Source organism: Schistocerca piceifrons, chromosome 2 (genome assembly GCF_021461385.2).
Source record: "Schistocerca piceifrons isolate TAMUIC-IGC-003096 chromosome 2, iqSchPice1.1, whole genome shotgun sequence".
NCBI lineage: Eukaryota > Metazoa > Arthropoda > Insecta > Orthoptera > Acrididae > Schistocerca > Schistocerca piceifrons.
Genome location: NC_060139.1, coordinates 699,380,093 through 699,668,450, shown reverse-complemented (window position 1 = coordinate 699,668,450; position 288,358 = coordinate 699,380,093). Strand labels below are relative to the sequence as shown.

General features: G+C 38.7%; 1 protein-coding gene across 1 annotated transcript; it reads right to left on the bottom strand.

The window, feature by feature from the left end:
* Positions 1-61,669: 61,669 nt before the first annotated feature.
* On the bottom strand, positions 61,670-224,860 carry LOC124775759 (dynein regulatory complex protein 8). The gene is made up of 5 exons (XM_047250589.1): positions 224,827-224,860; positions 224,536-224,643; positions 166,986-167,109; positions 122,302-122,512; positions 61,670-61,777 (listed from the first exon to the last, which is right to left on the bottom strand). Exons 1-5 carry the CDS (start codon positions 224,858-224,860, stop codon positions 61,769-61,771), a joined length of 486 nt encoding a protein of 161 aa, XP_047106545.1. The 3' UTR covers positions 61,670-61,768.
* Positions 224,861-288,358: the final 63,498 nt, after the last annotated feature.

Here is a 288,358-nt window from a genome sequence, read left to right as displayed (position 1 = left end):
TTTAGATGTATCAAATGAAATAAGTGGTACCTGCTGGTATCGGAAAGTACATGTCTAAGGTTTGGTTATATCAGGCTATGTTGTTGAGGACTAGATATAGAGTCAACTTTCTTCACTGACTTTTACTCAATACATATTAACTTATTAGGAAGTTATTTATTAACAAAAGTTCTAAATTGTATGTGCTTCAAATGGTACTTTACATAAAAAGCTGAAACTCATCTTGTTTGTAGCTGCATCATTACAAAATTTTGTACAGAGTTTTATGCTATTTGGTTTATGGTATTGCATGTAACAAGCTAGCTCCTGTCTGATTTTATATGGGTGATACGCATTGCTACACCAGAAATGGTGCACCACACAGAGGGAAGCAACCACTTGGACAGTCCAGTCAATGAAGGAAAAATAGAGGAAAAAATTCTTGTAGTAGCAAATTTTTGTATGGTGGTAGGGTCGAGTGTAATGAGTAACATACTAAAAATAATGATTGGTGGGGCATGTGCATGGGGGCAGGGGATATTTAAAGGTCACATTTAAATGTCACTTTTATATGTTTTTTGACTATCTCAAAAAGCATGTCATCTAGCAAAAACGTTTCCATTACAAAATTAAACTTATACATTAATTTCCCTTGGAAAAAGGCCATATTCATTTTTGCTCTAGGACTAATAGTTTCCGTGTTTCTGGTTTTGGAAAAGTCACATATTATTAAACATAGTGTTTTAGTGGTTTAAAATTAATGTATATTGTTAAATAACACAAGTTAAGAACAAATATTGAATCTTCGTGCCACATCTAAGTGCAATGAAACCATATTAAGGGAAGTGGTGGGAAGGGAGGTTGCCGGATTGTGGTCGTACCCTTCCCTCCTTTATAAGCCTGGAAAATGAAGAACAGGCAATCAGTTCCCCATTCATTCTAATGTACTATGTCACAAAAAGCAACTACAGGGTGTTTCACAAAGTTATACTGACCCTTCCACTGCTCGCCTTATGAATCACTGGCGATGCAGTGTACAGACATGCCTGAGAGCGTTTATTTTCCACAAAGTGCATTAACACATGCAATACAGATATAAATTACTAATAGTACTAACACAAGAAACATAGATGTACAGAATCTATGTAAATATTTGCACACTGTTCTACAATGCTACAGGGAAATTCATTCTTCATAATCCTGTAAGGCAGCTGTAGCGTATTTCCGGTAAAGGCAACTTTCCATGCCATGAGTGCTGCTGGCTTTTCAGTTTATGGACAGACCATGTGGCCCCTCCCAATAGAAGTTTGAGTCCTCCCTCAGACATGGGTGTGTGTGTTGTTCTTAGCATAAGTTTGTTTAAGTTAGTTTAAGTATTATGTAAGTCTAGGGACCGATGACCTAAGCAGTTTAGTCCCTTAGGAATTCACACACGTTTGAACACATTTTGACAGACCATATACCTCTCCAGCATTTCCTGTCCAGTTTGCTCATGTGAGTAATCAAAATAACTCAACTCAATTATTGGAGTTATTTTCAGTTTATTGGTTCACATGGCTCTGAGCACTATGGGACTTAACATCTGAGATCATCAGCCCCTAGAACTTAGAACTACTTAAACCTAACTAACCTAAGGACATCACACACATCCATGCCCGAGGCAGGATTCAAACCTGCGGCTGTAGCAGTCGCGCAGTTTCGGACTGAACCACCTAGAACCGCTCGGCCACCGCGGCCAGCTTCAGTTTATTAAGTGAGTCTTCTTTTTCAGCTGTTAAATGAGCTATTATATGAAAAAGTCAATAGGTGAAGTCGTCAGCTGTTTAACACCCTGAAGAACCTCCCCATGTGTAACATTCTATCAATATACAATCGACGGTGTTGATTTCTTTGTTTCCACTGTCTATGGGTGGAATACTATTTGCAGCTGGATTGTATCAGTGCCACAACTCAACTCTTCAGATACTGGTAGAGGCGCAGAGGCATCAATGGGCTCCCCCTGTAACAGAGGTAGGTCACCTAGGTGTTAAGGAACATTAGATATTTCAAGCAATACACACAGCAGATTGTATAAAATGCATATTTGAACCATCAGGTGTTTTTAATTTACACCCACACATCTGCCGATTTTGGTCTTGGACTGTCTTCATGGATGAAGGATTAAAATGGTTTAAGCCATCATATTGTATTATTCATTACTTAAAACATGTAGTACATGCTATGAATGTAAATGTATGACAAAGGACTTGAAAAGCAAACATACAAATAATAAATGTGTACAGAGCAGATGGGTCTTTAGGCATGCATGGGTAGCTTAGTTAGTAGAGCACTTGCCCATGAAAGGCATAGGTCCCAAGTTCTAGTCTTGGGCTGGAATACAGTTTTAATCTGCCAGGAAGTTTAAGTATTTTGAATAATCTGTGATTGTTACACCCCATGCAACAGAAAAACTATTAGTCCTAAAGAAAACATGAATAGGGCCTGTTTTATAGGAAATTTAATGTAGTTTAATTCTCTAATAGGAAACATTCTTGGTAGATGTTGTAGTTTGAGAGATATACAAGAAAAACCTAAAAAGTGACCACTCCATAATTTGCCCCCAACCCCAAGTTCATTTTTAGTATGTTCATCATGACACTACCCCTCACCACTGTACAAACATTTCTGACTACACATATTTTTCCTCCCAGTTTTGGTCTTCATTGACTGGGCTAAGGTAGCAGAGTACATGGAGACTGCATGTCTTTTTTTTAGGGTAGGTGATAGTTTGAGGTTTAATGATGAATGCTCACCTGTCAGTGTGCAGGGAACAAAATCAGATTGCACACAAAGTATACTGACTTAGAGTGTCAAGATTTCATCTGTAAGCTGCTAAGGCATTTGTAACTAAGTCTCTGAATTTACCATCCTGCAGGAAACATACTGCATTCCAGTTGTACTCAGAACTGAGAGTTTTGTGAAACGGAAACATTGGATGTTTCTGCCAGCAACCAGATTTTACTGTAACAGTTGTAGAATCATTCCATGGAAGTCTATGCTCATTAATTCGGAAGTATCCTGAGAAAGTAAGATTAATTGGAGGCTACTTTAACCTGAGAGTATAGACTGGGACATCTGTGAATTCACTGCAGGTGGTATGGACAACACAGTCTTGTGAAGTTGTTTGAACTCTTTCTCCAAAAAACTGTCTCGAGAAACTAGTGCAACAGTCAAAAACATGCAATGAATATACTTTAGATCATGTAACTACAAACAGGCCTGACCTTATTGACAGAGTCAGTATGGAGACAGAGATTAGCAGTCACAAGGTCTTGATAACCACAGTGGTCACTAAAATTATTAAATTCATCAAGAGTTTTTATACTGGAAAGGGCTAATAAAAAGTTGTTAGCATCCTGCTTAAACAATGAATCAACATAATTTGCCTCCAGATTGATGAACTTTGATAAATGATGGGCAATGTGTAAGCTGATTGTAGATCTTGCTCTGAAGAAATACATGCCAAGCAAGTAGATTAAGGCTGGAAAAGAACCAACATGGTTTAAACAAAATTGTGAAAAAGCTAAGAAAACAGATCACAGTAGGCACAGTTCAAAAAAGAATTCCAAAACGTCAACAGACAAAAGTTAGGAGGAATTCATGCATCAATAAAAACATTGATGAGCAAAGCATATTATTTCAACTATCACAAGTCAGCGAAAGATCTTTCCAAGAACTCTAGCATATTCTGGTTCTTCGTAAAATTGTTATGTGATTGAAATGCTTTTATTTATTCACTTGTAGACCAGTCTGACACAGGAGGACTGTACAGACATACCAGCATTTGACTACTGCACAGACTCTTGTATGTAGGACAGAAATAAGCATCCCTGTTGTTGAAAGAGGTCACTACGTCCAAATGGAATCCTAATACAGTTTTACAGAGTGTACTCTTTGGCTGCTTTACTTATCCTGCATTTATCGTGTATATCTCACTCAGTGGAATGTTCCAAGCGACTGGAAAAAAATGCAGGTGACCCCTGTGTATATGAAGGGTAAAGGAATGGTCCTGCAAAATTACAAACAAATATCTTTAATGCTGGTTTGCTGCAGAATTATGAAGCAGTTTGAATGTAATATATTTCATTGCTCAAGCTATGGAAACTACTGGTAGAAATATCAACAATGTAGGAAAAGACATATTGCTACTCATCATAAAGAAGAAATGTCTAGTTGCAGACACGCACACTTGTCACAGTGCCGCACTACAGACTCTTAAGGAAGAACCAACCATACAAGATATGTTCTCACATTTGTAAGTTGTTCAAAGACTTTTTAAGTAATAGAATCCAGGACTTTGACCTGGATGGTGAGTGTTCATTGGAGACAAGGTTCTCATCAGAAGTGTCCTAGGTAGGTGTGATAAGACCAGTCTTATTCTCTATATACACGAATGATCAGACAGATAATGTGAGCAGTAATCTCCATCTGTTTGCTGATTATGCTATAATGTGCACAAAGTGTCTTCTGCCAAATGACTGGAGGAGCATATAAATGATTGTAGGAGGATACAGGACATTTTGGACAGCTTGGTGGAGTATGTATGCAGATGTTTACAACAGATCTATCCTTTCATCTTCTTGTCACTACCAGCTTGCAATTCTTTAGGCCACACTCTTGCACAACTTCTTCCTGAACACCTAATTGGTCCTTTGCTTCCTCCTTATTGTTCCCCCAGAGCACGAAATCATCAGCAAACCATGTAGCTGTAATAATGTCTCCTATCGCTCTTACCACTTGTCATTATATTATAAATCATCACTATTAAAAGTAATGGAGATAGTTCATTTCCTTGTTTCAGGCTGTTCCTCTGTTTTAGACTTTCTGTTCTCTCTCTTCCTACCATCTCACAACTTACACCGATTGATAAAACTCTTTATTGTTAGTACAGTCAGATTCTCTATCCCCTTCTTTCTTAATGCCTCCTAAAATTTATTTCTGGATAGAGTTGTGATGGTGTGGGTTTCATCTGTCTGTTGGAATTTACTCACTTACCTCCATAAATGTTCTTAGAACCAAGGCCTGTACTGAAGCACTGTGCTCACATAATGTAGTTCAACCTGGAAAAGCTGTTTGAAAGACGGCTATATGTGTTAGCAGGGTGCATACAACGTTGTTTCCTGCTGCAAAGAGGGTTATTTATTGTGGTCTAACTAAAGTTACAGCATGAAACAAGTTCTTGACTAAGATTAAAACATGGTGTGCCCACAGCAAACAAGTCTGTGGAGCTAGCGAGAAAAGATGAACAACATTAATTTTCTTAAGCTTGTAAAAATCCTATCAGATGTTTCATTGATTTGTACTGTCTGTATTTCCCCATCCATGATAGAAGAGCAAGATGGTTGCTGTAACATTGTCTTCAAAGAAGAAGAGAGGGTAAATTACTTCAAGGCTGTAAGAACTATCATCTGCAGCTGGTGGTCTAGGGGCCAGCATTGTTGCCTCGTGATCACGGGGTCCCTGGTTTGATTCCCGGCCGGGTTGGAGATTTTCTCTGCCTGTGGACTGGGTGTTTGTGTTGTCCCCCCCACTTTGTCAGTGACCGCGCAGTTGAACACACCATAAACCAAACTTCATCATCATCATCTAAGAACTATACTCTAATAAGCCAATATTATATGTCTTATGAGAAATCATAAGAATGACTGTTGAGAGGGTGTGTTGCTGTGCGTAAATTAGCTAAGACACACACTTCTGAGCTAACTCACTATTGTTGCACATCTTGGGTGGTGCCACCAAATTTCCATTGTAATTATTATTCTTAAAACTATTAATTAATCAGTAGAGCTGGCAAAAGTTCCCTGGACAATGATATAAATCATGTTGTGTAACATTCTATTGTATTAATTGTTTTTTTATTTATTTTGTTTCATAATTGGAATATTGCTGAGAGAACCGAAATCAAACACATGGTATGCATGAATTACAAATAGTTAACCGGAGGAATTTTAGCAACATTATTTAAGAAGATTGTCCACAAAATAGGAAAGAACTCCAACTTAGAGCTCACTTGACTGCACTTGGTAATGCCGCCATCAAAAGTAGTTTCTGTACTTACCCTATCCAGTCATAAACTTGAAGCATTTTTTAAAAGCAGCAGAGATTTCAGTTAACATCATTTTGATTTTTTGGAACGTGGATATTAAAATTGTAAATGGCAAAAATAAGCTGCAATACTGGCATAGAATACATCACATACTAATTGGGGAAATTCTCGCTATCAGTTTTAAGATTAAAATTAAATAATAAAATTAAATATTATTTCATATTTATAACTTTAAACAAAACAGAACCAGTTAAAAAGTATGTGCCCACTAATGAAAATAGTGTAGATATACGAAGTGTCACTGCAATGGGTGTGATGACAAATGACAGTGACATAAAAAATGTCAATCATATCTACGACCGTCAGGAATATTACAGAAATTCAGTTTATGAAATTTATGCTGATGATAATAATAACTTACCTCATAATGCTACCATGGTCATGATAAGCGAGACTAATTCTCAAATCTCACCAAGAAGCATATTCTCGCATGAAGCCAGTAAAAGACGTGCTAGCATGGAATTTGTAAATTTCAGTTTGCCCTTGTCATGAAAACGTGTTTCAAATGTGACAGAACAAAACACAGTAGGTACACAAGACACTAATGCATCATTAGTGCATATGCAGGAGGTGTATGAAGGCTTCTTTGACCTAATGAAGAACTTACTAAATAATTTTTCTACACAGCAAACTGAAAAATTTGATGAAAAATTTCACGATTTTAAAAATAAAGAAAAGCGTGACCTGTTTTATATGAAGGTCAGATTTTTGTTTTGTATTGTATGCATGTAAATCTTCATTTTTTAATAAGATATGTGGGTGTCTATCAATATATTGTCTGATGAAAACTGATGTTTTGTAGATAAAAATGCAAGGAAGGGGAAGAACTGACAGTTTTTTTAATATGGGTCTGCATGATTTTGTATTGTTTACCCTTTCAATAATTCTGAATATTCTCTTTTGCATCCTGAAAAGTATAATATTTGTTGTTGCATTGCCCCAGAAGATTATGCCATATTTAATTACAGAATGCACATTGGAGTAGTATACTTTTAACAGGCTGGCTTTGCTGTATCAAATTTTTAAGATCCTTATCATGTAACAGGTTTTTCTTAGTTTTCTTTGCAAAACTTCAATGTGTACCTCCCATTTTGTGTTGTTCTGGAGCCAGAGTCACAGAAATTTTGTGCTGTCAACACTTTCAAGAACTCTGTCCCTAAGTTCTATTTGTATGTTTGGGTGGTATCTTCCTTTTACATTATGGAAGTTCGGTGCTACTGTCTTTTCTTTGTTCATAATTAGCTTATTATAGCTGAACCACTGTCCTACACTGTTCATTGTTTGGATAGCATAGTCTTTTAGTTTTTCTTCTGTTTTACCACTAATAAGGAAGCTTGTATCGTCTACAAATTGGAGGGCAGTTTGGCAATACTTGTTGTACATAAGATCATTGACATAGAGGAGAAACAGCATGGGTCCTAATACTGATCCTTGAGGGACGCCATATTTCACATTTTCGTATCCTGAATAGTAGTAGCTGATTTTGTTATGGTCAGTATATTGCACTTCAGCCACCTTTTTGCTACCACATAGGTATGTCCTGAGCCACTCATTGGATATACCTCTAATTCCTAATTGGTCAAGCTTCTGCAGTAGGGCAGTATGCTCAAAAACTTTAGGTAAATCAAGACATATGCCCGTCACAAACTCACTTGCATCCAGTTTAGTATAGATTTCATTAAGAAATTCAAATATTGCACTTTCAGTTGAATAGCCTTTCCTGAAGCCAAGCTGTGAGGGAGAGAGAACTTTATTTTTATTTAGGAAATTATACAATCTCTTATAAAAAAAAAAAAAATTCTAAAATTTTTGAAAATAGAGGCAGTAGGGCTATTGGTCTATAATTTGAAACACATTCTGGATTTCCTTTTTTGAACAGTGGTTTCAGTTTTGCTGTTTTTAAGCATGAAGGGAAGGTTCCTGTTGCCAGTGAGCTGTTGCACAAGTGTGTCAAGGGTTCAGCTAAGGGAAGACACCTTTTTTTAATAATTGCATCTGGTATTCCATCAATTCCACATGAGTACCCTGTTTTCAAGGATTTTATAACTGATAAAATTTCTTGAGTGTTTGCGGGTGAAAGGAACAATGATGTAGACACATTTCTCATGATATTGGATGATGGAGGTGATATTTTGTTGTGTTCTTCCAGTCCACTCACCAACTGTTCACTTACGTTTGCAAAATATTAACTCTCTACTGTGAGCTGTTATCTCCTGCACATGAGGTGGATCTACCTCTGCACCCAAAATCCAGTGTGGTAGCCAGCCCATTGTGGTGGGGTTGTCATGTATCCTTTGGTGGTAACTCCCTGACAATCCAAGGATCGCACTGCCAAAGCCTGTGCTGTAACCTCCCAGTGTCAGCCAAGGAGTAGGTATCTGTCCATTTTGTGGTACCAGGACCCTGGCCAATGGCTACTGTGCCCAGGGCAGATGATCTGCAATGGAACGGATCAAAGTTAATGGCGGATCTGCCAACACAGTCATCTCATCAGTCAGGAACAGTGATTTTAACGCAGAAGTTTACAATCCTACAGCATTTCTGTCATTGACAGGATGTATATGTGAAAGAGGAAAAGAATTCCCAGATTTTTCCTGGTTAAAAATACATTTTTTCTTGGGTGAAAATACACTTTTTCCGTGTTAAGTTGCTATATACTTCACCTCGGAACTGTAAAACTTATCAATCCTTTGAATGGTTAAGGTTTTATACACTGGTGTAGAACTCTCCAGCACTTCAGAAAATGAACCCTGGGGGGGGGGGACACGTTTTGGAATGATCTTTGATGTAAAGCAACATGTATGCTGCATATTTTTGTATTATGAAAGTAGATATTTGAATTCCGCTGAACACAGTCTGTTCATTTCCAAAGCACTGAAGTCGAGATTATGATGCGCTTTTGTAACCCAATCATAACTCATGTCATGTGAGCTCGCCAGCTGATGATAGCAGATAATCAGAGCATAGGACACATGATGTGTAGTCAGCCAGTAGCAACATCACTGTTCAGTGCACAAACACACAAATAGGAAAAGTTAATGATTTAAATTAATACTCATAGCGTAGCTGCAAGAAAAGCTAAGCTTTCACAAATAATATTGGTCTTCTTTGTGTGTTTTACACTTTAAGATATATCAAACACATCTGCCAGTAAAATTTTAAATAATGACATAAATGAAACTTCCTGGCAGATTAAAACTGTGTGCCCGACCGAGACTCAAACTCGGGACCTTTGCCTTTCGCGGGCAAGTGCTCTACCATCTGAGCTACCAAAGCACGACTCACGCTTGGTACTCACAGCTTTACTTCTGCCAGTACCTCATCTCCTACCTTCCAAACTTTACAGAAGCTCTCCTGCGAACCTTGCAGAACTAGCACTCCTGAAAGAAAGGATATTGCGGAGACATGGCTTAGCCACAGCCTGGGGTATGTTTCCAGAAAGAGATTTTCACTCTGCAGCGGAGTGTGCACTGATATGAAACTTCCTGGCAGATTAAAACTGTGTGCCCGACCGAGACTCGAACTCGGGACCTTTGCCTTTCGTGGGCAAGTGCTCTACCATCTGAGCTACCGAAGCACGACTCATGCCCGGTACTCACAGCTTTACTTCTGCCAGTACCTCGTCTCCTACCTTCCAAACTTTACAGAAGGAGAGCTTCTGTAAAGTTTGGAAGGTAGGTGACGAGGTACTGGCAGAAGTAAAGCTGTGTGGAAGGTAGGAGACGAGATACTACCAGAAGTAAAGCTGTGAGTACTGGGCGTGAGTCGTGCTTCGGTAGCTCAGATGGTAGAGCACTTGCTCGCGAAAGGCAAAGGTCCTGAGTTCGAGTCTCGGTCGGGCACACAATTTTAATCTGCCAGGAAGTTTCATATCAGCGCACACTCCGCTGCAGAGTGAAAATCTCATTCTGGAAACATCCCCCAGGCTGTGGCTAAGCCATGTCTCCGCAATATCCTTTCTTTCAGGAGTGCTAGTTCTGCAAGTTTCGCAGGAGAGCTTCTGTAAAGTTTGGAAGGTAGGAGACGACGTACTGGCAGAAGTGAAGCTGTGAGTACTGGGCATGAGTCGTGCTTCGGTAGCTCAGATGGTAGAGCACTTGCCCGCGAAAGGCAAAGGTCCCGAGTTTGAGTCTCGGTCGGGCACACAGTTTTAATCTGCCAGGAAGTTTCATATCAGCGCACACTCCGCTGCAGAGTGAAAATCTCATTCTGGAAACACCCCCCAGGCTGTGGCTAAGCCATATCTCTGCAATATCCTTTCTTTCAGGAGTGCTAGTTCTGCAAGGTTCACAGGAGAGCTTCTGTAAAGTTTGGAAGGTAGGAGACGAGGTACTGGCAGAAGCAAAGCTGTGAGTACCGGGCATGAGTCGTGCTTTGGTAGCTCAGATGGTAGAGCACTTGCCTGCAAAAGGCAAAGGTCCCGAGTTTGAGTCTCGGTTGGGCACACAGTTTTAATCTGCCAGGAAGTTTCATATCAGTGCACACTCCGCTGCAGAGTGAAAATCTCATTCTGGCAATGACATTAATGTCTGACCTTTTGGGATCAAAATTCCTCTAAGTGGCTGGTGCTCAAAGTGTTAAGCTTTAAATGAGACTCAAACAGCCCGTGATTTCCAAAATTCAAAGCATGTTCGCACACGTAACATAATTCATCTTGGGTAAAATCAAATTTGCCTTGAAAGTAATGCTTCTCAAACCACCATTCACTATATTTTCTCACAGCCTGTTATAATTCGTTTAAGCAGTTGTCAGAGAGCGCCAGAAAATGGTGTTACTGTGTGTGCGCAGATATTAAGATGTAGAAGCCCATATATTCATAGGTATATAGCATTAAGAGCTCGTACATTGTGTCACAAATGAAACAGGACATCAGAGGATATTCCAAGAGCATTGTAATTTTGTAAACCATACTAAAATGCATAATTTGGCTTGAAGTACACATTCATATGTCCTGAGTCACCCTGAAGTAGGCCCCAACCTGGTATTACTCTTTTCAGCATGCTTTTTGGGATGCAAATTTTCTTGGAGTACTGGTACTGTATTATCTCGTGTTTGATTCTTTATTATAGTGTAATGCCATACATGCCAGACGATAAAAATGTGGTCTTGAAATACAGCAAACAGTTGACACTATCCAGTAGTGTTTCAAATAAATTGACTGCCACTGTGGAAAAGCCAAATTTCTTAAGCAAATTGACTTAAATGACGTCATTATTCTGCAAGGTAATTAATGCCTGACTGCCAAAAATGGTAGCTTCCAGCCACGGAAATCATTCTCATTTGATGTGAGAGCTGTAAACGAAGAAGAAATAGCAAAATCACTAAATGTAAACACAGGTCACATGGAGACCAAACCCCCACACCATTACAACTCAGACTGCTCTGTGCATGCGCAAATCTGGCAGCTTGGACGCACTAGAAAAATTTTTCTGGATAGTATCTGGCTTCTCATTGCTATTGCTCATACAGCTAACAGCCGCATGTCAGGTAGCCAGTAGCAAGGTTGTTTCTAACCTCCTTGGCCAGGAGCAGGAGCAGGTACTGCTCATGTGCAACCCAGCTGCTCATGCACATGAGCCTGCTGGCAATTGCTCTAAAACCTCAAACGAACCTAATGTATGTAAACCGTTGTGACATCACACTCAATGGAAGCAATTTGTTGTTATGAAATATCACGTGGTCTTCATCCTAAAGTGTTTGACACAGTTTGCTGTTGGTATATGCTTGTGTGTGCACTGCGTTTTGTTGTTGTAAAAGGCACATTTCTATTGCAACTTGAGTTTTATTTTTTATCCTTCTTTTATGTAAATGAGGGAAAGTAAAGTTCTTTCTTTGAGTATCAGTTCTTACCAGTCAAAACTACAAAAATTTAACTGAAAACTAAACAAACGAAACATTCCTGGAATTCTAAAAAATTCCCAAATTTCTCCTGGACAAAAAAATTTCCAGGTTTTTCCTGGATTTTCCCAGGGCATCTACACCCTGATTGACCATGCCTCAAGACTAGGGCCAGGCAAAGAGAAATTGAAGTGGACAGTTTGCTTAGTTCTTGGCTTGCTCCTGCACTGATGGTGACTCTTTCACTACAACGAAGCCAATGTTTTTTGTTGAAAATATTGAAGATCAGTCTTGAGAGGTTGCAGCAATAGAGAAGATGACAAATCAATCTTAGCTGATTGAAACATCGCATGCCAACCAATCATGGGCACTTTAGGCCTGTGTCAGGTTACGAGGTATACCAGGCACCATTTCCCCCCATAACAAACTCAATAGAATCCAAGGTGTTATATTCCACTGGGACCTAACACTACAGACTGATGAAGAGCTGCATACTGATTTGGCATTGTGTGGAGTCCATTATGTTTGTCCTATCAAGAAGGGACCCGTGGATAACAGAGTGGACACTGGAGCTTTCAAAGGCAATATTTTACCTGAGAAGGTTAAGGTCATGGTTTATAGGTGTTATGTTAGGCCTTACTTTCCTCCTCCAATGAGATGTTTTAAGTGTCAAAGGTTCAGGCACAGACCTCTGGCTGTCCTAATGAGGCTATTTGTAGGACATGTGGATGGTTGTTCCATGAGGGCAGGCCTTGTGACCAACCCCCTCAATGTGTCAAGTGTCTGGAACCGCACCCTCCTTGTTCACTAAAGTGCTCATTGATCAAAAGGGAAAAGAAAATTAGAGAGTACAAAACACTTGACCACTTGTCTTACCAAGATGCAAGGAAAAAAGTTTGAAAGACTTCATCCGATTAATATGACCTCCAATTTTGCGACTGCCGTGTCACAATCCACACCCCACATGATGATGATAAGGTTTCGCATGACACCTCCTGGCCCTGGTCTTATTCCAGGGCCTGCCCTATTATTGGGGGAGGAAACATCAGCTCCCTCATCCACTACACCTATAGTACCAGTGGTTCCCACACAACCGGTGGACCAGAGATGCCTAGTTGTTCTCTGAAATCAGGGATGAAGACATGTGTCAAGATGCCCCACTCTCTAGACAAGGACCAGTAGCTACAGGCTACTGTGGAAAAGTATGGTCCTCCTTGCTCCTGGAAGATAAATTGGGTAAATCCTCACAGATATTGAAATCTCAGAAGGATAAGTAGAAAGATAAACTACTTTCTGATGCTTCAGATGTTCTGCTCCCCAGCCCTGCAGCAGTCAAACCTATGCACACAGATGATGGATCTTGCTATCAGGAGAACCATGACCTGATAGTGAAGTAATAACCCCCTCTTTCCCATTCACCTCTTTCTCAGACCTGACTCCAATGCTCCTTCAAGGGGCTGTAACTATTTCCACTTGACCAAACTCTGTCATTTAATGGCCACTTACTCAATAACTGGCGTAATGCTTCAAGAAACTTGGTTTATGGCAACACACATCCCTGCTCTGAAACATTTGAAACCCTATTGTACCAATTGCGTTGATGCTGAGAGAGCATCCAGTGCAGTCTGTACCCTCATACGCTCTGAAGTTTTCAGTGAGCAGTTGTCTCTTACCGTAGCACTAGGGTCTGTGGCTGTTAGTGTCTTCCTGTCAGTTTGGATGACAATATGTAATGTTTATTTACCCTCAGATGAACCTTTCCATTATCAGTAGTTAGTAACTCAGCTCCTTGCCCCTTTTTCTTATTGAGGGACTTAAATGCCCATAATCCTCAGTGGAGAGAGTGTCTGGTGGGGTCTGTACCCTCATACGCCCTGATATTTTCAGTGAGCAGTAGCCTCTTAGCACTGCGCTAGAGTCTGTGATTGTTAGCGTCTACCTGTCAGTTCAGATAACAATATGTAATGTTTATCTACTGCAGATGGACTTTTCCATTGTCAGGAGTTAGTGGCTCAACTCCCTACTCCCTTCATCTTATTGGGGGACTTTAATGCTCATAATTCTCTGTGGGGTAGTAACACTATGTCTCATACAGGCTGAGCACTAGAAAACCTCCTTTCAGAATTGGACATCTGCCTACTCAACACTGGAGCTGTAAACCATTTCAGTGTGCCCCACGGAACGTTCTCATGTATTGATCTTGCAGTCTGCAGTCTGAGTACTTTATCCCTGATTCAGTGACGCATCCATGGTGATCTTTGAGATGGCGACCATCTTCCTATCGTTCTCTCACTCTCCACTCGCAGACATCAAGAACATTCTGCATGTTTGTTGCTTTGGAAAGCTGATTGGCAGGCATCCTCTACAGCCACTTTTGCAACCAGTTTTGTGAAGGATATTGACAAATTGGTACAGGATACTATTGATACTGTTACTCAAGCTGCAGCAGCAGTAATACCTCACTCGTCTGGTTCATCTTGACAACTGCTGGTGCCATGGTGATCTGAAGATATAGCCACAACTATCAGGGAACGCCACAGGGTGCTTCAATGGCACAACAACCACCCCTCTATGGATAATTTAATATCATTCAAGACTGCGGGACAAAAGTGCAGATTTAATAAAGGAAAGGAAGCAGAAGGGTTGGGAACAATACGTCTCATCTATGCAGTCCCACACCGCATTGTCCCATGTATGGACTAAATTCTACTGCATTTGCGGATATCCACCACCCATGGTGGTAAGGTCTGCTCTGATCCTGTGGTAATTGCCGAATGCTCTGCGACACACTTCACTAAAGTGTCTACTTGCAGTAACTACCATCCTCATTTCCTGACCTGGAAACAACTTACTGAGCAGTGCCCGCTGTCTTTCCATGCACATGACTTTCTATCGTACACTCCTGGAAATGGAAAAAAGAACACATTGACACCGGTGTGTCAGACCCACCATACTTGCTCCGGACACTGCGAGAGGGCTGTACAAGCAATGATCACACGCACGGCACAGCGGACACACCAGGAACCGCGGTGTTGGCCGTCGAATGGCGCTAGCTGCGCAGCATTTGTGCACCGCCGCCATCAGTGTCAGCCAGTTTGCCGTGGCATACGGAGCTCCATCGCAGTCTTTAACACTGGTAGCATGCCGCGACAGCGTGGACGTGAACCGTATGTGCAGTTGACGGACTTTGAGCGAGGGCGTATAGTGGGCATGCGGGAGGCCGGGTGGACGTACCGCCGAATTGCTCAACACGTGGGGCGGGAGGTCTCCACAGTACATCGATGATGTCCCGCACACCGTTAGGCCGTCTTCCGCTCACGCCCCAACATCGTGCAGCCCGCCTCCAGTGGTGCCGCGACAGGCGTGAATGGAGGGACGAATGGAGACGTGTCGTCTTCAGCAATGAGAGTCGCTTCTGCCTTGGTGCCAATGATGGTCGTATGTGTGTTTGGCGCCGTGCAGGTGAGCGCCACAATCAGGACTTCATACGACTGAGGCACACAGGGCCAACACCCGGCATCATGGTGTGGGGAGCGATCTCCTACACTGGCCGTACACCACTGGTGATCGTCGAGGGGACACTGAATAGTGCACGGTACATCCAAACCGTCATCGAACCCATCGTTCTACCATTCCTAGACCGGCAAGGGAACTTGCTGTTCCAACAGGACAATGCACGTCCGCATGTATCCCGTGCCACCCAACGTGCTCTAGAAGGTGTAAGTCAACTACCCGGCCAGCAAGATCTCCGGATCTGTCCCCCATTGAGCATGTTTGGGACTGGATGAAGCGTCGTCTCACGCGGTCTGCACGTCCAGCACGAACGCTGGTCCAACTGAGGCGCCAGGTGGAAATGGCATGGCAAGCCGTTCCACAGGACTACATCCAGCATCTCTACAATCGTCTCCATGGGAGAATAGCAGCCTGCATTGCTGCGAAAGGTGGATATACACTGTACTAGTGCCGACATTGTGCATGCTCTGTTGCCTGTGGCTATGTGCCTGTGGTTCTGTCAGTGTGATCATGTGATGTATCTGACCCCGGGAATGTGTCAATAAAGTTTCCACTTCCTGGGACAATGAATTCACGGTGTTCTTATTTCAATTTCCAGGAGTGTAGAATGTCCCTTTTAGTGAATGCTTTGGCAGTGTGTTGAGATATGTGTCCTGGACTTGACAAAATCGACAACCAAATGCTCAAACACCTTTGTGTTGAAGGGATGAAACATATCCATGAGTTTTTAATCGCATTTGGCAGGCGGGAGCATTTCCCTCTCAATGGCGGGATGGTATTATCATGGCTGCCACAAGTTCTGGAAAACAGGGAATATAGGGAATTTCAAATGTGTCAGGGAAATATAAAGGAAATTTGAAAAAGACACTGGAAAAATCTCGTGTTTCTCTCAGTAGATAAAATGGTTTGTTTACTGAGATGTCATGCACTGTTGCTGGCTGGATTCCGCTTCCCTGCTCTGTCATTCCTACTGCTCCTTCCCTTCCTACTACTTCCCACAGTTTGCAGCCAGTATTGCCACCACTTCTTGCCTCTAGCCTAGCAGCTGCTGATGAGAGGCAGGGAGGCATGAGGAGTGGTTTATTTGGATATGATTCTCAGGGATTGTTGATGCAGCAGCCGGAAACGGCAATCAAGTGTGCGTGAGTTGTGTCTTAGTGATCATGTGTGCGCTGTCCATTTCTGACAAAGGCTATGGCTTAAAATCTAGTAGAGAGTATGGTTGTCTTTGCTACATGCCTTGCTATCATAAGTACTGATTCTCAGAGCATTTGCACAATTTATCTGTTGCATGGATTGATCACTGCAGTCTCATTTCATCAACATGGTGCCTGCGACACATGAATAGCTGGCCACACTAGTGGACTTCCACGACAGGCCAAAACCGCTGGCAATTTCTGCTGACCTGAAGCCCATCATTTCCCACTAATGTGCAAGCCCTGCCTGTCGGATACAGTCTCACCAACCTACCCATAGGACGGGCCTGTTTGTGTGTGGCATAATGCGGTGGATTTTTGTGGTTTCTGAAGTTATTTCTGAAATCAGTGAAGGAATTTTAAATCTGTCATGCAACTTATAACGAGTCACCCTTCTCAAACATTACTTTTTTATATATAGAAATAACTGATACCATGTATACTATCGATTCTTGCAAGGTTAGAATTATCTCAGCTGTTTCACTAAAAGAATTCATAATATTTTGTATATGATGTATTATATTTCAGGCTAAAATGTATAAAAAAGAAATTATTGTGTTACAACTGATATGTGCTAACAGTTAAAATTACTCTTCTTTTAAGAATAATTAAAATTACAAAATTTCTGGCATCCTTAAAATTCACATTATTAATTGTGCAGTCTAATGCTAATTATTAAATTTGTTTCTGGATTTATTTATGAAATGATATAATTTGGTAAAGATTCTTCTCCTGTTGAAAAAGTTTGTAAACTCTTTTGCTTTGTAAACTCTTTGGAATAACGTGAGTATCGCAGAATGTAGGTAGTGGTGGGCATAGAATGTAGGTAGTGGTGGGCCTGCCTCACGTGGAAAAACATGTATTTTGCTAATCTTGTCTCTGATAATGTAATTTGTGGTGTGACAAAAATGGAGATTGTGAAGTCAGTGTGGTATAGAAGAATGGGATAAAATAAAAAGATACTTACAGCAGCAGGCAAACCTTCATCAGTTATTTAGTGCAACAAGAACCCGTAACGTTAAATCAAAATTTTCAACAGCAAGGATGTACTTCTAGACACAAAAGATTTTGAGCCAGCAGCAGCAGCAACAACAACAACAACAACAGCAACAACAACAATGAGATAATCAAGATAAGTAAAAAAGTTCTTCTTTTGTAATCTTACTCCTCTCAAAGGTTTCAAAATTTGTACAAAGAACAAGAACTTTAATGATGATATGTGGGAGGGTAAGATTACAAGTGGTGGTGCCAGCCATGATTTGTTGACTGATAATAAAGTTTTGTCTGTTGCAGAAGAAGAATGGATTTTGGAGAGGTGTATTTGCAGTTTTTATGCAAATGAGAATTCGGAAGCTCCAATTACTTGATGAAAGAAGACCAGAGAACTGCCCAACAAAGTCATATCAACAGTGACGAGAATTTCATATGATATCAACAATGACAGACCGGATGATTTGAAAGACGACTTGACAATGACAATGAAGGACATCAGAAAAGATAAGTACAAACTATTTGTGAAATTAATATTTTTGGTGGACTCGTGTGATTGCTAGGTAAATGAATGGAGTCGAGGGTAGTGGTGATGTAGATGTGAAAGCTATAGGTCCCAGCCAAGACATTTTTGAGCTAAGTGAAAGTGGAGTTAGCAAAGAAACAGTGAAGACCGATATTTTGCAGTTGATTTAGTAAAATTAGAAGAAATGAAGATGGACAGCAACAGCAAATTTAGTGCAGTTATGATCAGCTAACAGAAATAAAAACAGATAACACTATCAAATTCCATGCAGTTAATGACCAATTAGCAGAAATAAAAACAGATAGCAATAGCAAATAAGCGAAGAATGTTGATGGCATCAGAGTCGAAGAGAAAGTGGTAGCGGGAAGAATGGAACAGAACTTTCGCAGTTTAGATAAAAAAAATATTAAATGTTGAAAACAGTATTCTAACTAATATAAATGTTTTAGATCAAAAAATCTCAGTAGTTCAGGAAAATGCATTCACAACAATCTATATTCAAACAATGATATTGTGTGGTCCAACATTCCAATCAAAAGTTTTCCATCAGACAATTTTCATCCAGTGGATTTTCTACACCACTGTAGAGATAGTTTTGTGTCAGGAATTAGTGAGCACCAAAAGATTAAATTTGTTAAAAGATGTCTTGAAGGCAACGCTCTGTTGTGGGTGAATCTAAATTTAAGTCAGTGGGAGACACATCAAAGTTTCACGAAAAGTCTTTTTAATAAATTTTGGTCAGAAGCTGAACAAGAGAGAATTAAAAGTGAATTTCTGAATGTTCCAAATTCTAGAAATATGGATGGTACTTTGAAAGAGTTTTGTAAGAATCAGTTTAAGAAATTAGCACACCTTGGCAGGCCATTTGATGAAATGACTTTGATTGATGCACTCAAAAGGAGATTAGCAGAAAGGTTGCAATGGGATTTAGTACACGAACCTGACAATTGTCTAAAACAATTTTTACAATATGTTGACAGGCTGGGTAGGGCAGCAGAAAGAAACCTGTACCATAATAATCAAACTGATAGAGATCACAATGGTAACAACTACAGAAACAGAGATGGTGGTAACTTTAATCAGTGTCAGTGTGGTAATAGAGAGATAAATTTTGAACCTCAGCAGAACAGGAATAATGGGGATAACTATGGGCAATTTAATAGCAGAAACAATCATAGAGGCAACTATTCGGGAAACAGTGGTCTGCCTCAATGAAGGTCCACAGTTCTGGGGTGAGGAAACACAATAAGTACAGGACCCCTAATTTCAACGTACATTTAGACAGTAATAATAGTACTAATAATGTAGCACAGGTATCTGAAGCTGATCAGAAGGAACATCAGATTTCTTATTTATGTTTTGAGCAAAACTTTTGGAATACTATGTTTAATTATAATGATGTAGGTACTAATCACAAACCAGAATGTGAGAGTAATGAGAATTTTGATGTAGTGTGTACTAATGATTTCTTCTCTTGGTCAGAAAGCAGTGTTATTGATGTATGTGAAACAGGTAATAACTGTATTGTATCTGAATTAGGTAGTAATAAATCGCTCGGTAAACTATGAGTATTTAGCGTCTACAAAGTGCATTTCGTGTGATAAAATAGTAAAAAGCGGTATTAGAACTTGCCCAGTGATGCATATGTGGTATCATCCACACTGCTTTGCGAAAGTAAATCTCGAAAACATATCGTGTGCTTGTGGAACAAAGTGCAACGGTTATCTAGATGCGACTGGAATGTATCATGAAAATCGTGAAACCAATGTATTAGAAACACTGCAGAAAGAACTTCAAGCCACAAGACAACATGCTCTGCTACTGGAAAGCATGATCAAAAACCTTTCTGAACTGCCACATAAGGAAAAAGTTCGAAATTTTTACAGTGATGTTGTTTTAAATATTTGTACCAACAAAAGAAATGACACTCCATTGAAGAAGAGTGAACATGAAAAATGTGAAACTGTAAACAAAGGTAAGAGTGAACATGAAAAATGTGAAACAGTAAATACAGGTAACCTACAGAGTGCTTCTGAGCACTTCTCGTGTAATTTAAAAATGGTTAAGAAAAATGACTGCAGTAAGTTGAAAACAAACACGAACATGAGCCAGCTTACAAATAACAAAAAACAGGTACTGTTACTTTCAGATAGTCACAGTAGGAACTGTGCAAAAGTACTGAACGAAATTTCAACAACCAGCTATAAATTTACATCTTTGATAAAGCCAAATGCTGTATTCAAAGAAACAACATGCAATACACAAAACAAAACGTCTAGTCTAGGACAAAATGATTATGTTGTCGTATAAGCTGGTGCAAATGATATTAATGGATCAAAACGTGGTTTTATGACATCACTAGATGAAACAATTGCAAAAACTAGGCACACACAACTAATTCTATGTACAATACCGTATAGATATGACATGCCAAATGAAAACTGCAAAATCTACCAAATGAACAGTTACTTGATGCAGAAGGCATCTTACAGTGAACACATCAGAGTTTTGGATGTAAATAGCTTCCTCCAACGGAAAGACTTCACCAGCCATAGGTTTCACTTACATAAAAATGGTAAAAAGAAACTGTATATTAATCTGCTGAATGCCATCAAAAGCCCACTGGTAACAAGAAGTGCCATAAAACGTGTTACACCAGGACGTCAAACATATTTGTGGTCAAATGAAGCTAATTTGGTGGACAATCTTAGAAGAATGAGCAATACTGCAGCTGAACCAACAGCAACACCAGGAGCTGAAGAGCCATCAGTAACAACAACAAAAGTGAATATGCAGTCAGGGTCATCAAGAAAAACAGCAGAAACAGTTTTAGAAAAGAAGAAGGTATCCACAGTCAGCACTAAGTCACCACCAACATCCTATGCAAATATCTCGTCAAGTGCTACAAATCAGTCAGCCCACGACATCCAAGTGGAAACAGCAAAAAATGTGCAGCCACACTTCAAATCAGTACCACTGGAAACTGTGACAAGATCTTCAATACGAAAATGCAGACCTCCAGCCTACAGCCAGGATTTTTTATGGGCAAGAACACCAGTAGTTCCCTGCTAGCAGCAAACCAAGGGAAAACAGGTGCAGAGCAAAATCTTCATGAACCAAAACTACAAGAAAACCCGGTGAGTGGTGTCAAAACTCATTCCATTGGGAAACAGTCAGTATTATCCTTTAAAATATTACACCATAATGTGCAGTCAATGTTTAATAAGTTACTAGAAATAGATCTCTTCCTAAAAACAAAGCCACACTTAGATGTTCTCTGTATTACTGAACACTGGTTAACAGAAGACAAAATTAAAAAAAATGCCACTTGGCAAATTTACTCTAGCTGGTTATTCTTGTCGGAACAAAAGTAAGGGAGGTGGTACAGCAATCTATGTCAAAAAATATTTAAGATACAACAGCCTCACAAAGTACAATAATATGCAAATAGAAACAGACTTTCAATTCTCCTTAATTATCTTAACAGACTATAACCCATTGATACTGAATGTATATAGAGCCCCTGATGGGAACATCCAAACCTTCAAACACTCCCTCGAAGCACTACTCACAAAAATTCACTCACTAAACAAAAATCTATTAATAAGTGGAGACTTTAATATTGACTTCCTCACACCTGGAAAAAACAAAGATGAATTGTTGAATATTACAAATTCATTCAACCTATCCCCAACTGTAAACACACCAACCAGGATCACAAAAAATTCAAAAACAGCTCTAGATCAGATTTTCATAAACGCAGACAAACTACACCACTCAATCGAAGTCATCAGCACAGGTTACAGTGACCATGAATCCCAAATACTAACAGCGAATTTAAATTACATAGGACAATATCCCACAATAACCAAAACGCAAAGGCAATTTAATGATGATAATATAAGGCTTTTTAACTATCTGTTAACGGCTGAAAACTGGGCAGAGGTCTATAAAGAAAATGATGTAAACTACATATTAATTCCTTCCATGAAACATTTATCCACCACTTCAATACTGCATTTCCACTGAAATCCAGGAAAATCGGAAACAAACACACAAACTCATGGGTAACAAAAGGGATAAGGATTTCCAGCCAAAAAAAGCGTGACTTAAAAAATCACATGAAACACCATGACGTCGATGAGCAGTTTAGGTCATATTGTAAGACCTATTTTGCAATCTACAGAAAAGTTATCCAACAAGCAAAAAAATTATACAATGATAAATTTGTAAAGTAATCTAACAATAAAATGAAAGGCTTATGGACAGTTGTAAAAAATGAAACAAACAGTAAGCAGCAGGTTATAAACAAAACATTAAAACTAAACCTAAATGATGAAGTCACATCAGATCCCCAAAAAATAGTAAATGGTTTTAATGACTATTTTAGCAAAATAGCAGAAAACCTGATAAAGAACAACTGCTACAGACCAAATACTCAACACCAAACACTAATAGAAACCATACCAGTACAGGCATCAATGTTTCTTCACAAAGTCTCCAATACTGAAGTACTTACAGCTATAAAAGGACTATAAAGAATAAGTACTCCAGTGGTAGTGACAACATTCCTGATTTAATTGTAAAGAAATGTGGAGAATCCATTGTAGAACCCCTAACCCACATAATAAATGCATCCTTTACAAATGGAGTTTTCCCTGACCTACTAAAGACTTCTAAAATTACGCCACTTCACAAAAAGGGCTCTAAAAATGATGTAGCCAATTACAGGCCCATAGCACAACTCAGCTCATTCTCAAAAATATTTGAAAAATTATTTTACACCAGATTGGAAGACTTTACTAATAAACTATCCTTACTGACAAAACACCAGCATGGTTTTAGAAAGCAAAAGACAACTACCACAGCTATTTATGAGTATCTCAACAAAACCTTAAAAGCACTGGATAATAAGGAAATCACTACTGGTATCTTTTCAGATTTATCCAAAGCCTTTGATGTAATTGACCATACCATACTCCTTAAGAAGTTAGCAAATAAAGGTATAAGAGGAATTGCAAACAAATGGTTAGAATCTTACCTGTCAAACAGATTTCAAAAAGTTGAAATTAATTTTGAAAAAAAGAATACAACCACCCATCGATCTACTGTCCAATCCTCTGACACAATGCCCATTAGATATGGTGTGCCACAAGGCTCAATCCTGGGACCAATACTGTTTCTGCTATACATTGATGATATAAGCACGAAGCTTGCTACAGGACATACCACACTTTTTGCCGATGACACAAGTATACTAATAACGGGTACTGATACAGAGGACCACAACCAAAAAATTAAACCGCTTATGTCGTCACTCAGCAAATGGTTCAACAAGAACAAACTGATTATAAACATACAGAAAACAACGTACATCAACTTCAGACTCTCATCCCAAAAACAAGAAATGCCTGATGTGATTCTAAATAACCAAGAGCTTATGTGTGTGGACTCTGTCAAGTTTCTTGGCATATGGCTTGAAGGAAATCTTAAGTGGGAGACTCACACAAATTATATCTCAAAAAAGCTCTCAACTGTGTGTTACATTTTAAGGATACTCAAAAAATCAGTCACAAAATCTGTTCTCATACATGTATATCATGCTTACTTCCATTCTACATTACAGTATGGAATCATATTTTGGGGGAACTCACCTGGAGGTAGATATATTTTCAAAATGAAAAAACGGGCAATACGCATAATATGTAATCTAAGACATAACGAATCATGCAGACAACATTTCAAAACAAATGGCATTAAGACACTGCCCTCTGCTTACATTTATAATATCGTCTCATTTGTTAAGTCATACTTGTTAAACAATGACTGCACACTAAAATTCAATGGAGATATTCATAGCTATGCAACAAGGCAGCAATCTGACCTACATATGATTCAGTCCAGAACTACCTGCTACCAAAAAAGTGTTTTAAATGTTGGGATACAAATGTATAATAATTTACCCAATGAAATCAAAGCAACAAAGAACCCAAGAGCCTTCTCACATAAGTTAAAAAAATATCTCTTGGACCATTGTTTTTATGCAGTTGATCATTTTTTTGAAAGGGGTTAAAAATGTAAACAATATGATAAATGTTCAATTAGGTCTGAAAATTATATACTGTGCATGTCTATGAAATATACTGGATTATTATATACTGTGCATGTCTATGAAATACACTGGACTACTTTACTATTACATTTGTATTGGCTGTTTGTATTTTACCATACAACATTTGTATTTACTGTTTTGTTAAAGATAGCTAACTTCCTCATTGCAAAATAATGTAAAATCAATTTATTAAATATTACTTGCAAATATGTTCCCTTGACCTGTCCAATATCGTATGTACAACCTTACAATTCTATGATTTGTATTAACTGTTTTGTTTAAGATAGATAATTTCCTTGCTACAAACTAATGTAAAAATCAATTTGTAAAAATTACTTGTAGATAGCTCTCTTGACCTATCCAATATCATATGTACAGCTGTACAATACTATGATTGCCTGGATCAATAAAAATACAATACAATACAATACAATATTTTTGATATAAATGTGAATGAGAACTGTGAAGGTTGATAAGTCCGAGACTGGTAGCTTACTGCAAATGAATGAAGGTGAGGTGTGCAACTTTGATAGAAATGAGAATTGTGGTGTTGATGATGTTATTGATGAAGTAATTTTGGAAGAATATGGTGATACTTATGATGATGATGATGATGATGATAATGATGATGATGAGTATCAGGTATTTGTGGAGTTAAGGCTAATGAAGTTTCAGAGTTATTTGCAAATACAGGTGAGGTAGGAGATGTTTGTGATGATGTAAGTGAGAGTCACGGAATTCTGATCCAGTCAAAGCAGTTTTTCTCTAATGTCATGCAGAATAATGACCAAGACAGTAAAAATGGGTTATCTGTAAGCTTAAATAAAGGCAAAAATTTTTTTGAAATTTGTTTTGGACATTATTGATGATAACATAGATAAGTTTGCATTCTGGAATAAATTAGCTGTGGTTAGTCAAAATCTGTATCCAAATTGGTGGAATGAAATGAAAGAAGATCTAAGTAGGAAATGTAATTTTGACAGTAATGTATTTTGTGTTCCTTTTGTAATAACTGATGTTAATTGTGCTTTGGAACCTATTCAGTGTGTTCAGTCTTTGTCTGACAAAATGTGTAACCAAAGTAATGCTATGATACCAGTAAAGTTGTGAAAACCTTGCAAAAACAGTGTAGATGTAGTAGCATTTGATGAAATTGAAAGTGATCTTTTACAAGAAGTGTTTAATAACACAGATGATGATTCAGATTTTGGATGTCCTTACATTAAGATTAAGATTGATCAGTGGAAAGGGAACTGTTTGACTGACACAGGTAGCCCGATTTGTGGTATATCAGAACAATTTAGAGATAAAATCCAATATAGCAAGAATTTTGTGGAAATATCCATTACACATGTAAAGATAAGAGGAGCCACAGGTAAGCAACTGTGCAAAATATCAAGTACTGTTAATTTTTACTATAGAGGTCAAGATATATGAACATAGATGCACAATGATACTTAAGTCTAGAACAAAATATTCACTATGTTTGTAGATTTATAATACTATATGATTGTGTTTTGTTTGCCATGAAAATGTAGTATGTAAGATCATGTAGTTTTAAATTTATGTCTTATTATTGAGAGGGGGATGATGAAAAAACAGTGGGATAGGAGAAAGCAGAGACATGATGCTAAAGGTAGATTTTCTAAGTTTGAAGTAGGATATCTTGTGTTGGTGAACGCCAAAGAGGAATCTGAAGTGTTGATAGACATGATCTACAAGTGTTTAATTTTTTTTCCATTGTCATGAATTTAGTATGCAAGATCATGTTGTTTCTAGAGTTTTGTCTTATCCATTGACTGAGGTTAAATCTATCTGTGGATAGATTCATCAGACTATATAAGTGTGTTTCATTTTCTGGAATTTAGTCTGTAAGATGATGTGATTTGTAAAGTTTTGTCTTATCTATTGACTGGCTTAAAATCTATGATACACTATACACTATGTGGTCAAAAGTATCCAGTTACCCCCAAAAAATGCGTTTCTCATATTAGGTACACTGTGCTGCCAGCTACTGCCAGGTACTCCATATCAGCGACCTCAGTAGTCATTAGACATCGTGAAAGAGCAGAATGGGGTGCTCTGCGGAACTCACGGATTTCAAATGTGGTCACATGATTGGGCGTCACTTGTGTCGTACACCTGTACGTGAGATTTCCACACTCCTAAACATTCCTAAGTCTGCTGTTTCCAATGTGATAGTGAAGTGGAAAAGAGAAGGGACACGTACAGTACAAAAGCGTACAGGCCAACCTCGTCTATTGACTGACAGAGACCGTCGACAGTTGAAGAGGATTGTAATGTGTAATAGGCGGACATCTATCCAGTACCATCACACAGGAATTCCAAACTGCATCAGGAACGACTGCCAAGTACTTTGACAGTTAGGCAGGAGGTGAGAAAGCTTGGATTTCATGGTCGAGCGGCTCCTCATAAGCCACACATCATGCCGTTAAATGTCTAACAATGCCTCACTTGGTGTAAGAAGTGTAAACATTGGACATTTGAACAGCGGAGTGATGAATAACGGTACATAATGTGGTGATCTGATGGCATGGTGTGGGTATAGTGAATGCCCGGTGAACATCATCTGCCAGCGTGTGTAGTGCCAACAGTAAAATTCATAGGCGGTGGTATTATGGTGTGGTCGTGTTTTTCATGGAGGGGGCTTGCACCCCTTGTAGTTTTGCATGGTACTATCACAGCACAGGCCTACATTGATGTTTTAAGCACTTTCTTGCTTCCAACTATTGAAGAGAGATTCAGGGATGGCAATTCCATCTTTCCATACGATCAAGCACCTGTTCATAATGCATGACCTGTTGCGGAGTGGTTACACTACAATAACATCCCTGTAATGGACTGGCCCACACAGAATCCTGACCTGAATTCTATAGAACACCTTTGGGATGTTTTGGAATGTCGACTTCATGCCAGGCCTCACCGTCTGACATCAATACCTCTCCACAGTGCAGTATTCCATGAAGAATGGACTGCAATTCCCCTAGAAACCTTCCAGTACCTGATTAAACATATGCCTGCAAGAGTGGAAGCTGTCATCAACACCATACTGAATTTCAGTATTACCGAAGGAGTGCACAGCGAACTTGTAAGTCATTTTCAGCCAGGTGGCTGGATACTTTTGATCACATAGTGTAGAATTATGTTCTGCAATAGGTTTGTTCTTTAGAATTTAATACAAAGATGCCATGAGACTAAATGAGTAGAGCTTTTTACAGTTTTGAAATGGAACAATATTCATAACTTTTTCTGCAAAGATTAGGAATGGTATCTGAGCATATCTGTGTGCATTACCTTATTAGTCCATACTTTTCATTGCATTTAACTTTGTTTATTAATGGTTCATATGTGAACACTTTCTAATTTCACCTGACATAAATATCACATAATTGACTATGTAAAATGAAGATGGAGAGCATATCTCGTGTGATGTGAAGGTGGTATTGAACAGCATATTTAGTACACAAAAAAATGTTTCAGGATTTGATATAAATGGTAGACAGGAAGTTACCTATCCATTGGAATGTGTGATGATAACTCTAAGGAGGAAGCTGAAAGATGTGGGCAGATCCACTCCCCACACTCCTGTATGGCTGTACCCTGCTGCACCAGTCAACTTGCGAGAGATCATGGGTGCTGGGTAACGTACTCGAGCAACTGTCGGCTGGAATGTGTGTTGTGTCTGATATTTGTGAATTGTTTACAAAGACTGCTAAAGACATTGTTATTCAGCATAAATGCATGTTTTTTTATTGGGGGAGATTGACTCTCCAATCATTATGTAACTTTAAATCACTAGGTATCTTTTATCACTTGAAAATGAATTTACTAGGTAACATTTTGATCAATTATAAATGAATTTTAACAAAGAGATAGAGGGGCTGGCCAGTACTTTACCTCAGCTCAGTACAGCCGATAGATACACAAAACAGAACAGAAAATTTAAGTACCTAGCTTTCGGAACTTTGTTCCTTCATCAGGGAGGAGAGAGGGGAAAGAAAGGGAAGAGGGGAAAGAAAGGGAAGAAGGGAAAGTGGATTCAATTAATCACAACCCAGGTTATGAAGCAACAGGGAAAGGAAAACAGGGAGGGTAGCAAGGATGGGGGCATGGTTGTCAGAGGGAAGCCAAAGATATTCTACTGTAAGTATTGTGCCAGCTTCAAACCAAAGAGGATGCATACAGAAGTAAAGAAGTATATAGTATAAAGATAAACACAACTATGTAGGATGAAAGGATGCGTGAATGGCTAAAGAGGAAAGGGAAAGAGGAGAAGACTGAAGAGTAAATGGGAGTGAGGTTGTTTAACGTAGGTTCAGTACAGGGCAATGGCGGGGTGAAAGAATGTGCTGGAATGCAAGTTCCCATCTCCGCAGTTCCGAGGGACTGGTGTTGGGTGGGAGAAGCCAAGTGGCGCATATGTTGTAGCAGGTTCCTAGGTCCCTAGAATTATGCTGGAAGGCATGCTCTACTATTGGGTAATGGACATCTCCTAGGCTGACAGTTCGTCTGTCCGTTCATGCACTCAGCCAGTTTAGTTGTTGTCATACCGATGTAAAAGGCTGTGCAGTGCAGGCATGTCAGCTGATAAATGACATGTGTTGTTTCACATGTGGCCCTGCCTTGAATTGTGTATGTTTTACCAGTTGCGGGGCTAGAGTAGGTGGTTGTGGGGGGATGCATGGGGAAGGGTTTTGCAGCGGGGTCGGTTACAGGGGTAGGAACTGCTGGGTAGAGAAGGTAGTCTGGAAATATTGTAGGGTTTACGAAGGTCAGGGGGGCGACGAAAGGCAACTCTGGGTGGTGTGGGGAGAATTTTGTCAAGGGATGATCTCATTTCAGGGATTGACTTGAGAAAGTCATATCCCTGGCAGAGTAATTTGTTGATGTATTCGAGGCCAGGATAATATTGGGTGACAAGGGGGATGCTTCTGTGTGGTCTGGGGGTAGGAACATTGAACATTGTTGTTGGATGGGGAGGAACGTATTGCTCGGGAGATCTGTTTGTGGACAAGGTCTGCAGGATAGTTGTGGGAGAGTAAAGCACTGGTCAGGTTATTGGTGTAATTGGTGAGGAATTTGTCACTGGAGCAGATACATTTGCCACAAATACCTAGGCTGTAGGGAAGGGAGTGTTTGATGTGGAATGGATGGCAGCTATCAAAGTGAAGGTACTGTTGTTTGTTTGTGGGTTTGATATGGACAGAGGTGTGGATGTGAGCTTCAACAAGATGAAGGTCAGCATCCAGGAAGCCTAGCCACCCTACTCAATCTCCAAATCCCAGCACACACCCCACACAGACCAAATCTCAACTATAACCACAGTCAAATGCCACATATCACCAGTCCCAATTCAGTTCTAAACCTCTCATCCAGATCCCTCTCTCCTTCAGAGACATCAGTTCTATCAAAAGGCTTAACCTTTAGCCCCACACCTAAATTCAACCACACTGCCCTGGTTAAAGATCTCCTCTCATTCACCCAGAAACTCAACTGGAAATATCACTTCACTACCCAAACCCAGCCCCCAAATACCAGACCCAGTGTTGAACCCTGTCTAGAACAGTTCCGACCACCTTCTCAAAGGGATCCTCCTCCCCTCCCCCAAAACCATCGCTTGCAGACATTTCAGGAATTCCTCACATCCAGTGTTGCCTCCCAGTCCTTCTTGAAGAACATCCCGACAACCCGCAACATCACCCCAGCTGAATCCCATGCCATTAAGGAGCTGAAAACAGACCGCTCTATTGTCATCCTCCTGGCGGATAAAGGCTCCACAACTGTGGTACTTGACCGTGTGGAATATGTGGCAGAAGGACTGCGTCAACTCTCCGACACCTCAACCTACAAAGCTGTTACCCAGGATCCCATTCCCTCCATCCAGACTGAGCTGCAGAAAATCCTAAAAATCCAAGGTCCCTCACAAGACCTCACAGTGGCTTCCATAGACCTACTCACTCCACCTGAGCCACGTACCCCTACCTTTTACCTATTACCCAAAATCCACAAAGAGAACCATCCTGGCCGTCCCATTGTAGCAGGCTTCAAAGCCCCAACAGAATGTATCTCAGCTCTGGTAGACCAACACCTCCAACATACCACCTGCAGTTTCCATCCTACTTCAAAGACACAAACCACTTCCTAGAATGCCTCAAATCCATTCCCACTCCTCTCCCACCTGAAATCTTTCTTGTCACCATAGATGCTACATCCCTTTACACAAACATCCCACATACCCATGGTCTCTCTGCCCTTGAGCACTACCTCTCCCAACACCCACCCGAAGATCTTCCAGAAACCTCGTTCCTTATCACACTTACCAACTTCATCCTCACCCATAATGACTTCACTTTTGAAGGCCAGACCTACAAACAAATCAGGGGAACATCCATGGGAACCAGGATGGCTCCGTCCTATGCCAACCTCTTCATGGGCCGCATGGAGGAGGCTTTCCTGAAGACCCAACAGCTGCTTCCCCTGGCCTGGTATAGGTTTATAGATGACATCTTTGTGGTCTGGACTAATGCTGAAGAAACTCTCCTTAATTTCCTCCATAACCTCAACTCCTTTTCGAATCTGAATTTCACCTGGTCCTTCTCCAAAACCCAAGCCACCTTTCTGGATGTTGACCTTCATCTTGTTGAAGCTCACATCCACACCTCTGTCCATATCAAACCCACAAACAAACAACAGTACCTTCTCTTTGATAGCTGCCATCCATTCCACATCAAACGCTCCCTTCCCTACAGCCTAGGTATTCGTGGCAAATGTATCTGCTCCAGTGACAAATCCCTCACCAATTACACCAATAACCTGACCAGTGATTTACTCTCCCGCAGCTATCCTGCAGATCTTGTCCACAAACAGATCTCCCGAGCAATACATTCCCCCCCGTCCAACAACAATGTTCAATGTTCCTACCCCCAGACCACACAGAAGCATCCCCCTTGTCACCCAATATTATCCTGGCCTCGAATACATCAACAAATTACTCTGCCAGGGATATGACTTTCTCAAGTCAACCCCTGAAATGAGATCATCCCTTGACAAAATTCTCCCCACACCACCAAGAGTTGCCTTTCGTCGCCCCCCTGACCTCCGTAAACCCTACAATATTCCCAGACTACCTTCTCTACCCAGCGGTTCCTACCCCTGTAACCGATCCCCCTGCAAAACCTGCCCCATGCATCCCCCCACAACCACCTACTCTAGCCCCGCTACTGGTAAAACATACACAATTCAAGGCAGGGCCACATGTGAAACAACACATGTCATTTATCAGCTGACATGCCTGCACTGCACAGCCTTTTACATCTATATGACAACAACTAAACTGGCTGAGTGCATGAACGGACAGACGAACTGTCCGCCTAGGAGATGTCCAATACCCAGTAGCAGAGCATGCCCTCCAGCATAATTCTAGGGACCTAGGAACCTGCTACACCGTTTGAGCCATTTGGCTTCTCCCACCCAACACCAGTCCCTCGGAACTGCGGAGTGGGAACTTGCACTCCAACACATCCTTTCATCTCGCCATCGCCCTGGACTGAACCTACATTAAACAACCTCACTCCCATTTACTCTTCAGTCTTCTCCTCTTTCCCTTTCCTCTTTAGCCATTCACACATCTTTTCATCCTACATAGTTGTGTTTATCTTTATACTATATACTTCTTTACTTCTGTATGCATCCTCTTTGGTTTGAAGCTGGCTGGTAGAATATCTTTGGCTTCCCTCTGACAACCATGCCTCCATCCTTCTTAACCTCCCTGTCTTCCTTTCCCTGTTGCTTCATAACCTGGGTTGTGAGTAATTGAATCCACTTTCCCTTCTTCCCTTTCTTTCCCCTCTTCCCTTTCTTTCCCCTCTCTCCTCCCTGATGAAGGAACAAAGTTCCGAAAGCTAGGAACGTAAATTTTCTGTTCTGTTTTGTGTATCTATCGGCTGTACTGAGCTGAGGTTAGTACTGGCCAGCCCCTCTATCTCTTTGTTAGTATTTTTTTCACATCTTTATATGAGATTTTCCTATAAATGAATTTTCTAGGTCCTTGTGTATGTAGGTTAGTGTGGAAGACATTTACTAATATGGACAATAAAATAAGATGTATATATGACTGCTACAGAAGAATGCTGAAGATTAGATGGGTAGATCACATAACTAATGAGGAGGTATTGAATAGAATTGAGGAGAAGAGGAGCTTCTGGCACAACTTGACTAGAAGAAGGGATTGGTTGGTAGGACGTGTTCTGAGAAATCGAGGTATCACCAATTTAGTATTGGAGGGCAGCGTGGAGGGTAAAAATTGAAGAGGGAGACCAAGAGATGAATACACTAAGCAGATTCAGAAGGATGTAGGCTGCAGTAGGTACTGGGAGATGAAGAAGCTTGCACAGGATAGAGTAGCATGTAGAGCTGCATCGAACCAGTCTCAGGACTGAAGACCACAACAACAACAACATATATGTCTACTTTTGTACTCTGATTTTGGTTCTCAAGCTACTGGATTGTGTCATTATTCAAAGCTAACTATGACTATGTTTACCTGAATTTATCCTTAGTATTGCAGTATCATATCTGATTGGATCTTGAGTTGTGGACAGACTCATTCTTAGCTCTGTTTCTGGTACCCCTAGTCATCACCACTGTGTATATGTGTGTGTACCAAAGGAGAACATATAGCCACTGATTGTTGAAGTAACTCACAATGTAGAGGCAAACCTCACAACCAATCAGGAAAACTCGGACAGGTTGTGACAAGCCCCCATTCACAGACCAATAAAAATGGTGGGGGTATGCAGTTTATTCCAAATTACTTTCTCGGGTAGGAGCAATATGAAAGAAAAACTTTCAGGAAGATGTGAACAACTTAGACAAGCATAATGAGGAGTCACTGCAAGCTGTAATTAATGCCCGGATATGTGATCTAGATGTACTTGACGTGCTTGGCATGGGAGCATCAGAAAAATGTAATATCACAGGTATGTTTCATGAGCTGGAAAGACAATGTCATATACCAACTTTTCCTGTGCAGAATTGTTGTATTCTAACTGCAGTGGGGAGTATGTCAAAAGGAGTTAAACTTCACCCATTACCATTACCACTACAATCAGCAATTTTTCTCTGTAGAGTATTTTTCTGGTAGTAGGAACACTTGTAGTAAACTGTCTTATTGGACAATAGAAAGTACAGATTGGCATAGATCAAGGAAAATATTTCTTTAAATCAACAAACAGAGGTTGTTTGTAAACTTAATTAAAACCACCACAACTGAAAATACACTCAAACCTAGTACTTATATCAGAGAACATTTGTCATATATGAACATACTGTTCCTTGATACACAAAAGGGTGAGCAGCTGTCTGAAGAAGACATGAACTTGGAGACTGTCTGAATAAGGTAAATGAATCCACTTGTTTGTCAAAGGATCAGAAGAAGGAGTTACAAAAAGTAATACATTGGTATGCACAAATATTTAGAAGGTGCCCCATGGTAATAAAGGGTTACAAGCATAAAATGGATGTTTACCCACGTGAGACATTCTGATTCTCTTCATAACCAATTGCTTGGGCAAAAAGAGAAGCTGTGAGGCAAGAAATTGAAAGGATGACAAATTGGAAGCTCATACAATCGTCCTATTTCTCATATTGTAGCCCTATTTTAGCTGTTGCCAAGCCTGACGATAGTGTCAGTCTTGTGCTTGATGTCCGAAGTGTAAACAAAATCACTGTTCATGTCAAAACTTGCCCTGACAACTCTGAAGAACAGTTACTGAAATTTAACAATGTTAAATACTTCAGTGTAAATGATTTAAAAAAATTGTATTGGCCAATAGCGTTGCATGAAGTCAGAGGGAAGTACACAGCCTTTGTGTGTGGAGGCAGGAGCTATAAATTTTGTGTTTTGCTGTTTGGCTTGAATGAGAGTGTGGGTAGTTTCATTTCCAGATTGGACAAAGTTTTGAGACCAGAAATTCTCAGTAGAGTCCCTCTTTATGTTGGTGGCCTGTTTATAACTACTCCCACATGGGAAGAATATGTGAGGCTTTTGGTACAGATTTAGACTGATCTGCAGAATATGGGGTCACAGATAATTTAATGAAGCTGGATTTTGGAAAACAAAAGGTCAAATTCATGGATCATATAATACCCTGATACAGGGAAACTTGATGTGATCAATCATTTCCCGCCACGTGGAAAGTAAAACAACTAAAGGGATATTTAGGTTTGGTTTCATTTTTTAAGACATTCATTCCAGCTCAGTTATTGAATAGTGCTGTGTTGCCCAATCTTTGAGGAAAAACAATTCATGGATATAGACTGATCAGTGTGAAGCAGACTTCAACAAAATAAAGGAAGCCTTAATATGTGCAAACATATTATATAACCCTGACACGTCACAGGATTTTTGTGCCAGTACAGATGCATCTTCACAGGGACTAGGAGCATGCTTATTTCAGATCTCTGAAGATGCTTATTTCAGATCTCTGAAGATGTGGGGAACCAATACGTAAGACAATCAGTTTTGCTAGTTGAACACTTTCTGAATCCGAATGGTCATGTTCCGTGACAGAGATTGAAACTCTTATGGGGTATATGGTCATTTAAGAAATCTGAGTACTACTTATAGTGCAAGCGCACCAAAGTCTACTTGTGACCATCAAGCATTTTCTTTTCTGTTGTCATTCAGATTGTTCATCAAAGGTTTACCAGGAGGTGCATGTACTTACAGTAAATGTCTTGAACTCATATAAATCAAGAGTAAACAAAACATAATTACAGATGTTTTGTCAAGGTTACCTAAAGGGCTCGATGAATTCTTAGAACTCACATAACAGAATTCTGAAATTATGGTTCTGCTTATTCAGGACAAGACACAACAACCATATTATGTAAAGATGTGTAAGAGTTTGGAGCAATTGCAAGAGGGAGACCTGTGATGGAGAAAGGTAAGGTCAAAGCTGTCTGAAAATAGTGACAAGAATTTGAAGAAATTCTGTACTAGTAGAAGGGAGTCCTGTTTCATTGGCATACACTGAATCAAGAGCAGTGGTGTGTGTGTTCTCCAAAAAGTTACATAGATGATTTCATTTTGTACACTCACAATGTATGGGGTCCCTATGGGGTTTCCAAATATACCAATAAGATAAATACAACTGCTATTTTCCCAACTTTCAGAGAAGAGTTCTCCAAGAAATTTGGAAGTGCATTACATGCCAAAAGGTGAAGCACTCAAACATGTCCAAGTTGACTGAACTACATCCTATATTCGTCTACTAAACCTTTAGAATTAGTGATCTTGGATGCTGCAAGGAAAGGGAGTTCTTAAATATGTTATTGTTTTGTATGATGTTTTCACAGTCTGTGACTGCAGGTTCTATTACTAGGAGGATTACAGAAGATTACCTCCTGAGAGTGAGGAAGCTGCAGATATTGTTAATGGACAATGCATCATACTTTGTAGGCAATAGATGGAATTTACTAACACAAACAAAATAAAACATATATTAATATGCAGAATTAACCCCAAGGCAAGCCCAATACAAAAGATATTCAAAGAATTTAACAGGTTTATATACACCTATACGCCTCCGAAGCACACGAAATGGGTGGAGTTTCTCTCACCACTTCAACAAATCATTAACAACTTACCACACACTTCAACCGGTTTTACACCTACTGAATTGATGTTTAAAAGGAGAGAAGTCGACTACTGGGAGAAACCATTGCCCAAGATATCCAGGGGAGAGATATCAATTGAAGAAAAGGTACGCCAGGCTTAGATTAATATGGAGAAAAAGGTTGAACAGAGGAAAAAGTTGTACAACAAATGATGAGGGCATACTATATAATTTCAAGTAGGACAAGAGGTATTACCACGAACACAATCTATATCTATGAAATGTGGGAGGTTCAGTTGTAATTGGCAGCTTTTGTACACTGGGCCACTCATAGTTACTAAAATCCCATGTCCAGTTGCATGTAGATTAGCCTACCCTGTATAGTGGAAAGGACAAGGATCTAAGAGAATTTATACACTAAAAGGATTGGACAAGGGTCAGACCTCATTTGAAGTACTGTAAATGAGCAAATGAAATATTTCAGTATAATATGTATATAACAATTGTTCACTTAGTTTTAAGAGAAAATTTTCATTTTATTTATTTATATGTTTTTAAATTGAAGCAAAGTATGTTATAGTAATTTAAGATTCTGTTTAATGTCAAAAGACTATATGAAGCCTGAAAATCACACATGATCGCAGTGGTACTGATTCGTTCTTCAATACATGCATTTCCCAAATACAATGCGATAATGCATTTGAAATGTAAACATGTGAAGCAGCGTTATGAGAGGGAGATGATGTACAGGCGTAGTAGGAGCTAACACATAGGTCAGCAACCTCAGCGCAAGTACAGAAATTCAATATACAGTAGTCTTGAAAGAACTGTGATAGAAGGCCAAACAACAGGGGACTGATGCACTTGAACATGCACTGATACTATGAAATGGTGGTATGTAATCTAATGTATAAGCCATATAGGTTATGCAATGAGTTGTCTTTTTATAATATTGCCTGACTACATATTTCTTGTATTTTTTTTAGCATTGCTAATGGCTAGGCACCAGTCGAAATCTAGATTTGCTGAATAAAACCTGCACTAAAAGGATGAGTGACTGCTCTTCTCTATCATTTGAAAGTCATATCGCAGTCGTTGAGTGCACCCACATTCCTAATGGAAGGTAACCTAATCAAGATTTTGCCTAGCTGGGCCAGCACTGCATTTTACAGGTACAAGAAGCTCAAGATAAAACTGTCAGTCACCATCCGGAGATAGTGCTCAACAAAATGTCCATTTCTATAAAGCTCACACCATGGTACACACAGTCACTGTTCAACAACAAGAATTGCAGACAGTCAAATGCCGTGATGTAGGTGGAAATGTGAAGTGATCACAATGAAAAATGAGATTATGGCTCTGTTTGTGAAAAAACAAGTGGTCAGTGATATCTATATGAGTTACATTTTGAACTTGCCAATGTACTTTCACCTTTAACCTTCGACACAGTGCTGCATGGTGTTAGGAACACAGTGGGTAAAGTGGTGCATAAAGTAAAGCAAAGACATCATAATAAGATTCTGAGGTTGGAAAGTAGAGCAACAGTGATTAATGATGATTGTGTGTCAAAGTTTGACTTCTTCCCAAGTGTGTTGAATTTGACTAATATTGTTTTTGATCAGAGTGAAATGGAAATGCTTAGTAAGAGTATGATGTATAATATAAATAGGAAACTGGATTCCATGGCTATAAAAGACACAGTGGTCCATACTAAGTATGCTATTGATTCACTGAGAGTGCCAGAACATGATCAGAATAAGATTTGTTTAGCAATTAATAATATTATTACAAATGAGGTAAATAAACCTGTCCCCAGGTCTATAAAAGAGAAGATAGTCATTGAAAGTATCAATTCTAAGCTTTCTGAAAGCAGCGCTATAGTAACTAGGGTGGACAAAAGGGGAACAATTGTGATTGCTGCAAAAGATATCTATACTTCTAAAACTCTAAAATTCTTTAAAGATAATAATATTAAGAAAATCAATAAGGATGTAATGTCTAATGCTCAAAAGAAATTGCATTATCAGTTAAAATTCTACAGTGCATATAATATAGCCAAGAGTGGTACGGAGGCTAATGGTTATGAATCCCGTGGCACTCACACTTAGGGCACAAATAAAGGTACACAAAGATGGCTATCCGATGCACTCAGTGGTGGATGGTAGGAGAAGTCCTTTCTATACAGTAGCTGGCCAATGCCTGTGGTTTTTTGAAACTCATTATAAACTCTATAACCAATTTTCCTATTAGAAATAGTTTTGAACTTATCAATAAAATTAGAAATACACCAATAACTGATGAAATGAAATTTGTTTCTCTTGATATCATTAACTTACACAAGCATATCTATTGACAAAACTGTGCAGGTAATTCAGTGTAATTTAATGGAACAAAACGAGCTTTCTATGAGGGAAATAGATGAATTCATTGGGGTACTTAGAATAATTTTGAAATTTAACTCCTTTAAATTTACTGTACGAACTACCCAAGTTGAGTACCTTCCCCAACACAAACTTCCATTCATACCTTCTGCTTATTTTCTCTTACATTGCTCTCCCGCATGGGAATAGCACCCCAACATCGGACATAATGGGAAAGGCCTGTATCATACATGATCTAACAGATCTTATAATTATATTTTCCCTGAGACATTTAAATCTCTCAGGGAAAAATATAATAATAAGACTTTAAATTTAATGGAGATACGCATTCCCAACAAGAAGGTCTAAGTACAGGGCACTTGACATCTGGGATTCTTGCTGACATGTTTATCAATCATCTAGAAAACAGATTCTTTTGCTGAAAATTCTTCATTGGCAGAAAAAATTGGTACATAGATGAGATGCTGCTGTTAATAAAGGGTAACGTTGATGTCATCAACACTATAGTAGCCACATTTAATAACTTGCATCAAATGATTAAATTTGAATGTGGGATTGAATCAAATAGATCTATTATGTTTCTAGATCTATCAATTCAGAATGAAAATGGCAGGCACACATTTGGTATCTTTTGCAGAGAAACTTGTACAGATGGTATTGTGGATTTTACTTAAAACTACGCAGTTCAACATAAAAAAGCAGTTTTCAATTTTGCTATCAGTCGATTGTTCAAAAATCTGTTGTCAAAAGATGAACATGATGATGAAATGGCAACATAAGACACATTGCAAAAGTGTATGACTTAGTAGGTAGTATGTGTAAGAACATAGCTAATAAATACAAAAATAAGATGACGCTTTACAATATTAGAGCTTCTAAAGAAAGTACTAAGTTTGTTAGTTTACCTTACTATGGAAAAATGAGCACAAGGATAGCAACTGTCTTTAGAAAATACAATGTAACAGTGTCTTTTAGAACCAAAAATAGCTTAGGATGTACACTCCTGGAAATGGAAAAAAGAACACATTGACACCGGTGTGTCAGACCCACCATACTTGCTCCGGACACTGCGAGAGGGCTGTACAAGCAATGATCACACGCACGGCACAGCGGACACACCAGGAACCGCGGTGTTGGCCGTCGAATGGCGCTAGCTGCGCAGCATTTGTGCACCAGTTTGCCGTGGCATACGGAGCTCCATCGCAGTCTTTAACACTGGTAGCATGCCGCGACAGCGTGGACGTGAACCGTATGTGCAGTTGACGGACTTTGAGCGAGGGGGTATAGTGGGCATGCGGGAGACCGGGTGGACGTACCGCCGAATTGCTCAACACGTGGGGCGTGAGGTCTCCACAGTACATTGATGTTGTCGCCAGTGGTCGGCGGAAGGTGCACGTGCCCGTCGACCTGGGACCGGACCGCAGCGACGCACGGATGCACGCCAAGACCGTAGGATCCTACGCAGTGCCGTAGGGGACCGCACCACCACTTCCCAGCAAATTAGGGACACTGTTGCTCCTGGGGTATCGGCGAGGACCATTCGCAACCATCTCCATGAAGCTGGGCTACGGTCCCGCACACCGTTAGGCCGTCTTCTGCTCACGCCCCAACATCGTGCAGCCCGCCTCCAGTGGTGTCGCGACAGGCGTGAATGGAGGGACGAATAGAGACGTGTCGTCTTCAGCGATGAGAGTCGCTTCTGCCTTGGTGCCAATGATGGTCGTATGCGTGTTTGGCGCCGTGCACGTGAGCGCCACAATCAGGACTGCATACGACCGAGGCACACAGAACCAACACCCGGCATCATGGTGTGGGGAGCGATCTCCTACACTGGCCGTACACCACTGGTGATCGTCGAGGGGACACTGAATAGTGCACGGTACATCCAAACCGTCATCGAACCCATCGTTCTACCATTCCTAGACCGGCAAGGGAACTTGCTGTTCCAACAGGACAATGCACGTCCGCATGTATCCCGTGCCACCCAACGTGCTCTAGAAGGCGTAAGTCAACTACCCTGGCCAGCAAGATCTCCGGATCTGTCCCCCATTGAGCATGTTTGGGACTGGCTGAAGCGTCGTCTCACGCGGTCTGCACGTCCAGCACGAACGCTGGTCCAACTGAGGCGCCAGGTGGAAATGACATGGCAAGCCGTTCCACAGGACTACATCCAGCATCTCTACGATCGTCTCCATGGGAGAATAGCAGCCTGCATTGCTGCGAAAGGTGGATATACACTGTACTAGTGCCGACATTGTGCATGCTCTGTTGCCTGTGTCTATGTGCCTGTGGTTCTGTCAGTGTGATCATGTGATGTATCTGACCCCAGGAATGTGTCAATAAAGTTTCCCCTTCCTGGGACAATGAATTCACGGTGTTCTTATTTCAATTTCCAGGAGTGTATTTTGCAAAATACTGTAGATACAAAGAACCTATTTCATGCTTCTAGAGTTTATAAAATTGATTGCCTGGACTGTGGGGGCTGTTACATTGGCCAGTCAGGAAGGAGGCTTGAAATTAGGTTTGGGGAACATGTCACATTGAGCAGAAAGATACATGAAGAAACTAAGTATGGCTGCTTATTTACTTACAAGTTACAACAAAATATAAGTTGCCAACTTTGACATCTAATGTGAGGTTGCTGCATAAGTGTGAGAAGGACAGGTTCCTTAACATCCTAGAAGAGCTGATGATCTTTTGTCATCACAAAAGTGTCAACTGCAACCTGCTTAATGATCAGGTCATTATGAAAAATGCGCAGTTTTGGGAATAGTTAGAAAACTTCTTGCTGGGAATGAGTGAACGTTTGGCCCAGGGGGGTATGAAGTAGCTCCTGCCATCTTGCCAGTATGTAGCAGCCATTAACGTTATACTGTACAAGAATGATGGTTATAACATTGAACATACAGAACTTTTTCCATGGTACATTAGTTTTGATGCATGTACAATGTTAATAACAGCAATTCAGCATATTGGTTTTATTGTATTTATAATTAAAATCTGTTTGAAAGGGCACAGAGACTAGTACTCTTCACATCTGTAATGCAATGCAAGTCACACCAACTATCCATCTTGCTGACATCTGGCGCCACCTATGAACTGTTCCGTAAATAAGAGGAACCACATACCCATCATGATGATTAAATAAAGAGACAAATAGTACAAAAGACAAAAGCATTTAAATCAAATCAATTCTAATAGTTGCAGCATATAGCATATGCCTCCTTGTGTTTTGTAAATATTTTTTAAAAAAGTTTTACCAATCTGACATTGTTGTTGTGGTCTTCAGTCCTGAGACTGGTTTGATGCAGCTCTCCATGCTACTCTATCCTGTGCAAGCTTCTTCATCTCCCAGTACCTAATGCAGCCTCCATCCTTCTGAATCTGCTTAGTGTATTCATCTCTTGGTCTCCCTCTATGATTTTTACCTTCCACGCTGCCCTCCAATACTAAATTGCTGATCCCTCGATGTCTCAGAACATGTCCTACCAACCGATCCCTTCTTCTAGCCAAGTTGTGCCACAAGCTTCTCTTCTCCCCAATCTGACATTACATATGTGTTTTAAAGAATAACAAAACAACTGACTCACTGGGAGTAAATCTGGATTTTTTTAAATATTTTCTTTTTTTACTGTTAAATGTGGAAACAAGTCTGATAGCAATATAAATAATTTTACTTGTACTTTATTTTGTGTTATGCCTATGCAAATTTGAAGTTTTTTACTAGAGACCATATCTGCTTTCAGTGTTACATATTATGTAGTTCATATAGAGGGCATCATACAGACAATAGAAGTGTTCTCCACAAAGCCTACTTTCATTATATAGTAGTCTTAAAAGAACTGTGACAGAAGCCCAAAAAACTGGGGACTGATATACTAGAACATGCATTGATACTATGAAATGGTGGTATGTAATTTTAAGTATAAGCCACATAGGTTATGCCACGAGTTGTAACTTTTTATAATATTGCCTGAACATGTACTTCTTCTATCTTTTTAGCATTGATAATGGCTAGGCATTAGCCGGAATCAAGAATTGCTGAATAAAACCTGCAAGAAAAGGATAATTGATTGCTGTGCTCTATCATTTCAAAGTCATTCTCACAGTCAATTAGTGCACCACATTCCTAATGGAAGGTAACCTGAGAAATAGTTCAGTCCAAAGCACCACTTAGCATGCTGGATGCAACACAAAGATGACATCTAGCCACTAAATAAACTATATTCTGGAGGTTTTGATATAAGTTAATTACTATTAAAATGAAGGACCCTAAACCATAAGGATAAAACTAATGCAGTAAAGAGGTTTAAATTAAAAGTTTTACAGGGGAAGAAAGAATGACTAACTACAGAAACCTATCTACAAACTACACTACTCTTTAGGTAAAAATTTAGATAATAGTTATATAAACTGTGAACTGAACACTATAATAAAAGTATTTATATACAACAAAAGAAAGAATAATTGTATAAGAATAATAAAGGCAGGAAGGAGAATCTAGGTAGCTGGTACCAAAGAAAACGGGCCACACCACGATATGAGCAATTATATGTATACAAATATGTGTACAAATGTGACAGTGTGAATATGTTCATATATAGGAAGAGATTACAGTACATAAAATGTTGTTAAATGAAGTTTAGGTCTAGTACTACCAAGGCAAAAAGGGGTCAGACCATTTATTAAAAAGTGCAGGCTACTGATATGACCACCAAATATGAGTATTCATGATGCATTTACACAGGATAACAACTCATCTGAATAATCTTCTACAATACTTTCTCAGCACAACCAGTGTAGTGACATATTTAAGTATATTATGTACGCAAGAGTGGTATCCTGAAGATATGGATATAAGTTAGGTACACTGAATTATGCTCACTACAGGTACTTTCAAACAAGTAATATTGATAACTTATATGACACTGCATTGTCACAATTCTGCAAGTAGTTCAGCACACACTAGATAAATAGTTTCACAAAGATGCAAAGAAGTGTGCACAAAGAGTTTACGCAATTATTCTATGGTGCATAGATGATGGAATTCAGCAGCACAAAAAAAGAAGAAAAAAAGAAAGAAAATAAATAGACATGCTTCTTTTCATTCCCTGTCACCATTCCTTGTAGATCAGTAGATGCTTCTCTAGCAGACTTGAGAGAGGTGGAGCCAAGCATAGCTATGTTTGTTGTGCTTGTGTAGGCTTTGTAGGTTAATGCACATTGAAGATTTCTTCTCTTTTGTTAGCTATATGGATTTACATGTGTGAGAGTTGGATTAAATGTGAGGGCAGTGGTTTATGCATATCCCTAAACTTACATTTTTATATTGGCCTTTCAACCCTGAAATTGAAAACGATTTTAATTGTTATTCCATTTAAGGTAAAACTATTGCATGGACTCAAAGATTAAAAGTGTTACTTGCTCATGACCAGCCTGTAGAGACAAACAGTCTTTGAATTGTCAGAGAAAATGTTAAGTATTGTGTATTTAAGATGTTGTATACATCCTAAAGCTGGAAGTAAAATCTTAAAAAACATACAGTGATACTGAAATGTAAATTTCTGCACAAGTTATAATCATTGTAATGAATCTAGACATGAATATGTATAAACTGTACCATAGATGTATGAATTAGATTTTGATTACCACATAACATGCCGCATACAATCAGAGATTGTGACACAGTAATAGTAACAATAGTAATTTTATTGTGAGTCGAACATTGCAGCAATAGACAACATCACGCGTATAATACAATATGACTGTTAATTCAAAGAAGACAACTGGCATGTGATTAATAATACAAAATTATATAACATTTGAAATAATCATTCATGTCATGGACTGGGTAAGCAACTAGCCATTCGTACAGTTTTTGTTTGAATGCTTGTTCAGGTAGTTCTTGTACATATTGTGGAAGCTTATTAAATAATTTGTGCCCATCAGTTCATAGCTGTTAAATGAATTTGACAGTCTATGGTAAGAAGTATAAATGCATCTGCTCCTTCTCGTGTTGTAGAAATGTATATTTTCTCTATGTTTTGCTTCTAGTAACTTCTTTTTTGTGTGGACTAAAACATAGTAAATATATAGGTTTATTCAGGTCACGATTTTTTGTTCACAGAACAATGGTTAGCAGTGTGCTTTACATGGAGAACCAGTAATTATCCTGATGGTTTTCTTTTGTAGTATTAGGATGTCATGCACAGAACTCAAGTTCCCCCATAAAGTAATACCATATGTTAGGATGCGTTGGAAAAATGCAAAATACAATGTTCTAGCATCTCAATTTTATGACTAACATCAGACTAATAAACTAACCTAAGATGGCAGTATGTGTGGATTACTTTACATGGCTTATAATTTTTTTAAAAATCTATGGTTATGATATTTATGGTGGTATTTTCTAGAGATGTATTATATTACATGGTCATTATTCAGGAAACCTTCTACACTATAGTAGCATTTACTTTTAAAATATTTTTCCAGGTCTCCTTCAGTCTTTTTTAGATCTGGGTCACTTTTCACCTTACAGATTTTATTTACAAATTTCATGCCCATGTAGTGTGGAGTTTTTTTTTTTTTTTTTACATAGTTTGAGCCTGTTGGTAGGCAGCATGTAACTTACCCTACGTCTAGTCTCATACTGATGCAGAAAGCAGTTGTCCTCAAAAGATGTGGGTTTCTCTTCATGAAAATGAGAATTTCATATATTGCAGGCTTGGAATTGACATTATATCTAGCTTTTCAAATAGCAGTTTGCAATGTTGTTTCTTTTTAGCTCCCACCATGACTTGGATGATCTTTTCTTTAGTCTAAGGGGTTTGAGGAGATTAGTTTTCTCAGACAACCAGAAAATTATACTATACTTAACTATTAAAACAAAATACACATACAGTTTTTTTAACTGCTAAATCTGTGGTACTAGACAAGAAATTCATGACATACCCAGACTGTTCAGTTGACTAAGAATGCCGTCTGCATGATCGCTCAACAACATATTTTTATTTATTAACGCACCCACCAATCTGAACAGCTTGCAGTGTCCAATTTTTTGTCCATATAGCTTATATCACTTACATATCCTGCTATTTATTTCATGCTGAAATGAACAATTTCAGTTTTTGCGAAGTTTAATTTCAAATTATTATTTATTTACCATGCCTACACTTCTCCAAGTATCTGCTCTGTATGGCATATTAAGTCTTAATTAGTGATGTAATACAAAAACAATAGTAGCCCAAATATTGAGCATTGTGGGACTCCTAATTGCGAGTGTTTCCAACCAGAAAGGAATTTCTTGCCACTGTTATTAACAAGTACTCTTTTATTTTCTGTTTTCCAAGTATGAGGCATCCAACTAAAGAGATTTTCCATGGAAACAATAGCTAGTCAGTTTTTGAAGAAGCCAGTCATGATTTACAGTCTCGAAGGCTTTGGTAAGATTTGCAAAAGATGCCTGATACACAAATTCTGTTATCGAGACAACTGCTAACATTTGTAGCCAATTCATTTATTGCATGCATTGTGCTGCAGCCGTTTCTGAAACCGTACTGACTGCATAAAATAATACTGTGGGATGAATTTTAATTTTATATCTGGTTACATGCAGCTCTTTCAGATATTTTTTGAAAAAATTGATAACAATGAGACAGGCCTATAGTTTTTCATTTCATCTTCTTTGCCCTTTTTATGAACTGGCAGAACTTCAGCATATTTTAACCGATATGGAAAATTTATCAGTAAACTCTTCCGGGCTAAGTTGCCGTGGTCGATCTGTAGAACTTCTTCTCCCTGACGTTTCGTTCTCAGCTACGGAGAACATCTTCCGAGGTGAGTCAACGACTGGCTGCTAGGAGCTGGGGCCGCCGCTTATATAGAGATCGTAGGGGGCGCCACCACACGTCACGTGGCGTCGATGTGCAGCTATCTCTGGCTATCGTCTGTTCTCTCGATTGCAGGCAATCGATTGTCACGTGATTGATGCAACATCGACCGCCATATCTTATCCAATTTTAATCCTTCTTCTTTACGATTAAAATTGTATTGATGTTTGTGGATTTCAATTGCCTCTCTATACATACGTGTATAATAGTGCAACGTCCTCGCTAGCACGCTTGTTTCACCAAATTTTATGTCGTGATCTCCATCCTTAAAAACATGTTCCGCTACTGCCGATTTGTCGATATGTCCCAAGCGACAGTTTCTTTTGTGCTCCGTCAACCGTGTATTGATGCTTCTTTTTGTAGTTCCTATGTAAACCCTGCCGCAACTACACAGAATTTTATATACCCCTGGGGTGGCTAGGGGCTCCTAGCAGCCAGTCGTCGACTCACCTCGGAAGATGTTCTCCGTAGCTGAGAACGAAACGTCAGGGAGAAGAAGTTCTACAGATCGACCACGGCAACTTAGCCCGGAAGAGTTTACTGATAAAGACGCCGGCCGTGAAAGCCTACATGGAAAATGTCCCATGTCAAAAGACTTACTGATTTTGAGGGACAGTTGATGTGCAATACTATGACATATTGATTGTAGTATTCTAGTGGGAATCTCATACCAACCACTGAGTTTAAATTTTTTTAGGACATTTGCATAATTTCTCTCTGCCATACTAGAAACTGTACTTGGTTGTGAACAGTCACCAGTTTTGTTTCGACTAATGAAGAAATTATTGGCGGATTCACGTAAGGCACTGGGATCTGTAACTGTCCTATCATTTATCGTTAGTCTAGAGGGATGTTTTCTCTCCATTACTTTGCCAACCTCACTTCTTATAACAGATCAAGCAGCTTTGGATACATTTTTTGCATTTAAAATGAATGTACTGTTTCCGGTAACTTGTACCCAATGTGTCAGCAACATGTAGATATAGTCTTACGTATGCTTAGGTTAAATCAAATGATGCTGAACTGTATTTTGTACATGTTATGTGAAACCATAAATATATATACAAAACAGATGTCAAGAGGAACTGTTTGATTATCAAATGCTTGGTTAGTGCTGTAATGAGATTATATTCACGTGTATTATACTGAGTGGAGGTGTGCATGGCAACAATCAGCCAAACATTTTTGGTTTGTTTGTAGTGTTGAGGGACCATATTAGGTGAAAGCATTTATTGACTTACTTGAAATTTGGTGAGAGCTTGATGCGATGCTGAATGTATGAGTTGGCATTGGATACTGAAATATGTGACACACAACATGTTTCCAGTACCACAGGTCAAAAATGACAGGCCTTATCATTGCAGCATCGGAAACACTCAATCACACTCTTCTCTACACACACAATCCACACATGAAATTCGTCATTATCTAAAAACTCTGAAAGCAAACTGTACTGTAGGACCAATGGACTTACGAGTGCAAGTGCAACAAACATTGCTTAACATGTGTGAGTGCAGTCCTTTAAGAGGCATGTAGTGGTTACTCTGCAATAAAGGAGCTGTGAACTCTTAACTTTGAACATGCCCTTTGTTGTGGGACGGACTTGGAAAATTAAACTTTCAGAATATGTAAATAAAACTGTAAAATAAGAGAGAGCTGGCACATCTAGCGTATACATTAAAATAAGATTGGCCATAAATAAAGGTACTTTAAACCCCGGTCAGGCCAAAGGTACAATGTAAGTTATAACTGAAAATAAATTTTAATATTTTATTATTGTATGTAGAAAGAACACTGTTACTGTATGCTGTAGTCCAGTAATTTTGGATCACACCAGTGTACAGTAGAGGGCAGTTGTATTGGAACTTATGCTAGTTTACCTACATGGGTATACATTTTATTTTTTTGTCTATTTTTATCCTTTCATTCACCTAAGTACTTTATACCAAAGACTAAAATGCAATATGCCTATAGCAATCAAGCCTGTGGAGCTAGCGAGAATAGATGAAGTTAATTTTCTCATGTTAGTAAAAATCCTATCAGATGTTTTACTCGTCTTGTACTGTGTGTGTTTTCCCATCCATGATAGAGAGAGGATGTGAATTTCTGTTTAGTTCACTAATAATGTGAAATATATTAATTCTTATGGTACAATGTCAACTTCAGTCACTAGTATCTTATTTCATCTGATATCTGCATTACCAGAATCTGCAGTACTTCAGAGAAGCAAGATACTTAAGCAGAGCAAGCTGGATACTGTAACATTGTCTTCAAAGAAGAAGATGAGGTAAATAGCTTCAAGGCTCTAAGGATTATCATCTAATAATCCAATATTATATATTACAGATTTCTCGTGTATACAAAAAGACATACATCTGACTGTCTGGAGTGTGTGTTACTGTGTGTAAATTAGAGAGACACATGCTCCTTAGTGAATTCAATAATGTTGCACCTCTTGTGTGCCACCAGCAAATTTCCATTGTATTTGTTATTCTTAAGAGGTTTAATTAATCAGCAGAATGTTCTTGTACATACAACAGTAGCTGACATAAATGTAAAACTCGTGACCTGTTGTGTAAAGAACCTCAACTATTAACAATCAATAAACATTTTGTTCAGCACAGAATATCAGCTTTGGTGTGCTCATTCAATACTACACAACATATTCAGTAAGCTTGAGTTTGGAGTTGTGACTGCATATCATGCCATACACAGTTTTTTAGCTCACCAGAAGAAAATCACAGAATTCCTAAAAACTTCTGGGAATGTTGTTTGCTCTTATTGTAATCATTATCTGAACCACTCTGTTGCTTAATGAAAATATCTTACAACATATTTACTAGCGCACATAAACACAGTTCCACACACTACGAGAGCTGGCTTAAAACTCCTCAAGACTTGCACACAAATTTCTCTTTCCTTCACAATGTGCAGATGTTCTCATCTGACTGGCTGAAATACTGTAGCTAAAATACTGTAGTCAATCAGTTTCATAGTTTTTGCAGACAGCAGCACCATAATTTCCATCCTTGACCAGCCCCAATCCCAAATTTACTTAAATCCATTCTGAAAACCTGTAGTTCCCAGAAAATAAATATGCTGTAAACAGTCTCATATTTACCTTTTTTAATGGCAGAAGTAGACAGTTTGCTTCTCAATCCTTAAGCTAGCAACTTTACATTAAACACATCATGCCACATGTGTGGCTCACTGCTCAATAACACAACATGATTCACACATTCATTAATCATAAATCATCCATCGGGAGGGCAAGATTTATGAGACAGGTCAAAAACTCTCAGACTTAAAGAAGAATGTAATAATTCCAATTCCAAAGAAAGCTGGAAAAATGGAAGAACTGGTAGGATCCGACCTTGGGTAAGATCAGTTTGGATTCTGGAGAAATGCGGGCACAAGGAAGCTTACACATAGGTTAAGGAAAGGCAAACCTATGTTTATAGCATTTGTAGACTTGGAGAAAACTTTTGATAATGTTGACTGCAATACTTTCTTTGAAATTCTGAGAGTAGCATAGGTAAAATACAGGGAGGGAAAGCCTGTTTACAACTTGTACAGAAACCAGACAGCAGATGTAAGAGACAAGAGGCATGAAAAGTAAGCAATGACTGAGAAGGGAGTGAGACAGTGTTGTAGCCTATCCCTGATGTTATTCAGTCTGTACATTGAGCAAGCACTAAAGGAAACAAAAGAAAAATTTGGAGAAGGAATTAAAGTTCAGGGAGAAGAAATAAAAACTTTGAATTTCTGACCACATGCAATTTTCTCTCAGACAGCAAAGGACTTGGAAGAGCAGTTGAATGGGATGGACAGTGTCTTGGAAGATGAACATCACCAAAAGCGAAACAATGATAATGCCAAGGGAATTATGTTAGGAAATGAGACACTAAAAGTAATCGATGAGTTTTGCTATTTGGGGAGCAAAATAAATGATGATGCTTGAGGATATAAAATGTATACTGGCAGTGACAAGGAAAGTGTTTCTGAAGAAGAGAAATTTGTTAACACTGAGTATAGATTTAAGTGTCAGGAAGTCTTTTCTGAAAGTATTTGTATGGAGCACATGGTTGTACCCAGCGTGTGGCAGGGGAGGGGGGGGGGGGGGGGGGGGGGGGGGGTCAGCTGCCCCCCCCCCCCCCCCCCAGTAGATATTCGCAGTTTTTCACTAGTTTACTGTTTTATTTAATAAGAAATGCTGCATGTTTCCTCAGATTGTACAAGTGCATTCTTGTATTTAAAATGTTTATTAAAAACAGTTTTTCACTGGTTTACTGTTTTACTTAATAAGAAGTGCTGTATGTTGTCTCGAGTCCTTGTTTCCTGAGACTAGTATGACCTGCCCCCCCACCCCCCAAGTTCAGATCCTGGGTACGACCTTGATGGAGTGTATTCATATATGGAAGTGAACTGTGGACAATAAACAATTTATATAAGAAAAGAATAGAAGCTTTTGAAATATGGTGCTGCAGAAGAATGCTGAGGAATAGATGGTATAGCATGTAACTAATGAGGAGGTACTGAACATAACTGGAGGGAAAAGAAATATGTGTCACAACCTGACTAGAAAAAGGTATCAGTTGACAGGATGCATTCTGAGACATCAGCAGATCACCAGTTTAGTACTGGGGGGAATTGTGTAAGGTAAAAATCATAGGAGACCAAGAGATGAATATGGTAAGCAGATTCAGAAGGATGCAAGCTGAAGAAGCTTGCACAGGATAGATTAGCGTAGAGAGCTGAATCAAACCAGTCACTGGACTGAAGACAACAACAACACAAATCACATGTTATATTCACACCCTGACTCACTCAGGAAGCACAACAAATGAAAATAATTTTATCAAACAAGTGAAAAGAGTCATTCTTATTGGAGAACTGGAACATTGCCTAACTTACTCTGTTCTGAACAAAATCAATTAATTAGCCATTTCGATGGCTAAATTTTCAGTTTAAGTCATCATCTGATGCGTTTATAAAAACTTATTAAAGTGTATGAATGTTGGTTACAATGGGAAGCTATCAGTTTTGGTTTTTATCTTATTTTAAAAATCTTGAAATTATTTCAATAATGAAACTGAGACTTGTACAACAGTTAGCAACTGTCATTCTGAACCACCAAGCGAGCACAGATACAACAGACACCACACTCCCCACTATGGGAACGCATTTGGCAGGGCATCATAACTGCGAAGATTAATCTTGCCACTTCCTAAACATGAATGTATACCACTATGTGACAGGGTGTCACATGCTTTCTACCTCAAAAAGTGTTGGGAAAAATTGAGATAAACTATGAGCTTGCAAAAATTGAAATATAAATAAACAATTTACAAAACCAGAATTGTACAAGTCTATGGCGTGATAATGGAATATAACAATGGTCAAACTTTGAAGGTAGGCTGAAGATCCTAACTTACATTTTCATTATCCAGCAGTTGGCATACCAAGAGATGAATACACTAAGCAGATTCAGAAGGATGTAGGTTGCAGTAGGTACTGGGAGATGAAGAAGCTTGCACAGGATAGAGTAGCATGGAGAGCTGCATCAAACCAGTCTCAGGACTGAAGACCACAACAACAACAACAACAACAGTTGGCATTCATGATCAGAATGAAAAGGTGTGAGATTAACAACTTATTTATTTATTTATTTGAGATACATATTCCATAGGTCCAGTATGGCATGACAATGCATGGATGTGGAACGAGTCAAAGCAGAAACAATATATGTATCATACAATACAATACATACTCGTATATTACACATGGTAGACAAATGATTGAAAACTGGTACAATGCAGTAATATAATTGAGATAATAAACAATACAATACAAAAATACAGTAGTGAAAAAAAATACAGATACAATGACAAAGAAAATAATCTGAATTACTACTCAAATTATTTATCTCTGCTGAAGAATTCATCTAAAGAGTAGAAACATTTTTCCAGTAGGAATTCCTTTAGTTTTTTTTTAAATAGCATTTTCTTTTCTTTTAGACACTTTATATTACTCGGGAGTGCATTAAAGATTTTTGTACTTGTGTACTTTACTCCTTTTTGTACCGGAGAGAGATTTTTCCATTCACAGGGCATATCACCTTCCTGCTTTGTGTTATAATGATGGTATCACTCATTTGTTTCATATTCAGAGGAATTGAGAAGTGTGAAAGCCATGAGTGAGAGGAGATATTGTGAGGTAGTGGTTAATATACCTAACTGTTTAAAAAGATTGCGACATGAGGTTCTTGGAGGAACGCTACATATAATTCGGACTACTTTTTTCTGGCTTACAAAAATTTTTTTTTGAAAGTGGTGATTTGCCCCACAAGATTATTCCATAGCACATCACTGAATGAAAGTAGCCAAAATATGCAGACTTTGATACATTGATGTCTCCAATTTTGGAGATTATTCGGATGTCAAATGCTGCTGAGCTAAGCTTTTTTAGTGTTTGCTGTATGGGGAATTCCCAGTTGAGCAGGTTATCTATGTGAACGCCTAGGAACTTTGTGCACTGAACGCTCTGTAACTGTTGGCTCTGGTGTGCAATGTTAATCTCTTCTGGGCTTATGTAACTGGATTGGAACTGCATGTAATTTGTTTTACTGAGGTTTATTGCTAGAGAATTTGGTGTGAACCAGTTCAGAGCAGTTGCAAGTGCTTGGTTAGCATTTAACTCTATGTCAGTGGGGTTTTGCTGGCTGTCACTATACTTGTGTCATTTGTAAACATTGTGCTATTGCTAGCACTGTTTGAGGACAGGGGTAAGTCATTAATATATATAATAAATAGCAGGGGACCAAGGACTGACCCTTGTGGAACTTCATGATGTACTGTTCCCCAGTCAGACTCTACCTCTCCTATTTGTAGATTATTAACACCTAATATTATTTTTTGTTGTCTGTCTTCTAGATATGATCTGAGCCAGTTACCCATTTGTCCACAGATTCCAACTTAAAAAATGCATGCTTCCAGAGGCATGTGTCAAGAATGTGGATGTTGTTTACACAGCTGTTTTACAAACTGTTCACAGATATAATTCAAAATAAGATTCCTAGTGAGATAAAAACTGGCCTTTTAACATTTTCCAATATGGCCTTGCTTTGTTGATACTGCAGATGGCGTAAAAGTGAAGGTATTGTACAGGTCTCATTATTTCCTAAGAAAACTCAGCTCCGCTGTACAGTTTAGTGATGAAGGGATCCTCCTGGTTATAATACTTAGGAGATTATTAATCCCACAGATGGATTTATGGTTCTGGGATGTATCATCAGAAAAAGGGAATCTAGCATTCCGTGGATCAGATTATGGAATTTTAGATCGTGTAACTGTGTAGGTAGGTTGGATTTAAAAACAGTAACGGGTAGGCTGAAGTATGTAATAAGATTTCATAATCAATTATTGAAGCAAAGTCGATCATGTAACCCAAAATACAATTTGTAGTATGTGAATTCTTATTTTTTCTTATATATAAAACACATTTATGACAACAGCACAACATTGCCAATTGCATAAAAAGTTCTTGGGTATTTAAAGATCCCTATAAGAAATCCACATTTTGTATTTTGATCATTTTAATATGGTCTTTAGTATTTTGCTACTGTTAATTGAGGACCTAAGCAACTAAAAACCATAATAGGATAACAGGTTTCATGAGAGGTCAACTCATTTGGATAATTTCAAAAATTATCACATATTTCCAAAGAAAGCTATTGTATAATATTCAGATTCAATTACAATGCTGTTCCAAAAATTAACATTTACTCAGCATTTACTGAATTTATAGCAACTAAAGACCATAATAGGACAATACATTTCATGGAAGACCAACACATTAGGATATTTCCAAAATTGTATCACATATTAACAAAGGAGGCTATTGTGCAATATTCATATTCATTTAAAAGATTGTTTTGAAAAGCAAATCATTTACACGCAACACGACCTTTTGGGATACAGGTGTAACAAGAGCTTGAGTTACTTGGTGTTAGGCAAATACAAACCCAAATACAGAGCTGGAACTGACTGGCATCATGGTTACCACACAGATTGAGAATAGTTTCAGATTTAATGCAATACAGTAGAGGCTGTACTGCTGTCTCTGTTTTTAATACAGTATTTTATGACATTTTAGATGAGCACCACCAAGCTGCATTCAAAGATCGTTCCAAAGAGTGGAACTGCCTTGGCTGCTCTGTTGTTTTACCTGATTGTGCTGTCAAGATCTAGTTACGTCAAGCCTTCACTGTGTTCAGTGCTGAATTACATGCATTCTTCAGGGAAATGGAGCAAATGAGATACGCTGCAACTGCTAAATTCCTCGTCTGTTCCAATTCCTCGAGTGCCCTTCACTCTCTACAACACTTGTACCCAACAGTTAAAGTAGTACTGAATATCCAGTGCACTCTACTCCACCTACAGTAGTTCAAGAAGGTGTCTCTCTGCTGAATACATGGATATTAAGGGAAACAAAATGGCAAACGTGGCAGCCAAAGATGTTTTTCACAATCATAAGCTAGTACAGTGTGCCATCCCTTTACATGCTCTCACCTCATTGTTGAGCTACAGAGTCATGCATAGGTGGGAAGAAGAATGGCTGGAAGATACCAACAATAAGCTGAAACTAGTAAAATCAATAGCGAGAACATGGTATACCTCCTTCCAGCCACGCAGATGGGATGACGGCCTTGTCACTAGTTTTCACATAGGAAAAAGTCCTCTGATGCATGGCTTCTTGCTTCACTGGGAGTGGTGCTTGTGGCATACAGATCACAGTGTGTCACACTTTAACTGACTGTGTTTTATTTTCAGACAAGATGAAAGCAGCTAATTTACCTGCAGATTTGCCCTCTATTTCAACTGACAATGACATGAATGTGGTGTGACTTTTAGGATTCTGTGAAATACCTCACTTGTTTCCTAAAATTTTAGGGAGAAGCTCTTAATGCATTATCTGGGTAGCTGGTTCATCTACGATTTTTGCAAGTGATCAGCCAGATGGAGGACAAAAGATCATGTTTCATGTATACAGGTGTAATCCAAATGTGTCAGCTGCGTGAATATTAGTAAAATTATAAGTCGAAACATTACGTCGTCCATAATTTTGGAAATATTACAGACTCGCAAAATCTAAGACTTGTTTTGGAATCAGGATCAAAGTTCTTTAAGGTGAGACAAATTACACACAAATTCTCAGTAATTTTAAATTTCATAAAAAATGACTAGTTATTTAATTCTGGTAAGATTAAAGACAGGTTTTTGGAAATAATAGTGGACTTAAGTATGGTTACTTACACAATAATATACAAATTTAATATGCAACAAAAATCTCTTTTAAATTAATATTAATATAAATTAAAATAACATTAACCTTCTGGCAGTTTCAATTTATTGTGAAATACATGTTTATAATTCATTTTGTGACATCACTTCCATTAAACTGGTGGTGAAAGGCCTGCCTTTAAATACATTTTAGAGAGATTCCACACACAACTTGAGAGTGAGGTGTTGATGTGGTAAGTCACGCAGACCAGCAATACTTCCCATTTTTATGAATTTCAACCAAACACAGATTGGCCGGTGTGCATAAATGTGTCCGATGTCAGTTGTTAGAATCTTCCGTGAATTGTTTTTGAAATAAATACTGAGCCATTAAAAGCTGATAGCAAATGTGAACTTTGGGACCAGAGACCTGGTATCAACTGTGGCCACTACATTTGGTACATTACATGGATGAAATCTGCAAGAGGGGTTGCAGCAAACTATATTATTTTTATGACACTATGCATAGGTAACACCATAAATAGGTGCAGAAGGAGCTAGTGAAGTGCAGTGGTACGATGAACAGGAATTCTGATCAGATATGGCGCAAGTGGGTTTGAACATGAAGAACAAAACAGGACGTGAGTAAACTCCTATGAACAGGATAGTAAACAAATTATAGCCAAGATAATCATACAGTAGTACAAATGTGTGTGACTACAAGCTCCCCAGATAATGAAGATACATGACAATACAAAAGAAACTTTTTGATATTTTAAAGGAACTTTAAATTTAGTTTGATGGATGGGAGTGAAATTTGATAGTGGGAAAAGGAAAAATAGGACACATGGATCGATGAAAGGAATGAAAGAGGAAGCAACCTGGTAGAATTTTTTATAGAAAAATTTAAACATTTCTATCACTTGACTGAAGGGCCACTGGAAAATATTTTTAGGAGCAGATGTAGAATCTGGCCATAATTTATTGGTTATAAAATGCATACCCAAATTAAGGAAATTATGGAAAGGTAGGAAATTAAGGAGATGAGATCTAGTTCAGTTGAAATAATTGGAGGATGATGAGCATTTCAGAGAGAGCATTAGGCAATGACTCACTGAAATAGGCAAAAGAAATACAGTGTAAGATCAATGGGTAGCTTTAAAAAATGAAACAATGAAATGAAAATGACAGAAGAAAAACAAAATAAAAAGACTAGGACAAACACAAAACCTAGGATGTTTGATTTGATTTGATTTATTATTGGTCCTGTAGATCATACAATTTGTACAGCAAAGCACATCATGATATAGGACAAGTCAATTTGAAAATTATGTTAAGATGGTATATGATGAGAGATGACAGTAGTGGTACATAACTCACATAGCAGAATACATACAGGATATATAGACAAAATATAAAAAAGGTGGTGTGTGATGAGAGATGACAGTGGTGCGTACTGCATATAGCAGAATAAATATAAGAGATACAGACAGAATAGGAGTAACAAACAATAATTAAATTATCTTACTAAGTAGAAATATCTACAAGTGAATATACAGCTTATTACAAGTAATTAAAATATTGTGGTACATAGTTCACATAGCAGAATACATATATGAGATACAGACAGAATATGAGTAACAAACAATAGTTAAATTATCTTACTAAGTAGAAATATCTACAAGTGAATATACAGCTTATTACAAGTAATTAAAATATTGTGGTACATAGTTCACATAGCAGAATACATAGGCCTATATGAGATACAGACAGAATATAGATAAGATACAATAATTAAATTATCTTACTAAGTAGAAACATCTATAACTGAATAAACAGCTTATTGCAAGTAATTAAAATTTTGTTTCAAGAAATTCATGTATGGAATAGAAACAGTGATTTAGTAGCAATTCCTTTAATTTAGTTCTCATTATTTTTGGCTTTTTGCTTGTTTTTATGTCTGTTGGGAGGTGATTGTATATTTTAATGCCCATACATTTAACCCCATTCGCATATAATTTTGTGTTGTGGGCTACAATTTGTAACTGTGTTTTGTTTCTGGTGTCATGTGTGTGGCGGTCTGCATTTCTGTCGAGGGTGTCCAAGTGCTGTACTGTAAAACAAGCTAGTTCCAATATATAGAGGCATGGCCGTGGCAGGATTTTTAACTGTTGAAATAGTGATTTACAGTGTTCAGTTCTTTTTTTACATTTCATTATTCTTACTACTTGTTTTTGTAGCTTGAAAATTGTGAGAGAATCAGAGCTCTTTCCCCAGAAGATTAGGCCATAGCTCAAGACAGACTCAAACAGGGCATGGTACACCAGCTTCAAGGTATCTACACTGGCTGTGTCTTTTAATGATCGTAATAGATAGCAGGTTTTACTAAGCTTTTGTGACAATGCCTCAATATGTGGTTTCCAATTTAGTGTGTTACTGATGGTAAGTCCAAGAAATTTGGTGACCTGCTTTACGTAATGTCATCTTTGCCAATAACTATAACTGCATTGAAGGGGGTTAGATTTTGTCTAGTATGGAAGTTCATGCTTACAGTTTTTTGAGTATTTAGGAGTAGTCTATTTGCTACAAACCATGATTGTAAATGACAAGTAGTTTCATTAACTGTATCTTGCAATGTGTCACCTCTACTGGTTATCAGGATATCTGTGTCGTCCACATACAGAAAGGAGCTGGCATTTGGTATGTGTTCTGGAAGATCATTTATGAACAATATGAAAACAACAGGTCCAAGGACAGATCCCTGAGGGACGCCATTTGTTGTATGTAGTATATCTGACCTGCAGTGCCTGAATGTCTCTGATTTTCTTATTTCTACATATTGCTTTCTTTGACTAAGGTAGCTATGGAACCAATTGTGGGCTACACCTCTCATCCCATACTCATGGAGTTTCATAAGCAGCAGCTTGTGGTCGATCATGTCAAAGGCCTTGGACTGATCAAGAAATATACTGACAGCAGGTTGTTTATGGTCAACAAAACTTGAGCATTTTTCTAGAAATGCATACAGAGCATGTGTGGTGGACCTATTTTTCCGAAATCCATACTGGGAAGATGTGATTATGTTGTTAGAATTTAGACACATTTCTAATCTAGTTAAGATACAGTATTCAAATATTTTTGAGAAGGCAGATAGTATAGCAATTGGCCTATAGTTTGTCATGTCCGTTTTCTCTCCCTTCTTGTAGAGAGGTATAATTTTAGCAAGTTTTAGCTGGTTTCAAAATGTTCCCTCTAGAAATGAGGTATTTATGATATTTGACAGGGGTCCACTGATGTAATTTGAACACTTATGAAGTAAGAAGCAGGGTATCAGATCATGCCCTGCAGAATAAATATTTTTGGCTCTTTTTTAAAAATATCTTCAATTTCATATGGTGTTGTAGGAGATAGGAAAAAGGAGTTCAGAGGAGTATTATTTTTGAGACAAGAGTGTGCAGTGTTTGGAGAGTTAGTCAGGAGATTTGTGGGAGGAGAGTGAACAGTATTTCAAGAGTTGGTTAGGAGATTTGTGGAAATTTCTGAAAAATAGCTGTTGAATTTATTGGCAATTTTATGCGCATTTTCAGTCTTTTGTCCTTCTATATTTAGTGTGATTTTATCCTCTATCCTTAACTTTCTACCAGTCTGTTCATTTATTGTACCCCAGATGGTCTTACATTTGTTGGAAGAGCACCTAATTGTTTTATCATTATGAGCTTTTTTAGCCCATTTGATAACTCTCCTGTTTAACTGATGAAAGGAGAAAATATAAAAACGAAACAAACAAAGGTTATATGGGTGTCTAAAAGTAAGTGACAGAAAGTGTTTAAATGAAAACAAAAGTAGCTACAGAAAAAATGCAAAACTGTAGACCCGTGGATGGTATAAGAAATGCATGTGCAGTAGAATGGAATGTATTTTAACTTGAAAAAGAGTTTATAATATGAAAGTAAATAAAAGAAAATATGTAATGGAGTACAGCTGAGCAATTGTGAAATGATTAGATTAGGAAATGCAGCACTGGAAGTAGTACATGAGTTTTGATTTTTGAGCACAAATTACATAATGAAGGTCAAAGTAAAGAAGACACAAGATGCAGAATGGCAATAGCAATCTGTGCTTTTCTGAAAGAGAAATAATTATGTTGCCATGTAATAAAATGTATGGTTAAAAACTGTCTTCTAAAAGTACTTGTCTGAAGTTTATCCTTGTACAGAAGTGAATCATGGAAGACAAGCAATACAAACAATACATTAAGAGAACAGAAGACTTCGAAATATGGGGCTTCAGAAGCATGCTGAAGATTAGATGGATTAGGGCAGATAACTGATGAAGAGGTACTGAATAAAATTTGGGAGAAAAGAAATTTATGGAAAAAATAGGCTAAAAGAAAGGAGTGATTGTTGGCTCATGTCCTTAGGCATTACAGAATCATCTATTTGGTAATATGGGGTAGTGTGGGGGATGAACGCTGACCAGGGAGACTAAGGGTTTGGTATGTAGATAGTTTCAAATGTATGTAGGTTGCAGTAGTACGCATACATGAATAGCCTTGCACGGGATAGACTACCTTGGAGAGTTGCATCTTTGGACTGAAGACAACAAAACATGAGGACACAGGTTTGGGTATTGTAAGTAGTTTCAAATGGATGTAGGTTGCAGTAGTATGCTGAGGTGAATAGTCTTGTACAGGATAGACTAGCTTGGGGAGTTGCATTTTTGGACTGAAACTACAATAACATGAGGACACAGTTCCCACCGGGTGGTGGGGGGGGGGGGGGGGGGAGGGGGGGAATGAATTCTAGAACATACACAATCATAATTCCAAAGTTTGTTCTTTATTGTTTCAAAATCTTGATCACTGGGAAGAAATTAATGGTCTGTATTGGAGAAAATATTGCATTACATTGTTGAAGCATTTCCAGACAGTTCGTAATAAAATTTAATTTGTGGAAAACCTTGTGAAAAAAGGAAAACTTTTCCTTTAACTTAAGAAGATAATCCACTTTATGTACTATAACAACAAAGAAACTTATAAATTGTTTCTTTCTTTGCTTTTTCTATACAGCACAAGAAGCTATCACATTTTTGGTCTTTAAATCATTGATACTGAGGACAAAAATTTAGTACTAAATTCCTTTCAATGTACTGTTTTGTTCACCTGACTGAAAGCAGAAACTACTACAGTTGTTTTGTTACTCAGTACTAATTTCTACAGTATTATAATTTTGAGACAATATTGCAGATAGTTGGGATTTCATGGTGACTGATCCACATACTTGAGGAGTCTGTCTGTTCTCATTCACAAAACAGAGAGAATATGAAGGAGAGTCTCATTTCATCACAGTTCCTGCTTGTTGTTTACATAATCTTATTTGGATTGTATCTGAAGCAGATCATAGTAATTGATGGCCACTCTATGCTTACTTTTGTAATATTGTGTATTTTGTGGCAATCAGGTGATAGTCAGAGTAGTTTTTGTAGCAGCTGGGTTACTTAACTTAAACACACATATAAGAAAATAAGAAATTGAAGAATAAAGTAAATACACTGACTTAAAAATCAAAATTAACCACCACATTAAAATAAGTCCACAGCAATACACAAAATCATCATCATACTCAGTATATTTCTAATGTGAAAGAAAAGAAACTAGTGATAAACACATCACTCATTATAAAAGCAGTGTTGAGGAATGACATGGACACAATTATGATGACATCTCAATGTTTTGGCTTTCTAGTGCCTGCTTTGACTTATTTACACCTTAGAAATACTTTCATTCACGATTATTATTTTGCCACATTGTTTCATGCATGAATCTCTCAACTTCTTACACAGTAAGAGTGGGCTATGTCTCATTTTTGGGTTTGATGTTCATCAGATTATAACTTTTTAAAATCATAATGTATGTTAATTACAATCAGTTATGGTAATCTTATTGGCTAATTAAAGCTACCTACAAACCCTTGTGATGGTATATCTATTAAATTAGCTAACAACTCTCAGACATATGTTAGTTGTTACTGTGGGTTAATGAATTCTAATGTTAACCGTGATGTATGATATGCAGTTTTAAATGGTTAGTACAAATAATTAAACTCAGCTGTCACTACAGGCCTTCCATTATAAATAGATTTTTTTCCACATTCTACTGCTCTCTTTGCATGTATATGTATTAAAGAAGTTTACTTTTTTGCTCCATGTTCCAGAGATGAGTTGGGTAGTAAATGGATATAAATTCTCTTATTTAATTATCTCTGAACAAAACAATACTGTTCACTCCACCTGAAAAATAAAAACAAATGCTGTATAAATATTCACATAGCATTATTGGCATCCCCTTTTATGTGACCCCACCAAGGTTGAGCCAAATTCGATGAGAAAGCCATAAAAATGAGTTAGGAATATGACAGCAAATGCTATTACATCTCATCAACATTTAGCACATGAAAATGAAATTAGCAAGTGAGTGGGTTAAGGGAGTGCAGAGTGATTGATCTCTAGCACCATGGCTTAGCATCCTGTGACATTTTGGTTTACATTAGAGAGATTGAAGCCCACATAGAGAGTTACCAGCAATTGTTCTTTCCATGAACCGTAGGCGACTGAAACAGGAAAGGGGGAGTGACACTGGTACACAAAGTATCCTCCACCACACACCAAAAGGGGCATGTAATACAGATGTCACTGTAGAGGTAGACATGCTGCTCTGCTATGGCAATGGATGTGTAGAACAAGTGAATAAATGAGCCAACAATGTAGGGAAAAAAATACACTCCTGGAAATGGAAAAAAGAACACATTGACACCGGTGTGTCAGACCCACCATACTTGCTCCGGACACTGTGAGAGGGCTGTACAAGCAATGATCACACGCACGGCACAGCGGACACACCAGGAACCGCGGTGTTGGCCGTCGAATGGCGCTAGCTGCGCAGCATTTGTGCACCGCCGCCGTCAGTGTCAGCCAGTTTGCCGTGGCATACAGAGCTCCATCGCAGTCTTTAACACTGGTAGCATGCCGCGACAGCGTGGACGTGAACCGTATGTGCAGTTGACGGACTTTGAGCGAGGGCGTACAGTGGGCATGCGGGAGGCCGGGTGGACGTACCGCCGAATTGCTCAACACGTGGGGCGTGAGGTCTCCACAGTACATCGATGTTGTCGCCAGTGGTCGGCGGAAGGTGCACGTGCCCGTCGACCTGGGACCGGACCGCAGCGACGCACGGATGCACGCCAAGACCGTAGGATCCTACGCAGTGCCGTAGGGGACCGCACCGCCACTTCCCAGCAAATTAGGGACACTGTTGCTCCTGGGGTATCGGCGAGGACCATTCGCAACCGTCTCCATGAAGCTGGGCTACGGTCCCGCACACCGTTAGGCCGTCTTCCGCTCACGCCCCAACATCGTGCAGCCCGCCTCCAGTGGTGTTGCGACAGGTGTGAATGGAGGGACGAATGGAGACGTGTCGTCTTCAGCGATGAGAGTCGCTTCTGCCTTGGTGCCAATGATGGTCGTATGCGTGTTTGGCGCCATGCAGGTGAGCGCCACAATCAGGACTGCATACGACCGAGGCACACAGGGCCAACACCCGGCATCATGGTGTGGGGAGCGATCTCCTACACTGGCCGTACACCACTGGTGATCGTCGAGGGGACACTGAATAGTGCACGGTACATCCAAACCGTCATCGAACCCATCGTTCTACCATTCCTAGACCAGCAAGGGAACTTGCTGTTCCAACAGGACAATGCACGTCCGTGTGTATCCCGTGCCACCCAACGTGCTCTAGAAGGTGTAAGTCAACTACCCTGGCCAGCAAGATCTCCGGATCTGTCCCCCATTGAGCATGTTTGGGACTGGATGAAGCGTCGTCTCACGCGGTCTGCACGTCCAGCACGAACGCTGGTCCAACTGAGGCGCCAGGTGGAAATGGCATGGCAAGCCATTCCACAGGACTACATCCAGCATCTCTACGATCGTCTCCATGGGAGAATAGCAGCCTGCATTGCTGCGAAAGGTGGATATACACTGTACTAGTGCCGACATTGTGCATGCTCTGTTGCCTGTGTCTATGTGCCTGTGGTTCTGTCAGTGTGATCATGTGATGTATCTGACCCCAGGAATGTGTCAATAAAGTTTCCCCTTCCTGGGACAATGAATTCACGGTGTTCTTATTTCAATTTCCAGGAGTGTAGATTGCTATGTACCATAAAGATGACACATTAACTTGTAGACAGGCACAATTAAAAGACACTTACACATTAGCTTGTGGCCACAACCATAAACACACACTATTCATTACTTTTGAATACATTGTGGGGGTGAACAGTGATCAATCTGTTACAAATATTTACTATCAAAAACAGTCTTGATCACAATTTATTTATTATAGTGACCGGTTTCGACTGCTACTGTGGTCATCTTCAGACCAATGAGTAAGAACCTCCTTCTGGTGGTAAATCGCTACTGAGAGTAGTGCCTAGCTTTTTGTGTGATGAACCGTAGTATCTGAGAAAATTGATGTTGAAGTTTTATGCCTATGGCCTATACCTTGTAGTGTTAGTCATATTTTGACCAAGCGAGTATAGAACTGTGGCTAAGGCTTAGGATTACCATGCTTGCAGCATAGGTTCAAATCCTGCCCGCTTATTCCTTTTTTCTTCAATGTCATTAATCTGTATACGTCACACAAAAGTATTAAAAAACAATCATTTTCACAAAGTAATTTCACTAATGTATCAGTCATTGCAGCAAACATTCTTCAAATGTGTGTTCCATTTGTTACAAAATAGGTTATAGAATCATCTTACTCAGATTCACTTGCTGTGTTAGAACAGAATTCTGGACAGTATTTATTGCAGAAGCAACTACAACAAATTTGCAGAGCACAACGGACATTTAATAAAAGCTAATACCTTGCAGGTATTTAGATTTTTCAGAAGCGATACCACAAAAGCCAACTGGTTGAATTCAAAAACACTGTTCCTTCTTTGATCATTCCTGTCAAAAAAGGTGCACTAAGCTGATGCAGAATCAAAAAATGTATTTTTATGGAATCTTCCCTTGAAGCAATGAAACATGGGAGCTGCGAGCAGGGTTTGTACCAGTATCGTCAGTGTGGTAGGCATGAACATTAACTGCTGTGCTCACTCAATCAAAATATTACTAAAGTTATGGGTATAGGAGGCACACATAGTTTTTTTATCTTGGAAACTATGGGCCATTGCATGGAAAGCTGCAAGCTGTGTACTCAAGACAGATCCCTCAACAATGTACCTAAGACTCATCAAAATACATGATTAACAAATCTGATTGTTCTCTTGCTGGTACATATGGCATAAAATGTATAGAAAAGATACACACACTGACCATTAACTCCATAAATATTTGAACCATCATCCCAGGCAGAAGAGAAGTGTGATTAAAACATTGGTGGACATAGCTAATAAGATTTGTGAGCCACTTTATTTTTAAGATGAAATAAATCATTTGCGAATGGCTTTTAAGAAAAATGGATACGTTGACAATGAGATAGATTGAGCACTTCATCCCAGAAGAAAAGTGTCTGACAACATTCACCAACAGCAACTGTCGGCTGGAAAAGTTTTTCTTCCATTTATTCACAATATTACAAACTGTACTGTGAATGTTCTGACCAAGTTTCAAGTTGAAACAATCTTTAGACCCACCAAGAAGGTTAGTGACTGTTTAAGATCAGCGAAAGATGCACAAAACCCCTTAGCAACTCCTGGGGTGTATAAAATTCTGTTTAGCTGTGGGAAGGTTCTTATTGGAACAATGAAAAGAAATGTCAATACCCACTTAACCAAACACAAAAGGAACCATTGACTGAGATATACCGACAAATCAGCTGTAGCAGAACATGTTTTTAAATACGGTGATCTTGAAATAAAATTTAATGAGATGAGGATGCTAGCCAGAAAATTGAATTGTTATGCATATACGTGTTGGGAAGCTATAGAGATTCAGAAACACCACAATAATTTTAATAGAAAAGAGGAAGACTTAAAGTTAGACAAGATATGGCGGTCAACTTTGCACTAACAAAGTGGCAATCGGTTACCTTCAATCGAGAATGATGACATTAGTCAGAGATAGACTTACAGCCAGCCCCATGTGATGCATGGTGGTGCCCTCTATGTGCTCTATATAAACGGGACCTCCACGGCCTGGGCAGCCAGTCACTGACTCACGTCAGAAGAGGCTGTCCACAGTTAGTAACGAAATGTCAGAAAGAAGAAGTTTTAGAGATCAACCATGGCCTCTCAGCCCGGAAGTTTTAACTAATGAAGATGCCGACCATGAAAGCCTACACGCTATGATTGTTCATCATGATTTCTAACAATTGCAATAAAACTCCTTGGAAAGATCCCAAAAAATACCAACTGACATATTTTTTTTTTTTTTTAATTTAAATATAAGGCTTGTAACACAGCACAATGAAAAAAGTGAAGCAGATGTCAATGTAAGATCGTGATTGAACAATCATTGGTGGGTAAGTAAATGATTACAGCTGCAAATCTCTGTGACAGGTAGAACAGCCACCAGAGTGCATTAGTGTGGTTAATATTTAGTGTTGTTGCCAAGCCTGGTAGAATATTTAAGAGGTGTGAACAGTGTCAAAAGATGAGTGTTCATTGTGAAGGATATGGAGGTTCCCGTATTTGTTGAGACAGCATTATCAGCACCTTACAAGAGTTAGAAAGGAGCCTCATTGTGGGACTACATTTGGTAGGCTGGTTCAATTATGCAACATAAATATCCAGATTTTTGGAGGATTTGGATGTGGAAGTGGCCCAGTGGTGGACTGCATGGGAATGTAAGTGCAGGAATAGTTATTGTCAAGGTTCCAGTCAACTAAATCTGACCCAACTGCATCTGTCCATCATGAGAGGAGATCGCTGTATTGTGCACCAATCACATCTTAGCCCGTTATCTGAAAACAAGTAGTGGCAACATTCTGCATCATCCCATACCATTCGTCGGAGACTAGCAGCAGCCAGACTAGGGGATTACCACCCCATGCATAGACTGCAATGGACACCACAACACAAATTGCTGCTTTTGGAGTGGGCTGTGTTTAGCTACGAATCATGGTTCTGCACAACCCTCGATGGCCACCGTCGGCGAGAATGGTGTGCCCTTGAAAGAGATCCCATTCTTCTAGTGTTTTGGAGAGGCACAGCAATGTTACTCCTGGCATCCTGGTGGGGAGCCAATTGGATATGACTTCTGGTAATGGCTGGTAGTGATTGAGGGAGCACTCATGACACAAAAATACATCACGGGCACCCTGTGTATCCTTGTGTGTTGCCTCTCAATGAACAGTGTGGTGGTCCCATTTTTCAACAGGACAGTGCTCATCTGCAAACAGCACATTTCTCTATGACCAGTTTGCATGATGATGAGATAGTTCTGTGGTAAGAAAGGTACACAGATCTGTCTCCAATAGGACACGTGTGAGATGAGCTCAGACATCAACTCCATCCCAGTGCCAATACCTAGGATGTCAATGACCAGTTGCAATTGTTATGGCCCTTCTTGTCTCAGGAGGAGACACAGAAAGCTTAATCACACCCTTCCCAAACAACTCAGTGCATGCATCCAGGCCAGAAAGAGTGTAATGTCATACCGATAAGTGAGCACATCCTGCCAAGTTCTTTGTAAATTTAATTCAATTTGTAATCTCTGAAATACACATGCCCTCTCAATTTGTGAAGTTCGTTTTGTTTCTTCCTCCATTTCTGAATGCTTCATGTCTTTGTCAGGCAATGTATCTGGTCAGTGAATGTAAAAGCACCATTCTTAATTGAACAACCATTCTGGAATCCAAACTGTGAACTGTTAAGTAAAGTTTTTTGCTTCAAAGTGAAACTACTCAAGTGCGTTACTTTTTCTGATATTTTAGGGGAAGATGCCAGTAAGGGAACTGGACAGTAATCATTACCGTGTCTTCCAGAAGATGCAGGACACAGCCTACTTTGAAGAGCACCAAGCTGCCTGCAACTCAGGCACAACATAGTTTAGATTTGATTCTAGAGAGGTGAAAATTTCTGGCACCACAATAATAAGAATTCAGTGATTATAGTGTGACAGTTTTAGCTGCAACAACCATGCATAAATTTTTGCAGTGTTTTTTTAAACCCAAACAAGATTACAAAGATTGGATAGCACAATGAAAGGGGCCTCACAAGAGACTGCAAATTCCTGTGTGAAAATGAGTAACATAAAAAGTCTTATGTGATTCTCTCATTTGTGACACACTCATTATAACTTGCCCACCAACAAATTAAAGAAAGATCTTCTTTGTTTGACTAACCCATCATTGCATGAATGTTGTCTTTAATATGGGTTCATGAACAGATGCTTGCCTTGGCTCACATGCTTCCTTTCGAAGATTCTAGAGACCAAACAACAGCTTGCATGACCATGTTCAGCAGTCACAAGGTGCCTACAGGCTATAGCCATTCACAAAGATTCCAGAAAGGGCATTACACACCTGTTGTATACAAGTACTAGTTTACAACAAGATCTTTGTGATTAGTGTAGAAAGCAATACAAAGCTACAAAGTGTTGTATAACTACTGTTGATACTTAGCCTTACATAATTTTAATCTTACATGGATTTACAAGTGTTATTATACTTATGAAACCAACATTATTTGATGTAAAACTACTAACTGAAATGATCTTGAACATGCTATGACATCTGAAGCTAACTTAAAAGTATATGTTATGTACTAATGAAATAACTATGATAAACTGTTAGCTTTTGTGCAAGAATGTTTGAGTATCTTAGTATCTACATTCACTGTCTAATTACAAAGTGTCTCACTTTCTAAAAATGTTTATAGAAGAACAAATTTAATTAAAAATGTTAGACATGTTACTACTTTTTGTAAAACTCAATGTTGGATCTAAACATTTGTAAACATGTAACTTTTAATTATATATTTAATTTCATAACGACATCAACAATATGGTAATTGTTATGAGTATACTCATATCACAGTAGTGAAGCCCAACAAATCAGTGTCAGGTTATTTTGAGATAGTGCTAATTCTCACCAAGTTAGTAATGTTGTATCAGTTGTGAAACTTCTTGGCAGATTAAAACAGTGTGCCGGACTGAGACTCGAACTCAGAACCTTTGCCTATCTCGGGCAAGTGCTCTTCCAACTGAGCTACCCGAGCACGACTCACGCCCCGTCCTCACAGCTGTACTTCTGCCAGTACCTCGTCTTGTATCAGTTGTAGTTGTATTAAGGCCTTGTTAATATGTAGGTAGTTCTGGATCAAATTTGTCACAATGCAATGTTTAGTTGTAAATGGTGAAGTTGTAAAAAGTTAAATTGCAATTTTGAAAGTGAAATGCAGAGTGCAAATAAAAAAAGGATATAGTGAGCATTGTTGTTTCACTTTCATGTGGAAAAACCAGGTGACATTTATTCCTCACAGGTAAGTATTTCTTATGAAATTTATTTTGTTCTGGATTGCCATGCATGCTGTTATCTCTCGGTGACGTTCACAGACTATCTGACCTGAAAATCACAAACTTAATATTTACAAATTTGACAATATTGTGAAAAGGATAGATTGCTACTCGTTATATAGTGGAGATAATGAGTCACAGACAGGTACAACAAAAAGACTCCTAAATAAGTAAGCTTTTGACCAAAAGGCCTTACACACACACACACACACACACACACACACACACACACACACACACACACACACACACGCTTTGCGCAAACACAACTCAGAGACACATGTGACCACCGTCTCTGGCTGCTAAGGCCAGACTGTCTAATTCAGAAGGCCTTTTGGTTGAAAGTGTACTTGTTTAGCAGTCTTTTTGTCATGCATCTCTGCAACTCAACATCTTTGTTATACACTCCTGGAAATTGAAATAAGAACACCGTGAATTCATTGTCCCAGGAAGGGGAAACTTTATTGACACATTCCTGGGGTCAGATACATCACATGATCACACTGACAGAACCACAGGCACATAGACACAGGCAACAGAGCACGCACAATGTCGGCACTAGTACAGTGTATATCCACCTTTCGCAGCAATGCAGGCTGCTATTCTCCCATGGAGACAATCGTAGAGATGCTGGATGTAGTCCTGTGGAACGGATTGCCATGCCATTTCCACCTGGCGCCTCAGTTGGACCAGCGTTCATGCCGGATGTGCAGACCGCGTGAGACGACGCTTCATCCAGTCCCAAACATGCTCAATGGGGGACAGATCCGGAGATCTTGCTGGCCAGGGTAGTTGACTTACACCTTCTAGAGCACGTTGGGTGGCACGGGATACATGCGGACGTGCATTGTCCTGTTGGAACAGCAAGTTCCCTTGCCGGTCTAGGAATGGTAGAACGATGGGTTCGATGACGGTTTGGATGTACTGTGCACTATTCAGTGTCCCCTCGACGATCACCAGTGGTGTACGGCCAGTGTAGGAGATCGCTCCCCACACCATGATGCCGGGTGTTGGCCCTGTGTGCCTCGGTTGTATGCAGTCCTGATTGTGGCGCTCACCTGCACGGCGCCAAACACGCATACGACCATCGTTGGCACCAAGGCAGAAGCGACTCTCATCGCTGAAGACGACACGTCTCCATTCGTCCCTCCATTCACGCCTGTCGCGACACCACTGGAGGCGGGCTGCACGATGTTGGGGCGTGAGCGGAAGACGGCCTAACGGTGTGCGGGACCGTAGCCCAGCTTCATGGAGACGATTGCGAATGGTCCTCGCCGATATCCCAGGAGCAACAGTGTCCCTAATTTGCTGGGAAGTGGCGGTGCGGTCCCCTACGGCACTGCGTAGGATCCTACGGTCTTGGCGTGCATCCGTGCGTCGCTGCGGTCCGGTCCCAGGTCGACGGGCACGTGCACCTTCCGCCGACCACTGGCGACAACATCGATGTACTGTGGAGACCTCCCGCCCCACGTGTTGAGCAATTCGGCGGTACGTCCACCCGGCCTCCCGCATGCCCACTATACGCCCTCGCTCAAAGTCCGTCAACTGCACATACGGTTCACGTCCACGCTGTCGCGGCATGCTACCAGTGTTAAAGACTGCGATGGAGCTCCGTATGCCACGGCAAACTGGCTGACACTGACGGCGGCGGTGCACAAATGCTGCGCAGCTAGCGCCATTCGACGGCCAACACCGCGGTTCCTGGTGTGTCCGCTATGCCGTGCGTGTGATCATTGCTTGTACAGCCCTCTCGCAGTGTCCGGAGCAAGTATGGTGGGTCTGACACACCGGTGTCAATGTGTTCTTTTTTCCATTTCCAGGAGTGTATGATGAGTAGCAAATTAATACTTTTCATAATATTATCAATTATGAATTGATTACGGACTTACATCAGATGGTGACATAAAAATGTGGGCACTGTACTATTAAACACAAGTGTGAAAACTGTTTTTCAGAGCTGCACAATGTTCTTACTGTGAAATAAAATGGTTGTAAATATAAAGTGTGCAATGATAAGCAAATCTGCCATCATAATAAAACTCTAACAAACATGGAAGTACTTCATAACAAAAACACTGAGAGTAAAAATTATGTTCAAGATGAACATACACAAATAAATAAAATTTCACATGCAGAACATGAATAAACACTTGTATTCTCAGCTTATATAAGGTTTTATCTGTGATATTCTGAGTAAATACAGTGCCACTGAAATTTCAAATTGACATGGGCTCTTCCATTTTTATAATTAACTTACAGGTGTACAATAAACTGGGATTGCCAAAATTAACTGAATTTCAAAGTTCACTATTAGCTTCAGCAACCAACAAACATTAGTCAACAGCCAATTCATAACAGATACTGCATACAAAAAATATTCACAAACCAGACCAGAATTATAGTCGTTAACTTGCAGAGAACAACACATTTGCTGGGTCTTGATTTATTCAATAAACTAGGCTTCACAGAGTCACACTGATATTCTTAATGAAGAGTTGCAAAACCTATTGCAAAAATGATACAATTTCTTTCTGAAGCAACAAGTAGCATTAAAAGCTACAAAGTTCACATCATGGTGAAGCTGAACACTGTGCCAAAATTCTGTAAAGCACCTAATATTCCATTTGTATTAAAAGGGGAAAGTTAAACAGGAACCTAGATTGCCTCAAACAGTCACAAGTAGCCATTGTGTAACAGGAATTGTAGTTATACAAACACCAATTATATTTTTGGACATCACCAAAGCTTTTGATGTCATTAATTATACACTACTACTCTCAAAATTGAAACACGAGGGTGTCAGGGACTCCCTCACAAATGGATACAACCATACCTGAATGGCAGACAACAAATAGTGGAACTTAAATATCAAGAAGGAAACAACACACATATGTTTCAGTCAGGGAAACAAAACGTTAAATATGGTGTGCCCTAATGTTCCATTCTAGGTCCAATCTTGTTCCTGCTATTTATAAATGACTTAGATTCAGCAACCCCTTCCCAGACATGTATAAAATTTGCAGATGACACCAACAGTCTGATAAAAGGGAAGACTGCAGATGAACTGGAGAATGAAATCAAAGCATGCACATCACACACAACTGATTGGTTCTTCAGAAACAGTCTTATCACAAATCCAGAAAAGACAGTAACTATGCATTGACATACAACACAAAGGACACACTCCTCAAATCCTGTCATAATGTTATCTGGCAAACAATTAGAAACTGTAAACAGCATTACATTTCTTGGAATGTGGATCCACGAAAACCTAAAGTGGGACAAATATATAAGCTCCATCAATAAGAAATTAAGTACCACCTGCTATTGCATGAAAATTCTTACTAGCTGCATGACTCAACAAATGCTAAAAATATATATTACACGCAGGTGGAATCACCGTTTAGATATGGCATAATTTTTTGGGGCAGCTCACCTGTGAGCAGAAGTTGCCTCATTGTCCAAAAAAGAATTGTAAGAACCACAGGAAATGCAACTACTGAAAGCTCATGCAGGCCACTATCTAAGAACCTACAAATTCTTCTACTACCTTGCTTATACATTTCAGAAGTTATATATTTCATTAGGAAAATCATGGACACTGAAGACCAACTATTACAAAAAATGAAACATTCCTTAAGTACAATACATGAGAGAAAGTGGAAACGCATAGTGAGTGTGCAAAAACAAAACTTAGACATTTGTACAAATGCAAAAGCTGTAAACTGTAATCATAGAGATGCTACAAAAATGATAAATATTACTCTGCTTTCTTAACTATTAACAAAAATTGTTGTGAATTCAAAGAAAAGTGTCATGATTTAATGTAAATTTGTTTTCTTTTACAAAAAAAGTAAGCTATGATCAACACAATGTTGTAAAAAACTTCTTGTTTTTTTAACATGAAATCTGATATAAATTCTTGACAAGAGCTTGAAGACATTAACCTATATGTATATATTTGCTTAAAGTTTTGTATATGTAAACTTATTCATGTTGTAGTAGATATACAATTCATAATCATCACATAAATTGAAGTTGTCTCATCTCATCATCTCACAAAAATTGACTTGTCCAATATCAATTTGTAGCTATGTACAAAAATGATGAAACAAACCAATAAAACAATCAGTCAGTCAATTAATGGCGTGCTAAGAATTTATGGTAATAGTAAACCATATCCAATTTCAAAACAGGATCAACTGATGTATAAATTAGCTGGAAGCATGTATTTTTCAAAGCTAGATTTTAAAAAAATGCCTCTTGACAACTGCCTTTGGAGGAGGAAACTGAGAAATGTTTCAGAATAAATACTCCATTTCGATTTTATAAATTCATAATTTTGTCATTAGGGATTACCAGTTCCGTGCCCCAAGGTTGTTCCAGTGCTATTTAGAACAATTAATTAGGCAAGCACCTAATGCTGCTAACTAAATCAGTTATCATTGCCTCATGAAAAGCTCCAGAAAAGATATTACATAATTTAGAATGTATATTTCAGACGTTATAAGTAGCCAAATGAAAATATAACAAGGCAAAGTGGATGTCCTTCTGCAACAAGTCAAATACTTAGGACACTTTTGTCGTAAAAAGGCATCAGGTCAACATTGTAACAATTAAGAACAATTCAGCTGGTCTCAAGCAATTGTGTGCTCTTCTACGCCATATCAATTACCACAGAAAATTCATTCTCCAAGCAGTAGCCACGGCTGAACCACTAAACAAACTGTTATGAAAAGGAACAAAATGGATCTGGAACTATGAGTTCGAATGTACATTTGATAATGTAAAACAAAATTTACAACATGCCAAACATCTCACCATATAGATCCAACTAAAGTAGTGTGCAAATTAACTGAGACAACCTCATATTTTACAAGAAATTGTATTTGGCTAGCTGTAACCAATTTTATCGTGACTATGATCAACAATTGTAGGTCCCCTCCAGTTCAGTTGAATGTCTGTGTACCAACAGCGTGTATTATTTCTACGTTCTTGACAAGAAAACTTTGTGTTAAAATGGACATTTCACCTATGAAGTGGGCAAAAATACATGTAGTTGCTCTTCATGAACAAACATCTAAGCCATAAGAAACATTGCCTCTGTTGTTGGTGTGGAAAAATTTAGTATTTCAAGACTTACTAGGGCATTCAGTGATTATGTCTCATTGTCTCTAAAGAGAAAAGGCAGATGCGGAAAAAATCAAAAACCCACTCCTAGAACTGACAAAATTCTACTTAGAAACAGTAGAATTCATCATCACAAGACAAGTAAGGACCTTCAAAGAGATTTATTGTCTACTGGGATTGAAAATGACTCTTCAACAGTAGGGCATAGGCTTCTTGATTGTGGGTGAAAGGCATAAAGCCAATAAAGAAGCAGTTGCTATCACCCCCCATGAAGAAAAAATGTTTGGCATAAAGATATATAAATCTCTGACCTACAATGACTGGAAATGTGTAATTTTCAGTGATGAGTCACATTTTATTGTTCAAGATATAGAGCAAGGGATGTCACATGAGGAACCCATGAGGCAGTGAGAGCTAAGCATACTGAACAGAGCGTAAAATACCCCCCCCCCCCCCCCCCAAAGAAAATGTTTGTAGTTTCTTCAATACAGGTGGCCCTGGGCACTATTACAGTCAATGGAATGATGAATTCAACCAAGTACATGGAAATCCTTAGGTGCAGGACTGTGCCATTCCTTTAGAACTCTGCAGACGGTGGAGGAACATTTCAACATGATCTGATCCTGTATCACACTTCTAAACCAGGGAATACATCTATGGAAGAAAACAACATTAATGTTCTTCAGTGGCCTGGTAGTTCCCCAGACATAAATCTCATTGAGAATTTCAGGTGTATTGTGAAAAAGTGTCATGGTAAAATAGACTGTTCAACAAAAGAATACATGTTAGTGAATGTGGTAAAAGTGTGATTTCATGATGACAAACAGTGAAACTTTTGCTCTAACCTGGTCGAATACATGCCACAACATATTCAGAAGCTCATTAAGCAAAAGGAGGGCACAGTAATTATTAATACTCACTAAGCTACCAACTGTATTACTAATATAGTAACGAAAGTGAACAGTTAAAGTTTAATAATCTTGTCCCCATTAATACACATACTAATGTAAAATGTTAACTACTGCTGCTGATGCTTCGAATACAGAATAGGCAGTCTTACCACAAAACACTATATGATCCACAAAGAATGACTGCATTCATGTTCAAAACAACAGTATTGGTTCAAAGGGTTAGTCAAATTGAAAAATTCATTCTCCTTACAGATCATGAACCGTAAGTTGCTATATGTGGATCAAACAATAGTGGTTCTACCAGAATGGTACAATACTGACAATGATGGGTGCTCCTTCTATGACATTATGATTATGGAACAGTTCTCAGGTCTGCATTTCAACCTGAAAAGGCTGACTTGGTATTACAACTGTGTAGGATAGGAAAAAAACTTCTATGCTTATGCTGATATATATTTCACTTGATGTATCATTAGTCACAACACTGTAGAAAATTTTTCATTAAAAATGATTTCATTGATATCAAAATAGTGCCAAAAGAGTCAGTTTTGTCCAAAATAAAACAATATATTCTACAAGAGTGGCCTTTTAATGTTAATCAGTCAACCCAAACATAAATCATACTCACACATGAGACATGTTCTCAAGGTCTACAAAAGTATCACATTGGTTGGACACATTCAAAGTCAGGAAAAAAATATGAATCCAGGAGTGCTAAAATTGAAAGTTATTCAAATGCTAAATCAATGCCACTGGGCCTTTGTACGTACAAAACAATTGCCAGTGAGCACTGCTATTGGACAAACATAGATAAAGACATGGAAGTGATAATGGTTAAATACCAGCTATGCCTGAGATACCAGTCAGCAGCCCTGCAGCAATATTTTCTATGGACGCAGGCATGAGAGACCTGGTCATCTTTAAACACAGACTATGCTGGATCATTTTTAGAAAGTTACTGGCTGATTGTCACAGATTTGTTTTCAAAATTTCTGACTGTGCTACAAATGTGATCAGGAATTTTTTCATCAAAGGGTTGCTGAAATTTAGATAGCTGCACCATTCCATCTGGAAGCAAATGAACTTCCTGAAAGATTTGTAAGAACATCCAAATCTCATACGACAAATATAATACAGCAGTAGAATAAGAATAATGCATAATCAATATTATCTTGCTCTCTGCACCCAAATTATTGGTCCGAGAGTAAAATTGAAATAGCTCGTTTTTTGTAGGAAATTTAAAGTAATTTAATTTTGTACTGGGATATATTTTTGCTAATGGCTGTATGTTTTGAGTTACTCTAATGGCTGTGTGTTTTGAGTTACTCAAGAAAACATACAAAAGTGGCCTTCAAATGCACCCCAATCTGATACGCACCGTCTCACAGTCAGGATTTTTAGTATGCTGTTCATGTTACTCCCTCATACCAGTGTCCAAATCTTGTGAGTACTTGAATTATTACCCACACTTGACGTTTTTTGACCTCTAGTGAAAACATATCCCAGTGCAAAACTAAACTGTATTAAATTTCCTACAAAAAAGGTTCTATTCTTTTTTTAGGACCAATAGCTGGCATGCAGAAAGTGAAAGAAAAGTGTCCTGTATGAAACTGTTCATTTCGACTTCCTCTATAGTACCATAGTATGCTGTAAATGACTATCATTTACACCCTGTTTATTCACTAGTAATTAGCTTTTTTTACTTCCCTTTTTTCTGACATGCTCCCCTTCCACTGTAAACCATATTCAGTATCTGAGTTCAGTAACTACAATAAGAAAAAAATAAAAAAAAGTTGGAGATAATATAAACTAGCCTACAAACTCTGTCACACTGCTCCAATCAGGACTGCCTCTTACTCACCATTAATACATCGCAGCTCACAACTCCAGTCACTGCTACCATCAGCCCATAGCACATTGGTGATTATGTGCAGTGTTCCTCTATCCCTGCTGTGACTTCATGGGCTAACTTACCCGAGACTACTGTGGAGCAGTGCAGCAGTGTCCACAGGCTGAGCCTGTGTGTATGGTTCTGACAGTATCAGTTTCCCCCAAACCAAGGGACTTGTGGTACATTGTTGACATTATGAGAAAATCACAGTACCTATATAACCTTGGAGATGAGTGTCCCATACTTCAGTACCCACCGACTGACCTGGATTAAACATCATGCTATTATTGTGTGGGTAGAGAACTTTTGTGTAGTTAAATTCAGGATTCCACCTCAAGATTCAGAGATTTTTAGGATGTATTATTATTTTGTTTGAGGTGCTACTTGGACTGTGTATGGCAGTTCATCAGCAGACACCTTAATATCACAACAAGTATGTAATGGAGCTTCTAACATGGCACAGATCACTGAAGAGGCCCTCAGAGTAGGTGACATTGAGAATAACCATGGGAGATTGTGTATTAAAAATAGATAGATCAGATCTAAAATCCGAAAGTGTTCGTTTGTTTCAGTTCGATGCTGATTTTCACAGATACCCACTGCATATATTTACATAATGAAGGAACATGTATGTACAATCCAATGGTGCTTACTTGTAAAGTACGTAAGAATATTTTTCATTACTTTGCCACCTGGTACCCTCTCATACAGTTATACCAAAGTGTTTTAAGAATCTGCAGTGAAGAATCCTAATTAGAAGATTTAGGAAGATGAAAACACATTAAGAGGAATTAAACATTTAAAACAGAAGAAACAATGTCTATAACAATACTTTATTTACGATTGTGTTACTCAAAACTGAAGAACGTATCACTATTTCTACATGAAACTTTTGGATATGAGTTACTAATTGCTGATGATGTCATTTTGCATAAAGGAGATCTCATACAGTGAATAAGGCTAGGCAACTACACCGATCAACCAGAACCTTATGACCACCTATGTAATAGCCGGTATGTCCACCTTTGGCACAGATGACAGCAGCAACATGTCATAAGCAATGAGGCCTTGGTAGGTTACTGGAGGGAGTTTGCATCACATCTTCACACACAAGTCATCTAATTCCCATAAATTCCAGGGAGGGGGCAATGAGCTCTAACATGATGTTCAATCACGTTCAAGATTTGTTTAATAGGGTTCAGATCTGGTGAACTAGGGATCACCACATCAATTGGAACTCACTGCGGTGTTCCTCAAATCATTCCATCACACTCCTGGCCTTGTGACATGGTGCATTGTTTTGTTGAAAAAAGCCTCTACTGTCAGGAAACATGATCTTCATGAAGGAGTGTACATGGTCTGCAAAATGAAATGAAATGTCATGTGGCTAGGGCCTCCCGTGGGTAGACCGGTTGCCTGGTGCAAGTCTTTTTAGTTGACGCCACCTCGGCGACTTGCATGTCGATGGGGATGAGATGATGATGAAGACAACACAACACTCAGTCCCTGAGCAGAGAAAATCTCCGTCCCACCCAGGAATCAAACCTGGGATCAAACCTGGGCCCCTTTGCATGGGATTCTGCCATGGTCACCACTCAGCTATTGAGGTGGACACATACTCTGCAACCAGTGTTAGATTCTCCTTGGCAATCATGATGCATTGCCCAAACTCCATTGGACATGAATGTTTCCCAGAGCATAATGGAGCTGCTGCCAACTTGTCTCTGTCCAGCAGTACAGGTGTCAAGGAGCTGTTCTCCTGGAAGACAAAAGATTCGCTCCCTCCCATTGGCATGATGAAGAAGGTATCGGGATTCATCAGACCGTTCAACATACTGCCACTGTGCCACATCCAGTGCCAATGGTCATTTTCCCATTTCAGTCATAGTTGCTGATGTTGTGATGTTAACAGTGGCACATGCAAGGGTCATCGATTGCTGAGGCCAATCATTAAGAGTGCTCGGTGCACTGTGTGTTCAGACACTCTTGTTCTCTGCCCACCATTAAAGTCTGATGCTAGTTCTGCCATGGTTCCTCACCTGTCCTGTTTTGCCAGTCTGCACAGCCAAGAATGTCCGACATTTGCAATGAGGGGTGGCCCGACCCCACAACATCTGGACATGGTTTCACCACATGTTGAAAACACTCACCACAGCACTCCTCAAACACCCAACAAGTCGTGCAGTTTCTGAAATGCTAATGCCAAGCTTCCGGGCCATCAATCTGCTGTTGGCCAAACTCAGATAGATCATACACCTTTTCCATCCTACACAAGATTGCACAATCACTGATACTACATGCACTGTGCATGTATCTGACTGCCATCTGGACAGATTTATATCTATAATAAATAGGTCAGTGGCCATAATGTTCTGGCTTATAGGTGTATATGAAATAAAATTAACCACAGAATTTATTAGAACTTCTCTTGAAAAATACAGACGGAGATTAAACTTCGTGTGACATGTGAAATGAATCAGGAGACAAACTGACCTTTAGATTGAAAAACTGAGATTATGTAGTGTGATTTACATGTATGCAAAAAATAGAAGCAAAGATATAGACACACACACACACACACACACACACACACACGTACACACACACACTCACTAATACTACAAACTTTTATTTATTATATCAAGAATTTATTCAGTGCTGTAAATTTGGACTGAAAATATTTTAAACCCTTATTATCGTCTGCAAAGAAAAAGTAACATTCTATTTCTCTTCACAGCTTAAATAATCTGAGGCTGAACCTTTCAGTCCAAGGACTTGGACATAGTTATCACAGCACCCTGCAGTTTCATTTCATCCACTTTTAGTGTTTCATGACTCAGTACAAAAGATATACTCGGTGTATTTTATTTTATTCCTCAGAGAAATTAAGACCAACTTCACAAAGTTTTTTGGTTCATATATTGATTTTCACAAATAATAATTTCACAAATTAAATTTTTTGTGAAATTAGTTATCATTTCTCCACAGACGACTGAATACATATCTCATCAGTGGGAACAGCTTAACTTACATTTCTACAAAAGCATATCTAGAACCTCACCATTATAATGATAACAATAGCTCAGAGCACCAGAAACCCAAGCCAAACATCCTATGGAAAATTCTCCAATGTTAAGGTATAAAATGAAATGGTGTTTCGATACATAGCACTTGAGGTGGCTGAGCAGCTTGTGCTGCACTGACATGGTGGCATAAATGTAAATGCACTTTCTTTCTGACTGCTTGTGGGATTAAACATTCAGAACCAAATCACCATTGCTCATGACATGTAAGATGATTGCTTACCATACCAGTATGTAAAGATTCTGTCTCATCTGCTGCGCTTCATCTTTCAGTATTTTAGAATAAATCTTTTACTTTGCAGTACAATAGACACTATTACAAAGCTCCATGTGTCAGTCCAGACATAATCTCTCCTCTCTCTCTCTCTCTCTCTCTCTCTCTCTCTCTCTCCCTCCCTTGCCTTTCATGAACAATGTTGTAACCAAATGAGCTCTCAAAGAAAGGTCATAGCAGCAGTCCATCACTACCTCTCTCATACTTCTCAAAACTCTACAGAAGTTCTCCTGCAGATTTTTGCACTAACAATCCTAAGAAAATAATATGGAAGATAATTACTTCTGCACAGCCTAGAGATTGTTTCCAGGATGAATCTTAAAATCTGCAACATGTGTACACTATTGAAACTTCTTGACAAATCAAAGCTGTATGCTGGACTGTATCTTAAATCCCAACTATTGTGTTTCCTAGTCAATGCTGTGACCAATGAGAGGATCCCACAAGAAGAAAGTATGTATGTGATCCACTAGAAAATGCCTTCAATACATGGTGATTACAAACAGTTCATCAGGTTTTGACATCTTATAGCTTCAAACATATAATGGCACCTTGTTTGTACTGATAACTAATGATAAGCGCATTTTTTAACTTTAATTTATGTCGCTGCAGATTCATTGCAATTCACACAGGGCGTGTTCCAAGGATAGTATGGAATACAGCCACCAACCCATCAAAGCATTTTGCAGTGATATTGACAATTCAAGAAGACATGTTGCTTCTGTATAAGAAAAAAGCTCCAGAGGAGGAGGTGTTGCGGTTGAAACATTGGAGTATGTCCGGAGGGCATTCCTTGACAGGATAAACAAATTTACATGTCGTGAAAGTTGTGAACCAGGTATTCTACAACCAAATGTGCAAGCTAATGCATAAGTAATCATATCAGTAACTTCAACTGCTGGTATGTTCATCCCCAAATGGCCGCACCATCAGTCTTATCCACGAAGCATCAGAACATGAAGAATTTACCCCATGACTCATGTTCACTGATGAGGCAATGCTACACACAAATGGTCAAGAGAATTCTCAAAATGTCTGCATATGGGATACAGCCAATCCCAATGCTACAATGGCGATTGAAAGAGATTCTTCAAAGATGTATGACTTATGTGCTATTACATATAATAAAGTGCATGGGCCCTACTTTTTTCCTGGGAAAATTCTGATGGTACAATGTATCTACACATGCTACAAGAATTGTTTTTTCCTAAACTGATATCACAAATTTCATATTCCAACAAAAGGAGATATGCCCGATTGACATAAAATAATGTGTTGCTATCTGAACGAGTAAATTCCAAATGGATTGGGCACTACACTAAGGATGACTTGGCACACTTCAGGCAACTCCCAAAGTCTCCTGAGCTTACAGTTTTTTGTTTTGATGATATCTGAATGGCAATATTTATGAATGACCTAAGCCAACAACATTGACTGAACTCTGAGATTATGTCACTCATGCACTTATGAACATTCACATGGACGTGCTTGAATGTGTATGAGATGACTTTGACTACTGCATAGACGTTTGTTGTGTAACATGACGACAGCACATAGGACATAACTAATGATGTACGAGAAACTTGAAAATGTGCTTTTTCATTCTCTATTTTTTATTTAATGTGTTTTGAAATACATTCATAAAAACCCAAGAAATCATTTCTAATGACCTTGAATAAAAGGCAAAACTTGTTGTGAACTAAAATTAAGAACATTTTAGCAAATGGAATAGATATTCGTTAATTCAGTACATAGGTGTGGAGCAGCAGTAGACTCCAAAAATGGAAAAACTAACAAGTAAATACTGTCATGTGCTGTGCATCATGTGTGACTGTTTAGTAAATATAGTTGCTGGTTAGTTACATGTGAATCACAGATTGGATTTCTGTCAACTGCAACATTTAAATTGTGATGTTTCTGATTTCTGGAACATTCAAGGATTTACTTAGTTTTGCAGTATGGTAAACTGCTAGAACATTCCATGTATCAATAAATACAAGCACTCTCTACTGTGGCAGGCAGTTCAGTTCCTCATGTGCTTGGTGTGTGTTCAATAAATGTGATATCAGTAGGAACTGTTAGTTCTTGCTGAAAACCTTGCTCTCATTACTATCACTTGATTCTATCTGGAACAAACTTCAGATAGAAATTGAAAAAAATATTTGGCAATAACTAATAGCCTGTCTGCATTACATGAAGAACAACTGAAGAACAGAGCCTAATGTCAAGTGGAGATAATACAGTCAGAAAACCAGAGTGTTCTGGGGTTGCATCACATATTAAACCAAAATATGAAAAATGGTAGCAATGATTCAAAAGTAATAAAGGGCATGGCGGTGGATGTCGATCAAGCACTGTTTTGAAAGATGTCACTGTAACTGAGGACTTAATCAAGTGATGCCAGCAGAATGAGGGAATGTACCAGTAAAAAATGTGCTGACTGGTGTTCAACAGACTTGCAAATGATACAAAGATTTGAATGTTTCTAAAGTCTCTTAATGGTGAACCCAGGTGACCAGAAGTAGCAGAGCTGTACCTGACACTGAGGATAGAGGAAACAGAACTGCTAATTCCACAAAATACTGAAAGGAAATACTGTAAGGAAAGGAGAAGAGTGTCTAATGATTATTATATTGCACAATGTCAAACAACAGGGCAGTTCGGCACACACTGAGCAACAGCAGTTGACTATAGCCAACCACTGAGATGGAATCCACTGGCGTATCCTGGCCAAGATCACACTCCAAACCAATGCAACACACTCATTCACCACCATATAGAGGATTTAGCCATCCATCCAGCCAAAAAAACTAAATAAGGTGACCTTCTATCGAAGGGAGTCTGCTACAGATGGAAATCCTTCACAGAGGATATTTGCCAAGATGTTAGGAAATCATACTGTTATGTTGAGGACCAACATTTTCAGGCATTAGTTGACTTTGTATGTAATTTTGTGATATGAGCTACTTATAATTCCCAGTTGGAGAAGATTATGTTTCAATATTCAAACATTATTAAGCTGAAGGTTGCAGATGGAAAATATATCCAATTAACAGGAACTTGTATTGTGAGAACAATAATCGGTGACAGAACCCAATCTTTTGAATTTGTAATTTCACTAGAATACAGCATTATATTATCCTTGGATGAGACTTCTTCCAGGCATCACAAGCAATCATGAAGCATGAAAGAGCAGAGTTCCACATTAACAAAGCTACTCCAACTTCATGTAATAATGACTGGTCAGGGTGATAGTCTGCAACTGAAGATAAACTTATTACACCCAAGTTCTAGTCAATAGCCTATACTCTCAGTGAAACCATAAAGCTCTAATTAAGTGCAAAAAAATTCTCAGCCTTACAAAAGATATCTATGCACCAGCAGTGATTATAGCCACCACAATTGCACGAGGGGCGCTCTGGGTCATTATCTACAATGAACAGCTACAATCCATGCACAAACCACAATGGTATGTGCATAGGGACAGATGACCAGTCCAGGAAAGTCAGCTCAGTGCTGTAGATGGTGCATCGTACTACACTACCAGTTCCAACCACCTACCAAAGAAATTTACTATCCAGCCACTAATAGAGCTGCATCAATTTTCATACATACTGAAGTCCAGGAAAGAGCCAATGCGGGCCAGATAAGCCAATGTGGGACTGCATGTCAACACAAGAAATCATATGTCATCAATATGTGCTTGTATAGGGTATCTCCAATAGAATACACGTAATTCAGAATGGACTGGACAGGATTCTGTGAGACAATATCATTCATCCATCAGGAAGTCCATGCACTTTCCCTATTGACATTAAACAATAAAGATGATTCCCACACCAATTATTAGTGGGTGAACAAAATCACCAATAAGTATTTATACCCACTGCATGAATCAATGACACCTTTGACATTCTCTGGTTACTGGGAGATTGAGGTTGATGAGGCTGGCTGAGAAAAGACTGGTTTCATAACAGCTGATGGTCTTTAAGAGTACAAAATTGTGTCATTTGTGCAGTGATATGGTTCACCTATGAACACATCACTGACAACTTGTTTCATTGTCTTATGTAGATGATATATCTTTGCTACCTGGATTACATTTTTGTCTTCTCGAGGACATCTGATGATCATCTCAGCTACTTGACAGCTATGCTGAAGTGTGGCCATGAAATAGGTCTTCGTCCACATCCAAGTAACTGCATGTTTGTCTCCAGGAAATAAAAATTGGGGGCACTTATTTAATAGAAAAGAAGTCCACATTCTGATCAAAAGCAAGTAAGAACCTTAACATATTTTGCAACTCCTCAGCACATTCATGGTGTGAAAGGCTTCCTTAGTATGCTCCTACTAAAGTTGCTTCATAAAGGGTGTTAAGTGCAAACCAAGGTCATTATGGGAACTACTGCAGGAAAATGCCAAATTTACTTTGAGAGAGGAGCAAGACAGATCCTGCTACATCCTTCAGGGGGAGCGGACATTTGCAGCAATATTGGTGCTTTCTGATAAAGAGTTCTGAGATGAAACTATGCACTGATGTTAGTGATAGTGGGTAGGCACAGTTATAGTGCGCATCCTGGAAGGCACCTCCAGGGTATTCAAAGTCCAAGAAGAATTACTACGTGACTAAGAAAGAATGCCTTGCAGCTGTTTGGGCAGTCAGCAAGTTCCACCCATTTTTACATGGTAGACCATTCACTGTTGTGGCAGACTATCATTCTCCACACTGATTGACAGACCTGAACGATCCATTAGGATGACTTGCATGATGAGCACTGAAGCCTTAGGACTGTGACATCACAGTTATGTACAAAAACAGATGCTTACACAAGGATGCTGACTAGCCTTTCAAGGAATCCACTGAAAGAACATTACATTGTTAGTGATATCCTAGTCATTTTCAGCTGAACAAGCATTACTGAAGACCATAGAGGCCTTGGACAAGAACGAAGCTATAAAAGCTGAATTGAAACTAACAGACAGAACAGGGTATAAAAGGAATTATGAGACAAAAGTGGTTGCTCATCATCCCAGCCATACTGAACTATTACATATCTCCAACATCAGGTCATCTAGGATGTGCAAATACTCTTGACAGAATCAGAAACGGGTATCTATGCCCAGATCTCTACTGACCTGTCAGACATAATGTAAACCACTGTAGAGAGGATGATGAGACCATGAGCATCAGTTGCTTCCTCCCCACCCCCCTCCTCCCCACTGGTCATCTGGACATTTAGTACCAATTTAACTTGCAGTTTCTCCATTTAACTGGATTGGAATTGACCACTTGGGGAGGTTTCCCAACTTAACAAATGGGAATAAGTGATAATAGTGTGCACTAACTACTACACCCACTACACTGTCACAGAGGTTGTTTCAACTGCTGAATCACTCTAAATCACCAGGTTCCTTGCAGAGGACAGTTTTGAACCATGGAACACTGTGTGTAATATCTGATTGTGGCACAGTGTTCCAGTCACAATAGGTGTCATTTCACAATGCAACATCTGCCACAGGGCTACAACTGCCTATCCTCTGCAGTCAAATGACCTCCAGGAAAGTTTCAATAAGACATTCGCAGGTACGTTCTCAATGTAAACTTATGTTGTGCGGGTAGGTACTGCCTGTCATGAATTTTGCATATAACACAACAGAGCAAGACACTACAGATTTCATATCATTTTTCATGACACACAATTGACAGGCTGAAATAACAATGTATATTTTGTTTCCATTTCAATCTGACAGATCTCAAAAAGATTACACCTAATACCTCATCATCAGAATCAAAGAAGCAAGACAAGTAACATGCATATGGGCCCTGGATGCCCAGGATAAGGACAGTGAATGTTATAATTTTTACATGAAGGCAACAAACACCACTCTGGTGGTGTTCACAATAACCCAGGGACGAACACTCCTTTAGCCCATAACAACTCCTGTGTTACTTGCCCAACTTTTCCTATGAAGTCATAGATGGTGCTCCTACATCAAGGAGACAAAAGTGCAGAGATGTTCACGACATTCGCATACAGCCCTATCACAATTCAGAAGTGAGGATGATGACAAAGGCTTGAAATACAAATCACAAGAAGACTTGCCTGAGTATAACTTTGTCTTGATGGAATGTCCTAGTAACCAAGATGACGTGATAACATTACCAGAATGTGAGTGTATGCCAGTACTAAACATTTCACCTAATAAATGTGAGTACTGGCCGGCAGTTCTGTCCCATATTTTACAAGCAGTGGAAGAAAGCTCCTGTCTGAGCTCAAGATAGGTAAATACATTCCCCTGTCAGAAAAGTGCAAAACAAGCTGCCTCAATCCTGATTTCACCTTCCTCACCAAAAATTTTGGCTTGCAAATATATTCATATTCCTTTAACACAAAACATTCTAAAGCCTTTCACTCAGTCTCTCTTTGTACCTAAGCCTTCAAATTCAGCATCTCCCTCTCACTGCCAATCTCCTTTTTCTCCCACTGACTTACAGTATATCCCACTGCCACTGACTCCTCTCTTACTTACAATGTCTCCTTATGTCTTTCTTACCACTGCCACTGTCTCCACCATGCCTTGGCTGCTCAAAAATTTTAGAGGACATAATGTATTTTTTCCCCTATACCCACGTGTTTAAAATTTCAGTCCTGAATGTGCCCCTTCATATACCTATGTGTTAAATTTCTCTGGTCTGGAGGCGTCTAGACCCCCTAGCATAGGCATGGTCTCCACTCATCTGTGATTTTCACTTCTACTGACTCCTCTCTCATTTGCTCCAACTGCTTCTATCTCCAACAATCACTCTTTCTCATATACTGCCACTGTCTCTCACTGATCATCAATATTTCTCTCCATCTCTCTGGCTCTCACGGGTCTTCATCCTTCCTCTCCTTGTCTTTCATTGCCACTTTCTCTCTCCCACCTTCACTGTCTCCTCTCTTTCTCTCCCATTGGCACTACCTCCTCTCTCTTCCAGGATCACTCTCTCTCTCTGCTACTCTCTTGCATCACAAAGAAGTGTGAATATGTTTGCATGCCAATATTTTTGGTAAGGTTGGCAGAATGAGGATTGAGGCAGCTGGTTCCCCACTCTTCTGTCAGAGTCTTTTAAAGAACAACATATTCCCTTTCTTCTGCTCCAACAGGAGCATTTTCCCACAGGTTCCCTTCTTTTTCTTGCTATAGCACAATAAGCTGCTTATACATAATTAATTCTGTAGGTCAGTAAAGTTTGGACAGTTTATTTATGTACTTTGACACATACAAATAACAAATAGGTATGTATGCATAATGTAAGTTTAACACAAAATCGTTTACTTTACATTTTTTTCTGGGTACTTTGCTCATGGATCACATTCCACTGAAAATTCCCAGCATACGATTTGTATCTTAAAAGAGTAAAAATGTTATTAGACATATGAGTGCATGCTGAAAAGTACTTCCTCTGAATTTTTATGTGAAAAATTCTTAAAGCTTTTTAAGAAAAGAAATGTTATGAACATTCTACATCTTTATTATTGATGTCTACATATTTGCAGCCCACTGCCACTTGAGGGCTCCAAATTGTAGTGTGTAACATAGCAGTCTGTACTGTAACTAAGTCGTTGCATGAGAAAGAGCATACTGTAATTGAGTTAAGAATTAGAAGATTTCAGCCACACATGGAGCACCGTCTACCTCAGCAAGACAATGTCAGACCACATATGAGTGCTGTGACATTTGCAACAATCTGACCTTGTGGGTTCAGTGTCATGGATCATACTCCATACAATCCCAACTTGGCCCCATCTGATTTTCATCTGTTTCCAAAACTTAAATAACATCTTTGAGAATTTCACTTTGATACTGATGAAGTACATCACCATTGTATAGACCCATCCATAGAAAAGTAGGAACATGCAAGGCAATACTGACCCTACAACTTATCTTAGAAGCTGGGTTAAGGAAAGGCAAACCTATGTTTATAATATTTGCAGACTTAGAGAAAGCTTTTGACAGTGTTGACTGGAATACTTTCTTCCAAATTCTGAAGGTGGCAGGGGTGAAATACAGAGAATGAAAGGCTATTTATATTCGTACAGAAACCAGAAGGCAATTATAAGAATCAAGGGGCATGAAAGGGAAGCAATGGTTGGGAAGGGAGTGAGTCAGGGTTGTAGCCTAATCCCGATTTTATTCAATCTATACATTGAACACGCAGTAAAGGAAACCAAAGAAAAATTTGGAGTCGGAATTAAAATCCAGGGAGAAGAAATAAAAACCTTGAGGTTTGCCGATGACATTGTAATAGCAAAGGACTTGGAAGTTGAATAGAATGGACAGTGTCTTGAAAGGAGGCTACAAGATGAACATTAACTAAAGCAAAATGAGGATAATGGAATGTAGTCGAATTAAATCAGGCGATGCTGCGGGAATTAGCTTAGGAAATGAGACACTTAAAGTAGCAGATGAGTTTTGTTATTTGGACAGCAAAACAGCTAAGGGCAGTTGAAGTAGAGAGGATATAAAATGTTGACTAGCAATGGCATGGAAAGCGTTTCTGAAGAAGAGAAATCTATTAACATCAAGTATAGATTTAATATCAGGAAGTATTTTCTGAAGGTATTTGTGTGGAGTGTAGCCACGTATGGACGTGACACAAGGACAATAAACAATTTAGATAAGAAGAGAATAGAAGCTTTTGAAATGTGGTGCTACAGAAGAATGCTGAAAATGAGATGGGTAGATCACGTAACTAATGAGGAGGTACTGAACAGAACTGGGGATCACCACTTTAGTAATGGATGGAAGTGTGGAGGGTAAAAATCGAGGGAGACCAAGAGATGAATACACTAAGCATATTCAGAAGGATGTAGGATGCAGTAGTTACTCGGAGATGAAGAGGCTTGCACAGGATAGAGTAGCATGGAGAGCTGCAGCAAACCAGTCCTTGGACTGAAGACTACAACAACAACAACAACAGTGATGAAGTGGTACAAGCAGAGATGATGTTGTGTCTTCTTCAACAAAGTCGAACAGTCTATAGTGATGATATGAATAAACTTGGTCTCTCATTGGGAGAAATGTGACTGTGGCCAGGGTAATAGTTTGGTGACCTCAGAACACTTGCAGTGACCCTAGAACTCTTGCCATGTGTTCACTACATAAGTTCATAAGTTAAAACTCCGTTATGGGCATACATATGGTAAAGATTTTCGAAAATCGGGTTTGTAGACTACATTCAAAAGAATGTAAAGTTAAAATTTGAGCTATTTGCTATGGTTACTTATTGCACTCCACAATGGAAAAATGGCAAAAACTGCCTTTTGTGATTTTCTGTGTAAATACAGTAACTTTGGACTTTTAGATCATGACAACAGATAATGATATTGAAAAAAGTTTTGAAGCTACCTGGGAATGTCATCTTCAGAACATATGGTAAAAAATGTGATGATGCACCATACTAAATTTTTCTGGGTCATGGGAAGTATGTAATGTTTAAATTTTGCCCCTGTACTGTAGGATAGCTACAGTATGCTCATTCTTCTGATGGGTATACAAGTGGTCACTAGGCCAATGGCTATCCAAAATACTTGATGACTTAGCTCTGTGATCAATAGAATCCAAGATATTAACTGCTTGAAGATTTTTGAAATATATTAGTACTATGCTCTGTAATGCATGGCCCATTTTTTACAGGAAAATATGACTGTTGCAATAAAGATGCGACACAGAGAGGAAAATGGCTGTAGCAGAAATCTAAAGTAATTTCATTAGATAAAAAAGAGTTACCAAACTGCTTTGCAAAGGTAATACTTACAGGTGCTAAATGAGCAGGAAATAAATGTACAGAAAGTGTATGAATGTTTCTGTGTGTTACGTGGAAAACAAAGGAAACGTTTCGAAAAAAGAAGGGTCTATAGAATTCAACGATATCAGAGGCAATCTCATGAAGAAAGTATCACTCTTCACAGGCATATCAGTACATATAAACCTGCAGTTATGAATATCTCAGTGAGCAAAAAATTTTGAATCAAAACTATGACTAACAAGAAAAAGATTATGGTGAGCTGAAATCTCACGTTTCTATGACAAGATAAATGACATTCCCCCCCCCCCCCCCCCCCCCCCCCCATTCTCCCACACATTGCAACAATTTGTAGATCTTCCTCCACGGATGAGTTCAGACTATGTATGGTACAAGTTTGATGAAGCTATCTGATTATTTGTAAATGCTTTGGTTATATAGACATTGGTTCCCATGTTGAGAAGAAGTGTAGTGTCAACTAAAATGTTTACATCTAGTTGTTCTTTACACCTCATATTCACAGTTGATGGGATATTTCCACATTGGTTTTACAAGATGGGAATTCCCATATTCAAGGAGTCTGAACAGGTGACTGGATGGAACAATAAATGGAATTTCTGCATCTGAACTCATCATCAATACAGTGTCAATCTTCAGTGAAAACTATTACTTGAACTGAGTGTCCCACATAGATTATTGACTTATATCCAGTGAACTTATTTTTATCTCTGATCACAAATCACATGTTTGCAGATATGTTTCTTACAATTCTAGTGAGCAAGATTTATACAAAGTCTAACATGTCTGAATAAATATTTCCTCTTGGTGCAGGGTGTATTAATATACAAATGTAACATAAAACTAAAAACCACAAGCAGGTTCATGTGGTATTCACCACGATCAAAGCTCCGCACCAAACAATACTGTGCTCCATTATGTGTGGCCGAGAAATGCATCATTGGCTACACTTCTCTGTGCATGGCCCAATGCTAACATCATAGGCTGCCTTTGCACGCACGTGCTTCAGCCCACAGCGAATGGCGACCCATAACACTCAGTGATTGGCTGCCCAGAAAATACAGTGACCCCAACTGCCGGCTCCATTACCTATTGAACCTTATTTACTGCTGCTACTGATGTCTATAAGCCTGTTCTCATTGTGCCATGTTCTACTCCACAAATCAAGAGTGCTACACTGGGTGGTCTACTGTTCGACATTGATTTGGCTGCTCTCGGGACTTAGAATCTGAATGCTGTAATGGAACTCTGACTTCAATTTTCACTAGGCTTAGAATTTCAATGGACTTGTGGTTCTGACAGAATTCTGCATTTCATTTGCATTTCCTGAACATTGGTATGACGACCATCAATTTATACAATTATCTGTAAAGTGTTCATCTGCAGCTTGGCGTTTGGTGACAGAATTATATGTGACAGTATTGCGTCAGTAAACCATAGAATGGTGAAATATTTATTGTGTTATTCCTGATTATAACACAATAAAAATGGTGATGAGCCAGCAACCACCTACATTGGAAGCTCTGCTCAAGCAACCTATGCATCAGCAGGTCAAGAACCAAAAGTTGCTACTGAACACCCTCCAACCATTTCTTCAAAGCTTACTGCAGATGCAAGTAACACAGCAAGTGTCAGCTTCGCCTTCCTTTGATGAGGCTTTCAAGGCCTGGGAAACCTACAAATCAAGATTACTGGAGCATTTCCAAGTATTCTTTGACTGACACCCAATGCAGATACACCCAAATAGAAAAGGAAGTGATGGCCATCATCTTCGCATTACAGAAATTCCACGTTTCTGTTTATGGCACGAAGTTTCACCTCATCATAGACCATAAACCACTGATCTCCTTATTCAATCATGCAGCAAAGGTTCCAAACAGGACTGCTCACTGCCTCATATTTGGCATGGTACCAGTGTGAGATTCACTTCCACAACACGACTGAGCATGTCAATGCTGATGCCCTCTCCCACCTTCCATGGGGACCTGATCCAGAGGTTGACAAAGAAGAAATTCTGTGTTTTCACACTGATGAAGAAGCAGAAGTCACTATAGATTCTTTTCCCATAACCAGCTCCTGTATCGCAGACGCAACTGGCAATGACGAGGTACTCCAACAAGTCCAGAGTCACATGCTTCGTGGATGTCCCAAACGACAACATCCCAAGGCTTCTGCAGCCTTCCATCAGTTCTTTAATGCCCGCCATCAGCTCATGTTGATCAACACAGTACTTGTTTCCAATGAGTGACACCCACAAGTAGTCATTTGTTATTCTTTACGTCGGCACATCCTGCAGCTATTGCCCCTAGGTAGGTCACTGGGGGGGTATCCTGAATTAAACACCTGGCTTGCAGGTTGACTTACTGGCTGGGCATGAAATAGGAGAATGAATGACTCACGCAAAAAATGTCCAGCCTTCCAAAGCCAGCTGGCAGCCCCACGACATTCACTTGCTTGTTGGCCACTATGTGCTTGAATGACTCACGCAAAAAATGTCCAGCCTTCCAAAGCCAGCTGGCAGCCCCACGACATTCACTTGCTTGTTGGCCACTATGTGCTTGCCTGTGGGAGCGGGTACACATTGATTTTGCCGGGCCAGTGTTTAATGCCATGTTCTTGATTTCTGTACATTGTCTGCTGCAATGCCACGTCAACCACCACCACCATCATAGCCTTAGAAAAAAAAATTTTTGTGATTGAAGGTCTACCGAAAGTGTCCATAATGGACAATGGTCCACAATTCTGTGGTGAGGAGTTTCATGGTTTCTGTGCCCAGCATGGCATTAGCCACTTTCCAATGTCCCCCTTCCATGCACAATCTAATGGAGAAGCTGAGATAATGGTCTGCACTTTCAAAACTCAGATGAAGAAATACCTTCAGAATCATTCCACTGATGCATCACTAACTTTTTTTTTTGAGCGGTAATAGGTCCACACCCATTGGAGAAAAAAGTCCTGCAAAGCTTCTCCGCTGATGGCAGGCCCTGACCCTCCTGAGCCTGCTCATGCTGATGCCATGGCCACCACCAACATTGCCTGCTTCCTAGTAGATAGTGTTGGAAGTTCCATGCGGCTTTTCGTGGATGATGCTGTAGTATACAGAGAAGTTGCAGCATTAGAAAATTGTAGCAAAATGCAGGAAGATCTGCAGCAGATAGGCACTTGGTGCAGGGAGTGGCAACTGACCCTTAACATAGACAAATGTAATGTATTGCGAATACATAGAAAGAAGGATCCTTTATTGTATGATTATATGATAGCGGAACAAACACTGGTAGCAGTTACTTCTGTAAAATATCTGGGAGTATGCGAACGGAACGATTTGAATCATATAAAATTATGAATCATATAAAATTAATTGTTGGTAAGGCGGGTACCAGATTGAGATTCATTGGGAGAGTCCTTAGAAAATGTAGTCCATCAACAAAGGAGGTGGCTTACAAAACACTCGTTCGACCTATACTTGAGTATTGCTCATCAGTGTGGGATCCGTACCAGATCGGGTTGACGGAGGAGATAGAGAAGATCCAAAGAAGAGCGGTGCGTTTCGTCACAGGGTTATTTGGTAACCGTGATAGCGTTATGGAGATGTTTAACAAACTCAAGTGGCAGACTCTGCAAGAGAGGCGCTCTGCATCGCGGTGTAGCTTGCTCGCCAGGTTTCGAGAGGGTGCGTTTCTGGATGAGGTATTGAATATATTGCTTCCCCCTACTTATACCTCCCGAGGAGATCACGAATGTAAAATTAGAGAGATTAGAGTGCGCACGGAGGCTTTCAGACAGTCGTTCTTCCCGCGAACCATACGCAACTGGAACAGGAAAGGGAGGTAATGACAGTGGCACGTAAAGTGCCCTCCGCCACACACCGTTGGGTGGCTTGCGGAGTATAAATGTAGATGTAGGTGTAGATGTAGATCTTGGTGTGGGCAAAATAATTTGCCCAGCAACCAGCCTAGATTCTGGAAACAATCGTCAGCGCTGTGGCCAGATTTTCCAGGTGCAGCCTTTGGACCGAGTGGAATTTATTTGTTACATTTATAGCTGCTGACTATGTATAAAGTTTATTGCTTTTCATATTTATATCCAAAGTGTTACACATTACTGGGCTTTTGTTGGGTGAAACAATGTAAGCAGTTGTTGAACATTGTAATTACTGTATCTATTGGAATAAGTGGATGTGTTTGTGGTCAACATTTCTCTCAATCAGTTGAACATAAATGAAAGATGAGAAAAGCAAAAACTGTTAAAACATTAATGAATCTTAACAATCTATCTTGCTACCTACACCTTTGCAGTATGATTTCCTGTTCTTACAGAAGGCACATTTACGTATGAGATTTCCACTTTTTATGTAAAATCATAAACATCCATGCAAAAATAAGAAAATCTTATTCTTCTTGGACTCTGAAGGGAAAAAAGTCAAACAATTTTTGTTCTAAGTTTCCAAAATTAGGTACCTTTATCTGGAATTTAGGCTAAATTTGTGAACATTCTCATAATACCGTTCTTAACTGTAGCTTTTCTCAACTAGCTTGCATTTTTGTTAAATTTGCCCTTTTCTTGTATGAAGAAGGAATATAAATTACCATCTTGATATGTGCTGAAGAACAACTTTTACTACAGAAGTGTAGAACACACACACAAAGCACAAACATGAAGAAAACCACACAAAGTTAAAGATGTCAAATAACATAGTTCAATGAGTCTGCAAGTCAAAACTCAAAAGTGCTGTTTCTGTGGTCGATAGTTTTCACAAGTTTATCACTTCTGAAAAAGGCATGTTTTAAATGGTAATGAGCATTTCACAAGTGATAACTCATGGATTGACAGATGTCTGTGCATTACTATATTTTAGTATACACAAGTGCAGTTTACAATTACCAATCTTCAAAAATAATATGATACACACTTCTGATGCAAAAGTTTTTGAGGTTGCACCTGATCCTTGAAATTTACACTCAATGTAAACATTTAAAAATATAACTTGTTCATTTCAGGCACCCTGGAACAGAATGTCAGCAACTACTTGAATGCACAAGCTAACCCAAGTGAGAATAACATATGCTCTTTTTTCAATTCACTCCTTCTGTTCCCTACATCCAATTAGTGGGAGTTGGTCTCATAACATGGATGGTAGAACAGCAGACTATTGGCCTATTGGCTGTGGGTTTGATCCTTGGTAACATCCAATGGTTAACGAAGAAAGTTTTTGGCAACAGCACCTCTGGCAGACTGCTTGAATTTGTGTGCGCAATGGTTTGATGTCTATCTTTAATGGTAATTAAACTGGAAATGGCACAATGTATCAAATTTTTTTTCTTAACAATTATTTTTCAACACAACCTGCCATGCAATAGCCTACAAGCTTTTTAGACTGTTGCTGACCAACCTGTATATAATTTTAAACAAATATTACATATGCAACAATGCACAGTTTTGTTTATCTTTCTCGTAGTCATCTTTAACAGAAAATAGGAAAGCTGTACTTTTTGCATGCCGGATTATGGTTAGAATACTACTATGAAATCTGTATTGTCTGAAACTTTTAATCCTACTCTTTCACAGATTAAAACTATGTGAAATACTGTCATTGTAGCTTCTATCCTCAGAGATACAGAAGCTGAAGAGGTCTTTCTCATACCTCGTATACTGATGATCCCAACTGCTTTACCCATTCATTTTAGGTAGCTTCAGTTCACAATTAAAGTTTTGTTTGCAGTATCAATAAATAAGGTTCAATGTCAGAAAGAGGGGAGGGGTAATGGACATTAAGGGAGAGAGGCAAATAGAGAGGTGGAAGGAGCAGATGGACAGAGAGACAGAGAAGGAGGAGGAGATGGGCAGAGAGAGCTGGGAAAAGGAGATTAGGAAGTATATTCACCTTCCATATATATTTGGCAACTGCAAAGCATTGCTGGGTTTGCTAGTCATTATATGGGCTGTTTGGAAATTCCCATTACAAGCTTTATGACTTCTAGAGGGGAGTGAGTACATAACACTTTGAATAGGAACCCACGTCCTGAAACATACCGTTTCGGTTCTATGATGGTTTCAGTTCAGAGGTTTGATGCAGTCTGCTGGAGGAACTGAATTAGGTGTGACACAGTACAATTATTAGCTAACTATTTGAAAGGAATCGTCCATTTACGACTTAAATAAATTGTTTTATATTAACACTTCAACATTACTTGATTACATTATTCCAAAACAATAACGAACGCAATAGTTAACACACTGGACTCACATTTGGGAGGATGGTTCAATCCCGCATCTGGCCATCCTGATTTAGGTTTTCCGTGATTTCCCTAAATCACTCAAGGCAAATGACAGGATGGTTCCTTTGAAAGTGCACGGCCGACTTCCTTCCCCATCCTTCCCTAATCCGATGAGACTGATGACCTCACTGTTTGGTCTCTTCCCCCAAACAATCCAAACCAACCCAAGAACAAACCAGCACATTGTATGTACAGAACATTACTGACACATTACAACAGTGGCTTGATGTGGTGATCACCATTTGTTATCACAGACATTTTACCTACAAAACACATTCTGGTACACACTTTCTACCTCATCTGCTGTCTCTTCACTTTCTAATGCAGCCACCAGAACTTGTGCCAGCAGATCTTCCTCTGTCTCTACAGGAATCTTGCAGAAAGACAGACATTAAGTGGCATCAGATGACTGTCTGACATAGTGTACATCATTTGTCTATTCTATTGTATACCGGGACAAGCAACTCTGAGACTTTTCTCTTACCCTCAGCAGATGTGAATGCATTACACATGTGAACTGAAACCGTCATAGAACAGAAATGATATGTTTCTGGACATGGGTTCCCATTCAAAATATTATGTACTCACTTCCCTCTGCAAGTGCTAAAGTTTGTAATGAGAATTTCTCAACATAGTGTACAAGACTCCAAGGATGTGAGGATGATTTTCTAGGTTGACAGGAAGCATGAAAGGAAGTGCTGTGATAGAATATGAATGATGTTTTATAGACAAACGGTTCATTGGAGAAGTAGATTTAGGGAGAAATGCTCTAGTGAAGAAATTGGTCCGTGGAGAAATTGCTTACGAAGAAATGGTGTCATGGAGAGTCAGTTATGTACAAGGACTGGCCATTTGTTTATATATAATACATAGCAATATATGTGTGATTTACGTGAATGAGAGGCAAACAGACAAAAGCTTATCCTTTCCATCCCTCCCCTCTCAATATCCTTGCAGCATCATGTATCAAAGAATGGATGGAGGGCACTGATGATGGCCAATTTACTGTGTTGAACATGGAGGTAATAAAAGGAATATTGATTTCAGTTTCATTCTTGATGAAATGGTGGAATGATTACATGCACCAGTACTCTACTACAATCCTCATAGTATTTTTAGCAGCACCTCTACTGGAAGAATAGTTTTCATTTCAGAGTTGTACCATGATTTGACATCAGAGTTTTTGGAGGGACATAACTAGCATGCTCCAATTCTTTTTCTTAAAAAATATCAAGCATCCGTGAGATATTGTTGGTGGCAGTTTATTAGAGGGAATACAGGAATGCATTAATGGCTACTGTGATATTTATTTTGCAGCAGCAAGGGATCAGGATCAATTTTTGGAGCTATAATAACATTCTGTATCATGAAGAACACCACTTCTCTGTGCCATTGAGACAGTCCATATTCTTGTAAGAGAGCTAGGGGTAGGAAGAGGAAAGGGTGTTTGTCCTTGGGGGTCTACTTATTTTTTGTCAACACTGAGCTTCATAATTTTTTCTGTTCTTTTTACTAACCACAATGCAAAGGATTATCATGACACCAGTCCTATATGTTAGCTTTTCAGAGACCCAACCATGACAAAATTGTCCCACCTGATATACAAGATAAACAAGACAGATTAAATATCCTCAGATTTAATGACTAATGTAGTGATTGCAATGAATGCAGGAGATGAAATGAGTGAATATTACTGAGCTATCAGTTTAATAAGTAATGGCTTCAAATTATTGACATGAATTATTTACAACAGAATGGAAAACCTGGTAGAAGTCAATCTTATGTAAGATCAGTTTGGGTTCTGGAGGGATTTAGGAACACACAAGGCAATACTGACCCTATGATTTACCTTAGAAGATGTATTGGAGAAAGACAAATCTGTGTTTCTAGCACTTTTAGTGTACAAGGAGCTCTCCCCAGTCTGAGAATATTTAGGGATACAGTTTAAAAATTTTTATTTCAAAGACACCAACCAAGCCTTTACATAAGCTCTTCCAGTATAGCTTCAACTGCAGCCTATGTGCAAGTCTGCCTGCCTTTCAGTACAGAACCAGGTGAATCCAGTATAAGATGCTGAATTCAACATAGTGTCTCTTTCCTCGTGTCTCTGCTGACTAAACCGGTAACTCCACATCACCATTTAGTCAACAGAGAGTGTCGGTGGTGGGTCATATGTGTGGCCACTAGAGGGCCCTGTGGACAGAAAGCTGTTGCTTCTCTTTCTTGCAATCCAGACACCAGACAGAGCAGAATCTCTTAGTTTCCAGATTTTAGCAAGTATGGATGGCCTAGTGCCTTCTGCCTTTGTCTCTGCTCATCAGGATAGGTCAATGACCACATGAACATTATCTGCTGCCACTTCCATTCCCTATTACTTTTATTTTATCCTCAATGCCCTAGACTGACAGTCAATTTTCACCTTCACCCCAATGTGAATCCTTCTGTATTCCGTAATTTCAGAATATACCATGGGTTTCCTTTAATTAATTATTTCATTGTGCCACTTTCCTTCCAATGCTCACCCATACTGCTCAGCATCCTGTACAGAAGATACAGAGAAAACTTTTGACAGTACTGACTATGAAATTCCGAACCAAACTACAGTTACAAGGGCCAAAGGACATGAAAAGAAAGCAGTACTTAAGAATGGAGTGAGGCAGGGTTGTTGCCTATCCCAAATGTTATTCAATGTGTACATTCAGTAAGCAGTGAATGAACAAAAAAAAATTGGAAAGGCAACTAACGTCCACAGAGAAGAAATAAAAATTTTGAAGTTTGCCCATGAGATTGTAATTCTATCAGACATGACAAAGGACCTGGAAGAGCTATAGAACAGAACAGATAGTGTCCTGAAGAGTTATTGCAAGATGAAAAACAAACATTAAACAAGGATAATGATGGTGATGAAATTAAAGGAAGCAATGCAGAGGAAACTAGATTATGGAATGGGACACTAAAAGTAGTAGATAAGTCTTGTTATTTGGGTAGTAAAATAAATGATAATAGTCGAAGAAGAAAGGATATAAATTGCAAACTAGTAATAGCGAGAAAAGCTTTTACAAAAAAGGGAAATTTATTAACATTGTATACAAATTTAAATATTAAGAAGTCTCTCCTGAAGGTATTTGCCTGGAGTATAGCCCTATACAGAAAAGAAACATGTTCAATAAACAGTTCAGATAAAATGAGAATGGGAGCTTTTGAAATGTCGTGCTGCACGCTACAGGAGGAGAATGCTAAGTATTAAATGGGCAGATCAGGCAACTAATGAGCAAAAAGTGAACCAAATATGGGAGAAAAGAAGTTTAGGGCACAATTTGACTAAATGAAGGGATCAGTTAATAATTCCAGTTTGGTAATTGACAGATGTACACTTGTGTGTGTGTGTGTGTGTGTGTGTGTGTGTGTGTGTGTGTGTGTGTGTGTGTAAGTCATGGAGGGGAGGTGGAGTTGTAAATATTTCACAGGGAGACATGGAGAGCTGTATCAAGTCAGTCTTCAGACTGAAGACTACCATGACAACAAAAACATTATACATGTAAGAGCCAACCTCACAAGAACTTTTTCAGGAACTTCTCTGAAAAAAACTAGGACTCTAGAAGGAATTGTGTCACAAGCAGCCATTGGATTTAGGTACAGAACTATATCATAATATCACAGCTTGAGTGTATAATGAATTCTATATTGTATAAGTAGCAATCTAGAGGTGACATGCTCATTACATGTGAATATATATGATAAAGAGCTATAAATAATTCAAGTAAAGACAATTCCTGTCTGAAAAATGAATTTATATGTTTAGACATATTTTCTGTTATTAAAAGTATGACTTATACTGTATAATTAATTTACTTTCCAATACTCAATTTTTTGTTGAGTGATTATAGTATTCATGGACAGCAAGAAAAGTTAACTCAAATATGTGAAGAAGAATCATTTTAAAAAATGCAAAGACTGGAATGTAATGAAAAGATTTAGTTGGCTACAACCGACTATGTGAGCTGCCAGTATTTTTTTTATTCACCTGATAAAGATGGACAGTAGTCCATATCATAATTAGTGACTCAGTATAATGTTCAAGAACTGTTGTAAGAACCGGGTTGAACTAAAACATTTTGTATCGCTCAGTTTCAGTAGGAAAATGTGGTGAAAACAAGAGCATCAGAAAGGATGTTTTACCCATGTTTTACCACGTTTCTCATAATCTTAGTGAACACGGGATTTATACCTGTAAACTTAAAGAAAAAGCAAATAAAGAATTTAACACTGTTAACACCAATTTATAAAAGATTTTGGTTATGTATGTGTTGTTTATTATCATAAAGCACTAATTTATATGTTTTGTTCATTTTTGTGTGTGCTGAGAAAATATTGTCTTTCTGAGATCTATACAGCAATGCTCACTCTGCAGATGATACTATACTGTGAGTCGCTGATCACTGTTTGCAATAGGTCAAAGCCTGGTGAGTGGAGAGTATTGCCCAAAATGGCTGTTAGAAAATCTAATATAGGTGAAACTAGAATATATCATCATAAAAGATGAAGAAGAACTGTTAAAACACATTAGCCATTGGATATGAGTTGAAATGAAACTGAATATTATGTGTTGAATATTTCTACCTTTGATAGAAGTGTTGTTATTTTTTGAAGAGTGAGTATCATATTCATGGACAGCAAGTACAGTTAATCAAAATACATGAAAAAGAATCATTTTACAAAATGCAATGATTGGAATGAAATGAAAAAAATTTAATTGGCTACAAATGACTTCTTTTCTGTTGACAGTATGCACAGTCATATTCAATCATTGCATCTTTATAGTGGTGGTGTGATCAAATCTTTTTGACAAAATAATTAATTCTCAGATAATACAGCACTGTTCAGGATAGTACACATATTACCACTACAGTATGAATCTTCCCATCTTGCCCTGCATCTTACTTTTATTTCTTTCTCAATTCTTTTTCTTTATCTTATATCCACCTTCTACTTTCTGCCCCATGTTGATTTATACATCACCAATACTTTCAATTTAAAATCTGTTTCGTCTCACTTTTTCTTTCAATTCTCCCTCTCTTCCTTAAGCCCGAACCCCTGTTTGCTTGGTTCTCTGTCCATTACCTCAACCTGTAACCACCTCCTTAAGTTCTCTGTCCTGTAGCCTCTCTCATTGCTCCACGTAACCATCCATCATATTTTATCCCGTATCATTCCTCACTCTAAATTTAATTATTCCCTGTCTTTTTCAACTTAGAACTGTCAATCATATGTAACAAGTGTAACAAGGTAATAGGAAAGTGCCAGAAAAGATTATCTGTTTCAAACCCATTTGTAACAGCTCTGATACAGTACACATGTTTCACTCTTAGGAATACTCTGCATTCTACAAGCACCAATCCAAGAATCAAAACTTTTGTATATTTGTTTATTATAGAACTGTAAAAATCGTAGCATATTTTCTGTCCAAGATTTATGTTGTCATTATATAAACAGAAAGATTACATTTGAAAAGCATTAATGACATTTAAAGACCAATTGTGAAATTTTATCCTTTATTGTAGTATCATTATTTGACCAATTTTTGCAGCCCAAGTCAAAATGCTAGGAAGCAGCATCACAAATTACTCAATAATTGTGAAATTGTGGGTTTATTTGGGGTTTCTGGTGGCTTAATCTTCTTTGCCAGTTCATACACATTTTCATCTGTTATTCTAACCTGAAATTGCAATATACAGAAGGTCAGAAATTGCCACTAAACAGTTTAGGGACCTCTAAAGTATAATGAAACACTATGAACTACAGTTAGAGTTGTACTAGTTAAATTGTATCTTCTCATATCATCACTTAACAGATCATACAGTCATATCACCAGTGCAAGCCTTTGGCTTTCATAAAATATAGGCTCCATCCTATAAAGTGGTGGAGAAAGTAAATGTCTTGTAATTGATTTCATCATAATTGAATTTTAGGCATTTTATTCCAAAAACAGATTTCTCATATTGCAGACATTACCAGACATACTATTAGGTGGATACTATTATTATCTGATTAATTGTTATAATTTTATTCAATATCTGTAAAACATCTGTCTAGCTTATAATCTGACTGGATTAAATATTTAGTTCTATCATAGAATAAGGAAGTGCTTTCTGTCTGCTTCCAATTTGAAAGTGTAAACTGTAAATAGAACAAGAATCATCATCAGCTACCTACTGAATACATACCCTAATAGCAAAAACTAGACAGTCCAGAACAAAAGGAGAGTCACTGTATGTATAGCAATATGATGACATATGCACTTCATACAACATGGAACAAGTTATTACTGTTTGTCCAGCTGACCTTATATCCATGCGAGTGGCACCAACCAAGAGACACAGGGACAGGGACAGGGAGCTGGCAGCATGTTGAAGGCAGAATGTTGCACCTGTCCAATCATGGTTAGGAGAGATTTGGGCAGTGAGCATGGTTTCACATCCATGGGCTCTCCCATAGTAGCCCACTTACCTACTTGCTTTTGAATGGGTTAATGGGGGGCACAGGTCATATTGGTGAAAGGCAGTCCAGATTACAGCTAGCAGCACAGTGAATTGTTGTTGGAGTGTCAAATCCCTGGGTCAGAGGCAGCGTTGAGGATGGGAGCACTGGGGGTTATGAAGTTATGATTCACCACAATGTTAAAAAGCTACGGGCCCTTGTGGCTTTCAATGACACTTCGGGTCAACCAGGTGCTGCCCAAATGGGCATACCAAGGCACATGTGCTTCGGATGTAGGCAGAACCCGTACTTAGGTAGGGTGTGCTTCGCGGGTTCAGGAGGCCTAGCAGGGTTTAATGCCTGCAATTGTGTAATATATCAATTGAAATGACCCTGTTGATAGAAACTTTGCACTGGAGGCAAAATGAAAAGAGGCAGTGGTCAAGTGTTCGATGACACTGTGACAACAGAAGACCCCTATATGCGATGCCATGAACTGGGGACTGTCATCAGACACTACTGTGTGTAGTGCTACTTTTATTGCAAAGATTATAGAGAGAGAACTGATGGCAGCATAAGTGGTCACTTAAAAAAATCACTGCCACAGAGGAGGAAGTTGGAAATGGTGTCCACCAACAGCAACCACAAGGTCCCTGAAATAGCCTGAGCCTGGCAAAATTAAAGTGTACTCTCTCCTATGTGTGGTCTGGGTGTGTCCACTGAGTGAACTGTTGTGCCAGGTCCACCTGGTATAGGGAGCATGCATAACAAAAGAGGCAGGCAAGTTCAATGTTAGCACAAATACCCACACAGCATACATTCCACCATGGTAATGCCTTCATGCATTTCATCGTCCACTGTGAGGCATCAAAGAGCTGGAGGACGTAATGCCAGAGCTGCAACAGAATGATGACCCAGCATCCAGTCAACTGTGGTCAACATTAAGATGCTATTTGTATCATTGCAAAATAGTTATGAAATGCTGGCTCTGCTTATTCTGGCCACCCTGATTGCACCACTGACAAAACTTTGTGCAGAACTGGATCACAGGACGGTACCATGGCTACCTTATATGCTGTCAGTGGACATTATTCCATAGTTTGTTTCAGGTGCTGACTGACCACAAAACAAACCATTCAGCAGTGACTGAACTCTTTATCAGGGTCAGTGGGAAGGCAGAATATGGCTTCTGCATTGACGCATTGGGCAGTATGATGAGAGCGGATTTCATAGTTACACCCACTTAAAAACAAACAACCACCATTGCAGACATTTTGCTGTGTTTTTTTTTTATCTAAGACCTTTGTTCAAAAATCAATATTAAAGATTCGCAGTCGTTAATGGATGCACCATTTGTGAGCGTTAACTCTAGGCCTGATGGGTATAGTATCAGCATTACAACATTTTGAAAAAGTCCTTAAGGCATTGAAAAGCCTGTTGAAAGGAAGCTGACTACACAAGTCTGTTGTCATTTCTGCGCAGGTAATAGAGCAGGTGCACAATTTATGCTGCTTGTGGTATAAACTTCGCATAGTAAGTGATTTTGCCAATATTGTTTGAGATTAGTGAACACTGGCATACTTATTACTGCATCAGCATGGTTGCTTGTAGGTGTGATACCTTTGTCACAGAGGATGCGTTGGACTGAGCGTGAAAACACTGCACTAATTGACAAAATAAACCATTTTCCAAGAGTATTTTCAAAAGGAATCTAATGTTCATGCTGTTTTCTGCAAGGAGTGTCTGTTACAATAAAAATATTGGCTATATAGTTTATACAGTGTGGAATACCATGGATCAGTTGCTCTAATTATTTTGGGATGTGGCTGGGAAACCAGCACTAGTAAAATCCACATGGTGTATTTAAGACCAGTAACTGTTTTGATTCGCTCCTGATGGAAGTTGCAGGCTGGCATCTTTTAAAGTAATGTTTGAATAATATTGATGCCCGGCTTGTTTTGCTAACACATGCTCTGGGCACACTGTGGGGTACAGATCAGTGTTGGACTGAGAATTGATGGTTGCCTTAACACATCCCCACATATATGTAAAGAACCATTAGGTTTTTAATAACAACCACAGACATCACCCACTGACTGGTTGAGATCAATGAAATGAGCCCTAGTTCCTGTAGCCACGCAAAATTGTTGCAAACACCATCTATGACAGCAAACAATAGCGTATGAGCTCTACAAAATTTTGGTACTACTGATGGTTTCATAGATTCGTGGTGTTACATATCATTCCAGAGCAGTGATGTGTATACCTAGATGTTCTTACCGACAAATGATGCTTGTGAATGAAAACCATAAAACAAGTTATTGTAGAGGAGAGCACAAATATCGTACATATTTGTTATTTTATTTGCATGTGAAGAACCATGCTTAGGTACAACAAGTGTCTTCATGAAGGGATGGTGATACAGTAACATCACAAGAGAAAGTACCTGCAAAGATGTAAATGAGCTCCTAGTATTGCCAGCCTACTTTGGAGAGTGGCAAAGCCCTTGGAGAACGTGTAACTCTGAAAATGGTTACAAATGTGCGAAAACAAATAATGTCGCCAGAGATTTCCTATTACCTGGCCAGTTGTGACAAAGTGCATGGACATGGAAGAACATTTTCATACCCATACCGTAAAGTGTTTGGAGTATTGCACAGTGTCTGTTCACAATAAGAAGAGAACATTTTCAGTGACCGACAAACATGGAAGTACAAAGAAAACAAGATGCTGTCACAAAAATAATTTGTGAAGCCTCTTCGATGTCTTGAATGTTACTATGCATTGCTAGCAAATGAAATGACGTTGAATAAATTTCATCAGAAACCAGGAGCTGCAAAGACGTGCTGAGCTGGACAAGTTTTAATTTAGCAGATACGACAAGTTAGGGTTGTGTTATTCCTCTGAATGGAACAATAATTTGAGGAGAAGATTCTAGAAATTGAAAAGAAGATGAAAAAAGAAAATCTATTTTCTCTGTGGGTATGCTCCATAGGATTAAGATACATGCTGTAACTGTTTACTGAAAAATCAGTGATGAGGCTGAGACCATAAACATAGATTATATAAATATGGTGTCCTAGAAGAACTGATGGCACAGAATGAAAGCACTGACAATATTTTTAAAGCAGACAAATTTTGTCTTTTTTTCAAAGTTATGCCTGATAAATTTTACATTGTGCAAAATGAAACTTAACAAAGTAGAAATCTCAGCAAGAAAGAGATCTGGTACTCAATAGTGCCAGTGCTGAAAGGCAAGATAAAATTATGTTGCTTGTCACTGTTAATACTGCAAATCTTCATTTCTTCAAAAACATGTAAACTGCCAAGTGAATAGACTTATCGGTGAGGTGTCTGGAAGAACTGATGGCACAGAATGAAAGCACTGACAATATTTTTAAAGCAGACAAATTTTGTCTTTTTTTCAAAGTTATGCCTGATAAATTTTACATTGTGCAAAATGAAACTTAACAAAGTAGAAATCTCAGCAAGAAAGAGATCTGGTACTCAATAGTGCCAGTGCTGAAAGGCAAGATAAAATTATGTTGCTTGTCACTGATAATACTGCAAATCTTCATTTCTTCAAAAACATGTAAACTGCCAAGTGAATAGACTTATCGGTGAGGTGTCTGGATAACAAGAGATTAATTTGTCACATAACTAAAAGGGTTTGATCACAAAATGGACAAGGAGACAGCTATAACAAACAAACTTCTTCAGGAATCATAAAAGTGTGAGAACCTTTTTTATTGCAGCCATCTTGTTCAACATTATCTGTAACACAATGTGCAATACAATGTCCTGAAGTACATGAAGCCATTAAATTGCCTAGCTGTACTTAGTTGTTGGTTGCTGTAGAACTTCGAGTCACATGTAACAGTACATTGGAATTTCTGGGGAAATATTTTTATATTGTTCATGGCCAAATGGATAAAAATTGTTATGTTGTAAACAATATAATGGAAGGAAACATTCCACGTGGGAAAAATTATATATAAAAACAAAGATGAGGTGACTTACCGAACAAAAGCGCTGGCAGGTCGATAGACACACAAACAAACACAAACATACACACAAAATTCAAGCTTTCGCAACAAACTGTTGCCTCATCAGGAAAGAGGGAAGGAGAGGGGAAGACGAAAGGAAGTGGGTTTTAAAGGAGAGGGTAAGGAGTCATTCCAATCCCGGGAGCGGAAAGACTTACCTTAGGGGTAAAAAAGGACAGGTATACACTCGCACACACGCACATATCCATCCACACATACAGACACAAGCAGACATATTTAAATATGTCTGCTTGTGTCTGTATGTGTGGATGGATATGTGCGTGTGTGCGAGTGTATACCTGTCCTTTTTTCCCCCTAAGGTAAGTCTTTCCGCTCCCGGGATTGGAATGACTCCTTACCCTCTCCTTTAAAACCCACTTCCTTTCGTCTTCCCCTCTCCTTCCCTCTTTCCTGATGAGGCAACAGTTTGTTGCGAAAGCTTGAATTTTGTGTGTATGTTTGTGTTTGTTTGTGTGTCTATCGACCTGCCAGCGCTTTTGTTCGGTAAGTCACCTCATCTTTGTTTTTATATATTATGTTGTAAACATGTAGAGTGGACAATGTCTATGTTAAAAATTCTGCTGTTGAAGACCTACAGGTAGCCTGCAGAAAACTCAGCAGCATCCAGTTTCAAGGCTTTATTTGGCTTCATAAGAATACTCAAAACATCAGATTTGGACGTAGAAGAAGCAACAGAAGGTTATACAGAAGATTAGTGTTGAAAACTATGCGAAGATGGAATCGGAATCAGGATTACTTCTTTTGAAACATCAGGTTCTGGGCATAATAACTGTGATGTGCAACATGTCTTTGCAGGAAATGTTGAATTGTCTGATGATGTAAATGGTATGATGATTAATCACACAGAAAAGTCTGTACTTAATCATCAGTGCAAATTGAAGCAATATTATCTTCACCCATATTTTTTAAAAAAAAAGGTGTAATTATTGTGTTCCTAAAAAGGAGTTTGTACTCTATTGCAAAAAATAACTGAATTTTCATTACAATAGCACATACAGTTCTTTCTTACATCAGGAATCTTTCTATGCAGATGCATATTAAGATTACTTCTTACATAAAGGTCTGCTATCATACTTCCCTCTTAAATTTTTTCTGTTTAATGTGTGCTTTACTCTCATACCCTTGAAGAGAGTCTTAACAAGATTTTTCTGTATCTCATTTCTTTCTTATAGTTGTATCCAAAATACAGTCTGAAGTGTACTTGTGTTGTGAGTAGCCTGTCATATATCAACAGAAATCCTTACATAAATCTGATTATTCAACAATTTTGGAGACTATTCTCTCTCTCTCTCTCTCTCTCTCTCTCTCTCTCTCCCCCCCCCCCCCCCCCCGCCCTCTCCCTCTCAGTGTGTGAATGTGTGTGTTTGCGAGATTAGAGCAGTGGTCACCAAACATTTTAGCCTAAGGGCCACACTGGCTCTTCCACTAACAGAAGTTCCAAGGGTCAAGACCTAGCTACAGTCTAAGTTTTCATGAGGCCTGACATCCAGTACTCCTCTGAACTCTCCGGTAGAATTTCAAAGTTCTTGGGATGTTTACCACTGCTCATATGTACTATATACATACTATATACAATAATGCATGCATAATGCTCGGATAGCCTAATGCAGGGGTCTCCAACCATTTTAGCCTAAGGGCAATTCTGGCGCGTCTGTGAAGTCCTAAGGACCAAGATTTAGCTATGTTAAGTTTTCTTGAGGCCTGGCGCCCTAGTGCTGCCAGGAACTTCAGTCCAAAAGTTTTTGTGGTGCTAACCTCTGCTGTCTTTCTTTACAAGCTGACACTGAGTGGTACTGCAGTAGTCATTATTCAGTGAACTGCTTGTTGATCATCCTTGAACTGTGGCCTTAATTTCATTTTTTATACATTGCTGCAAATAAATACCATTCATGAAAGTCATTGTTACACACTCTCACAAAACCTTGTTACTTCCATGTGTCATTAACATCATAGCGCGTGGTCAGGGCATAGCATGAGCTGCATACGGTGTTAGCAATGCAGAGTATTTTCCCACATTTCTCACTACACAATGGCAATAGTTCCCAATAGCATTCCTTTTGTGTGAATTCATGTAAATATGGAAAAGGAACAGAAGATAGTGAGTGAAGAAATTTTAAAGACCAATGGAGACACTAATACACTGACATCAAAAGTATCTGGACGCCCCCAAAAACATACGTTTTTCATATTAGGTGCACTGTGCTGCCACCTACTGCCAGGTGCTCAACGTCAGCGACCTCAGTAGTCATTATACACCATGAGAGAGCAGAATGGGGCCCTCTGTGGAACTCATGGGCTTCGAACGTGGTCAGTTGATTGGGTGTCACTTGTGTCACACATCTGCACACGAGATTTCCACACTCCTAAACATCCCTAGGCCCACTTTTTCCAATGTGATAGTGAAGTGGACATGTGAAGGGACACATACAGCACAAAAGCATATAGGCCAGCCTCATCTGTTGACTGACAGGGACTGCCAACAGTTGAAGAGGGTAGTAGTGTGTAATAGGCAGACATCTAACAAGACAATCACACAGGAATTCCAAGCTGCATAAGAATCCACTACAAGTACTATGACAGTTAGGCAGGAGGTGAGAAAACTTTGATTTCATGGTCGAGCAGCTGCTCATAAGCCACACATCACACCAGTAAATGCCAAACGATGCCTCGCTTGGTGTAAGGAGTGTAAACATTGGACAACTGAACTGTGGAAAAACATTGTGTGGAGTGATGAATCACAGTACACAATGTGGCGACGTGATGGCAGGATGTGGGTATGTCGAATGCCATGTGAACATCATCTGCCAGTGTGTGTAGTGCCAACAGTAAAATTCGGTGTTATGGTGTGGACGTGTTTTTCATGGAGGGGACTTGCACCCCTTGTTGTTTTGCTTAGCACTGTCACAGTGCAGGCCTACACCGATGTTTTAGGCACCTTTTTGCTTCCCACTGTTGAAGAGCAATTTGGGGGTGACAATCGCATTGTTCAACATGATAGAGCACTTGTTCATAATGCACGGCCTGTGCTGGAGTGGTTACACAAGAACAACATCCCTGTAATGGACTGGCCTGCACAGAGTCCTGACCTGAATCCTAGAGAACACCTTTGGGATGTTTTGGAGAGCCGACTTCATACCAGGCCTCACCAGCCAACATTGATGCCTCTCCTCAGTGCAGCTCTCTGTGAAGAATGGGCTGCCATCCCTGAATAAACCTCCCAGCACCTGATTGATCATATGCCTGTGAGAGTGGAAGCTGTCAAGGCTAAGGAAGGTCCAACACCATATTTAATTCCAGCATTAACCAATGGAGACCGCGACAAACTTATAAGTCATTTTCAGCCAGGTGTCCAGATACTTTTGATTACATAGTGTATTTTGTGACTGAGTCAAATAATAAGGCAATGCGTATAATTTACAATGAAAGAATATCAGTTCCCAAAGAATACAATTATGAGACTAAATATTCTCAGAGTTATTACAAATTTATGGAAGCCAATGGTTAGAAATATATGCTTATTTTATACATGGGTTAAAATCTCAGCAAATATTGTTTAAGAAAGTAGATACTGAACAAGAAGCAGCAACTCATGATAGTTTCTGTGTGGCTCACTCGCTCAATAGCAAAACATGGAAAACAATTTACTGATAGCAACTCAATTAAGGATTGCATGACTAAATCAGTTGAAGAGATGTGTCCAGAATTTATTTTAAAACATCACTTTGTCAGGCAACAATTAGGCTCAAATCATAAATGATATTGCAGAAAATATAGTAACTCAGTTGTCTGAGAAAATTCAGCACATAGAGTGATTCTCTTTGATTCTAGATGAGTCAACAGATGTCTCAGATACTGCACAGGTGTTAATTTTATTGAGGGATAAACGAAAATTATGAAGTGTATGAAGAGCTTCTTGATGTTCATAACATTCATGGCATGGCCATGGGAGAAGAAATTTTTATAGTAGTAGAAAATGTATGTAATATCACATGATTTCAATTATCATCAATACTGTGAGTTTATTAAATAAATTGAAGAAAATGACCTACCATGTAATACAGTGGTACAGTGGCTTAGCTGTGGAAAGCCTCTGATGCGATTTTTTTAAGCTCCAATAACAACTGAAATATTCTTGAATGAAAGAAATCGTCCTCTAGCTTACAAAACTATGTGTGGTTGTAGAAGTTATCATTGTATACAGATTTAACTAAACATTTGAATGACCTTAATTTAAAAGTACATTGAGAAAACCAGCTACTGCCTGACTTGGACACTTGTATTAAATACTGTCAACAAAAAATGGTTTTGTTTCAATCTCAAATGAATGAAAAACCTTATTCAATCTGAAATCAGAAACTACATTTCCTGTAGATTTTGCAATTGAAACTTGAGTGCTTTAAAATAAATTTTGAGTCTCATTTTTCAACTTTTCATACAATTACAATGATATCAAGATTTTCAAAATCCTTTTAATGCCGATATAGACACTCTTGCCCCAGAACTTCAGACAGAAATTTTGATAAAGATAAATATTTAAATTGACCATTGCTGGAATTTTATGAGAATTCCACTCTCACAGTAAGACCAGTTGCACAAGTATGCTTACGGCTTTCTTTCCACTTTCTGCACTTTTTTCTGTCAAAAAAATTCTCAAAACTGAAATACACAAAAAATATTTACAAGTATAAACTAACTGATGAGCATTTGATTTTGCTGCTGATAATTTCCACCAGTAAAATTGGTCCATAACTGTAAACAATTTTAAGTGGGAAGTTGGAGCTACATAAACCTCATTAATTATAATTAAAATGCTTAATTTCTTAAGCCAATTGTCTACGCATGTCACTTAGGCACACTAAATTTTCAAAAAATCCCATGTAATTAATTACAGTTAAATGTTCAATCACATTGTATAATCTGTTAATGTGTATTTTAATTTGCCATAAAATAAAAACAACTGAATATTGTATGTATAAAATTATTTAATTGGATGGATAAAAAATTACTCACCAAGCAGTGGCAGAACATGCAGATAAAAGACTATAGTTATTGTTAAGCTTTTGGAGCCAATGGCTCCTTCTTCAGGCAGAAGGGGAAGGAAGAAGGGTGAAGGAAAAGGACTGGAGAGGTCTAGGAAAAGGGGTGAGTTTGTGAAAGTCACCCAGAACCACGGAACAGGGGAGACTTACCATACGGGATGAGAAGGAAAGATTGTTAATTCTTTCCTTCTCATGTTCTGTGTTCTGCTGCTGCTTGGTGAGTAGACTTTTTATCTATCCAATTAAATAATTTTATCAATAAGTGAATACTGTATGTGTTTTATGTGATTTATTTGCACTCTAACTGCACAAAGCCACTTTACTTAAAGAGTATGTGGTTCATTTGTCAATCTCACTCATAATTAACTCTCATTAACTGATACATTTGTAAAAACATGTACTCAAACAGATTTATGATAAAGTATTGTAATTTTTATTTATAGTGCAGTGTATCCTAATTTAGAAAAAAAAGTTGTCTAAAGAAATCTCTGTGCTTCAAAATTTGTTAAAAAAGAGGTATAGCATTATTGTTAGTTAAATTTGTGGTATGCATAGCTACTGCCTTTTGAGCATCTTTAATGAATTTGTGTTAGTTGGTGATGACACATCAGAATTGTAATTCAGGAGCAGATACTGCAAGGAAAAGGATTACAATGCAATGGTGAAGAAAAGATCTTGCAACATCATTGCAGAGAATTTGCAACATCGTCACGGAAGCCCGAGCAGTGGTACAGGAAACAACAATTGCCATGCAAGGTTCAATACGGTCTGTAGAGCTGACTGAATACAGCATTGTCAGAGCTTCTACCTCACAGAGCAGTAGTTTATTGGAGAAGGCATGACTTAGTGTTCATTTATAGTGGTGAAAGAGACTGATCCACAGGGTGGTTTTTGAAATGGTTATTATTGACTGAAAAAAAAATAGCACTCTACAGACTCTTTTTGCGAAACATCATTCGTTAAGCTAGTCACTTTTTTCTCATTGTGCAAATCACTCATTATGTGAGGTGCTTGATAAGCAAGGTTCGACTCTAATACAAAAAAAGTTGTGGCGGGCTGGATACCATACGTGTCTGACCTATTACCGCTGGCCAGACTGATGGTGTTCATGGACCACTGTTGGCCCGCAGGCTGTAATTTGGAAACCTCTATATTAGAGTGTTCAGTTGTGAGTTCATTCGTGTCTTTCCTTAAAAAATTTGAAACAAATATGGTCAAAATGCATAAAATGTAAAAAACACAAAATACAAACTCTGTTAGAAATGCGACCACTTTCCCTCATTTTCATTATCTGTCGCCAGCACCCTTTTTATTAGTCCTCAGACTGTAGAACTGTAAACATTGTCATTATTCTAAAACCTTCTGAAACTTGAATATAAAAGCAGAGTAAAGGCTGAAACAACTCAGAAAAGTGTATCTGGCTGAAGCCAAGCATTGACTAGCTGTGTCCTTTCTGCCGATCAGCGAAGACTTAATTTACCTATTAGTGATCTGTACCATCATAGTGAGGTGATAATATGCACATTTATACACCACTTAAGAAAGGAAGCTTAAGGTTTAACTCCATTAGACACAGAGCACAAGCTTGGATAAGGGGTGAGTGAATCAGGACAAACAGTCTTGCAAAGTAATTCTGAACATATTCTCAAACAACTGTGTCAAACAAGTTGTCCTACAGCCCACAAGCAAAAGAAATATTTCAGACTATCTGGCTATGTATAAACATGATTTTTTCACAAGAGATGTCAACGAGAGACAAATGCTGTTACAATGATAATTAAAGGCAACAGTACAGGAGGGTACTTCTATGTGGTTAAACCGACAGATCATTACTAATAATCTACTTAAAAAATAATATGAGAACAATTGGTTCAAATCCAAAAAATGTAGAAAAACTATGGTTAAAGGTCAAAGACATAGGCAAACACTATCGAGCTGCGAGCTGCCCCAGCTTTGTGTGGGTAACATTAACCATCTATGGCTAGTTGACTTGTCTGGTGTACTGGTAACAGATTCTACACATTAATCTTCATCATGAATCAGTCTGTCTGTTAGCGAAAGCAGTATCACAATTCCTGCAGTCATTCCTCAGATTTGTTGTTGTGGCCTGGTTTGATGCAGCTCTCCATGCTGTTCTATCCTGTGCAAGCCTCTTCATCTCAGAGTAACTACTACTACCTACATCCTCCTGTATCTGCTTACTGGATTCATCCCTTGGTCTCCCTCCACAATTTTTACCCTCCACACTTCCATTTGTGATCCCTTGATGCCTCAGAATGTGTTCCACCAACCGATCCCTTCTTCTAGTCAAGTTGTACCAGAAATTCCTCTTCTTCTCAGTTCTCTACAGTACCTCCTCATCAGTTATATGATCTGCCCATGTAATCTTCAACATTCTTATGTAGCACCACATTTCAAAAGTTTCCATTCTCTTCTTGCCTAAACACTGTATCGTCCATATTTCACTTCCATACACTCCATACTTTCTGAAAATACTTCCTGACACATGAATCTATACTCGATGTTAACAAATTTCTCTTCTTCAGAAACGCTTTCCTTGCCATTGCCAGTCTACATTTCACCTGATTTATTTAGACTACTACCTGATTTATTTAGACTACATTCCATTATCCTCGTTTTGATTTTGTTGATGTTCATCTTATATCCTCCATTCAAGGCACTGTCCAGTCCATTCAACTGCTCTCCCAAAACTTCAAAGTTTTCATTTCTTCTCCCTGGACTTTAATTGCTATTCCAAATTTTTCTTTTGTTTCCTTTACTGCTTGCTCAATATACAAACTGAATAACATTAGGGATAGGCTACAACCCTATTTCACTCCCTTTTCAACCACTGCTTCTCTTTCATGCCCCTCAACTCTTACGATTGCCATCTGGTTTCTGTACAAATTGTAAATAGCCTTTCACTCCCTGTATTTTACCCCTGCCACCTTTAGAATTTGAACGAGAGTATTCCAGTCAACATTGTCAAAAGCCTTCTCTAAGTCTACAAATGCTATAAACATAGGTTTGCCTTTCCTTAATCTATCTTCTAAGATAAGTCATAGGGTCAATATTGTCTCGTGTGTTCCTACCTTTCTACATAATCCAAACTGATCTTCCCCAATGTTGACTTCTAGTAGTTTTTCCATTCGTCTGTAAGGAATTTGTATTATTATTTTGCAGCTGTGACTTATTAAACTGATAGTTTGGTAATTTTCACACCTGTCAGCACCTACCTTCTTTGGGACTGGAATTATTATATTCTTCTTGAATATGCACATTTATACAACATCTTGCTCACCAGATGGAAGAGTCTTGTCATGGCTGACTCTCCCAAGGCTATCAGTAGTTCTAACGGAATGTTGTCTGCTTCCAGGGCCTTGTTTCAACTTCGGTCTTTCAGTTCTCTGTCAAATTCTTTCTGGTACTGCGTGCCGCGGAATTTGAATCCCCGCCGGACATCATGTATGTCGAAGACCCCAAGAGATCTCTGCACCATCGCGGCATAAGCTGTGGCGGCGCATGCCTCCTGGCCCGCATTTAGTTTGAGGGCACCACAGTGGAACACGTGGTTCCAGCGGCCAACAGCGGCACCCCCGATAGAGTATTTAAGCGCCTGCCTCTCGCTCAGCCAGCCGGTCTAACCTTGCATACGTCTCTGGACACATTGCCTCGCCTTAGACAGCTTATTTACTTTCTTGTTCTGTGTACGAGTGGATGTGGTTGTTAGTTTTCTTGTGACTCCACTGATTCAATCTTGTTGTTGTTCATTCTGTCCTTTGTTGTTCATGTCTGTCCTCTCCCGCTGTGTTGTTGTTCATGGGCCGCTCTGCCGACCCCACCACGCTTTCTGTCACTTCAACCCCGTGACCGTTCTGGTCGCTGTTACAACATTTTTCAGGCAGTATCATATCTCCCATCTCATCTTCATCTACATCCTTTTCCATTTCCATAATTTTGCCCTCAAGTACATAACTCTTGGTAGATCCTTTATATACTCCTTCCACCTTTCTGCTATCCCTTCTTTGCCTAAGACTGGTTTTCCATTGATTCTTTTCTCCACACGCCCGGGTTCGATTCCCGGCGGGGTCAGGGATTTTCTCTGCCTCGTGATGGCTGGGTGTTGTGTGCTGTCCTTAGGTTAGTTAGGTTTAAGTAGTTCTAAGTTCTAGGGGACTGATGACCATAGATGTTAAGTCCCATAGTGCTCGGAGCCATTTGAACCATTTTCTTTTCTCCAAAGGTCTCTTTAACTTCCCTTTAGGCGGTGTCTACCTTACCCCTATTGTCATATGCTTCTACACCCCTAAATTTGTCCTCTAGCCATTCCTGCTTAGCTATTTTTCACTTCCTGTTGATCTCATTTCTGAGACGTTTTGATGTCTTTTCACCTGTTTCATTTACTGCATTTTTATATTTTTTCCTTTCATCAATTACATTCAATTACCCAAGGATTTCTACTAGCCCTTATCTTCTTGCCTACTTGATCCTCTGTTGCCCTCACTATTTCATCTCTCAAATCTAGCCATGCTGCTTCTACTGTATTCCTTTCCCCTTTTCTTGCCAATCATTGCCTAATGCTCCCTCTGAAACTCTCTACAACCTCTGGTTTTTCACTTTATCTCCTTAAACTTCTACCTTTTTGCAGTTTCTTCAGTTTTAATCTACAGTTCATAACTAATAAATTGTGCTCAGAGTCCACATCTGCCCCTGGATATGTCATACAGTTTAAAACCTGGTTCCTAAATCTCTGTCTTCCCATTATATAATCTATCTGAAACCTTCTGGTGTCCGGGGCCTCTCCCACTTATACAACCTTCTTTCATGATTCTTAAAACAGGTGTCAGCTATGATTGAGTTATTCTCTGTGCAAAACTCTACCAGGCAGCTTCCTCTTTCATTCCTTACCCCCAGTGCTTATTCACCTACTACTTTTCCTTCTCTTCCTTTTCCTACTATCAAATTCCAGTCTCCCTTAACTATCTGAATAATTTCTTTTATCTCATCATCCATCTCTTTTCTCTCTTAATCATCTGCAGAGCTAGTTGGCATATAAGCTCATTCATACTACTGTGGTGGGCTTCCTGTCTGTCTTGGCTACAATAATGCATTCACTCTGCTGTTCATAGTAGCTTACCTGCATTCCTATTTTCTCATACATTATTAACCCTACTCCTGCATTGCCCCCATTTGATTTTGTATTTCTAGCCCTGTATTCACCTGACCAGAAGTCTTGTTCCTCTTGCCACTGAACTTCACTAATTGCCACTATATCTAACTTCAACCTAACCATTTCTGTTTTTAAATTTTCTAACCTACCTGCCTTATTAAAGGAGCTGACATTCCACATTCCGATATGTAGAATGCCAGTTTTGTTTCTGCTGATAACGACGTCCTCCTGAGTAGTCCTTGACCAGAGATCCAACTGGGGGCCATTTTACCTCTGAAATATTTTACCCAAGAGGGCACCATCATCATTTAACCATATGGTAAAGCTGCATTCCCTTGGGAAAACTTCCAGCTGTAGTTTCCCTTTATTTTCAGTCATTCGCAGTACCAGCACAGCTTCACTGTTTTGGTTGATGTTGCAAGGCCAGTTCAATCAACCACACTGTCGCTCCAGCAACTATTGAAAAGCCTGTTGCCTCTCTTCACATACAGATAGAAAAACATGCCAGAGGACTTTATGATATGTAGTGACAGATATGCACAGATTCTGCTCAAGCAATGATGCTCACTGGAGTTGTGGCGAATAAAATATGGACCAGGTAACAATAGTTATAAATTATATAAAAAACTTTCCTCATGAATCAGTATATTTATTTGTAAACATTATGTCAAAATCTCTACTGTTGTTCTTGAGATTATTTGTAATGTAAAAAGAAAAACTGTGTACCTAAAATGGAGTTATCCACAAATACGTAAAGCTATCAGCCTCTGTGTGTGTAATTTGTACTTTAATTTAATTTTCTATGTTTTTTTTAAATAATAAATTTATGCATTAATAATTGTACAGGAAATTAAGTAACATAATGTGAAATGGACAAGAAAGAATAAAGTAGCTGTTTTGATGAGTGACCGCTGTGCAGGTTCATGTAATGTGTCAAAATAAAAATAATTGTAACAAGACAATATAATAGTATGTGATAGGAACAATTGTTTACAGATTGTGTAATATATTTGGTTGAAGAATTTGAATATTATGAAAAGTGTACAGAAACGAATGATAATCAGTTATATGGATATCAGTTTCACTAGCACACTGTGTCACGTGACAACTCAGACAGAGATGCGAAGCAGAGGGCCTCTTGGTGGTGGGAGCTGCATAGTTATGGTGGGCTAGAACAAGCTGGGGGTTACATGTGTATGAGTTGCAAGGTAGGAATAGGCCTATAGCATTATTCAGAAACTAATCTCCAGTTTACAAGTTTGTGAGATGAGAATTTTGACTGTGAACATAGTGCAACTTACAGTGTCTGTAACGTAGTGAACAGTTTATTTACCTACAACTGCTCTGCTAGAACTATTTCAGATTCCAATTGGACCATTGTGTATAGTATGTGTAGGACCATTATTCATAGCAAAGTATGTTTCTATGAATAAAGCAACAGTCCCAAACAATGGAAACTCCAGGTATGAATATCACAATGTAGGAAGACAGGGAAGAGTAGATATACAAACAAATCCACAGCACAGCCATGGGCATCTGCATGGCATCCTCCTATGACAAATGGGCCATCTAGAGGAGATCTTCCTAGGCTCCCAAAACACCAAAACCCTTGTCTGGTTATGGTTCACTGATGATATCTTCGTGATCTGGACACAGGGGCGTGATACCCTATCTTCGTTCCTTAACAACCTCAACACCCTCTCTCCCATTTGCTTCATGTGGTCCTTCTCAACCCAGTGTGCCACCTTCCTAGATGTTGATCTCCTCTCTGATGGCCTATTCCACACCTCTATCCACATTAAACCCACTATACACCAACAGTACCTGCATTTTGACAGCTGTCATTCATTTCACACCAAAAAACTCCCTCCCCTACAACCTGGTCAGCTGGGAATGGTGTATCTGCAGTGATAAAAATTCCCTTACTCAGTATGTAGAGGGTCTCACCAAGGCCATCACAGACCTGATCTGAAAATACATCTCCCTTTCCATTTCCCTTCACATTCTCTGTTCCTGTAATCATCCTGGCCTCAACCTACAGTAACTACTGACCCACACTTTCCACCCAACAGTTTCCACCACCTCTGTCCTATCATCTCTCTCTCCATTCTCATCTCCCATTCTGTTTATTTGCCACCATCTGCCAATGTATCTGCCCATTTTTCCTCACTTCTCTACTTTTTGTGCTCCCTTTTTCGACACCTCCCTGCCCCACAACTTCCTAATGCTGCACCGGTTGATGTTCAGTCCGTGCACACTCCACCAGACAGCATTCATCTCTCTCCCTGCCCATATACTACTACCCTTTCCCCCTTCCAGCTGCTTGTATCCCACGTGATAGATGCATTCCAGGCCAAGATGCTGGAGCTGGTGGTCATGTGTACATGAGGTGTGCTTGCTTGTGAGTATGAATGGTGTGTGTCTCTCTTTTACTGGTGAAGGCCGTGGCTGAAAGCTTTGTGTAAGTGTCTTTTAATTGTGCCTGTCTGCAACTTAATGTGTCTTCTTTGTGCTAAGTAGCAATCTGTCTCTCCTACATTGTTAAAGGAACATTATAATTCAAGTGTGTCCTAAATGTATATTAGTACCCTGAGAGATTATAGCCTTAATTCCCAGTTCCATTACTTAATTTACTTTTGTCTTATATACCAGTATTGCACTGACTGATCTCTTAGGCTACCTTAAGAATTGTTATTTGGTTACATAAGGGCATAATGCAATGGTGTGCAATGGAACCTCTGTACAGGTGAGCATTTAATAGGTTGTGCACTCATCCTCTGCTGGATCATTAGCAGTAATAGTTACAACTAACCATAGGTAACACTGCCTAGCCTTCATATATAGGCAGAAAAACATGATGGGGAACTTGATTTTAGTTATATGTGTAGATGTACCACTTAAAGTAATAAAATAAGACAATTAACAGCTTGGTGAAGTTGTATCATTCAGTGGATGCTGTGAAAACTCTCATTACAAAATGGAATATTGGGAAACATAAATAAAACTTAATAGAAATGTGTGAATCCTACAATAATTTCCAGTCAGACATTTTACATTATGTACACTGTTGAATTTCCAATATCATATTTAATGAGAATCCCTGACACAGCACTATTTGCTGACTGGAAAAAGGGTGCATATCACATATGTTTACAAGAAGGATAAAAGAATAGATGCATGAAATTACAGTCTAATAATGTTAACATGCATCTGTTGTAGACTCCTGGAGCATATTTTCAACTAAAAAATTATAACAATCATGGAGAAAAAAGCTTATATTCAGGGAAAACCACTAGTGTGAAACACAAGTAGCTTTATTCATACACAATTTCTTGCAAATAATTTATGCAAGTGATAAGGTTGATGCTATCTTTCTAGAGAATTCCACAGGGTATTCAACACAATCATATTATCAGATAATATTCAGAATAAGATAATAAAGAATATCTTCACAGAAATGTAACTGGATCAAAGAAATAATAATTAATAGAATGCAATTCATTATAATGAGTAGAAATTTTGTCCAAGTCTTTGTGTTATTTCCCTATGATTGGTCAATGACTGTCCAGAGGAAAGTTTCATTCTAGTCCTCACACCAAGGAAAAATGCTTAATAATACCAGGGATTGAGCTTGCAGTAACACACACTAACTGCTCAGCTGTTGAGGCAATACTACTGACTTAAGGACTGTAACGAATTGGTACAGCTTTTACAAACAATGACAGAAATGTTCAGGAAGTTTAAATGTGAATATTGGCAAGAAAGGCAGAGTTGTTCTTGTGTAATGCTGTCAAGTAATCTAGAAAACCAGTATTTGAGGAAATTAATTTAGGAAAAGCAATGAATCCAAAAGCCCACTGCACTATGAAGAGCTGGTGCCACACGGAGAGTGGTAACTTCTCCTGCTAAGAGCAGAGGCTGGGTATGGGGCTAGTTCTGTAGCCGCCTGTGTCCCTCTCAATCCTCTCATTATGTATAGCTGTGATGAGCTTGATGTCTACCGTGTACATGAAATCTGGCCAGGATTTTTATACAACCTGGAGCACACAATTGGCTTCAAAAGACCTGTACTAAGACAGTAAGATGTTCAGTGCCTTCAGAAATCTTCCTTTTACGTTACATAGATGTGGTAACTGCTGCATCTGGGAATAACATGAGGTCAGATGAATCTTTGAATCTCAGAGTAGTGTCCCTTATTTGAAAGTCGAGCAAATCAAAATTTTTGGGAAGCACTTAATAAAAATTTTTGGGAAGCACTTAAAATCACACACACACACACACACACACACACACACACACACACACACACACACACAAACCTGTAGAAAATTTAAGAGCTGTTTTTCAGGTGGATTATTGTGGCAGGATTTGAAGAAAAATAAAACAAACATCAAACATCCCACAAACATGGGATGTTGGCACTGAACTGTTTACCAGGAGCCCAATGCAACACTGACAGAAATGGTAAGTGTTACACCATGAAGCACCAGCCCAATATTTACCAAACTTTGTAGAGATATCACCACGTAATAGGTATTATCAAACTTTATTCCATTTGGAACTGATGACTATCATCATCATCAGTATGAGGTGTGACATCCAGAGACACCAATTCTCCTGCTCATATGGATCAAACAGACCTTCTCAAACTCAAAATTTTAAAAAAAGTTGAATGATAACAGATAAATGTCAATGGAAACCCTATTAACAGAGGTATTCTAGAATATTATGCCTCCAAGCAGTTTCCTATCCTTTTTCTGTATCTTAAAATAGTCTTATTTAATGCTGCTCTGACAGGAAAACCTACTGTGTAGCCATCACCAATAGGGACAGCCTTTTGACAGTGGATCAATGCCTCTTGATACATACTAAGAGCATACCTACCAGATGTATGGTGTTTGACTTGAAAAATAAAATAAATAAAAATTAGTAAGTTTTAGCTAATGGAACATAAACATGTTACGAGCAATATTTCTGAAATTTTCATTTCCATTCTGAAAATAATATCTAATTCCTGAGGTCAGTGGCTTTATTTAGCATTAAGTATCCTTATGAGAATATATTAAAGAAAATACTTATGCTACTGCAGCAAAAAGAACAAAAGGAAAAAAAAAACAGAACATATGTTTGATGCCTACAAAATTCTTTAAATTACAGGAGAGTACTTACCATCAACTGATTAATGTAGTATTCATAAGGGATGTTCCCTGTTTCACCATCAATAGCAATAGCCATCATTTCATCCAATTCTTCCTGAGTGAATGGTTCACCTTCTTCCATCATTGCTTTACTCAGAAAATCTTTGGTGAGATACCCCTTGTTCTCTGGATCCAGTGTCAGGAATGCCTTTAAGAGTTCTTCAGGTGAAGCTGGTTGCAATCTACAAGATGATAAAAGCAAAGTAAATAATGTTTAAATTAGTATAAAATAAGGGTTCAAAAGATGTTTTAAATTATAATGATTACAAATAAAATTACTACACTTTTAGGAATAGTATTATGTTGGTGCACAAGTTTGTAGCACTTTTGTTTTTGTTTTGCACGTTGGTATTCCGGTTACTATGGATTTATTATTGATTGTCATTTCTTATTTGTTGTTCACTGTTGCTCTTTGAGTTTACTTATTGTAATTTTGTGATCTGGAGATAGTGTGTGGGGCTGTGGACACTAGAAAATGGAGTGCCAGGTGGAGAAATAGGAACATTTCTGATATATTCTTCTGTTTGAGTTCAATAGAGGGGTGACAGCAATATAGGCAGCCACAAACATTTATGACACGTATAGGGCAGTGTTGCTGGACAGAGCATGGCAAGAAAATTGTTTCCTCCTTTCAAGGAGGATCATGTTTACATTAGTACTCCACATTCAGCAAGAACTTTAGAGTCTGATTAAGATTGTTTAAACACATTAATCCACAATGATCCATGTCTGTGCCTGAGAACTGGCAAATGTGATGCCAGGCGGGTGATGGAGCCCCTTAGGGAAATAGCGGGAAGGTCAGGGAAGAAGGCCAGTGTTCACTCTGTCTGCTTGCCGGGTGGTCTCATCCGAGATGTGGAGGAGGCCCTACCGGCGGCAATAGAGAGCACTGGGTGCACCCGACTGCAAATTGTTGCTCATGTCGGCACCAATGACTCCTGCCGTCTGGGTTCAGAGGTCATCCTCAGTTCGTACAGGCGGTTGGCGGAATTGGTGAAGGCGGAAAGCCTCGCTCGCGGGGTGAAATCAGAACTAACTATTTGTAGTATCGTTCCCAGAACCGATCGTGGTCCTCTGGTTTGGAGCCGAGTGGAAGGCTTAAACCAGAGGCTCAGACGATTCTGCGGAGATCTGGGGTGCAAATTTCTCGACCTCCGCTATCGGGTGGAGAAATGTAGGGTCCCCCTGAATAGGTCAGGCGTGCACTACATGCCGGAAGCGGCTACAAGGGTAGCAGAGTACGTGTGGAGTGCACATGGGGGTTTTTTAGGTTAGAGAATCCCCTCCTGAGACGCAGCAAGGTAGGAGTAGGCAAAATGCAACAGGGAATAACAATATTAATGTGCTAATAGTAAACTGCAGGAGCGTCTACAGAAAGGTCCCAGAACTGCTCTCATTAATAAACGGTCACAACGCTCATATAGTACTAGGGACAGAAAGTTGGCTGAAACCAGACGTAAATAGTAATGAAATCCTAAACTCAGATTGGAATGTATACCTCAGAGACAGGCTGGACAGTGAAGGGGGAGGCGTGTTTATAGCGATAAGAAGTGCAATAGTATCGAAGGAAATTGACAGAGATCCGAAATGTGAAATGATTTGGGTGAAGGTCACGGTTAAAGCAGGCTCAGACATGGTAATTGGATGTCTCTATAGGCCCCCTGGCTCAGCAGCTGTTGTGGCTGAGCACCTGAAGGATAATTTGGAAAATATTTCGAGTAGATTTTCCCAACCATGTTATAGTTCTGGGTGGAGATTTTAATTTGCCGGATATAGACTGGGAGACTCAGACGTTCATAACGGGTGGCAGGGACAAAGAATCCAGTGAAATTTTTTTAAGTGCTTTATCTGAAAACTACCTTGAGCAGTTAAACAGAGAACCGACTCGTGGCAATAACATATTAGACCTTCTGGTGACAAACAGACACGAACTACACTCCTGGAAATGAAAAAAAGAACACATTGACACCGGTGTGTCAGACCCACCATACTTGCTCCGGACACTGCGAGAGGGCTGTACAAGCAATGATCACACGCACGGCACAGCGGACACACCAGGAACCGCGGTGTTGGCCGTCGAATGGCGCTAGCTGCGCAGCATTTGTGCACCGCCGCCGTCAGTGTCAGCCAGTTTGCCGTGGCATACGGAGCTCCATCGCAGTCTTTAACACTGGTAGCATGCCGCGACAGCGTGGACGTGAACCGTATGTACAGTTGACGGACTTTGAGCGAGGGCGTATAGTGGGCATGCGGGAGGCCGGGTGGACGTACCGCCGAATTGCTCAACAAGTGGGGCGTGAGGTCTCCACAGTACATCGATGTTGTCGCCAGTGGTCGGCGGACGGTGCACGTGCCCGTCGACCTGGGACCGGACCGCAGCGACGCACGGATGCACGCCAAGACCGTAGGATCCTACGCAGTAGGGGACCACACCGCCACTTCCCAGCAAATTAGGGACACTGTTGCTCCTGGGGTATCGGCGAGGACCATTCGCAACCGTCTCCATGAAGCTGGGCTACGGTCCCGCGCACACCGTTAGGCCGTCTTCCGCTCACGCCCCAACATCGTGCAGCCCGCCTCCAGTGGTGTCGCGACAGGCGTGAATGGAGGGACGAATGGAGACGTGTCGTCTTCAGCGATGAGAGTCGCTTCTGCCTTGGTGCCAATGATGGTCGTATGCGTGTTTGGCGCCGTGCAGGTGAGCGCCACAATCAGGACTGCATACGACAGAGGCACACAGGGCCAACACCCGGCATCATGGTGTGGGGAGCGATCTCCTACACTGGCCATACACCACTGGTGATCGTCGAGGGGACACTGAATAGTGCACGGTACATCCAAACCGTCATCGAACCCATCGTTCTACCATTCCTAGACCGGCAAGGGAACTTGCTGTTCCAACAGGACAATGCACGTCCGCATGTATCCCGTGTCACCCAACGTGCTCTAGAAGGTGTAAGTCAACTACCCTGGCCAGCAAGATCTCCGGATCTGTCCCCCATTGAGCATGTTTGGGGCTGGATGAAGCGTCGTCTCACGCGGTCTGCACGTCCAGCACGAACGCTGGTCCAACTGAGGCGCCAGGTGGAAATGGCATGGCAAGCCGTTCCACAGGACTACATCCAGCATCTCTACGATCGTCTCCATGGGAGAATAGCAGCCTCCATTGCTGCGAAAGGTGGATATACACTGTACTAGTGCCGACATTGTGCATGCTCTGTTGCCTGTGTCTATGTGCCTGTGGTTCTGTCAGTGTGATCATGTGATGTATCTGACCCCAGGAATGTGTCAATAAAGTTTCCCCTTCCTGGGACAATGAATTCACGGTGTTCTTATTTCAATTTCCAGGAGTGTATTTGAAAAAGTTAACGCAGAACAGGGAATCAGCGATCATAAAGCGGTTACGGCATCGATGATTTCAGCCGTAAATAGGAATATTAAAAAGGGTAGGAAGATTTTTCTGTTTAGAAAAAGTGACAAAAAGCAGATTTCAGAGAACCTGTTGGCTCAACACAAAAGTTTTGTCTCAAGTACAGATAGTGTTGAGGATCAGTGGACAAAGTTCAAAACCGTCGTACATAATGCGTTAGATGAGTATGTGCCAACCAAGATCGTAAGAGATGGAAAAGAGCCACCGTGGCACAACAACCGAGTTAGAAAACTGCTGCGGAAGCAAAGGGAACGTCACAGCAAACATAAACATAGCCAAAGCCTTGCAGACAAACAAAAATTACGCGAAGCGAAATGTAGTGTGAGGAGGGCTATGCGAGAGGCGTTCAATGAATTCGAAAGTAACGTTCTATGTACTGACTTGGCAGAAAATCCTAAGAAATTTTGGTCTTATGTCAAAGCGGTAGGTGGATCAAAACAAAATGTCCAGACACTCTGTGACCAAAATGGTACTGAAACAGAAGATGACAGACTAAAGGCCGAAATACTAAATGTCTTTTTCCAAAGTTGTTTCACAGAGGAAGATTGCACTGTAGTTCCTTCTCTAGATTGTCGCACAGATGACAAAATGGTAGATATCGAAACAGATGACAGAGGGATAGAGAAACAATTAAAATCGCTCAAAAGAGGAAAGGCCTCTGGACCTGATGGGATACCAGTTCAATTTTACACAGAGTACGCGAAGGAACTTGCCCCCCTTCTTGCAGCGGTGTACCGTAGGTCTCTAGAAGAGCGTAGCGTTCCAAAGGATTGGAAAAGGGCACAGGTCATCCCCGTTTTCAAGAAGGGACATCGAGCAGATGTGCAGAACTATAGACCTATATCTCTAACGTCGATCAGTTGTAGAATTTTGGAACACGTATTGTGTTCGAGTATAATGACTTTTCTGGAGACTAGAAATCTACTCTGTAGGAATCAGCATGGGTTTCGAAAAAGACGGTCATGTGAAACCCAGCTCGCGCTATTCGTCCACGAGACTCAGAGGGCCATAGACACGGGTTCACAGGTAGATGCCGTGTTTCTTGACTTCCGCAAGGCATTCGATACAGTTCCCCACAGTCGTTTAATGAACAAAGTAAGAGCATATGGACTATCAGACCAATTGTGTGATTGGATTGAGGAGTTCCTACATAACAGAACGCAGCATGTCATTCTCAATGGAGAGAAGTCTTCCGAAGTAAGAGTGATTTCAGGTGTGCCGCAGGGGAGTGTCATAGGACCGTTGCTATTCACAATATACTTAAATGACCTTGTGGATGACATTGGAAGTTCACTGAGGCTTTTTGTGGATGATGCTGTAGTGTATCGAGAGGTTTAACAATGGAAAATTGTACTGAAATGCAGGAGGATCTGCAGCGAATTGACGCATGGTGCAGGGAATGGCAATTGAATCTCAATGTAGACAAGTGTAATGTGCTGCGAATACACAGAAATAAAGATCCTTTATCATTTAGCTACAAAATAGCAGGTCAGCAACTGGAAGCAGTTAATACCATAAATTATCTGGGAGTACGCATTAGGAGTGATTTAAAATGGAATGATCATATAATGTTGATCGTCGGTAAAGCAGATGCCAGACTGAGATTCATTGGAAGAATCCTAAGGAAATGCAATCCGAAAACAAAGGAAGTAGGTTACAGTACGCTTGTTTGCCCACTGCTTGAATACTGCTCAGCAGTGTGGGATCCTTACCAGATAGAGTTGATAGAAGATATAGAGAAGATCCAACGGAGAGCAGCACGCTTCGTTACAGGATCATTTAGTAATCGCGAAAGCGTTACAGAGATGATAGATAAACTCCAGTGGAAGACTCTGCAGGAGAGACGCTCAGTAGCTCGGTATGGGCTTTTGTCAAAGTTTCGAGAACATACCTTCACCGAAGAGTCAAGCAGTATATTGCTCCCTCCTACGTATATCTCGCGAAGAGACCATGAGGATAAAATCAGAGAGATTAGAGCCCACACAGAGGCATACCGACAATCCTTCTTTCCATGAACAATACGAGACTGGAATAGAAGGGAGAACCGATAGAGGTACTCAAGGTACCCTCCGCCACACACCATCAGGTGGCTTGCGGAGTATGGATGTAGATGTAGATGTAGATGTAGATGTAGAACTGTGATTATTTCAAAATCTTGTGACATTTCCATGCAATGGGGATGGTTGAGAAATCAAGTATATGGGTAGCGTGTCATCTAAGCCAAAATTACAAAATCAGTGAATAGCCATAAGTGCTCATCAACAGCATCAATCATTCCTGTCCTGCATTGTTACTGGTGAAGACAAATGGTGTCTTTACACTAACATAGAGAAAACGAAGGACTGACTGAGCACAAACAAAGCAGCAGCTTGCCCCACAAAGACCTATGTGCACATCTGCAAAAGATAATGTTATGCACCGGGTGGAACAGTGATGGTGTGGTGTACTATAAATTGCTTCCCCAAATGTAACCATCACTGCTGCCATTTACTGTCAACAACTGAGACATCTTGCAGATGCAGTCCAAGAACAACAACATGGAAGACTGCATGAACTGGCTCTACTGCATGATAAAGCCTGCACACATTCTGTTAGACTGACAAAAAACATTATAAAGGAGTTGAATTGGGAAGTCTTTCTGCACCCCTCTTATCCACCCATTTTGCACCTTCAGATTTTCACGTTTTCTGCTCTCTATCGAGAAATCTTCAAGGAAGTTTCTTTCTGGGAAAAACATGCTCTGAACATGGCTTGATGAGTTCTTCACCTGAAAACCATGTGATTTCTACAGTCGTGGAATCAAAAAGTTACCCCAGTACTGACAGACTGTTGTAAATATTGAAGGAGAATATATTATTGATGTCTAAAGTCCCTGTTACCTGTATCTGTTCTGTTTATTACACTTACGTAAAAACACTATGAACTTGTACACCAACCCAATACGTCCATGTATGCCTATAATGTATAATGAAACATAACTATTTTCCTGTCCCCTGCCTGAGTCTCAAAAAGTTAAGTGTGTATATTGCAATCAGCAAATGATACATCACTGGGAATACCTCTGCTTCTTTATTGCAAAGACATATTAATCCATCATCATGTAGCTAACCAAGGACAAAATATTATAGAGCACCTAAGCTTGTAGACAAGTCATCAAATTTATTCTATAGCATGTATCTAACATCTACAAGAACAGGGAACATAAGCTAGAAATGAATTATAGTCTGACAGTGAATCTGAAATTCACACAGATATGGTAACAAGACAGAGCTGTTATTCAGCGCAAAGTTTACAAATTTGCTGACAGGAATAACATAACTTACTGAAGGCAGAACCTACAGTCATTACTGTAGGAAGGCACACAAGTAAGTTTGCACAGAATAACCAAACTACTTTATTGGGAACACAGTTTATAATCTACATACAAAATCTGTGTACGTAGCTAGGCCAAGTCCAAACAAGTAGCAAGTGTCTTGAAAGCAGAGTCCAGTGAGAACACAAACGAACCATAACACAATGAGTAAGAGAGCCCTCTGCTCCAGGATTATACACACATCAATAAAAGTTCTGCATCACCCTGGTTCCCAGAACTCCTGAAGACAAATGTTGACTGTGGATATTGTATTACAGACACAGTCCGTCAGAGATGCCACTAAGCCTGCCCAAAGGTGTAAACAACCATGCATGAGCAGTGCCTATTAGATGGAGGGGGCCTGACAGTTCAACCATGGCTAGACTGTCAATACTGCGGTTCGATCATGTCCGCATTGTTACTTTGTGCCAGGAAGGGCTCTCAACAAGGGAAGAGTCCAAGTGTCTCTGAGGGAACCAAAGCGATGTTATTTGGATGTGGAGGAGATACAGAGAGACAGGAGCTGTCGATGACATGCCTTGCTCAGGCTGCCCAAGGAATACTACTGCAGTGGATGACCACTACCTATGGATTATGGCTCGGAGGAACCCTGACAGCAACACCACCATGTTGAATAACAATTTTCTTGCTGCCACAGGACGTCATGTTACAACTCAAACTGTGTGCAATAGGCTGCATGATGTACAACTTCACTCCCAACATGGTGAGGTCCATGTTTGAAACTTCAACACCATGCAGTTCGATACAGATAGGCCCAACAGTGTGCCAAATGGACCAATCACGATTGGCATCATATTCTCTTCACCAATGAGTGGTGCATATGCCTTCAACCAGACGATCATCAGAGACATGTTTGGAGGCAACCTAGTCAGGCGGAAGACCTTAGACACACTGTCCATCAATTGCAGCAAGGTGGGGATTCCCTGTTGTTTTGGGGTGGCATTATGTGGGGCTGACCTACCTCGGTGGTGGTCACGGAAGGTGCCATAATGGCTGTACGATACATGAATACCATCCTCTGACTGATAGTGCAACCACATCAGCAACATATTGGCCAGGCAGTCATCTTCATGGACGATAATTCGCGCCCCATCGTGCACATCTTGTGAATGACTTCCTTCAGGGTAACGACATCGCTCAACTAGTGGCCAGCATGTTCTGCAGACATGAACCCTATCGAACATGCCTGGCATAGACCGAAAAGGGCTGTTTATGGACAATGTGACCCACCAACAACTCTGAGAGATCTATGCTGAATTGCTGTTGAGGGGTGGGACAATCTGGATCACAGTGCCTTGATGAACTTGTTGATAGTATGCCACAACGAATACAGGCATGCATCAATGCAAGGGGATGTACTACTGGGTGTTAGAGGTACTGGTGTGTACAGCAGTCTAGACTACCACCTCTGAAGGTCTCACTGTTTGGTGGTATAACATCCAATTTGTGGTTTTCATGAGCAATAAAAAGGGCAGAAATGATGTTTATGTTGATCTCTATTCCAATTTTCTGTACAGGTTGCAGAACTCTCAGAATTGAGGTGATGCAAAACTTTTTTGATGTGTGTAGTAGATACAATCTCATGAGGTCGTGCTCTGTGTTGGCTGCACGCGCTGACCTTGATGCTACTGTTGCTGTTTGATTGTGCCACTGTCTGCCGGCTGCATCCACGCTGTCCAGTTGGGATGGGCAAGCTAAATTGTAAAGTCAATAACTCACATGTTGTTATGTTCACAGCCAGTGGGGTACCAGTGTGGCAGATGTGGTAACAAGTGGTTATTATAATTCAGACCCCTTGGCAGGGTGACTGTGAGACTGGTGCACCTCTGATGTTCCTCGATCACAGCGAGGGACAGTCCACAACACCCAGGAAACTGTCATCCATATTGTCTGGGGCATCAATGATGGGTGCTCTGAGCAGAACAAAAAGTTCTCCATTGGCTGCCACTGGAGAACAGGTCCAGAAATGTCCCTAGTGGTGATGGCTTGATTGAAGGTGGATGCCACAGATGTTACGCTAGCTATGGAGGACACTGACGAAGATGGATCCATGAGGACACTGGGGATTGAGGGGGCAGGAGCAGGAACTGGCTGGTACAGCACCTGCTGATCATGCAACACCACTGTTTGTTGATGAAGCTTGTCCAGATGTGGCCTCTGATACTCATGCAGAGGGCTAGAGAAACATTAAAGGAGGATGAAGGGGTGAAGGAGGCAAGATTGCACTTAGTGGTAGAGGTGGAGAAAAAAACAGATACGGGGACTCCAAGGATGGAGGAGAAGCGTAGGACCCAGACCCCTGAAGGTATGAAGGCCTGAGAGTTGAGTGAGTGGGTGGCTCTGGTTGGCTGCCCACCTGTTGATGGAGTTGCTTTCAACGTTGGGTCACCAATCTGTCCTCCAGCTGCAGCATGAAAATTTTCTGACCCTGTCATCTGTGGACAACCCTTAGGGTCCAGTGCTAGCAGTGACCAAAAGTGGAAGGTCAGATGGAGGTCCATGGTATGTGCCTTGACGACTGATGTGACCAACAAGGGCAGGGGAAGGAAGCAGTAAGTTCAGGACGGTGCGCAGCTGACACCGGTGCAGCGGTTCTACTGAGTCCCTCTTGCTCATAGACATGAACCTGTAAGAATTGAAAAAGGATTTAGGTGCATCTTCTGCCAGAGTGTTGCCAATATACTTCTTCCTTTGGGTCTTGAAAGTCTGTATGAGGATTTCTGCCACCCCATTCAACAGAGGGTGGATTGGGGGAACCCTGGCCTGGTGGCTACCATATTGAGCACCATAACCTTGACAAATCTGTGTGGTAAAATATGGGTCATTGTCTATCATCATTCTGTAGGGGATGCCTTGAATGGCAAAAATCTCAATGAGGGCCTGTACCGTCAATTCTGCTATTGCAGAGCGACAATTTGTGATCTATGGAAACTGAGGGTTGGTGTCCATAACCACCAGCTAATAAGCATCCTAAGAGGGACTGTAAAATCTAAGTTGAAGTGCTCCCATGGCTGTGAAGTTTCTGGCCATGTAGAGTAAAATTACCATGCAGTGGCCTGGTGGCCTGCACACATAGAACAATCAGCAATTAAATGTTCAATCTCATGATCTGTGCCAGAACAATAAACATGTCGGTGAGCCAGCATCTTCATTCCTGACACCTCCCAGTGGCCATGGAGCAGGAGGCACAGAATGCAAATACATGTTGTCGAGAGGAAGTTGACAGCTTGTTGCTTGCGGGTGTGTTTCTGGCCTCTGTTGTGGTAGGTGAGCTTGATCCGGTGCCTACTATTGATTTTCGTGTTACATCTTTGCCAATTGGTGTGCTAGTGACAGCTTACACCAGCACAGTATGTATTTGGTGTGCAAGGCAATTAGGTCACATGAGTTGCACATGAGCAAAAGCTCCTTAAAACATGCACAACTGAAGTTGTGCTCACGACCCTGACGCCAAGTTCACGGAGTCTAGAGGAGTAGCAATACAGTAGATTTAAGTGGCATATCTTTCAGATTGCAGCACCTGTGTTACGCTTAACAGCATTCAAGGAAAAATAACCAAAAAATCCGTTGGTTTTCGAAAGTTAAAGTGTTCACAGGCTCTTACACATCAGCCGCCACTGACTGAAAGCTACCATTAAGGCTCAAGGAGACGCTACTCTTAAGAAGTTAAAAGAAAGAAAATAACAAGTTGGCAGTGATTAAATCACAAGCAGAAGTGTTTGAGGAGGTACTGATGTCTACAGTTAATGTACACGGTAGTAAAATTGGAGAAGAATTGAATGAGTTGCCTAACAAAGTGCAAACAGACATTATGACACAGTGTGATTTCGTGAGGAATGAAGTACACGATCATTTGAAAGAAACTGATGATAAAGTACAAATCTTAGACAACCAAATCTCAGGTACACAGGAGCAGGTTGAAGTATTGTTGCAGGGGAAATTTTTGAATGAAATTTTCAGTCCCCGAGCTACCTTAATTAGTTTGGAAGAGAGATTACAGGTACTCTTCATGAAAAAGTACAGCATACGGTTGAATCTACTAGTACTAAAACCAGTTCTTTGGGAAATACGGTAGATCCTAGAAAGGGAATACAGAATTGCCACAGAAAATACAAAAATAGAAATTATAAGTTTTTGAGGATATTCAAACGGAAAGTGGAATACATTTTTCTAAAAAGTTTCCAAAGAAAGAAGAGACAGCAGTAACAGGCAATTAGATAGGAAGCATATTACAGGAGTCAGACCAGAGTTGACTATATAAGTATCAGATGTACCTATATTTAGCGTATTTGACTTAGCTTTGATAAAAGATGTCCACAAAGTAGCAACTAAGTTCTTTCCGAGATATTGTGAATCTTTTAAGGTGGTAGGAATACCACATAAAGCATTTTTCCTGGTTGATCCAGTCACATGCCAGGAAAAGGGAATATACAATGTTCTTGTAGTTAAGAAATATATATCCCCAGGAGATGTTGCACACTTTGCAAATTAGGCAGAATAATGCCGGTTGGAAACCCAAGTTAATAGTTCTGGTATTTCTTCTTTCATTTTTTCCAGAGCCATTCCCTTTTCTTAAACTATTCTATATTCTGTACCTCTTACTTTTCTACCTCGTTGAATAACTACATCATATCCTTGTTTATAAAAGCAGGAATATTGCACTCCAAGTTCCTATTCAGACAACTGGAATTACTATTATTATTAATTATTACTAACATGTATTTTGTTTCTTACAGTGAAAGATACATACATATGAAATCTATGTATACTGTTAAGTATAACTGGGATTTTCTATTTTTTTTATGAGGTAACATACAAAATGGTACAGCTTCTATTGGTTTTATATGGGAGGTTCCTTTCTTCTCTGCCAGAAGTGTCAGTTCTAACTTTCCCTCCGTCCATATTCTTAAGTATCTATCAGTGGAACCCTTCTCTGTTCCACAAGTTTCTATCACAACCTGTTGTCACAGGATGGCTGAGGGGAGCAACAAATGTATGGTAATATGACTTGGACAAGTGGACATAATTTTCACACCATACACATATTGTGTACGACGTCAGATGCTGCATGTTAGGTACATCACACAAGTCTGAAATATGAAATGCTGACATGAGCACGATGAGTAGATGATCACAGTGCCATCAAGAAACTTATATAGTCAAGAAACTGATTAATTAGCGCACATGTGCAGTAAATAAAACAAGATCATTTTAGTATCGGACACAAAATTTAGGCTATATTTAAGTAACATAATGTTGAATCAGTGTCAGAAGACTCAAATGATATCAAATCACCCAGGTGCATATACGATAAAAATGTTTTATAAAGTAAGTGACAATGGAGAAAAGAAAATGATTGACCTCGACTACCCTAGCACTTTTTGTCGTCAATGTAAAATCTGTTGATTTTCAAAGAATGAAGTGGCAATTTCAGTCCCTGTTTTGTACGCCTTGTGACATTTTTAATGATTCATTGAGCTGTATGTGTTAGTTTGGAAAATGTTAAATACAAACATAATAGTGCATCTAAATGATGCAGAGAAAAAGAAATGAACATGGGACTATTGTTACCTAAAGTTATACGGTAATACAGATGTGTTGGTTTCGTGTAGTACGAATATGTAGATTAAAGAAATTCTGTACATGGAGCATGGTGCGGTATGCTTCAAAACTGTGGTCCCGCGGTATGCTTTAAAACTGTGGTAAAGATATGTCAGCAGTGAAGGAAACCCTTCCTGTCAGCATGTGAGAATTGAAGCTGAGGTACTGTACAGACAGACTTTATATGGTGAAGTGCACCCTGCTTTAGGTGAACTGAAGGAGTTGAAATGGGTAGGCAAAGAATAGAGAGAGGCTGTCCTACATCCAAGGTCAGGTGCATTAGAGAAATAAATGGCTTGTCCCATATTTTCTGTAGAGCAGTCTGGAGACAGATATATCCAATGGAGGTACTTAGTCCTTTGGTTAGGTGAGTCCACAGAGTGATAACCTAAACCATTTTTATTGGGGAATGAGAAGGCAGCACTTTCATCTGAAAGAAAGAATGGTTGTAGAGTATCTGCTCATAGAAGGGGTTGAACTCAATTACTGAGGTTGGAAAAGACATGTTGAGTGACAGTTGGTCATTTTGTCAAAGGGGGCACCCAAAACAGTAAGAGGCAAACAAATTTACCGTGGAACCAATGTGTGGTAATCTGCATTCGATACATGCTGATGTTTTAAAATCTTAGATTTGGTTAGTTAAAGACGAAATTAAGTACATTGCATTGTTAATATTAAACCACTGTTGTTACCTAATAATGTATCTCAATTTAAATGAAGAAAACACATTCCATGTTCTTATAAACTAGAAACATAATTGAAGTCACTCATGCTGGCAAAAGATGGTCATGTCTTTTATAAAAATTGCATGTGGTGCACCACAATCTGTGATCTGTGCAGATGGTACATATACAGTGATGTAACACAGCAGGAGCAAGGTACAACATGGTGACACTTGCTGGACGTGGACATTTATTCCTTGATGATGCCCCCTGAATGTGTCATGAACACCTCAGAGCAAATGGACAGACTATGCTGTAAATGCTCAAGAAAAAATGAAGACTTTAAATTTTAGATCTTATGTTGAGTTCAGTGTGATCAGACATACTGACTGATGTATTTGAAGTTATGAATTATTGATAATTGGATCTGTCTTTACATTTGGTGTAATTAATTGAAGCAATACATCGCGTTATCATTGAAGATGTGTTTGTCATTCAGTAGCTGGAAATACTGAGAAACTCTCTTACAGTATCACACTGCCTGGAGATAAAGTCAAGAAGAATAAGTTCACATATGGCTACAGTACGGAATAGTTGGTCCACAAGAACAAAATAAAAAGGTGAGTTTATTTGAAAAAGGACAGTAAAAGCTAACAAACACCACACCAAACTGACAGATCCATCACACAGTGTTCCCTACTCATTGTGTTAGAGTCAAGTTGCCACACACACAAACACCCAAACATACATATGAACTGCAAGTTATTACTGATGGTATTAGAGTGCATAATTTCATGCCTTTATTTTACAGAAGTTCCTTATAACGCCCTTTGAAACTTTTATTTCATTTGATAAATTGGACAGATTGAATAGTTCTTCTCGATTCATCATACAGCAATGATAATTTTTTTATTAGTTTCAGTGTAGAAAAACTTCTTTCACATGATGCAACTGAAACACAAATGGTCAAGAAGTAGTGAATTGTAAGTGATGTGCAATTAATTATAAATTGAAGGATTTCTTGGGCTGTCTATCCAGCAGCAACATCCACACTTGTATTGGCTGCAAATAGATGCCTAAGATACCTTTTTTACAACTTGCAGCACCTGATCCTTATCAAACTCGTGAAAAACTTCTACTAGATTCTCCAGTGCTATGGCCAGATCATCATCGGAAGCTTCAAGCATAAATTTTGTTGCAACAATTCAGGAGATGTAGTTGATTTCCTGCATGGTCATATATCATTGTGAGAGTTCTTGTAAAAATCAATCTATGAATTCAAACATTGATTGACAAACTCCTTCTGGAACAGATAATCCAGCACCATGGACTAGTTCACCTGGCATTGTTTTATTTAAGACACTTCTTCTTCATGGGTCAGTGTTAATGTACACACCATTGCATTTTTTAGTGCCAGCATTGCCTATAATTGTAGTTGTTTCATCACTAAAAACTCTTTCAGGGTTTTTAATGTGGTGAGTCCTTTATCCAGAATCATTTCTGACTGTTGATATTGTTGGACTAAATTTACTTCCTGCAGTATCATGTGCCAGAAGTTGATGTAGGTAAAAATGGGAAAATAGCTTATAGCTGGAAGGACCAAGCTTGCTGCAGATCTATTACCGAAGTGGGCCTTGGACGTATCTTGCATATCTTCCAAACCACTCGTAATTGTTTCCGTGTTATCTTTGATGGCTTTAATTGAATTGTAATGAGCACTCCAGTCATAATCAGACAAACATGTCAAACTTTTTCCAGTATTTTTGATAAGTAATTTTCATCTACAGGAATTAGGGAAGTGTTAGATTCCACCCACCTGCTTTGACCTGAGATGTCATCAACATAACAGAAACGCCTACTTCCAGTGTATACGAAATGACGATGATGTCATCACTACATATTCATGCCAACAAACACGAACAAAAATAAAAATGACACAAAAACATCTCACTTCAACAATAAAATGAAAATAAAGGGACAACTGTGGAAAATAGGGGCTTTAGGATGGGGACAAGCTGAATATATAACAATACAAAATGCCACACCATCCCAAAAGAAATAGTATCCAAAAAATAATCTCAACTTGTGACGTAATGCTACAGCTACAAAACCGACAAGAATTGTACATTTCAGTCTGCCTGTATGGCTAAAACGAATCCCTCCAAAAAGTGGATTCAGACATTTCCTTTGACTAATATAGCTTAAACAAATCCCTTCAGCACCATAAAACTAACACCCTTAAATATGAAAAGCAAAATCAGACATTCCCCTTGACATACACAATTCAAGCACAGCTCTCAATACCAAAACGAACAACATCTACAACTCCAAAAAGTGGAATCAGACGTTTCCCTTGACCTATATAGCTCAAATGCAGCTCTTGCTACCTACTAGAAAACCACTAGCAAAAAAACCACAACCAAGAACTCCACATACCTACATAAGTCATAAAACAGCAGCGAAACCAAAACTCCAACAACTCGAAAACCTAAAAACCTCCATTTCAGTAGCTCTATTAAAACACAGCTGAAATACCAAAAAATAAACAAAACATCACAATTGCTACAGAGTAAAACCAAATCGAAAATCAATTACCAACAAGATCCGTCGACAAAGTCACTTAGGTTGGCCACTCTCTCTCTCTCTCTCTCTCTCTCTCTCTCTCTCTCACTCTCTCTCTCTCTCTCTCACACACACACACACACACACACACACACACACAACAATGAACACCAAAGTAGTCAACCTAAAAAAAATGTCAAACTCATAAAGAAAAGACAAATAAACTATACTAACTGACTGAAAACAAAGCAAATGTTTCCAAATCCACATTACAGTACTAACTAACCAGACTAAAAAAAAAACATTACAATAGTGATAATGAAGACTGAAATGAACCCAATACCACATGTTAAACTTAACATATCAACATCCACCACCCGAGGGCACCAACAAATATAACAACATGGCACCTACAAATATGAACCAAATCAAAAACACAGAGACATCACATACAACGCCATTACTTCATGAGTCAAAGCAGATGTGTGGCATCGAACACTTCCAATGACCCTATCTACATGTAGAGGATGAGAAAAATGAATGTAACTTCCCTACAGTTAACCAAACTGGTGACACTAGTGGGATCACATGAGGACACAAAAACTCTGGAAAAATTTAATGAATGATTAGCACAGGGACTGAGAATAATGTTTGGGCTGACTTCTTGAATTTTTCATTGTAATCCCCACATATGCCTGATATTGATACAGCATTGTCATATCCTTGAGCTCTGCAGAACACACACCAGACCATATGTATTCAGACGGTGTCAAATAACTTTTAACATATCATCTGCAGTATTTCCCAACATTAAAAAACCTAAGAAATATTTGAACTTCCACAATGTTGTCTTCTATGTGGATGTATCTAATTGACTCTTTGGTCAGTTTTGCCTTCATAAGGAGTGATGTCAAATATTATTCCACAATATTTAGCATTTTGTTACACTTGCAATAATGTTTTCCTTAACATGTTCACCCAAAATGAAAATAAATACACTTTGTATCCCTTTTGACAAATAAAAAGGTACTCTCTTTGACCCACCAGCAGACTCTTAAAGTTTTCAACAATGCTCTTTCAAAACTGGCTTATCTGTTGCCATAACCGCACAGAAAATTCCTTGTTTTCCAATGGAATGTCTTCCTGACGACCACAGACTGCAAGATTTTGATATATTTAAAAGACAATGTAAAACGGTTCTTCATTTCTTGGTCTCGTCATTAACTTATGCACATATTTTTAAACTGTACTTCTAGTACACCTGTGTAGCTGGCATAAGTTTCAAAAAGGTGTCACATAGAATAATTGCATCAAATAGGCAGCTGGTTATCATTCTACAGTTTCTAAGTTCCATGCAACATTTTACAAAAAATTCTGAACACACCCATTATCAGTTGCCATGGCCTGGTAACAGGTAAGTAAGTACCCGTGTATATATTTTGCATATGTATGGGGCCTTGAAATCCAAGCTGCCTCTTATTTACTGAACGTGGGGTGGGGTAGCTATCTAACAAAGGAAAATGTAGATTTCTTTACCCTGTCTGACTTAACTAGAACAAATCTCGAAAAGGATTATGAAATTGCAGCTATAAAAATTACTCAGTTCAACCTGGTTATTGTTACAATTTACCAATCAGCATCTGGAAATTTTGAACTTTCCTTAAACAAAATGGAGTAATTGCTAAATAAAGAACAAAATGGATTGTGAATTGATAATCTGTGCTGACTTCAATATCAATTTCCTCACAAATAGTGGAAATAGAGAGACCCTTTTGAACCTTGCTACATCCTATAATTTAAAGGCTGAAGTGAAAGCTGCTACCTGAGTAACAGAAACTTGCCAAATAGCTCTAGATCAATTTCTGGTCAAGAAGAGTTTACACAACACTTCACTAAAAATTTTTAATGCAGGTTTTAGTGACCATCTTGCTCAAATATTAAGCATAAAAGTAAAAGGCAGTATTATTAACAACATGTCTTTAAGAACCTCATGTGGAAGTTATAATCAAGATAATCTGAACTACTTCAACAGCTTGTTACAGAAAGAAAAATGGTCAGATGTGTACAAAATGAATGATGTAAATGAAAAATTCTACACTTTCATTGATACATTAACCCATTTCTTTCAAATTGCATTCCCACTGGAACCTGCAACTATATGGGGGAACTCTAGAACAAACAGCTGGATCACAAGGAGAATAAGGGTTTCATGCCAGAAGAAACGACTACTTCATGAAATATGCAACTCAAAAAATTCCTCGCCTGAAGTATGTGCATACTATAAAAAATACCCCAAAATATTAATAAAAGTAGCAAAAATAATGCGTTATGATGAATACTTTTATAATTCAGCTAATAAATTATAAGGCTATGTGGAGTGTTATAAAAAAAGAATCTGGAGAATACGATCTTGCAAAAATATAACACTATCACAAAAAATAAAAAAGTAAAAAATCCCTTAGAAGTAGCCAACACATTTGAGAAGTTTTTCACAGGTGTTGCTGATAACATGTTACAATCAAACTTTAAGAGCACCCGGGCAAAATGAATATAAAATAAGTGCATGTAGAGGATCAATGTACATCAGTTCTGTTTCACAAGATGAAGTAGTTAAAGGAATGAAAGGAGTAAAAAATTTCAACTCTGCAGGCATTGATGGTATACTTGCAACAATATTAAAGTAGAGTGAATCAAACCTAATTGAAATACTCACACACTTATGTGACTGCTCACTTCAGGCAGGCACTTTCCCTGATATATTGAAAACATCAGAAGTTATTCCAGTATATAAAAAGGTGAGAAAGATAATGTAAATAATGACTGACCCATCACAATTTCCTCCTGCATCTCTAAAATATTAGAAAAAGTTATGTTATGACAAACTTATGAAATTTATAAATAAAAACAGCATAATGTGTAATGCAAATGAAATGAGCTTATGGCATTGTTGGCCGGGAGGCTCCAACATGGATCCAGAAATAAGAGGTCAACGACAACTGCTATTTACGAGTGCATCAATTCCATCCTAAACCTGATGGACAAAAAACAGGAATCAATAGGACTATTTATTGACTTGTCAAAAGCTTTTGATATGGTGGATCATAAAATTGTGCTATCAAAGCTTGAAATATATGGTATTAGAGATTTGTCTAACAAATGGATCAGGTCCTTCCTGATTAATCATAAGCAGACAGTGTGCATCAAGTTCACAAATACTGAACTAAGAACTGTATCCGAACACTTATCTTACAATAAACAAATTAAATGTGGTGTACCCCACGGATCAGTAATGGAACCCCTTCTGTTCCTCCTGTACATAAATGGAACTTAAAAGTTGATGCACATACAACAATCATGTTTGCAGATGACACCAGAATTGTACTAAAAGGAGACAGCAACGAAGTTACAGCAGTCAGTAAACATGGTCACAAAACAACTTAGCAGATGGGCACAGAATAATCAACTTGTAATAAACAGTAAAAAAACATTCCACTAAAAAGTCACAATACTCCTAACAGGGACATGTTCCCATCGGTCTCTATCAACCATGAACTAGTTGGTAACAATACTGAAACCAAATTCTTACGACTTTGGCTGCAGAGCAACATCAAATGGAATACACATTTTGAATGTCTCAATGCAGAGCTTTGCGAAACACGTTACCTTCTTTGCTCACTAAAATCATGCTGTGGTGAGGAAAAAGTACTGAATGCCTATCATGTCTACTTTCATTCTTGTCTTAAATATTGGATCACCTTCTGGGGAAACTCTAAAACAGCTAATAGCACTTTTAAACTGCAAAAAAGGGCCATTTGAATATTGTTTGGGTGCAAGCCTAGAGACTCTTGTAAACCTCTGTTTAAGAAATCTGGTATTCCTCCATTACCATGTGCATACATTATGGAAACCTTTTTATTATTTAAAATAAATGTAATAGCTAAGGACTGCAGACTGCAAACAACTGTGATATACATCATCACTTTACTAGAAAAAACAGAAACTTACATATAACCCAGATCAGCACAGCTCTGTGCCAAAAAGGTACTTTTCACACGGGAGTTAAGCTTCATAACTAGCTTCCTGAAAACATTGCTAGGTCAATACCTCTGGAAAATCTCTAAAGTCATACTTACAGTATCACTGCTTTTACTCCATTGAAGAATATTTAAATTTATGAAGCATGTGTTATATAAATACTTATGTATAAAGTGTAGTATTGTAACTTAAATATTTATGCCTAGAAATGACTGTCAGCTGCATATTTATAACTTGAGTTGTCCAATTTCTTATGCATAAGCTGCTTTGTAGACAACAGGACCAATAAATACAACAACAACGTATTTTGGTCTTCTTTGGGACTTGATTAGAAATGGTCTGGTTCTAGAAGGGCCTCCAAATCTGGACAGCCCTCAAGATTTGGATGCCCTCTCCCCCAGGACCACAGACACAGAGCAGGCCCCACCCCCCTCCCCCCTCCCATTAGTCCACCACTGGTCCATGTGAAAGTTCGTATTTAGTATAAGTGTGCCATATTATAGCTCTTCAGGTCAAGGTAAAGAATGGTGATGTAAAAGCAAATAATGCTTTTACAGTACAGTTCACAGAAAATAAAGTATGGCATTAAGTAGCCCTTCAGGTTTAAAAATGAGAAATATGTTCATTAAAGTGAATTAATACACACACTACATGTTTTTTGTCTGTTATATGAGGGAAGGTAACTGCAGCAGACAAGGCATTTTGTAGCCCTGAATTTTCACTCATATCATAACCCAACTACAACCTTGTGATGCACAAAGTATCTGAGAAAATGGCGGTCAGAAACCTTTGACAGACTATTAATCACACTCACATTGTTTGTGGTGATTAGAGCTGATCTCTACAGCCAAACTAAAGGCAGAAAAATATCAGTTTCAGCTATGAAAGTGAACAATAACTTCTCATTTTCATGAGTTACCCGAAACTATCCTCAAACTGGTTACAGGTGGCACAAGCAGATTCCAAATGAAAAAAGAATGATAGGAAGAAAAAATAATAGCAAATAAATAAGTCAATATAATGACAAAAATGATGTGACAAAAAATAAAAAATAAAAAATTACAGTAAAACCAATTAATTGAATATAATGATCTGAGTCATTTTGATACAGATTTACAAATAAAAAATGTTATATCACCTGACACAATTTGAATCCACGACCTTCTGCACCTATGGACCGTAACTTGACTACTGTGGTACAGCACCACTCTATATTATGGTGTTATATTTATTCCTCTACAGAACCTGTAGCAATGATAATGTGCTGCCTTCAAAAAGTGTGGCTTTATGCAATGTTGTATGAAGCATGTATATGAAGCATGTCAACTGTAGGCCGACGTCTGAGATGATGATAATTAAATATTTGATGTTAAATCAAAACTCGTGTAAAAGGATCCGGAAGTGTTTGGCTAGTGCTGTGTACGAAACGTGTATTTTGTACCATCGTTTTGTGTGGGTGTTGTTTTCTGGTGTGATTATCACATCTTATAAAATCAGAAATAAAAGAGCCACTCTCAGGTTTCAGGATTCAAACACATCAAGAACATATGGCAGGCAAGGAACTGGAAGTGAAATGACCTTTTCTGTGGCATTCTGGAAGTGGCAAACAGTTAGGGCATGACATTGTGCCCTCTGATTGGAGGAACAAAACTCCAATGAATGAAGTGTCATCTTTCAAGTAATTTAAATCAGAATTTAGATTTTCCCTTGCTGAAGGTGTCCAGTGCCTGATTTTTTTGTTCTGGCACAGGAATTCAAACAAGATTCCACAGAAACTGACAAAAGTTTTATGCGATATGCTATTTGCATTTCAGGAATTTTGTTAACTGAAGAACACCAGCAAGATTGCATCAAACAACACATTTCCAGTTCTGAGCATCAAGAGACTAAGTCTCTTCAAACAAAAAAATCATGGCAACCTCTATTATGAAATGCATTTGGACAGTGATCTTCAAAAAACCAAAATTTGAAGGAATTCAAAATTGATTTGTGTGCAAAAGTCATTAAAGCTGGAATCCCCCCCCCCCCCATCAGTACGGTGAACCATCTAGCACTGAAGGGGTTCCTTCAAAAATACACAAAAATCTCAATGCCTGATTAGAGTACTTTCAAAAAGAAATACATAAAGCCTGCTTACCAAGAACCCATACAAAGATACAAGGAGAAAGTATCTGATTGAATGAGGAAATAATTCTGGGTGAAAATATACACTCAATGGAATGATATTTTGAACATTTTAGTTTTTCCCTGAGTAGGGGAGAAAGTTAAACCCATGTTGTTACAAATGTATGAGCTGCTGAAAGGCAGTGTCATTACAGTAATAGAATAAATTATGGACTTCAGTCAAAAACTGTGGCCCGGTGGCATCAAGCTTGAAAAAGTTCTTCTGGTGGTTATGGACCAGGCTCCATAGAAGGTTTCAGCACTTAACCAATTGAAACCATTGTCCTCTAAGTTGGAGCATGTGACCCATTAACAGGGTTTGTGAAGACACAAGAAATGAACATAACATCAAAAATCAGTTCATCTCAGCACTGAAGAAGATTCTATTGAAAGTTCAGAGTCATGTTGTTGCCTACAAGGGAATGAGTGGCCTGCCCTTTCCTAATTCCCAGTCATTATTCAAAGGGGATCCTTCGATCAAGTGCACTGCTATGTCGTGTGAGAATTTTGACAAGATTAAAGAGTTTCTACCTTCTATGGATCCAGTCAACGCAGATGCAATTTCCAAGGCACAGCAACTTCTGCTTTTGGAGGAAGTACATAATTTTCAAACATAAATATTTTGTGTCAATAGTTACAAGCAGCTATTAAATTATTAGAAGAACAAGGTTTTGAAAAGAAAGAAAAAACAATGGGATGCTTTTAGTTCTGTGACAGAGCAGTTAGATTGTGCTGCCAAAGACAAACTTAAGTGTAGTCTTTAGAAGAATATGGAATTGAGGATTTTGCCACATCTGTAGAGTTCCCATTCTGAATGAATACAAAGTTTGCCCCACTGGATGTTGAAAACAACTTTAATATCTACAGACACATTTTTGTTGTTGTGGTCTTCTGTCCAGAGACTTGTTTGACGCAGCTCTCCATGCTACTCTATACTGTGATAGCTTCTTCATCTCCAAGTACCTACTGCAACCTACATCCTTCTGAATCTGCTTAGTGTATTCATCTCTTGGTCTCCCTCTACGATTTTTACCCTCCACGCTGCCCTCCAATACTAAATTGGCGATCCCTTGATGCCTCAGAACATGTCCTACCAACCGATCCCTTCTTCTGGTCAAGTTGTGCCACAAACTTCTCTTCTCCCCAATCCTATTCAATACTTCCTCATTAGTTATGTGATCTACCCATCTAATCTTCAGCATTCTTCTGTAGCACCACATTTCAAAAGCTTCTATTCTCTTCTTGTCCAAACTATTTATCGTCCATGTTTCACTTCCATACATGGCTACACTCCATACAAATACTTTCAGAAATGACTTCCTGACACTTAAATCTATACTCGATGTTAACAAATTTCTCTTCTTCAGAAACGCTTTCCTTGCCATTGCCAGTCTACATTTTATATCCTCTCTACTTCAACCATCATCAGTTATTTTGCTCACCAAATAGCAAAACTCCTTTACTACTTTAAGTGTCTCATTTCCTAATCTAATTCCCTCAGCATCACCCGACTTAATTAGACTACATTCCATTATCCTTGTTTTGCTTTTGTTGATGTTCATCTTATATCTTCCTTTCAAGACACTGTCCATTCCATTCAACTGCTCTTCCAAGTCCTTTGCTGTCTCTGACAGAATTACAATGTCATCGGCGAACCTCAAAGTTTTTATTTCTTCTCCATGGATTTTAATACCTACTCCGAATTTTTCTTTTGTTTCCTTTACTGCTTGCTCAATATACAGATTGAACAACATCGGAGAGAGGCTACAGCCCTGTCTTACTCCCTTCCCAACCACTGCTTCCCTATCAAGCCGCTCAACTCTCATAACTGCCATCTAGTTTCTGTACAAATCGCAAATAGCCTTCCGCTCCCTGTATTTTACTCCTGCCACCTACAGAATTTGAAAGAGAGTATTCCAGCCAAAATTGTCAGAAGCTTTCTCTAAGTCTACAAATGCTAGGTTTGCCTTTCCTTAAGCTATCTTCTAAGAGAAGTCTGCCTCACATGTTCCAACATTTCTACGCAATTCGAACTGATCTTCCCCAAGGTCAGCTTCTACCAGATTTTCCATTTGCCTGTAATGATTTCATGTTGGTATTTTGCAGCCGTGACTGATTAAACTGACAGTTCGGTAATTTTCACACCTGTCAGCACCTGCTTTCTTTGGGATGGGAATTATTATATTCTTTTTGAAGTCTGAGGGTATTTCGCCTGTTTCATACATCTTGCTCATCAGATGGTAGAGTTTTGTCAGGGCTGGCTCTCCCAATGCTATCAGTAGTTCTAATGGAATGTTGTTTACTCCCAAGGCCTTGTTTCGACTTACATCTTTCAGCCTTCTCTCAAACTCTTCACGCAGTATCATATCTCCCATTTCATCTTCATCTACGTCTTCTTCCATTTCCATAATATTGCCCTCATGGATATTACCCTTGTATAAACCCTTTATATACTCCTTCCACCTTTCTGCTTTCCCTTCTTTGCTTAGAACTGGGTTTCCATTTGAGCTCTATATATTCATACAACTGGTTCTCATTTCTCTAAACACCTGTTTAATTTTCCTGTAGGCAGCATCTATCTTATACCTAGTGATAAATGCCTCTACATCCTTACATGTGTCTTCTAGCCATTCCTGCTTAGCCATTTTGCACTTCCTGTTGATCACATTTTTGAGACGTTTGTATTCCTTTTTGCCTGCTTCATTTACTGTGTTTTTATATTTTCTCCTTTCGTCAGTTAATTTCAATATCTCTTTGTTACCCAAGGATTTCTACTAGCCCTCGTCTTTTTACCTACTTGATCCTCTGCTGCCTTCACTATTTCACCTCTCAAAGCTACCCATTCTTCGTCTACTGTATTTCTTTCACCCATTCTTGTCAATCGTTCTCTAATGCTCTCCATGAAAGTCTCTACAACCTCTGGTTCTTTCAGTTTATCCATGTCCTATCTCCTTAAATTCCCACCTTTTTGCAGTTTCATCAGTTTTAATCTACAGTTCATAACCAGTAGAATGTGGTCAGAGTCCACATCTGCCCCAGGAAATGTCTTACAATTTAAAACCTGGTACCTAAATCTCTGTCTTTCCATTGTATTATCTATCTGAAACCTTCCAGTGTCTCCATGCCTCGTAGACAAACACAACCTTTTTTCACGATTCTTGACCCAAATGTTAGCTATGGTTAAGTTATGCTCTGTGCAAAATTCTACCAGGTAGCTTCATCTTTCATTTCTTACCCTCATTCCATATCAACCTACTACTTTTCCTTCTCTTCCTTTTCCTACTATCGAATTCCAGTCCCCGATGACTATTAAATTTTCATCACTCTTCATTATCTGAATAATTTCTTTTATCTCATCATACATTTCTTCAATCTCTTTGTCATCTGTGGAACTAGTTGGCATATAAACTTGTAATACCATGGTAGGTGTGGGATTCATGTCTATCTTGGGTACAATAATGCATTCACTATGCTGTTCATAGTAGCTTACCTGTGCTCCTATTTTTTATTCATTATTAAACCTACTCCTACATAACCCCTATTTGATTTTGTATTTATAAACCTGTGTTCACTTGACTAGAAGTCTTGCTTCTCTTCCCACTGAACTTCACTAATTCCCACTATATCTAACTTTAACCTAACCATTTCCTTTTTAAATTTTCTAACCTACCTGGCTGATTAAGGGAGCTGACATTCCATGCTCCAATATGTAGAACACCAGTTTTGTTTCTGCTGATAATATCATCCTCCTGAGTATTCTTCACCCAGAGATCCAACTGGGGGACTATTTTACCTCAGGAACATTTTATCCAAGAGGATGCCATCATTATTTAACCATGCCCTCAGGAAAAATTACGGCTTTTGTTTTCCATTGCTTTCAGCCTTTCACAGTATCAGCACAGCACGCCCGTTTTGGTTAATGTTACAAGGCCAGATCAGTCAATCATTCAGACTGTTGCCCCTGCTACTACTGAAAACACTGCTGCCCCCTCTTCATGAATTGCATGTTTGTCTGGCCTCTCAACAGATATCTCTCCATTGTGGTTGCACCTACGGTATGGCTGTCTGTATTGCTGAGGCATGCCATCCTCCCCACCAATGGCAAGGTCCATGGTTTATGGACATTATATCTCCTAAAAGAGACAGACTTCCTTTTAAAAATATAGATATGTCTAACGCCTGGAAGCAGAACATCTTCATTTTTTTTCCTTCTTCTGATGAGTATGATGTGATGAACTTGTATGCAACTCAATAAACTGGAATTGTGTGATGGAATCATTTGTAACTCAATAAACTAAAATAGTAGAAGAGAATTTGTTGAGTAAATCAGCACCTTTTTGTCCTTTTGTATCTTTTTTAGTATCTTTTCCCTTCTTTTTTATCTGAAATTTGCACCCAAAAATCCTAATCCTGATAATATGATACAAAAAATGTTCATACTGATTTGATTGAGCAGGGAAAATTGCTCGTGAATGATAAGTCTGTATCTCCAATACAGTTTCCATTCCCTTAAATTAGAATTTTGTGTAGTTATCAATAAGGTTTGTCCATATAGAAAAATGAGATGTATTAATTCATACAGGCTTCAGTTGAATGTGCCAAAGATACACTAATTCATCTTACACCACATTAAAATAATCTGAGAGGGCAGTGGAAAAATTAAAAATGTTATACCTTAAATTTTTTTTAACAGAACCTTTTTTGTTTTAATGCTTGTAATAGCATTCAGGAGAGCTTCCCCTTTACAACAACACACGAAAAAAAGGAAAGAAAAAAACCTGGGTAACTGAAAGTATCAGGAGCTCTAGTATTAGAACGAGAAAATTGCACATGTAGGTAAAGAATGACTGTGATGCAGAGTTTGTCAAGTATGTAAACAAATACAAAAGAATATTTGGCAAAGTAGCTATACAGGAACAACAAATGGCAAACGCTAAATACATATCAAATGCCTAAAAGAAATCAAAGGCTGTTTGGTAAAAAAAAAAAAAAAAATCCCAATATAATGCAACACAGATCAGGAGAATTCAGATATACTCATGTATCCTGCTATGAAGAGGCTAACATTATAAAACACCTGTTGTTGTTGTGGTCTTCAGTCCTGAGACTGGTTTGATGCAGCTCTCCATGCTACTCTATCCTGTGCAACCCCTACAAAATCTCAAATCCATGGGCTGGGATGAAATTCCAAATAAAATAATGAAGGCAGGATGTGATATATTGCACCACAACTCTGTCACATAATAAGTCAATCATTTGATGAGGGCTGCTTTCCAGACAGACTGAAATATGTGGAAGCTCAATCTATCCACAAAAAGGGCAGACGAGAGGAGACAGGAAATTTTTGCCCATTATCAATACTACCATTTTTTTCAGAAACATTTGAGCAAACAGTGTACAACAAATTAGAAAAATATAACGAAAACTTAACATTATTCTTGAAAATCAATATACATTTAGGAAGAAGCAAAGCTCTATGCAAATTATTAATGAACTAATTACTAAAATAATCAAATGCCTCAATAACAAGCAGTGCATATCCATTATCTTCTGCGACTTCACTAAAGCACTTGACACGGTAAATCCTAAGTAGCTGCTCCTCAAATTAGCTTCTTATGGCTTCCATGAAAAATCTTTAAGTTGTTTCTCATCCTATCCCAAAAATAGAAAACAGAAGGTAATTATAAAACATAAGGGTGAGAAAGCCTGCTTTAGCTGGATGGAAATATAAGCAGGCGTACTCCAGGGGTCCATATTAGTCCCTTTCCTGTTTCTGTATTATATAAATGACATGTCAGGTAAGGTAGCTTCAGATACAATTCTGTATGCAGACAACTCAACAGCAGTAGTCTACTGTAAAACCACTGAAGAGTTAGCACAGGAAACAAAACAAACTCTTCACACACTAGAAAACTGTATAAATAATACTGCTATGAAACTAAGCATAACAAAATCACAAATTGTATACTTCAGCACCAAACAAACTGTTGGATATATAACACAGCTAAGTTATGAAGGCAGAGAACTGATCACTGCAGAATCTGTTAACTTTCTTGGACAGATTATAAACAAAAACTTGTCATGGACTGATCATATGGATTGCTTACTGAAATGGTTATACAGTTTTGTTTATGCAATAAAGGCTCTATATAAAGTAATTTACTTAGCTGTTAAGAAAATTATATAATGCATATTTTATGTCAGTTGTAAGGTATGACATAATTTTTTGGTGTGTTGAAAAAGCAAACTTCCTCAGGGTGTTTAAGTTACAGAAGAAAATAATCAGAGCTAAGACTGAAACAAACAATAGACAATCATGCAAATCTTTATTTGCAAGCCTTGTCTTATTGACAATTCCCTCTATGTTTATATATGAAACACTTAGCTTTAAGCTAAGAAACTCACATCTTTTGGTAGGAAATTTGTTTTCATATGCTTATGAAACAAGGCATAAACAAGATTACATATTATCTTGCCATAGACTAACATTATTTGAAAATGCTCCCTATTACATGGTTTCAAGCTTATCAGTAAGGTCAAAATTCAAGGAACCCAAAGGAGCAAATACAGAAAATATTTTAAAAGGGAATATTACCACAGTGTGGATGATTTTACAGACGAGGTAGACAAGTAGGAGATATTAAATTTGGTTTGTTTCTCCTAAATTATGTTCTATGTATATGCATGTGTTCTCTTTTAATGGAAGTATATGTTCTTTTTATATGTGTCCAGACTCAAAAAATATGTGTGTATGTAAATTATGTGTTCAAGTCTCTAGGTGTATAGACATGTTCCCTTTTTATGAAGGTACATGTTCTTTCTATGTCCATTATTATAAACAGAAACACACCTGAAAAATATTTAAAAAGAAAAGAGTTTAAACCACTGTCAAAAATTTTAAGAAACAGGAAAAAATGTGACATTTGTTTATCTTTTTATATTAATAATGTTCTTCTGGGTGCATGCATATGCTTTCTTTTAGTGTACCTTTTTTTTTTAAACGTATACCTACATAGGCATGAAATTATTCAGTAATGAGTCACGAATGTTTCAATGTGATGATTGTATATTGCATGTCATGTGACAAAGATTCTATCCTATTCTAGTCTATAGCTTTTCTGTTCTTGTCCACCATGGTTATTTTATTTTTTATGAACTTCAAGCACACCTGTTCCCCTCTATTTGCATCATGAACCCCTATGTCAAATCTTCAGATGCATGGGAATAATCTTCAAGAAGATTAATGCCGTTTTGTCATCAGCATTGTTGTACTGCGAGAGGGAAGAGGTAATTATCATTAATAGGAAGAGAACTTTCAAGACCAATCATTTCAAGTTAATGTTGCAGAAGTTTGAAAGCAGTAGCTATCGTCATGTCCTGCATGGTGTTTGTGTAAAAGAAAAAAAACTTTACCAATCGATAGGCACTGCTGAAAACAATACTACCATCATACACTATTGGCCATTAAAATTGCTACACCAAGAAGAAATGCAGATGATAAACGGGTATTCATTGGACAAATATATTATACTAGAACTGACATGTGATTACATTTTCACGCAATTTGGGTGCATCGATCCTGAGAAATCAGTACCCAGAACAACCACCTCTGGCTGTAATAATGGCCTTGATACGCCTGGGCATTGAGTGAAACAGAGCTTGGATGGCGTGTACAGGTACAGCTGCCCATTCAGCTTCAACACAATACCACAGTTCATCAAGAGTAGTGACTGGCGTATTGTGACGAGCCAGTTGCTCAGCCACCATGACCAGACGTTTTCAATTGGTGAGAGATCTGGAGTATGTGCTGGCCAGGGCAGCAATCGAACATTTTCTGTATCCAGGACCTGCAACATGTGGTAGTGCATTATCCTGCTGAAATGTAGGGTTTTGCAGGGATCAAATTAAGAGTAGAGCCACGGGTCGTAACACATCTGAAATGTAACGTCCACTATTCAAGGTGCCGTCAATGCAAACAAGAGGTGACCGAGACGTGTAACCAATGGCAACACATACCATCACGCCGGGTGATATGCCAGTATGGCGATGATGAATACACGATTCCAATGTGTGTTCATCGCGATGTCGCCAAACACGGATGTGACCATCGTGATGCTGTAAACAGAACCTGGATTCATCCGAAAAAATGATGTTTTGCCATTCGTGCACGCAGGTTCGTCGTTGAGTACACCATTGCAGGCTCTCCTGTCTGTGATGCAGCATCAAGGGTAACCACAGCCTTGGTCTCTGAGCTGACAGTCCATGCTGCTGCAAATGTTGTCAAACTGTTCATGCAGATGGTTGTTGTCTTGCAAACGTCCCCATCTGTTGACTCAGGGATCGAGACATCGCTGCACTATCCGTTACAGCGATGCGGATAAGATGCCTGTCATGTTGACTGCTAGTGATACAAGGTCATTGGGATCCAGCACGGTGTTCCGTATTACCCTCCTGAACTCACCGATTCCATGTTCTCCTAACAGTCATTAGATCTCGTCCAACACGAGCAGCTATGTCATGATACAATAAACCGCAATTGCGATAGGCTCCAATCCGACCTTTATTAAAGTCGGAAACGTGATGGTACACATTTCTCCTCCTCACATGAGGCATCACAACAATGTTTCACCAGGCAACGCCAATCAACTGCTGTTTGTGTATGAGAAATGGGTTGGAAACTTTCTTCATGTCAGCACGTTGTAAGTGTCACCACCGGCGACAACCTTGTGTGAATGCTCTGAAAAGCTAATCATTTGCATTATCACAGGATCCTCTTCCTGTTGGTTAAACTTCGCATCTGTAGCATGTCATCTTCATGGTGTAGCAATTTTAATGGCCATTATATGATAGCGGAACAAACACTGGTAGCAGTTACTTCTGTAAAATATCTGGGAGTATGCGTGTGGAACGATTTGAAGTGGAATGATCATATAAAATTAATTGTTGGTAAGGCGGGTACAAGGTTGAGATTCATTGGGAGAGTGCTTAGAAAATGTAGTCCATCAACAAAGGAGGTGGCTTACAAAACACTCGTTCGACCTATACTTGAGTATTGCTCATCAGTGTGGGATCCGTACCAGATTGGTTTGACGGAGGAGATAGAGAAGATCCAAAGAAGAGCAGCGTGTTTCGTCACAGGGTTATTTGGTAACCGTGATAGCGTTACGGAGATGTTTAATAAACTCAAGTGGCAGACTCTGCAAGAGAGGCGCTCTGCATCGCGGTGTAGCTTGCTCGCCAGGTTTCGAGAGGGTGCGTTTCTGGATGAGGTATCGAATATATTGCTTCCCCCTACTTATACCTCCCGAGGAGATCACGAATGTAAAATTAGAGAGATTAGAGCGTGCACGGAGGCTTTCAGACAGTCGTTCTTCCCGCGAACCATACGCGACTGGAACAGGAAAGGGAGGTAATGACAGTGGCACGTAAAGTGCCCTCTGCCACACACCGTTGGGTGGCTTGCGGAGTATAAATGTAGATGTAGATGTAGATGTAGTGTACCTTTCTCTCTTGTCAAATTAATTGTATTTTTATACAATTGCGAGCACTCCTTGGGTGGTGCCATAGAGAGACAGGATCAGGTTATTGTTTAAATGTTATATAATTGTATATTTTGTAATCTTTCTTTATATTAATTGTCATTGTCTTTTTTCATTTCATGCTTGGAATACTGTTGCCATCATAACAAAGGAGAGGCAGACACAAGGTATGCAGAAACCAAAGAGGATTAACTAGGGAACTAATATCAAGAAGACCAAAAAGAAGTGACTTGAAGGTTGAAAAATATATGGCATATTGCTTGGTGGACTGCACTTTAGTAGTGCCTCTTCCAATAGTAGTCATAGCACCTTTTGCAACTTATGTCCCAATCTGAAGGATTCTTTTCTAAAAGGTAGATATTTATGTTAAGAAACTATTTTTGATGTCGAGAAATGTGTGCATCCAGTTAGGTCACGCTAGCAAGAGTTGTATTACATGTCCAGTGATGCACTAAAGATTAAGTTGTGAAGTGATATCATCACAATTATGAAAAGGATGTTTTGTACCACTATATTCAGTTGTTTAACTGTTTTGCTGAAAGTGGTAAAAATGAGTACATCAGGCAGGTCCATTGTTGGTAGTCCATTAGCAAATATGTAGATGCAAGATGTCACTGACACAGACATAACAGCAAATGACAGCAAAGTTTCTGTGACAATGGCCAACCGTACCCTTTAAACGCTACGGACACAGATAACAGTAATGTTGAAATCCATGATGCTACCATGATTACGGCAGATGAAATGGGTTCTCAGTTTTCACTGGGAAGAATTTTCTCTCATGGTGAGAATGAAAGGTGCAATAGAGCAGGTTTGTTAAATTATACGTTTCCTGCGACACAGGCACCTGGTGGGAATATAACTGAATGAAACATAATGGGCACACCAGTACACTGAACATGTCACAATTAATGCAAGAGATAATGAGGTACTTTGATGTGAAATTCAGTATACAAGCACAACAACTCAATGATTTAAAAAATGATTTTACAAAGGGACAAAAGCAAACATCTAACAGTCTTAAAGTTCATTTAACAGAGCAATTTTATAACATTAGCCAGTATTTACATACTGACGTGTCCAATGAATTAATGTGTGAACTCATAAATATTGGAAAGGAGTTAAAAGCAGAGTTGCTTGTTGACTTACCCAAGGATATAAATAACATGAATCAAAGACCATTATATAAGGAACAAGAACAACTGGCAGGTGAGTTAAGAGCTTCGAGTGATGTATAAACTAAAATGCAATAGGCACAATCACAAATATGTAAGAATTTGGACATCCCAATAGGTGCTGTAAATAAGTTGTAGTCAGTATGTAAAGATTTACCAGAAGAAGTACATAAACTGTCATTGCCACTAAATAATTTGAACACTCGGTTTGTGCAAAAACAGAAGGAAAGAAATAACGAAGATGTAAAAGAATTAAAGGATAGGGCTGAAGCAGGTATGCTAGACCTAGGTTGTACCCTGGCGCAAAGGTAGTTCAGGAACACATAATTTATGTGGAAGTAGCCACGAGGTGATGAAGGAAAAAGAGATGCGCTATTGGCCATGATAGATCAGCCATCAAGTGGAGGAAAAGTTACTGAGTAACTTAATCAATGTTGCAAAAGTAATAAAAGAAAATCTTATGCCAAGCAGTCAAAGAGCCATTAGACCAGACAGGTAATCCTAGTACCTATCTGCAGTTTGTTACAAGCCCATCAGATGAAGTAGTTAGGAGTTACAAGATGCAGCAGGCGCTCCCGACTACTGTACCTGTCATGTAGTTGTACTCAGGATATAATCGCATGCAACAAAACAGTGCCACACCATCAACAGACAGTGCTGTATGTCTTTCCACATTATTAGCTGACAAAGGTTTATTACAGCATTGACACTGCCCTATTTTTTTCATTGGAAGGCAAACTCAATGGTGTTCATAAGGTGCTTTCATAATGTATTCCATAGAAATTGGAAAAAGACACAGGAGATTATTTTCTTGTAGGATACGTGCAAGGCGACATCTTGCTATGGACCACAGATATGGCAGAAAGATGCCACCCTTGTGAACAGTTTGAGAGTATTTTTGGATAGATTTTGGTTTGCTGCAGTATAGGAGAAGTTGTGCTATGAAGTTTTTAATCCATCACCATTCAACAGCAAACATTCGGAGCTAAGAAAATACTCTGACAAGTATTTCACTAAAACTTGATACTGCATGAACCTGATATTCCATGTAGATGTGTTAAAGATTTTGAAAAGCCATCTGCCAGCAAACATCTGTGAAAAATTAATTGCCATTCCAGAACTTAATGTAAGAGTATTTTTATCAGTACTTGATTCCACTGACCTTATTTATGAGGAAGGGCCAGTGGAAACACAAAATGTCAATGCACAGGTTGATCCCCAAACATTTAGCAAACAGTTGGCAACCATGTCCACCTCGCAACAAGTGCCAAAGTGGTTATAGGAATCACTTTTGCAATTGGAAAGGCCAAAAATATAAACAAAGTAACAGGAGCAATAAAGGACAAAATTTTAACCAAACAAACTATAATGATCAGAGAGGGTACAGCCAAAAGGTGCACAGTGCACTGCTGATGTGGCAGTAACCAGTGCAGCAGATGGCAAGGACAAAACATAAACAGGCAATCAAGCATTCTGCCAACAACTGATTATAGTCAACATAACAACAATTATGTTTTAAATAGTGGGCAAGGCCACTGACATTTCGAATCAAGAGCTGCACAAGACATCATTTGGAGGAACCAAGCCCAGATCGTACACTTAGTTGACATCACCTCAAATGAAGATGTCAGTACCCCAGTCAGATAAGGAAACTTAAACAGGTCTTGACAGGCCCCCATTCAATGGACAATGAAGGGGGTGTTTTATTAGATATGAGCAGAGCAGAGGTATCAAAAATTAATTGTTCTACAAAAATACCACTAACCATGACAGGGAAGGTGAGGAAACAGTGCAGGCAATAGTTAACACTCAAATATTCAACTTAACTGTACATATGGTACTAAATACTGGCACCATGACTAACATGATATCTCAGGGACTGTTTGATGAATTGCAAAAGTGAGGCTGCATACCAACACTTCCATTTCAGAACAGCAAAATACAGACACCAATAGAAAGTACGTCTAAGGGAGTTAAACTGCAAGCATTAATCCCTGTTAAAATTGATAGTTTTTCTTTACAGTGTATTTTCCTAGTGGTTGAGAAGTTGATAGTGAATTTCCTTACTGGCATGGACACTTTTAGAAAATATCAGGAACAAACTGATACAGTAAAAGGGAAATGCCATTTTGCAATAAGTGACCAACAATTCTCAATAGACTTGGTTAAAACAACCACCAATGAAAACAAACAATAGCGCACCTTAAATTCTACACACAATTATTTTATCCAGGTATCATTTTTTTTAAATATACAAGGCATTGAACAGCTACCAGAATATGATATGCAACAAGCTAAGTGAGTCTGAGTGTTGACTGAAGACCAAAAAGGGGAGCTTCAGGAACTAGTCAGATATGCACATGGTTTTTGGGAGACTCCCTGGAGCAATTTAAATAACCAAGACATAGTGCATATATACACAAGATGACTCAGTTCATTTGAACCTGTATATCACAATTTTATGCTTAGTATTATGGAAAGATTTTCAAATAATTATTTCATGTTTGTTAATTGAATAGAATGTAAGTTTTAGTTATTTAAGATTTTGATTAAGTGTCCATGAGCCACATAAAGCTCTGGAAACACTTCCATCGCTGAGCACAAGACTTATTTTAATAATCCGTGCACTCTCTAAATGCACTGCGAGTACTATACCTGAGACACAGAACACATGATGTAGGGAAGACATGCAGACACTACGCACATGCACTTGGGCTCGCCTACAAGTCAACAGCTGCTCCACAAGCACATAGCAAAACACAGTCTGACGCACTGCATAGCCGGAAGACTGATGCAGCTCAGGAAAAGAATGCCAACCAAACCATATTTCATAAACTTTACAATATAAGTTAACTACTACAGAAATACAGAATCTACTCTACAAAGCTGAAACTAAAAGGGAGAGAAGAATTAATCTAAGGGATATTTACAGCAGACAAAATAAAAAAGTAATTATGAAAAATATCTACACACAATACTATTATGTATAGTATACATACATCTACAAGTGATTGTATACAAGCTATACTAAACACTATAGGAGGCTATCTATGTACAATGAAGGAAGGAATAAATGTAAAGCTTTGAATAAGCTATGAAAAATAATGAGACTGTGCCCTGCTACAACAACACTTTTACTTTCAGGTCCAAAAGATAAATCAAAACGACAGCAGCACTATAAGCATTTGTGCTCTTGTAACACAAGATGATTGATGAATACAGCTGCATACCAATGGAAAATGATATGTATATATTGGAAAAGTGATGTTAGTACCCATCGAGTACTAATTGCCTACTTGTAAGTTAATATCAAGTTCCCTTTTGGGGAATGTTGCACAAACACATCCTGTGATAAATAAGGTACACAACGGTTAGGTGTTACGCATCAAAGCAAAAGAGCTGCACTGTAATATTAATCATTATAAGTATAAAAATTTGGATGTGAATGTGATGTGCGTGTATGAAAAGTCTAAGTATGTCAGACATATAAAAGTTAAACTGAGGTCTCATACTACCAAACTGTAAGGGATCAGACCAGTTGCTGATAACAGCACCAATCATTTATGTTCATGGTGCATTTGCACATGATCATGAGCCATCCAAACACTGTTTTACAGCTATTCACTGACACAGTCTTTGTAGCAACATATTTATACATATCATAATACACAAGAGTGATGTCCTGTATTAAAAAAGGTATAAGTCACAAACACTGAAGGGCAATCATTATAGGTAGTTTCAAACAGTTGATGTTGATGACATGTATAACATATTGTTGTACAGTCAGAATTTACCAGTTGGTAGAAAACATTAAATAAGTGAGTTAACATGAAAATGAGTTAACATACAAAAAATGTACTCAATGGTTCTCTTAAGCGTAAAGAAAGAACTGTAGTAGCAGAGTAAAATGAATGCTTATTGCTTTCAGTATAACCATTCCTACAGAGTAGTAGGCACTTTCTAGCAGACTTGCAAGAAGCATAGCTAAGTCTAGCTATGATGGCTTATCGTGATTTACATGCCATGAAGTTTTCTTCTCTTCAGCATCTGGAATGTCAGATGTTCACATCAGAAAGGATGTATGGACAAATGTTTATGCACATCACATGGAACTTATGTTCACATGTTGTCCCGTCAATATTGGAAGAAGAAACTTAATTTGGGTTGACTAATGTCTTACATAAGGCAAAACGTAATGCTGAAAATATCAATGGGACAAAGAGGCTATGAAAAAATGTATATAGTAGTAATAGATTTGAGTGGTGATCATGTGGCAAAAAATGTAACTGCCACCTAAAAATATATGTATTTACCAAATAAGTAGTGAGTAAACCTGGCATGCCAGTGGTCCTAAAAATATAAATCCTTAGATACCCAGTTTAAGGTAATAAACATCATCATTATCAGTGTTCTGCCAAAAAGGCATGTTTTCACACGGTAATTCTCCAGGCTGTCCGGTCTTCTGCCATCCTCTTCAGGTCTGCATAATTTTCTCTTTCGTTTATGTCATCTATCATCTTGTATCTCCTTTTTCCTCTCAGTCTCCTCCCACAAACCAATCCTTCCAAAGCATCTGCTAGCAAGCACTCCCTTCTCAGCGAATGTCCCAACCAGTTCTTTTTCCTTTCTCTTACAACCTTCAGCAGACATCTTCTCTCACCAACCCTTTCCAATACTCTTTCATTATTCACTCTTTCCATCCATCTTACTGTCTGCATTCTCCTCCACATCCATATCTCAAATGCTTCTAACCTTTTTTCATCCTCTCGTCTCAGCGTCCTTGTTTCTGCCCCATATAGCGCCACACTCCAGACAAAACATTTGCCAAGCTTTTTCCTTAGACCTTTATCTAATTTGCCACGTAAGTGTCTCCTCTTTCTGTTGAATGCCTCCTTCACTATGGTAATTCGAGTTTTCACCTCCTTGAGGCATCTCAAGTCTTCAGTTATTGTGCTTCTCCCTCATAGTACAATAATGACGATGACAGTGTGGTGGTCATCTTCTTGAAGATTTTTACCATGCATCTGAAGATTTGACATAATGTTTCATGATTCACATAAAGGGAAATAGGTGTACTTGAAGCTCGTAGAAATAAAATACTTTTCTTCCATGAGCTATCCATATTTAAATGCACTTACTTGGCTAATGGTAGATTGTCCTACTTTAATATTGGACAGTCTGCGTCTTGTACTGATGACCATACTCTTTGTTTTTGCTGTGTTTATTTGCATCCCATATTCCACACAAGCTTCATTCAGATCTTTCAGCAAGTTATTCACTGTCCGCTCACTTACTGCCGCTAATACCATGTCATCAGAAAATCTTATACATTCTATTCCAATGCTGCTTCCTTCTGATATTCCATTTCCAATCCTTATCCTTACTTTCTGGTGTAAGTATAGATTCTGTATCAGTCATCTCTCTTTCCAATTTACTCCTTTCCTCTTCAAAAGTCATGACTGTGAAGTCATACCGACACTTAACAAATCCAGAAAACTACTGTACCCATGTGTCAAAGAGCTTACCAAAAGAAAAGTATTTCAGCCCTCAGCAGAGTCATGGGATGACATACATTTTACAAAAGTGGAGGTTTGGAATAAATTAGAAAACATTGTGAACTTACATTGACCTCAATCAAGTGTCGATGTGGTGCTGAATGCGTGAGTTTGGTCTGATCACTGAAATATGTGAATTATGGCAGGGAACCACTGCCCTGGGGCATAAGTGATGAGCCTACACATCTCAGCCTTGATAACCCAAGTATGCACACATGACACCACACAACCCTGAAGCAACATGACGAACACTTTCACTGCAAACTTTGTGATAAAAAATGAAACAGTACTCCGAACTCGGACAGTCTATCTGTAGCTGCAATACCAATGAACTCACAAAACGCACATGCAGCATACACCACATGAGGTACATGTGCTTAACTATGCCAGTAGCAGGCAATGATTATACTTCAATTAGAGGAGCAAAAACTTTGAGTTTCAATTGCACTTATTGTAAACTATTTATAAACATAAATGTACATATTATAATGCTGACAAGTTCTGGTCAAAGAACAAATTAAAAATTTGGCTACCAATAAAGGTCTTTTGTACTCATACAGCCCCAAAAATCACATTTTAAAATGTTTAAAAGATACAAAATTTACTGCGTCATTGTCATCCAACAAGAGATGTAGCTCCATCTCTGACTCCACCATCAACAGGAATTCAGGTAACAGTCTTCTTTTTTTTTTATACTGTGTACTGCTGTCCGATTATGTTGACCATGTCAGTATACAGTAGGAGGGTAGTTGTGTAGGTACCTATAAGGTTTATCTGCATAGGAAAATGAGACGTACTAATTCATACAGGTGTCAGTTGAATGTGCCAAAGATATATTAATTTATATTATGCCGCATTGATGTAAGCTGAGAGGCTGATGGAAAAATTAAATATTCTATACCTTCAAATTTTTTAATAACACCACTCTTGTTTTGATGCTTGTAACACAGCTCTTCTCTTCTCATCCACCTTGTTGTATGGACATACCTTGTTTTGTATGTGCCTAACAAATAAGAAATGGATAGCTCATGGAAGAAAAGTATTTTATTTCTATGAGCTTCAAGTACACCTATTTCCCTCTATGTGAATCATGAAACATATCAAATCTTCAGATGCACAGTAAAAATCTACAAGAAGATGACCACCGCACTGTCATCGTCATTATTGTACTATGAGGGAGAAGAGGTAGTTATCATTAATAGGAGGAGAACTTCCAGAGTTAATTATTGCATGATACTTGTGTGAAAGAAAAAACTTTACCAATGTTCTGGTACTGTTGATTACGGTGTTATCGTCTTACCTCACTCTCCAACCAAACTAATTATGTTTATACAATTTATACTACTGAATTCATAACAACATAACTATTGTATAATAAAAATATGAATCATTTTATTTCAAGCTTGGGAGTAAATGCATAATTTTGCTAATGTGTGCTGGTAATTCTTTTCTCTTGTCCAATTTTCTGAGAAAGAATAGAATCAGTGACACCATAGGGAGTGGCTACAAATGTACTCACCAAGTGCACATTCATAGGGTGTGAATAAAAAATGCTTGTGAAAGTTGTTAACCAAATATTCAGATTTTATGTATTAAAGAACCTGTATTACACACTATGTATAGCTTAAATTTTATAGTCTGATGTACAATTATGTTATTGGATTTTTTGAAAGTATGTATTTATTGCTGTATTTTTCAACAACTTGGTAAGGTTCAAGAATATATTTATGTATAATATTACAAATGTAAATGTTTAATCACAATTCCACTGGCAGTGGATTATGCAATCTGATATTTCTAAGGTCTGTCTGTATAACTCAATTGCTGGATGGGGGAGGGGAAGTTGATCTAATAATGCAAAGTGGCAAACTGGTACCATCCCAACTGCTGTAATTGAATTCCTTTTAATATTTGAATTTTTTCATTCCATTTCTTACCCACTTTTCACACAGTCATCTATGTAATATATATTGGTGACATATACATAAATATTACAAATCAGTAATTAGTATGAGAGTCACTTAAATTCATAGTTTAAATTATTTTTTTGGTTATGTTGATTCCATTAAGGTACGTAGCTTTCAAGAGAATATTATTAATTAAAGGGGCTGGATAGCTGATGCTACAGTAACAACACATAGTGGGAAAATATTGTGAGGTATTTGACAGAATCTGAAATGTTGACACCATTCATTTGAAAGTAATCACTCCACTCCCTCTGAGAATTATTTCTATTTTCACAAAACTAATTAACTTACAAAGATAACTGACACTGAAAGACTATGCCACCATAATTGCTATTTCAGTTTCATCTCTGTGGTTGGTAGATTCTGTACTTTAACACTGCATTTTGTTGCCATTATTTTTATGAACAAGGGGAGATACTGTGTTAATTGATTAAGCCACTAATTAAGATTTTACCTATTTATCACAATGCGAAATAAGTTTCAAGACAGTTATTACACTCATAAGTATGGTATTCCCTTTGTTGATGCACAAAATGTAGCTATGAATTTTTAAAATTTATTAATCTTCTGCGTATTTTAGACACCACATTATCATCTTGGTATAAAATCCACTCTGAATTGAATAATCACACCTAGTAATTCTTCTGAACATTACATAGCTTCCAAAATCAGCAAATATCTTTCGATAGTCTTTATATGACTGACCCCACCCCTAAATAGACAATCAGCACTCGAGTGTTAACATGCTAACAGCTATGTAGAGCCTGCATCTCCATAACACCTTTATAACAACTAAGCCAGTTCATATATAATTAGTCTGGGCTCAGATACAGCAATGGTTAAATCTATGTACAACTAGCCCACAAAAAGCCTCAGACAAAACAGAGTAACATCTTGTATTAGACTCTCAGGTGTGCTAGTAAACATGCAATATCTAAATTTAACTGTTCCATGAAACTATACTTATCGGATATTTTAATTATGTTGTCACTTCCTACATGACAAAATAGTGTGCACTGTTCCTTTTATTATCTTACAACTGTGTCATGCCATTGTTATGTTCATCAGATATTTTGTCACTTCAATGAGATGGTGTAATCAAGGGAATGTTTGCATGTAGAAGTTTGAGGTACCTAGCTGTGTACGACATACAAATGCAAAACTGGACCTGGTCACTGCATAATTTACAGTAGCAATAAATGTGGAAAGAGCCACATAACTGTAAGAACTGTCATGTATATGTATTTTGCACAATCCTGGAAAACACATTCCACATATTCCAATGAGACATCGAAATGCATGACAGTCTGAGGACAATACAGGTATGTGCCATCACACCCTCATTTGTTATTTTTCTTACACCTAGTGCTTCTAGCTTGTTTAATAGTATTTCCTGGGCAACAGTGTCAAAAGTCACAGCCAAGTCTAAGAACATGCCTGTAAAATAGTCATCCTTGTCAAGAGCTTCAAGTACCACTTTCGTGAACTCTGCAATATTCAACATTGTACTTCTTCCACTTTGGAAACCAAAGAGTGCTGCATTAAAAAAAAAGTTGTATCTATTCAAGTATTAATGTTTCTTTTTTTAAAGAAGCAGACAGTTGTGAAACAGGACTGTGGTTTTCAATACTCTCTGCAATAACTTTCTATAGTAAAAGCGCAACTCGCTTTAGATACTCTGGAAAAATATCTGAGCTAAAGGACTCATTTATTATGTTCGTTAACAGGGCTTATATGCTGTATACATACATCTTCAGAACAGATGCTGAAACTCATCTACACTTGCTGACTTTTAAGTTTTCAATTTCTGTATTGTCTTCGTAACATTCTGACTTCAGAGTAGGAGTAGTAAAGCAAACTGCAGCAAAGATCTGATGAGAGATGAGGGAGTAGGATGAACATTGTTTAAGGTGAAACTAGATGGTGGTCCAAGCCACAAATATATTGGAGACTTATCTTTAAACTATGAAATCACTGTTGTAGGCGTGAGGAATCCAAAAGGTCAAAGAGGTGAGGTAAGTGCCTAGATCACGAACACTGTGCTTCACAACATGTTCAGCAATTGAATATTGTATACTACTGGTCTCAAGAGTTCTGTGGCAGTTCATTCTTGTTGGATATCGGGTGTCAGTCATACCAACACAAAGGACTAAAAAGAATTCCAAGTCTATTGGAATGTGATGTGTATATTCTCCATTGTTACTCTTCCCTTCTGGCTGGCTGAAGTAACATCACATTCTCCTTCATTTCTGAGCTACTAAATTCAATGTCAAATTCAGGATCTCTATTGCAGTCCTTTTTTGAAAGCTTTGGCTAAGTAACAATACAGGAGAGAGGCTGAAAGTGTGCATTTTGTTCTCAAGTATCCAGAGTTCTGGCAGTGGTATATGGAGTTCTAGGGACTACTTAAGATGTTTTATTATTGTTCCACTCATATGAATAAGCATGAGGTAAGACATCCTCTTTGAAAATGTAACAGAAAGAGATGACTATATCAAATGAAAAATTAAACCAAGAAAACTGTTAAATTATGAGAAAGAATTTTCTTTCTAATTCAAAAGGAAGAGCAAGTCACTTGGCACTCAACTGTAGTAAGGATGAGAGCAGACAAAGATGAAGGGCAGGGTATCAAAGAGAGTGAATCACAGTTACTACACTGATAAGCGGTATGCAGCTTCAGTCCAGAGAAGTTGATGATAGAGTGTGAAGTAGAAATAAATTAAAATTCTTTAACATATTGATTTTTTTCAAATTATGTTCAAAAAACTAAATTTTTTATTAATTAAAAACATCCTATAATAAATGGCATTACATATAGACAAATATAGATAGCTTTTAAAGCTCAAAATAATGAGTTACAAAATTTTGAGGATCACCAATAATAAAATCCCAAGTATACTCATGCACTGGACTTCCTGAAACTTGTAGTCATTTTTTTAGTTTCCTTGTTGCTATGAAGTCTAACCATGTATTTTGCAATGGCTTTCTGTGAACATAAATGCTGGAGGAGTTGGCTGGATCACAGTGGATATATTTATCTTGTACCACTGATGAGCAATTGTCATTCAACAGACAAAGTGTCACCACTTTCAGCCTCTAATGAAGTAACATCACATTCTCCTTCATTTCCGAGCTACTAAATTCAATGTCAAATTCAGGATCTCTATTGCGGTCATTTTTTGAAAGCATTGGCTTAGTAACAATACAGGAGAGAGGCTGAAAGTGTGCATTTTGTTCTCAAGTATCCAAAGAGAGACAAAGTAAAGATGATATCTAGTGACAACCACCTCAACCAAAACATTACAGCCAGGCTACAAATGTAGGACTAATGCTCTCAAGAGGGCCAAACACTTAAATATAAGTGCTGAAGCAGATATAAGTGGGGTTTTATGTTTTTGTTACTTGAGGATACCTAGGATTTTACGTTCCTGCCAACATAATATAAATGAGATAACACAGAGTTTTAGGTTAAGGGGTTAAGAGTATGGGAAATAAATATTAAGAACTTGGATGGGAGAAAATGAGAAAGAATGGAAGAAGAAGAACAAAGACAAACATTAAGAGCAATAAAGAAATTATTAAATAAGAAATAATAAATAAAAGAATACAATCACTTTCCAGAACTCTGGAGCTGGGAACTTGCTCTCCAACACATCTTTACATCACAATACTGTCATGGACACTCCACCCGCTCCTTTCCCTCTTTTTATCATTATGATATCTTTTCTCATTAAAGTGGATACAAATTTCATTATATTGTATACACTCTTTATTTATTAGGAATATTTTAATTATTGCTTTTACTTTTCTTCTTAATTCTACTCCCCCCTTCTTTCTCATTTTTTCCTGTTCTAGTTCACAATTGCAATATTTATTCCCCTTCCACTTATCTATCTTGTTCTAGTTCACGATTGCAATATTTATTCCCCTTCCACTAATCTATCTTTATTTCTCCTTCATTATGATCATCTCTGGATTAAAACTGGCATAGCACTTACCAATCTACTATTCCTGACCTCCTCCTGTCTTTGAAGTATCATTCTTCACCTTTGTTTACCCTCTTCCTCACAATATGTGGGTTCCTCTCATTCTGATGTCTGAGTGATCTGCTCTTCATTTCAACCTTCTGCAACTTGTCCCTCTCTCCTCCTCAAGGAAGAAACTAACAGTTCCAAAAGCTATGGTACTGCTGTGTACTTTTACTTTTATATTTTTCTGTCAGCTTTGCTCTCTGAAGTACTGGCCACAAATTATGTCTCATAATTTAACAGCAGATGATGAGTGTGATTATAGAGATTTGTGGACTGTAAAAAAACTATTTTTGGAGATGTGAGAATGATTTCTGGTAATACTTTTTTAATTTCAGGTCTTGAGTTAAAAGTAATCACAAGGTTGGCATAGTAGCTGACCTTTATTTGCATTTGTAGGAAATGGGAAAGACATCATTTCAAATTAATTTATAGCTGCAACCTATTAAAGATAGTAATCCTCTTATAGTTCTGAGAAAAAAGAAATAATAGTAAAACTAGTAATATTCATACAAGTAGGTTGTCTAAATATCTAATATTGTTTGCAATGTTTAAAGTGGCATACCTGTTTTCCTGGATTATCTGTTTCATTACTGGTAAAAATTTGTCAAGCTGAACACTTCCTGATGTTTCTTGATCTTCAACTGCAACAAGAATTTCTTGTATTTCTGCTTCAGTTGGACAACATCCTGAAGAATTGTAAGTGATATTTTAATTGCCTATCTCCACTATAACATTATGCATATTTTTAGTACTTCGTCTTGAATATTAACTCATTCACATAAACACAAATGAATAATGACTATAACAAAACATCATGAACAGGTACTTAGGAAACTAGTACCGGTATATTTATACTTGTATGATGATAGTAAGGCACAAAGTATACACAACAAGCTGTTTGTGTGAGAATTTTGACTGCGTGGTTATGAGTCACCATTGACTTTAGTACGAAATATTGTCATAATATAGTACAAATTTATTTGAAATTAATGTTTTTGGTCCATATGTAAAGCAGCTTGAAGTTCATCCATGGTCTGCCTTAACAAGAAATACAATGTTAATTCAGGATATAACATGTTACAATTTACTGAACATCCGTGCCTGTTAAAGAAGTTGTCCACATGTCATCTTTGCATTTGTATGCTATATTACACTCATCTCTGCAGTAAATTTGTAATGCATCAGTAACTAACTGACAGAACTTTTGCTCAGGTAATGAAATATGCTATACCATCTCAAATCTGGTGAGATTTGGATTCATTTTCATTCATAAATTATATTATCCATAACTATGGGCTTTCACAGACTTTTCCAGGCAAACTTTTGTCATAAATATATCTTTATCTTTATGTTTATGTACTGTATGTTTGCATACTGTGATGCTGCACTATGAAGATCAGTTTGCTAATATATGACAGATAATTCTAATAAAACAAAACTATATCATGTACTATAATTTTTCCATGTAATTTTTAATATCAGACAAAATATGTACATTACTATTAGTATTTTTTATGTGATACTAATGATACTCAATAAATATTTCATTATAACATTAAGTTAACAGCATTAAGAATATTTTTAAATCTATAGAAACTTGAAGAAGTTGGCACACTTGACAACACTTATTAAATTAAAATTGAATTATAATATGAAAATGAAAGTTACATAAACAATATTTTGACATGGAGAACATTCTGGAGGCAGCAAGAATAATTATCAAGATTTATATTATCATTGTTTGGTGCCTTCTACATCGGACTCATTTTGTTATTGAAAGACTTAACATCATGCAAAGCTCTTTGGAGACAGTGGTACTGAGAAAGCCAATGAAACTGTTCTCTGGTTTTTATATTTGATCTGAATTTGTGTTTTCTTGTGGTATGAAACTGTGACTATGATTGTGAACTGATATGTGTAAAATGGAAATGAAACCATTTATTGGGAAAACACATGTTATTGCTTCTTGCCTGTTGCAATAACAACCCAGGACCTGAACTGTTTCGTTAATAATGAGACAGATCCCTAGATGAACTGATACCATCTTGAAGTTAACTAAACATTTTTTTCATTTTTTGTTATGTCAACTGTCAACTTCATAAAAATGGAAATATTGCACTTGTTCAGTGGTTTACATTATTTTGCAATGATGTCACGAAGAAAAACAGCTGTTTTCTGATTGCTATATTAAGGGAAGGGCATGACAAGTTAAAGATTTTTTATAGCATAACTGGATCATCTTGCAAGTCCTGAAAGACACTGGTACAACTCTTCAACCTTATCAGTTTGGATACTGTACATTTCATGTTTGAGATGCCCCCTGACAAATAAATCCAGTCAGCTAATTTGAAAAGCCAAGGTACAGGCCCTGCTGGGCCTATCCATCTTGGGCCACACGAGCAGCTTGTAGTGAAATTGTGTGCTTATGAAATATCATCTCACTTATGTGACTGGATTTGTGATTTCCATTCAGAGAGGTCACAGTCTGTAGTAACTGATGGAAAGTCACTAAGTAAAACACAAGTGATTTCTGGTGTTCCCCAAGGTAGAGTTAGAGGCCCTTTGCTGTTCCTTATCTATATAAATGATTTGGGAGGTAATCTGAGCAGCTGTCTTAGACTGTTTGCAGATGACATTGTCATTTATCAACTAATAAAGTCATCAGAAGATCCAAACAAATTGCAAAACGATTTATAAAATATATCTGTTTGGGGCGAAAATTGACAACTGATCTTAAATGATAAAAAGTGGGGTCATTCACATGAGTGCTAAAAGGAATCAGTTAAACTTCAGTTACATGATAAATCAGTCAAATCTAAAGTCTGTAAATTCAACTAAATACCTAGGAATTACAATTGTGAACAACTTACATTGGAAGGAACACTTAGAAAATGTCGTGGGGAAGACTAACCAAAGACTGTGTTTTATTGTAAGGACACTTAGAAAATGTAACATCTGCTAAGGAGTCTGCTTACACTACACTTGCCCGTCCTCTTTTAGAATAATGCTGTGCGGCATGGGATCCTTACCAGATAGGATTGACGGAGTACATCGAAAAATTTCAAAGAAGGGCAGCTCGTTTTGTATTATCCTGAAATAGGGGAGAGAGTGTCACTGAAATGATACAAGATTTGGAAACAAAGGCATTTTTTGTTGCGGCGGAATCTTCTCACAAAATTCCAATCACCAACTTTCTCCTCCGAATGCGAAAATATTTTGTTGACACCGACCTACATAGGGAGAAACTATCACCATGATAAAATAAGAGAAATCAGAGCTCGTATAGAAAGATATAGGTGTTCGTTCTTTCCACGCGCTATACAAGATTGGAGTAGTAGAGCAGTGGCGTAGCACATTCGCCAACGATGGACATTGGGTGAAATTTGAGCCCAATTAGGTGGAGGGAGAACTGAAAAAGTTACATTTCAAGTACATTTGTGCTAACTAGAACAAAACTTCGTAGTGAAGTCAGAAGCAGTTCAAAACCATATATCCACAATTATCTCACAAATGCCCCATTTTTGGATCCAAGTTTACCAAAATGTTTTTGCTTCTATTATCTTATACATTCACCACATTTTCTCTGTCAATTATGGTACACACTATACATCACTTGGCCTATAGCAGAGCCCTGTCTAGGGCCCTGACACATATAACACTCCCAAGGGTTGTCTCATTACGTCATAGAGCCACACATTAAGGAACAAAAAATCCTTTAAGCACACAAATAATGTCCACTTTGCACACCAGTGTAGCTGGAAGTAAATTGTGTCACAGATGCAAAGTTTGTTTATTGACCACAACATATTTTTCTTTGTATAAAATCATTCATTTCCAAATTAATTTAAGAAATCAGCTTTAGCAATAAGATAATAGCTGACTGGCTGTAGTGAAGAATAATATCAAAGTTCATTCTTGATGAACTACCTTTGTTTCATTTACCTGTTCATTTCTCCGAATTTCCAAATTGCTTTTTTCCTGGAGAGTAATGTCACTTTTCTTCTTACCATGACTGAGGAGGAAGATTGTTTTGGCCAAAATAATAATCATACTGAATCACATTAAATTTTCATCAGGGTAAAGCATTACCTGTCCTGCCATCTTGATGATTCTCTGTATTTCTGTAACGTACACCAAAAATCCACCCACCTGATTATTTGTGAGACCAATATAAAATAAAATTACAACACTGTGCATATCTTAAAGCCACTGAGATAAGAATATCAACTGTATTATCACTTGAAACATTTCTTTAATTAATCTTAAGGAAGTCTCAGTACATTTAAAAGAGACTTCTTTTGGTTGTTAAGGGATCTCTGGGAAAGATAATATAACAAATGTATACTTATGGTGGGGAGGACTACAAGAACTGATAGTAAATGAATACTTCTAAATAGATGTGATGCAGAAATATTATATTGGCACATGGCTTTGAAAGAGGGCAGAGATGGGAATGTTTCAATGTGCTTCACTATGGAAGGAATGAGAAGTACATACAAAGTGTGAAAACAAAAAAAGAAAGGACAGAAAATAAACATAACTCTATAAGGCTGGCTGAAAGAAAGTCTGTTTCAGCAATCATTCTAGTGCTTTTTTATTTATTATGTCTAGTATTAAATGTGAAATTTTTATTTTAGACATGTAATCATGTGATGTATTTGTGGTAGTAGCATTAATTGCAGTAGTAGTAGTAGTAGTAGTAGTATCACCCCTTGTCAAGTAGTCCCCACATGACCATTTCCAAATCTGCCTGAAATTTTATGGGAAGGGTCCACAATGTTTTGTATGGATATGTACATAGTTTCAGCTTGATATTTCCCTAGGTTCCATTTCTGCAGCTCTTGTATATAGAGGTTCCACGCTTGCACCGCCTACACACATGCTGAAGTGCAAACTTCAGGTAACTTTTATGAAAAGTTTCTTAAATTACAAGCCCCTACTTTCACATATTTAAACAACTTTTTGTTCTGAATTAAGAATATATTACTTATTAGATTTTTAAATACATCTAGTAACAGCTGATAGAAAATTTATTGTGCAACTAGGAGAGCCCAACTTTAGCCAGCAATAAATTGCAATTTTAAAGACATATCCAGCCAAAAATTGTTATATGACATTCAGCCATGCTGTCTTCTCGCGTTTTTTGTACAACAGCCTCTGCCCTTCTCTATCCAAATATATGCACCTGCAAATTTGATGAAAATGCTTTGAGGACCACATTTTTTGTAATTGTGGGGATCCATATTTCAACTGTATGTTATTTAATCTTTTTTATCTTGCTGTATCTACAAAGAGTATCGTTTAAGCTTCAGAAACTACACAGTTAAATTTTAGGCCCATGCGTACTAACGAATAAAATGATCTCCAAAAGGTTTTGTAAATTCATGAATGAAATTTGTTTCACATCATTTAAGGCATTATTGAAAACATGGTTAAAACATTGCCAACACATTTTTACATTCCTGTTGCAGAAATATTTGATCTTGTGATTATCTCACTCTTGCACAGTGTTCTGACTGAACTAATTTGTGTTTTGTGAAACGAACCAAGAAGTGCCTGAAGCTTGTTTTTTTAATGATCAAGACTGCTCTGACTGTCATATGCCTTACCATTTTGTGATAGTACAAGGTGTACAACTTTGCTTCCACTGTTTGCCGATAGGTGGCGACAGTGGTAAGTAGTGGTCGAAAAAAACAGATTGCAGACGTCAGGCAGTTAGCTTGGATCTCAGTCAACATAATCTCATTCAAACATTAGTCGATTTGTGTCTGCATCATAAAGTTGTTCTTGATTGAAAATGTCAGTTTATGAGCCTAATTCTCATCATTAGGGGAGGAGTTACAGTTTTGTTTCAATATTAAGAAAACAGCGGCTTAGTCTCATCAAATGTTCTCAAGTATATATGGTAAGGATGCTATTAGTGACAGAACATGTTGTGAGTCGTTTCAATGCTTCAAGAACGGTGATTTTTATGTCACAGACTGTCATAGTGGTGGAAGAGAGAATGTTTTCGAAGATTCAGAATTGGAGGCATTGCTGAATGAAGGCTAGTGTCAAACTCAAGAAGAATTGGCATGATTAGTAGGAGTGACACAACAAGCCATTTCAAATATCTCAAGGCTATGGGCATAATTCAGAAAGAAGGAACTTGGGTCCCGTGTGAGTTGAAACCAAGAGACGTTGAACAGCATTTGTGTATTTGTGAACAGTTGCTTCAGAGGCAAAGACAGAAGGGATTTCTGCATCACATTGTGACCGGGGATGAAAAATGGGTTCATTACGATAACCCTAAATCCAAAACATCATGGGAATATCCTGGCCATGCTTCCATGTCGACAGCCAAAGCAAATATTCATGGCTCCAAGATCATGCTCTGCATTTGGTGAGACCAGCATGGCGTCGTGTACTATGAGGTGTTAAAAACTAAGTGAAACAATCACAGATGCTCATTATTGAATGCAATTAATGTGTCTGAGCAAAGCATTAAAAGACAAATGGCCAAAATACAGCAAGAGGCACAATAAAGTGATTCTGTAGCACGACAATGCTCGACCCCATGTTGCAAAAGAGGTCAAAACGTACTTGGAAAAATGGAAAGTCCTAAATCACCCGCTGTATTCTCCAGAGATTGTTCCCTCTAACTATCACTGTGTTTAGATCAATGGCATGTGGCCTGGCTGACCAACACTTCCGATCTCATGAAGAAGTCACAAACTGGATCGATTCATGGATCGCTTCAAAAGATGAACAATTTTTTCGACATGGGATTCGTACACTGCCTGGAAGATGGGAGAAAGTAATGGGCAGCAATGAAAAATACTTTGTATGATACATGTGTAACCAATTTGTTTCATTAAAGCCTCAAATATTGGAGGAAAAATGGCAGAGGCAAAGTTGTACACCTTGTAGAAAGTCAGTTTAACCCAGCAAAAGAAATGACAGTGTTTGATGAAGAGCTTTTAAAACTAAGATCGCATCTTATTTTACAGAAGAGGCTCAAATTTGGTCATACCATGAGGCCATGCTGATCACAAAATTTCAGTTTCTGCAAAATACCTGGTGAAATCTATTTGGGCAAAACAAATATAAAGTTAAGAATGGTTTATACCTAATTGATATTTCTCATGTTGAAAAGTTGAAACTGCTTTCCCTTTTTGTATACAGGTACTACGTTAACTAATTTTAGTTTATCTGTGTAACTTGACAAAACTCAGGACAATAAATGCAAGGCAGAGATTGAGGTCTTTTAGTGGTGGGAGCTGTGTGGGTAAGGTGGGCTCACTGATGAAGTTTTCGAGTTTTGCCAGCAGCTTTATCCCAGGTGTACACACACAATAACAGCCTCAGAATCAGCAAGTATGAATGTCTACTGATTTAATGGATACAGTTTACATTTGCTACACAGTGAGTACTTCACTGGCATCTCTTGGAGACACACCTTTACAGCTTCAATGAATTCGCAAAGGGGAATGAATGGCTCAAATAAAGCAGCAAATTCAGAAAGCATAAGATTCCATCATCATGGCTATAGCTGTAGATACTGGTGTGAGCTCCACTGATGTTGTGGAAAGCTTTCCCTCAGTTGATACTAGGCAGAAATCTAATTTGCATCTGGATCACATCTCCATGACTCATGTGCAGAAAGGCATACAGTATTCTGCTGCATACATTTTCAATAAGGTAACACAAGAATTAAAAAATCTGAGCAGTAATCCTCAAGTCTAAACTGAAGAATTCCCTCATGGCACATTCCATCAGGGAGTTCCTGCAAAAAATTTAAGCCTCTACATCTACATCTCCGTAAACCACTGCGAACTGCATGGCAGAGCGTACGTCCCACTGTACCAGTCATTAGGGCTTTTTCTTGTACCATTCACATTTGGACCATGGGAAAAATTATTGTTTAAATTGCTGTGTGTATATTTTAATTAATCTAATCTTATCCTCACAATCCCTATGGGAGCAATGTACAGGGCAATGTAGTATATTCCTAGAGTCATGAGTTAAAGTCAGTTCTAGAAACTTTCTCAGTAGATTTTCTCAGGACTTTTCTGTCTATCTTCAAGAGTCTGCCAGGTCAGTTATTTCAACATTTCAGCGACATTCCTCTGCAGGTCATACAAACCTTTGACGATTCGTGCCCCCTTTTATGTGTACTTTCAATATCCCCAGCTAGTCCTATTTCCTATCCTATATTCTAAGATGGGTTGCACAAGTTATTTGTAAGCAAACTAACTTGCAGACCCATTGTGTTTCCCTAGTATTCTACCAATAAACTGAAGTCCATTCTCTTCTTTACCCACAACTGAGTCTATAAATCATTCCACTTCATGTCCCTACTAAGTGTCACATCCAAGTGTGGGAGTTTACAGATTCCAGCTGTGACTCACTAATATTATAGCCATGGGATACTATGTTATTTCATTTTGTGAAGTGCATAATTTTACATTTTTGGACATTTAAAACAAGGTACCAATCATTCAACGAGTTAAAATTTCATAGAGTGGCTGAGATACTAGTTACAGCACTCCTAGCGGCAACCAATGCTAACTCGGCCGCCATGTTCTCCTTAGTCAAAACATTAGGAAAGCGTTACTGTTGTTTGTGTTGGCAGTGTGTCAGCTGTTGTGATATTACTGCAATATTTAACTTTTCTAGTTGACTTTTTTGTTACAAAATATAAAGTCAACATGCCTGCAGTGTGTTCAGCGTTCAACTGCACAAATCGCAGCGATAAAACAACAAATATTTCATATTATAAGTAAGTATATTAGTACCGAAATACGACACACGTTTTTTAATGTTTATTAAAGAGTCATTTGCATTGGAACTGTAATTATGCTTAAGACAAATGCAGGAAGTAATTTATTTATCGTTGATCACAGATTTCCTTTAAAAGATAAGGAAATTACAAAAAGATGGGTTATAAATATGAAGCGAGAAAACTGGTTCCTACTACAGCCAGTTCAGCTCATTTTGAAGAGAAATATATGTACCACACAAATGTCCAGAGGCGCCTTTTGTCAAAACCAGTACCTACTATCTTTAACTTTCCACTACATTTACAAAAGCAAGATAAAGTATTACGACCATTACCCAGAAAGCGATCTTTCGACAATTTGCAAGATAGTGCTATTACAGTGACATCATTAGCACAAAGTAAGTCAATAATTTAATTTTACTCCGTGTTCTCATTACTTTGAATTACATACTTTCTATTATAATCCTATGGTGTAACTCTGTTATAAACGTATGATGTAACTACATTCTTTCAGTGCCTGTCGGACCCACATCTGTTTCTGCTGACCACAATTACTGTCTACCAAGCCCTAAGAAGTTGAAAACACAATATAACAGAGTACAAGCAGAGAATGTGTGACTAAAGAAGCGGATAAAGCAAATGAAGCAACTTAGTGTACGACACAAAAGAAGAATAGTGCAGTTACAGACTTTAGTTGCTGGTTTGAGAAGAAGGCTATGTAGTTCAGTTTCTGATATGTTAAACAGTGAACATGTAGTTGGTTTGTTGAAGGAGCTATTTGAACTTCAGTGCAGTGCTAAAGTATGCCATTATTCTCAGCAAATAAGGAAATTTGCCCTGACCCTACACTTTTATTCTGCCAAGGCATACAGCTACTTACCCCACCCAAGAACGCTTCGACTTTGTTATTGAATTACTATGCTTGTGTTAAATACTTGTAACACATATTTCAAATAAATTCTCGTTCACAGTGTACTGGTTTTTGAGGCTTTGATTACTTTGAAATAGCAACAAAAATATCGCATTTCTGCGCCCGTTACTGTTTCTAATAGTTAACCACAGCATGTTTAGAAGTTCTACTGTAATATTCTGGTGGTACCTGCACTAATTGCATTAATTTATGGGCAACAAGTAACGTTATAGTGGATGGACAGACTTATTTGAGTTGTCTTGTAGTGTTATCTACATCGAAAAGTTGAGCCATATTTCGACAAAAACATCCCTTTTTGCTGTCAATGTACACTGAAATCACTGCTGTCTATTGCTTGTTTTAGAAAAAATAAAGCTAGTATGGGCTATTTCAAGTAAGTCAAACGCAGTTACAAGGGGGCGGGACACAGCAGACGAATGCCTTGACTAAAGAAAATATGGCGGCCAGAACTTCAATTTGCTTCAAACATGGCGGACCTATAGCCACTCTATGAAATTTTAACTCGTTGCAATCATTGCACAACTTTCAAATCTTATCAAGGTCTGACTGAATATTTTTATAGCTTCATTCAGACTGTACTTTGTGGTACTTCATTGTAGACAGCTGCTTCATCATCTAAAAGTCTGAAGTTACTATTAATATCGTCCGCAAGATTAATAATATACAGCATGAACAGCAAGGGACCAAAACACACTTCCCTGGGGTGCACACAAAGTTATTTCTACATCTGTTAATCATTCATTGCCCAAGATAACATGTTGCATACCCCCTACAAGAAAATCCTCAATCCAGTCACATATTTCGTCTGATACCCCATACAGTCACACTTTCCATAATGAGTGTAGGTATGGCACTGACTCAAATGCTTTTCAAAAATGGAAAAATATTGTATGTACCTGACTGCCTTGTTCCATGGCTTTCAGGATGTCATGTGAGAAAAGTGTGAGTTAGGTTTCACATGATTAATGTTCTCAAAATCCATGCTGCTTGGCATGTAGTAGATCATTCTGTTTGAGATATCTCATTATGTTTGAGCTCAGAAAATGTCCTAAGATACTATAGCAAATTCCTGTACTGATTATGTGAACATATACTTAATAGCTCGTTGTTTGCAAAGGGTTTACGTAAAATTATTTTATTTTTTGTTAACTGTTATGATTTCAATTTCATATACTGACACATTACATGACCATTGAGACTTGCTCCTTAGTTTGTTCCTATATAAATAGACATGTGAAATAAAAATATATATAAAAACAATTAAATTCAAATAATGTTATTTTAAGGCCTGCAGGTGGGTGGATGGTCATTCTAAAGAACTGACTACAACATTGGACCTCAAATGTCAGCTGTGTGTCACTTTAGTGCCAGCTATTCTACAAAGGTGAACACGTTCATCTATCAGCTTGAAGTTTTCAGATATGTTTTCGCTGCCTGGCAGCAGGGGGGCCAATGTACACACTTAGAATCCAGGTGGACACTGTTTTCAAGTGTGACTTGAATAATAATGTAATTAGTAAAATACTCAAAATGAAACAAACTCTGCTGACAAACACACTTGAGGATGTTGGAATTAATTCAAACTAAAGATATTACTCACAAATGGAGAACCATGTACAGCTCCATACTTGATGCAACAGGCACAAAACTACATACATAACACTTATAAACAGTTAGCATAACTTACATAGGGCTTTATGACAACGTGCACAGTTAATAGAAGACACATAATCATTGCCACATAACAAACAAATGCACTTAAGAACACAGAACTATTTTTGAAGAAATAGGCAACTGAATATTATCAGAGAACATATGCACTGTGCTCCCTTCATCTCTAACTTCAAAAGTCAATAACTAAATAAGTATCTGCTGTCACAATATTCCACTTCCACCAATTTCCCCAGTAGTGAAAGCTCAACATCCTCTGCTGCAACTCGGCTGAGATGATCACCAGATGCTCATTCCTCTCACTGTCCAAGAGAATAACATCACTAACAAACAACGATTCTGTGAGAAATGTTTCCGGAAGCTTGACTTGTTCGCCAACCAGTGGGTGAGATAAGTTAGTCAGCCATGGCTCATGTAGTAGAGGATGTGCCCCAAGGTGGGGTTTCAGTGGCTGTGATGGGGAAACTGTCCAACATATATTGACATACAAGCACCGGCACTTCTGTTGGTCAAAATCAGGGTTCAAGCCAGTGGAGAGAGTCGAGGCAGTGGAGAGAAGTGAGAACACATCAGCACTGAAATGCTGCATTATTGGCTTATATTAGATGGTATAATTGTATGTACTCAGGAACGATGCCCAGCACTGGGGGCATTGGGCTGTCCACTCCCAGAGGCTGGAGCACGCCCCGATAATGTCACCAGCAGCTTGTAACGTGCAATAAAAAGAAATGAAATTTTTTTAATGGCAAAAACTATCGCCAATGCTCCCTTTTCAATCTTGGAGTAGTTGTACTGTGGAGAGGTCAATGTGTTTGGTGCTACATGTTATAGACTGTCCAGAGCCATCATCATTACTACGCATCAAGACTGTCCTGATGCCATAAGGGGATGCGTCACCTGTCACAACCAAGTGGTGACTGGAGGAGAATGGCATGAGGCAAGGGGTAGATTTCAGCATGGTCTTCAATTAAGAGAAATCCTGCTTGCAGGTGGGATTTCAGCTGTAAGGCACACCCTTTTTACACAAATTGATTCAGAGATTGCCCAATGTGGGATAGGAACTTGGCATAATAGTTGATTCTGCTGAAAAATACCTGCAAATAATGCACTTTTTCAGTGGGCAAGGAGTCTACTGCAGTGATATTCCTATCAGTAAGCCTGATTCATTCTTTGGTGAGCCAGTGCACCAAATACTCCACATCCAGCTGAAAAAACCTGCACTTCTCTAAACAACAATGCAAGCATGCTTGCCACAGGGTCATAAAAAGGCTGTACAGATTTTCTATATGATCCTGCCAGGAGGATCCTGTGACAAGGAGATCATCCATGTAATTCACCAAGCCAGAATATGCTACATCAGCTGTTCCAGAGACATTTAGAAAATTGGGGGGGGGGGGGGGCAAGGCAATGCCGAATGGAAGCCACTTCTACCATGCAAAAGGAGTATCAATCACAACAATTTTCCATGATTCTTCATCTGACGGTAACTGGAGGTAATCATCAGAGAGGTCAAACTATGATTCCTCCTCTGAGGGTAACTATAGGTAATCGTAAGAGAGGTTGGTCCTGGAGTAATATTCCCCTCTAGCAAGTCCAGATGTGCATACATTGTCTGATTTATCAAAAGAACAATGGGACAATATATTTCTGATGACAGAATATTTTTCATTTCGTTGTATAGTGTAGAACATGAAGTGTGTATGACTATGTTTACTGTGCTATTTTTTTATACGAGTTCCTTATGTTAAAACTTTGATTTTGTTCCTGGTGATCTTTCAAATGCTTTTATTAAATGTATTGTGTGAAACAGAATGCAATAGGCAGAACTGTCGTAAGAACTGTGGAGCGAGAGAGGTATCAATAATTGACAGGTCAAACAGTGAAGGAGACAGTGGCAGTTGGCCTGAAAGCATGGTGGTATGGAAGCGAGTACTGTGTGTGGTAATGGTGTGCGATTAATGTGATATTAATACTGAACTTTCTTGTGTTAGACCGGTTTGGAATTTGACCTTATGATGGATGCACTAAACGGACATTGTATTATGCAAATGCTCTTGGTTTTCCCGGAACGATGCCTGTGACAGTGACGAGGCATTCGTGAACAGGCAGTATTGTCGCCGGTTTAGAATTGAGCTGCATTACATGAACTGTGAATTTAATATTGCTCTTTTCTTCACTACACCGTATGATGTGTGCTAAAACACTAACTGCCAATGTGGAAACTGTGAACTGTGTTGCTACGTAAGTGACTGTTTTTGCGGGAAAAGTGTTATTATGAATCTCGAATGTTAACAGTAGATGGACTGTTTAGCTTCGCAATTGGCAAAGTATAGCAAGTGGAATGTTAATTTAAACACAATGTGGACTGTGCAAAACTATTGGGTGAGGAAGCTGCAGTTGAACCAATACAACATTCAAGCGCTGCATAAGCAGTTACTGTGTTCCAGCCTACGACAAATGGATGCTATGGCACCTATAACCACCGCCAGCCGAAACAGAATGTAAGGATATGTGATATTTTAATGCCAAGGACACAACTGGATGAACTTATAGGATTCATATCAGCAAACTGCTTCTACCACCGTCACCATGTCACGCCGACCCTGAGCAGCTAAGACCTAAAACATTCCTCTCTTCAAGAAACACAAATGTAACCAATTTAATTGCCTTATGCTTTGTAATAGACTATCTCTTAATGTTTGCCTCTATAAGTAAAAGTAGTGTATTGTAAAGACTGATCACATTCACTGATTGTTGACCCCACCACTAACAGTAGTTATTGCCATCATTTATTTATTTTAATTCTTCAAAGTATTTGCATTAGTTGTTACATGCGTTGTATGTGTCTTTTGGAAGGGCCTGCTTTGATGTGTATCTGCAGTAATTTAGACAAGAGAATTTATGTGTTGCACTGTGAAATGTGGCCAAACATGCAAGTTCAGGCATCTGCCATTGATTTTATTTACACCATTGGTTCAAGTTAGTGTACTGGAGGGAACTTTGAATCTGACAGTTGTCAAAGTATGTGATCTTTGTTTACATGCCACTTAATGTCATATTCCCATTCATTCATGTTTAGATCCAAATTTATCTGGGTTTAACTGTTAAGTAGATCAAATTGCAGTACACTGTGTCATTATTTATCAAATTAGCTTCAGATTGATTTACTGTTTTCCACTATCAAAGGATTTTATTAACAGGAGTTTAACAGGATTCGGAAACGTCTCATATAGAGGTGTGCTTCTGAAATTTTTGGAAGTAAAATGGGTTCATGGGGTTTACACAACATTAATTTTCATCATGCAGTTTTTCTTTAAACATTTTGTGATTACAAATTCATGGTCATAAAAAATCTCCGGGAACTGTTTTCTTCACACAGCCTAGCGAGAAATGCGAAGTGTGAGAAACAATTTCCACAATAAGGGATTGCCCAGAAGGACTACTGACTGCAGCACATGAACAGTGTCCTGGCACTTGTAGATGGGATGGGAGCAGGTTACACAGGTCTGACGCACTGAGCAGAGAAGCCCCTCTTTGTCACAATGCATGCAGGGCCTCAGCCATCCTCACTGTCCGCTCAGGAGTAAGCAGAAAAACATTGCAGGAATGAAGGGAGTGGTCCCCAAAACCATCAACAAGGGGTGTCTGTAGGCTTGAATGCCATGGTGATGTCAGACAATGATGAATCACAATGTTGCTACAACCTAGGATACGTCCTATGCCTCTGCAACGTAGGGGTGGAATGACTGGTGATGTGTTAACCGCCACAACATGTGGCCTCGCAAGAGTCGTTTGTTAGCAGCCTGCACAATTTCAAACAACTGTGCAATGTGTAAGATGTCCTCCAATGGTGGGTTATACAGTTTCAATGGCACTGTGCAGATGTCAGGATCGATTGTAGGCTGAACCATGACATTTTTCAGGGCAGTGACCCAGGAGCAGTATGATTGTCTATGCTGTTTACAGTATTGGTGAAGCTCGAGCCTGGATGCAATTACATGATATCTCTGGGAATAATAATTAGTCAACAGAGTGTGTATCTTCTTACTAGAGAGTGTGATGTGGTGAGACAGAGGTACCAATTTACGGAGCAGAAAAAACATGTCTGGTGGGCGACCCCATGACACAAATAATGATCACTGCAATGGATCATGTGTGACTTGAAATGCTGTGAAATGTTGCTACAGTTGATGTAAATACATGTCCCAGTTCTCCGTAGTGTCACTGAAAGATGGATATGATGGAGGAAGGTTGAGGGTGTCACATGCGGGGGGCGCTGAAGCCTGGAGCAAAGTGGCCTCAAGCGCTTGAAATTTATCCACCCAAAGGTAAACCAATGTTTGTAAAAATTCTATGTGAGCTGCTGCTGTTGCATCAGCTGTTATTGTTGTTCCAGCAGGCAAACCAATTCAGCATCTATGTTACCAGACAACTTCTTTTTTCCTCATCGCCAATGCTATGTCTGACATTAGACAGATATCAGCAGAAGTGTCAGAACCCAGGAGAGAAGCAGGTGAAGCCACAAGATGGAAGGGCTACCTGGAGAAGATAAAACGATGCCAAGTGGTAGTTGAGCTAAACAAGGTAGACTGACGTTTCACCTTATAGTATAACATGGTTTGTGTTTGTTCAGTCCTTTTATTAAGAGAAATTTTATTTAAGGTTCACGCATAAAAATTCAAGGTGAAAGATTTTTTCTTTTGTTTAACAGATATTATTAAACATATCACAAAAAGTTTTTTCTGACTGTGGGCGCCCACTAGACATTCTATGGCTATAGTACATCTCCCTGTAGAGCAAACTTTGTAATATACGTATGCAGCGATTGTGACTCACTTTGGGTTGTTTACTTAACAAGTACAGACTTGTATATTGATTAGCAGCAGTATGTACTGTTGTTGACTGCCGTTATGGCCTGTGTTATTCCAAAGCCTATTGTTTGACATAGATTGTGTTTGATGTTATCTTGACTTAAAGAACTGTAGTCATTACAATGAAATAGAACAACAAAAGTTTGAAGTACATACATTTTTTTTTATCCAAAAGTGACTGATCTGAGTTGTGCAAATTACATATTGCCATTGGATTTTTGGAAATTTATTTCTGAATGTCTCCTGGTTAATGTGCAAGCGTGCTCTCTTCATTGGCAGCATTAATATTCCATTGCTATTTTGTGGAAATCTACATATCAGGCTAGGACATTCATGAGTCAAATGTGTACTGTAATTCCACTAGTACAGGCTCCAGAGATTCTATGTTTGAGAGTAAATACAATATCAAGTTTCAGGTGATCCTATGTTATTTAGAAGAGTTGCAATCAATCAGGGAGATCTTCACAGACCAGTACAATGACTTCTGGAAATCCTCCAAAATTTTGTGAGCTAATCAAAACCCACTGATTTGTGGTATTACCAATTAATTAAAAACAGCTAAATAACAGAAGCTGCATGCAATGAACTAAGTAATAATAATAATAATAACAACAATAATAATAATAATAATTAAACAGAATATTTTTATAATATAATTCCTTAAATAAAAGTCAGTGATGTGACATAATTCACAGTTTAAAGAGACACAGACAAGGGCAAACCTGAAAGAGCCTATGCAACAATGATGTGAAAAGTGGAAAACTTCACCAAATCAATGTCAACAAGCCATGACCAAAGACAGCTGTAATCCAAATGGCAACCAAAGAGAAAGGCCAAAGGGTAAATGAGGTTGTTATTGTATAGTTGTACTACAGTAATGATAGTAACTAAGAATATCAAACATGAGTACAAAACTAGCTGGGTGGCCATATTTATACCAGCAAGAGAAATATTATTGGTAGGCATATTCATGTGGTGAGACAAGAGGCATGCTCACTATGTGAGTGCAGTGCCTCAGCAATATTATTCCCTCTAATGGCCATCTAGGTCATATCCTCCAGCATGCACTCAACTTCTGAGCAACTGGGTACCAGATCCTTCCCATCAAAATTGGCACGTATGGGTAGAAACAATCCAGCTGGTGCTGTGAGGGTTGGAACGGAGACACAGGCATAGAGACAGTCCCTTCAGGTACCAGCTGTGAGAATGGAGAGTGTGTGGCATCATCCATTGGGACGCCACTGGCAACAGACATACAGGGGATTCCGATGATCCTTGCAGATGTGGAGGGGATCGCCAGCACAACAGCAGGTAGTCACAGGCAGTCGCCAGGGGCACCAGCTGTGGCATCACATTGTCACCAGAATGTGTTGCAAGAGGTGGCTGCTTGCGCTTGACAATGGAGCTGGTTGTGGTGGGATTGCTTGAGCCCATTCTGTGTTTGGCCCAACGTAACCTACCAAACATAGGCCTCCACTGCTGTTGCCAGCAACTAAGTCTCAGTACTCCTGCAGGAGTAGCCCTACACAGCAAAGCCACGTGTGTAACTCTGAGACTAATGGGAGTGGGGCTCTGAAGGTGGTAGCACCTGCGAAATGAATGGCAGAGGGTACATCCCATTTTAATTCACATATAGAGCATGAGAAGAATGATTGGTTGAAAGCCTTTCCACCTGCTGTGATTATTTTAATCTTGTCCTTACAATCCCTATGGGGAAAATATCTAGGGAGATGTAATATATTCATAGAATCATCATTTAAAGCTTGTACTTGAAACTTTGCTGCCGTGCAGGGTAGCCGCACCGTCTGAGGTGTCTTGTCATGGTCCGTGCAGCTTCCCCCGTTGGTGGTTCGAGTCCTCCCTCTGGCATGGGTGTGTGTGTTGTCCACAGCATAAGTTAGTTTAGGTTAGATTAAGTAGTGTGTAAGCTTAGGGACTGATGACCTAAGCAGTTTGGTCCCATAAGATCTTACCACTACAAAAAACTCTGCTAGTAGACTATCTCAGCATAGTTATACCTTCAAGAGTCTGCCAGTTGTTCCTTCAGCATCTCTGTAACAGTTTGCCATGGGTCAAACAAATCCAGGACCTTTTGTGCTGCCCTTCTCCATGTATGTTCAATATCGTCTGTTAGTCATATTTGATATGGGTCCCAAGCACTTGAGAAATATTATAGAATGAATTGCACAAATGATTTTTAAGAAATATCCTTTGTAGACAGATTGCACTTTCCCAGTATCCTACCAATAAACCAAAGTTTGCCACTTGCTTTACTGACAACTGAGCCTGTATGATCATTCCAAATGGCTCTAAGCACTATGGGACTTAACACCTGAGGTCATCAGTCCCCTAGATTTAGAACTACTTAAACCTAACTAACCTAAGGACATCACACACGTTCATGCCCGAGGCACGATTTGAACCTGAAACTGTAACAGCAGCGCAGTTCTGGACTGAAGTGCCTAGAGCCATTTGGCCACAGCAGCTGGCTGTGATCATTCCATTTCATATTTGTATGAGTCAGCAGATTCCAGCTGTGACTCACTGATATTATAGGCATGAGCACACAATTTTACATTTCTGAACATTTAAAGCAAGGTGCCAGTATTTTCACCACTTTGAAATTATATCAAGATCTGACTGAATATTTATGCAGACTCTTTTAGACAGCACTACCTTATAGATAACTGCACCATCTGCAAAAAGTCTGAGGTTACTATTAATGCTGTCCAGAAGATTATTAACACACAACATGAACAAGAAGGGTCCCATCACTCTTCCCCGGGTCACACCTGAAGCTACTTCTACATCTGACGATGACTCTCCATCCAAGATAACATGCTGCATCCTCCCCACCAAACAGTCCTCAATACATTCACAAACTTCATTTGATACCCCACATGATCAAATTGTGGTATGAGTCAAATACTTTTCAGAAATCAAGAAATACTACATCTATTTGATTGCCTTAATATACAGCTTTCAGTTTGTCATGTGGGAAAAGTGTAAGTTGAGTTTCACATGAACAATGTTTTCAGAATCCGTACTCGCTGGCATGGAGAAGATATCTCATTAAGTTTGAGTTCAGAATATGTTCGAAGATTCTACAACAAATTTATGTCAAGGATATTGGACAGTAGTTTTGTGGATCACTTCTTCTATCCTTTTTGTAGATGAGTGTGACCTGTGCTTTCTTCCAACTACTGGGCACAGTTTTTTGTTGGAGGGATAAATTCAGTATATAAATTCAGGCATAAACTCAGTATAGATTATTCTATTGGACCCTGGAGCTTTGCTCATTTTCAATGATTCAGCTGTTTCTCAACACCACTGACACTGATATTAATTTCACTCATTTTGTCAGTGGTATGAGAGTTCAATTTGGGCAATACTCCTGGGTTTTCCTTTGTAAGGAACACTTGACAACAGAGTAAAGTTTTTTAGCTTTGGTACTGCTACCCTCAATTTCAGTTCCTGTCTCATTCCCTACATACTGCACACTAATTTTGCTGCCACCAACAGCATTTACATATGACCAGAATTTCTTTGGGTCTTGAAAAAGATTATTTGATAGTATTCTGCTATGGTAGTCATTAAAGGATTTATGCATTGCTCTCTTGACAGCCAGATACATTTCATTCAGCATGTCTCTATCTATAGTCCTATGCTTTTTTAAAAAAGCTATAAAGCAGTAGCCTCTGTTCCTTTAGAAGTTTCTTTGCAGCAGCTGTATACCCTGTGCTGAAAGTTTCAAGTTCCCCACTAAGATATTAGGCTACTGATTTTTTTATCTAGTTTACTGAACATATATATCCTTCTGCTTTCTTTAGTTGTCCTTTGTACTATGATAATCATTGTTGTCACAACCTTGTCAAGACCACTGACATTAGTTTTGATGAGGACATCCTCAAAGAGGTCAGGTCTTGGTTCAAATGGCTCTGAGCACTATGGGACTTAACATCAGAGGTCATCGGTCCCCTAGAACTACTTAAACCTAACTAACCTAAGGACATCATACACATCCATGCCCGAGGCAAGATTCGAACCTGCGACCGTAGCAGTCGCGCGGTTCCGGACTGAAGCGCCTAGAATCAATCAGCCACCGCGGCCGGCAGGTCAGGTCTATTTGTTGCCATTACATCCAATATATTTCCATTATAAGTTGGGTTCTGAACTATCTGTTCGATGTAGTTTTCATAGAAGGTATTTAGTAATGTTGCACAGGATGTCTTCTCACATCCACCACTAATGCAACTCTAATTTTCCCAATTGATTGTTGGATGATTAAAGTCTCCACTGATTATTTCAGTATGAATGGAGATCTTCAGGTGCAAGTGAATGAGGTTTTCTCTAAAGTTTTCCATTACATCAGGAGAAGAGTCTTGTGGGCGATAGGAGGACCCAATAAGCATTTTATGCTCACCCCTCATACTGAATTTTTCCCAAATGATTTCACACACAGTTTCAATTTCTATCTTGTTGGATTTGAGTTTTTGTCTACTGCAACAAATACCCCACCTCCATTTCCCATTAGCCTATCCTTTCAATATATTATTAAAATTTCCCCAAAAATCCCACTGCTATTAATTTCATGTTTCAGCCAGCCTTATGTGCATAGTACCAGATGAGCATAGGCTTCACTGCTTTTCAGGAGCACTTCAAACTCCATCAATTCGTTGCAAATGCTTTGGCAGTTAACCACTAGGATTTTAATATTCTCCCCTGGGGGAGACAGTTCTTTCAATCTTACACTGATACTTCTGGGTTTCCTACAGCTATCACTTCCTGGATTGGATGGGGAGTCACTTAATCTAAAAAAAACCTTGTGTACATCCCATACATAGTCAGCTACCTGGGTATCAGCCTCTGATGTGTAGTGCACACCTAACCCATTTAAGGGAACCCTACAGTTCTCAACTTCTGGTGCATCTCCAGGAAGTCACAGCCTAGCTTGTTACAGAAGGTTCTTGCCCTCAGGTTCAGTTTCACTGAAAGACAGCACCTCAAACTTGTTGGTTACGGGAATGGTATAACACCCTGAGTTCTTCCTGGTCACTGTCCACCCCGTACAGGATGCCTAGATCTACCAGCAACAAACCACTTGCAGTCAAGTAGATAATTAGGACAGATTGTGTACTATCTGCAGAGGAGACAGGATACACAGGAGAGGATAGTACTTGCAGTACCTTTGGTAGCAGTACCACAGGTATATGGCTCTCAAGTGCTCATCCAACACACTTCACGAACAGCATTCACAGTGGGGATGCATTTTGGCTGGTGTAATTTATTACAGGACATTGAACAAATAACTTTAAACTAAACCTTCTAATTATCTTTTAATCTAATGAGCTAAAAAGTACTAATTCGCTATGAAAATTGAAGCTAATAAATGAAAAGAGATTTGTAACAAGGCAAGAGAAAAACCTGTGTTAAAAAATAATAGTTTCCTGAAACTTTTTGAGGTTAACAAAGTAAAAAACAAAGTTAATTTATGATATATGTAAATAATATATAGTCCTCTTTAAGGGAAAGATAGATGTAACATAACATATTAGTTACATTATCTGATACAATAACTAAATCACAAGCGCCGATTACTAGAAATTAGATTATGCACAGAACAATGTTAACTTATGAAAATTGTGGGTAAATACACAGTGGAATTTGAGGTGATATATTCTTTGGCAATAACTGTGAATCACAAATACTGATTTGCTACAAAATAAGTTATCCAAAACACCTGCTCTGGTAACTTACAAACATTTTGTTTTGTAGTCATCCGAAAATTCTCAAAAATAACCAGTTTCGCATATAATTATGCAATAAAATTAGAGAAGAATTGTTTTGAAGGAGGATGAGCTTACTGTTCTCAAAAATTTTAAATGAGCACAAATAAGTTTAAGCCTACAACTGACAATACAGTACCAGTACTAGGTTATCACAGCACTCGCGAATATTCAAAATTTCACAATGCAATACAAACACATCCTAATACAATCAATGAAAGCTTATGGAGAAGCAATGCAAACAGTAAAATATCTTAATCTAGACTTCCAAATCAGCGCATGGTTCTTGCACATGTGGTCTCACACAAAGGAAAATTTTGAAATCAGTTTTTACATATAAACAAAAGAGCAAATGGCACATATTTTTTACTTAGCTGTTTTTGTGCCAATTTTAACATTGGCATGCCAAAGGAGAACGCTGGAGTCTAAGTTTACCTCAATTAAAATTTAGAAATATGCAGCACCAGCAAAGGACATCTCCTGGTTGTTGCAGCTAACAATGACAGAGCAATGAAGCAAGGTCCACAATTGCAGTCCCTGGAGTATCTGGAATGGGTTACGATCATTAATCAGCATAGTGAGGGCTGACATACTGGCATAGGATACAACAGTTTTTTTCATTTGCTACATAAAAGTCAGAATGAGACATTCCACTTCACCATTTGAGGAAGGATGGAACCAGTGGGCTGCAAGTATGTTTTATGTCATTGGCCTCACAGAAATCTCTGATGGTGGATACCATAAATTGTGGCCCATTATCTGGGATCAATTTGTGAGGGAAATGGGGAAACCATCCATTGTATGTTGCCACTTGTGTCAATGTGGTAGCACAGGACCTGCTCTTGGTTGAAATCAGAGTCCAGCTCAGAGGTGAGATGCTACAACACATCAGCATTGGAGTGCTCCACACCGGGATTATCCAGATGGTATAACTATATGCACTCAGAAACACTGTCCAGCACTGGAGTGTTGGGCTGTTCACTCTGGGAGGCTGGAGTGTGGCCTGAATAATGCCACCTATGGCTCTGTAATTAGAGTGAATTGTGTTCCATAAAGTTAGACATGAAATTTCTTAATGGCTACCACTATCACCAATATCTTCTTTCCAATCTGGGAATAGTTTCACACTGTGCAGGGGTCAATGGCTCTGACACATATACTATAGGCTGTTCGGAGCCATACCTGTTACTATGACCATGACTATCCTGATGCCATAAGTGGATGTGTCGGCTGCCACAACCAGCTGGCAACTGGGACAGAATGGCTTGAGGCAAGGGGCTCATTACAGCATGGTCTTCAAGAGAAAATCTACTCAGACACAGGCACAGGGGTCCTGTTGTAGGGCACACCATTTCTATGCAGACTGATTAAGGGATTGTGAAAACATAGGCTGCACGGGGTAAGAAATTGGCTTGATAGTTGAGTTTGCCAAAAAATCTGCAAATCAGGTAAGTTTTTGGGCAGGGGAAGGAGTCTGTTGTAATGATACTTGTTAGTGGGCCTGATTCCCTCTTTGATGAGCCAGTGTCCCAAATACTCTACTTCTGGCTGAAAAACTGCACTGCTCTAAACAACAACACAGGTCTGTGGCCCACCACATAGTAAAAAGGATAAGGAGGTTTTGCAAATGATTCTGGCAGGAGGGTCCCATGATGATGAGATCACCTGAGTAATTTACGCAAGCCAGAGTATGCAACTTCAGCTGTTTCAGAAATCTTTGGAAAATTGCAGGGGGACAGGGAAATGATAAATGGGAAGTGCTTGTACTTGTACAAACTAAAAGCCCATTAATGACAATGAAGCTCTATGATTCATCATCTGAGAGTAACTGGAGGTAATCACCAGCAGGATCGATCTTGAAGTAGTATTCCCATTCAGCAAGTATGGTGAGGAAGTCTTCTGGCTGAGGGATAGGACAGTTTCCACCTGAAAGTAAGCTTTGATTGTAGACTTGCAATCTCCACACATTTGGAGAGAACCATTGGGCTTTCTGATGATGTTCAAGGGAAGGTCCACATGCTATATTTCACCTGCTTGATACACCAGCAGCCTGGAGAGAATCTAACATCTGCTTTGCAGCAGTACTTAAGGTAACTAGAACTGGCCTGGCACAGTAAAAACTAGGTGTAGCATCCTGCTGAAGAGTGATATGCACCTGAATATCTGAGGCACACTGCAAATTTGGCTGAAATAGTGATGCAAATGCAGTACAGAGACTGCTCTGTTCCTGGAAAGGAACTTTGGTTGATTTTACCTTGGCTTCATCAGAAACAGTCAGCCCAGACAACATAAAAGCATTGAGACCAAAAATGTTGGTAGGAGAAGGGTGGTCAATGTGCGAGGGCTATCCACAAAGTACATTACGTTTTGGAATTAAAAATAAATAAAGTATTGGAATTTTTTTTTATTACATACAGATGAAAGCCACACTTAAATACTACTTTTCTACATAGTTGCCATTTAAATAAGGCACTTATCGTAGCGATGGACGAGCTTGGAAATTCCTTCGTCGTTAAATTCGGCCGCCTGCACCTTCAACCACGTAATGACTGTCTTTTGGGACAGAAAAGGTGTGATTTTTGTGGATTTCCTGGAAAGAGGCACTACAATAAACTCTCAAAGGTATTGCCAAACTCTGCACAACCTCAGAAGAGTAATACAAAGCAAGCGCAGGGGAAAATTGGGTTCAAAGATCTTGCTGATTCACGACAACGCCCGGGCCCACACGGCAAATGCCACTCGTGAAGTTCTCGAATCTTTTAAGTGGGAGTTGTTTCCTCATCCGCCATACAGTCCCGACCTGGCGTTGAGCGACTTCCACTTATTCCCAGCAATGAAGAAGTGGTTGGCTATGCAGCGTTTTGATGACGACGCACAGCTTCAAGAAGAGGTAACCACGTGGTTGAAGGCGCAGGCAGCCGAATTTTACGCCGAAGGAATTTCCAAGCTCGTCCATCGCTACGATAAGTGCCTTAATTTAAATGGCAACTATGTAGAAAAGTAGTATTTAAGTGTGGCTTTCATCTGTATATAATTTAAAAAATTTCCAATACTTTATTTATTTTTAATTCCAAAACGTAATGTACTTTGTGCATAGCCCTCGTATAACGCTTTTGTAGGCCAAAGTGATTGAGAACTTCCCACAAAGAGGATTGTAACAGTCCCCATAGGCCACCAAATGCCATGAGGGAGTTGTGCATACATCACCTGATATATCGAAGGAATAGTGGCCTGTATGTCCACATGGAGACAGATGTCCTGCTGGGAAATGCAAAGCATGAGAAACAATTTCCACATGAAGAGGTCAGCGACAAGGACTACCGACTGCAGCACATGCACAGTGTCCTGGTATACCATTGGGTGGGATGGGAGAGTGTTGCTCAGCACTGACACACTGGGTGGAGGTGCCCCACTTTGCTATAGTGCTTGCAGGACCTAGAAGCCCCGCTCTGCTATAGTGCTTGCAGGACCTCCAGCAACCCAGGCAGTCTGCTCGGGACAGAGTGGAAAAAACATTGTGAGCATTAGCAAAGCAGCCCCTTGAACGGTTGACAAGGGATGACTGGAGATTTGGGTGCCATAGAGATGTCGGAAGAACGAAAAATGACAAATCTGCTGCAACCTGGGAACCATCATATGCCTGCAATGTGCAGGTGGAATGCATAGTTGCACGTTAACTGTTGCAACCTAAGACCTCGCCATGAGTCATTTGTTGACACCCTGCACTATTTTGAACCAGTGGGCAATACACAAGATGTCCTCCAGTAATGGATTATCCAGTTTCAGTGTCACTGTGTGGACCTCAGCATCAGGTGCTAGCTGAACCATGACATCACAGATCAAGGAGTCCACATACAAAGCCTTTCAACACTGACAAGCACAAGTTAAATAGCATTTGTGGCTGAGATCCTGGAATGGTATGATTGTCCAGGGTGTTTATGGTATTGGTGAAATTCAATCCTGGAGACAACTATATGATATCTCTGGAAATAATAATTAATCAACAGAGTGTATATCTCCTGAAAGGAGAGCATGGTGTAGTTAGATGCACTAGTTTTCAGAACAGAAGGACCACGTCTGGTGACCCCATGACAGAAATAACAATCACTGTAATGAATCATTCGTGACTTGAAATGCTATGAAATGCACCCTCACTCAATGCAAATATGAGTCCAAGTCCTCTGTAGCATCACTGAAAGGCAGAAACAGTGAAGGATGAATTGAGGGAGTTGACTGAGTGGACCACCAAGGCCTAGAGCAAAGTGACCTCTTTCACTCAGAGTTTGTCCACCTGAAGCTGGAACCAACTTTTGTAGCTAGTCTATCTTAAGCTGCTGCTGTTGTACTGGGTGATGCTGTTGCTTCAGCAGGCAAACTAATTTAGCATCCACACTAGCAAACAACATACTTTTTCCTCATCACCAATGCTATATCTGCAAGTAGCCGGGTATCAGCACACACCTCAGAACCCAGGAGAGAAGTGGGTGAATCTGCAAGTCAGAAGAGCCACCTGTGGAAGAGAACATGACAACCAAGTTGCCGCTGTAGAAATGAACATGGCTGACTGGTGGCAGATGAAACACACAAGGAGAAGCCCAAAGCAACCCATACTACAAAGACGTAAAAAGCAGAATCATTCGTCACAGCGATGTTAACAGGCCAAGAGCAAAGACAGACACAATCCAAATCATGACCACAGAGAAATACCAAGTGTCAAGTGACATAGTTATAGTACAGTGATGATAGTAACCAACAGTCACATGCAAGTATAAAGTTGACCAACTGTTTGTTGGGCAGTTCCTCTATACCTGCTGCGAGGAATACTATTGGCTGGCATATTCACATGGCAAGAGGAGGTGGGAGGGGCATGCTCACTACGAGAGGACAGCGCTACAGCAATATCATGCCATCTAATGGCCATTTTGGTCTATATCTACCAGAGAGCATTTGACTTCATTAGAGCTGGATACGAGAAGACCCATGTAATTAAGTAAATATTCAACTAGAAGATAAACAGCAGCTGTTTAATGTAATTGTGGAGGTAGGACATTTATTCAAAGTATCAGCTTTCTTTCTAACTTATTTAATTTAATTTTCTGTCAGAAGTGTGAGTAGCATTAAACAGAACAATGATAGTTTATTTCATTATAGTACACAGATTAAGTTTTTATGATCTTGTTGTCCCTTGCTAATGACTCATTTACATCCCTGAAGGTTCTCCTTGTTGACAGGTTCTACAGAACACGGTTGATTTTTGAAGCAAGTTCATGCTCAAAAAAATAAAATGAAGGCATATTTGACTTGAGCCACTCAACAAATAAACTAGGTTTTGAAACGATGACTTGATTTTTATGCACATTTGTATTTCCTTGTAAAAAGACAAAAACAGGACTTGATATTAAAATAGAAATACTTGCAGAATTGGAGCAGTACAACATTGCTGCTGATAACTTACAAAATGTGTTTATTACTGCTGAAGCATAAAATATGTGATGTAGCCTACCAAGTTTTGACATCTACCATGTGTTTAACACATTCTTTCAACTGTTTTACTTAAAATGTTAGACAAGAAGTTTTTGAGAGAGCAATTTACTGGAAGCTTGTACAAAGTTAACCACACACTCAAGAAGAACTGACTCAACTAAATGCCTTAATGACATGATGAGATGGTGAAGAAGCAAGACATTTATATTGAGAGAAATTTGCATGGGTTCAAAATATTGTGACATTATTGAAAATGTGAAAAGCCATCTGTGCTACTTTAATAACAATGCCAACAGAAATTAGAAACAAGCATACGACATAAGACATAAGAATTGGTGCAGCATGGCTGAGATAATACAAGTAATGTTCCTGTCGCCCTGTGTCATGGTTTTAGGTATGTGCAGTGTGTACGACATGCCCCCATCTGGTCTATTCAGTTGTTTCTCACTGTCATTGCCAGACATCTGCTGTACTGCAAAGTGGCACCAACCCTAGTCTGGAAATATTTTATGAAGTGGCACAGCACTGAAGTACACTGCTTCATTTGCTTTAAGGGGAGTTGGAACGCCCTGTCCTGACAATGTTAAAGTTAGTGACTTGGCTTCCCTGTAATTCAGGAACCACTGTAGCCATTGACATGACACTTTTACGGGACATTAAACTGTAAGTTCTGAGTTTACTGAACCACAATAATTGCATTTCAACCACTGCTTTTGGAAATACAATTTTTTAATTACATGGTTGTGTAGTTTTCTTGTACATTATCCCAAATAATTTTAATTATACATAACATTATGTTCTTCTTTTAGTTCAGTAGATTCAGGATGTGTATGTTATTACTCCCTGAAAATTTGAATACACTACTCTACATGGTTTCTGAGATTTAGGGAAAAATGCAACAGAAAATATAAATTTTCAGGAACAGCTTCTCGATTAGATTAGATACAGTTTTCATTCCATAGACCCAAAAATTGAGATAATTCTCGTGGGTGTGGAAAATGTCACAAAGTATAACATAAAAATATAATACATCTGAATATAATACTTACTACCCTGATCATTTGTCAGGAGGTAGTTGAAATAGGTTAATACAATGCAGTAAACTATAACAACTAATATTTACAGAATTAACATGCTGTCAGAATGAAACACTGTTAAGCACTGTTAATAAATTTATCATACACAAAATACCTAATCTTGACTGTTGTGAGAAAGTGTTGTCAAAACTGAAATCTAATAGACATTTTTTACTTAAGTTGGCTTAGCAATCTAAAGTTTCAAAAGACTGTAAATCACTTAATATATGTTTAATTTTCTATTTTTAGTCACTCAGAAGCACCCTGCACCATACTGTATATCATCCTCTTGATCTTTTTACAAGTTTTTTCTTCTTTCCTTCTTTCTGGATTCCTTAGTGGCCAACTGAGCTGCATACTTCATTTTATCAATGTGAAACTTGTCCATTGGTTCAAGTTCTCTGATGCAGTTTGCTCCAGGATTAATTCCCATATGCTGTAGCACTTTCACCCTACCAATGCTGCCATCATTAAATACAGTAACAGCGTCACTGACCCCTACTTTAGTGTCTTCATTCCAACAAAAACATTTTTTGGTAAGCAAGTCCATATAAGATTATTGACTGACTCATTGGAATTTTGAGTCTAACTATGCAAACACTGCTTCAGTAATTCAGGATTTGCCAGGTCTTTATAAATAGGTTTTATGATATTCGTGACTGCTGCTGGGATGAAATGTTTATGGTTGTATGAACTGTTTGAGTACTGGGCATTGTGGTAATTGCATCATGAATCAGGTCCAGGAGGGCAAAGGTGGTGTACTGGTTTTTCTTCAGCTGACAGTCTGTGGAAGAAGGTAGCCATTTTCAACAAATCATCAGTGTTACTGCTAATGGCCATCCCATAATTCTGCTGTAGTTCATTAGTCATTTTGTCTGTCAGCCTCAGAAAAAATTTAGCACTTCGACATACAACACGTGTTCATACTATGAAGTGATATGATACTGTTTTGGACAGTGCTACCAATACAAACATGTAATTTAACCTTTATAACACAGCAATCCATAGCCTTCTATATAAACAATTATTGATTTTATTAGATATTGAAGTAATGCAGGTAAACATTTTAACATTTTCAACCGGTGTAGATTATATTTCTAAAATAAAATAAAATATTTCCCATATGAGTTTATAAGTGAGGTATATATCATTTTATTTGGAAACTGCAAGTTTTATAATGAGATAAAAATCCAAAAATGTAAAAAAAAAAATTCCGTTCTAACTCCCCTTAAAAGATTAAAGATTTGGCTGCCATTTCTATGAAATAATAAAAGACAAAGGAAATTATGGTAATAGCAATAAATTAAAACCTCAACAACAATTCATTCATAGTATACAATAAGAATAGAAAGTTGCTAATCTGCTGCCTTTGTCTACATAATATGCCTTTACCTGCTTGCAGCCACTGAATAAATGTAAATTAACACAAAAACAGCATTCTTCAACCTCAGTTTTCACCCTTCGGCACTGACTATCCATCATAACCAAACAGTGGTATGTGCATCTTCATATTTTTGTGGCACAATGATTGTTCCATAAAATTTCAGGTCTGCAGCTGCATGCCTGAAATTTTATGGAACAAATAGTGGTATGATTTTCAATTACAACATGATTTTTAAGAAGAGTTTCAAAAAATTAGCAGCAATAGCAGAATACTGGCGATTATTTGTAGTATTCAACCACTTCTCCCTTTTCTAGAAAAGCAGTGAATGTTGGACGGACTAAGTTTCCTTTTATTTGTCTATTTAATTTAATATTTTGATTCTATGTATCCTGAAACTGAGAGAGTTAAAATTTTTCAGTCTTTGTTCTATATTTATTACATTGTATAATATGAATACACAACCAAAAATCAGTTATTTCAGAAACCGGTTATTTTGTGTGGGTTTAAAAGTCATGTTAAACTGAGGTGGAAACTGTTTGTTTCAGAGATAACTGCCATCCCTTTTATACCTTCTTTTTATCTTTCCTATTGAGACCTGATGGATGTAGTTTCCTGCCTTGCAGCCACCTTGCTGTGAACAGATGTTCAGAGCTTTAGGAGTCGCACAAACCACTTCTGCACAAAAACCACATCCAACACAGAACCGAAACACATCAATGTGCAAGGGAATAAGCTATATCATGAACTTTGATTCCAATGAGTTCTTATTGCAAAACCTGTCACAGACACACAATCTGCATCTAGGCCTTGTGAGAAAAGTGGCAAACCCTTAGATTCTGACCATCCTAGTATTGTCTATCAGGTTATTAGTGGAACTAGGTGACTTCAGGCCTCAAGTGCATAATTACACAATTAATGCTTGTGTTGCAAAAATCACTGGGACACTGTGTGACATGCCAGATTGCAGAAAGAAAGGGTTTGCTTTTAGTCCTCTCCCCTTTCTTTTACCTTCTTCACACCTTTTGTTTCTTCTGTAGAGAGTAATGGAAATGGAACTCAGTGCATGTGGATAAATGTGTGTTTGCCTTTGGAGATTATGAGACAAAGGAACATTTATATGGTGATATACATAAAGATTACATTCTGCTGTCATTTTCTGCAGAGCAGAGATGTGAGTAGAAGTTTGAGGGCAGTGTTGATATGAACATATATGTATGTGGTTAATTTTTATGGATGGAGATGCTCCAGTTATTGATGTTATTTGTGCAGGCAGGAGGTCCTATGGCTAATGTGTTTGAAGGTAATTATGTGCAGGCGAGAGTACCTGTGTCAGGGGTATTAAGCGATAGTTTTTCTGTTGTGCTGATAATGTTTTGAGGTGGAAGCTGAGCAGGACATACTGAATGCTAATGAAGTGGAGCAGGATATACTGAATGCCAATTAAGTGAAATTACGTCACTAACTGTATGAGTGAAGACAACTTAGTGATGGTAATGCTCTGTTTTATGCTGCCACTCCTAAATGTCAGAATACAACCATTAACCATGTTTCATTTGCCTCACTGTGATTTTCCAGATGATGTAACAATGTGCTTTTAGAGTCATTTAATCTGCAGCCTCTGTCACCTGTAAATGCCTCCTATAAGAGGACACCACATTGTGTGAACATGTGATCCAGCATAGATGTCACCTTGCGGGAAGCCAGCCATACATAGAAACACGATGAATGATGTTGAGTGAGTAAGCTTCTGTATGTCTAATCCCGTCAGCTGTCCCCAAGTGTCTACCAAGTGTAGCTTGTGATTTGTACCTATTCAACTGCCCTTGCACTACCCTGACACATGCCCACACAATCCATACAGCATATAGCAAGTAGTGTATGCAGGCAGGTGTGGGAATAAGAGCACACCTATGCATCATGTTTCTCTAGTAGATATAAATTATGCAATCTGTACAGTCTGTAATAAATTTAATAACTTTTTATGTTCACTGATATAAAAAAAGTGTTCCATCTGCTGCTGTACACTTCTAGGTGTTGAGTTTTTTTCTCTCTTCACCAACCCCCCCCCCCCCCCCCCCCCCTCACCTCCCACTCCCAAAGTAACCTATGTACATCAATCAATAAAATCTTTTTCAAAGAGGTGTAATATTCTTCAAATCAATAAATGTCTTGTACTACACACTTTCTAAAGTAATCTTCCTCTGTGTTCAAACAGTCTCCTTGCCAAATTTCATGTTTAATCACAAAATGTAACAAGCAAAATGAAATTCCACATTTACAAAACTTTAACTTGCAATATCTTTTTCTTTCATGGTCCAATTTTGATGAAATAACACATACATGCTGCCCCAAGCTACGCTCAAGTTACCTCTGAAAATATGTCTAGCAGTTTTGGAGATCAGTATATTCAAATGGACAGTCATGACAGTTTTACAGTTTTTTTTATTAGTATAGATAGTACATTCAGATTAGTTTAAGTACTTTGATTCTGTACTGTACTTTTCTGTGATGGCTGGCTCTCATGTACAAATATGCACTGTAAATATCACACTAAAATTATGCTGTTTCTCTTCAAACACCAGCCGGAAACTGCACTAAAATTACTCCATTTGTCTTTGAATGCGAGCCAAAAATCACGTAAAAATTAATGTCATTTCTCTTCGAATGCATGCTGGTGTGCAAATAAAACAGATGAAAACATGTTTCATAGCACTCCCTCAGCAATAACTAGAAACCATTGTTGAATGCTGGAATGATTAGCCACACTAAGATCAAATCAGAGAAGGTACACAGTCGCCTGTTTCTGACTACACATGGTGTGATATGATGTTATCCTTCTGTAAAGTAACAGAACAGGCTGACTCTTAATGAAAGCCACAATTCCTGTCCAAATGAATCATACGAAAGCACTTCACTATGAAGTGAATGTTAATGAGAACATGTTATGATGATATTATTTGGCTAATTGATGAAATGGTTCAAATGGCTCTGAGCACTATGGGACTCAACTGCTGTGGTCATAAGTCCCCTAGAACTTAGAACTACTTAAACCTAACTAACCTAAGGACAGCACACAACACCCAGCCATCACGAGGCAGAGAAAATCCCTGACCCCGCCGGGAATCGAACCCAGGAACCCGGGCGTGGGAAGCGAGAATGCTACCGCACGACCACGAGATGCGGGCACTAATCGATGAAATTATGGTACTTTGAGCACAGTCATGAATGAAATTGTTATGAACTATAGTTTTTATTCAGAGATGTACTCAGTGAATGTAAACACATAGTAAATCTAATGCTTCTAAAATTGGTACAGAAATACCTATTTGGTATTACTGTTCACATTAATGAAAAGACTTACAAGGGAACCTCCTCATCGCACCCCCCTCAGATTTAGTTATAATTTGGCACAGTGGATAGGCCTTGAAAAACTGAACACAGATCAATCGAGAAAACAGGAAGAAGTTATGTGGAAGTATGAAAAAAAAAAGCAAAATATACAAACTGAGTAGTCCATGCTAAGATATGCAACATCTCGGAGAATATGCACTCATGAGCGCCATGGTCCCGTGGTTAGCATGAGCAACTGCAGTAGGAGAGGTCCTTGGATCAAGTCTTCCCTCGAGTGAAAATTTTAATTTTTTATTTTCAGACAATTATTATCTATCCTTTCGTTCATTGACGTCTCTGTTCACTGTAACAAGTTTAGTGTCTGTGTTTTGCGACCGCACCGCTAAACCGTGCGATTAATAGACGAAAGGACGTGCCTATCGAATGGGAACCGAAAAAGTTTGATCGCAAGGTCATACGTCAACCGATTCCTCCACAGGAAAACACGTCTGATATATTCTATACGACGCTGGTGACGGCATGTGCGTCACATGACAGGAATATGTTGTCAACCCATCTAACCTGTACACTTGGCGAATGGGTAAAAAGATTCTTCTACCTTGCCCCATTTAGGTTTTCTTGTGGATGTGATAATCACTCCCAAAAAAGTGATCACATCGGACGGACAGATAATAATTGTCTGAAAATAAAAAATTAAAATTTTCACTCGTTGGAAGATTTGAAGCAAGGACCTCTCGTACTGCAGCTGCTCATGCTAACCACGGGACCACGCCGGTCGTGAGCTAAGGCTGTCCTTGATGTTGCATATCATATGCATAGACTATTCAGTTTGTATATTTTGCTTATTTTTTTCATACTTCCACACAACTTCTTCCTGTTTTCTCGATTGATCTGTGTTCAGTTTTTCAAGGCCTATCCACTGTGCCAATTTATAACTAAATCTGAGGGGGGTGCGATGGGGAGGTTCTCTTGTTATAAAATATGTTAGTAACAAAATCCATACTGTAAAAATAGAATTATTTAGTTTTATAAATTATGTATTATTGTAAAACTATATTTTCTGTGTTTTGGTGATATTAATTATATCCTTTCAACCTCTTTATTATTCTGGAGTGTTTGCAATGATTTGTTAATCTAAATTCTGTAACCCAGTAACTCATTCTCAGACTGTACAACTTTTAATTGGAATCATAAAAATTTCTACGCTAAACAATGTAAACAACTATGACCTGATTGTTGGAATCCATTTATACTTTGGTGCCTATAACCACAGGAAGTCAGTTTTATTACAGATTTTGTAAGGCTCAGTTGTGTATGAAGTCAGGGTTGCCACAAGTTTCCCCAAGTGAAATTGCCTGATATTTCCTGGGTCTCCAGACAATTTTTAGCATTTTTCCCTGACAAATCATTGACAAAAAAATGTAAGGACTTCTGTATTTCTAAACCCGTAAGCAAAAATCTTAAGTACTAACATCAATGTCTTGTGTAATGAACTGCTTTCAGATGGAGAAAGCAAGCCAAATGGTATATATGTTACATTAAGACCACTGATGTTATTTTATTTCAATAAAGCGAAACAAATTTGGTGACAAATATAGGTTGGAGTCACAAGACAGATTGAAAATACCTTCACTGCTTTCAGAAAAAAGTAGGTCTCTTGAAAGAAAGACTTGTGTAAACCAACACTGTAGATGACTGTGAATAAAATGTTGGTTCTGGTATGTTCGTTATTTTCAGTTATTACCCACTGTGTTATATCTGTTATTCTACAGGTACTGTATTACCTTTCTTTCAAGAAATACATGAGTACACAGTGTACAAACTGCCAGCGACTGCCACAATTTTCTTCTTCTTATTGTCCATACTTTCTAATATATAAACTACTTTTGAAGTGCCAAAATGTACCAGAATAAATAAAAGTCTATAAAATGCCGCACTGTACAATGTACTTGCAGTGAGACAGTCGCAATTCCTAAAATCCATCGCCCATGGCCTCTGGCCTGTCAAGGAGCACCACAGACCTGGGTCCATGGATAAACCATGAAAATCTGCTGCATTACGCCACACACAGACAGACCCAGCCTGCAGGCAGATCGGTGAGACTAGATCCTGACAGGCAGGGCATGCACATTAGTGGGAAACTATGGGCTTCAGATCAGCAGGCCCAGTCTGTTAGAGATACGCACAGAAATGGACTGCAGTTTTGGCCCATCATAGAAGTCTACTGATGTGGCCAGCTATTCACATGTCACAGACACCATGTTGATGAAATGAGACCGTGGTGATTAACCACGTAACAGATAACTTGCGCTAATACTCTGAGAATCAATACTAACGAGGATAGAAAGAAACTCACCATAAAGATGATCGCTGAGCCACAGACAGGCACATAGAAAAGACAATCACAATCTCACAAATAAATTTTTGGCCACAGCCTTTGTCAGAAAACGAGAGTGCACACACATTCACACAATCACTCAGACACAACTCATGCACATATGACATTGTCTCCAGCCACTGCGTAAACAAGGTCTGAGAATCACATCCGAACAAACCACTCCTCACGCCATCCTTCTTCTCATCAGCAGCTGCTAGGCTAGCAGGAAGTAGTGGTGGCAGCACTGACTGCAAGCTGAGGGGAGCGGTGGGAAGGGGAGAAGCGGTAAGAATGAGAGAGTTGGGAAGCGGCACACATACTCAGCTGCGCCCAGCCAGCGACAAAGCACGACATCTCAGTAAACAAACAATTTCATTATACTGAGACAAAAACGAGATTTTTCCAGTGGTTTTTTTTTTCTTATACGTTTGAAATTCCCTGATATTCACTGATTTCCAGGACTTGTGGCAACCCTGGATGTAATTCTTGTGATGCAATAAAAGTGTTATAAAGCAGATTTATAAGTTTCCACTGCATTTTGTTGTAGGTGAAGATTAACTGCAACATAAAACCATATGTGAAATCCAGGCTCTAATTTTCTGATGGAGTAAGCTGCAGAGAAGAGATACACCCCAAACTTCAAATGCTGACAATAAAAGCTAAGTACCTAGAGTTGTGTTTATAAATTAAAAGGTTATGTTACACCTTCTGGCACTATGAGTGCTACATTTCTCACAGCACCTGGTCAGTAGTTTTCATTAAAAGTGCATGTAACCTATAGTGCAAGTGTAGAGAATGAGGAATTTTTGAGAAGCAGTTGAACCAATGACACAAAATGCCATGGCCACTAGATGCACAGTTGGCTGGGGAAACTTGCTGGTAGGTTGCTCACAAGCACTGTAGGGGAAATGCCATTCTAAAACTGAAGCCGATGCTCACATTTTCTGTAAATATTAAGTGGGGCCCCTCAAAACCCACACTTGCATGGTGACCATTGAAAATGATCTACTATCACCTCTGCTTTTGATAATATATAAAAAGAATTCCACCAAAAATGTAACAGTTTATTTTTGTCTGGCTTGTTAAGCATTTGTAATTTTCAGAGAAGCATCATGAGTGGCGAATTTTGAGGAAAACCTACATATTTCTCTGGTTACCATGTTAAAATTTGCTTATTCTGCTAAAATACAGCAGAGTTTACACAGTCTCACTTCACTAACATGTTGTGTAGACACAATAACGATAGAATGCTGAAACAGTGGTTTATTAATTTTAATAAGTGAGGAACTGAAGGAAAGTAAGGTCAGCAGCTTATGAAAAAGCACATCCTCAGTACAAAAAAATTTGTAATGTCTTCCCTTATGTTCCAAAAACCACAACATTTCTTGTTTCAGGAGCTATCAATGGCCCTTAAAAGTTACATTCTTTCATCAAAAAGTCAGTAGTTAGTGGAATAACATTGTAGATAATGAAGTTTTACATAATAACAATATGGCAAAATATTCTCCTCTTTGCATGCTTTCATTTGCCCAAATCTCTTTCCAATTTCTCAAGTTGTTTATGAAATATGAGGAATGTTGTGGCTATTTCACTCTGGCTTTATTGCTGACCCAGGGCAACTTCAAATGACTGTGCTATGTCAGTTCAATAGACTGGTCTACCCAAGTCTAAAGAAAAATTCAATATGTTAGCTGAATTTCATAAATAAAAACATATTATGTAATATTATCAATATAATAATTATATATAAAAACAAAGACGAGGTGACTTACCGAACGAAAGCGCTGGCAGGTCGATAGATATTATGTAATATGCAAGAAATGAAAAATCTTAGCAACCTCTATTTCTCATTACAAACTTTTCCGAATTTTACGCAGTGCCTTACTTCCACACAAATATCACAAAAACTATGACCATTAATGAAATGATGGGCACATCATAATGAACCTGACATATAAAGCTATAAGTAAAACAAAATTGAAATTTTTTCACTGAATAGTTTCTGTAAAATCATTTGAGAAAGATTACAGGGCATGCGCCTCAATTCTGTCATTGCTGACTGGCAGAGAGATGGAAAACACTAGTCAGCCTTCCCTTCTCAACAATTGTATGAACTCACCCAGTGCTTTGGACAAAAACTGGTCACTGCACATCGGTCACCAATCCTGCATGAGCTATACCATCTTTCTTTAAAAAATTCCTCACAATGTTAAACTACTGAATATAAAATTTAAATATATTTGAATACCACTACCCTTGTAAGTCAAAAGGCTATAGATGGTGGTAAAAAAGGTGAGTACATGAGGAAATTTAGTATGAAAGTGTTTTTGCAGACCACCCTGGCTAATTTCATTTGTGCATAAGTTTCCTAATCATACTGTAAGAACTGGTGGACACTTAAATCATCCAACAATTAATTGGGAAAACTACAGTTTTGTTAGTGGTGGGTGTGATAAGACAGTCCACGAAACATTACAAAATGCCTTCTCTGAAAACTACATAGAATAGACAGTTATAAACCTCACTCATGATGAAAATATATTGGATGTAATGGCATGAAAAAACGAAAGAATCAGCACCATCACAGTGAAATCAGCCAATAAATCCTACACAATAATCAACGCACATGCACCGAATAATGACTACAACAGGAAAAACCCGGACGAAATTGATGACTTCTGGACGACAATGGAAGAAACTATCAGAAAAATTCCTGCACATAGAGTCAAAATAATACTGGGAGACTTCAACGCCAAACTCGGAAAAGAAAAGATATACAGACATATCACAGAAAAACATACTCCACACAAGGACACCAACAAAAACGGAAAACATCTGATAGACTTTTGCAAAAGCCACGACCTCGCCATTATGTCAACAAAATTCAAGAAACCAACACGAAAACTTACCACATGGAAATTCCCCAGCGGAAAGCAAGAACTACAAATCGACCACGTAATAGTGCAGAAAGACTCACAAAAAGAAATTTTGAACATAGACACCCATAAAGGCTACTTCGACTCAGACCACCACCTACTACAGATCAGGATTCGTCTTTTGCCCAAGAAAAAGCTCCAGAAGAACAAAATTGTTAGACCAGATCCAGAATACGTTACTTTAAGCCAGACACAAATATTACACAAAATTAAAATGGAGAAAACGACAGACTGGACACAACTTTCACGAAGAATCCGAGAGGCCATGAAACTAGCACAAGCACCACGAACAAGGAAACACCGTTGGTGGAACCACACATGTGACCAAGCTATTGACCAAAGAATCAGTGCATGGAAAAAATTTAGTAGCCATAAATCCCAAGAGAATTGGATGAACTTCTTGAAAACACAGAAGCAATCAAGCAAAATCATTCGCAGTGAAAAATGACAGTATGACAAACGGCGACTGACAGAGATCGAATCGGACTTCATGAAGAACAATACAAGAAACTTCTACAGAACGTTCAGAGAAAATATGACTGGATATCAACCACCCAACTTGTGCTTCAGAAGACCGGATGGAACCCTAGAAACCAATACCAAAAACAATTGTGACATTCTGGCAAAGTACTTTGAAAAACTGCTCAACTCGGACCCCCCCATGGAAGAAATGATGACAGAAACGAGCACATACAATCCAGATAGTGAACCTCCAACTCTAGAAGAAGTTAAAGAAATAATAAAGTCACTCAAGAATCGTAGAGCACCAGGAGGAGATGGCATCATCGCGGAAATCTGGAAGTTGCAAGACCCAGAACTCACCAAAGACATCCACAGGATCTTGGAAGACATCTGGAAGACCATGAAAATTCCTGGCGACTGGTAAACTGCCCTGATACACCCACTACACAATAAAGGTGACAAGACTGACCCGAACAACTACAGAGGAATATCCCTACTACTGGTCACATACAAGATCCTCTCTAAAGCTTTACTGAACAGACTAGAATGCCAAACCGACCACTTGATTGGGGAATACCAAGCAGGCTTCCGTAAAGGGCGGTCTTGTGCGGAACAAATTTGGAACCTGAAAATGATTTTACAACACAAACAGAACCTGATCATTACCTTTGTTGACTTCAAAAAGGCGTACGACTCTATCGACCGGAAAACTCTCTTCAAAATTCTAGCAGAATACAAAGTAGACAACAAAACACGGGCTATCATAGAGCAAACTTTAACCAACACGACCTCCAAAGTAAAGTTCTGTGGGGAACTATCAGAGCCCTTTGAAATTCGCACAGGTGTCCTACAAGGCGATGGCCTCTCACCTCTCCTTTTCAATCTGGTGTTAGATAAGGTCATAAAAGAATGGGAAACATCACAACAGGGGATAACCTTAGGAAACCTACAGATTAAATGCCTGGCTTTTGCAGACAATTTGGCGATTGTCATGAAAGGTATAAAGGAAACAAAAGACGCTATTGAAAAACTGCACGAAATCGCTTCCAAAACCGGACTACAGATCTCTTACGAAAAGACACAGTTTATGAGCACAAAGAAACTCTCATCTCTGAACACAAAGTATGGCACGATTTACAAAACGGCAAACTTCAAATACCTCGGTGAAACACTACAAATGAGTGGACATAACAGAGACTCAAACGAAGAAAGAAAGACTAAACTGGACAAGTCATACAAAGTAGTGTGGAATCATTACAACAAGAAGTCTATCTCACAAAAAGCCAAATTACGCCACTACGACACGGTGGTGCTTCCCGAGGCACTATATGCAGCAGAGACCACACTAATCCTAGGGCATACACGTATCAGACAATTAGAAAAAGTAGAACGGAAAATACTTAGGAAAATATTTGGCGCAACTAACAACAATGGAATATGGATCAAGAAACCTACAGAGGAACTGTACAAACATACGGAGACAATCACAGAAAGGATTAGAAAACGCAGACTACAATTCTATGGACACCTATACAGAATGCCATCACACAGGCTGACCAAACAGATCTTTGACTGGGTAACCACTAGAAACAACAAATGGGTGGCAGAGGTAGAAAACGACCTGAACCAGCTCAACATAACAGCAGACACAATAAACGACAGAATAAAGTTCAGAAACATCATTAAGAAAAGTAAACTACATGAGATACAATGCGACAAACGAACAGGCATAAAATGGACCGAACAACGCAAGCAAGATCACAGCCAGAAGATGAAAGAAATATGGGCAACCAAAAAGGCAATCAAGATGAAGCCGAAGACACAAAGCCGACAAGAAGCATGGACAGAGGACCGGAAACAGAAACACAGCGAGCGAATGAGGGAAGTTTGGGCAGCAAGGAAGGCAGCAAAAGGAACTGGCCATGTAGTTTAGTCCAAATGCGCTCTTTAAGGGCAAAACACCAATAATATATACACTCCTGGAAATGGAAAAAAGAACACATTGACACCGGTGTGTCAGACCCACCATACTTGCTCCGGACACTGCGAGAGGGCTGTACAAGCAATGATCACACGCACGGCACAGCGGACACACCAGGAACCGCGGTGTTGGCCGTCGAATGGCGCTAGCTGCGCAGCATTTGTGCACCGCCGCCGTCAGTGTCAGCCAGTTTGCCGTGGCATACGGAGCTCCATCGCAGTCTTTAACACTGGTAGCATGCCGCGACAGCGTGGACGTGAACCGTATGTGCAGTTGACGGACTTTGAGCGAGGGCGTATAGTGGGCATGCGGGAGGCCGGGTGGACGTACCGCCGAATTGCTCAACACGTGGGGCGGGAGGTCTCCACAGTACATCGATGATGTCCCGCACACCGTTAGGCCATCTTCCGCTCACGCCCCAACATCGTGCAGCCCGCCTCCAGTGGTGTCGCGACAGGCGTGAATGGAGGGACGAATGGAGACGTGTCGTCTTCAGCGATGAGAGTCGCTTCTGCCTTGGTGCCAATGATGGTCGTATGCGTGTTTGGCGCCGTGCAGGTGAGCGCCACAATCAGGACTGCATACGACCGAGGCACACAGGGCCAACACCCGGCATCATGGTGTGGGGAGCGATCTCCTACACTGGCCGTACACCACTGGTGATCGTCGAGGGGACACTGAATAGTGCATGGTACATCCAAACCGTCATCGAACCCATCGTTCTACCATTCCTAGACCGGCAAGGGAACTTGCTGTTCCAACAGGACAATGCACGTCCGCATGTATCCCGTGCCACCCAACGTGCTCTAGAAGGTGTAAGTCAACTACCCTGGCCAGCAAGATCTCCGGATCTGCCCCCCTTTAAGCATGTTTGGGACTGGATGAAGCGTCGTCTCACGCGGTCTGCACGTCCAGCACGAACGCTGGTCCAACTGAGGCGCCAGGTGGAAATGGCATGGCACGCCGTTCCACAGGACTACATCCAGCATCTCTACGATCATCTCCATGGGAGAATAGCAGCCTGCATTGCTGCGAAAGGTGGATATACACTGTACTAGTGCCGACATTGTGCATGCTCTGTTGCCTGTGTCTATGTGCCTCTGGTTCTGTCAGTGTGATCATGTGATGTATCTGACCCCAGGAACGTGTCAATAAAGTTTCCCCTTCCTGGGACAATGAATTCACGGTGTTCTTATTTCAATTTCCAGGAGTGTGTGTATATATATCCAGTAAACTAGATTAAAAAATCTGTAGTGTCATATCTCAATGAGGAACTTGAAACTTTCAGCACAGGATATATAGTCACTGTAAAGAAACTTCTAAGGAAACAGAGACTACTGCATAACACGTGTAAAAAAAGCATAGGACTAGAGAGATTCTGAATGAAACATGTTTGGCTGACAAGAGAGCAATGCATGATGCCTTCAATGACTACCATAGCAAAATATTGTCAAATGATATTTTACAAAACCAAAGGAAATTCTGATTATGTAAACCACAGTTAGTGTCTACTCCCTAGTGAATGAGACAAGAATTGAAATTGAGGGTAGTGACACAAAAGATCAAATGCTTGACTCCATTTTCAAATGTCCATTTACAAAGGCATACCCAGGAGAATTGCCAAGATTTAATCCTCATACCGCTGAAAAGATGAGTGAAATCAGTTTTAGTGTCAGTGACGTTGAGAAACAGCTGAAATCATTAGAACTGAACAAAGCTCCATGGTCCGATGAAATCCCTGTCAGCTTTTACACTGAACTTAACTCCTCTTTTAACTATAGCTATTATAGATCCCTCAAATAATAATCATGCCCAGTAGTTGGAAGAAAGCACAGGTCACACCCATCTACAAGAAGGATTGTAGAAGTGATACACAAAACTACTGTCCAACATCCCTGACATTGATTTGTTGTAGGATCTTAGAACATATTCTGAGTTCAAACATAATGAGGTATCTTGAATAAAAATGACCTCCTAAGTGCCAGTGAGCAAGGATTCTAGAAACATTGATTATATGAAAGCCCAACTGCACTTTTCTCATATGGCATACTGAAAGCTTTGAATCAAGGCTGTCAAGTAGAGCAGTATATCTTGATTTTTTGAAAGCATTTGACTCAGTACCGCACCCAAGCTTATTGTTAAAAGTACAATCATATGGAGTACCAAGTGAAATTTGTGACTGAATTGAGGACTTTTTGGTAGGGAGGATGCAGTATGCTATCTCGGATGGGGAGTCATCTTTATATGTATAAGTAATTTCAGGTGTGCCCCAAGGAAGTGTGTTAGGGCCCTTGCTGTTCATATTGTACGTTAATGACTTTGCAGATTACATTAATAGTAACCTCAAGACTTACTGCAGGTGGTGCAGTTATCTGAAAGAAGTTGCATAAATATTCAGTCAGATCTTGATAAGATTTCAAAGTGGTTCAAAGATTGGCAACTTGCTTCGAATGTTCAGAAATGTAAAATTGTGCACTTCACAAAACAAAATAAAGGAACTCCTATGACTATAACATCAATGAATCACTGTAGGAATCAGCCAACTCATACAAATACCAGGGTGTAACACCTGGTAGGGATATGAAATGGAATGATCATATAGGCCCAGTTGTCAGTAAAGCAGGTGGTACACTTCAGTTTATAAGTAGAATATTGGGAAAATGCAATCAATCTACAAAGGAGATTCCCTACAAATCATTCATGTGACTGGTTCTGGAATGTTGCTCAAGTGTGTGGGACTTGTACCAAATAGGACTAAAGGGGGATATTGAACATATATAGGGGAAGCCAGCATGAATAGTCACAGGTTTCTTTGATGCATGTGAGAGTGTCACAGAGATACTGCATGAACTTGACCGGAAGGTGCTTGAAGACAGGCATAAACTATCTCAAGTAAACCTATTAACAAAGTTTCAAGAACTGGCTTTAAATGATGACTCTAGGAATATATTACAATCCCCTACATATCGTTCACATGGGGACCATGACGATCAGATTAGAATAATTACTGCATGCACAGAGGCCTTCAAACAATCATTCTTCCCATGCTCTATATGTGAATGGAATGGGAAGAAACCCTTACGAGTGGTACAATGTGAAGTACCCTCGGCCTTGCCCTTCATGCTGGTTTGCAAAGTAGATGTAGATCACAGCTCCACCAGCATATTATAACTTAACTATTCAGTTCAGAAAGGGAATTTATGTTGTAGTTAATCTTCTTCTATAAAATGATGTAGCCAAAGCATATACTGTAAATCTGTTTTATAATACTTTTATTGTGTTACAAGAATACATCATGCACAAATGAGCCTTGCAAAAATTGTAATAAAATTTAACTCCCTCTGACTGTTGGCATTTGGGAGAAAGTGAGATTTAAAGAGTTAGGTAGATCTACTCTAAATATAAATCTAACTGGAGGACATGGGACAAGGCTGACCGATTTGGGTCAAACTATTTCCCCTGCAAGATAAAATGCTCTCTAAAGATTTATGCATGGGCTATGAGGGATTTTTGAGGAGAAGTTCATATATCGATTTGGTAGCCCAATGGTCAAATGCACTGACTGGCTATTTGTTGGGTTAGATTCAATTCCTATAGGCACCCAGATTTTTCTCCATTTTGTTTTATTCCTTGCAATATTAAAAGATTAATAATAAAATTTAAACAGCTCAATTTAAATACATAAAATTAATATGTTCAATTTAGTTAAGATTACTACCCTTTTAATTCAAATGGCTATATGTTACCACATTGTAGCACACTGGTAAAATTTTGCACAAGCTGCCACTGATATTTCTCTTGAAGAGGCTATTATGTCCATTTTGTTGACAAGGAAATTTCTTTGCCGATTTTGAGGTTTCTTTTGAAATGCTGCAAAGTTTAATTTGCTACTTAATTTTTTCTACAATACTATGTCTTACAGCTCTGCTTGTTTCAAGTCAAGAATATGCAGCCTCTCTTTGTGATGTCTATTTGTTTGTCTTTTAGTATTCAATGGACAATTGAGTTTTCATCTAATTTTTGGAGCTAATGGTCCACTGCTCTGCAGATGAGCTAAATCCATTGTTGGTTTAGAAGCATTTATTTGCATTATTTTCTTTCATGTCATTACTAAAAGGGTTAAAAATAACTGCACATTTTTAATTGACAATTCCTTTCATTCCCTTTTAATTAAATTTTTGTGATCTGCATCCAGCAATATCAATATGTGCTCTTTTCTTATGTATGTGTTTTACATGATATCTGAAGCCCAAATTGCAGTACTCCTTATCACACTCTGGTCCTTCTGTATTGAATTTTTTGTCATTTTGATGTGGCTGTTGTGCTTTCTATGTGGACAACAAATTTCTAAAATGGATGGACACCATTTTTGAAACCTTGTGTTTCCCAAATTTCAACACAGAGATGCATTCTATCATTCTATACCTGTTTCAAATGACTATAGTACAAGAACTGTACTAACAATCTGAACCAGGTATTCTTAAACATTATTTCCTGTGCTGGCTTGTGTTTGGTCTATTGGTCATACAAAATTTAAGATCCTTTCAAATTTGGTGTCACTCTTTGATGACTGTCATCAGTGCTTAACCTGCTGACAGATATCATTTTCTTACTCCATTCTTATGTATAGTCAGCATCATACTGCTGCTACAATCCGCCAGTGGTCTGTTTGTAAACATGTTTTCTTCAAGGTCATTTTAGCAACACACATGCACTTGTCATTTATTGGCTGCACTTACCTTTCATGCCACTGTCATACCACTATTCCTTCCTGCTCCCCCATCTTCAAGCCACTACCCAGAGGCTCACCTCCTCACTCTCACTTCCTGTCTCTAGTAGCAGCACTTCCTCTCTTCTCCCATATTATTGCATCTTCACTCTCCTCCCTCTCCATGTCATGCAGCGTGTACTTCTCCACTATTTCCCCACTTGCAGGACTTGCTTTGCACTGCAGAGAATATGCCCCCCCCCCCCCCCCCCCGACCCCGTCCTCCATCTTCCTACTAGAGCTGACATGTTTTAATGACGTCACACGGCTATCACTGTTCCCCACCACCCTATCCACATAAAAGTCTCTGACATTGAGTAGTTCATTTACAAACAATGCTTGCACTCCTATCAGAAAAAAAACACATTCTAGTTGTAACCTCTTTTGTATTAGATGAACTGATTAATGACACAATGCATTCTTTCCCTTTCTTTATGTGAAGTTTTGTGAATAGGGCCAGAAATTTTTTAGTTTTGTTAAGATGAACACCTACATTTTATTTACTCTGTATAGAATGTTGCCTGGATTTTTCTCCATGCCTATAACTTTATGTTTTGTACTTTCCTGACGAATCTGGCTGGTTTCATAAAAGGTATAATGCCAAGTGATGCCCTCAAGTTTTGACTAATAGCGATCTTAGCATTTCCTGATGACTGCCTCAATTATGTATCAACTATATTCCACTAAACAGCCATACATCTAAGTTTTATTCCATTGTACTTGACCAACATAAATTATGGTTCCTATACAGAATCGTTTCAGTCTTTTATCCTGGTTCACATAAAACCATGTCAGTTTTGCATTATTAAAAGACGAAGAAACTTTTGTGGTTGTTAGTGTTTTACTCTCTTCCTATGAGATGATGATTAGGGTGCAGCATTCTTGTGTAAGATAACTCATGTGGAATGAGTGTAATAGTTTTTCATGTGATGGATATTAATGATTTGCCACAGATCTGTTCCACCAAGTACTTTTTTTGCTTCTTTTTCCCATTATAACTTTACTTTAACGAGGTGATACATGTTGATGATTTTACTTTGTGGTTCTGGTAATTCAATAAACATTCAACAGTTTGTATGTTTCCTACAATTAATGAGTAGTTTAACTCGAAAACGTATGATGTCTGGGAACCCTTACACTAGGTGTGTTCGCTCCACAAACATTTAAGGTCACACCAGATTCCCTTTTGGCAGTTGGACAATATAATGTCATGTCTTGAGCAATAACTTCTGGAAAATATTGATTGAGTGGTTCTTACTCATGTGAGGTTTACAGTTATTCACTGACGAAACCTATATTATTCATTCTGCAAACCTATAATAAAGCAGGCCATAAGGTGGTCATATTTCATCCTCGTTAATTTTTATATGCCTCAATTATGCTTAATTAATCTAGATGTAAAACTGTTTGTATCATTTAAACTAAATGATGTGCATAAGGACTACTATCCCATGAGGTAATTTAAGATTTTTTAAAGCTAACAGGCATAGCTTCTCTTTTTGTTCTATATTATGATATCCAGTATGTAATGTAATTGTGCAGAGCTGTAGTTAAACCTCTCAACATGTAACAATTCCACCAGCTTTTAATTCTTTGTTTGATTGTCCTTGGTGTCGAAGTACTGCATCACTACACTGACTGAAAAATGGGGTTTGTAATTTGGACACTGACTACTGTAAATAATGTAGCTGACAAATGCACAGTTGCATTGCACAGTCTTTTACTTTCACTGTTTACACAACCCCCCGCCCCACAATAATACACAGTTATACAGAGGGGTTCAAAAAAATGTATCCACTGTTTAAAAGTCCACAACTGGCAACCTAATTGACCGAGTTGTCTCATCTCTGGTAGTGCAATAGTTTGTAGTTCCAGCAATCGTCACACAAGTGTTTTGTTTTATCAGATGACAGTCACCAGATAGTCAGTGTTTTGTTCTTAGTTGCAACTAGTTACTCGAGTAAACATGGCTGATGCAAGGCTTACATTCAATGAAAGGAAGTCAGTTTTGAAGTGGTATTTTAAGTACGAAAACATTAATGAGGGTCAACGGCAATAGCAAAATGAGTATCAAACAGAGCCACCGATAAGTTTAACGATTCCTCACATTTGAGACAAATTTGAAGCCGAAGGCTGTGTTAAAGATGTACACAAACAACAATCTGGATGAACTGTAACAGTAACAAGTCCAGCTAACTCCCGTTGCGTGTTACAACAATTCACTTGCTCACCACAGAAGTCTGTGAGACAGTGTGCCCGTGAAACTGGAGTCAGTCGCTCTCAAGTGCTCGGTGAATTCTGAAGACAGAAAAGTGGAAGTGCTACATCCCACAATTGCTACATGCAATGAACGAGGATGACCCAGATCATAGAATGGAGTACTTTACTAACAGGGTGCGCAACAATGAAGAGTTTGCAGAGATGATTGTGTGGTCTGATGAGGCACAGTTCAAACTCGATGGTACAGTAAATCGCCATAACTGCATCTACTGGGCCGCTGAAAATCCGAACGTCCATGTAGACAAAGCCGTGAACTTGGCAGAAGTAAATGTGTGGTGTGGGTTGTCTTACCGGGGTTTTGATTGGACCATTCTCCTTTGATGGCCCAGTTACCGGTGAGGTGTACCTTCAGAAGCTTCAGACATCCATTATACCTGCCATCTGAGACTTGTATGGAGATGGAAGCGTTTACTTTCAACAAGATGGTGCCCCAGCCCACTACCAAAATCGTGTTAGGGCGTATCTCAATGAAAATCTACCAGGAAGATAGATAGGCCGTAAAGGTGCTGTGGAGTACCCACCACGTTCCCCAGACCTAACTCCTCTTGACTTTTACCTGTGGGGAACACTAAAGGACATCATTTATCGACGAAAGCCACACACATTGGATGAACTTCGAGAATCCATCATACATTCATGTGCAAATATCCAACTGAACACGTTGCAGTCAGTAGTTCGTGCTGCAGTTCGGTGGCATTGTTTGTGTGTGGATGTTAATGGTGACCATTTCAAACACCTACAGTGATATCTTTAAGTTGGACCCCTTTGTATATGTAAGGCCAGTGCACGATTATTTAAACTTTCCGTAAGCCTCATTAACAGTTCACAGGTGAACCTCCACATAACGCTACAATAGTATGGCTGTTGATCATCTACGAGCAGTAAAAACATAACCACAAAGTTCACAGTCCTTGAAGAATAACCAGATATGTATGGGGCAGACACTGTCACTGTTTTAACACATGACCTAATTGTTTAAAACTTATAACATTGTTGCAGCATTGTTGTTGTTCTAACGAGCACAGGTTACTCCTCTGAAACTTGGCTGTGGACTGACTGTCTCATGACCAAAAATCAGGCTCATATATATCATCACAATAATAGGTACCAAAACTACACATTGTTTAAAGTTTAATTTCTGTAAATTAAAACTTAACTCATTAAATTAACTGCATACATCAAAAAATTCATTCCTTTTAACTGTTTCTTCTACTACAAGGTTTAGGCCAAATTCTTTGTTTAAATCATAAAATTAACAAATATAGTTACGCAAACAATACTTTTGACAAAACTGTTAATTAGTTTGCTATTAATTAATAGCTGAGTTGGTTAACATGTTTTCAAAGAGATCCAAATAGATAATTTAAGAATACTAGCAATTCATCTTCTAAATGTTTACAATTTTTGCAGAATTTATGTTTGTTGATACGTCAACAATAGCATTTAAGTTACGAAAAAATTACTGATTTCACCCTATAATGAAAGATACCAACTAGTAAAAGTCAAAACAAATTAGAAAATCAATTACATCCATAAAACTAGGCACAAAATTAGATCTAGTGTTAAATTCTATAAAACTGAGGGCCAACCTTTCTCTTTCTTGAAAATGCAGATTCTATTCATGTATGCTAATGTTAAGTAGTTAAAAGTAATGAAACGAATTTTAAGGATGCAGGTGGCAAAACAGGAGGGGGAATTAAAATTATCCCAGCTTGCTTCATCACAAGCAGTGTTTGAGCAGAATAACTTTTGAGTTTTCCACTATACCAAACCATATTATTGATTGCATTCTGTTGAAGAGTGTCAATGAAAATCATTAGCCTTTGACTTTTACAGTCGAAAGTCACCCATTATAAGTGTAAAACACTGTGAATAAGTATTGTATCAGTAATTAAGCCTACAGTGGGCCTTCAATCCTGACAGCTATTCAGAACTATTAGAGATACTACTATCATTTTCAAATAAATATGTTATTTTGGAGTAACTGAAGATAGTAAATCTGTGTGTCATGGATCATTAGACACGAGATTTAGTATGTGTGTCTTATGATGCACCATTCCTTTGACTTACATTACATTACATTGATTCTTGTTCAATAGATCATGAATATGATATTTCATAATGAATGAAGTGATGATTGAATTCTGCAGTTTTATTGTAATTATGTTTAATAGTGGTCTTTCTCCAATGGTTACACTGTGTGCAAAGCCCAAAAATCTTAACCTCAAAAGGCAAGCCATCTCGATAACATTTATATAACGAGTAATTAGAAAATTGTTATCATTATTTTTACTGTTATTATTGGTACCATACTCTTTAGTGATTTCTCATTGGCTTCATTGTGATAAAACTTCGACAACTTTTATAAGGGTGAAGAACTTTAACAGAGAAATCCAAGTATTGGGACAAAGATGGTGTCATAAGAAGAAACTAATAAATTGATGGTGAGTGTGGAATGACTTTGCTTTCCTCTCAGCTGAGATATAGTATCCATAAGCAGCAGTCTGATTGCAATTTATAAACAATGAACAATGGAAAATCCAGGATGGAATAATAACAAGTACTACAGACAGCTACTCACTATAGTGGAGATGTTGATCTGCAGACAGGTACAACAAAAAGACTGCTAAACTAGTAAACTGCCAGCCAAAAGGCCGACAACACACACATATTTATACAAGCACAACTCACACACACAAGACCACTGTCTCTGGCTGCCAAGGACGGATTGTGGACAACTGTGAATAAAAAAAGACATTGGTTATATGTGTGTGAGTTTTGCTTGCATGAATGTGTGTGTATTGTTTACTTTAGAAGAAGGCCTGTTGGCTAAAACTTACTTGTTTAGCAGTCTGTTTGTTGTGCCTGTCTGCAGCTCAATGTCTCCACTACAGGTTTAGTAGCAATCAGGATAGAGTGTTTTTAAACATCAATAATTTATATGGAATAACATTCATATAAGGAAAACACTATGAAATATTAACTATATTAAAATTTGTGATTTATAAAATGCAATAAACTACATTTCAATGCTAGGTCGTGTTGTTGTTGTGGTCTTTCAGTCTGAAGAATGGTTTGATGCAGTTGTCCATCATACTCTGTCCTGCGCAACCCTCTTAATCTCTGAGTACCTACTGCAACCTTCATCCTTCTGAAAAAGCTTGATGTATTCATCTCCTGGTCTCCTTCTATGATTTTTGCCCCCACACTACTCTCCAGTACTAAACGGGTGATCCCTTGATGTCTCCGAATGTGTCCTGCCAACCAATCCCTTCTTCTGGTCAGGTTGTGCCACAAATTTCTTTGCTCCCCAATTCTATTCAGTACCTCTTCATTAGTTACCTGATCTACCCATCTAATCTTCTGCATTCTTCTGTAGCACTACATTTCAAAAGCTTCTATTCTCTTCTTGTCTAAACTGTTTATCACCCACGTTTCACTTCCATACATGGCTGCACAAATACTTTCAGAAAAGATTTCCTGACACGTAATCTACACTTGACATTAAAAAGTTTCTCTCTTTCAGAAACATTTTTCTTGCCATTGCCAGTCTACATGTAATATCCTCTCTACTTTTTCCAACATCAGTTTTTTGCTGTCCAAATAGAAAAACTCATCTATTACTTTAAGTATATCATTTCCCAATCTAAATCCCTCAACATCACCTGATTTAATTCAATTACATTCCATTATCCTCATTTTGGTTTTGTTAATGTTCATCTTGTGTCTTCCTTTCATGACACTGTCCATTCTGTTCAACTGCTCTTTGAAGTCCTTTGCTGCCTCTGACAGAATTACAATGTCATCAGCAAACCTCAAAGTTTTTATTTCTTCTCCCTGAACTTTAATTCCTACTCCAAATTTTTCTTTTGTTTCCTTTACTGCTTGCTCAAAGTACAGTTTGAATAACAGGGGATAGGCTACAACACTGCCTCACTCCCTTCTCACTCACTGCTTCCCTTTCATGCCCCTTGACTTTTATAACTGTCGTCTGGTTTCTGTACAAGTAGTAAGTAGCCTTTTTCTCCCTGTATTTTACCCCTGCTACCCACATAATTTCAAAGAGAGTATTCCAGTCAACACTGTCAAACATTTTCTCTAAGTTTACAAACACTATAAACGTAGATCTGCCTTTCCTAACCTGTCTTCTAAGAGAAGTCATAAGATCAGTATCACCTCGTGTTTTCCAACATTTCCCCAGAAACCAAAATGTTCTTCTCCAAGGTGAGCTTCTACCAGTTTTTCGATTCTTCTGTAAAGAATTCATGTTATTATTTTGCAATCATGATTTCTTAAACCGATAGTTTGATAATATTCACACCTGTCAGCACCTGCTTTCTTTGGAACTGGAATTATTCTATTCTTCTTGAAACCTGAGAGTATTTTGCCTCTCTCATGTACATTTTGCTCACCAGTTGGAAGAGTTCCATCATGACTAGCTCTTCCAAGGCTATCAGTAGTATTAACAAAATGTTGTCTACTCCCAAAGCATTTTTTCGATTTAGGTCTTTCAGTGCTCTGTCAAATTCTTCTTGCAATATTATATCTCCTATCTCATCTTCTTCTGCTTCCTCTACCGTTTCTATAATGTTACCTTCAAGTACATATTTCTTGTGTAGATCTTCTATATGCTTCTTCTACCTTCAGCTTTCCCTTCATTGTTTAAGACCGTTTTCCATCTGAGCTCTTGATATTCATAAAGCTGCTTCTCTTATCTCTGAAGGCCTCTTTGATTTTCCTGTAGGCAGTATCAATCTTTCCCCTAGTGACATATGCTTCTGGATCCAAAGGCTTCGTCTTACCGGTATATAATCAATCTGAAACCTTCCAGTGTCTCCAGGTCTCTTCTATGTGTACAACCTTCTTTCTTGATTCTTAAAAGAAGTCTTAGTGATGATTAAATTCTGCCAGGTGACTTTCTCTTTTATTCATTTTGCCTTTTCCGTATTCACCTACTATTTTTCCTTATCTTCCTTCTCCTAGTATAAAATTCCAGTCCCCAAAGACTATTAAATTTTTGTCTTCCGTAACTATCTGAATAATTTCTTTTATCTCATCATACATTTCTTCTCCCTCTTCATCATCTGCAGAACTAGTTGGCATATAAACTTGTACTTCTGTGGTGGGTGTGGGCCAAATATTTTGGCTACAATAATGTGCTCACTATGCTGTTCATAGTAGCTCATTCGCATTCCTATTTTCTTAAAGATTATTAAACCTACTCCTGCACTACCACTATTTGATGTTGTATTTATAACCCTGTTTGGACCTGACCAGAAGTCCTGTTCCTACTGCCACTGAACTTCACTAATTCCCTCTATATCTAACTTTGACCTATCCATTTCCCTTTTTAAATTTTGTAACCTACTTGCCCAATTTAGGGATCTGACATTCCATGCTCCAAACTGTAGAATGCCTGTTTTGTTTCCCCTGATAACAATATCCTCCTGAGTAGACCCGATCTGGAGATGCAAATGGGGGACTATTTTACCTTCAGTATATTTTACCCAAGAGGATGCCATCATCATTTAACCATAAAGCAGAACAGCACACACTTGGGAAAAGTTACAGCTGCAGTTTCCCCTTGCTTTATGCTGTTCACAGTGCGAGGCACAGCAAGGCCATTTTGGTTGATGTTACAAAGCCAGATCATCCAGACTGTTACCCCTGTAACTACTGAAAAGGCTGATGCCCCTCTTCAGGTACCATACATGTCTGGCCTGTCGACAGATACCCCTCTGTATTCCCTTACATTTCTCTGATTTTTCCAGGCAAAATGTAATTCCCAGAGAATTCCACGTTTTCCAGAAGAATTGCCACCCTGTTTGCAATGTTCTGTACTTTCAACACATAGTGTTTCAATAGTGATTGGAAACTACTCCATACCTTATTTATGTTTTGACAGTTGAGTTTCTTACAATTAGGATCACAGTCCAGAGTTTGCTAAACAAGTTTTCAGGAATAATATGTGCTAATATTAAGTTTATGCTGAGTGGTAAACCTCTACCAGGTTAACATCTAATACTACATTGTTACAGTCAATTAATTGTAACTTTGAGCAGATCGTATACCAAGAAGATCATTTCATTTTCAGAGAATGTGAAGTCTTGTAAAACTTCACTTGTAACATTGACCAAGTTACAGAAATTATCAACTGCATCCTAGTCTAAGCATTTTAATATTAGATATTTGTAAGTTTACTATTAAATTAATTATGTTAAACCCCTGAGTTTCCTATTATTTGACAGTGTGGTAGAGGTAGGTGAAAAAAGTTATCTTATAATCTTTATTGATACTTTTGACAGCTTTCACTTTTTTTATATTGTTAATTTTGTGTTGTCTTTCTACAGCAATCAAGAGCATTTTCAGGCAATTTGTGATGACACAGTTTCTTTAGACTACTTTGAAGCACAGACTGTGATCATCCATTCTGCAGTGATAATGGTGGGTGATCGCCATTGCTGGCTATCCATTTTATGTTTTTGTACCCGCCCCCTCCCCCCCAAAGTCTGATTCTTATCCTCCAGTTGTGTCATCGACACCACCCTTTCTTTCCTCTTCTGTCAAAGAAGGGTAACTTAGGCTGAAGCCTCTTGACAGTACCAGTTTCTCTATCTCACTTCCATCCAAGGTATGGCTTCCCCCTTGACACAAGTGTCTAATAGTCCTCTTCTGTGCTTTTGCCACTGGATATGAGCCTTTTCCTCTTGCACCAGTTGACATTATCAATCTGTATTTCTTCCACTTACCCAGTAACTTTGTATTTTGCATATAGCATGTAAGGTTTCTCTATTTGCCAATGCTTTTGCAATGTGTACCTGTATAGAACTGGTCCCATTTATGATAACTATAGTTGAGAGATGTTTTAATATGTGTAATATTTTGTAGCCTGAAGAGGTCTGTGCACCTACTAATCTTTTAAAAAGTGCTTAATCCACTTCTAACCCAAGTCAGGTGTTAATGTTTTGCAGTATGTTGATTTATTGTGTTTGTCAGCCAAATACATTGATTTTCATATAATTATGTATTTTATTATGTTGATGATGTATTTTTATTCTGGCACTGGTTCCACTAAGTAACAACAAGATTAATGTTTGCCAGAAAACATAAACAGCTCCACATTTCTAGGGGCATCTGTAAAACATTGAAAAGCCTGTGCTGACTCCACATAGTATTTACTCTTTTATTACAATGAGTTTAGTGTTGTACCACTAAATTATTCATATAAATTATTTGAACCTAATAGAAATCATAACAATCATTCCATTTTTTAAAAAGTTTCTGCTATGATTTTAGCTCTGTTTATTTTAAGATCTGGTTGAGTGGTAATTACACAGTATCAGAGAATACTATAACCAGATATGCATTTGCCTTTTATTTTAACCAGTATTTTAAGACTTGATCAAAATATGAAGCTCAGTAAAATGACCGTGATTACAATTACTGGGATTAAATGTTTGGATTTTTTCTCAAATTTTGCTTATAAGTTCAACTTGTGCATACTATGTGATTTACAAATGACATTTGGAGCATCAATTAATTGTGATAATCTGCTGACACACTCGAGGTGGAAAAACATAAAAGGGAAATTCTCTGGAAAAAATTCAACCCAGTTTTTTTTGTGAACGACACTGGATAAGCAAGCCATCAAGGAAGATCTACAAAAGGCAGAAACAGCAAACAGCTTTAGAAAAAAATGGATGAAATTCTATGGACATATCAACATGAAGATCAACAACAGACTCATGAGGTGAATGTTTGAGACACCAAACACTAGCAGAAATAAGACAAAATGAAGCACTAAAACAGAAGAATATACTGAAGATGTGGAAATCACACATGATAATGTAAGCAATCAAGAACTGTTCCAAAGAACACACACTAAACTGAAACACATGGAAAAGAGAACAGGAAATAAGATTACTAGAAGAACAAAAGAGAGAACACAGTGAGCATATGAAGAGAATTTGCGAAGAATGAAGGAACACGAAAATTCAAATGCTCTCTTAAAAAGAAGTATTCAAAATATTAATAATAACAATAATAAAATAATTACTAAAAGCATTGTAAAATAGAAAAAAATATTACTACATTTATTTCTACTGATTATATAACTGCAGTTTAAATGACCTGAAGTCAAATTTTACATAACACTCAAATTTAGTGATATTATTAACAAAATATACAATATACGGCTCTGGTAATAAAATCACTGATAGAGTAGAAGGATTTGGTCATCAACAAAGCCCTATAGGTTCTCTTATGTGTGCAGATGCACAAACCAATATACTGTTTACAGCAAATGCCATTAAAATATAAGTATACTGAGCAGCAATAGTTAGGACACCAGTTCTTTGAAAAGTTTCCAACAGGAAGGTTCCTACAGGACAATCTTGAATTCATAGCACAAATTATTCGTGTTACTTGCTTTTGGGATTTGAAAACTCAGCTTCATTGGATGAGTTACCCCATAATGTGACTTGACATGGCATTATGGAATAAAAGTAACACAATATGCATCTTTTTCTTTTTATGCACCCAGTTTTAGACAAATTTCACATTACAAATAATGATTTGTTAAGTATATTCACAATTGTTTAATATGTTCTCTCCAGCTGAATTTACTACCATGATGTAATTCTAACAGTTCAACTCTGTTGGCCTCTTTATATACATAATATATTGTATGAATATCCTAGGTAAAACTCTTCTGAATTTATAAAGTAATGTCTAAAAAACATGACAATGAATTTGGCTACAAACTATTCAATAACATACACAGTAGATACTGAAGCTATAGTTGCAGATGGCTGTAAATACTTGACAAAAGAGCAGGAATTCTACTTTTATGCATTCAAATATTCTCAATCACTTTTTAGGATTTATAGTTAACTCTTTGGATATGGAAGAGGCTTGCAGTATTGTACATGGAAAAGGTTATGATAAACATAATACAGATTTCAATTAAGAGTAAGCTCTGACAAAAAGCTGATTAACTGAGAAAGTATGGAGTTTAAAAATCAGATGATAATGGTCATCAGAGATTGTGTAGCTTATCAATGTTGTCCTAACATAGCAGCAATGCCCTTGAGTAACTTTGTGAATGTTTTATGCCTCAGAAAACATTTTGGAGAAGAAAGTAATATGAATTATGAGGCTTGTGATAAGCCCACAGCACAAGATTACAGCTGCTCGTGCAGAATCTCGTAATGTAAATGCAAAACAACCCAAGTAAGTGAACTTAATTCCACAAAAGACATTCAATAGCCTACTGCTTGATCTTATCAATATAGCAATACAACAGAAGTACAAATGACTAGATAAAGTGAAAACTATAGAAAGGGATGGTAATACATTCCAAAGGCACAAATTAATAATTTAAGAAAACTTCTGAGAAACACAGAAAGATAAAAATAAGCAACTTAACCATATGAGAATACCATAAATAAAATATTACAAATGTTAAGAAAAAGGAATAAGTACACACAGGGACAAGATGAGAATGTAATTAAAAACAGTAAAAGTCTTAATTTATACATAAACAATTATACTGATTATAAATAACTGGCTTAGATCAGTTAATAATCACCTTCAGATTTAAAAATAAAATAAGAATAAAACATTAGTATGTATCCATTTAAAACAGATAACTCATATCGAAAATATTTAAAATTATTAAAAATGTACCTGATTAAGTATGTAACAGAGATTCAAGATATTTAAAATTGTGCTTGATTAATCACCTTTTGCTCAAAATAGAACTATTTGATGCTGAAATACATACTCAGATTGCAGCATATTGCCAAGATAATTATTCTTAAAATAAGAAGCAGAAGACTTTGTTTGTCATGAGCATCTGTACATCAGATTAAATATCATTTATGTTTATTTACTGTACCAAAAGTTAAACATGTGAAATTTAATCTTTAAAAAAATTCTTCTAATTATAAGAATGCTAGAAATACTTGCGTATTTGTTTTCATCTCTCCATACCTAAGGAACGGACAATAGTACAGACTTCACGAACATCAATTGATTTGTTCCCAGCATGATCAAATACTTCAAAAGCTTCAATAATTCTCTTCTCCAAATCAGACTGATCTGAAAATTATGTGTTCAAATAATATATTACATAATATGGTTAGTTTATCTACTTATATCTTGGATTTAATGTAATAGGAATCTTAAGTATTATAAAAACTACTGAAATTTAGAAGTGCAAAGGCACTTTGTTAAATAAAATAAAAAATTTACGTTTATGTATTATTCAAATGGACCACATACATAGAGATTTTTGAGATAGTAACCAAGCATACATATTTCCAACAATGACATTATTTAAATATTACTAAAATCATGTTTATAAAACAACATTTGTTATAAGATATTGTGTGTGTCATGTAATGACACATCTATTTTATTGACCATGAATATTAAACAAACATTTGAATGTCACTCAATAATATTCCAGAATGGTTTTCTGTCTCTGTACAACAATTTATAAGTACAGGGGGCTCCTTTCAGTTAAACACTCCAGCAATAAACTATTAATAATAATAATAATAATAATCTTTATTTGACCATAATAACCTTATAGTCATGGATATTATACTCCTTGCACAACAATATTAATAAAATAATACAAAAATATAAGGATATATACAAAAAATAACACAGTAGATACTACTCTTCAAATATCTTTAAAAAATTTCTACTGCTATTAACATGATGGAGGCGGATATCTACAAAAATATTATCATAAATAAACTATTTGAGAGATCTTTAAATGAGTATAACTTTCTTTTAATTAATACCTGTTTTCATATGTACTTAAAACTGTCAGGAGTGGCGTTTTTCACAATGAGATTAGGCACAGTTTGTCAAACTGATCACATCACTCATTCACATAACTATTTATTAAATTTCATTTGGAAAATGCATTATAAATCGAAAATATATTTAAATAAATGCAAAGGTGGCATAAAATCACAACAACAATCGAAATATTAATCATTCAGTTTCCTTATTGGCACTGTTGGACTATGGTAACAAATGACAACAAAATTATTTTTTCACTAGCTTCTTTATTAAATTTCACTAATTAAACTCATTATAAATGACAAACACCTTTACAAAAAGGCAAAGGTGACACTGGAGCATGACGATGATAATATTACTCATTCATTTGCCTCATCTTCACTTTTGGACTTTGGTAACACTTGAGGAATTTTATTGCAGTCAAAGCAAAAAGTTTCAATGTGTGTCAATCACTTTGGCTTTTGACACATTTTGCAACAGTATTTTCTCAGTCTTTTCTTTACTGTGCATGTGTTACATCTTTTTCTGTGGATCCCAGTTCCTATTCACCTTTTCTACTGTCTGTCTTCTGCTTCCTTTTTGCATGTTGGCCTACAATGTTGTAGCCTTGGTTGAAGATCCCTGTGAATTCCTGAGGAGTCCAACCTTGTTGAGACAACTGAAGTAGAACTAATGCATGAGATAGTTGTTTCAGGAACCCTTTTCTTCTGAAACAATTCTCATTGTTGCCACAATAAATTACTTGTGCATTGATTCCATCATATAGATCATTGCAAAAAAATTCAACCATAAGCCAATGGCACACTTCTTGCAACACTGTATGAACTCAACTGATGTGCCAACTCCATCTCTGGTGCTATTATAAAATGTTACAATGGATGGCTTCTCATTATCTCCATTGTCAGCATTTACTGAATTGTCTTAATACAAATTTGATGCCAGGATCATGTACTTTCCCTTGTTAGGAATATCGGAAACTACAATACAACTTTTATCAAAGCCAAAAAGTGAACTGGGAACAATCCTTCCTTTACTAGTAGTAAATTCCAGAGGAATCACATGTTTGTTTTTCTTCATTGTCCCAACAAAAGAAACATCTTTCCTTCATGACTCTTCTATCAAGCCAATACTAGTAAATCAGTTGCCTACCATCACATTTTGACCTACCTGATAAATAGGTTTGACACATAACAAGATGATCTGTGTATTATGTTTTCCGCTCCAAGAGAAACTTTTTTTTAATATATATATTCTACACTGCCAGAAAAAAATTAGTACAATCTTTTAGATATTTTCAATTCACTCAAGATCTATTGTTGCAACAGTGCATATGGAATACATGAAATGATTACATTTACAGATGAATAGCACAAGCGGTACTGAGGAACCACGTGTTGACCCATGCTGAAACACCCATATTACTACGTGGTGTAGCCTCCAAGGGCGGCGATGCAGGAGCTGACTCTGGGAACCAATCATACAGACAGCGAATACTATATTGGGATACATTATTCCATGCCTGCTCGACCTGTTGACGTAGTTCTGTACGAGTTTATGACTGACAAGTCGCAAGAGCCTCTTCTCATTACATCATATTCCACAAGTGCTCGATTGGAGATGAGTCCAGAGTTGCACTAGCCAGGGAAGTTGCTGCATGTCTTGCAGAGCATGTTGAATTTCACAAACATCGTGTGGGTATTACCCTGTTGGAACGACACATTACATTCCTATTGCAAGAATAGCAAAATAATGGGTCTAACAATATTCTGCACATACCAAGCACTGGTTAGGGTCCCCACCAGAAACACCAAAGGTGAATAAGAGTTATCGTTTATCCCACCCCAGACCATAAAGCCTGTAATGGGGCCAATGTGACTTGGACGAATGCACTCTACGAGACAGTACTCACCAGGTATACGTTACACAAACAAATATCCATCACTTACATGTAGGCAGAATCTGCTTTCTTCACTGAAGACCATGTCATGCCATTCCATCTTCCAAGGACCATCTGATAGCAAAAGTCGAGCTGGCTGTATGGTATGTCACTGCTGTCCTCACAATACAACAATCCTGATAGGCATCTGTGCTATGTGGATGTCCAGAACCTCGTCTACGAGTGTGAGAATGTTCATGAGACCGCTGATATAAGCATCATTGCACAACTGACACAATGCATCCAACTTGCATGGCAGTTCTCCAAAAGGACCATCCCGCCGCTTGGAAGGCCAGTATTTCAAACTCACTCAGTTGACTGTAGGAAGCAAGAGTGTGTCTCAGTGACATGGTTGCCTGTTTGCTTCCCACGTTTGCACCACACTGAGTCTTCTATTTGTGAGCATTTCCCGTTATGGGGTAGAAACAGATGCTGCTCTGGTAGTGATACCACTAAGCTATCTGTTGTGGACAACACTGAAACCATTATCAGTACATCTGCGGGGTTGTTCATAAATCAAGGTCTCCAATGCTTTTTCACATAGTAAACATAATTTTATTATGAAATCAATTACACATTCTGAAAGCTTGGACTTTTGGCTATTTTTCACGTAGTCCCCATCACAATCAATGCATTTTTGGAGACTCTCTGGAAGCATTTGCATACCCACGTCATACCACTCTCCCACCGACTCATACAGGAAGGAATCGACGGCTGCCTTGAGCTCTTCATTGCTTGAGAATTTCATTCCCCACCAAGTGTTGTTTCAAGTTGAGGATCAAATAGTAGTCGCTAGGAGCAAAATCACAGCTCTATGAAGGATGGTCTATGATTTCCCACCCAAATTTGGCAATTAGATCTGTTGTGGTGCTGGCAACATGAGGGTGGGCATTGTCATGGTGCAAAACGAACTCCCTTTGTCAGCTGATCCTTCCAATTGTTCTGTACAGCCCAGGATAGCTTTGTTAGTGTCTTGCAGTACCTTGCCACATTGATTGTTGTACCTCTTTCTAGGTAGTCGACCAGCAAACGCCTTTCCTATCCCAGAATATCGAAGCCATCACCTTCCACACTGTCGGTGTTTTCTTGAACTTCTTGAGATTTGGAGAGCTGGAATGCCACCATTTTTTTGAGTGTTCCTTAGTCTCTGGCATTAAGTAGTGAACCAAAGATTCATCCCTATTTAGAGCTGAATCCAGAAATTCCTCATCCTCTTCCTAGTACTGGCACAGAGATTTGCAGGCACTTTCGATGCACTTCTTTTTATGGTAATCAGTGATCATCCATGCCAGACGCCTGGCACACACATTGTGATACTCAAAAATCACCAAAATCTTGCCCACAGTAGTATTAGAGGTGTCCTTTCTCAGTTCGACAATCTCTCACACAGTTACACACCAATCCGCAATCAAATCTTCTTTGACTTTAGTCACTATCTCATCTGAAACTGATGGATTCCCACAGCCAGCCTCATCATGCACATTTGTAAGGCTGTCTGTGAACTCCCTACACAACTTACACACATTTTTACATCCATACACTTTTCTCCATATACATTGGCCAAATGGCTAAGAATTTCAATAGGTGTTGACCCCTCAAACCACAGAAATCTAATCACAAGACACTATTCACACTTGGTAGGAGTATTGATTTGTCCATCCATTGTTAATGGCTGCTATTCCAAGAATGAGTGTCACAGAGAGATGGGGACAGGCAAGAATAGTGGTGTGGGAAGCAAGGAACATGGTACTGTTGTCAGGTTTAAGCTAGCTTGCTCTGTCCTGACAGGAGCTTGTTGGAGACCTTACTTTACGGACAATACTCATACTTTCCCCACAAGGCATATGCTGTCACCGGATCAAAATCAACATTGTTTTTCCAGGTGTACTAATTCTCTTTTATGACAGTGTATATCTAATGCAGGTGCAGGTGACTCCAAAACTGTTATTTATGCAAAATCTCATTTAAAGTTATTGCTTAGTTGTTTATATTTACTTTCCTAATTACCATGATGGAAGTGATTCTACTGGAAGCCTGAGTAATTAAAAGTGACACCTAATAAAAGTTATGACAACATGTATAATAGGAAAAACACTGTGAGCAAATAAGCAGGGATACTGTTCCACCCATTCGAAAACAGGCACTCCCAACTTTCTGAGAATGTATTTAGTATTATCTGAAATTAATTAATTCATGAAATAATTGACATCAAGAATTCAGACCCTCAACTTTCAATCACCTACTTTGCTTTACTGATAGCAAGAGTCTGAAATTTGACATAATTTTATTGCTGTATATTTTTCTGAATTGGACAACACCTCTCACTAATTTAGTCAGTAATTAATATTTCAAATAATTTAGGATCATAAAGCATTTATTTCAATGTGGATGCCATAATTATACACTGAGGATTTCAAAAGATGCATAACAGTATTTTTCCATGAACTTCTGTGAAAGACTATCCAGGAACAGTTTACAAAACCAAACAGTAGTGAAATCTTAGATTCAATGCAAAACAGCAAAATCTAACTCAGCAAAATTTCCAACCATAAGTTTCAGAATGAATGTATCCTTACACCTGCCTTCAAATAGTCAACCCTGTACCAAAGTTTGCAGTCCAGTAACTCGCCAACACACAGACAAAAACTTCACGTCAGACTGTGTAAGAATCTGTTGGTGGTTTGCAGTATTTGGGTAACATCTCAATTTCAGTACGAAAAAAAGTCCACGTCTGATGATCATACATCTAATGCCTCTATGTCGTATCATGTTAGACCTGCTAGCACACAGATAATGTCATTATGTCAGTATGTGTAAAAGTCTACCACCAGTGTTTTTACTTGCAATAGTTCTGTCATTTTAATGTTAAGTGTCTGTAATCATGGAATATCTTTGCTACTTTACATTCCATATGAAATAATAAACATCCAACTTCAAAGTGCTAATATTCCATCACTACTATATTGGACTACATTATTAACCATGGTGACAATATCTCAAACTGTTTCGTGTGCACTGTTATTTTCATGTTCCTGTCATTGTACATTCTAACACTATGAACTTTAGCTGATACTGTGATAATGTTTAATGACTGGATGAGTTTCTCCACAAGTGCTTGTAATGGAAGAAATGACCATCTCCTTACTTGTATCAACTGTGAATTGTAAAACTGGAGCTGGCCATCAACAATCGTACAGTGCAGCTAAAGTGTAATGAACCATTTCTAAAATTTATTTTGTGTCCGGACTACAACATTTAGAACCATCCTTAACATCAAGAGTGTACAGGGCAATTTTGCAGTAAGCAGGTAATCAGAAAGTCACATATGGTGCACTGGTGTGAGAAATTGTTCCATAAGGGCACAGATGAAAAAACAAATTTACATGTGAAACTCTTTAACCTCAGCACAGTCATGAAAAATCTAGGCAACACCAAAAGTCACATACTGTCATGCCGTGTAAGGGTCTCTCTATGTTTTGGAGGACAAGACACAGGTCAGTGCAGGGTTATCAACAAGAAATCAGATAGGAGTAATTCAGGAGCAGGACTAATAATGAATAAGAATATAGGAACATGGCTAAGTGACTATCAACACCAAAGTGAATGCATTATCTTAGCAAAGAGACACACCAAGTAACATTCATCACACTAATACAGGATAGGATAGGATGGTTTGGTCGCAAACATCAAGGTCTTGGTGGTCACACAGTAGTCTAAGTTTATATACCAACAATCTATGGAGACTACGAAGAGATTGAAAGAATGTAAGAAGAGATAAAGGAAAGTGCTCAGATAGTTAATGAAGATAAAAATTTAATTGTGACTGAGTAACGGAATCCCTGTAGTAGGAAAAGGAAGAGACAGAACCATAGTAGGAGAACATGATGGATTGAGAGTAAGAACTGGATCGAGGAGCTGCCCAGAAGAATTTTGTGCAAAGCATAATTTATTCATCGCTAACACTTGATTTAATAATCATGAAAGGAGGTTGTGTATATGGAAAGCAATGGGGATACAGAATGATTTCATATTGATTTCAAAATCAAATTTTAAACTGTAAGACATTTCCACATACATGTGATTACTGCGACAATAATTTTTTGGTTTTGAACTGCAGATGAAAATTGAAGAAATTGTACAAAAGGTAAGAAATTACGACATGAGACCTGGCTAAAATGAAGGAACCAGAGGTAGCTGAGAGTTTCAGAAAAAATATTAGACAACCATTGACTGAGATACAGGAAAGGAATATAATAAAAGAGAGATGTGTAGCTTTGAGGGATGAAATAGAGAAGGCTGCAGAGGAGATTTAGTCTTGCAGTTTACTAACTTTGTAGTGTAGATTCACGCAATCTGTATTGCAGTTGTCATTCATTTTGAACAGTAAGTGATCATTGGAGACAGCTCAGTCAGGAATTCACATCCATTTGTGACACATCACCAAAGTGTCAATTGCATTTCCACCTTTTTGTGTGCTTACTTGTCTGCGTATTTAAGAGGTTTATTCATGCATTTTATGAGGTTTATTCAGAAAGTAAGGTCCAAATTACATAACTAACTGAATGTTGCAGAAACATTCAAACGCACATGCGCACTGACTCCCTGCACATTTGTTCCTCCACTGAAACCATTTGCACTGATATTGTCACAATGTGCTGTTTACAGTGTAAATTCTAAACACATGATCAACTCACTGACTGGGAAATACAATAAATCATTCAGTTTTTGACAACAAGGAATGTTACAACAGCAGAAATTCATTGACAGGTAAATGAGATATTTGGCCCCAGTGTGATAAGTGACAGCCTAGTGCATAAGTGAGTAAGAGTTTTCAAGGACAGACCGGACAATATCCGTGATGAACGACGATCAGGCCATGTATCAGTGATCTCAGAAGATTTTGTTAAAACCATGGACAAAATATTTGTGAAGACTGGCCTTCACAATTTCAACTTTAGCATTGGAATTTCCAAAGATGCATAGAAAAACTGTCCACAAAATTGTCTCTGAAAAGCTGCAGTTTTGCAAATTGTGTGCATGTTGGATTCCCGGGCTGCTTACTGAGAAACACAAATGGAATGAACTGATTGTGCTCTTGATTTTTTGGAGCATGTTGATAAACATTCCTCCTCTCTCACTCACTGGCCGCATGACCCAGTGGCTATTGTGGCCCCACATGCGATGCCAGTGCTGGTCTCACCCATGCCAGTTGCCCAGAGCAAGGTTAACAGCGGACAGTCACCGCCTGTTCCCCTTCGCTCGGCGCTGCGCACACACCCACCCTCTCCACACAAGCGCACGCCATGCTCCCTTAAGAGACGTGACTTTTGTGCTACCTTACCCCACTCGCGCTACCGGCTATGCCTCGTCGCGCCATACTCATCCAAAGATTCGGCACCAGGACGTTAATCAATCTCATGTGCAGTTCTCAGTTTCTTCCGTCGCTGATGGAACGATACTCAAGATAGTTACCACTGCCAGCCCTCCTATTAGGCAGAGGGTCCAACGCCTCAACCCTATCAAGCTGCGTGCAGCTCGGCAGCAGATTAATGAACTTTTGGCGGCTGGTGTTCTGCAACCTTCAGACAGCAATTGGTCTTCACCAATCCACCTCGTCCCCAAACACAATGGATCTTTTCAAACGTGCAGCGATTACAGACGCTTAAATGCTCGTACCACCATGGACAATTACCCAGTGCTGAACACCAATGACTTCACTCATATGTTACTGGGCACCACAATTTTCAGTGTTATTGACAGTAAACGCACCTACCACCAGATGCCTGTGGCGCCGGAAGACATTCCTAAGACAGCTATTATCATGCCGCTTGGTTTATTCCAATACCACTTCACGCCATTTGGCCTAAAGAATGCGACGCAAACGTGGCAACGTTTCATTGAGTCTATCTTACGACAGTTCGAGTTTTGCTTTGCTTATCTGGATGACATTCTCGTTTTCAGCATCTCAGCGGAGGAACATGAAAATCATCTGTCTATGGTCCTCCAGACATTGAACTCCAACGGTGTCAAGATCAACAAAGACAAGTTTCAGTTGTGCCAGGCATCAGTCTCCTTCCTAGGTTACACCATCTCCGCTGACGGAATACAGCCTCCCAAATCTCGTGTGCAGGCTATCAGGTCTCTGCCGCTCCTGGCTACTTACAAAGAGCTACGCCGTTTCCTTGGCACCATCATTTATTATCGTCACCATCTGCCTTCCACCGCCACTGTTCAGGCACCCCTGACGGACGAGCTATCAGGCAAACAAACTTCTGGTATCAAACCCATCTCTTGGGCTGCTCCAATGCCAGAGGCCCTCTAGGCTCTGAAGACTTCTTTAGTTCATGCTGTGACACTCACTCACCCTGAACCCTCAGCCGAGTTATTCATCACTACGGACGCCAACAACATCGCGGTGAGAGCAGTGTTGCAACATCAAGGTCAAGACGGTTTCACCCCCTTCATTTCTTCTCCAGGAAACTATCTACGGCTGAGAGAAAATATTCTGCACTTGATAGAGAGCTCCCTGCTGTTTACAAGGCAATCAAACATTTCCACCCCAACATCGAGGGTCATTCGTTTTTCGTCCTCACCGATCACAAACCACTGGCAGAAGTGTTCTGCAACCCTCCTGAGGAGGACCCACCCCCTCAACGTTACTGCCACTTTGACCTGGTTTCTCAATTCACAACGGCCATCCATTACATCAAGGGTGCAGATAACATTGCTGCGAATTTCTTCTTGCAGATCAGTGCCGTTTCCCACATCGTTGATCTTTCCGATCTGGCCTCCCTCCAAGCTTCTGATGAAGATTCTCAGGCTCTCCTACGAGACCCACTAACATCACTTGTTTTCACAAAGGCTAAATTTCCTGGCGTTTTCGATGAGGTGTGGTGTGATTCTTCGACCGGCACCCTACGTCCTTTGCTCCCACCCGGGCTGCGCCAACAGGTTTTCGATGCTCTGCATAACCTAGCCCACCCAGGCATTTGAGCTACCACATGCCTCGTGCCAGAATGCTTTGTTTGGAAGAATATCAAATGGGACTGTCAAACCTGGACACACAGCTGCGTCGCTTGCCAGCGCAACAAGATCAGCCGCCACACCTCCCCGCCTCTGGGCAAGTTTGACATTCCCGCAGGATGATTGCGTCACGTAGATGTTGATCTGATCCGGCCTCTTCCTCCTTCGAAGGGCCATAGATATATCTTATCAACTATCACCTGATTGTCTTGCTGGGTTGAGGCTGTCCCTCTCCCTAACATTACTGCCAAGACGGTAGCCAAGGCTTTCATTGGCTCATGCCTCTCTCGTTGCGGGTGCCTGCCACTATCACCACCGATCAGGGTTGACAGTTCGAATCCTCCCTTTTCACCATCCTCTGCAATATCTGCAGTATTAAAAAAATACACACTACCGCCTATCACGCACAAAGCAATGGGTTGTTGGAGAGGTGGCACCACACCCTCAAGACAGCCCTTCGATGCCATGATTGTCTCTGGTTGGAAGCTCTCCCATGGGTGCTGCTTGGTCTACACTCGACCTATAAACCTGACCTACAAGGGACTATATCTGAATATGTTTTCGGCGAGAATCAGGTCCTACTGGGGGAACTTATTCTTCCCCCTGGTTAGCGAGAATCTTCCCCCTCACCAGATTTCATTAGCTGAATGAGCACGCATTTTCAACAAATGCGTTTGCACCCACCCATCAGTCACTCACCACCCGAGACTTCCCACCGAACTCTCCAACTGCTCCCACATCATGCTGCATGATGATGTGGTTAGGCAGCTTCTTCAGACTCCGTATCTTGGCCCCTACAAGGCCCTGCGGCGGGGGACACGACTTTTGATGTCATGATTAAAGACTGCACACAGACAGTTCCTCTGCTTTGCCTGAAACCGGCTTTCATCAACCCTGATGGTCTAGGACTCTGCAGATGATCCATCCTTGATCGAGAACAAAGACGTGCTCCCATCAACCTCACCACACACCTCTTCCGCCGAACACTGTTCGCCACCGTTCGCTGGCTTCCCGACCTAGCCCCCTGTTTCACACTGCACAGGTTTTGCGCCCTCACCTCCAACGTCAGAGACACTCAAACCTACTATCAGTTTGTTCTGCAGTGTGCCACTGCACCGAGTGAATGACGTTTCTATAGTGAGGTTTGACTCATTCTTTTGATAGATACCGAGGTCCCACCACTGGACAGTCCCTTACACGTCAACATTGCACACAACCTCACACTCCCGCGTGAGTGTGACCGAGCATCTCTATGTGTTTTCATTTTTACGGAAGGCTTGATCCACTTAAGGGCCACACACGCCTCCACCACACCGTCGACCGCCCCACCCGCTTACTCCCAGGCCGGCTGCCGTCTCATCCGGCCACGGTGGCTGACTGACTATGAAGTGGACCTGCCTCTCACTGCTCTGCCTGCACAACCCACCTCATTCAAGATGGAAGTACCTGTGGTGCGCCTTCCTACGTGCACGATTTCCACCGACATTGACGCCCGCACGCCCTTACCTTTGGACATCTGTAGTACTCCGTACTGCGGGGGTGGGGGGTCTGTGTGGTGTCGATAGTTTGTATCGACCATGAAGCTTAATATCTGTGAACTCTAAGTGCTCTGTTGAGCCTCCATCTTAACTTTACTTTAGTCAGTTCTTTGTTATAGTTCATTCTGTAAGAATGCAGTGTCAAGTGTAAATATATACGAGCTGTGACATATATGGGAATTAAGTTTTCTATATCGCGATTACCAATCCCGTTCCCATATAATTATGCCAGATGCTGTCACTTTATATAGGCCTATGTGTTATTTATGTCTACTACATAGCTATCTACAATTATTATACTCATTTACCTTGTAACAACTTTTGCTTAATAAATATGTTTTTAGCTTTTGGCTAGAGATATGAAAGTCATTTACTCCTTCTATTTCCTGTGGCAGTCTGTTGTACAGTTTTAGGTCATTATATAGCATACTGTTCTGTGTTTTGCACTTGTTTTTCCTGTTTAAGTATAAGTAGTGGCTGGATCTAGTTTCATGGTCAAGTACTGAGCCGTTTGTAGCATAAAGATTAATATTTTTCCTTACATTCATTACAGTCTGGAAAATGTAAATGCATGGGACAGTCAGAATTTCTAGTTTTTTGAACAAATCAGTACAATGAGACATATTGCTGCTATTTGTTATTATCTGTACAGCTCTTTTCTGTACCCTGAAGACAGACTGAATATTCCCATCACTTCTTCCCCAAAACATGAGTCCATAACTGAGGATTGAGTGTATGTATCCAAAATATGTCATTTTGAGTCATGAAATATTGCACACTGGTGCAAGTATTTATGTTATAAAATTATGTGATCCACTGTATCAAATGCCTTCAATATGACCGAGAAAATTCCATTCACATGGTCATCTTTGTCCAGTGCCTCAAGAATGACCTTTGTAAGCTGTGCAATAGTCGATTCTGTACCTCTTTTGGTCCTGGAACCATGCTGTTCTTTGCAAAGAGGGTTAAACTTATTTAGATACTGTATTAACCTATTTTTCATTACTTTTTCAATAATTTTGGAAATGGTGGACAGTAGGGAGATTGGTCTGTAGTTTTCTACATTTTCTGCATCACATTCTTCCATTTTACTCAGTGCTTTGGTTACTTGCCGGCTAATAACCAGCTGTTTAAGGGGAAGTAGGTTACCCAATGTAAAAAGTTCATTATGAAGAACTTCAGAACAACTCTTAATTCTTCTCAAAGCAGAAAGCTTCAAAACATGAGTCAAAAAGGTCTGAAGTATGTTCTCTATTTCTCTATGCAACTTGTGAATCAAAAGTGCTTGGCTTCAAAAACAATGTGTAGACTAGTGAATAGTTCTGCATATGAAATTATGAAATGAAGATGCACTTACATAGAAGGGTTTTTTAAAGCATTTATGGTGGCATTGTAGGATTAGGACTGAACAGTGGCAGTATTTTTTTACAGGTATACGCTTAAGAAATTAATACTGAAAACTGTCCCACTGTTCCAAAATCCTGTTGGTTGTAGCTGAAAGTAAGTCACCTTGTGGTTGCATGCCTCAAAAACATATAATGTGGAATGTTAAACTTAGACCGGATTCTTTCAAGTTCTTCCCAGAAAACAGGCCACTCATAAAATTTGGATGCTTCTTCATCAAAACTCTCCGTAGCCTTTACACAGAATTATGCAATGTATAAATGTTGCAAGTTCCAATGTTTATAAGTTGTCTGCCTTAGGACTTCTGGACATCACTGTTTTTAAGTCCTAAAACTGACATTAGGTCTGTCTGATCCCATCTTAAGACAGTTATTTAGGGACATGTTGGCTTCAGAAAGTGTTTCACTTAATATCTGATGTAACATTTCACCATCTGCTTTGCCAGTTAATTTCTTGGGTGATGCATTGTTATACAACACTAACTCTCTCATCAAAATGTAATGGTTGTTTTTAGTTCTTTTTTATCTTTAACACTCATAGTTTCATCTAAACTCAATGTGTAATATGATGAACATGCTTCTTCTAACGTGTATTCCTAGAAATGTGGTGCCAGTCCATCAGTTATTAGGTATCTCATTTTCTTAGACAAATGTGAAAAATATTCAGGAATGCTATCAGGGAATATCATCTTTAAAAAAGGTAACAAATACCATTTGAAGAACACACAGAGTAATTGGAAATCATTGTTTTAATTGTCCAAATCAATTCAGTGATGGTGGAACTATCCTTGGTATGTAACAACCGTATAGTTGGTAGAAGTACTGAAATTGAAGGTTGTGTCTGACCAGAAAGTCCTACATACAATTGACGTGATCCACATTTAGTCTCAAAGTTACACAAACATTTTGTTGGAAGTGAGTCATTAAAACTGCCTGAAAATAGTTTGTCTCAAAATTAACAGGACAAGAACGCACTGCAGAATAGTTCATTTTCACTAACCCCCCCCCCCCCCCCCCCAAATGCATAGACTTTACTTTGAACTGTCTTTTCAAGCCAGTCACTATGAAATTGCATTTTCCCATACGAAAAGTTTATTTCCAAAATTTAATGGAGTATATCACTGTAGCAGTTTGTTACTACAACAAGATTAAAATCAGGAACAAAAATTGAGGCAGTTGTAATAGAGGAATATTTGACACAAATAGCAGTTGCACAAAATATAGACACACACTCAAAAAATCAAAAAGGAACAAATTCCCTCAAATTCCAGAAGCACCTCAATGTAGATTTTAGCTACTTTTATCATTGGAGCATTCCCAAAACTAAAATGAATGAATACAAATGCAGAAACTAGGAAATGAAAGTAAATATGTTATTTTCTTCCTAAAAGTGCAAAAAAGATCGAAAAAGAGGCTAGATATTTAAAAAGGTGACAGCAGTTAAAAAAAAGAGGTGGCTAAAGGTGAAAGGGTGACTGATCCGTCACCCTGGCCATTGTTCACTTTCAGTCAAAAGATAGAACACCACTAAAATAAGTGATGTATACAGTATGTGTACAAATGATAAGCTTTTGCTGCTGCTGTTGACTCCACTCTGTTAGGAGGCTGGAGCCCGACTGGATAATTACAGTTTGCAACAGTCATGGAACAAAGTAAATAAAGTGATACTAGTGACTTCTGCAGTAGACACTGTCTATCTACTTTGTCACATTACAACAAAAGTCCTTAATCCCACTGGAAGTGACCAGTTACCAACTCTGCTCATCATATGCTACACCTTGTACCAATTGGAATGGCAACCAGAAATCCATGGATACCTACACAGGAATCAGCCCCTTAACCCTTAAAAATCTTGAGAATATTCCTCATGGCGCTTCCTTCTGCAAAAGAACTTTCCACCTGGCATATCTCAATCAAACCATCTGTCTTTATCACCTAACTCTCCCACCTTGAACTCTCTTCCTCCCTCACAAATCACATTGATTATACCACTACCCGCAGCAGACTTACAACCAAGACGCTAATAGCCGCCAGAAAATTCAGATACATGTAATAAACCTACTAAATGTATTGGAACATTGAGATTGGTGGTAATCATGCAGAAATCTTAATACTGTGCTACTCATAAATCCAGGCTGTAAGTACTGGAAAGTGTATTACCATCTCAGTGTCAACAATCCTATTTACTAAAACCCAAGCCTGCACAATAAGCACCTCATACTTAAATCCAAACAAATCTAAACATTCTCACTCCTGCCTGACACTCCCGATGACCCATATTTCAGTTACTCCTTATTCCTCATACTGCACAAACACAGCATCTCTATCCCATTTACCATCTTAGTTTCCAGTAGGCCTACCTAGACAATATATCACAAATGAAACTAACACATCAATTTCAGCACACAATATCAAAAGAGGTACTTCACAAAAAATTGTAACGTTGCTTTAAGTCTTGGGTATATTAAATATTGTTTGGCTGACAGAATGTTCTCAGCTCTTTTTAAAAATGCCTGTAAGCCCCTATTATGTGACTTTCTCACAAGGTACAATACTGAGCCATGGAAAACCTCCCATAACTTATTCTTTCTTACACTCAGCAAACCTACATTGTCTACATTCAAGGAAGCAATATTTAAATTCTTAATGACCAACTGTTATTATAGTATAAATGAATATCTGCAGTAACCTTGTAGCAAATAACTACATTCATTTACTATATGTTAATAGTACCATAAATCAAATGCTTGCCACAGCCTCAATGTTAATTTTTCAGAACAAAAGTGTTAAATCAACTATTTACTTGAGATGTATTTCGTGTAAAAGGCCCTGAACAAAAGTGTTAAATCAGTTATTTACTTGTAATGTATTTTGTGTAAAAGATCCTTCTCATACTTTTATATTATTACAGTAATCAAAGTTGTATTGCCCAGAAATATTGTGATGGGTACAATGAACTATTGTATTATGTAGGAAACTGTACATCCATATCTTATTTTTGTTATATTACGTTCTTTGACAAAATCCATACAATGTGCGTTGTCGCTGTATGAATAAACTACTACTACTACCAACACATTGTCACCTTGGCATTTAGGAAGGTCTTTGAATCCACAAACATCTAGATCACTTAGAAAAGCACTTATTACTCCTGTCAATGAGTCTGGTTTCCATTCCAGCCTCTCTTCTGATGACCAACTGACCTGTACCTCAACCATCTCTTATCCAAACTGGTTAATAACTGAAAGTCCACCATATTTGTGTCCTCTGACTTCTATGACTGTGTATAGAATCCTGATGTCCTGTGCAGACTTCAGTTCTAAGCACTACCAATTAGCTATGTACACATTATTGGATTCTTTCAATCTAATAATCTACCCTTTGTGACTATTTACAATGCTAATACTCACGTCTCTGATACATACAGTCAGCGTGTTGGATTGCCACGCATGGGAGCCCGGGTTCGATTGCTGACTGGGGTGGGGGAATTTCTTCCCTCAGGGACTGGGTGTTGTGCTGTCCTCATCATCATCTCATCCCCACTGTTAACGCACAAGTTGCCCTATGTAGCGTTGCACTCAATAAGATTTGCAATTGGTGGTTGAACTTCCCGTCTGGGAACTCCCGGCCACTGATGCCATACGCTCGTTTTTACATTTCTTATACATGACAAGTATGACCAAATGCTGTCCCATACCCACTCATGTCCTTCCTTTATACTATGTTTTATATCTCTAAAGTGCCTACTACCATTCATATTCTTCTTTACACTATCCCTCAGGCCTATCCTCCACAAATTCCAGCAATCCCTCCAACTCCTGCTCACCCCCTGATATAACCAATGGCTCCTCAATCGAAATCCTTCTGAAGCTCAGGTAACAGTTATATGATGAACCACCTGCTGCTTCCACCTCAACCTCCAATTCAACATTTATGACCACCCAATGCAAAGAACCAATACACAAAAATATCTTAGACTATTCTTTTATAGTTAACTAACATAGAAACCCCAGCTACTATATGCCTCCGAATCCATTATGTTTTTCCACAAAATTTCGTCCCCAGAAGCAGGGGGTTGTCTTACATTCACTGCATATGATGTGGAATTTTTCTTTTCTTTACTGAACAGGGCGTTGAGCTTCCATTAAGCTATAACTCCACTCTCTGCCACACATAAGCCTTTAACCTTGAACATAAGCATGCACTTTGAGTGGTGTTGTCTTATAGCAGGAAGAGTCTGTTGAAACAAATTTTTTATCAGTAGTTTGACTTTGGATATCCCACTTCTACGCTGCATAGTAAAGTGCGTAATGGATTGTGCTGTGGAACCATGTGGTTCAACATCGAATTTTTCAACAGTATTCAGACATTAATAGGATGCAAATTTCAAAATCATGGTTATTCAGCAAGCAGAAACAACAAACTATTGTGTGGCATCAAGAAAGTATGGAGCCACAGAAGCAAATGTTTGAAGGTGGCGAGAGGAAGGACATCTAAAAAATTCAAAATTGATGAGAAAAGCTTTCTGTGGCCCACAGAGTGAGAGTCACAAAAATATTGAAATGGAAATAGTGGCATTTCTGTATGAGAAACGTAAAGATGAAACAGCAGTTTACCATGATGTCATGCAAAATAAAGCACATGTATTGGCACAAGAACATAGTGTTCAATTTAAAGCTAGCTCTGGGTGGTGTACAAGGATGATGTGATGCAATGGACTTGAGCGGTGATGTTGAACATCCCTTGCTCAGCATTGTATGAGGAGAAATTGGTCGAGTAGCAGTGAAATGCTGTAAGATTGAGAAAGGAACATGCTTACTCTTAGGGCCAATCAGAAATGATGACAAGACACCTGTTTACTTCAACATGTGATCCAGTACAACACTTGAAACAAATGGTGCCAAAAGTGTATTGGTTTGCACTGTGGGCAATGAGAAACTGTGAATCATTGTAATGTTGCATGTGCTTGCCAATGGAATGAAGATGTGACCCTATGTCATCCTCAATCATAAAACTATACCATACCTGGTGACACATTTCTTTGGATGGAAAAGGATGGATGACCAATGAGTTGGTTATAGATTATTTCCATACAGTCTGGAGTAAGAGGCCAGGTGCTCTTCTAAAAAATGATGGGATTTGATCCTTGATGCTGGCATCTGACAGCAGCAATGAAAGAAGCAATCCTGAAATTAAACACATATCATTCCAGGACGCATGACTTCTCAACTGCAAGTGTTAGGTGTGGTGGCAAATTAGCCATTCAAAGGCCATCTGAAGCAGGTGTACAGCAATTTGTTACTTCATGCTCTGACTCCTTCCAGGAAGCTGATGTAGCCTTATCTTTAATTGCGGAGAATCCAGACTACTTGGACATGCAGATCAATGGCACCAGTTGTGAATGGCTTGAATAAATTCTGTGTAACAAGTGCATTAGATGGGACTGAAGGTGATCTACTACAAGAGGATATGCAAGATAACCAGACAATGGACCATTACAGTGAGGAGGACTAAAAGGCATCTGTAGCTAACTAAGGGAAGTTTTTATCTGATTTTATTTTCTGTGCACTAGTACTTTTATTGTCTCCGTAAGTTACTTGTAATAAGGTAACCATTTGTAAGTTTTCAAAATAAACACATATATGTATACATTCTACAATTACTTGTCGAACAATGGGAGGTCATATTTTATTCACAGTCATCTTGCATTTGGAGATATGCAGTACTAACTATCCAACAGAATGCCCATTTTGTTGTTGTTGTTGTTGCTTTTGTGGTCTTATGGCCAAAGTCTGGTTTGATGCAGCTTCTGTTACGAAATTGACTATTCCTTGATACTCAAGATATTTCCTATCAACTTATCCCTTTTTTAGTCGAGCTGTGCCATAAATTTTTTTCCAATTCAATTCAGTACCTCCTAGTCTGTTGTCTGATCTACCTTTTCTTCAGCATTCTTTTATAGTACAACATTTCAAAAGCTTCTACTCTCTTCTTGCCTGAACTGATTTTGTCCAAATTTCAATTGTGTACAAGGCTACACTCCATACAAATATCTTCAGAAAAGAATTCCTAACTCTTAAATTTATGTTCAATATTAACAAATTTCTCTCTTTCAGAAATTCTTTTCTAGTTACTTCCACTCTGCACTTTGTATCCTCTCTACTTGTGTCATCATCAATTATTTTGCTGCTCAAATACAGCTCAATTATGGCTTCCATTTCATATCCCTTGACTCTGTGGCGGCCTTGCACCGCACAGCTGTCTTAGCAATTCTGTACATCCCTTATCACTACACTCATTTGCTAAGGCAACGAGTGTCTTCCCTCGTGTGTTTACTCCTGTCCCAAGTTGGCGAACCTGTCGTGTGATCAGATACCTGCATTCTATGGTCGGTGCCTACTGGCACAGAACAACAGCTCAGTCCCCAGTGAAGCTCCTGCTGACCTAGCCTGACTTTTAAGCCATTCTCTCACAGGATGTATCAAAGAGAGTGATGTCTGTGTGTTGAATGGGGAAGGCACCAAATCTATCTGAGTTTGACTGCAGACAGATTGTGAAGGTGTTTGAAGAGTGCTGATGTGAGTGTCTTCAACATGGGGTGAAACCAAGGTGAAACCAAGTCCAGAGGTCTTGAGATTGGGCAGCCACCCCTCATTACAGATGTTGGACATCGAAAGGCAGGGCATATTGGTATAAAACAGGACAGGTGGCAAACTGTGGTGGAACTAACATCATACTTAAAATCTGGGCAGAGTACACGTTGTCAGAACACGCAGTGCACCAAACATTCCTAATGATGGGCCTCTGCAGCCGATGACCCATGTATGTGTCAGTGTTAATACCACGACATCAGCAACTATAACTGAAATGGGCACGTGACCATTGGCTCTGGACGTTGGCACATTGCCAGGGTGTGGCATAATCTGATGAATCCTGATACCTTCCTTATCATGCTAATGGGAGGGCATGAATCTGCTGTCTTCCAGAGGGACAGCTCCTTGATACCTGTACTGTGGGCTGGAGACAAGCTAGCAGTGGCTCCATTATGCTCTGTAACATTCACATGGACATCCATGAGTACAGTGGAGCTCGTGCAGGGCACCATGATGGCCAAGGAGTATTGTACAATGGTTTCAGACCATGTACACCTGTTCAAGACGATCATGTTTCCTGACAGCACTGGCATTTTTCAACAAGATAATGTGCCGTATCACAGGGCCAAGAGTGAGATGGAGTGGTTCAAGGAATACAGTGGCAAGTCCCAACTGATGTGCAGGTCCCCCAACCCACCAGATCTGAGATGGATTGAAGGTGGCATCAGAGCTCATTGCCCCTCTCCCTGGAATTGTCAGAGGATTGATGACCCACCAATGCCTTACTGCTTCCATGCCACAACATGTCGCTTCTGTTAACCATCCCAAAGATGGACATACTGGCTATCAGGCAGGTGGTCATAAAGTTCTGGCTGACCAGTGTATATACCTATCTCATAGTTTTATGGACTACTTGTATGCATGTTTTCATCTTGCTGGAAATGTATTTTTCAATGATGGTGAGCAGCTTCAATAACTTCCCTCTTCCATTCATATGAAATTACAAAATGAATCCTGATCTCAAAAACTATGTGGAGTGCGTTACTTCAGAATGATGGTAGTCAGTACAACATCAAGCATATGGATATTATGCATGAGGAAATTGACATTAGACACTATACTTTAACCACATACAATTTAAAACTGAAAATGAGATAGAGAGTCGATTGAGTTAAAAAGCAACCTCTACTAGTAACCTAAAGTGTTAGTGATGATTAAATTATGCACTGAACAAAATTCTACTGGTTGGCTTCCTCTGTCATTCCTTTCTCCCAGTCCATGTTGTCCAAATATTTTTTCTTCCCTTCCTTTTCCTGCTACTGAACTCCAGTCACCCAGAAAGCCCATAATAGACTACAACTACCAACTTGCAAAACATGATGATAGTGTCTCTTAACACCCTCAATGCTCTGATCCAGCTTGTCCTTTGGAATGTCAATGTCGCTTGGGGATCTATTCCTCCAAAGTTCTATCACACCCTCCAAATTCTTGAATAACATGAACTGTGCCTAGCTTTCTGCATGTTTCACCTCATCTATTAATATCCTGTGCCAGTTCATCAAATTCGCCTCCGCTGTCAACAGTGAACACTTTCCTGTATGCTACACATGCCATATGCTCAACTTCGAAAACCTAATAATTTCCTCTGTAATTTCCAATACTAAGATGCTGTCATGACTATACCAACATATTCCACCGATCATGCATATACACTCTCTCCGTCTCCTCTTCCAGCACAAGTTCAACTGATACCCACTCCAACACAATGAAAACTGGTCTGACATTAATCCCTCCCATCTAATATGAAATATCCATCACTCTCACATGTGAATCAAAGGGAGAGTAGTGGGGGATCATGACCCCCTTAAGAAACAATTTTCTAAAAGTCTTTATATTTTCACATACATCAATTTCTGACCTTTTTAGCCAGATAATGATGAAGAATGGCAAAGAGGGTCTCGAAGATGGCAACATTTTCTATTTTTCTGTTGCTTGTTTGAAGACAGACTGGTGGACTGACCAGCTGTAGAAACCATTTCAGTCAATTAAAGGTGCCTATTCACAAGCTGAACATGTGTGATGCCTATAATACACTTGCTATGTTCATGAGAAAAAGGAAACTCAGCAAAGTAAGAAAAGGAAAGACATTCCACTGGGAAAAACATAACTGAACATTTGAGCTTTCCTGAAAGTAGGTGGAAATGACTGAATGAATCCATTTTCCCCCATTTACACATGTACATGGCCTTAGCCTACAATGTGTAATATTCACAGTGCTAAGGGAAGTTCTAACAACAGTGAGTGCACAGTTGGACTTTATGTTGAGTAAATTATGAAGTCATCAAAGCTGTGAAAGTCTGTTGCTGCTATAGTTCTTATATCAACTGCATGCCACATTTCCCATATCTTGCAACATGTATTTTTCAAGTGATGTTATTTCTCTAAACTGCCATGTCTTTGACATTATGCTGTTATCAGTGTGGTCATCTTGCATTTGAAGACAGGTTTGATACAGCTCTCCATGCTAGTCTAACCTGTGCAAGCCTCTTCATCTCAGTAAACTACTGCAAACTTCATCCATATGAATCTTCTTACTGGTGTCCCTCTACAATTCTTAACCCCTCCCTCACCTCACACACACACACACACACACACACACACACACACACACACACACACACACAGACAAACACTTTTCTCCATTACCAAATGGACAGTTCCTTGATGTCTCACAATATGTTCTATAAACGAATCCGTTCTTTCAGTTGGTGTAATTTCCATTCCAATTTGATTTAATACCTCCTCAATAGTTATTTAATCTACCAACAAATCTTCCACATTCTTCTGTAGTACCACAATCCAAAAGATTCTACTCTCTTCTTGTCTAAATTGTTATTGTGCACATTTCAGTTCTGTACAAGGTTGTACTGGTGTATTAGGCAGTGATTTACACAAATTGTTGCTATTATTATTATTATTATTATTATTATTATTATTATTATTATATTAAAAATTATATATTACCATTATTTTCATAATCTTAGCATATGTGGCACATTAAAACTGGAGACAATGGAAAGTTGTATTTTAGTCTCATCCTACTTTCCTCAAACAGACACACCAATGATGAAACATATATTGAAAATCATCCAAAAATTCTAAAAAACTGTGAACTTCCTATGAAGTGAATAGTGGATTCACACTGTATCACCATCCCTCCCCAGATCTAAGCTTCCCCTATTTCCCACAGTTCCCTTTCTTTGCTCTACATCAACACGGCACTTCCTCAGTCCTAGTCAATCCATCGAATATTTCGCTACCACCAAGCTTTTCACATATTACATTTGTCCCCATTACCACAACCCATTGATGGGTCCAAGATTCCATAAAATCAACATTTCCCTGCCTTATCTTATTCCTTCATAGTGAAGATGTCTCCTACTCAGTTCAGTGTTACCTTCAACATCTTCACTACCATCACTGTATTTCAAAACACCTGTGGCTGATAAAAGGGTTATTGTACCATTGCCAGCCCACCTGCCTCCCTTTGGGGGTGCAGGAAAGAAATAACAGTAATAATAAATGTGAAATTCATGTTTCAGAGTCTTTTTTGTTTAATTTGAAAATGACAACCCTTCTGTGTTCTACTGGGTATGGACACTTGATTTCAGGCCTGGAGGTACTGGGTCCAGTCCTGGGATTTTCTTCATTCCAGTCCATCCAGCACAGCCCCAGGTTCAAGCAGACTGCTATCAAAAGAGTATCAGAGATCTTTATTGATGGTAAAAGGTGGCCGGGCTGAATGGCCCTTCATCCTTCCCCATCTATAAGGGCTGTACTGTTATCTACGAGGAGACACCACAGCCACACACTTTGCCCCACAGACTTCAGCTCCTTTTTGCACTTGGGTGACCCAAGAGGCCTCTGGAAAGGGTGATACATTCTACAGAAATCTTACAATTGTGTCACCTCTGACATCCCTCTCAGCTTGGTGCCCCAAGCACTGTTGGGCCTCAAACTGGGCCTGTCTACCACTTACCCTCCATAGTTTCATAGTTTCTGCTCTCTCTCCCTCTCTCTCTTACTAATTGTAAGCACTTGGGTTTTAGCAATAGTTAATCAATATGGAAACAAATATTCTTATTTATGATAAAAGTTAGTCTTTATTCCAAATTCCACTGAGGAATTTGAGCAACAGCAAAACAGCAATATTTAATATAATAAATTATCACTCTGCTGCAAAGTGTGGGTTGCTTTGAAACTTCCTAGTGGATTAAAACTGTGTACAGCAACAAGACTCGAACCTGGGATACTTTCCGAGGCAAGTGTAAGTGTCATGTGAGTTGTTCTTGTAAAATATTTTATTATCTTTTATCTCGTGAAAGACAACCATGAAAGTTGTTATTTTTGTGACACATAACAATCAGGGACAAAACTAGCCATGAAACTAAAACAGTATCCCAAATATATGTATGTATCCAAACATATTAGACCTCATCACTAATAATTTGGTTTTATATAATTTTATAAGAAATTAATTATACCTGTTTAAGAATTCAATTCATTTACATTTCTCTACAATATACAGTGATATCATTTAAGATTGTCATCACATATTATCAAAATATCTTTTAAGAGAGATGCCTGACCAAAAACTTTTACTGCTGCGTGCAATATTGCAGTTCTAAAAAGCGGAAGGTATTTTCTTTATTTTATGTTCAGTAAAGATGGGAACAGAAAGGGCATCTGGCTACCATCTCTGATAAGTTAGTTAGTTATTTTCATATTCTATTGACAATTTACATAATAATAATCTAGTGAAATTCAGATCAACATACCAACCCTATGAAGATAATGGGATAAGGCAGGAAAAATAATAAGAATAAAATGGGGTCATTCCATGTCAAATCAACGAATTGTACTACATGATTTGAACCATGACCTCTCAGATTTGGATGAGTTTTTTTTTTCAGGTAATGTACCCACTAACACTAGTTTAAATTTGAGATTTCGAATTTTTCTGATCTTTGGTTTTTGAGTTTCAAGGGTTTAAAAATCAAAAAAACCTCTGTTTTTGATCGATGATTGTTTTAAAATGCTGTAGCTCAAAAACTATACAACCTAGAGAGCTCAAACTTGCACCATTCCTTTCCTCCATAAATTCCCTTCAATTTGATACATAACATGACTATGCTACCTAAATATGAAAATTTTAAACTATTCCAAAAAAACATTTTTTGAGATTTCCAAAATACATACCCTCTGATATTTTTATAAAAATTGTATGTGTTGTCCAGTCTAACTGACAACATACATGCAAAATTTCAAGATGGGATCTCAATGGGTTCTTGTATAAAATAATATTTTACTACCGCAATACACACTAGTGAGGTGAAAAGCAGACTATTTCTAGGCTATGAATACTAAGGTAGGCCTATGTAATTCTAACAAACTTAGATTTTTATGTTAGCCTTTTTATGCAACATTACCCTCTTATCGTTTGTTAATTCATTAAATAATATAGTGTTGTTTTAATTTAATGTTCATGATTCTTTTAACTGTGCATCATAAGGAAGTGAACACATTTTAATTGGTAATATACATGCTACAAGTTAAAATTTTGAATAAAGCCACTCACCTTCATCCTTAGTTGTAAATGGCAGAGATTATCTTTTTCTTGGTTTTCCAGTGTAATTTGTAATAATTTACAAGTTCCTTATATTAGAAATTGGCATATAAGTAATTTCACTTGGGAAAAAGATTAACTTGTTGATATCTGCATGGATAGAACTGTATTTCTAATACCAATTGGTATTTACAAAGTTAACACACATGGTATTTATAAACTTAGTGTTTAGTGTGAGTAGGTGTAACATAATTTAAACGTGCTTCTTTTATGATCTTTTAAGATATTTTTCCAAAGCAAGAGAAGACAACTTCATTTCTTTAGCACTTAAAGTGTAGGTTCTTCCTGTAGCTGTTGTTGGATTCACTGTTTGTAAAAGAGTATTTCCTGGTACATCTAATATATCTCTTGGCTGTGGATAGTAAAAAGACTGGGCTGGGCCCTTTGGGTGTAAAAAATTTATTCGGTACATGTCATTGTATTTTTCTTCAATGCATCCTAGCCACCAAGAGTCATCATATGCTACTGTCACAAAACCAGCAGTAATATTTTCCATATGTGACAGTGTTATTTAGTTCAGTGTTGTCACATATTCAAGAGACTCATCCAGACTAAAATGATAAGGCTGGGCAGTAATTTGACTCTCTGTGCAGGGTTTATATGAGTGAAACTTTTGTGTTCCCACAATCGCCTTTGAGTCACTAAACCGAGTAAGTAAGTATTCTTTGGTCAGTTCATAGTCCTCTGTTGTGTAATATTCAAAGTCAATGTTTTTTATGTTTTCCATGGCGAATACATAAAGTGATTTGGGTGTTAAGATTTGTTGGTTGTATGGCCTTTGTAAGCTGGCTTTAGCAGCTAGCCGCTTAACAGTTCCGCCAAGGCCATCGCATGCGCTCTTGCCATGGGATGTTGCAAAGAACTCCCACTCTGCCACAACTTCAAAATCAGTTTTATGCAAACACAAATTAAGGAAGTTTTTCTTATTTTTATATTGTGCAGCACTGCCATCAGAAGAGTAAATAATCTTATTAAGTGCAAAAGGCAACTTTTGCTTTATGATTTCTAACAGTTTTTTTCTGGAATACATAGAAAGCGACTGCATTTGTTTCAAGCAATCTGATATGAAGACATACTGCAGATATTTTAGTTTTCCCACCCATTTACAATATATGATGAAAGGACGCAGTGTAGCTTCCCCATTACATCAAGGTGGCTATAAGTGAGGTAGTGGCCAAAACTAGAGCTTTCACCCTATATGAAAATCTCACGTTTTTTAATAATGAAAAGTGAAAAAAGTGAATGTCGTACAAAATCGTAAGATTCTTAAGTTATTATTTTTTTATATATTTTATTCTCGCATTAAAATATCATTTAATGAATTAACAAACAATAAGAGGGTAATATTGCATAAAAAGGCTAACATAATAATTTAAGTTTGTTAGAGTTACATAGGCCTACCTTAGTATTCATAGCATAGAAATAGTCTGCTTTTCACCTCACTAGTGTGTATTGCGGTAGTAAAATATTATTTCATACAAGAACCCATTGAGATCCCATCTTGAAATTTTGCATGCATGTTGTCAATTAGACTGGACAACACATACAATTTTTATAAAAAAAATCAGAGGGTACGTATTTTGGAAATTTCAAAAAATGTTTTTTTGGAATAGTTTAAAATTTTCAGATGTAGGTAGCACAGCCACGTTACATATCAAATTGAAGGGAATTTATAGAGGAAAAGAATGGTGCAAGTTTGAGCTCTCTAGGTTGTATAGTTTTTGAGCTACAGCATTTTAAAACAATCATCGATTGATCAAAAACGGAGGTTTTTTTTATTTTTAAACCCTTGAAACGCAAAAACCAAAGGTCAGAAAAATCTGAAATTTCAAATTTGAACTAGTGTTAGTGGGTACATTACCTGAAAAAAAATTCATCCAAATCTGAGATATCAAGGTTCAGACTGTTAGTTGATTTGAGATGGAATGACCCAATGATGTTCAGTGAAGGCTCTAAAATTTGACCAGAGCTTCGTAACTGATGTCTAAAATTCTGTTTGCCAACTATTTATGACTGCTTACATTCGGTGTTGGTGGATACCAGCACTGAAACAAAATGTAGTTTATTCTGTGGTAGGGAGTAGTAAAGCTGCTACGACACTCTTCCTGCCTATCGTACACAGAGTTGGTAGCATATGTTACACATTTCTGCTAATGAGTGACACAGGGAAGGAATGATTCTTGAATGTTCACTATCAGTAAGTGTAAGAATGGCAGTACAGATTCCATATCAGTTTTTAAAGGCAGCATTCAGTGACACCATTAATTATCTGCCTAGCATCTTTCAGTTTTGTAATGAACCTTCTTCCAGGAGTTGAAGATAGTATTTGCACTTGGTTGGAAATTTATTTGTTGCACATTTATGAAACAAACAAATCCAAAAGAATCATGTGACATTCACTAGCCACTGTTAGCTACTACAATACTACATACAGTATTGTTACTGTTTTACACTGACAAGGGAACCTCCCCATCGCACACCCTTCAGATTTAGTTATAAGTTGGCACAGTGGATAGGCCTTGAAAAACTGAACACAGATCAATCGAGAAAACAGGAAGAAGTTGTGTGTAACTATGAAAAAAATAAGCAAAATATACAAACTGAGTAGTCCACGTGAAAGATAGGTAACATCAAGGGAACATGAGTTCAAGAGCGCCGTGGTCCGGTGATTAACGTGAGCAGCTGCGGAACAACAGGTCCTTGGTTCAAGTTTTCCATGGAGTGAGAAGTTTTGTTTTTTTTATTTTCAGACAATTATCAAAGTTCAGGCACTCACACATAATCAACTTCGCTCTCCAAAATTCCTGGACATGTTCAGATTTGCTTGGACATATGCGGGATTTGACGGCCTACACACCAAAAAATTTGAAAACGTCAAAAACATATATTTTGACAGAGCACAGGGAAAACTGTGCGACTGTGAAACTATTGCATTCCTTTTTTGCAGTTTATGTGACAAACTCTTATGTTTTCATCACTTTTTTGGGAGTGATTATCACATCCACAAGAAAACCTAAATCGGGCAAGGTAGAAGAATCTTTTTACTCATTCGCCAACTGTACAAGTTTGGTGGGTCGACAACACATTCCTGTCATGTGATGCACATGCCGTCACCAGTCTCGTATAGAATATATCAGACGTATTTTCCTGTGTAGGAATCGGTTGACCTATGACCTTGCTATCAAATGTTTTCGGTTTCCTTTGGAGAGGCACATCCTTTCGTCTACTAATCGCATGGTTTTGCGGTGCAGTCACAAAACACAGACACTAAATTTATTACAGTGAACAGAGACGTCAATGAACGAACGGACAGATCATAACTTCGCGAAAATAAAGGAAGCAAATTTTTCACTTGAGGGAAGACTTGAACTAAGGACTTCTTGTTCCACAGCTGCTCACGCTAACCACGGGACCACGGCCCTCCTGAGCTCACCCTATCCTTCATGTTGCCTATCTTGCGCATGGACTACTCAGTTTGTATATTTTGCTTATTTTTTGCATAGTTCCACACTTCATCCTGTTTTCTCGACTGATCTGTGTTCAGTTTTTCAAGGCCTATCCCCTGTGCCAACTTATAACTAAATCTGAGAGGGGTGCGATGGGGAGGTTCCCTTGTGAGATGACAAAAGTCATGAGATACCACCCCAATATCATGTCAGACCTCTTTTGGCCAGAGTAGTGCGACAACGCGACCTATCATGTACTCAACAAGTCGTTGGAAGTCCCCTGTAGAAATACTGAGCTTTGCTACCTCTACAGCCATCCATAATTGCAAAAGGTGTTGCTGGTGCAAGATATTGTGCATGAACCGGCCCCTCAATTATATCCCATAAATGTTTCATGGGATTCATCTTGGGTAATCTGGATGATTAAATGGTTCAAATGGCTCTGAGCACTATGGGACTTAACAGCTGTGGTCATCAGTCCCCTAGAACTTAGAACTACTTAAACCTAACTAACCTAAGGACATCACACACATCCATGCCCGAGGCAGGATTCGAATCTGCATCCGTAGCAGTCGCACGGTTCCGGACTGCGTGCCTAGAACTGCGAGACCACCGCGGCCGGCGATGATTAAATCATTTGCTCAAATTCTCCAGAATGTTCTTGAAACCAGTTGCTAACAACTGTGGCCCGGTGGTGTAGCACACTTTCATCCACAAAAATTCCATCGTTGAATGGTTGCAAATGGCCTCCAAGTATCCGAAAATAATGATTTCCATTCAATGATTGGTTCAGTGGGACCACAGGACCCAGTCCATTCCATGTAAACGCAGCTCCCGGTATCATGCAGCCACAACTAGCTTGCACAGTGCCTTGCTGACAAGTGGGATCCATGGCTTTGTAGGGTAAGTGCCTCACTGGAATCCCACCATCAGCTCTTACCAACTGAAATCGAAACTCATCTGACCAGGTGTGTGAGGTAAAGCCGAAATTTGGTATTCTGATTGCACTCTTGATGTCTCATGCATCTATCTCCAACAACCATCGGTGTTCAAAGTCTGTTAATTCGCGTTGGTTGCTGTAATCGCATTGGAAACCTTTCCACGTGAATCACCTGATGCGAGTGCTAATGACAGCTCTGCCCATGAATTGCCCTTTTATACCTTGTGTACGCGATAGTACCACCACCCGTACATGTGCATATAGCTGTCTCATGACTTCAGCCAACTCATTAAAAGTGAGGGATGTAATCAGTGACCGGACATAAGGTACCATCGGCCCAGATTGATCCCTGGATTACGGGCTTCCATCAATGTAAACAGTACGTGACTTTGTAAGGGTCTCTAACGTGCGCATGTCATGTTATTGTCTGAATAAAGTGTTTCCATACTGTCGAAATCTTGATAATTATACCACAAAAAATATGTGCACTGTTTGTCGCGAGTTTAAATTTCAATAAGCAGAATTAATTGTCAGTATGAGACCGATCCTCTTAGTTTCATGTAATAGGCTTTCAATGATAGTTTTCAAACGGAAAACTGGTTATTTATCAATAGAAGGAATTCACTGCAGCACAGCGAATGGTGATAAGTGTCATAGACACTTCCACTCAGTGCGCGTCGTCTGCCATGGAGCCGGGTTCATTACATTTAATAATTCAGGAAAAGTGGAGAAACTGGACTGTTTTGCGTATTTGGGAATATTCCATATTACATGGGCTATAAACGATGTGGTGATTTTGAAAAAAATCGTTTCAAAAATAATATTAACAAAATTATATTTTGAAGCCATTTTGACTATTTTCCGACCATGACTGTCTCAAGAAATATGGTAAGTTATTTTTTTTAAATTACCGCTACCAGTCACAAACTTTGTCAACTATTGTATTACTTATTTATTTAGCGACATGTTTCGAGGTAAACCTCATCTTCAGGCTAAATATAATATAAAAATAAGGCCATGCTGATGTTACAGTCTTTTCGTAAATGCTGGGGTCATCTTTTTTTCTTCTGGCGAGGCAGTCTCGTAGTGATCCGCTGGGGTGCCTCCATTTCCGTGCCTTTCCTGGTCACTATTCACAAATTGTGACTAACATAGCAGTAACTTGGAAACACGATCACAAACAGTTTTGTAGTGCAGTGGGCGTAGCAGTGACTTGGAAACTGCTATGTTAGTGACAATTTGTGAACAGTGACCAGGAGAGGCACGGAAATGGATGCACCCCAGCGCATCACTACGAGACTGTCACGCTAGAAGAAAAAAGATGACCCGAGCATTTACGAAAAGACTATGTAACATCAGTATGGCCTTATTTTAAAGTTGTTTTTGTAATGCCATTTAGCCTGAAGATGAGGTTTACCTCGAAACATGTCGCTAAATACATAAGTAATACAATAGTTAACGAAGTTTGTGACTGGTAGCGGTAATTTAAAAAAACCTTTACATAAAAAACCTTCACAAATTATATTTTGCTTTGATTCCCGCACTCAGTTTAAGAGAAAAATCTGTAAACAGCAACAGCACGAATTCAGAGTCTTTCTCCGACATTTACCGATCAGAACAGGATGGCAGGGCGTTTGAAACACCATAAGCTGCAACTGTTTCCTTAATCATTAATTTACATATTTCACACCCTCTGCTGCTGACACTGACCTGAGGCAAGTGATTAGCTATTGCTGCACGATTCTAGTGGTAACTCGATGGCGGTCTTTCTAACCCATTATTTGAGATTGATAAGCTACGATTTATAATATAATATACTGGTACAGAAGTAAGACGCGCGCACTACTGGTCAACAACATAAACGATATCTAGTAAGTTCATTCATGTGCTTCAGTTTCTTGCTAAAGTACTGCTCATCGTATGATTGTTCAGAATAATGTACAAAACCGATAATCATATAACAAACAACACAATGCCAACATTGAAACACGATCACTAGAAATCGTTTCAAGCTATCCCTGTTTGGAGTAACACATTTAACAGAACTGATTTTTACCTCGTATTTAAAAAAAGCAAAAAATCACTTTTCAATAGGTATAACATGCATAAGGGTACTAGGTCATGCATACAGTAACCTAACAGAACATTTCGGCGTTGTCTCCGTTCTCACGTTCTTTCTTACAACGCGCATGGAAAGTTTCTGGACCCTAGTAGTAACAGTAAATCTCTTGCCTCAGGCTGGCTGAACGTGTGAACCTGCGTATTCATGAGCAGTATAAGGAAACAATATGTATAATCTTAAATGCCTGCCATCCTGGTCCTGATTGGTAACGACGGAAGAAGTCTCTTAAATTCACGTCGCTGCCGTTCATAAGGCCTATCCAGTCAATAGTCGTGTCATAACTGTAGAAAAATACAATTATGGGAGCAGGTTTAATTGCTTATGTGTCATTTCCTAGTTGTATTATAATAAATCGCACCAAAACGGGTTTTCCATAGATTTTTAGTGCTCTGGTGGCAAAAAACATTATATCGTCAGATAATTCAACTTTAATACAAATATACTGTATACAACGTTTGCCAACAGCGCCATAAACAAAATAAAAATATTGTACGTTACCGGTATGGCTTTAAGAGCTACATACGTCAACCACATACTTCCTAATGTCAGACATCGTTACGTGAGACACCAAAATAATTTTAGGATGCTGCACATAGTTTATTCTAGCCAATTTCGTAAACAAAAATTAGAGTGGAATACATAGAACTCTAAAGCATACCTTGTTCTTCGGCTGCCATTTCGTTTATAATATTTTACTGTAAAACAGGACAAGAAAATAAGACAATTGTTGCCCAGCAACACAGCGTTGCGCCGATATCAACAGCAGCATCCTTGGTTAGCAAGCGACAAACTCATTAAAGTGCGCGTGATACTTAGAAACTAGAAAAGAAAGAATAATTTATATTTTGATCTGTATAGGACTATAGTGGATATTCAAGTATGGCTGGTGAAGATTTTGGAGAGGAAGGACAAGATGATTTATCCGAAAATCTTAGAAGATTGGCTACTGCTGCCATAGCTGCACAGGCCAGAGAAGAAGAAAAAAGAAAATCGCAACTCCCGTGTTAAAAGTGGGAAACACAGACTGACAGCAGCGCCTAAAGTGGTATGGAGATGAACTAAAATATGAAAAAACAACGGATTACATCCCTCCCCCTAGTTTACTTACGTTGTAGTTTTGTATTTTTATTTTAATTCTATTACCTTATTTTTCTGGGCGTGCCATGTAATTATTTTGGCTGGCATCATAACAAAATAATTGAAACACAGCTATAGCACACTGTACTACAGTAGAGAGAAACCTATTCAGTAATATTTTCAGTGTATTTTTGACGTTTGCGTCTGACAGACAAGAAAACATGATAGGAGCAACGACTGCCAGGCGCAAACGTCAAAAATAGACTTTTAAATTGACATACTTATATTGTTATCTATCAACATGTAAAAACTCCAGCATGTTTTATGGTTCATAAGAACTAGATGCAACACTTGAAACAGAAGTAAGTCGAAACAAGCTTGTAGTGTAAATAATTGAAGCAAAAGAAAAATAACATTGTAGCAGCTAAACTGGACTACAAATATTCCTAAATAATGTCATAATTTTTACATCATACAAGCTGCTGGATCAGTGGAGAAAAAAGACTATTATTAAGAGAATAACCAGCAGTTAAAGAGGTTCAATTAACAAATATTTATCACAATATTAATTAATGAAGAATTCTAAAATTTGTTACAACTATATTTCAGGACTATAATTTCTGAGTAACTGCCCAGCAAACTTGCACTACTGACCATTAATTTCTTAAAAATGTTCCTACATCTTACTGCTGTAAATGCTTCAACACAAAAAAGAAAACATAAATATCAAGTACAAAAAGCAGGAAAGGTGGATAAAAACAGTGAAATGAAAACAAAACTTGCTTTTTATTTCTCAAGCACACAAGAAAAATTTTCTTTTAACTATTATAAAGCTTTAAATCGTTTACTGAACTTGTTTTTAACAACATCAAGTCTTTTATTACTGATGGTGTTTTTCCAATCTTTCACATACTTGTAAAGCAATAGAGGTACACATTGTCTTAAGATATACTGTTCAGAAAAATGGGCCTTGCAAAATGTTATTTCCTCTGGAAACTTAAACAGTGAATAGAATGTATTCTCCAATTGTTCCTGGTGTCCACATTTATCTAAGCATGCATACAACTGACTATGAACATTTGCTACAAAGGACATTAAGCTGTCACTAGCATACAATAATTTTGGGTTTAAAGCATCATATTCTTTGAAACTCATAAATAAATGATGCTCTGTGGGTGTTGGTGAGAACAGAGTTGGTTTAGAGTCACTACAGTTGGTTTCAGGTGTTACACCCATCTTTCGTAGAATGTAATCAGCTACATATGCTAGTGCTTATCTGTCATTTCTTACTTGACACCCACCATTACCAGCAGCAGCTTCATTATCAGCAAGGGCACAATATGAAGCACTTTGATCCATAATGGAATGGTCTGTTGTGGAGTCAAGAAAGTTGTCATCACTAGCTCCCAAAAATTGCCTTAAATTGCTTACTGGCATGCATCTATCATCCTCACAATTACCTAGTGAATTTGTAGGTTATTGACAATAACTGTTTCCAATGCTGCTTTGAACTGAAAGCAAGTTGGGCTGGTATTTGCAACACCATGCTGCCTCACACAACAAAATACATTCTCCACTGGGTCTTGATTGAAAGCCCTCAAGCTTAAAAAATTAAAGCCATTTTTTTTAAATCTCTTCCAAATGAACATCAGTGATCTTATTGTAGTTTGCCACCCACTTATGAAACTGAACATATTTGTCTTATCTCTCCCTGTGCCTAGCTCCAACACTTTCCAATTTTCCATTTCCTTTAACAGACTATACCACATTTCAATACGTGGGCACTCTGCAGAGAGGGCACACTTATAAGACTTGCCATCTTGTGGATAACAATAGGAACTGTTCAGTGAATCAAATAAACAATCCATCTTTTCAACAAATTCTGCAGTGTATATTGCCTCAGCAGGTAAGATATTAAATGCCACATAAGTTTCAGTAACTGCAGCAACTGTATGACTAAGCTGGGATGCAGCTACCTTGACTTTCAGTTTAGTAAAAGAATCCTTTACTTCAAAATGATTCCTGTTTAGTTTTGGCAATATCTTAAACATCTTCTGCTGATCCAGGAGAGAGGCCCTGTGAATATATCCAAAACTGGTCTCTTTTTTAAACCCAAACTGTATTTTATTTCCTAGCAGAGTATTTCTAGTATTTTTAATAGATGTGGGACATCATAAATTACTGCAATAGGTTCATCCCTGACTACAAAATGAAATGGAGTGGACTCAGTAGATTTCTCACAGCAGAGTTCCTTCAGTGCTCTCTGGTTGGTTGCACCCTGGTCACAAACTGTACAAATTACCTTTAGCCCTATTTCCTGCAATTGCCTTATGACATAGGTAAGAAGACTTTTTAAAGTGATACTTGAAACTGAGTTGTGAATGAAGTAATAAGCAACAACCTGCTTCCAGCTTTTCTGTATGCCTCTAACCATGAAAACTAATGCATGATTTGCATGAAAATTTGACCTCCCTAAATGCCCTAAATCTTGAAACCCTGAAATTTCTTGTTTGCTTGCATTATAATACAACCCTATTTCTAAAGACATTTATCAAACAACATAGCACAATATTTGTCACTGTTGTTCATTACTTCAACTTCTGCTTTCATTGCATTCATGACCGAAGGATTCAATCCTGGTTCAAAAGGTATAGAAGACAACAGACATTTCAGATACCTCATAGAAGGAAGATAAAAATGAACTGACAAGTATTTGTATAGGCGGGGACTTCTTTTGTATAACGATAAAGCAAATACTTTGTCCTCGAGTGTTCGTCGCCTTGTATTTGCTGATCGATGTGCATTTCGTAACTGGCTGTTTATGAAATTTTTGGCAACAGAGCTTAAATTAGATTCTATGAAAGAGAAAGTATTGCTGTCATATAAATCTTTAATTGCTTTCAGTTCTGATTTTTCATCATGTAGCTTTGCTTTCAGTTTTGATAGCGTTGTTAGAGTATACCTATGGATCTTATACATTTTTGATTTTGTTGGAGTTAAGTCTGCTTTTGAAACCCCTGTACCTAAAACCCCACTTTCTTCAATACGAAATGTTTCAGATAAGAAGGTGTACTCACTTTCTGCAGATTCATTTTGAATGGAGATAAAAAATTTAAGAGGTGCATCATGCAATGAATTACTCTGCTCAGCACAACTAGTGCTAGGTAATTCTCTAACACCAGTTTCACCTCTGGTATTGGCACCTGTATAATAAAGATTTTCCATGGTCCCACTAGTGCTTGGTAAGTCTAATTCACCATTAACACCAGTTTCACCTGATCCACTTCTGGTACAAACACCTACATGAGAACTACTTGCCACAGCACAACTAAGGCTTTGTAGTTCATTAACTCCAGTTTCACTTCTGGTATTAGCAACTGTAAAATGAACAGTTGCCATAGCATCACTAGTGCTTGGTAGGCCCAATTCACTATTAACAACAGTGACACCTGATTCACTACCGATTTTGGCAATTTCACAAGGAACACCTGTCACATGCTTTGGAATCACACTCCTGTTTAGCCTATGCCTACTTTTATTCATAAAATCTTCTTTGAAAAAATGATCTTCACAAACAAAATAAGAAGCACATTTCACATCTGGTGACAGTTTACAAATACTCTTCCACTTTAGAAGCAACTCTTGAGGTTGTCTTGGAAACCTGTAGAAATGCTTGTTGCAAATTTCCTCCGTTGAACCCACGTAATAGCCAGATGAACAGCCGGGGAACTTGCAGGAGTATTTCAACGTCAATCTCTTGTGTTGAATATTCTGAAAACAACATAAAAGTCTTCATTAAATAAAGCTACTACAGACAAATCAAAGTTATTTAAATAAACAAACGGAAACCACACTGCTTAATTCACGATAGAAGAGAATACATTTCATTTATAGGCTACGAGATTATTTAATGAAAAATTAAATGTCTTACCTTAAATTAATTGTGGACATTTTTCAGCAGGAAATCTCTTCAATTCCATGGTGAACTTCATGAATTTAAAGTAAAAAATTGTTTATAATGAAGATGAGTAGTTTGTAAATATGAATCGAATACAAAGACGACTGTAACCAAGGACCACAGACTTCAGTGCAGAGCAAGACGATAGAATATTTCAAAACAACCATCATTGGAGTTCAGACAGCTCTCATTGGTCAATTCCAGCTTCGTTTGACCTCTAGCGCCTCTAGTGGTCTGGAAAGGAACTATGTGGCTTATGCCTCTTCGCCCACATAGCTTTCACCCCCGTGGCACAGGTCTTGCAGGAGGAAGACCTGAACAGGGGTATTCAAGATACAGTAACTTCAAGAAAAGATATGTAGAGACGAAAAAAATGACGTCACATAAGCGCATGGTGTCAGCTGCTACACACATCTCTGGTTATCAGGTAAGACAAATCTACTGCAGTGAATATTATAGTCAGAATAAATTTTCGAGAGATGGCAGACGACTTAGAGATTTCGGCAAAAGGACAACGAATGAAAGACATTGGGAATCGGCAAGTGAAAATTCCAGCGAAGACTCTTGAAAACGCAATGACAGGAAAGCCTGTACAACCGACCAGTTTCACTTGGGAGCAAAACAATAATGAGAACACGAAGGAGCGATCGCATTCAATTCCAACAGATCAACAGACATCTCAAAATAGTTATAAGAAGATAACTGGGACCACAGAGCCTATGTAGTGTAGAAATAGTTGTGGATAAACAAATTTATACAAAGGTATCGATTATGATATCTGATATTGTGAATGTGTCTGCTATTGACAAGAACCGAAAAAAATAGCTTACAAGAAGTGAGGCAGAAAACCAGTTAGTAAACCAAAAAGATTAGAAAAATTGGGATGCATACATTCTCACACATATGGTGAAAAAATAAGGTGTAATCAGGGACGGTGATCACCTAATGAGTGGAGATATTGGCTTAATTGTTAGTGAATTTAAAGTTAGAAATGTTGTCAAAACCACAGTTGAATTGTTCTGGCAACATCAAACCTGTGTATGTAAATTTGAAGATCAGGAATGACTGGCATTTTATACATTTAATTTAGTTTTGTTTCTGCAGGCCATATTTTACAGTGATATTAGACATGCCATGTTTATGGTTTTATACAGACTAAAACGAATTTCTTATATATATTTCATTGACTATAAAAACAATTTTTGGTAATAATGTTTTTCAAATAATGAGTAATAATACACAGTAATGACATGCCAGTATACTAATTTATGCAATGATTTAACTTACGCAACAGTCTTGAATACACAAGGGAAATCAACAAGTTATATGTTTTTGCTATGCTGCTGAAAATACTAATTCCTTTCGACGAAAAGGAAACTAAATATTGTAGATAATATATGTTGAACATACTGCAGAAAATATTTACATATTTATAAGTAGTGAAAACTCATTTAAATCGTATTTGCACGAATGCCCTTAGTGTATATTTTCTCTTCTGTGTTTTCAGCACTATACTTTATTTTCCGTTTTTCTTCTTCCAAGAAGTTTCTTTCCATATGAAAAAGAAAGTGTTTTACTTCATCTCCAATTTTACATTTGCATTCGTCCTTTGGATTTGGCTGCAAATATTTCTTCACCTTATAGCAACATCTGTTGATGAGATGTTCCTTCAGTTTTCTTTTGAAGGTGCCTAGTTCCTTTATGCTCTTTGTGTTTAGCAGCAGTCTGTTATAAAATAAGCTTCCTGTGTTTGTAGCGTCTGTATCTATCATTTTCAATATTTTCCTACGAAATGGTAATTTTCTCTAGTTCTTTTGTTGTGACCATGAAAATCTCTGTTTAGAGGTGCTGTACAATTTACCGTTAAAAGAAATATTGTCTGTTACATGTACAATTTGGTAAAGTTAATGTTTCATATTCTTTGAATTTGTTTTTGTAGGATTCCCATGGTGTTAGTTTTGTTATGAATCTGATGGCTTCGTTTTGAAGTTTTAAGATTCTCTGAATGTGTACATCTGCTGCTCCTCCCCATGCTGTACACAGGTGCTCATAGAATGATGTTTTCTGTAGAACTGTACATACTTTCTGTGAGACAATGTTTCAAATGCCTGCGCTGCCAATTACAAAGAGAGGCAAGATGTGATGGACAGCACACATGATAGACATGCCCATTCCCGTCCATTATTTGTATGTACTGCCAAGAAAATCTTTAAGCCACAGGTACAAAACAATGTGAACTTACCGAAAGTAAAGAAATACGAGAAACAGCTACCTACAACAATATTTCCTGCAATGAAGCAGGCAGCAAGTTAAACTCACATAGCTATGCCATTGTAGCACAGCATTCAATCGGACAGAGTATTATGAACGGTATGGCTGTAATGCAGAGCAGAATAAATAACTCAGAATGATTTCCTCCACTGAAGGGAATCGCTATCATGAACCTGCAACGAAGCAGGCAGCAAGTTAAAGTCAAATAGCTACGCCACTGGTAGCACACAATTCAACAGGACAGAATATTACGAACAACACACACAGAAGCGCCAAGGAAACTGGTATAGGCATGCATATTCAAATATACATGTATTTAAACAGGCAGAATACGGCGCTGTGGTCAGCAACACCTACCGGTATATAAGACAACAAGCGTCTGGCAGTTGTTAGGTCGGTTACTGCTGCTACAATGGCAGGTTATCAAGATTTAAGTGAGTTTAGATGTGGTGTTACAGTTGGTGTTACAGTCGGCTCCAGAGCGATGGGACACAACATCTCCGAGATAATGATGAAGTGGGGATATTCCCGTACGACCATTTCACGAGTGTAACGTGAATTTCAGGAATCCACTAAAACATCGAGTCTCCGACACCGCCGAGGCCGAAGAAAGATCCTGCAAGAAACTGAAGAGAATCGTTCAACGTGTCAGAAGTGCAAACTGCTACAGATTTCAATGCTGGGACATCAACAAGTGTCAGCTTGCGAACCATTCAATAAAAACTCATTGATATGGACTTTCGGAACTGAAGGTCCACTCATGTACCCTTGATGACTACACGGCACAAAGCTTATACCTCGCCTCAGTCTGTCAACACCGACATTGGTTTGTTGAAGTCTGGAAACATGTTGCCTGCTCAGACGAATCTTGTTTCAAATTGTATCAAGCGGGTCGACGTGAACAGATATAGAGACAATCTCATGAATCCATGGACCTGCATGTCAGCAGGGGACTGTTCAAACTTTTGGGGACTCTGTAATGGCGTGAGGCGTGTGCAGTTGGAGTGATATTGGGACCCCTGATGCGTCTAGATACGACTCTGACAGGTGACACGTATGTAAGCATCCTACCTAATCACCTGCATCCATTCATGTCCGTTGTGCATTCCGATGGACTTGGGCAATTCCAGCAGGACAATGCGACATGCCACATGTCCAGAATTTCTACAGAATGGCTCCAGGAACACTCTTCTGAGTTTAAACACTTCCGCTGGCACCAAACTCCACAGACATGAACATTATTTAGCATATCTGGGATGCTTTGCAACGTGCTGTTCGGAAGACATCTCCACCACCTCATACTCTTACGGATTTATGGCCAGCCCTGCAGGATTCATGGAGTCAGTTCCCTCTAGCACTATTTCAGACATTAGTAGAGTCGATGCCACGCCGTGTTGCGGCACTTCTGTGTGCTCGTGGGGGCCCTACACGATGTTAGGCAGGTTTACCAGTTCCTTGGCTCTTCAGCGTAGCTGTAACGCAGTGCACAATAAATAACACTGAAGAATTTCCCCCACTGAAAAAAATAGGTAACATGAACCAGAAAACGAATGTAAGCCAACAACCACTCCCAAGAGCAACCCACTTCATTTCACGATTCAACATGAAAATAAATATGGTCACTCTGCATCGAGATATCTACTTCTACATCAATACTTTGCTAGTCACTGTGAAACGCATAGCAAAGGGCAAGTCCCAATGTACCAGTTATTAGAGCTTTTTCCCGTTCTTTTCACAAACAGAGCTCGGCAAAACGATTGTTTAAATGCCTCTATCTGTGCTGCAATTAATGTAATCTTATCCTCAAGATCCCAATGGGAACGCTTTTGTAGAGGGTTGTAGTATATTTCTAGAGTCATCATTTAAAGCTGGTTCTTGTGTTAAGAATATTTACTTCAGACAGACTGCAAAGGAATTACTAAACTTATCATCAGAGATACGCACACCACCAACATACAGCAAAGACAGTTTCAGCTGTACTTGCATAACAAAGACGTAAAATGTCACATTACACAGGTATGACAAAACATTTGTATTTTTGTTTTCAATGTTAACACTTCCTCCAAAGAAAAATATGAAAGTGTTTACAAAATTTCATATGGATTTAATCTGCTGCACTCTTAATTCTTTCGTGCAGCTTCTCGAGTCGGACCTTTTCCAACCGTTTGGCTTGTAGATAAGGTAATTGGTGCCGTCAATGTATACTAGTCTGAACTCCTCATTCAAGAATCTTTCCGTGAGTAGAAGTGACGGACTTCTATGTGCTTCTATTTTCGATGATACATTAGATTTTCAGACAATTTCACTGTACTCGCGTTTTCAACATAGAATGTAGGAGGTGTCACTTGTTTCGAAGTTCCAATCACTCCATACAACAACCTTTTCACCCAGAGCAATTCGTTTACTCCTTCATTTACTGATATTATTTCTGCTTCTAGAGGGATGTTGCCACTCTCTTTTGTAATTGACTGGTCCATAATACAGCACCATGAGTGAGAGTTGCGACAACACCTGTCATTGAATATCTAGTGTCCTTGTCACAATTACAATCCGTCACTGCAAACCTTCAGACCTTCTTTGTTTTTGTAGATAATTCCATAATCCACTGTTTTCTTCAGGTATCTAAAAATTCCTTTCACTTGATTCCAGACTTCCATTGTTAGATATTCCATGACTCTAACCGCTTTGTTCACTGCAAAAGCAATGTCTGGACGTGAGACTGTAGTGAAATACATCAGGCAACCCACTGCCTCGTGTTAAGGAACTTTGACTGTGCTCTTCTATTTGAGATTACTGTATTCATGCCCAACAGGAGTAGAAACTCCATGAGACTCAGCTATTCCAAATCTTTCCAGAATGTCCTTTGTACAGTCCTCTTCGTCAAATGTTATCAACCCACTTTCATTTTGTGTCTCTTCATACCCAGAAGGTTACTGAGAGACCCTACAGTCGTATGAAACTCCAGCTTCAACATTCTCATGAACTCTTCAGTATCTGTTCTGTTGCTACCCACAACTAAGCTGTCATCGACATAGATTGAAACATACCAACAATTCTCATTGCTCCTATTGTAGAAGAGACAGGGATTCGCTCCACTGTTTTTAAAACCAGCTTTCACATTACGTCTACAAAGACATTTATTCCAACAACACGGTGCCTGTTTGAGAGCATATAGACTTTTCCTCACTAAATAAACACGTCCAGTACCATCTACAGAAACTTCAGGTTGTTCCACGTACACATCCTCTTCGAGTACACCATTGGGAAAACCTGTTTTGATGTCAAACTAATCGAGCTTCATTTTCTCTGCAGCAGCTACTGCCAAGAGGGTATCGAAAAGTATCATAATTTACAACAGGGCTGAATGTTTCTTCATAGTCAAATCCCTGCCTTTGGCAGCAAATCGACCCATGAAACGAACATCCCCATTTTCTGCAGTTTTCTTGCGTAAGGCACAACGATTCTGCAAAATCGGTGCACCACTTGGATGCTCAAGCAATACCGAAATATTACTCTCCTTCATTTCTTCATGAATGGCCTCCAGCCCCTAATCTTTACTGCTAGACTGCAAGGCTTCAGAACATGAGTTTAGATCCTTGTCCCTGATGATAGCAGTACCAGCCATATACATATACATATACATATACATACTCATTAGATGAATTTTTGAATATAGTATGTGGGTAATTTCCCCAACCCCTACAAAAAATATATATTAAGTCTCACGTAATATTTTGTGTAATGTAATATCTTGTATAGACACCTTTTATTAACCTGACACATTCCACATCATTACGAAGTGTCGCATTCGTGATCTGTGGAACAAGTACTAATCTAATCTAATCTAATCTAATTTCCACTGGTCAAATATTGTGGTTTCTTCTTTTCACCTTTGCTTCTTCCTTTCCCACTTAATACTTGACTTCCTCCACCACTTGATGTCATATCTAAATCATCTTCCCCTTGTAATGAAATGTTCTGTATTGGGTTATATGGAGTACCTGATACAACAGGTATTGTAATATGTGATACATGCTAAAACAGGTATGGATAGTGTATAAAGACACGTTGTGAAGTAACTGTAACAAAAATGTTAAACTGTGTCACAGACCAATGTTCTTAATCAGGTAAAATAATGTACAGTTACCATAAGTCATTACCACTTTGATATGAATTTCGGGATGTTTTGAAGAGAAAGAACAAGTTCTGGAATCAGTGTTAGCAGTGTATAAATGTTAGTAACCTTTTTCATTCAGTATTATAATTCAATTTGTAATAATTCCTTGTTTACCATAACACGAATTAACTGTGTAAAACATTAATTTTGGAAAAGATTAACACTTGTGTATCTTTGCAATTCAGGAAAACATATTCTTACGAAAATCACCAACTAAAAATCTGTAGTCAAACTTGTAATTAATGTTTCTGGTACATCCTATAGAGAAATTCAGTGCAGTATCCACATATTACGAAAACTAGAGAAGATTCGTTTGAACTGGAGACATAACCTGTTTCAGAAAGACAATCTGTATCATAAATAATGTTAGAAGAACGATTCATTAATCTTGAGTAAGACGATTTAAAGATATTTGGGTTGCGCGTAATTATTCAGCATTTTAGCCTTTAAATGTTATAAAAAGCCACTTTGAAGGTTTGAGTTGTAATTTTGTTGTTGTAGAAATATTACCAGCTCAAAATTGTTTTATAAAATCGTATAATTAAATAAATTACGAAAAGATATTCGAGAATGTTCAGGACTGAATAATAAGAACTGCATGTATGTTTCAAAATTGCACCTGTAAAAGATCGTTAATTTCGGAAATATCATTATCATTGTACTCGTTTCAATTTCTACTAAAACTTCGTAATGTCCGTTTTCTCTGGGTTAACTTATTGCAATTGTAACATCAAACTAAAATAACATAACAATGTCAAACGGCGTAATTCTTAAAAGATGTATAAATACACCTTGTCAAAAAGGCTTGAAAGGAGAGCAGTTGGAGGACTAGCTGGTGTGTTCTGATGCTTGTAAAGTTGTGACAAATAAACAAGTGTAGTTAACAGATTAATTGGTGTGCATCTGGTATCATCCAAGACTTTCTGCAGCGAAGTTGTCACCTCCAAAAATGTAAAACATGCTGTGCTTCTGAATCTGGTTATGTTAGACCCTTCATGTACACCTTTTGTCCTCTTATCGTGGCTGAGATTTTCTGATTCCTGTTCCTCGTCAGAACTCTGATTAGGTTGCCTCTGTCGAATGGATTCATCATGAGCAACTTGAAATCAGTAATATTTGTGTGCAGGGGGTGTACAACTTCAGGCTTTAATTGTACATCATAACTTAGCACACCCTACCTCTGAGATGGAATCAAGGCGCTAAAACCATCTCTGTCATTCATGTACCTAAACAGATGTCCATGCACAGTCTTATTGTCAAACTTTGAACGAAAATTCTTGTTTATTTGCACATAACACTGTTCCAAAGATTCTCAGATGGTCAGGTTGCCTAATGGTCGTCCAAATCACAGTTCATGGGGAGGTTCGTTTTCAACAGAAGACTTCCCGGTGCAATTCAAAAGGTATGTAGCAGCATTGCATGCTTCTGCCCACAGTTCTTTTGGCAATTTACTTGGTTTCAACATAGAATATGCACACTCCACAAAGGTATAGTTTTCTCTTTCTGCAACACCATTTTGTTATGGTATGTATGGTAGAGTAATGCATTGCTCTATGCCTCTGTTTGCTAGCTAATCCGAGACTTTCCTGTTGTCGAATTCTTTTCCTCTGTCACACCTAAGCTTTTGATAATATGACAAATTGTGTTAGACTCATTCAAGAACTGTTCCAGGACGGTGATGACTTCATCACTCTTCTGCTTCAAGAAGAAAACTTTACGAAATTTGCTAAAATCATCTTTGAAACATACATAGTAGGGAGCATTTCTGAGTGATTCTGCGGACATAGGTCCATTCATATCGGCATATACTTGTTCATCAGTAACAGTCGGTTGATTTATTCGATTAATAAATGTCAATCGACGCTTTTTTCAAAAAGCACATTAATTGCAGAATTCTTCTCTGCACCCTCCCACATTATTATTCATCTACTTCAAGCCATATTTCATGTGTTGCTTGTGTTGATACCCGTATCTCTTGTGACACACTTGCATCATATCTGATGATGTCACGAAATTCACATGCAGTGGTTGTGATGGTTTAATGACATATATGAAAACAACATATAGACCATGGTTGATGCAATCACTCATCATCGTTTCCCCAGTCACCTTGTGTACAGTTTCGGCGTTTTTTTAATCAAATCTTGTGCAAAAACCGTTTTGTGCAGCTACTTTTGTGGAGAACACGTGATCATTTACTTCTGGAAGGTAAAGCACATCTTCCAGTTGAATAGGGATGTTGAAATGGATTAATAATTGCTTGAATAATTCGAAAAATTGATTGGAAAAATAGTTGAGAAAATGTTGAAGGCAGTTTATGACTCTGTGCACAATCTTGGGTGAACTTTAACTGATGCCGATATCAACAGACCTTGAATATCATTACATTCAAGGTCAATAAACACAATTTGCTTTACATACTGCTGCTTCCGGTAATGTGTGATATCAAATAATCACCACAGCCATTGAAACTGTCGATCTGTCTACAAGTTCTTAAACACATGAAGCACAATATTTCTAGTATAAGTTCAATTGGTGCCTATCAAGTCTGAATCATTACTTTCACATTAATTCCGTTGTGTTTAGTGTTGAGTGTGACAATGTCGTTGTAGAACTGCTCCTCCAGTACAGCGTTAATTATTCCTGTCTGCACCTAACTTCTTGATGTGGGGTCTCAGCGGCGAGTGAAATGATGAACAGATAGAAATAGAACTTATAATCATGTGAATAAATATTCCTTTTTTAACAACTTTTATAATATTTTCAATGAACAGTTAAAATACACATTTTTATCAATGCTGGTATGACGGATCCAAGTGTACATCCGTACGGTACCACTCCCCAAAACAAAACAGTGAAGATACATGAATTAATAAATTGAAAAGTGTATTTCTTACTTAGTTTCACACAAATATTTATCAATGAATCAAAACATTATCCTTGCCACAAAATTAATTTACTTTTAGCGGTGTCTTTGGTTTATAGCTCATTCAGTTTACATATAGCTTATATATAAGAAAAGAAAGAAAAAATAATATGATTCAATATAATTTACCCCCACTGTGCATTGACATCATATGGAGGCGCACACTGGCTGCACTTATTTCCCTTTTTGAGGTGCGATAATCCTGGCCGGTATGGGCATAGCCTTTATTTTCGGCCATTGGAGTTATCCTGAATGGTTATCAATTCATGTGGGCATGTCAGCTTCTTTTTTAACACACACACGCACACACACACACACACACACACACATGGAGAGCGTGCTGTTAGATATTTTCCGCCATTCCGTCAGTAGCGCTCACGATGTCTGAGCAACAGGTGCACCCCTCCAATGCGCAACTAATAATTATCAAATTTCTTGCTCGTGAAGAAGTTACAGCGGCGGAAATTTGCCAAAGATTGACTGCACATTTCGCTGTTAAAACATTACGAAGGACGCGTGTGTTTGCCTGGCATAAAAAGTCCAAGGAAGGACAAGAACGTGTGGAAAATCAGTAACACGATTGCCGTTCCCGGACCAGCATTACAGACAAAAATATTCGTACGGTTAAAGACATTATTGACGACAATCGACGGGCAATAGTATCAGAAATTGCACAAAAAGTCGGAATCAGTTATGGGAGCTGTCAAGCAATCATTACAAACGACCTACAGATCCGTAAAGTGTGTTCCAGACGTATCCCTAAACTTTTGAGCGAAAGTCTGAAGTTGAGACATTTGGAGGTCTGTCAGAGGCTTACAGCAAGGTTCGCGTAAGAAGGTGATGCATTTTTGAGTTGGCTCGTCATCTGCGACGAAACATGGGTTCACCACTTCACTCCAGAATCCAAACAATCCAATAAGGAGTGGCGGAGGCAAGACTCGACTGACAGCTGGCAAGGTTTTTTCAACCGCTTTTTTCGATCAATGTTTTGCATGAGCGAGGCACAATCAAAGCTGTTTACCACTGCGAACGGATGAACAAGGCGGAGTTGCATATCGCCGCAAAAGACGAGTCCAATCGATTCTACAGGTCATCCTCCTCCGCAACAATGCGCGACCCCATACTGGAGCTCTAACTGTCTCCAAGCTAAAGGAAATGCACTGGACTACACTTGATCATCCTTCTTAGAGCACAGACTTATCGCCCTGCGATTTCCATTTATTCGGACAGCTTAAAGAATCTCTAGGATGGCGACGATTTGAAGATGACGAGAGTGTGAAAGACTTCGAGCGCAACTGGCTGGTGACACAACCCAGTTCTTTTTTTGATGAGGTCATCAAAAAGCTGCCCATGTGTTGGGATAAATGCATTTCGAAAGCTAGAGACTGTGGAAAAATAAATTATATTTGCAACAGTTCGTGCTCACATGTCTGGTACGAGGTCAGAGTGTCCATGTCGCGTGTTTACAGTGGCTTTCTCTGCACAGATTCGTGAAGCTCGTGTTCAGCGGCGTGATCCTTTGTGAAATCTTCGATGCAGTGACAACTGGTTTCCATATCAGCGGCCCGAGAAATTTATTTCACCTCGTCGCTCTCACTTATCCAGTGGGGAGACCAGCAGTACATCCGACATCCATCGACAAGGTAAGTCCCTTGCTGCTTTTACGATGTTGTCGAGCACAGAAAATTCATGTTACACGAGGTATTGCCATTTTCTGTTTACCTTTGACAAACCCACATATTGTTTTAACACATACACTTAACACTTTGCAGCCAGGTTTCGTATGTTTTTGTGCTTTGTTTTTGGGCGTCTTTCATACAGTTGCATTACATAAAATGTCGGTAGTGTCCTTACTACATACTGTACATACAACATAATAAAATACGAATAAAATTACAAAATACACTTATCCTTTTCATTTGCTGACACGCCATTATCGTCACTCATATACATTATAGATTGTAACATAATCTCTCCTCATTTTATATACTGGGTCATAACCTGTCATGTCGTTTTAGATACCTTTTGTAAGATTTCATTTTCGTTACATTATTCAATTCCAATTATATGAGTACACATTTTACTCTCGTTTCATTATACAGGCTCCATGTAACATTCATACAATAATAGATTATGTTTTCATTTATAGCATAAACTGACATGCATTTCATTTCAGTTTACAGTGACTTCTTGTCAGAGCATATTTATCAATTCAAAAAGAATCAAATAAATAAACAATAGTCGCTACAACAGATCCTACCCCGCCTCTCTAGCATTTTCCAGGAAGGATCTACACACTACAGGGTTGTGGAAATTCCACGGAAAGGCATTTATGTGCTCGTTAATAGACTTAACTGTGATCCCAAGAACAACATAGTTTGTTGTTTCTAATCACAACAAAATCTTACGATACTAATCGTATCAAATACTTACTCAGTGTTTAAAAGTGCATTTCAATACTTACTTGTTATGTCCATTGTATAATGGATAACGATTACAGAGTTGTATATCAATACGATGTGGTATGTATAATGAACGCAAAACAATGTATACATAAGTAACAAACCTGTATAAAAATTTCAGTGTGATTCAGTTGTTTGACACTTTCATGGGTAGTCGATGAACACAGTAGTTAGGATTCGACCACTTGATCATTTGTTAGTACGCAACCTTAGTTCAGCATCGTGATATGTGACATACTGCAACTGTTTTCTTCTTCACATAATTTCACACTATCACATTCAAAAGTATCATAAACTTACAACTATATTTATTTGCGGTGCAGTCCTTTCTTATGTTTATGTGTACGTAACACTCTACAAGCATTTCTTTCTTCACTTTAGGACGTGTCGATGCGTCATTTCAACTTAATACTTACTTAATACTAAATCTTCATATAAAAGTGTATAGTGGCTCGATAGCTACTGATACTTTCTTCGTATATTCAACCTTGTATTCATTCACTTCAGTGTGCAGTCGTGTTATCACAAAACTTATTTCATGTCGTGTGTGCGTTTCTATTTACTTTATAAATCTGTAAGATACAATGTATTAGAGGTGTGGTGTGTCCTCCTATTCAGTTTGCCACTTATACTGTACTTGCTTGTTTACCTTCAGCAAGACTTTTCTTGTCTATTAAGTACAATTAGTGGGTATACTACTTTCAATACTTAAATTAGTAAATACTGTACATATATATGGATGTAATGTATATAGTCGCGTATCTAAAGTAGGTATCTCGTAGTTTAGCATCCCTTGCCTATATATATAATCCCTTAACTTATGTTTGTGTGTGTGTGTGTGTGTGTGTGTGTGTGTTTGTATTGCATAGATAGTTGTAGTTGTAGTAGAGGTCCCTTCTTAATTTTCTATGTCTCTGTTTATTCGATAGGCTTTACAAGTGCTAGTGCAGGCTGTAGTTCATCAGGTTTGTTTGTCTTGGATGTTCCAACACTTCCAGCTGTGCCTGTTTGGCACGCACGGGCTTACTGTTTGTTGACTAGCTTACTCCCCAATGCGCATGTGCTGCGTCACTCTGATACCACTTGCGTCGCACGCATGCTACTGTGCGTTTCAGAAGTTCATTTATTTGTTTAAAACTGGGCTACAAACAAGGAGAAGTGTTGTATTTAGAGTATCGTCGTCTCTAGACACATAAAAGTAAAATTCCTTGTTACAACAACTCGTCTTATCGTTTACGCTTTAGACATGTAAGAAAAAATACAAACAAAAATTTTCCTTGGCAACTAACAACATAAACTCTGGACTGTGACTTTCCAGCAACCTAAATCTAATATTATTATACATATATACAACTTAGAGGGTATACAGCAATTCTTTAAATATATAAACGTTTTCAAGTCTTTGTACAGGTAAAGGCCCTTGTCTTTAGCTGTGTTCGTGTGTACCAATCTGTGTGCTCCCAGGTAGGGAATTTTAGTAATTATGTATTGTCTGGTGTATAATAATTGTCATTTACGGTTCAGTTTTCCAATTTTTGTGGATTTAGGATGTGTTCTAAGTAATACCTTTTGTCCTACATAAAATTGTGTTGTAAGTTTCAGCTTTCTGTCATAAATTCCTTTCCTGTATTGAGTGCAGGTTTCAAGGTTAATTACTGCTTGTCACATTTTATCATCTGAAAATAATTACTGTATCGGTATCTTGAGCAAAGATTTCTCCACTGTCTACTTGTATGCATTTGAACAGTAGCTCATTTGGTATTAAGAAGGGAGAGACATATTCAGTTCATTTGGTACATTTACGAGGTATGTAGGTACTTGCAAACCTTTTGAATTCCTTAAGCATCCTTTCTATGGGGGATGTTTTGGGATGAAATTTGGATACTAAAATGTGTTTGATTTGGTTAGAATCTCTTTGAATTTGCATCCAACAAAATATGAGGCATTATCTGTTAACATGACTTCTGGTTTTCCTACTCTTACAAAATAATTCTCTTTGATTCAGCTTATAATTGAACTGGCTGTAATGTTCTGAACAGCATACAATTTTATGTATTTGGTGAAAATATCATACACACCTACCATATATTTTACTCCCCCCTTACCTCTGGGATAGGGTCCAGCCACATATAACAATCCCTTTTCTAGAGGTTTTTTTTCTTTTTTTAGCCAAAATGGAATGTAGTTCCATCTGTTTGAAGATCGTGGAATGTTTTGCTTTCTGACAAACAATATACTTTCTTAGCACCTGTAGTACTCGTCGTCTAAGGTCGGGGAAATAACAATATTTACCTGTTTTACCAGTCTGTGCGCTTTTCAGTGCCACAATACCCCCAAGTATTGCATGTGTACAAGATCCACATATTCCTCTGGCAAACACATGCACCATTGTTCTTGGTCAGGATGATTCCTATGGAATGTGAGTAGTGAAAAACATTTTTAACTTTTCATCACTGTTTTGCATAAGTTTCACGCTTGCCTTATTCCAGCGTGTGTCTTCCTGCTGTAATTGCTCCATGTGTTTACACATGTGAACATAGTATGGTTGGAGTGTTTTGTCTTCCACCAACATAGTTCTTATTTCACCTTCCTGCTTTAATAGATCGTTAAAGTCCTCTAAGCCTTGTGGAAATCAAGAAAGAGCATCAGCTATTTCCTTTTATGTGCACTATTCCAAATTCGAATTCTTGAAGATAAATACACCACCTTGCCACTGTCAGAGTATACTTTTGTGTGTTTACGCCAAAGGAAATATTCAAACTATTTAAAGGACCAAATTACAGCCAAACCCTCCAAGTCCGTAACTGAATATGAACGTTCAGCTTCAGATAAGTTGCAGCTGGTGAAGCCAATTACTTTAGGGATGAGTTTTCCCTCTTCTTCTACCATTTGAAAAAGGCATGCACCCAATCCTTGAATAGACATGTCAGTGCATAAGCAAAAATCCTTCTTCATATCTGGTTGAGATAAATTATTGGCGTTTAATAAGGCTTGCTTGATGTTCTCGAAATCGATTTGATATTGCTTGTCCCGTAAAGGAAGTCTGTTTTACCAGAGAAGATTGAGTAAAGAATCACTTTTCATAAGTTCGTTAGAGATGAATTTCCTGAAAAATGAGACGAGGCCTAAGTATAGCTTTAATTGCCTCTTCTTTTGAGGAGGAGGACAGTTCCTAATGGCATCAAGTTGTTTAGTATCTGGCAATATGCCTTCTGAAGACAATATGTGTCCTAAAAATTTTATCTTTTATTTTCCGAAGTTAGATTTCTTGAGGTTTGCTGTTACTCCATATTCGGAAAAGGGGTTCAATACTTGTTAAATTAATCTTAAGTCTTCTACCCAAGTGGGTGTGGTGACTAAATCGTCGTCTACATATACTGTTACTTTACTCAAAAGTTTGGGTCCTAGCGCTTGGTCCAGAGCAGAGATAAGTGCACCTGCACTTACATTCAATACAAATGGTAATACTTAAAATTCGAAGCTCCTGCCTCCACATACGAAGGTGGTATACTTCCGACATAGTTCATGTAGTTTTATTTGCCAATATGAAGACCAGAGATCGATTATAGTAAGAAATTTAGCGTCACTGAATTTCATAAGCTGTTCCTCTACATTGTCTGGACGTGTTCAGACTGGTACAATAATCTTATTAATGTTAAGTGCATCGAGGACCAAGCGCACCTTACCATCTGGCTTACCCATGGCGAAAACAGGACTACAATAAGGGGAAAATATTGGTTGTATTATGCCCCATTCAAGCTTCCTGTTAATCTCTTTTCTTGCTTATTCCCTCTTTGGCCATGGTGTAGTGTATGAGGTAGAACAAAAAGTTTCGTGAGGATATACTTCCATTTTGTACACAAAATCCCTAATGATTCCTGATCTTTTTTCAAATACATGTATATAAGCAAGTATCAGTTCCCTAAGTTCCGCTTGCTGTTCTTGAGACAAGCACTTTAATTCACTTACCTTCGTTGTTATTGTGTCGATGTTTACCGCTTCTGCTGCTGACTGTTGTTGTATGACTATGGGATTTGCCAACTGAACCTCAAAGTCATGAGTAACTTCAGTTTTATGTCTATCAGTACTTCCCCTGATTAGGTCCATTGCAAATAATTGGTTATTTGCTGTGAAACGACATTGGACCTTGTCTATATCTGTTTGTACCTAAATGTTTCCATACTGATTAAACAGTCAACTATTAATTTCTCTACTATCAAAAAACTGTATCGTACAGAAAATTGTTCTAATTGGATGGGAATTGAAGCCTGTATTTTGACTCCTTACGATTTCTGATCAGTCGCAGTACGTACCTTGCATTTTTGCGCTGGCAGTGTGGGCATACACGTTTCTTCAGTTCTTGAAAAAATCCCTGTGACATCAAGTTAGTCGTAGCACGTGTGTCAAGCACAGCGGGTACATCAAGGTCAAATATTTTGGCTTTAATAGTACCTTGTACCTTGCTCTCTGTCAAGTTTTCCTGTGTATCCTCTTTACTTTGATACAGATCATTTTTCACATCACTACCTTGATCGTATCTGATGAAGCTAATGCCGATCGAGCTCGTGGCCCCACTCTCATCCCAGGTCACAGAACGGGGGCCTACCGTGACCTGTTCAAGTTTCCCGGCGTCGTGGTGGCATCGGTCTCTGTGTTCGGTGTAACTTCTACTATATGGAGTGTTGGTGTTTGATTACGCTAGTTAGCATCCTGTGAGACTCTCGACTGAAACTCTCTTTCCCTTTCCGTGTTATTCGGCATATGTGCTGGCCGAATTCCGCCCACTGCGTATTATTCGACTGTCTGGTATTGTTTTGTGATTGCCAAGCGATCGGCTGGTTATTACCGGTAGTTTGTGTCTGTATACGGGGTGGTCCATTAATAGTAACCGGGCCAAATATCTCACGAAATAAGCATCAAACGGAAAAAACTACAAAGAACGAAACTCGTCTAGCTTGAAGGGGGAAACCAGATGGCGCTATGGTTGGCCCACTAGATGGCGCTGCCATAGGTCAAACGGATATCGCCTGCGTTTTTTTAAATAGGAACCCCCGTTTTTTATTACATATTCGTGTATTACGTAAAGAAATATGAATGTTTTAGTTGGGCCACCTTTTTTGCTTTGTGATAGATGACGCCCTAATAGTCACACACGTATAACTACGTGGTATCACGTAACATTCCGCCAGTGCGGACGGTGTTTGCTTCGTGATACATTGCCCGTGTTAAAATGGACCATTTACCAATAGCGGAAAAGATCGATATCATGTTGATGTATGGCTATTGTGAACAAAATTCCCAACGGGCGTGTGCTATGTATGCTGCTCGGTATCCTGGACGACATCATCCAAGTGTCCAGACCGTGCGCCGGATAGTTACCTTATTTAAGGAAACAGGAGGTGTTCAGCCACATGTGAAACCTGCAACAAATGATGATGCCCAAGTAGTTGTTTCAGCTGCTGTCGCGGCTAATCCGCACATCAGTAACAGACAAACTGCGCGAGAATCGGGAATCTGAAAAACGTCGGTGTTGAGAATGCTATATACACAACATCGATTGCACACGTACCATATTTGTATGCACCAGGAATTGCATGGCGACGACTTTGAACGTTGTGTACAGTTCTGCCACTGGGCACAAGAGAAATTACGGGGCGATGACAAATTTTTTGCACGCGTTCTATTTAGCGACGAAGCGTCATTCACCAACAGCGGTAACGTAAACCGGCATAATATGCACTATTGGGCAACGAAAAATCCACAATGGCTGTGACAAGTGGAACATCAGCGACCTTGGCGGGTTAATGTATGGTGCGGCATTATGGGAGGAAGGATAATTGGCCCCCATTTTATCTATTGCAGTCTAAATGGTGCAATGAATGCTGATTTCCTACGTAATGTTCTACCGATGTTACTACAAGATGTTTCACTGCATGACAGAATGGCGATGTACTTCCAACTTGATGGATGTCCGGCACATAGCTCGCGTGCGGTTGAAGCGGTATTGAATAGCATATTTCATGACAGGTGGATTGGTGGTCGAAGCACCATACCACGGCCCGCACGTTCACCGGATCTGACGTCCCCGGATTTCTTTCTGTGGGGAAAGTTGAAGGATATTTGCTATTGTGATCCACCGACAACGCCTGACAACATGCGTCAGCGCATTGTCAATGGATGTACGAACATTACGGAAGGCGAACTACTCGCTGTTGAGAGGAATGTCATTACACGTATTGCCACATGCACTGAGGTTGACGGACGTCATTTTGAGCATTTATTTCATTAATGTGGTATTTACAGGTAATCACGCTGTAACAGCATGCGTTCTCAGAAATGATAAGTTCACAAAGGTACATATATCACATTGAAACGACCGAAATAAAATGTTCAAACGTACCTACGTTCTGCATTTTAATTTAAAAAACCTACTTGTTACCAACTGTTCGTCTAAAATTGTGAGCCATATGTTTGTGACTATTACAGCACCATCCATCACAAAGCGAAAAAAGTGGTCCAACTAAAACATTCATATTTCTTTACGTACTGCACGAATATGTAATAAAAATGGGGGTTCCTATTTAAAAAAACGCAGTTGGTATCCGTTTGACCTATGGCAGCGCCATCTAGCGGGCCAACTATAGCGCCACCTGGTTTCCCCCTTCAAGCTTGACAAGTTTCGTTCTTTGTAGTTTTTTCGTTTTGACGCTTATTTAGTGAGATATTTGGCCCGGTCACGATCAATGGACCACCCTGTATATTGTACAGGTTGGTCATACGCTGCTTACCCATTGCAGTGATTTTTGTGAAATTTTGGTCCATTTCTTTTATATCCACCCTTGAATTTAGGGTTGTTGCGATTGCCGTTGTGAATACCGTTACCGTTACCATAGGGCTGCATGGGGTAAGGTTTCCATCCGTGTTGTAATACGAAGTCGTTGTTCATTTGTTGGTCCATAAATTTCTGTGGCACTATCTGCGAATAACGACTTGGGTTGTACTGGTCTCTCTTAGTATATCAAATCTGTTGAGTCCAGTACAGTCTTCACTGTCGTGTTCCGGAATGGTAATGAGTTTTTCCATAATATGGGGGGGGGGGCTTTTTAAAATTTTTAGTGCATGTACTTGAGATACTGGGTTCGTCCAGTATCTGGTTTTATTTAAATATTTTTCAAAATAGCCGCTTAAGCTTTCATGTTTGCTATTGAATGGAGCTGGCTTGAATACCTCACGTCTGTGCTCTCTTGTACGGCCTCAGACCAATATTTACCCATAAAGGCTCTCTCAAACTGTCCATAGTAATGGCAACGTTCCGCCATGTCCGTAGCCCGTAGCAGAGCACCTCGCTTTGTGTATCGAACAACAAATATAATTTTCTGGGCTTTGGTCGAGGTACGAGGTAAAACATTTCGAAATGCTCTGATAAAGACGACGGGTTTTTTTTCTTTTCCCTCCAGAGGTAAATACCGGAAATTGTCGATGCCTAAGTAATCCTCCATCTGCAAGTAATGTTGACAAATACGCCACGCTGTCAGTGACAAGTGTGTTTATTTTCGTTTGTGACGTAGCGCATGGCAACTGCGCTTGCTCTACAGATACAGCTGCCGGCAAGTGTTGTTGCATTCTGCAGCCTTCGATATTTTTCCCTCGACAGGCTAGCCACGTATTGTGGGCAACCAGTCAAAGTAACTGACTTCTCTAAAAGCATGGATTTGTTTTCTGTCAAATGTTGTTTTGGAATGTCAGCAGTTTTGGCAATACTGCCTCCTAAGTTTTCCTCTGCTTCCTTTAAACCTGAATCTTATTTAGCTAGAAATTGACTTTCTTTCTCTTTTAGAGCTTCTTCTATTGTATCTATATAAATCTTGCATTCTGATACTACCTTTTCAGCAAGGGTGCTGCCCTTACCCAGCATACCAGCTTCAGCCTTTTTAGTTATTTCCTTTACGTCTGCACATAACTTATCGGTGTTTTTTGTCAAATTTTGACTCTAAACTTAACTGGTCCACTCATAGACTTAACTTTTGTACTTTTGCAGGTATGTTTTTGCACACGTATTGTAGCTCGCTGACTGCGTCCGTCACATTTTTTACCGACGCATCCACTTGGGATTGGGTCTCCACAGTTTCAGAAGATGCTTCACAACGGTTTTGTAACCCACCTGCAAGTTGTTCCTATTTAACGTCTAATGACGATACTCTTTCCGTTAACGTATTTATATTGCGGGATATGAATGTAATTATTTCTTGCTTTAGTCGTTTGCCTAGCTCTGTCAACTTCCCGGACGGTTCGTCAGATAATTCAGTGCGTATAGTTTTGCTTACCTCACTGAACAGTTACTTAAAATTATTCTTAAAATCGTTAAATGCCTGATTCTGCTGTGTAAACTGTTGTCCTATATTTTCCTGATTTTTTTGTGAACTGCTGTGTCACACCCCTAAGTTGTTGTGTTACATTTTCCTGAAATTCCTGTTGTTTTGTAAACTGTTGTGTTATTTGTTGACTGAATTGTGTCTAATTGTGTCTCACTAGTATTTGCATTAGTTTTGCGAACTGTTTCCTGTTCTTGCTTTCGCGATATCATGTGTGAGTTGTTCAAATGTGTGTGAAATCTTATTGGACTTAACTGCTAAAGTTATCAGTCCCTAAGCTTACACACTACTCAACCTAAATTATCCTAAGGACAAACACACACACCCATGCCCGAGGGAGGACTTGAACCTCCGCCGGGACCAGCCGCACAGTCCATGACCGCAGCGCCTGAGACCGTTCGGCTAATCCCGCGCGGCCATGGGCGAGTAATCAAAGGAATTTTTGCTCTCGAGCCCTTCAATTTCATCTACATCTACATCATACTTCTCAAGCTACCTAATTACGTGTGGCGAAGGGTACATTTGCTACCACTTTCTGATCCCTCCAACCCTGTTCCGCTCACAAAAAGTGTGTGGGAAGAATGATTGTCGGTAAGCCTCTGTATTGGCTCTAATTTCACGAATTTTCTCCTCGTAGTCAATATGCGAGACGTATGTGGGAGGAAATAGTGTGTTGTCCGATTCCTTCTGAAAAATGCTGTCCTAAATTTCAATAGTAAATCTATCCGTGATTCACAACGTCTCTCTTGTAACGTCTGGCAATGGAGTTCGTTTAGCATCTCCAGCACGCTCTATCGCCAGTTAAACGATCCTGTGACAAAACGCACTGCTCCTGGTTGGGTCTCCAGCTGTTTGTCATCAATAGTGTAGCTGTACAGTAGTGGATTTCTTTTCCTGTATATGCACAATATGTTACATTTATTTACGTTCAGGGTCAACTGCCAGAGCCTGCACCATTCGTCAATTCTCTGCAGGTCGTTCTGCAAACTCATACTATCTTTTGGCGTTGCTACTTTGGTATAGACAACTGTGTCATCTGCGAACAGCGTTAGAGAGCATCCGACACTTTCTATTTGATCATTTACATATATTGTAAACAGTAAACGGTCGTGTCACACTTCCCTGTGGTACTCCGGATATTACCTTTACATCTTTCGATTTTGTTCCGTTAAGAGCGACGTGTTGAGTCCTACCTGCAAGAAAGTCTTGAACCCAATCGCAAGTCTGCTCCAATACTTTTTCATTAATCAGCAACGCGAGACGGTGTCAAGTGCCTTACTGAAATCAAGGAACACGGCATCAACCTGAGCGCCGTTGTCCTCTGCGCTGTGGATCTCATGGAGGAACAGAGCGAGCTGAGTTTTGCTGGATCTCTGTTTGCGGAATCCAAGTTGATTTTTATAGAGGAGATGTTTATTTTCCAAAAACGTCATAGTTTTTGACGTCAACGATATGTTTTTGAAAGTAAGACGTTGTCAACCGACCGAAGAGATTTTGGTCATATGTAAAATCAGTAAGTGGATCAAAATCATCTATTCATTCTCTCAACGACCACACCGGCACCGAAACGTAAGATAAGAAAGAGAAGGCCGAAATACTGAATTTGGCCTTCGAGGTTGCTTCACCGCGGAAGATCGTAACACTGTCCCTCCTTTCAATCGTCGTACGAACGGGTGGATCTGCCTTATGGCCTTTCTTAACAACGAGAATGACCTGCGCTTTTTTCCAGTCTTTAGGTACCCTCCGTTGTTCAAGCGATCTACAATAAATTACTGCTAGAAGAGGAGCAAGTTCTTTCGCATAATATTTATAGAATCTTATAGGTACCGGTATCTCATCTGGTCCTGACGCCTTTCCACTACTAAGCGATTGTAGCTGCTTTTCAGTTTCGCGATCGTTTATCTCAATATCTGCCATTTCGACGTTCGTACGACGATTGAAAGAAGGGACAGTGTTACTGTCTTCCGCAGTGAAACAACCTCGAAGGCCGAATTCAGTATTTCGGCCTTCTCTCTGTTATCATCCATTTGAGTGCCGGTGTGGTCGCCGAGAGAATGAAAAGATGATTTTGACCCACTTACTGATTTTAAATACGACCAGAATCTCTTAGCTCGGTTGACAACGTTTTACTTTCAAAATCATTGAACGCTTCTCTCATTGCTCTCCTTACACTCATTTTCGCTTCGTTCAGCTTTTTTTTGTCAGCTAGGTTTTTACTTCTCTTGAATCTGAGATGAAGTGTATTTTGTTTATGTAGCTCTTTTCTAACACGGATATTAAACCATGGTGGATTTTTCTCATCCCTTAAAACCTTACTCGGTACATACTTGTCTAGCGCATATTGAACGATGCCTTTGAATTTTTGCATTTGTTCTCCCCATCTTAGTCCTTATCACCGAATGTTTGATGCTGACTGCTGATATATCCTGAAATTTGTGTCCTGTCACCCTTCCTGAGCAAATATAACTTCCTACCTTTCTTAACATTGCTAGTAAGACCCGTCGTCATAGATGCTGTCACATCATTATGATCACTGGTACCATCTTCTACGTTAACTCATTTGATAAATTCAGGTCTGTTTGTTGTCAGGATGTCTAAGACATTACCCTCACGAGTTGGTTCTCTAACTATCCGTTCAAGGTAATTTTCGGACTTGACATCCAGAACAATGCCACATGAATCCCTGACTCTGGCACCAGTTTTTATGGCATAACACTCCCAATCTATACCTGGCAAGTTGAAGTCATCCCCCACTTAAACTGTATGATCAGGAAAATTACTAATGATATTACGCAAGACCTGTCTGAAGCGCTCTACAACTACAGATCCTGACCCAGGTGATCTATAAAAGCATCCGATCACCATTTTTGACCGTTCTTAAGCTTAATTTCATCCAGATTAATTCACATTCTGAATCCGTGATAACCTCACTAGATTTTATCGAATTTTTTACTGCAATAAACACATCGCAGCCATTGCCGACTAATCTATCCTTTCGATAAACATTCCAATCTGAACTTAGGATTTCGTTGCCATTGACGTCTGATTTCAACCACCTTCCAGTGCCCAATACTATCTGTGCATTATAATCTTCAATTAGCGATACTACTTCAGTTTACTAAAATCATATTACTCTTTTCTATCTTTGATCTGCGAGGACCAAGTTATCAGAGGTCACTGTGGCTGATTTAACAGGTAAATCGTCTTTGATTCCACGGAAATGGTTCTGTAACCTAGAGAAGCACCATGTGCACGCCACACGTACTCTGCTACCGCAGTAGCCGCTTCCTGCGTGTAGTGCACGTCTGATCTATTATGGGGAACCCTACAATTCTGCATCTGATAAAAATCACATTTAAAAATTTTGCTCCCCTTGGCACACCATATTACATGCCCGCCCCCTCCCCCCCCCCCCCCCAAAAAAAAACATGTTTTCAATGATAACTATTACCCTATCACTTGACAATTGCCGTTTTGGGTGGGAGCGCTGTGAGTTGTTCCCGTACTCTGCTATTCGTTGATCTGAAGGACGCGTCAACGGTCTAGTCGCGCTCAATCAAAATGTAGTAACGTTCCTGAACTGTACTTGGTGTATGGTAGCAGATAAAACAAACTTAAAACTGCATTGGGTTACAAATTCTTCTATCGAAAGAGAACAGAAACGAACATAAGGAAAAAAAAACTTTTCTTCTATGGCCTAAAAATTCAGCAGATTGTGTAGGAGTCAACGCATTTTTGTTATAAATTCACTTTTAATATGTTCTTTTACACGAAACCGTTGAAAATGGGAAATAAAAAAAGTTGTGTTACGATCTAAAAATGAAGCGAGCGTATCATATACTAGAAATTAATACGTACCTTTACAGAGATACGTTCAAAATTAAACTGTCGTTTTACGACCTAATAACTTGAATGTGTAACAGATAAAAAAAAAGGAAAGAAAAAAAACACGTGTGGCATTAATACGTGAATCTATAGGAAAGCGTAAGAAATGAAAATGACAGAGATTTCGGTGCACGAACTAATAACTAAATACAGACGATCAAACACAGAACTGGATTTGCTATTACATAATTTTTCAGACTAATGTGGAAAAATCAAATTTGTTTTATAATCGAATAGTTAACGTCTAAAGCATTGGTGTCTGTGTAGCTAGATGCTGCATAATAAGTGCACACAGTACCTTTAATCTACGTAAGGGCTGAACAGTTTTGTACTGCAGCTACTGCTCCCACCATACCTCTTTCTAACGGTATTAGCAAAGCTTTTACGTATTTATCGACAGAACTGAACTACATTATTTTTTAACACTTTTTCATCTGAGCGTATTCTCGATAACGGATATTTCCGCGATAACTATACATTTCAGCAGACGCCAAGAATACGCATCAGTTGTAATATACTACAGTATCAGTATGACTTGACTGTACAGCGCCGAGCGGCCTGGGTCATTCGGGTATTGTAGGGCGCCTTTGATCACGTCTGCATGTAAACGAGGTTTAGTTCCGCGTTCTGCCATCGGCAATTGTAAAATAAACAGATAATATGTAGTTTGTAAATCCAATGAATATGCTCTATTATAATCTTAGGTTTTTAAAACTAACATGAATAAATAAACAAAATCACCAGTCAGCAAAGTTTGCGTCTGGCTTTGACGGCCGACTCCATGGGGCCTGAGCCCTCTCAAAAATTCTCAGTCTTGTCAGAACTATGTATTCACTGCTCTGTAATAGTCTATAATCATGATTATTACGGTAAATTAAATTAGCTTTTTATGAAAATCCTGCCCGTGTTTATGTATTGTTTGTTTTTTCAAAGACAAGAAATGAGTCAGGCTTGTCGAGTTTCCTGGAGTGTCGAGTTATCGAGAGTCCAGTTTTCGGGGTTCTAATGTTGATCATATGACTCTAAAATGCTTTAAAAAACTTTGAAACTCACTATTTTAATTCTAAAATTTAGAAAATTTACTGGGGCAAGACCCCCAGTATGCACTCCCCCCGCCCCCAATACTTTTTATAAGTCGGCGCCCCTGTTAGGAGGTCGGCTTCGATGTGAAGAATGGGCAAGGTGTTCAATCTCTCCTCCTATAGCGTAGAATGTAGGTACGATTTCAGTATTTTAAGAGCCGAAAACGAGCATTCTGCTGAACAATTTGTAAGTGCCATATATAGAAATATTTTAAGATCAATGTCAGCATTCGGAAACACGGACTTTAACCTCTCTTTTCGTAAAAATTTACTCATTTCGACTGGTATATCACTAATCTCAGAAGATTTCCAAAGTTCCGCGAAATGTACACATTCACTAGGAAAGGAAGGCTCTAAATCTGTGCCATACGACGCTTGGAGTTTTTCTGCACGTTCAGTAATATCGTCAGGTGAACTGTTCTTAAGATTACTGAAAACTGTGAAGGAAACCAACAGCGTTCTATAGTTTTCCTTCCTCCTCACTAATTCGGCGCACGAGATGTCGAGTACTGGGAGAAATGTTTCGACTCTAAATTTTTCCTTTCCAGTCAGAAAAAATTGTTCAGAGTCCGCTTCATCGTCACATTGAAGTTTGCGTTTTCGTGACCTTTTATAGGTGCATTCATAGTCTATATCAGTGACAATCTCCATGGATTTATTTTCATAATAGTCGAACATGCCACGAATAGATGCAATAAATTCTACAAGTGATTCATATAATTCATGTACTATTTTAGTATCAGTATTTACACTTTGCAATTTCAGATTTCTCTGGAGTACGTCTTTCCAAACTGCCATCATGAATACTGTTTCTAGTCTACTGAACCGATTCAATAAAGCTGAAACGTATTATTGGCAGTATGTATGAGGCCACTGATGATGCCGTCCCAATTTTCGTACAGACTTACAACGCTTCTTCTCTTGCTGATCAACGTGTTTTTGATAATCTTTTTATCGTTTTGCTTCCTCGTTTCGTGAAAGAAAGAAGTTTATCCCATCGCTGTGTAGAAGCACCACATTGAAAAATGAACATGCTTCCCGACAACAGCTTGCAGCACTAGTGCCGACTAAAGTAAAAGACTGTGCTACGCAAGCCGCATAATGCGCTTCCGTACCAGTGTAGGTTCCTGACGTATTGCTTGCGTTGTCATATGACTGGCCTCTACAGTAAGTAATATCAATGGAATTTGCAGATAGGACTTGTATCCCGGGTTTGGTAAAAACAAAAGGAAACGTTCAACAGGTTCACCATTCTCGTTCACATATCTTAACATGAAAGATAATTGATCAATATGTGAAATGTCCACAGTGGAATCTACTATTAAAGAGAAATATTTGGCCTGTTTTATTTCACTCATGATAATTCTTTTTATTCGTTTTGAAAGAAGCTCTATTATTTCATCACAGATCGTTGAAGAAAGAGAACTTGATGTCCCTGCTCTGGATTTCCATATCGTCCAGTGTGATGTGCGAGAAAAGGGTCAAACTCGGCTATAAGTTCAAGAGACATCATAAATTGACCATTATGTAATGAATGATCTTTCAACGTGTCTACGTATGGGAGGTCTACGACTTGTTAGATTCTTCACGACTGCAAACACCCTTTTCAACACACTGCGCCATTCCTTTTTTTCTGTCTCAACATATGACTCGTTGTTCCAAGTGACTTTTTTCTTGTTAAAAGTGATACCTCAGAATTTTTGCGTTCAAGTGAATTTTCATGATGAGATAAAATATTAGAAATATTTTCCAATCTGTAATAGCATCAGTAGCAATCGCGGCCTATCTCCGAACAATTTACATGGTGCACAAAAAACAGCACCGGTGCTACAGGAGTATACTAGAAAATCACGTAAAGTCGATTCACCATTTAAAAGTTTACGGTAAAATACATTTTTGTTCAAATATCTGGTTTTATGGCCTAATGATCTTCTTGAATTAGAAAAATCACCGTTATAATTTTAATTAATGCCACGTTGTAAGAGAATGTCGATTGTTGATTCATTGACACACCATTCTGCAGGATCATCACTAACGAAGTCATTTCTTTTTGTAATGTCTGACTCGACACTTAGTTTTTCGTGAAACTCGAAATCAGGAA

Excerpts from the sequence above, each read along its gene's own strand:
- LOC124775759 (XM_047250589.1), bottom strand. The coding sequence starts at position 224,860 with ATGTATGCTTGGTTACTATCTCAAAAATCTCTAT. Across the intron at positions 224,644-224,826 it reads ACTATCTCAAAAATCTCTAT|ATCAGTCTGATTTGGAGAAG; the intron begins GTATGTGGTCCA and ends CATAATTTTCAG. Across the intron at positions 167,110-224,535 it reads TACTATTGTCCGTTCCTTAG|GATGTTGTCCAACTGAAGCA; the intron begins GTATGGAGAGAT and ends ACAATTCTTCAG.